Source organism: Rattus norvegicus, chromosome 9, assembly GCF_036323735.1.
Source record: "Rattus norvegicus strain BN/NHsdMcwi chromosome 9, GRCr8, whole genome shotgun sequence".
In the NCBI taxonomy this organism is placed as follows: Eukaryota; Metazoa; Chordata; class Mammalia; order Rodentia; family Muridae; genus Rattus; species Rattus norvegicus.
Genome location: NC_086027.1, coordinates 98941322 through 99227265, shown reverse-complemented (window position 1 = coordinate 99227265; position 285944 = coordinate 98941322). Strand labels below are relative to the sequence as shown.

The window sequence follows — 285944 nt, the reverse complement described above, 5'->3', positions numbered from 1 at the left end:
CAGAAAATTATAGAAAGAGAAATCAAAAGAATTTCCTCCAATATCAGAATAAGGCAAGCGTGCTCACTCTTCCCTTTTCTGTATCTGTCTGTGTATATACATATCACACGTGAAGAGGCGTGTGTCCAAAGCATGCACACACAAGCATACACATGTGCACATGCACACACATAGGCACACATGCTTACACACGCATGCACATATGCGTGCACACACATGACCACGGACACAAGCACACGCATATACACAAGCATGCACATGTGCACATATACTCAGGCATGCACACTAACAGACATGCACACCCATGCAGATGTATTCATGTGTGCAGTGGCCGTGTGTGGAGGTCAGAGAATGCTTGGGATCATTTCTTTCCAGCTCTCTGTGGGCTCCAGAGATCAAACACTGCACACAACACAAAAGCTTCTGAGGGGACCCCTCCTGCTGCTCTTGTTCACTATAGCACTTAGACTCAGAGAGAGCGGTAAGAGAAAGAAACAAAGATGTGAACAGGAAAAAGAGAAGTCTAAGCATCCCTATTAGAGCTGACATAAACCTACACTTAAAGACCACAAGGACTCTCCAGAAAACTCCCAGATCCTACCCATACTTTCAGCAAAGCACCAGGAAGCAAAAGCAACACAAAAGCCATTAGCTTCTCTCTCTACCAACAATCAAAATTCTATTCCTGTGTCAAAAAAGAAAGAAAAATCAATAAAATAAAACAACAAAAAGAAAGAAAGGAAGAAATACAAAAAACAAAACCGACCAAACCGAAACAAAACAAAACAAAAAGCACCAAAATTTGAAAAACAAAAAGAAGGAAGGAAAAGACAGGGTGTGTTCTACAATTAATGGGAAACAGGAAACAAGTTCTTCTGTTTTTATTTATTTATTTATTTATTTATTTTTGGTTCTTTTTTTTTTCCGGAGCTGGGGACCGAACCCAGGGCCTTGCGCTTCCTAGGCAAGCGCTCTACCACTGAGCTAAATCCCCAACCCGTTTGTTTTTCTGAGACAGAGTTTCTCTGTGTAGTCCTGGCTGTCCTGGAACTCACTCTGTAGACCAGGTTGGCCTCAAACTCACTGAGATCCACCTGCCCTGCCTTCTGAGTGCTGGGATTAAAGGTGTGCGCCGCCATGTCTAGATCCCAAGCGCAGTCTTAATACCAGAAAAGCTAACAGAGAATGCTGACAAGTGCCACTGGGCCCTTCATGGGGGCAGCATCCTCACAACTGTCCCAAGGGATGTGACCTAGGCAGTAGGAAGTAGCCACCCAAGGTCACCAGACCCAGGCAAGCAAATGCAATGTGTCCTCCCAGACCTTGGAAATATCAGATGCTACCTGGGTCTCAATGCTGCCTTCTCCCTTGGATGAGCCCCTTCCTGGTTATCCATACAAAGTGATCTTCCCCAAAAAACATATACACATAAACAGCAAAATCAAACTCAGTAGGATGTACTTACATAATTGTGCACACAGGTACATAAACTATACACACACACACACACACACACACACACACACACACACACACACACTTGTACACACATGTAACAACAATAAAGAAAAAAAGTATCAATTTGAGATGGGAGGACATGGAAGGGGTTAGAGGGAGGAGACCTGGGAGGGGCTGGAGGGAGGAAAGGGAAGGGGAAAAGTGATATAATTCTATTTTAATTAAAAATGTGAAAAAGAAAACTTTTTAAAAAGATTCAGAGAAGAGCCACCACCAAGGGACCCCAGAATGTCCCAAAGATGAGCAGTGTCTAGCAATCTAAGGCTTAAAAGCGATAAATCACAACGTGGTCCCTGATAACGTGAGGTTCCACCCACAGAGTAATGGATGGAATGCTGTTCACAGAAGCAACCCAGAAAATAACGGTAGCTGGTGAGGAGGAGGAGGTGGTTCTGGGCACTGTAGGCGCGCGTGTGGCGTGTGGAGGGGCGAGGCTGTGGTGGAAAGCAGCGCGGTGGCGCCTAGAAGAATCAAAGATAGAATCACTAGGTGACGCAGCACGCCGCCCTTCTGAGCGAATATCATAGGGAACTGAAAGGGGCGGGGACTCGAGGGACGTGTGCACACCAGGTGACCAACAGGAACCAAGAAAGCGCTCCACACCTCCCCGGCTGGAGAAAGAATCTGGATGTGGTGGGTACATGTAGTGGAGGTCTATTTGGTCTATTTGGTTCACACTGTAACGCCAATGAATCTTTTTTTTTTTTTTTTGGTTCTTTTTTTCGGAGCTGGGGACCGAACCCAGGGCCTTGCGCTTCCTAGGTAAGCACTCTAACCACTGAGCTAAATCCCCAGCCCCCAATGAATCTTGAGAACACAAGCTGAAGGTAAATTCCACATGATCCTATCCCTTAAGGTACCACTGAGGCGAAAATCTAGACAGAGAACAGAGTGGTGGCTGCCAGTGGCTGGGAGGTGAAGGAAGAAGGAGTCAGTGTCTAATGAGAAAAGAGTTCTGGGCATTCTGGAAGTTTCTGGGCTGAAGACTCCATGAATGTCCTTAGCACACCGAAATGTACACCTGAAAGGGAACTTGGTTGGTAACTTGACTGGATGTGGAGTCAAACTAAGAGACATGTTTCTAGGCGGTTCTGTTTTGTTTTTGTTTTTTTTTTTTTTTTCTGAAAAGGGTAAACTGGGGAGAGAAAAGCCTCCCCTCAGAATAAGCAGTACCTTCCAACTGTGACACAGATATAAAGAAGTCCTAGGGAAAGCCACTTGTTGCCCGCCTGCCTTCCCTTCTTGCTGGTATGCGCATCTACTTTGCTGCCTCTGCCTCCTCCCCGAATCCCTCACGGACATCAGATTCCAGTTTCTTTGGCTTTCTACTGTGGACTGAAGACCAGGGGCTCTTCAGGGATCGCCTAGGCATTCAGTATCAGATTGGGACTCTTGAGGCGCCAGCTTTGTGAACTAAGTATCGGGTTCTTGGTCTCTTCGGTACGCAGTCAGGTGTTGCTACACTACCCAGCCCACGCGGAGCACATCAATCTAGCAAGTTCCCTTTCACGGTATGCATTCATTCTACCTGTTCTGCTCCTCTAAGAGAGCTGTGACTAAGACAAGCACAATTAAAAATAAAATGTCAAAAGCAACGTGTGGGAAGAGGAGGTGGAACTCTGAGTCCGTTGCAGCGGTGATGGGTAGGGTTTATCTCTCTCCTGCACACTAGGCTTAGGGAGAAGAAGAATGGATCGCTCCCAAGCGTGAGGTCTATAAGGCTCACAGATCTGGACAAGTAGGGTGAACAAGGACTCAGAGGACTAAGTTTTTTAACCTAACACCAGGAACACCTTATCCACTTGTGTGAGAGAGCGTGCCCGGTCAGTCCCCTGCTTGGCTGAAGTTTATGATGCCTGATGTTGTATCTTCAGAATTTTTCTGTTTGTGGTTTCCTATTTCCTCTTTGACATAGAAAGCATTTGGAAAAACGGTTTTTTAAAAATGCCAGTGGTTGGGAGTTTTAGTCAAATGGCTGGAATCAACAGAAAACAGTACTGTAGACGGAGTGGCTCATCGTCACTCACAAGTCAATGTGTAGGCTCAGGAGTCACCTCAAGGTCATTCTAAGTGGAGGGCCCTGGCAGATCTGTTGCCCCAACCATGGTGTAATAAAAGCAATAGTGACTGTCTGGGATCCCCAAAGCCTGACAAATGGGAGTTTTAAAAACTATTTACCAAATGCTTTCTGTGTCAAAGAGGAACTAAAAACCACAAACAGAAAAGTCTAAAGATATCAACAGCAAACACAAGACAGACAAAACCTCATAGAATTCAGCCAAGCAGGGGACTGAGCACACTTGCACAAGTGGATAAGGCATTCAAAGAAAATTGATCGACCAAGAAGTGCACGCTGACAGGAGCCTGATATAGCTGTCTCCTGAGAGACCCTGCCAGAGCATGACAAATAGAGAAGCAGACACTTGTAGCCCACCACTGAACTGAGAACAGGGTCCCCAATGGAGGAGTTAGAGAAAGGATTGAAGGAGTTGAAGGGTTGCGAATGCAACCCCATAAGAACAACAATACCAACCAACCAGAGCTCCTAGGGATGAAACCACCATCCAAAGAGTACACATGGACAGACCCATGGCTCCAACTGCATATGTAACAGAGGATGGCCTTGTTGGGCACCAATGGGAGGAGAAGCCCTTGGTCTTGTCAAGGCTGGACCCCCCCAGTATAGGGGAATGTCAGGGCGGGGAGGAGGGAAGAGGGGTGGGTGGATGGAAGGAGGAACACCTTCATAGAAAAAGGGGGAGAGGGTTGGGATAGGGGATTTATGGATGCAAAACCGGGAAAGGGGATAACATTTGAAATGTAAATTAAGAAATATCCAATTAAAAAAATTGATCAGGTGCTCTCCAGCACTGACTCCTCAGAGGGAAAGGTGCTAAGAACACCAGGCAATATATCTGAAACCACTACCAGCTCATGAGGCTGTACCAAGGAGGTCCTCACACATATGGAAGGAGTTAGAGAAGCATCATAGCCTACATGGAACTTCTAGGCATGCAATAGACCTGTAGCTTTACCGAAGGTGGATGTGCTATCCTGAAATGTCACAAACCAGAGAACAAAAGAGCTGGAGTTTGGGCACAGAATGATGATCCTGATGACAGATGCTGAAGGCCCCGCACAACAGTACTGAGGCATGGCTTTTAGCTCTTGGGGTTCTATTTTAATAGACTCTTGGGAGGTAATCGTACCTTTGAATGTAGTAGATCCTTAGGGGTTAGATTCTGTCCCTGGTCCTTTCCTCCTCACAAGCCCCCTCCCTTGGCCTCCTTTCTGCCATGATCTGGGAAGCTATGTGTCCCTGCAGCCATCCTCTGCCTACCCTAGTCCAGAGGTAAGACAACCAAGTGACCACAGACTGGGACCTCTGAGAGCCTGAGCCAGAATAAACCCCTACTCTGTTCACTGGGTTTTGTCAAGTGTTTTGTCCCAGGGATCAATTGTCCGCTGTGTTGGCCAGTTTTATGTCAACTTGACACAAGTTAGAGTTGTTTGAGAAGAAGGACCCTCGAGTGAGAAAAATGCTTCACCAGACTCACCTGCAGACAAGCCCTGATTTCCTGATCGATATGGAAGTGCCGGCTTATGGTGAGTTGGTGGTCCCAAAGAATCATAAGAAAACAGGCCAAGCAAGCCCTGAAGAGCAAGTCAGTAAAGCAGCACTTCTTCCCTGTCCCCTGAGCCAGTTCCTGCCTCCAGGTTCTTGCCTTCACTTCCCTCTATGATGGACCAGACTACATGCTGTAAGGTGAAGCCCACCCATTCCTCTCCATGTTGTTTTGGTCATACTGTTTATCTCAGGGTACACTATACACTGTTGTTGTTCCTCTGAGATTGAGGGCTGACTGGAGACAGAAACACATCACTATTAAGTCTCAACCCTTATTCATCCCCAAGATCTAAATAACTAAGTGTCTTTACAAATTCTTACATATTCAATTTCAATCCCTTTCAAATATTCAATTTCTTTTAAAATTCAAAGTCTTTTTACAATTCAACGTCTCTTAACTATGGGCTCCACTAAAATACTTTCTCCCTTCAAGAGGGAAAAACATCAGGGCACAGTCACAATCAAAATCAAAATCAAACTCTAACTGTCCAATATCTGGGATCCACACATGATCTTCTGGGCTCTTCCAAGGGCTTGGGTCACTTCTCCAGCCCTTTAGAAGACACACCTAGTCTTCTAGGCTCTGGATGCCTGTACTCTACTGCTGCTGCTGTTCTTGGTGGTCATCTCATGGTACTGGCATCTCCAAAATACTGCTGTCTTCCGCTACAAGTAGGTTTCACCAATAGCCTCTCACAGGCTCTCTTCATGGTGCCAAACCTCAACTTCTTTGCAAGACCCCTTCAGTCCTGGGCCATCAATTGCAACTGAGGCTACATCTTCACCAATGGCCTTCCATGGCCTCTCACAATGCCAAGTCTCAGCTGCTGTTCATGACCCACCCCTTCATGACTTCAAAACCAGTACCACCTGGCTGATTCTTACACATTACCATGTCCAGCCACAGCATGAGGTACAACCTTGGCTATCTCTGGAACACAGCCTCTTTGTGCTCTCAGAAAACATTTCCCAGAAGATTTTACCTCAGTGATGCTGGTCTCTTCTTAATCACCACAAATTTTCTTAGCTCCAGCTGACCAGCATCAATAGTTCCAGTAATGCAAAGGTTTCAATTTAGTAGTTCTGGTATCTTGTTAATCATAGCTGATTCTTCAGCTCCAGCTAACCAAAACCACAGAATAGTCAGAATCAAAATAGCAACAGTCCTGATAAGAGTCTTTAATTTTTCCTCTGAAATTTCACAAGCCAGGCCTCTATCTTCTGCACTGTTCTCAACATTATCTTCCAAGTTCCTACAGAACATCCCACAGAGCTCTTAACATCCCAATGGCTATTTTAGCTCAAAGTTCCAAAGTCCTTCCGTAGTCCTCCCCCAAACATGGTCAGGTTGTCACGGGAATACCCCACTCCTGGTACCAATTTGTCTTAATTTGTATTCCTGCATAAAACATCATGACCAAGAAGTAAGTTGGGGAGGAAAGGGTTTATTCAACTTACACTTCCATATTGCTATTCATCACCAAAGAAAGTCAGGACTGGAACTCAAGCAGGTCAGGAAGCAGGAGCTGATGTTACTTACTGGCTTGCTTCCCCTGGCTTGCTCAGCTTGCTTTCTTATAGAACCCAAAACTACCAGCCTAGGGATGGCACCACCCACAATGGGCCCTTCCACCCTTGATCTCATGGAGGCATTTCCTTAAGGGAGGCTCCTTTCTCTGTGATAACTTCAGCTTGTGTCATGTTGATACACAAAACCAGCCAGTACAGGGTCCAAATTCGAAATCTGAAGTATGCTTTCTACTCAGTAGGGGAGATCTCCCTCCAAAGAACCATGGTGGGGGGGGGATCCTAAGACAGACTATGGTGTGTCAGGAACTACCTGCAGAATATGAAGGGAGGGAATGGGCACATTCCTAGGAAATCAACAGATGTCACTACAAAGAAGAAAAAATCCCAAGCAGCAAGACAGGCATGGGAAACCCCTCCAAGGTGGTCAGCCACAATCCTGATCTCAGAGAGAAGTGCCTACTCTCACGTCCTGCAGGGACTGTGTCATCCTGCCTTGGTCCTCGGGGTCAGGGGTTATGCTGACATGGTTTGGGTGGAAGGGAACCTCAATTCTAGAGATAAAGTGGAAGTGAAAGTGGAGAATAACCTCACGTAAGAATAATGAATGAAAAAGACCCCTTTGGGCAGTTTGGGCAGAACAAACAGGAGCCCCTTGAGCAGTTCACCCAGGAAGGGAGAAGGCACCCAGTGCTTTCTCTGTCATCACCCTCAGCATGCCAGCGGGGCAAGCTGCTCTGTACTGTTAGTGTTTCTTCCTTAACGTGACAAAACATTTCATTTCTGTGGAGAGACTGAGAATCCTCCATCTTTCCATCCTGTGCTCATCTCCGTAAGACAATGAGATGAAAAGACTCCGTACCACAGGGGAAGGGCAGATGGCTTGCAGAATGACTACCACAGCCTACAGCAGAGGAAGGCTGCTATGGCCAGCCTCCTACTCCAGTGTGAGAATAAAACAAACAAACAAACAAAAAAAAACCATGAAGCGAGGTATAGATTGATGTCCTTATGCAGGTGAAGGCAGGTACAGGATAAAACGAGGCCTGTCATTGGACGAGAATGAAGGACGGTGGGAGAAAAGTTTTAGAGGGGAGGAGAATAGAGGAGGGGAAGCACCCAAGAGAACATGGAGGTAGATGTTAAGATTTCTCTCTGCACATTTACAGGTTGTTATGAGTATTCTTAAGAGATGGATGTGTACAGGATTTTGTGCTGCTTAGATGAGCAAACTATATCTTGTCTAGGTGGGTAATTATATCTTATCAATTGGATCAGAGGTTAGTGTGTTGTGTGTTCTTTCATGTGGCGATTTAAGTGAGTGCAAGAGAGTGTGTGGTGGTAGGACATACTGGGCTGTCACGGAATTGGGATGTGTATGCCTGGCATGGTGGCAGCCTGCCTTGGGAACTAGATGGGTAGAGAGATTGTTGCCAGGCTCAGAGAGTAGCCACTGGCAGTGTGATATGGGATGGAGCAGAGTGGGTGAGACGCTTTGTTGACTGAGATGAAAATATCCCACAGATGCCGTGTGGCCCTACGGTGCCAGCACCAGTGTGGGATGAAAGAAACATTTTTTAATTATACCGCAACAGCAAGGAGGCCATTCCTAGCTGGAACTGGCATAGTGACCTGTTTGAGAAGCTTGGGAAAGGAGCTCAAATACCAAACAGGAAACAGAAAGAGAAGAGAGAGACCCTCCACATCCCCCAGGATACACACAGTGTCTGTTGGACCTTAGGACATGGCTTCTCAGCAAGTCTGAGGACTTGAGCTTATTCTCAGGACCTACATAGCAGAAAGGGAGCGCCAACTCCTTCCTGCAAGTTGCTCTCTACCTCCGCTTGTGAACCGTGACATACTTGCCCACACACACACACACACACACACACACGCAAGCAAATGAATAAAAGTGTGACTTTTAACTTAGGTGCAGTCACTTAGGAAGGAGGTGAGGGGGTGCATTCCGTTTGTAGCAACTGACAAAAGCACAGGACTCCAAATGGGTAACCCTCGGAGAGGAGCCATTCCGTAGCTCACTGACTGAAGATCAGTGGAGCTATGGTTTCTTGAGCAGAGGGTCTCAACCTCAGGCTTTGTTGATGTTTAAGTTCAGTGGCTTTAAATTCAATGGATTCCCACTGAATCATCGTCCCCCCCACAGGTCTAGCAACTTGGGACATCACTAGAGAATTATGGGTAAAGGTTTACATGGGAAATCACGGTGGTAGCATCACCAGGCATCATCCCTTTCCGTGTATGACCCAGTTACCTGTTTTGATCCTCCCTGACTTGTCAAGGTGCCCAGTGGAACCCGGGATTGCCTCAATCTATCCTTGCATGGCTGCTGGGCAGAAGTAGAACCTGCAGACACTCAGTTCTCCTTGGCTCAGGGGACTTGGCCTCCCCTTCCCTAGGCTTGCACAAAAGCCAGGGTCTGTCTCTAACCGCTCTCTGCAGCTGTTCCCTCTGCCTGAGGTTTTGACGCTGACCCAGACAAGGCTACTGCCCTAAGTATCTTCCTGGTCATGCTTCTTTCTTGTGAATCCTTGACTGACATTTACCAGCAATCGCCCTGCTGTCTAAGGGCTCTGGCCCTTGGCTGTGTGGGTAAATTATCATTCAGCAAGTAAATGACAGGAATGCCCCACTCAATTCAAATTTAAGAGGATCCTAAAAGTATGAGGGTGTCCCCAAATATTGCACTGCATATGCTTATACTAAAATTGTTGTCAGAAAATCCAGTTGACCCAGGGCCCCTGTCCTACACCTTGGGGCTCTCCAAGGTCCTTCTCCACCCAAATCTGGCCAGCTCCAGCACCTGTAGACCACCAACCCAGGCTGGGGTGTAGCCCAGGGCTCTTTTTGTGTTTCTGTGTAGCCCTGGCTGTTCTACAACTTGCTCTGTAGACCAAGCTGGCCTTGAACTCAGAGATCTGTCTACTTCTGCCTCCGGAGTGCTGGGGTTAAAGGTGTGCACTGCCCTGAGCCCAGATCTCTTCTAAGGCAGGGCTCAGTCAGCATACATTTCCCTCAAGCTCCCACTCTCCTCGAAGTGCCTGGAATCTGGCCTTTCTATAGCTTCAGACACTTAACAAGTTCTAACTCCACTTCAGTCAATGTAGCTCCCAGGACCAGGTTCTCTGCACGATCCTGAAGTGAGAACTTTAGTTTCTTTAAAAACCCAGTTCCGTTATATGAGTATGTTTTTGTTTAAATCCCAGGTATGGCATCCGGAGCTGCCTCAGCTTGCCCACGGTTGTTAACTATGGTTGTTTAGTACTCTAGGAGGGGCGTGAACTTTGCCAGCTGCAGACAGTTTAATGGGGGGAGGTATAAATGCCAGCGCTCTGAGAGGGCTAGCGGCACTCCGAGAAGGCTGTTACTCTTGCTTGCTGTTGTGGTTTGACAAGAAGTTGGAGATACCCTGACGGCGATGGAGGTTGGACTTACCCCAAGAAAGAGGGCATCCCTAATCAGCAGGAGGTAGTCTACAGAGCTCTACACTCCCTTTCCCTTCTAGAGATATAAGGTAGAGATATAAGAACCCAGTAAAATAGCTAAACAATTGTGCCAAGACAACCCTCCTGTTATCAAGTTCCTCAGAGCTCTCTCAGTATCCCAGCTGTGCTCACCCGGTCTCTTCCTCATAGCCTGCTACCCACATAGCACCCAGTCTTTCTCTGTCTCTCTGGCTTTCTGTCTCTGTCTCTGTCTGTCATACGCACACTCACACCCCACCCCAGGAACCACACATACTGTTTCTAGGACCTTGCTGACACTCTGTTTCACAGATGCACAAGCCCCTCAAGGAAAACAGAGTGGTGTTTACATACAAACCACACATCTGGCCATCTACAGTCCTGATAATCTCGAAGTGGCTTAGAATGCATGATGCCATCTAAATGCCATGGGGATAATTGTTAGATTACGTGTTTTCAATCCGCACTTCAGTCGCAGCGGCAGGTGTGGATGTGTGCCCCTGAGATCACACGTGTGTGGGAGCAGAGGGCAACTGCGGGCCGTGGCATTTACCAGCTTCCTGCACCGAGGCAGGGTCTCTCTGCTGCTCTTCTGCTGCATCCACAGATGAACGTGCCTGAGAGCTGCCAGACTCCCTTGTCTCTCTCAGCAACTGCCCGCAGGAGCACCGGCATGACAGAGCTTTGAGCGCCTTGTCTGGATTTCATGGGGATTCTGGGAATTCAAGCTCAGACCCACTGAGCTATCTCCCCAATTTTGCCATTGTTATTGTTGATAGCATTTTGATATTTTTTTTTTTTTGGAGATAAGGTCTCCCTATGTACTATGTAGTACAATCTGTCTGTTTTATAATCCTTCTGTCTCAGTCTCCTGGGCACCGGGATTATACGTGTGAGCCACCACGCTCAGGGTAAGAGTACTTCGACCATGTACGTGGCTGGTTGTAGCAGATATAATAGAGTGGAGGGCAGAGGGTCTGGTTAAAATGGGGCATTTCTGCACCTTGGCATCATGGACATTTGAGGGCATATCACTCTGTCATAGGAGTGGGGCATGTCCTGTGCTTTAAGGCACAGCTAAGGAGAGGTATTTACCAGGCTTCTAGCTGTCTTTTGTGTTGACACTGTTTGACCTCTGACACATAGAAAGTTAGACATTTGGCTCAAACTTGATGTGTTCTTGGGGTGGAGTCCAACTGGGGCTCAAGAGTTAGGAGGAGTGCATCTGTTTCTCTCACAGGGTGGGAAGCCTGTGGCCCGCAGGCTGCACACGGGCAACTGGCACTCAGGTCACGGACCCACCTTTTCCAGGGCTCCTGCAGAAAACTGACTGTGCAGCCTGTGAGCATTCCGGGGCCAGGCTTAGGCCAAAGCTCCAGTGAGGGTACAGCTTAGCAGGGCACATGGAATCTCAGAAAGGAGGGGCTGCGGGCTCAAGGGAGGGGTGTGGCAGGGCGAGCCTTTAGGGAGCCACTCCCTGGCTCAGTGGGATTCATACCACATGTGGCGCCCCTGTCACACACTACCAGATGCCAGCTTGGGTTCGTACAGAAACTATCAAATTGGTTCGTTTAGTGGTAAGTGTGGGGAAGCCACAGGAGACTTTTCCAATGAGTTATTTACCCCATGTAAGGATTGCATCTAAAATGTTTCCCTAAGTTACTGCAATCCAGCATGGTCGGCAGTCCCAGGATGGACTGACAATCTGAACACAGTCCCAGCATGCGTGCAGGGAAGTAAGACAAACACCAAAGAATCCCTCCCTGTCTCCAAGCTCACATCGATAGCAAGTAAACAGTGATTCAATTAGCAAGCTGGAGTCCTTGGATCTGGGACTCCAGACAAGAACCACGTCCAGATAAAAACAGCAACACAGCCACACGCCGACTTCCTGGGATGTCCGTTTCACTATATAGTTCAACAAATAGTCTGGACTCTCGGACCCCCCTTTCCAGGTCCCCAGCATGACAGACAAGGAAAGCATGCATTCCAGTACAGAAGATCCAGGAGCTGATCCACTGCATGCCCAAGTTTGCAAAAACAGGAGCTTGCAAGTTGTCCAAGCTGGCCTGCCTAGTATCCAGAGCTCATCTTTTCTGACTGCTGCAAAGCCTTTTGATGGTTATGCATGAATGTTTTTTAAACTGCACGTGGTCTCTCAGGAGATGCTTTATAAACACAACAGCACACAGAGGAGAGTCAGAGGGAAAAGAAAGAGACAGGTCTGCTGGGATTTTGATAACTATTAATAAAGCCAGCAGGTTGACTAAGAGAAGAAGCAGCTTGTTTACAAAACTGTCCCAGATCAAGATCTTAGTCCTGCAGATTAGCATACTTTAAGGAAAAACAGAAACCCTTCCACACAGCCATAAGAGATATCAAAGTCTATCACCAAGGAGATCTGGCCAGGAGCAGGGCTCATGAAGAACAGTGAGAGCTCAGTGATTCCGCTCATCGCAGCTGGGCTCCCAAGTCATTAATTCACCGATAACCTCATAAAGTTGTGTTTGTTCTCCCAAGACATAACATCAGCCAGGCCGCTCAGGGCTACGTCAGGAGCACAGGACATTGGACTGTGAGCAGAGCCCTTTTCTTGGTAAACACAGGCGGTCCTTACATGTGGTCAAACATAATGTTCTATTTACACAAGCCTTCCAAGATACAGACTCTGGTGCACTAGTAAAGAACCTTAATTTATTTGCTTATTCTAAAAAAAAAAGAAAAAAAGAAAAAAAAAGAAAGAAAGAAAGAAAGGAAGGAAGAAAGAAAGAAAAGGCCCAACCTGCTCCCTCTGTTGCTAATTTAGAAATGTTCATCTCTTAGGAAACTGAAGCTAAAATCCCACATCACGCCAAAAGGATCTGAACATAGCCAAAGAAAGACATCAACATTATTATAAGGTTTTGATTTTCATGCGAGTTTAGCCAACACATATAAGGGTCAAGATCCACCTTCTGATTCTATTACACAGAAACAGATTTTTTAAAATGCAGACCTGGCACTCCTCGGCAAGGACTACACACAGGGGAGATCTGCCCGGCAAATGGAAGGTCTCCAGTGCTGTTCCTGCCCAGTCACCGCGGACTCGCTACACTGCCCCAAGCTGCTGCCTTAGCTATAAACAGCACCAGGGGCCAACCTTCACCAGCACTAGAGCCTGTGTAGTGGGTGCCTCTGACCAACACCATGGGTTTGGGGAAAGACCACAAGAACCATTAAGCCACAGGCCTTTCCAGGGACACTGGACCGACTCTTTGTTTGCTTTCGTGAAGATGTAGCTGTGTGCCTGCCGTTTTGTCCAACAGGTATGGCAGTCCAGGGTCCTGACCGAATTTTGAGCGCATTACAGACAAGGGAACTGAGATGGGTTGGGTTGTTCTTGTTGGTCACTCTGGGCTACAGTTTCTGATCAATCTAAGGCAAAAACCCAGCAAGTCTGCCACCTCTGATATTTATTAGCAACAAGTGCCAAGTTAACAAGCCAACCACAAAATCCCCGTGATAATAACGGTCTCGAAAAGCAACTGCTGTAGGTTTCCAGTTGTAGTTAGTGTCGAGATCCCTAAGCTGTGGCTCTGGTTGAAGACTGCACATCTGTAAACTGCCTCTGGCTCAGAGAGCTTGTATCGGTTTGGAGAACTGAAGTGCAGGCAGGGGATCCCGGCTTCCCCATCCCTCCTGACAAGCAAGATGCCCGTTGTATGATCAAAAGTTGCTGATGCCTTCGGATGGCCAGCTGGGTGATGCGCCCAAGCCACCTTGTCTCCGTGGCAGCGGAAGGTGGTGCAGCCCCCTCTATCACCACTCTGCTGTCCTGCCGGAACCCATGCCCTGAGTAAGGTGCGTTCAGGTGTTGCCCTCCCGGCCCTAGGTCACCACCTTCGCTGCAGCCCGGGCTACTCACCCAGCAGCAGCCAGAGGCCGCGCCGCGGGAGGCCCCGCAGGCCGGGGGCCATGGCAAGCAGAGCCCCGCCGTCCCTGCGCCTTGCCGAGCTCTGCGCCCGCTGGAGACGCGCCGGGGGCGGGAGCTAGGGAGAGACCGCGCCCGGCCCACTGCGGCTCCCACGCCCGCGGCTGTCGAGGGCGGAAGCCGGCGGGCGGCACCTGAGGCTGGAGCGCAGCTGGGACTAGAGGGGAGCCTTCTGGAATGTCTGCAGGGCCAAAAGGCCTTGGAGGGTCTCCAGGTCCCCCAACCCAGCACCTAACTCTGTTCGGCAGCTATCCTGGGGTCTGCTCTGCAAACAGCCCATGGTCCCGTCTTCTGTGCCCGTGGGGTGCTGGGTGGTGGGGACAAAAACCAGCCCTGCCAACATCTGTAGGACAAGAAGTGGAGCCTCAGGAATGATGACCAGTGGGAACAAGGCTCCTTGGAGGGACAAAGGTGCGCTTGTCAGCAGGTGGTGACACAGCTAGGGTAGAGCAGCAGAGTGCATGGATACCGAACTTAGGGACAAAAGGAATTGCTAGGTAAAAAGGTGAGACTTCCGCTGGGGTTGGCTACTGGCACGACTGTTCATAGAATGGATCAGTAGTGGTAAGGGGGTCTTGGGTGTGTTAATATAAGCAAAAAAGGCTACGTAACACCGGCAATATGGGAAACCTGGGGCAGATGCCCAAAGTACCGGCTAGGTCTGACCTAGAGAGTCGTGGATGCAGCAGCTCCGACTAACTGAGCAGGTCTGCCCTCTGCACACAGCATTTGGGCAGACGATCACCGGCCCCATACGATGGCAGAAGCTTCACTCAGGCTGGGCCAGTTTACTTACGAAACTGCTGGGTGAGCAGCATTCCTGAGGAAAGGGAACAAGGCTGGAGACTGCTGCCACCTTCTGGCCAAACACTCAGGACCCTTAACGGCAACCAGTATTCATCCCGAACACAGGCCAAGCAGACGTTTGGGATCTATACCTATGTCCTGGGGACTCCAAATGTCCTGAAGTCAAGGGGACATGGGAAAGGGAACACATTCTTTTGGTTGGGCTAACCCTTAGTTTCGAACCCTGTGAAGACTTACTAGGAAGCCAGCCTCCTTTCACTGACAGACATGGGAGTAAGGGCAAGTCATGGCTGAAAACAGTGGAGCCCCGCCTTGTTCGGATCTTCCTTTCATGTCTGCAGCTGAGAATCTAGGCCATGAGGTTCTCCCCATTCACACAGAAAGGATGCAGCTCGTTGACACCTGGCCCTGGTGAGGCTGCCCTATGGCCTCTTCGGTCTATGAGATTTACTCACTTCAACAGCAACATTGGATCCCCTCCGGCAGGGAGGTCCATGTACCCACACTGGGTTAAAAGGCTGTCAGAGGGGGGTTGGGGATTTAGCTCAGTGGTAAAGCGCTTGCCTAGCAAGCGCAAGGCCCTGGGTTCGGTCCCCAGCTCCGAAAAAAAAAAAAAAGGCTGTCAGAGGGAGAGAGGCATTAAGGTAGAAGTCAGACAGTCTACAGATCAGTACCACACCATCAGTGGATACAGTTCCCAATTGTACACTGAAAAGTATCCATACCTCAGCAACTGCCTCAGGAGACAGTGCAAGGAGCTCTGAGAATAGGAAACCAGAGCAGCCTGGGGCTGCCTACTAAGTTTCCAGACCTTAGCAGGACGAGAGAAGCCAGAGTCCAGATGTCCAATCTAAGAAACAGAAAAGAGAATGCCTCAGGAACACATCTGAGAGAGGCAGAGAGCAGGCTTCAGGCTCTATGTAAGGACAGTCACTACCTGAGGTGAACAGCAGCACCAGAGCGCACACAGTCTGGAACAGCCCTGTTTCCTACCACCATAGTGGGAAACCATGCACGGAGCAGCTGAGACGGATGAGGACTGCCTCTGGCATCAGGGAAACAAACCCGACAATGATGCCCCAGTGCAACCTGAGGGAGGGGGACAGCAAGAAGTGAGACCGTGCAGCATACAGCTCCATGTAACCACCACAGCCACACAGAACTATAAAGACCCCACTTTGAGGGGCCTAAGCTATCCCACTGTAGTCCCGGAGGAAGAGAGTGAAAGACACCCACAGGCTTCAAACCCAGATAAAAGGCCGATTAGGAGAGTGTAGTAAGGTGCAATTGTCTAACACCAGTCACAGCGGTAACCTTACCAGCAGGGAGCACCTTCACGCTCAGCTGCGACAGCATCAATCCTCTTTAGTTTGCCAGTCTCCACTGGACAGCAGGAGGCCAGACTGGCCACTGTCACTGTGGGCCAGCAGTTCAGAAGCACAGCTGTTAGATAAGGACCGACAGAAGGCACCTTGGGAACACTCAGCTTTAAGCGTCAGTTTGCCAAGTCCCTCAAGGGAGCTCTTGCTAAAACTGAAATACTCCAGCTTTCGAGGAGCTTAGACCTTTACTCCCTCAAATGCACCCAAGGGAAAAGCACACAAAAATCCCTCCAGGAGTGGACTGTCCATTGGACAGAAGATGATGTCCTCAGCACCACTGGGGACAGCTCAAGAGCTGCAAAGGAACCCGGTGAAAGGAAGCAATCGCAAGCCCTGGCTGTTCACGGTCCAGCCCACCCTACAGCAGGTAAAAGCTTGGCAGAGAACAAGGACCGACTGAGATGAGCTGGGAGACAGGAGGCAATCGGCTGGCATATGGGAGATATGGAAATATAGCCAGAGTTAACATCTCAGTGACCTAAAAATGAAGACAAACACAACCATGGAGCTGAATATGAGAAAAGTCTGCTCTACCTAGACCTATCACAAACAGGGAAGTGATGTTTCACACATGGGAAGGAAGAGATCCTACACACACACATACACACACACACTATTACAAATGCATATGTGGTCTGGGCAGTGGTGTCGAATGTAAAATGTATGCTGTTTTATTTATTTAAATTTTTTCTTTTTTTTAAAAGTGGGTTTTTAAGATTTTATTTATCTTTATTTATATGAGTACACTGAAGCTATCTTCAAACACACCAGAAGAGGGCATGGGATCCTGTTACAGATGGTTGTGAGCCACCATGTGGTTTCTGGGACTTGAATTCAGGAACCTCTGGAAGAACAGTCAGTGCTCTTAACCATTGAGCCATCTCTCCAGCCCCAAATTTTTCTTTTAATGTTTCCTTTTCCTACCAATAGTAACAGGTGTTATTAACTCCCTGTCGGACCTCCTTCCAGTTTCCAGCCTGGTCCCTTCAAACATTTCTCCCAATTGTGTGTTCCTCCCTCAGTTCCCCATCAATCTCCTTAAACAGTCCCTTCTCCCAGTGTCCCCAATATTAGCAGCTCCAAGCTGTAACAACTGTTACAGCCTATCTGCTCAGCTCAGGGTCTCCTGCCTCAGCTGTCTCCTAACCATGTCGTCTCTACCAACTGCCTTCTCTTCTCTCTCTGCTATTCCCTTCCCTTCAGCCTCAGCTGGCTGTTTATATCCTGTCCTGTTCCCAGAAATCCAAGAGGCAACCAACACTGAAGGTCATAGGGTCAAGTAGCTCAAACAGCTAAGAATTCTTAAAGGGCCGGTTTACAAGCAACTGGGGATTCTCTAAAGGGCCAGGCGCCCAAGATTAATCACACCCCAGGGGCACACCTTTAACTCCAGTGATTGGGAGGCAGAGGCAGATGTGTCTCTGTGAGTTTGAGGGCAACCTGGTCTACATAGGGAGTACCAGGACAGCCAAAGCTACACAGAGAAAATCTGTCTTGAAAAACAAAACAACAAACAAAACCCCCAGAAGAAACAAACAAAAACGGGTATGTGGCAGCATGAACCTTTAATCCAAGAGCACAAGAGGTAGAAGCAGGTGGGTCTTTCGAGGCCAGCCTGTTTTACATAGTAAGTTCCAGGCTACCCTGTTTTCTACAAACAAAAACAAACCCTCAAACAGACCAAACAAATGCTTGACAATATGATAAATATATTAATGCGTAATCATACTAGGGAACAGGAGACACTAATCTGTGCCAGTTTAGAAACTCTTCTATGTTTTGAAAGGCTAGCAATGAAAGTGTTTTCAAATACTGTGTGCCTGATAGTGTGTTTTTCCCAAGACAATGGTTTGGAGGCTGCAACGGTCTTGTGTCACTGATGAGGACTGGACAGATGAATGGCAACTATGAGCCAAGTTTACAGAAAGAACAGACATGCGAAGCATACCCGATACAAACACAGGGTGCGTGGTTCAGCAGACACCCAGTTCTCAGACATCCGAGCAGCGAGTGTCCCACGAGTACACCAGTGAGCCACTCTCCATGGCGAACAAGTTGTGGAGCCAGCAAAATGTAGCAGTGGGTGCTGGACCCTGTGAACAGAAATGTTAGATTCTCTGTAAGGCGCTACAGAAGAAAGACAACAGCTTCTGACTGCAGTCCTCTCAGTTGAACAGGAAGAATGACATCTGTGGAGATAGGGCACACAACCCAGATGTGCTGGGCTGAGGAGACAGGCTTCTGAGTGGAGTCACCAGTGCATAACCAGATAAATGACCTTCTACAGAACATCTAAGGAATGTCGAGATCATGGACCTCAAGAAAGTACGGAAGAACCACCACAGGCAGGTCGGGCTAAAGAGAGCAGAGGAGCAGCTGAGAGACAGGCAGTATCGGAGAGCACTGGCTACTCTAGCAGGGGACTCTTCATTGATCCCGGCACCCAGGTGGCAGGTCACAACCAGCTGTCACTCCAGTCCCTTCTTCTGGCCTCCGCCGGTACCATGACCACAAGCGGTGCACAAATCTACACTAAGAACAAAACGCCACACCCATACGTACAAAAATAAAATTAAAGGAAAAATAACCAAATGTAATGTGTCTGAAGGACTTCATAGTGGAACAAGGCAGGCCAAGGAGAAAACACCACCAAATGAGGCTGTTTATGTGCAACGAAGCTAATTTCTTCCGTTTTAATTCTCCAACTGTGGTGATGTAAGTTTACTTTAAAGCATGGTTCTTCTAAAAGACTGCTGAGAACGTTATCTACTGAGCGTTTACACTCTGCCTTGTATTCTTTTTTTCATTTTCCTTACTTTATGTGTAGAGGTGGTTTGACTGCTTACGTGTCTGTGCAACATTGCATGCCTGGTGCCTGTTCAAGCCAGGAAAGGGTGTGAGATTCCTCTGGAATTGACTACAGATGGTTGTGACCTACCATGTGGATGCTGAAAATCAAACCCAGGTAGGTCCTCTGCCAGGGCAGCCAGTGCCCCTAACTACTGAGCCGTCTTTTCAGCCCCTCACAGTGGTTCTCAGAGAACACTTCTCCTGGGAGTAGGGAATCCTTCAAATCTGACCCACGCTAGTGTTACAAGCATCTTAGAAAGAGCTCGTGGCTCACTATGCTGTGCTTCTTCAGCTGTGCCCTGTACAACAGGCTTCTCACATTCTGGCCCCCCTCTCCTCAGGGATGACCACAGTTGAAGTGGAAAACCAGACCCGTGCTCGGAGCTTGCAATCTTATACAGCACATGACTAAAGACAAACCCCAAGGAGGATAAACCAAAGTCATTTCTAATAGTCAAATCCTCACATAAATAAGGAAATATGATCTGTCCCCATGTTATATCTATTAGCAGCCTGAGAGGAATTTATGTTACTCAAGACAGCTTTCATGTAACTTCCCCCAAGACTCAAAATGGAGGCAGACACACAGAACTCTCATTTTGATGGTTAGTGCCAACTGTGAGGACAGGATCTGAGATCACCTGGAAGGTGGCCCTTAAGCAAATGTGAGGGAATGATATACCGAGTTGGTGAAAGGAAAAGACCTGTATGACTTGTGTGTGTGTGGAGCTCCCTGGGCCAACATGCAGGACTGTGTGAAACAGAGAGTAAGCTACAGGGCGTGAGTGTCCACAGCTCTCCCCTGACGGCAGAGGTCATACGACCTGCTGCTTCAAGCTCCTGCTGCCTGGACTTCTCCCCATGACAGTTTCTGCTCAGTTGGAAGGACATCCTGGGAAGCCCAGAAACCACACAGGGGAGAATGTGTCCCAGTGGAAGGGCAGCCTGAGACGCAGGAGCTCAGGAACCTTACAGCTCTGAGGTGGGACAGTGCCCCAAGGGAAGGCCATCCTAAGACATGGTTCGGGAACCACATAGCTCTGAGAGGAAGCCTCCTCTGCAGAGGCATTGTAGCTCCTAGGGGAGGGTATCCCCAGCTTAGCTGAGGTGCTCCAAAGCCTCAGCCTGGCTGCTTTTCTTCTCTTCATGGGTTCTTGTTTTCTTCTGACTAGAAGAAATGTAGTTAAAATCTAGGCAGGAAATCTCAGTGAGAGTTTTTGGAGGGTGTGGAGGGGTGAATCCAGGGATGGCTGCCCTCTGCTCCCAGGAGGGACTTGGACAAGGGGCAGGGCTTATACAGGATTTCTGAGGGGTAAGAGCTTTTCTGGGTTAAGAATTGGTGAGATTTCAAGTCCAGAGCTTGGGAAGCTCAGGGATTGGTGGGTTTTCCTGTTCAGTGATTTATGGCTTTTTTTTCACCCTTTTCCCTGCATTGGGCCCATGGGTTAGGGTGGGAAGTCCTGTCTGGCTGCAGCTGGCTTTTGCCATCTCTGTGGGAATGCTCAGAGACTGGAGGAGAGGGCTGCCACTGTGGACCGCTCCTGCAGTGCTGTTTAACCAAGGCTATAGGCTGAGGCAGGAAAGGTGTCACCACTGTGCACAGCTCTTGAGGGGCAGCTCCTGCTGGGGGTTGGGGAACAAACTCTATGCCACTGTGGGCAACTCCTGTGAGGGCTACAGGCTAATGAGATGTCGTGGTGCTGTCATTTTGACAGGAGCCACCATTTTTGATAGGAACTGCAATTTTTGACAGCTCCTGGGGGTGGGAGTAGGGGGACAGGTGTCACTGTGTCTCTAGGCTGGGGTGGGAAGGATGGCCTGGCTGCTGCTTTGATGGGTGTTCTGCTTAGGGAACTACAGGTGGACTGTCCAACTGGAAACTGGAAAGGGCCCTTCATCCCTCATCTGGTTCTTCAGAGTATTTCATCATAGCACCAGGGAAAGACGCTTGCTGCTTTCTACAGTCTATGGATGGACGGTCACCATAAACTGGTGGTCTAAGCAATCCAAGTGTGCTACACTTGTGGACTTGAGAAGCCTGGTGCCAATCACTAGGCTAAAAACCAAGGAGCTGACAGGGCTTCCTTCTGGTGCTCCAGAAGATCGTGTTCTCGGGCCTCTCCAGCTGCTGGAGGTGACTGCAATCCCCAACTCCTAGTCTTTCTGGCTGTAAAGGTAGTATGCGCAAGGCTAGCCCTTGCAGTCTTTCTCCTGTCTCATCTGCTATTTTAAAAACCCAAATGAAAGGACTGAGGCACCCAGGCCAACCTCTTCATTGCTGGGCCAATTTATCAGCAGCCTTCCTTGCATTCACACCAAGGATACACCCTGCTGGGAATGATGGTAGGACATCTCCTGCCTGCACAGTGGACTTCTATCATTCCCTGAAGCATAAAACAATTCTGGGGCTAGGAACCAAGGTGGTACTCATGCTAGGCAAGCATCCTACCACTGAACTCCCCTGCCCCACAAGCTCTAACTTTATTCTGGACCTGGCTTCTATTTGATAATGAGCAGCAATGGCCGACTGTGAAAATGCAGTACTTAAAAAATACTGGCTGGGAAGGTCTTTCTAATATAACTACATCCTATCCATGCTCTATCTCCTATGGCCAGAATCAAGGCCAGTTCCAGGCACAGTCAATACATAGTTTTAGTCCCTTTTGACGACAGTCAGGAAACTTTGTTAGCTGAAATTACTAGGTTTTTTTTTTGTTGTTGTTATTCTGATACTATGGTATCAAAAAAAGCTAATTTGAACAACATTGCAATATACTGAATTATGTGAAACTTTCCTTTTGATGCTATTTGGAAACATCTGTTCAGTTTTTCTTTTCTTCTTGGTCAGTCTTTTTAAAAATTCAACAAGTATAATTATGTATTATAGACTTTAGAACATAAGTAAAAATTAATTTTTCACTTGAGATTCCAAAAGATTTATAAAGAATTATTTGAAAATTTTAAAAAATTAATGACTTTATTTAAAAATTTACCATATGTTCTCATTTTACTTCACATGTTTTGCTTACATGTATGTATGTGTACCACATGTATGCATATTGCCTGCAGAGGCCAGAAGGGGTTGTAGATACCATGGAGCTGGAGTCAGGGATGATTGTGAACCCCATGTTGGTGCTGGGAACCAAACCCAGGTCCCCTAGAATAGCTGCAAGTGCTCTTCCCCACTGAACAACAACTGTCTCCCCGGCCCGTGAGGGTCTAGTCTAACCTGGGAAGAGACTCAGTTACTGGGTGTCACTCACAGGCCTCCAGAACACAGAAGTTGCCAGATCTTTACATTTAGATATTGAAAGGGATTTGCTAACTCAGAACTCCTGAGCATTATTTAAAATGGCCTTCTATATTTTTCCCAAATGAAATTCAGTAATTTTGTCTATATGAAAAGGCATATATACTATGTCAGACATTTGGTTATTGAGAAACTAATGATTACAGGTTTGCAAATTTCTCCAAACATATTAAAGATAATGTCTAGTTTGTATCACAAGGCTATTCAGGGCCAATTGTCAATGTAGCCTTTCAATGAAATGTTAAATGATTTTATATGTAGGAAAACCCCCAGGATTTTATAATTTTACTAATTTGATATATAGACCAAACCAATTACTTTTGAGTTTAGGTATACACACACTGAGGAATCTAGCTCTTGGCAGTTAGCCAGCAGTTATCATTTTAATATACATATAGACTAGTAGGTGGCTTAACCTGGGACGCCCACTTACAGAGAGCACTGGAGTCAGAGAGGAGCTAACCACCTTTATTAAACACACAGGTCATCAAATACAAATGTGTAATAGGTAAGTTTTCATCAAGCAGCACCTATGGAGCACTGGAAACAATTTAACATCTGCAGAGTACGGAATGTTAAGGCTATTATCGTACAAATGCACTTTGGCCAGTGTGTTAGTTACTACTGCAAAGGGAACAGGGTGATGCCCTCACATTCTATATTGCTGGAGACAGAGCAGCATATTCAATTTATACTCTAGCACAGCAGAACGTAGTTAGACTCAGGCCAGAACATGGTGACCACTTACGGTTCAGTTCCTTGCCAGAGCGCACCTGGGAAGACAGAGCTGCACACCTTACTGCTGTCAGACACCACTAACATCACAGGAGGCTCAGCTCTGCTCTGTGTGCACTGAACCCTGTGCTCCAATCTGAATCTGAAAAGCTTAAAGTACAAATGGAAGCTCTATAGAAATTCTATTTTCACATATGAATTGTGTAAAAAGTTCACATAATTTTTACATGTGTAATGAACTTTGAAACAGTAGAAATAAACTTTTTCTAGGCAGTATCTTTTAAACGGACTTATTAATGATAATTTATAAATGGACATGACCACATTTTTTTCTGGTTCAAAATACACAGCTTGAGTCTTGAGTAATAATTTTGAAATAAAGTTTATAAACATAATAAAGCATACATGCAGACTTTAATACTACATAGTTATCTGTTGTCGTCAGGTTTGAAAGGAGGACGATCAAATAGAATACGCTGTCTGTCTGTATTACCACGGCCTTTTCCTAATTGCTGCAGAAGTTTCTCTGATGAAGGGCACTGCTACTTTCCAAAGATTTTCTACAGGATCAAGAACAAGAGACAAACAACAGCATGACTATGACAACGCCACAGTCCAGAAACCTTAGCCAGCAGCATTATCACCACACTGATTACTTCCTAACTCACTCGGTACATTATATGGCTCCCCTTTTTCCAAGACAGGGCTTCTCTGTGTAGTCCTGGCCAACCTTGAACCCACTCTGTAGAGCAGTCTGGCCTCAAACTCAGAGATTCACCTGCCTCTGCCTTTTGAGGTCTGGGATAAAAGGCGTGGCACCACTACTGCCCAGCACATGCATTCGGTTAGAATCTATTCATTGATGAATCCTCTCACCAACTGTGTTACTGCGTCAGTAGCAGAAGCAGGCCAGCAGCTGTCACTATCAGTGGCCATCACGAGGGCAGTGCTACACTTCTGAGCAGGGTCTGAGGGAGCAGATGCTGGTGTGCACCACTGTGAGGCACTGAGCATGGAGAGGGGCACAGCCCACCAGGATCTTCCAGTCTGTGCTTTACTGTGCAGCTTGCACTCACTTGAAAGTATCCTTATTGAGTTCACGAGACCCCATGTGCCTGGGAGCAGTGCTGTCTAGAAGGGTCTCTAACTCCTCGATGCTGGCTAAAGGCGGGATAGGCCTTTCAGGGCTGCAGGCTGGGTCTTAGTGTTTACTTCTCTGCCTCATGGTCTGGCTGTCATGTAAGGAACTCATCTACACACACCTGCCACCATGGAGCCTTTCTGCCATGTCATCTCACCATGATGGACTACACCCACAGAAAACAGAGGCTGAAGCAAACCTTCCCTCTTATAGATAATGGTTTTAAATTAACAGTTAATGTGGCAGACTTGTTTTAAAATGGAGTATTTTATTGTTGTATTACCATTTCAACCTCAGATCAACTGTTTAATATAAGAAACTAAAATCTTTAATATTTAAGTATAAAAGCATATGATTACGTTACCTCTGTACTGCTTCACTTATTTCAAACGGGAAGCAGCGTTTCTCAGAAAAGATGAAGTCATTTTTACAATGGTATTGATGGACAAACCATTCAGAAAACCTTTGTGATTTATCCTCACTTCCTGAAGGGCCTCTATAATGTGGTCTCTATCCAAGAGAAACACAGATAAGCAATTCTGCTTCTAAAACAGTCATGTGTCAGAAGTTCTGAACAGCACATTTTTATATACAAGTATATAATTAAATCCAACTTTAGTCAGTACCTGCTGATCTCTGGGTGCAGTTCAGCCAACCTCTTCATGATCTTGGTGAAGCTACGAAGGTTCAATGTATGTGGAGGTATGAACTGAAAAGGTGTCTCAGGTAATGACTGACCAGATTTGACCTGGTTACAATTTTCCCTGACACCCTAAACAAATGAGATAAATGTTGAAAATATGAGCCAGAGAAGAATCTAAGGAAGTTCTTGAGAGAACTGAACAGTAGGGTATATCAAAGATGCTAACAGGAGCTTCTTTATCCCCACCTGCACCCAGAGCCTGCAGCACACAGCAGTGTAGACACTGCCCTCTACCAAGCACAATGCCCACAGCTGACAGGACCAGAGAGTTCTCTCAGACTAATGGGCACTGGGCTCGCAGGCCAGGTCAAGTCAGTTTCCTACCTATGGAACTAGAACATAAGAGTAAACAAATTCAGTCAAATAATCACAGAACCAGCTGAAAGTGCTACAGTTAGAGTCATGGGAGGTGTAGGAATGAAAAAATGAGCACAGAAAACCACATGAAGAGACGGGGACGGGGGGCTGCCAGCCGCAGCAGCTAAGTGCATGTGTACTGTAGTGGGAGGACTGCGGTTCACAGCCAGCCAGCTCAGCTCCCCATATATTGTCTCCTCCTTTCCTATTGTGGCCCCTAAACAGCCCTCAACAGGAAGTGAAGTGAAGAGAAGGGAGGGTTTTGAAGGACTGCCACTGTCAGGTGCTCAAGGGCAACAGATAAGACCAGCAGCAGTACCGTGTTGACAACAGATACAACAGTTAAAGTGTCATTTTGGAGAATGAAGTCAGATCATAGGACAACCAATGAAGACAATGAATATAAGCTATGTCACTGAGAAGCTTGGTGATGAAAACACAGGACAAATGAGAGTTAAGTTCAAAGGAATGCAAATGAAGTCCTGGGGATAGGAAGGGCTGGGCTTGCCCACTAGCAGAGAAGGGTCTAAATCAAACCCAGTCAGCCACAGCGTCTAGCAGGCATCAGATGACAGGATCAGGAGTGCTGGATGGAGGACTGTGGACACACATGCAAGCATCATACAAGTGGTTTGGAAATGTGGGTACTGTTCTTTGACATTAGTGGTAGGTACCTGCTTAAGTGCCTGTGTCAAGTCATGAACACCAAGAGTGAATTTTAGTGCATGTAAAAGAATAACGGAATGCCCAGTGGATAGCAGACATTTTGTTGAGCAAAACTGTCACATACCATCAAGTATTTAAAACTGCAGTGGGGTGAAGAAGAGGGCTATGAAATGAAATAACTATGTTTTATAGTTCTGAGAAGAATGAGGTAAGGCTACTGTAAAAATACCTGTCTGTCTGTCTGTATCCACCCACCCACCCACCCATCCAGTAGGGTGATGGTGGTGGTGCACACCCTTACTCCCAGCACTTGGTAGGTAGAGGCAGGCTGATTTGAGGCCAGCCTGATCTACAAAGTGAGTTCCAGGGCAGCCAAGGTTACACAAGAAAACCATGTCTCAAACACACAACAAAAAAGAAACATATGTATGTATGTATGTATGTATGTATGTATGTATGTATGTATGTATGTACCTGTGTATATATACATGCATGTATATACACATATATACTATATATACATGTACATACATGTATATATACATGTATATACATGTACTGATGGATGAATGACTTCTAGAGAGGCACTTTTCAAGAGTAATGAGACAGGCTGTGGAAGACGGCAGTAAACCCAGCAAGAACAGCCTTACTGACCTGTTATGCCAGCACAAGGACTGCTCGTTACAACATCATCTCTAGCATAGTGCGGCACACACATGAGGAACACTAACCTGGACCAAGGGAAGAAACTCACTGTCTTGCTCAGACTCCAGCTGCCCTGATCTAGCTATGGGCAGCCGACAAGTGGAAGCGGCAGAGGTGGCATCTTTGCTGCTATTTCTCTCCAAGTGATTCATACTAATGTTGTTTCCGGCTGTGGACAAAAGCGGTGGTATGTATTCTCCCGGGATTTTCACAAGCCGCACGTTCACGGATTTCCCATTGATTTCCACTCCATTCATCTCCTTCACGGCCATCTTTGCATTACTGTTTTTTGCACAGGCAAGAGATGCATATCTAAAACACGAGAGCAGAAGACCAAGGGCCTTTGTTAATGAACAACTTCAGCTTACTCTTCTCCTAAGACGGCTTTCACCTCAACAGTTAGCTGCTCTTCAAAAGGTTCTTAACCTTGCTTGGGATAAGTAGACATTGTTTGTTGTTGGTTCTGATTTTTTTGAGACAGGGTTTCTTCAGTTCTTTGAGCTTGCTAGGTAGACCAGGCTGGCCTTGAACTTAGCGTTTCACATGACCCTGCATCTCAAAGGCTGGTATTAAAGATGTGCACCAACAAGTAAGTGTTTATTCAGGATAACAGAATACAGAACAAATCAAAGGAGAAATAGGCTAACCTGTAATAATTATGAGTTATTACTTTAAAATGTAATGTTTTAAATTGCAAACACACACAGAGTTCTGAGGCCTAGGGCCGAGTGTCTATACATTCTAAAAATTAAAATTAATTTTTCTGCACAAATATAAACCCTAGGAGGCTCAAAGGCTTCAATGTTAAAGACAAAATTTGAAAATATTAGCAGAATATATGAAAACACATTTATAGTCAGTAGTAAGAAAATATGTAGACAAAAGTTAAGATAATCTAATCAGAATTTTATTATATAATTAAAAAAACTTGGCCAGACCAATCCCTGTTAAGCCAATACCTCTAAATAGTGTTAATAAAAGTAAGTACATCAGATCTTAAACAAGATTATTCAAAGGATGTGTCTATGGATACAAACTTAAAATATCCTTATATTTTTGTACTTAAGTGCATTTTCTAAATTTGTACACAGAATAAATATTTTTAAGAAGAAGAAAAGCATCACAATTTTTTGAAGGGTTTAGGAAGATATTAAAAAAAATGAAGGATAACATTCCTATGGCAGTCAACCTGAGAAAAATACATTAACATCGTATCAATGTGTCATCTATAATCTATGTGACTACAATTACAAAAATTAGTGCCTATTTTTACAAATTTAAAACCCTAACCATAAGCAATTCCCTTTTAATTAATGCCTTGACCTCTGAAACGAATAGCTGTCATTTTTAGGACAGAACAGCATAGTACTTATCACTGTAACTGGATTCTGAATAATTTATAAATATTAAAGTAGCAACTCTCTCTCTCTCTCTCTCTCTCTCTCTCTCTCTCTTTCTCTCTCTCTCTCTCTCTGGCACCATAGACAGGCAACCAACTACCTGAACTATAAAACAGAAGAACAAAATGCAAAAGTAACTTCAGAACTGATGAAGTGGTACTCCTGAGGCAACTCTGTCTCTACTGCTAGTGTGAAAATGATGGTTATTTTCCTTACCCTCATTTTACAGAGAAGCTAAGACTAAGGGGTCAAAGAATGCATTCCGACTAATTCTAGTTACTGAAGGAACTGGGGTTGAGCCAGTCCCATTTCTAGAGTACATCTTCTCCTTAATGTACTCTGCTATGAAATGCCAAGGCATAGTCAGATAAATATACAAAGATCAGTTAACCCTCCTATACTCCATGGACACAATGTGTGTGTGACACTGCGTGCTGTAATCTCAGGACCCAGGATTCTGAAAACAGATCAGCAGTCTGGACAGCATGGCATAACCAGATCTCAGAAGAGAGATCCACTGGACAGAAAGATTTGGTAAGAAGTCTAGGTAGGTCCCACCGCTATCTGTTTCGTCTGTGAACACCCCCCCCCAACCCCACGAGGTGGAGCGGCCTCTGTTCCTATGTCTGTTGCACAGCAGATACACAGCAATGCATACCGACTGAACCTGGGCAACATTACCTGTAATTAGTATTAGAATCATAAATCGAAATTTCAGAAACTTGGTATTTCTGGAAATGAGACCTTAAATCAGCCTAAAAGAAGAAAAATAAAAGTTGTGAAAGGTTGAAAAAAATCACAATAATTTATAAATTTGAAAGTAAAGCCTTCCAAAGAAATTCTGGGCTTACCTCAGATACAGAAGGGCAAAGACCACCAACATGTATCAAAAAGCCTTTACCTCTTCGAAGCCGTTCAATAGTCTTCAATTCTGATTATAGAAAAAAAAATCACAGAAATGCCCACAGTGACATCTATATTTTAAAGAAAAATGGCAAACAATATTACATATTTCATTTTGTTCCCAGTTACAAAACTTACTGATTTCTGTGTGTGTGTGTGCGCGCGCGCGCGTGTGTGTGTTGAATATGCATGGACCGTATGTGCTGAAGCCAACCAACAACCCGTAGGAGGCGCCCCTCTCCGTCTACCAGAGAGATGGTGGGAATTAAACTCCAGTCATTATTAGTCTTGATGGCGGGTAAATGCACTTGCTGCCAACTTGAGTCCAATCTCTAGGACTCAAATAGTGAAAGAGAAGATGGACTGTCGAGCTGTCCTCTGACCTCCATAAGCATGCTATGGCACACACACACACGAAATAAATAAATTAAAAATCATGAAGTTAGAAGATATCAGCATTAAACTAATCATGTTGGTACACACCTGTAATCTCAGCACTGAGAAAACTGGCATGAGGACCATAAGTTCAAGGCTAGTCTGGACTACACACTGTAACCTCTTTTTAAAATGAAAACAAAATCCCGAAAAGAAAAAGCAAGCACCATAGATTGGAGTCAAGAGTCTTTTTAAGATTTCTGTCTTATTCGTGTCATCCTGAAATGAAGAGGTTGGGTTACTCTGTATCCAGTCTCTTGGAAGTTGAAGCTCACCACATGCAATGTAACCCAAAGCATCATTTCTCTCTGCCTCCGAGTGCTTAGAACAGGGATCCCACAGGTTCCTGGTACCCAGTGTCACACCGGCTGAGTCTGGTCTGCAGACTCTCTAAGCACACTACTCGCTGAGACAGCATACCAGGAAACCTCTGTAGTGGCCATGAACAATGGCAGGTACGGACCCTGTTATTACAGGATACAGAACGAGAATATGGGGGAGCAAATAACTTGATTTTAGGTATCATTAAGCTAGGATTTAGTTTCCTCCTATTTGACAGAAGTATGCAAAATTCATATGCTCTATTTTCCTGGTCTGCACTGTGGGAAGACTGGATGTGAGTGCAGAGTCCCTGCAAGCCCTCGCTCAGGACACAGAAAGTGCACACATACTTGTCTAAAGACTTCTTAGTTTCTACCTTTTATAATTCTTATGTAATAATGGAAGACCTTGACCTCCAGTTTTCCTCAGTAGTAAAAGTAGCCTCTTGAAATGGCTGTGAAAACTGAAAGGGCTATGACTGTTCTCTTAGAGGATACTGAACAAAGGTCTGTGGTCGTTTCAGTCACTCCTCTATTAAGAGATAGTATTGGGGGGTTGGGGATTTAGCTCAGCGGTAGAGCGCTTGCCTAGTGAGTGCAAGGCCCTGGGTTCGGTCCTCAGCTCCGAAAAAAAAAAAAAAGAGATAGTGTTGGATCCAGGCACAGTCCCTCATCACTATCCATACCTTGCCTTCTTCATTAATTTACTAATCTGTTTATCCATCTGGATTGTAATGTGTGTGTCCTGGAGAGAGAACAGCAAAGCTCTTTCTTCACACTTTAGATGCTGACACTGCGGTCAAGAGCTACAGGAGCAAAACAGTAGTGCCTAAGACTCAGAAGCACCTCCTACCCATCCATCTCCTCTCCTTTCTCCAGTCCAATAAAACTGCTCGGTCCGTGGGCTGAGCACTGTGTCTGAAGAGGTGAGAACTTAATCGCTACCTGTTCTTCAACAATCTCCCCCCAACTGGCCAATGTTCTTGCTTTTTAGGAATTAAAATAGGTACAAAGAGGGACAAAATACTTCTATAGCCCACCTCCCAAAAGAACATAGACAAAATAAGTAGTCTTAAGAACAAACCTAATGGATTCTTTGGATCCCAGTCCTCAGATTCTGTTATGTTTTCTTGAGTTACTGAGAAGTCAGTTCCAGTCAGCCTCTCTGTCGCATCAAACCAGTCTTCACTTGCTTCATGGACATTTTTAGACTCTAAGGCACAAGCACAAGGAACCATAACTAAACTCTTCATGTCTACCTCTCACAGCACATTTATAAACACATCTGTCAAGACAAGGGTGGCCTTTGTGTGGGACCTGGAGATGAGCAAGTCAGGTCCCTGATCCAGTCTTGTAGGCACAGAGCACAAAGCTCTTTTCAGTCTAAGGCTTCTGATTCCAGTTTCCTTAACTGAACACTGATGCTCACTGAACACTTTTGGGAGCTACCTTTATGGAATATGAACTATTTTAACATAACAAACCCATAAACACGCTGCATTACTTGTTTTCTGTTTTTATTTTATTTCATTTTTTGGTATTTGGAAACAGGGCCTCCTTACGTAGCTCTGGTTGTCCTGGAACTCACTATATGGATCAAGGTTGCCCTTGAACCCAGAGTGCTCACCTCTGCATCTTAAGTGCAGGGATTAAAGGTCTGCATCAACATGCTCGACACATTGTTTTCTGGAAGCCACACAAACAAAATCTATGTCTACATCGATATATGGATAAAGATATACTACTCAAACAATATATATTTTCATCCTTACCTTTGTCATTGAGCTTCAGGTGATTAAAATCTATGTTTATATCACAATTTTTAAAAATATTGTTCATGGGTAATTTATCTTGCTTAGGATGACTACTGTCAGATATAGAAGACATCTGAAGGTTAAATAAAAACAGAAACAAAGATAAGGACTAATAATCACGGCATTCTACTTGAGACAGGCATTTTCCCTGGCATTATTTTGCCCTCTGAATAATGAAGGCTATGACAAAAACAATCATCATCATCTGACTTTGCAGTAAAAATACCCAGAATAGCTCGTTGGATTCTATCAGTGAGAATTTGGGTTTTAATTCTGTTTACAGTGACGGTATGAGTACTATTGTTATTTGTGATTTTGAGATAGTAACATAAGTATCTCAGAGTATAAACTTTTATTTATGGGAAATAAAAACCCTATATGTAGACCTGAACTGTTCTCTACATTTAAATATTCCTGAAAGGGAGGACACTTATGAGCTAGGGTGTTCCTCAAGGATAGTATGTACTTAGAATGTGCGAGGGTTTGTGTTTGATTCTAATACAAACACCTTAAAACCAAACACCCAATCCAGACCCCAACCCTCACCACACACAAACAAAAACCCAGAGCTATTTGAAGAAAATCACAAAATAACATCAAACTAACAATAACAAGTAAGTATGTTAAACTATGAAAACAGTACCTGAACAGCACACCATCTTAAAAAACAAGCACTTAATTTAATCTTACAGGCATCATATAACTTCAGGGCTGGCGAGGTGGCTCATGGGGTAAGGATGCTAGCCACTACCTGTGACAACCTGAACTTGATCTCCAGGACCCAGAGGGTGGGAGGAGGGAATGACTGACTCCTACAAGTGTCCTCACATGTGCCCTGTGACATACATACACGCCTACACACAGTAAGTTTGACAGTTAAGAGGGTTTTTTTCTGTTTTTGTTTTGTTTGGTAGACTAGGGACGGAGCCTGATGCATGCACCCCAGTGGTACTCCTTGTATTTCAGGCTTTCCTGAGTCATCAGGCTCTTCTACAGCTACACGGCCATCAGGATAACAGCACAGACTGTTACAGTGACTAAATTATTCTAAAAATACAGGACAGATCTGAGCATATGCAATTTAGCTTTGAATCTATTACTTTTTAAAGGAGTTTTCCAGTGGGATGGTCTCTCCGTATCATTTATTTGTATACTCTCTTAGCAGAAAGCAACTATTTGAAGTATTTGACTTTTCACTCCAAACTTCAGGGAAGCAGGACTGGCTGCGTTCTTACTGGGTAAGAGAAACTCAGGCTTCTGTGGGGCTTCACAATTCTCAGCATGTTCTCTGCGCTGCCTTTCCTGATTATCCAGTCAGCGTCTCACCAGGGAGCATGAGTATACTACCCCGGATTTGCATCCCACTGCCACCATCTCCTGAGTGCTGAGAATAGGGGCATGTGGCACATGCCTGGCCTGCAGTGTGCTCATAACAATTAAACCTTGGTTGTCAAATGACAAACATTTCCCCAGGGAATAGGACAGACTAAAAAAAGCCCAAGACATATTTCATAAGGGACGAATGAACATTTTCTTTGTCCAAAGTAAAGGAAATGCTACTTTACGTCACAAACCATCAGCAGTGTGGCCCTCTGTTCACGAGGGTGTCAGCACTACACCATGGACAGTCTGGGTGCTGGGCGCACGCACTGGTGAGTTACCAGTTACTATGCCTTTCAGCTGCATCTCCCAGTTTATGAGAAATTACACGTGACCTTCCTCACTACACTGATGACAACTGCCCGAACAAGGCTGGCCTTAAGTCTACCCACCCACTCCTTCTGCTCAGTCAGTCCTCAAATGGGAGTCCAAAGAGTGAGTCAGTGGAATGGGAAGGAGGGTGTGAGGGTTTCTGAGTTACTGTTTACGTAGAGGCTATCAAAATAAGATTCAAACAGATGAGATTATGGGATGAGAGCCTAGCTAGGCAGGGTGAGGCCTCAGTTTGAGTGTGCTTTTACTCATATAAAAGGCTGGGCATGGTAGCACAGTTGTAGTTCCAGCACTGAGATCTGAGGATGACCAAGACCTTGTGAAAGCCAGGCATGGTAGTGTAGGTCTGTCATCTCAGATCTCCTACAGCAAACCAGAAAGTGGGACTAGATAATTGCCTGGAAGTCTGTAGGCCAAGTACACAATTACACAATGCATAGGTAAGCCAGAGAGCCCAGTCTCAAGGGGACTGACACCAGAGGTTGTCTTCTGACATCCTCTTACTCCCCCTCTACACATGCACATGTGGTGGCTCCTGAAAAAGAGCACCCAGGGTTGAACATGCACACACCTGCACACACCAACTTGCACATCTCCCACTCCAATTCTCACCTGGGACAAAGTCTTTAACAGGCTTGGAGAAATAGCAACTTCAGGTAAGCTTTGATTATCCAGCTCAGAATTTGCTCCTGAAAGGCTAAATAAATAAACATTCCTTAAAGAATTTATCAGTGGTCTCAAAAAGAAAGGAGAATTTAGATACATGTCTTAAATAGTTTTTAAGTTCTACACTAGATAAAACTATAATCACCTGCATGCTTCTTCTTTCATTAGCTGGAAACAAGGGAAACACAGATTAGTATACTTTGTCTCAGTCAAGTGACAGCTTTATTCTAGCATATGTCACACATACACACATACACACATACCCTGGAAGCAAAGTCGGAGAAGGCAGACAACAGCTTGGACTCCACAGACAGTGGGGGCAGCTCTTCCAGGGGTATGCCCTTGTGGACTTTTCCTTTCAAGTTCATGTACCTAGCTTTCAAGTCTTCCAGAACAGACAGCAGTGCTGTCCCTAATTCCTTCTGAGCAGAATCAGTTGGTAAATTCCTGTTCAAAGTTAAGTTCACAGAATATTACTTAGGCTCAAGTCATTCACCTAACACTAACATGGTGTCATAATTCAGTTTTAGCGGCACCAGATCCTAGATTTTACCTGTGAAGCACAGTAGATACATTTTCTAGGGTCAGTATCAGCAACCCCAACAGGAAAGCAAGAAAGAAAGTGACAGAAGCCTGACCAAACTCCACCTGACTTCCCCTTACTCAGGTAGTAAGCACACATATTTTACTGGACTAATTACCTCAACTACAATTTGTATTTGTGATGCTTTGTATGTGCTCAGCCCAGGGAGTGGCACTATTAGAAGGTGTGGTCCTACTGGAGAAGGTGTGGTCCTGCTGGAGAAGGTGTGGACTTGTAGGAGTACCACTGGGTGTGGGCTTTAAGACCCTCATCCTCGCTGCCTGGAATTCAGTCTTCTCCTAGCAGCCTTCAGATGAAGATGTAGAACTCTCAGCTCCTCCTACTCCATGCCTGCCTGGATGCTGCCATGTTCACGCTTTGATAATAAACTGAACCTGTTAGCCAGCTCCAATTAAATGTACTTATAAGAGTTACCTTGGTCATGGTGTCTGTCCACAGCAGTAAAACCCTAACTAAGACAGTATTTTGAAACAGATCTTAAAAATGTAGCCCTAGCTGGCATGGGACTTAGTCATACCCCTGCCTCTGCCTCCCAAGTGCTAGAATTATAACCACACTCAGCAGAAGAAGTTTTTTTGACAACTTATTACTTTTAAGGAAGCTGATAAATCCAGATATAGCCTATGTTTTGTCTTTCAAAAACTGAAATTAGGTTTCTAGAATAAAGGCATAGATATAAATTTTAAGGAAATACAGATTTAAATTGATGAGTACCTACTGAGCCCCGCTCTGCTCCCCATTACGAGTTTGTAAATGTGGTGACAGTGGTGGTGGCACATCTGGTAGCAAACATCCAGAAGGTGCGTCTCCGCCTTCACGGCCCTCTCTGTGGTCTTCTCACAGCACTTTGATGGCAAAGCCATCTCTTCACAGAGCTGAAATGCCCTTTAAAGTAATAGACAGTATTAGGTAAGACTCTCAACGTTTTCTACAGTAGTGACAGGCTTCTTTCTAGAATCAGAATTTAAATTTCTTCTTTTTTTCCCCCAGCTTTCAAGACAGGACTTCTCTGTAGCCCTGACTGTCCTGGAACCTGGTTTGTAGACCAGGCTGGCCTTACACTTAGAGATCTGCCTGCCCCTGCCTCCTCAGTGCTAGAATCAAAAGCATCCATTACCATCACCCAGCCAGATTTTAAATTTCTTACATTTCCCTGTCAGGTTTAATTCAATTCCTACTAAAAAGGGGACATGATAGGAGCACATGATCAGGATCAAAGCTAACAGCTCCATATAGTCTCAGAGCGGAAGCCCCCACTGCAAACTGTTTCTTCTCTCATGGAGCAGGGTCCGTCCCCACTAAGGACTCAGTCCATCCAGAGGTGATGGGTCTGTTCTCAGTCTCAGTCAAGGTCTGGGTAAGCTTTTTATAGTCACAAGCATTTAAGGCCAAAACTGTTGTTAAACGTGTTATTTAACAGAGAATAGATATGATTTACATTTTTCTTAGTTATTAAGAGTTGTTCATAAAAGCAAATACTTTATTACATAAAGCCCCAAGTCAGCCCAGTGAGAGGGCTCAGTGGGTGAAGCTGATCTGAGATCAATCCCTGAGACCATGGAGAGAATCTACTCCCACAAGTTGTCCTCTGACCTTCACATGCACCTACATTTCCACATAAAGAAATGAAATTTAAAATTTTTTAAAAGTCCAAGTCACTAGTTTTTGAAGGTTCCCTCAACTACCAGTTTCTATCTACCACTGTTTAATTTTAAATTGAATTTTATAGTTTTAGGATTACAGACGAATAAAAAAAAAAGGCCCATGATTTCAGATATGGTAATACGGCTTTCTTCCACTCTCACTTTATGGTTCTAATTGTCTTTTGGATTATTAATATATGCAAAATAAAACCGATGAGAACAGTTTAAAAATACTTCAATGTGTAGCTATTTATCTCTTCAAATATATGGCATTTCCTGAATATAATCTATGTTTAATTTATTCAAAAGAAAGAAGGGAAGTGTGTCCACTGTGGCATGAGGGAGGGGGGAGGGTGGGACTGCAGGCTCTTCACGGTGAGCTCTGACGTTCCACATTGCTCAGTATTTGCTAGAAGGAACTGCTAAAATGTAAAGTTTCTTGAAAAGTTTCTTAAAGTCTTTTTAATTCTACATGTTTAAATAAAAGAATCCTGAGCTTTTCTTTCCCATATACATGTGTGAGCTTACACAACTGACCTACCTCTCTGGATGTCTCTGTTTGTCTGGTGTTTTTCTTAATTCCAAGGAATTCTGAAAACAACATAAAATTACAAATATATAGCAAAAATGAATGCTGTACATGTAGTTCCAAAACCTTCAACAATTTTGTGACAACGGCAGCCACCAGAAGATAGCGCTGTAGTACCTATCTCCATCCCTTGAGCTAGCATCTCTCCCTGAGACCCCAGTAACGAGCCCAACCACATCTGCATAACTTGTACAATCTGAGAGTAGATTAAGAGTCTGATACTATGGATTTTACCTCATCCATGGAGTTTCCACAGTTTAAACAGTCAGTTGAGAGTGGCCTTCCTGAGTCACTTCCCAGGGCAGCCGCCCGGGCACTTCTGCACTGCTGCCCACATGACCAGTCAGTGTTACAGGCCACGCTTTGTCTGTCACGTTGCCACTCCTCAGGCTGACTCCGTCTCACTGTCTTTGTCTCTGTGGTGCTTGCTGTAGACACTACAGAAGAGCTTACATTTGCTCTGCCGCTCACATCCAGTGTCTGCTGACCTAAAGCTACACAGTTTGCTGCATCTGGCCCTGACTTAAGGCACATTTCTTTCATAAGAGAGCATGTTTTATTTGTGGCACTGCCTTGTACATGGTGTAGGCAGCTGCCCGCTACTTCTGCCTGACTATCTGTGACTGCCACCCGTGGCATCACAGGCGAGTAAAAGCCTGGCTCCGGGAGGCTATTGTACTGCAAAGAGCCACAGAGGGAAATGACTGAGTCATCGAGAACATACGGCCCAGAAAGCTGGTGAGCATCGAGAGCCTTCAGGGGTGTCTCAAGGGCGTGGTCCTGGGGAAACATAGCATTCTCAGGGTGCTGTAATGCTCTGTTCTGGAAAATTCTATCTCCATAGAAGTCTTTACCTTCAATCGTCTGAGACTTCATTTCTTTGGCATAAACTAGAGGTTCAGGTACTTTCTGAGAGTTTAAAGGAGAACTGCTTCTCTGTAAAATGTCATCAAATGTTTTGTGATATGTTAAACCAACTTCTTGCTCCTTATATTTTTCATATTTTGGCTCATGATATTCTTTTAACATATCAGAACTCGGAGATGTAGAGACTTGAGGCGAACATTTTGGTGAAAAACCATTAAGTGACTCCAAAAAGGGGATAGGACCACTCTCTAATTTACCACGATTAACTTCTAAATTGCCGCCACATTTAAAGGTATAGCTTGATGTTCTCCACTCACTAACATCCAGACTAGACCTGCTCACTGTCTTCGCTGGGTCAACCGCTAAATGTGCGCTCAGGCACTCCAGCTCTGCGCTGTGGTACTCCTGCTGCGAGTCTTCACGCACATCGCTCTTCTGCATGTCTCCACAGGCAGAGCCCAGCGCCTCACAGCTCCTTCCCAATCCGATGTCATTATTACCTTGAGGTCCAAAAGTGTCAAAAAACACCTCCACTCTTTCGTGTACTTCAGGATCTAATTCTGAATATAAATGCAAAATATTTTCATCCTTGAGTTTTGATTCTGAATAATGGATAGAATAGGTCTCATTCAAAAAAGCATACTCAATATTGTCCTCAAATTCACTTGACTGGGAGAAAAGATTCTCTACGTTAGTATCTTGAGTTTCTGAAAATGACAGTTCTGACAAATCTCTCTTGTCAACACTGCTGTTCTCTTTGACATTAGTCCTTTCATCTGTTGTCAAGGAGTCCCCTTCACCATCAGGAAAGGTCAATTTGACTCTGTTGCAACCATTGGAAAATAACATATTTTCTTTCTTAGGATAATAAAGTTTATCTGTTCAAAACAGTAAAACAGAGAGTATGTTAACATTACTATTGAAACTAAACACTGGTAAAGCCTCGACATAATCTGGTCCTGGCTCCTCCAAGTCCTGGACCACTTTTTACATCATCAATGACAAACACAAACATTGCTTGTAGCAACTAAAACAAATTTAAACCCACCTCCCAGGTAAGCACGCTACAGCCCTAGCCCCATTGTGACAAGTTATTAAAGGTGGGCCATTAGAGATACATAGAATTAGATGAGGCCATGAGGGCGGGGCTCTCAGGATAGGGTTAGTCCTCAAAATGTAACAGAGCATTTCTCTTTTGCTGTTAAGTCACATTTCACATTAAGAGACATCATTTTCCAGCTAGAAAGTGACTCCTCAGGAGGATCTGACCATCCTGGCATCTGAACCTCACACTCTTGGCTCCAAAACCATAAGAAAATAATCTACAGTTGTTTAACCCACTTAATTGATGGTGTTTTGTTATAGCTATCCCAGATGACACAGTGTCAAGACTCTTCCTGAACTCTTTCAATGGCGAGAGGCCTTTTCTTTATAGGGCAGCCACTTCACTTGTGGATATGACTAATAAGCTTTAACAGATTATGGGCTATCTGCTGTGTCCACTGTACGCCATGTACATGAAAGCAGAGGACACTGGTGCTACACCTGCAACTTACGGCTTTCCTCAGGGTCAGAGATAAGCACATGCACACACACAAAACCAACCACAGTTAAAAGACAAACATTGACCATCGTGGCTGATGGCACAGCTGAATCTGAGGAGGAAGTGGGGGCAGAGTTTGGGGAAAACTTTAGCAAGTGCAGCTGGCTGTGTGAACTCAGACCTTGCAGGAACTGATAATCCAGCCTGCAAGAGGAGAAGAGGTGTCTGAGAGGAGAATATGGAACCCGTAAGGCCTTTCATAGGGTTCTAAGATATCTGGCTCTTCTCCTAAGGCAAGAGAAAACCAGGGCAAATCCCTTCAAAGGGTAGTGGTCATGTGCCTGAGATGGAAATGTAGAGACTTCTTGTGAGCAAGAAGCATGGAAAGTGAAGGCAGGTAGACCAAGAGTAGAGGCAAGAGAAGTAAGAGAAGGATACTGTTAACAGACACTTAAATGTATGCAGAAGTGACACAAAACTCTTATAGGGTAGTAATTACTCTTGTTCCAACACATTCTGGAACTTTCTATTTCATTTTACTAAACGCACACTTAGCTCACTTTATTTCATGACCCACTGATTGGCCACTACCTGCTTAAGTACCACTCTAAGATTCACTGGGCACTCCATCTGAACATCTGAACTGGAATATTTATCACTAAAGAGAGGGGCTACCATGGACTGTAGGTTGATGTCTATATGCTGGTGAAGACTGGCACAAGTTAGGTTAAGGTCATGATTGACAGTAAAAAAAAAAAAAAAAAAAGGCAGGGACAAAGCTTTTGTAACAGGAGAGAAGGGGAAGGAAGGAGAATCAAGATGGAGACAGAAAATGATGACCCAGATCCAGGTGGTATTAAATTGCCAATGTAGGTTATATATATTTCTTTTTTTTTTTTTTTTTTCGGAGCTGGGGACCGAACCCAGGGCCTTGCGCTTCCTAGGTAAGCGCTCTACCACTGAGCTAAATCCCCAGCCCCTATATATTTCTTAAGGGATAGATTTCTGTAGGCAAAGATATCTTCTCTTCTCTAGGTGGGCGGTTTATATCCTATCGATGGGTTGTGAGTTTATTGTGTGGATGAATTGTGGATTGAGAATTTAACACATAAACCTGATTGCTGGGTTGCAGTTTGGTGCTTGAATGGGTTAAGAGGTCCTCAAGAGGGTACTTGTGGACAGTATGGAGCCGCTGAGATAAAAGCTCCCTGCAGTGCTATGTGGTCCCACAGGTGACAGCACTGGTGTGGAATAAAAGGCTCTGGCATCTTTTAATATTTACTGCAACAGGTGGTGAACCATCATGCCAGGCAAGAATCCACTAAAAATTAAAGATTTTCAGAGTCAGAAAGTTTTATTTTCTAAGTCAGAGAGGGCCAGCGCCATGTTGAGTCACAGGAAACTTAAACAAAAGGAACACAGAGGAAGTCTGCTTGCAGACTGCTGTGAAAAGTGCAGGCTATCCTGAACACAGAGAATGAGAAACTAGAAGCTGCCTGCTTCTTTAGCAAAGTTTGTTTGGAAAATGATTTTAGGTTTGGTTTCATTATTTTAAAGATGGTATAAAGATATGATGTTTAGTTTTATTAAGTCTTTCAGGAGAATATTGGGCTAAAATCCTGGTTAGACAAACTGCCTGTTAGTCACTAACTCCCAAGTAGAAAGTGGTGATATTTGCTACATTTAAAAGTTATTAAAAAAAATAGAAGTCTGTACACCAGGCAGAGTGAATACAGACATATATTATAGAAGTTATTAATAAATAAAAGTTAGAGAGCTTAGCAGAGATGTCTATTGGGCTAAAATTCTGGTTTGACAAGTTGCTTACTTTTTTTTTTTTAAAGATTTATTTATTTTATGTATTTTTGTACACAGCTGCTGTCTTCAGACACACCAGAAGGAGGCATCAGATCTCATTACAGATGGTTGTGAGCCACCATGTGGTTGCTGGGAATTGAACTCAGGACCTAAGGAAGAGCAGTCAGTGCTCTTAACCGTTGAGCCATCTCTCCAGCCCCAAGTTGCTTACTTCTTATTGGTATTAATAAAAGTGTGATTAAATTGTTTTATGAATTACCCCGCTATGCCATATGGCTCGTTGATGCCGGTTAGTGAGGGTTTGTGGTTATTTTTAAAATTACCACAGCAGGAGGCTCATATTCTCTTAAATGGGCTCCATGGGAATTTTGAGTTGATTTCCTGACCTGACAGATTAAAAAGGCCTAACAGGCTCATACAAAATTGTTTAGTTTACTTCAGTTTCTTAAATTCTTTTAATTTTCATAATGGGTGTGCTTTTGAGTCTTGTGGTTATATTATTTCTCTGGAAGAGAGTGTAAGATACAAGGTTTTCTGGTTACAGACTAAAGAACATGCTGTTTTGGGAGAAAGGCTTTTTTGTCTTTGTGTTTTTAAAAAGTGTGGTCAGGCTCTGGACACCTTCCAGAGTTATACTGAGTAGATTTCAAAGAGGTCGACCTCCTGAAAAACTATATTCAAGAGAATCAAATAAAAGATATCTCGATACTAAATGTTTATTTTGAGATTTATGTATTGCAGAATGTACAGCTGGAGAAGCTCGTCTTCAGAATGACCTGGCCTGCTTGGATTCCTCATCTCAGGGACTTTCAGTCAGATCCAGTCAAGAAAGACATCAGGCTACAACAACTCCCCCATTTTCACTACCCCCCAACACCCAAGGACATCTCAACACCGTGAAGATATTGCTTGAAGAAGCTATTTAAGAGTCATCGCCCAGGTTCCCTAAACTTTAGGAGGCTAAAAATGGTTATTCTAAGGTTGTCTTTCTAGAAAATTTAGAAATGGTCATAATTTAACAGGGATTGTAAACCATAATCTCATTTGGTAGAAATCCTTATATTTGTTACTAAGCTAAAGTTATAATCTTTTATATTGGTACAGAATTTTTTTGATATAAGTTTAGATTTTCTTTAGATGGATTTCTTATCAATTTAAAATTAAAATTAATATTGTCACTCTCATATATAGACATGGTGCCTATCAACAGATTGAAGTATACAAGGCTTATACCCAGTTCTTTACTGCTATTACACAACTAATCTGAGATGACTACACATATGAGTTAAGGGCCAGATAGCAAATTCATGGCTCTAAGTTTATTGTTAGAATGCTTTCAAGATAATTTATTAAGACAATTAATGGACTACAGTCCAGATTACTTACATACATGGTTTTCAGAAACATCAGAAATCCACAAAATATGACATTTATTATAATGTATCATTTGTTGAGATATGTGTGCTCCTAAGAGCTGCCTTGTGGATTTCATGAGGAAACTGAGCATCTCTACCTTGAGGAGAGGTAGGACTTTGGATTTCATGAGGAAACTGAGCATCTCTACCTTGAGGAGAGGTAGGACTTTGGATTTCATGAGGAAACTGAGCATCTCTACCTTGAGGAGAGGTAGGACTTTGACTAGGGAGTAGTTATTCATTTACAGACAAAACGCTGTCCAGAAAAGGACACTCTGCAGAATAGCTGGCTGATAACCTCTGCTGAGCAGGAATCATCAACCCTTCATAATTCTGCATTTCAAAAGTCTGTCAGATGACCCTAGGCTAAAGACTTGCCCTCACGTTTTTGCTAAAAAGGGACTGTGCAAGTAGATAATTGTCTCTTCAACCTGCCTCAGTTCGGGAAGCCATGTTAGGCTTCCTATATTATCAGACGACATTGGTTGTTCTCATATTTCTGATGGGGTTGAAACTAGTTATAGTCTCATAGCCTACCCAGGCTGTTTAACTTTGAGAATACATTTTTAATTAGTTATCAGATAGTATACAAGCTAACCAGGACATAACTAAATGTTCTGTTTACCTGGAAAAATGTTAGACTGGGTGTTAGTTATATTTTATGCTTTGTAAATTACAAATGATAATAGTTGTGCTCAGCTTACATTTGAGAGAAAAGTTTTTTTTAATTAGACAGAAAGGGTGAAGTATAGGTTGATGTCTATATGCAAATGATTCTGGCACAAGTTAGGTCAAGTTACTTGGACAGTAAAAAAATAAGGTGGGAACAAAGCTTTTGTAAGGCGGGAGAGAAGGGGAAGGAGGAGAATCAAGATAGAGACAGAGAAGGAAGACCCAGATCTGGGTGGTCTTGAATTACCCTAGGTAGTTATGTATATTTCTTAAGGGATGGATTTCTATAGGCAAATTTATCTTATCTAGGTGGGTGGTTTATATCCTTTTCAATTGGTTGTGAGTATATTATATGGATGTACTGGACTGAGAATTTAACATATAAATCTGATTGATAAATTACAGCTTATTGAGTCCTGAATTTACTGGGTTGTTGGGAGTATGTGCAGAGTGTGTGGTAGGGAGCTGTGATATGCTGGCCCATGATGGACTTCTAAAGCCCTGATTTTACCGTGTTGCTGGAAACAGAGAGTTTGCCGGGAGAGATACTAACCAGAGATAATTATGGTTAGTTCCATTTGGTCCCCAGGTGCTGGAACTAACCCTAGAGACCAGCATGGCCAGGCGCCACACTGGGACGGCCCATGGACCACCTAGGTCAGAGAGTACTGTGGGGCAGAGTGGAGCCACTGAGATAGAGGGCCACGCAGTGCCATGGGGCCCCATGGATAATGGCACTAGAGAGTGCAAGATACCCCACAGTGCCATGGGGCCCTATGCTAGCGGGGATAAAAGGTAGCTGGTATTTTTAATATTTACTCCAACAATGGACTTACAAGGTTTGTGTCTTTTGCCCTTTCCATTACATGATAAAAACAATTTGCACAGCTACCAAAAACTCATGAGGGAATTGGCAAAGTTAAAAAATGTACCGAATTGTCCCAGCTTATTGTGCAGGCTTTAAAACAGCCACCCTGAATAAAACCTTTGGTTACAAAATGCCCCCTTCGCCAACAGTTGTGCAATCCTTACCGTTTTGGAGGTGTCCTCCATTTTTGTGGTAGCTTTTATCAGAATCTGTTTCTACCACTGCAGTGGCCTGCATAGTTCAAAGATGTACGTTCTAGGAAAGGTATAACATCGAGCTATTAGTATACTTGACACAGAGTTATACAACTTAGAAATAAGCAAAGCAGCAGTTATAGTAAAAGATTCTAATATCAGAGAGACGGTAAACATTAAAGCATTGAATAACCTTTATTTTTTTAATTATTATTTTCATTAGTTTTGGACAGAGTCTTATGTATACCAAACTAGTCTCAAGTTCACTATGTAGCTAAGATGACCTTGATTCTTTGGCCCAGTGTCTCCTAACTGTCGAGTACTGAAAATATAGGTGTATCTGACTTATGGAGTACTGTGGATTAAATCCAGGATTTTGTGTAAACACTGTAACTAAGCTAAATCTCTAGCCTTTTTGAATAATTGATTTAAGTGTGAATTTTTAAAAATATGAATTTACAACTATGTAAAAAGTGTAAGCAAGACATAGGACAGTCTTTCAAATTTCTATAGTATATGAGATATAAGGTCAGGTATCTTAAGTCATTGTTCTATTGCTGTGAAGAGACACAATTTCCAAGGTGACCCTTATAAAAGAAAACATATAACTGGGGCCAGCTAGCTTACAATTTCAGAGGTTTGGTCCACTGTCATTGTGGCAGGAAGCAAGGCCGGGGGCAGGTAGACATGGTGCAGGAGAAGCTGCTGAGAGTCCCATATCCTGACCCACAGGCAGCAGGAAGAGAGAGTCTGGATCTGGCTGGGCATTTGAAACTTCAAAAAGTGACTATGCCTGGGAGGCCACATTGGTAATCCTACCAAAGAGTTCTACCCGCTGGTGACTAAATATCAAACGAGCCTATGTGGCCATTCTTAGTCAATCACCACAGTGGGACCATCAAGATGTCCATGAAGACTAATCTGACTCTGTTGCCAAATTGTTTCCTGAGCAATCTGTAGCACTATGAAGACCCAACCCTGCAGGAGCTGAGGAGAGTAACATGGTCATGCTGCAAGCCTGAGGATCTACATTCAGATCCCCAGCATCCAGGAGCACCCAAGGCACTGTAGACAGCCACAAAGACTCTTTATTTAGTTTGCTGCAAGTGACAAAGCTAATTTCCAAGATCCCCTTATTTCCAAAATTAAAAAAAAAGTTTTGTCTTGTCTGATATGTTTAACTGGTTTTTCAATTTTTTGTTTGTTTTTTAACCCAAAGCAGCATAGGTAGGATATTTATTGAAATAATTTTAGGTGTGTCTAAGGCTTTGGTCTGCAAACTTCATTTGCATATAATGAAGAAAAAAGAGAGAGAACAGGGAGAGATGAAGATGGATCTAAAAAACTAAAAGGTAGCTGGGCAGTGACAGCAGTCCACACCTCTAATCATAGCACTCGGGAGGCAGAGGCAGGCAGATCTGAGTTTGAGGCCAGCCTGGTCTACAGAGTGAGTTCCAGGACAGCCAGGGCTACAAAGGGATACCCTGTCTCAAAAACCAAACCAAACCAAACCAAACCAACAAGAAACCCCAAACCACCACCTACCCAGCCCCAAAGGACAAGTAGAATGGCTCCGCTACTAACGTCCTAGCCATGCAAGCCTGACAGCCCTTTAGAGCCACAGAGCTTCATACCACTAAGGTAAAAGTGAGAACCAACTCCATCAAGGTGTCCTCTGACCCTCACACGAGCTGTAGTATGTATGTACATTTGCTGTCCCTTTTTGTTGGTCTATCTCTCTTACACACTTAGACATGACTGATTCTAGAGATCTCACACTAACTGCACCTCTCCTTCCACAGTCCTCTTTCTTCCAGAGAATATAGGAACTGGCAAAAATGTCAGTCAAAGTTGCCCGACACTGACTGTGAGCTGTGTACTTTGGAAAGAGATACAGTTCACCATGGAGCAGCCCGAGTGACACAGGAGGTTGGGAAATGCCATAGCTCTGGATCACTGATATTTCATGGCCATGCTGCTGTGGCATTCTGGTGCACTGCAGGGTCCATGCTCACTGAACTGGCAGGATATCCTTGAGAAGCACCTCTGAGACTCCTTTCACCATTACCCAACAGAGCTACTGGATTTCTATGGCTCATTTTGTCTCATGGGAAGCAAAGTTACTGGGGGTCCTGTGCTTTCTGTAGACTAAAAGTTCACATGTTTGTTACAAAACAAAGTGTCTTTTTAGTGTCTGTCTGCTTGTTATTCAGAAGGGCACTGGAGGACAAACTCCCCCAGTGCACAGCAATGTGGCTTAGCCTAGGGTGTGGTTGGGGGGCTAACAAGGGCGTGGAGACTGGGGACATAGTTGTCTTAGGGTCACTACTGCTGTGCTGAAACACCATAACCAAAGCCACTCAGAGAGGAAAGAGTTTGTTTGGCTTACATTTCCATATTGGTGCTCATCATGAAAGGAAGTCAGGACAGGAACTCAAATAGGGCAGGAATCTGGAGGCAGGAATTCATGCAGGGGCCAAGGAGAGATGTTGTTTACTGGTTTGTTCAGCTTGCTTTCTCAAAGAATCCAGGACCACCTGCCCAGGGATGGCACCACCATGGGCTGGGCCTCCCATGGCTGTCACTAAGAAAATGCCCTATAGGCTGCCTGTAGGCCCAATCTTATGGAAGCACTTTCTCTATTCAGGTTCCCTCTTCTCTGGTGACTCTAGCTTGACAAGTTGACATAAACTAGCCAGCACAATGGCTGAGGGGCTGACAAACAGAACTTCAATTTTGACAAATTGTGCTGTGCTTGGATAAATGGGAGTCTAGTACAACTTCTGTCCCAGTGTGGCTGCCCTTGCAATACTCAATCTTACTCCCAACCTGAGACTTGAATTTGATACTTTTTAAAAAACAAAACAAAACAAAACAATTTTAATTTAGAAATATATAACATCTTAGAAGAAAGAAAAACACTTGAGAATATTGGCTCTTTTTTTCTTTATGAGGAGAAAGTATTCAGCCACAATAATGTTATCAGTAGGGATGTAGACCAGTTTCACAAGGAAGCCAGTGAATCCCATGATAACAAATGCTCTCGATGTGACCATGGCGATCTTCTAGGATCCTTTTCTATTAGGGTTGGCGCATCCTTTAACTAATCAAAATTGCATCTTTTACCAACTGTCAACTTGAATAGACCTGGAACGACCTGATCCATGACTGCTTATGGGATGGTGGCTTACGGTGACAGAGGCACATAGCACCAGAGTGGAATGAACAAAGCAGAGAGCCTGGGGCTTGGTACTTTCTATTGGCTATTATCTAGAAATACTTTCTTGGAAGAATATGGTTTCCATGGAGTCTCAAGTTCGGTTCTGAGAGCTCCTGGTTGCTCATGAGGGAGGACAAACAGTTGAGCATGCTGTTGCTTCCTCCCAAGTTGTATTATTGACTATTGATCAAAGAGGGACAACACATTACAAAGAAACATAAACCACTAACCTATTGGCAATATTAAAGCAAAAATAGAGGACTATAACAGTTTCTCTAACAAATCTGACACTTCAATAGTCTCTTAGCTCCTAAGGAGATTAAATCTATATTTAAAAACTCCTCATCAAAGACAAGGACAGGTGTGGATTGTGCTGATGAACTCTTACAATCGACAGAAATAAACCCAGAATTCAATCTTATGATGTGAGGAAAAAGGGAAGACTTACCAGCATGCTTTTACCAGAACTAGCATAATCTTTAAAAAAAAAAAAAATCACTTACGTGTACAGATGTGTGCCTGCATGTCTGTATGTGCACCATGTGTGTGCAGATGCCAGAGACCAACCTTCGTTGATTTCCAGAACATTTGACCTCAGCGACAACACGATACGTGTGGGAAATTAGTGCCCACAAGTCTCTCTAGTCACAGTCACAATAACCAGGCTTGTGGCAAGCCTGGCTCAGTGGCAGAGCCCTTGCCTAGCATGTAAGAGCCCTGGGTTCCATCCCCAGCATCGCACCAATAGATGTGTCGAGGCTAGCCAGAGCTACCTAAACCCTTGTCTTACAAACAAGGGACCCGCTACAAGAACGAGCAAGAGCAAACTACTACCTTGGTGGTGGGATCACAGATGCCACTGACCGGCGCTTTGCTGCAGGGTAACACCGGCTGGAACAGGCTCCCAGACGCACTTGCCCAGGGTGGGGGTGAGGGTGAGGGTGAGGCTGTGGTGTCTCGCCTCGCCAGGCTCACCATAAGCATCGCCTGTCGCCTGTGTCCCTGCCGTCGAACCACTCCTCCAGGTTGCTCTCGCTGCCTCCTCTGCTTTCCAACGAGTGGTGTCCCGGGGCTTGTCGGGTAACGGCTGCCGGCGGCCCGCCCACTGCTCGAGGAGAGCTCCTATTGGCTTATGCAAACAGATTGGCACTGTGATTGGCTTGATGGAGGTTTAAAAGCGCAGGAAGGAACCGCGGGCCTGGATTGGGCGCGCTGGGAGTATCTTCTCGCGAGACTTGGAGGCGCTCTGCAGGGAGTTCTGTGGTTTGTAGAGCTGTGGGTATGTCCTAGACTGGAACCCCGTGGCTTGCGTTTCTCTGCAGCCTGTGTTCGCCTTTGCCGGACAAGGGGTCTGGACAAGGGGTCTAGAGCGGGCACTTTTTTGCCTCTGGGACAAAACGTATGGGCGTACAAAAAAATTCAGAAAGCAAGAGGATATTTCAGTACAATCATTAAAGGAAGTCAGTACAATCATTAGAAGAAGAGGAAGAGGAAGAAGAGGAAACAGAAAAAAAGACTTAAAATGAGAAAATTATCCAAAGCAGTATCTTTTTTTCTCCTCTTTCCTTTTTGGTCAGGCTGTAAATGGTTGCATGGAGAACATTGTTTCTGATCTTTTACTTAATTTGCTATCTTGGATTCTTTTTGTATTAATTTTGATTTTTATATGATTGCATTAAAAGATTATTTGCTGCGGTTTTAAGTACTCTTTAAAATAGAGTTTCATGGGGCTGGAGAGATGGCTCAGTGGTTAAGGGCACCGACTGCTCTTCCCGAGGTCCTGAGTTCAAATCCCAGCAACCACATGGTGGCTCACAACAATCTGTAATGAGATCTGATGCCCTCTTCTGGTGTGTCTGAAGACAGCTACAGTGTACTCATATATATAATAAATAAATAAAATATTTAAAAAAATAGTTTCATTTGTAATTACACATAAATGTGTGTGTCTCTGTGGGTAGGTACACGTTGAGTGCGGTGTCATTAGGGAACAGGAAAAGGCATGGAATTCCTTGAAGTTGGAGTTCTAGGACGTTGTGAGCCCTGACCTTGGTCCTGGGATTCCAACTGGAGTCCTTCATGTGAATTGAATGTACTCTTAACCACGGAGTCATCTCTGTAGCCCCTCCCACATATAGATTTTGTTTGTGTGCTCAGTACAGACATGGTAGATAATTTAAGCTGGCACAAAAGTAGACAATCTAGGAGGACCACCAACCCTATAGCATTATAGATGGCTTTACTTGTCTGAACATACTTAATTACAGAAGAGTAATGAAGACCCTTTCAATAAGGACAGGATGGCTTTAAACCTGGGCCTACCTCAAAACTGTTCCTTCAGAGAAAGAGGCCTCTCACTTGCACCCCATTTCATTAAGAAACGGATTCACCAAACTCAGATTGACCCACCAGCAGCTGGGTGCTGTGCAGTGATGAACTGGAGACCGTGAACAAGCTTGAGGGCCTGCACAGTGTCACCTGGCAGTAAACTAACTGCTCATGCCAGTCTCTTCTCACCTACAGTGAATTATTCGTGATTAATTTGGCATCGCCACTTCATTCAGAGATGCTACTGACGTTGTTAAGTTCTGTGTCAGCTCTACGAGTCGCTTCAGACGAGGCTCATGTCTGAACCTGTGGCACAGTTAGATGTTTTGGGAATTTCTTCCCCGGGCTGGCAGAAGTCTGTCAAATGGCTCGCTCTGTCTCCTTCTACCCAGAGACAACGCATAAGGTGTCAGATCTTTCATGTGTCTACATATTAGACTACAGAAGACAGCAGATCATCTAGGTGAAGGATCTCTGGGATCTGGGTGGATGGGCTGTTGTGTCCCTAGAGGGCAGGGCCACACTGTGCATAGTCTTGTTAAATGTTACCAAGAAAGATATATATAAACAGTGAGGCTGGGCAACATGGTAAGGCTGGCTAATGTAGCTAGAGCCTAGCTCGAAATAAAACAGATTAAAAACAAACAAGCAAGCAAGCAAACAAACAAATAAGCAAGCAAAACCCAAACCAAAGAAACAAAGCTAATTTCCTTCTCATTGAGAACAAACACTTCATTCCCCAGGGCAGGTATGGCTTCCAGATCCATCCTTCCTTCCTTCCTTCCTTCCTTCCTTCCTTCCTTCCTTCCTTCCTTCCTTCCTTCCTTCTTTTTTTCCCTCTCTATCCCAGATCTTTCTGGAAGAAGCAAGCCCAGAAGTCTGAGGTGCCCAGGCTGAATCATCCAGGTCTCTAGCCAGTGGTCTAACCGTAAGTGATGGGTACCAGCAAGTGTGTGAGTTTGGAAACAATTCCTTGGGAATTTGGGATCCTGAAGCAGAACTATCCAGCGATGTCACCCTCAGGCTCCTGACACCACAGAAGCTGTGAGATAAGTTATGTGTTGTATTGGGTTAACTTGCTACCTAGCAATAAATAACTCACACTGTGAACTTACTGTGATTTCCTCACAGTAGTCCAAACAGAACAGACAAAATGTGGTTAGCTGAGCTCAGAATTAAACTGTCTGGCAAGAGAAAAAAATATTTTGGGGACAATACAGAAAAAAGAATGTAGGGTCTCTATATACCAGACAAGAGCTTTACTACTTAGCATTCTGTGTTTTTGATTAATTTTTTTTTGCTTGGTTGGCTTGTTTTTCCAGACAGGATTTCTCTGTGTAGCCCTGGCTATCCTGGTTAACTTGCTTTGTTGACTAGACTGGGCTAGAACTTGGAAATCTGCCTGTCTCTACCTCCCCAGTGCTGTTATCAAAGGCCTGCCCTGCCACCACCTGCCTGATTGACTTTGTTTTTATGCTGGGTTCTCTCTGTCTTGCCTTGGCTCTCCTGGTTCTCCCCATGTAAACCAGGTTGGCCTCAGACTCATAGAGATCCACCTGTCCAAATATGGGGGTGATATCTCTTAGCATGCCTGACCTTTTTATTGTGAGACAAGGTCTCACAAAGTGCAATAGGTAGACCTCAAAATTATTTTTTAAAAAGTGTGTGTGTGTGTGTGTGTGTGTGTGTGTGTACAACATAACACTTGTGGATATCAGAAAACAACTTCTAGGAGTGGATCTATGGTGGTTTGAATAAGTTTGCCCCCGTAGATATATGTGTTTGAATGCTTGGCCATGGGGAGTGGCATTATTAGGAGGTGTGGCCTTGTTAGAAAATATGTGCCACCTTTGGGGTAAGCTTTGAGGTCTTTATGCTCAAGCTCCACCCAATTTGGAACGCGCGCCTGCTCCTGGCTGCCTGTAGAAGAGTCTCTTTCTGGCTGCCATTGGATCAGCATGTAGAACTCTTGGCTCCTCCAGCACCATGTCTGCCTACACATTACCATGCTTCCCACCATGATGATAACGGACTGAACCTCTGAAACTGTAAGCCAGCCCCGATTAAATGTTTCCTTTTATAAGAGTTGCCTTGGTGATGGTGTCTCCACACAGCAGTGAAACCATAACTCAGACAGGGTCCCACTGAATAAATTCAGATCATCAGACTTGGGTGGCAAAGATCTTTACCCCTAACAATCTGAACTTCCAGTCCTCCCTTAGCCTCCCAGGTAGCTATTTGACAGGCCTGTGCCACGTGGCCTAGCTCAGCTTTGTAAATGACACTTTACAGGACTTGTGCTTTGTAGCTTTAGGGAGCCATAAAATGGCTCAGAAAGTTGCCAAACATAAAACAACTGGAGCTGGAAAGGCTAGAAATCACTTCAGCTGTGAAAAATGTTTGTTGGGAAATTACAAAAGACTGAGATATTCCACTGAACTTCTGAGCATATGGAAGATCGGTTGTCTGAAATGGTTTTCAGTGAAAATTGCTTTTCTTTAGTTTTAAGTGAGCCACTTGACAGAGAGACAACCCAATAGACAGTTTAGATCCGTTATTTCAAAGGGATTCCACACTTTCAAACACTTATAAAGAAGTGTCAGCTCAACCTAAAAGAATGGACTCAGGCTATGGCTCTCTATAAATCTATTGTGTGTGTTAGTACATTTCAGTTAGAGGTAGAACTAGATATGACCATTAATGTCTGTCATGAGGTGGGGCTCCAGGAATGGAGAATTAAAACAACAAAAACAACAAAAGAAAAATTAAGAAAGCTGGGTGGTGGTGGTGCCTACTTTTGATCCAAGCACTCACGAGACAGAGGCAGTCAAAGTGCTGCCTGGTCTACAGAGTGAGTTCTAGGACAGCCAAGGCTACACATGAAAACCTGTCTCAAATCCTCCCTCCAACTCTCCCTGACCCCCCATCCCACCTCCCACAAAAGGAGAAACTGATGTTTCCTTATTGAGTCATTTGACCATATGATGTGAAAGGATTAGCATCAGCTCAGGACTCCCAAGACCAGGTTCTCAGCATAACAGGGAATAAGAGATAGAGGACAAGGGAGGGGGGAGGGGCATTTGTCCTGGGGAACAAAGGACTGCCTCTAGATAGAGAGGAGACAAGCATGGCCCTAGGCAAATGAAGTTTATAAAGCAAAAACCTGGGGTTAGGATGAGGTGTTTAATTTGAATTGGGCCTGTTAATTAGGTGAGCCAAAGAGGACTTTTGATTGCTGGACTTCAACGCTTTTGATAGGTGGACCTTGGTGATCAGTGTCAGGAGGAAGAAGTGGCCAGATAAGGGACTAGACCTTGGTGGCAAGCATTAGGAATGTAATCCAATGTTTTTAGTGAGAACGGGGGAGAAGGGCAAGGCCTGCCAGAGCCGTGTTTGCCGTGCTCGGGCTGGCCAGAGCCCTTCACTGTGTATTGCAAATATTTGTGCTTGGCTTTCTGAAGAAGTCTCTATGGAAAGGATGCATGGACGCAGTTGTTAAAATGGTTGAGAAAGCACACAGATGCTGTGGGTCACCTGTTTATGAAGTGACTGAGACAGAGAATAAAAGCATTGTCTGTTTGTGTGTCTTGGCTCTCGTCACTGAGTGCTATAGACTTGTATTGAGGATTCCTGTTGGTTAACTCAGGTCAAGATTTCCTTGAAACAAAGACATGCTTGACAAACATTCAATAATCAAATAATAGTGATGACGATGACGATGACAATGACGATGACGATAAAAAGACCGTGAGTGTTCTCTGCTGTCACATTAGATATGAATGAACTAAATTTGAAGTGCCAATATGTTTGTTTACACCTGGTCAATTTGAATGTCGATGAGAATTCATATGGCAATGCGTGTTGACTTTTCAGATCACAAATAGTTGTGTAACTATGTATGCTTTTGTATGCATGCCCTCCCCTCCCACTAGTCCCCTTGTTCCCCATGGCATTTTGACTTCTACTTCGATGTCATATACAATTTTCTGCATCTATATAAACTCCAGGAGCTACCAGTGAGAGAAAACACATAGTATTTGTCTTTCTAAGTTTGGTTTGGTTGACTTATCTCCACTGTATCCATTATCCTTGAGATGAGGTGACCCTGCTTCTCTTAAGGAAGAGAATCCCATTGTGTGCATGCAGCTCCTCAACGACTCCTCTGCTGCTGGACACTTAGGTCGATTGCACGGCTCTGCTGCTGTAAAAAGTGATGTATGTATCTGGAATTCTTTTTTTTTTTTTTTTGGTTCTTTCTTTTTGGAGCTGGGGACCGAACCCAGGGCCTTGCGCTTCCTAGGCAAGCGCTCTGCCACTGAGCCAAATCCCCAACCCCTGTATCTGGAATTCTTTAGGGGGTTTTCTTAGCTCCTTTTGCTCCCAATTAACTTCAAGGCATTTCGAAGACCTCTTTAGCCTGTTTTAGCTCTTGTATAAAGACACAGAGACCTTATATTTTTATTTTGTTGGGCGGGTTCTGAGCTAAGCTGCCTACTTCTCAGGCAGGTCTTCAACATGAGACTGGTCCTGGCTTGCTCTGCTCTGCTCTATGTGTGTTGTCATGGCGACTCTCTCATCAGGACCTCATGGTAAAGCCTCCTGCTCCCACTGTAGTCTCCATACCTTCTCTCCTCTCCTCTCCTCTCCTCTCCTCTCCTCTCCTCTCCTCTCCTCTCCTCTCCTCACCCCTCTCTCTCTCTCCCTGGGACCTCTGGCTGGGATCAGAAGTCCAGCCTTCTTATCTCGCTGCCCAGTCATAGGCTGAATCAGCTATTTATTGGCCAATCAGAGATGATAGAAAACAATTTTATATAACATTGGGATTGGAGATGCTTGACCGTGCCAGCATCCAGACTGTAGTCTGGGTATAGAAACCAGATCCTGGGGCACAGAAATCTGCATCTGAACACACAGTAAGCACACCCAGGCCAATCCCCAGCAGATGTTCATTTGTCTCTGTGATGTGCTGATATAAAGGCCTTCAGGTAAACACCCAGGAAGGCTACAGCTGGATCATGGGGAAGATCTGTTGTTGGTTTTTTGAGAACCCTCCATACTAGCTTTTACAGTGACTAACTATATTTGTATCAGCAGTGTGTAAGGGACCTTAGGTCTATGCCCTTGATAGTAGTAGTTATTAACTGTATTTTTAAAAATCACAGTTAGGGATTGTAAACTGTTCACTGACTCAGTAAAGTGCTTGTGTTGCAAGCATGAGTATGTGAGTTTTATCCCCAGAACCCATGTAAAAAAAACCAGATTCAGTGGCATGTGTTTGTAATTCCAGTGCCGTGTGTGTGTGTGTGTGTGTGTGTGTGTGTATGTGTGTGTGTGTGAACAGGTGGATCCCTGGGCTCTATAATGAACCAGCCTACTCTACATGGTGAGCGCCAAGCCAGTAAGGGACCACATCTCAAGGGAAAGGTAGTATTCCTGAGGGATGACACACAGGGTTGTCTGTCCTCTGGCACCTTCATGCACACTGTAGTGAGCATACAAACCTCTGTTGCTTGCAGGAGTCAGCTCTGCTAATGACCTCCTTCTGACTGGACATCCTCAGTGGTCCCCAGGATGCTCCTCCCTGACTGGACATCCTCAGTGGTCCCCAGGGTGCTCCTCCCTGACTGGACATCCTCAGTGGTCGCCAGGGTGCTCCTCCCTGACTGGACATCCTCAGTGGTCCCCAGGGTGCTCTTTCCTGACTGGGCATCCTCAGTGGTCCCTGGGATGCTCCTCCCTGACTGGCATCCTCAGTGGTTCCCAGGATGCTCTTCCTGACTGGGCATCCTCAGTGGTCCCTCAGGAAGCAGCTCTCTTCTCTGAGATCAGCTTTAGTGTGCTCAGCTGATCCGTTCACCTCCAATCTCCATGCCCCCTTAGTTCTCAAGTTTGCCCTCCCTGTTGTAACTATAACTTATAGTGAGCCCCTACCATAAGGACTCATGTGTGTACCCACTGCCATGTTTCCTTGCTAAATTCCAGCTCTGTTGACTCTTGAGGTGACTTTCCAGGCTATTCTAAGGTGTGAGAAACAAAGCCAGCTTTTTCTTCTTCTTCTTTTTTTAATGTTACCATTTTTTAATTTATTTATTTTTCTTCAATTTTTATTAAATCGAGTATTTCTTATTTACATTTCAAATGTTATTCCCTTTACCAGTTTCCTGTCCATCAGCCCCCTAATCCCTCCCTCTCCCCTTCTATATGGGTGTTCCCCTCCCCATCCTCCACCCAATAACCCCCCAACAATCCCCAACACTGGGGGTCCAATTTTGGCAGGACCAAGGGCTTCCCCTTCCACTGGTGTCCCAATAAGGCTATTCACTGCAAAGCCAGCTTCTTTTGTCACAGTCATCTCACATCACCCAAATGGTCTGTGAGAGGAGGAACAATGCATTTTTATGGCATTGGAAAGACATTAGATCCAAAGTTTGAAAAAAAAATGTGGTGGGGGTGTGATATGAAGCTTTAGTCATGGAAATATGTCACAAAAATATTTAGCAAAACTATGGAGGGTAAACCTGTGTTCTTAGAAGCTGCCAACCTCCACACCATGGCAGGTTAAGAAAATTCAAACAGGTCAGTGTAGTAAGATAGAGGTGGCTTCTCCCTCCTCACCATGCTGGCAGCTGGGTACAGGAGAGAAGCAGAGAGAGCCCATCACAACTGACCTGGCCAGGCTTTGTTCAGATTAGGGTGGGGCATAGGAGCTTCTCTTGGAAGTTTGACGACCTCTGCTGGTCCCGGGAGGAGGTAGTGAATCCAGATGCAGAGGGGAGAATTAAAGACAAACCGGAAGGCTAACCAGGCTAACCGTAGTATAGGAAGCTTTGGGAACTTAGGAAGTGCTCACCTGAAGCTCCACATGGTCCTGGTTCTGAACCTCCTCCTCCTTTCTGCTGCCCTAAAACTATGCCACCCGAAAGGGTGGCCTGTGGTACTACCTGTCCCCAGCGTTGGGGCTATTGGCACACATGCCGGTATGCCCAGCTTATGACGGTACTGGGATCTGAACGTAGGCACAAATGCTTGTGCATCAGGCACTTTACACACGGAGCCGTGGCCCCAGGCCCAGAGTAGATTCCTGGGTGACATCTTAGCTATTAGTGAAATGCAGTAGAAAATGCCATCTCAGTACAGTCTGAATTGGGTTAGGTTTTTTTTTTTTTAATTTTAATTTTAAGTTTTTGAGGCAATTTCTCTGTGTAGCCCTGGCTGTCCTGGACTCACTCTGTATACAGGCTGGCCTTGAACTCAGAGATCTATCTGCCTCTGTCTCCGGAGTCCTGGGATTGAAGGTGTGGCCACCACGCCTGACTCTACTTTTGCTTTTGAATAGGCTACTCTGACCTAAAGCGATTTTACTTCTATAGGTCAATAAAATTTGTAAAAAAAGAAAAACAAAACAAAACAGTGGTTCTGGCCCAGGATTTCAACTATCGCTCTCAACTTTTTTTTTAAAGATTTTTTTTTTTTTTTTATGTGTGAGTACAGTATTGCTGTCTTCAGACACACCAGAGGAGGGCATCAGATCCCATTACAGATGGTTGTGAGCCACCATGTGGTTGCTGGGAATTGAACTCAGGACCTCTGGAAGAGCAGTCAGTGAGTGCTCTTAACCACTGAGCCATCTCTCCAGCCCCCGCTCTCAGTGTTTAAAATTCAGTTTACAGCGTTGGTTCCCAGTGGCAGTAGCGATTTCGGGTGCAGTCCAGTAGCCTCTGAGGACACCCAGGGCACGGCTCAACACTCTGTAGTGTCTGGGATATGTACCTCAGTGAGTAAGCATGCGCCAGCTTGTGAACAGAGCCCAGGTGGGAAAAGGCTGGGTCTCAGGGAAGAAAGAAGCCAGCACCAATCCTCCAAGAGCTCCCCGGGAAGGAAAACCTTTCTACAGGATACATTTTGAAATTGTGTTCTGGGTTCCTCTGGGTGTGATGTAGACTCCTGAGTTTCTGCAATGATAGTCACTGCATAATGTTATTATAGAAATTAAACGAGAAAGATAAAGAAATACGTTGGATTTTGTGTCCAGGTGCCGCAGGAGGGTTTGCGATCACCAGCACTTTATGACTGATCCAGACCTTTTACTGGTTAAACACACTTACTAAGGCAGCGTGGGCGAACCCACAAGGGTAAGACAGTAAAACACACACTGCTTTACTGCAGGCTGGCTGGCCCGGAAGGGTCAGGACTGCCTCCCAGAGAGACTTAAAGTCCCTCAAGGCCCAAGTGGCCAGGCCCCTCCCCTGAGGAGCTCCAACTGCCAGGTGTAATGGCCTGACCCAGACCCCACCCTATAGAGTACAAAGGCCAAGCTCAGGACTTGAAATCCCACCAATCCTCACCCTGGAAAGCCCCCCACCAAGAAATCCTATATAACCCCCTGTCTTCTGCTATTTTTTTGCTGTTTGTCACCAGAAGCAGAGGCAGTCACCCTCCTGGGTTTCTCTCTCCCAGTGAATCTTTTGTGTGAGGTTTTGCTGTGTGATGTGACCATGAGGCATTCCTTGGCTCCCGACTGCCAGGATACCTTTCCACCTGAGCTGTCACAGTCCCACTTCTGCCGAGTTTCCTTCCTCCTTCCCTCCCTCACAGTGAGTGGGGTATGCAGTGAAGGTCACCCATCATTCCTCCCCCATGCAAACTCTGCTCCCTGTCCTGACCCACAGATTCCTCCTTAGTGCTTATCCCCTGTGAGTGGATGGCAAACGGAAGGAGAAAGGAAGCATAGGATTAACAGGGAGCCAGTGAAACACTGCTTTGAATTCTCTGGGTCTACACAGGCCAGGGTATGGACCCATGACCTCTAGCACTTTAACTAGCGTTTGATAACTCCCGGAATTCACGCCTCGCCCAGCATCTCCTGACACTGCTGATTCAGTTCTCGCTCACAATCACAGTCAGAGGCTGGCCTGCCACACCAGCCCTATTTGAAACATGACATACACACAGGGATACTGAAAATCAGCAAGACGTCAACTCGCTCTGTGCCCTGGGGTCCTGTAAGTCTACCTTTCTAACCCCTTCAGTGTCCTTTATTTCCCCAATGCGCAGGGTCTGAATCTGCTTTAAAAAAAAAAGAAAGGGGTTGGGGATTTAGCTCAGTGGTAGAGCGCTTGCCTAGCAAGCGCAAGGCGCAAGGCCCTGAGTTTGGTCCCCAGCTCCGAAAAAAAAAATAAAATAAAAAAGAAAGAAAAAAACCATAAATTTATGCGATATGTTTAAAAAGAGCCAGTGAGACGGATCTGCATATAAGGGTGACTAACGCCAATGCCTGATGACGGATCTTAATGCCCATGATTCACGCACGCACGCACCCACGCACGCACGTACGCACGCACCCACGCATGCTGAACTAAAAAATGAAAATCAAAAGATGACTCCTAATACACAACCACAAATAACTCATGATCTTTCTCAGTGGGTAAAACTAAAAACACATGGCTTCGGGGATAGAAGAGATGGCTCGGTGGTTCAGAGCACGGGCTGCAGGACCTGGGTTTAATTCTGGGGACTCACCACCGTCTGTAAATCCAGTCCTGGGATCCAGCGCCCTCTTCTGGCCTCTCCTGGCACTGCACACATGGTGGTGCGCATACATACACGCAGGCAAACATTCATGCATGTAAATCTTTTTTTTTTTTAAATCACACAGCTCTCTTTAACGTTTCGTTTTTAAAATGTTTTTTTTTTCTAGCAGTACATTCTTTAAAAGAAGTTAACAACTTCAGTTCCAAATATAAGGATTAAGTAATGCAAATGAAAAGCTGTTGTTTTCGGTGAAGCTACCGCCTAATGACCCTGGGAAAAGTAGTCTTAAGAACTGAACCGGTGCAAAAGTCCCTTAGAAAAGCTTCATTTGTTGCCTGTAAAGAGTCTTCTTAAGGTCACTTTACGTCTAGACCATCGCCTCGTCCCCAAAGGAGGAGCTTTGCTTGGTAATGGCTTGTGGTTCCACAGTGTTTTGTGTATGGGAAGCAGAGACTAAGAGACACTACTGGAGTCATTGGGACTGTAGGTTCCACCGCGATCGTCCCCAACACTGGAACATTTTCCCGTAACCTTCAGCAAGACACAAAAGAAAAATCAAGTCCCACCTTAACCTCAATCACCCCCTGTTGGTGGCGTTAAGAGGCCCCTGTGCGTCAAGTCCAGAGCTCTCATGAGACCCAGTGTGCTTATGAAGAAACCTGCAGGCTCCGAGCATCATCCCAGCCAGGGCGAGGGTCTGCAGACAGAGGATCTGGTGCTGCCGGGCTCCTCGGGTGACCCTTGCATGGGAGCATTTCTTCCCTCAGAGGCAGGGAAAGACGTAATGCTCCCAACGGTACAGATAAAAGCTCAGGAAACCATGCCGGGCCTCTGAGTCCCCAGAGAGGTGCCCCCTTGCTGCTTGTATTTATTGCTGGGACAAGAGTGCGCTGCGGTTGGCTTTCATCTTTTCCAGTCGCTTTACTAGGTGGCCGTTGCTCACCTCAAGCTCTTCTGTTTTGTCCAGTGCGGAGCGAAGCTGGAAGAAGGAGAGAAGGTGGTGAGCTTGGGGACCTTGCTTCCTCCCAACACGGCAGGGTTCTGCATGGCTAAGAGTTTAGCCCTGCTAGAAAGCACTACTAAAGCCCAGCCATACTGGAATCCTAAAAAAACGTGTACGTGCATATTTTTTTTTATTCTTTTTCCTTTTAAAATTATTTGGTTACCTCTTTATGAAAGTTATTTTATTTCTTTCATTTTTTCTTTTATTTTATTCTATTTATATATTTATGTCTGTGCACCACACACACACAGGTACCTAAGGAAGTGAGAGGCTAGCACCAGAATCCCTGAAAGTGGAGTTAGACATCTGTGAGCTGCAATGTGGGTGCAGGGAGCTGAACGTGGGTCCTCTGCAAGAGCAGCCGGCACTCCTAATCGTAGAGCCATCTCTCCAGCCTGTATATATTTGTCTCCTTCCTTCCTTCCTTCTTTCCTTCCTTCCTTCCTTCCTGCCTTCCTGTCCCTCTTTTTACTGTTAAAGGAAAAGTGTATTTACTATTCAGAATGTAAAATAAATTCAAATGATTTACAATAAATGTCGAATGCTAGAATGTTCTTCTAAACATTCTAAGAAAAGGCTGGTGCTGAGATTTGAACATAGGACTATGGGTGTGTGTGTTCAGCGTGCACTGTGCCCCTGACCTGGATCCCAAGCTCCCAGAAGAGTATTTTGATTAGTTTTATGAATGGTTTGAACCAAAGAAATGAACCAAATAACAGAAGTATACCCTATATATTCTTCTCTTCCCCACCCCTCTTAAGTAACTGTTGGTTGGTAGTGGGTGGAAGGGATGGACAGAATTAGCATTCACAGACAACACCACACTCCAGTCACGGGGGCAGCAAGATGGGAAAGAGCCTGAGGGCCCCTCCCTCTTCAATAGCAAGTGGGTGAGCAGTGTTGACGGAGCAGCCTTAGATCATCTCTGGCTAGTGGGCCCAGTTAGAGATGAAGAGAGATTCACGGGCTGCCTTCCAGGCTGACCACTTGGGATCCGTGTGTGTTTCTTAATTGAATAACAAAACATGACTCACTTCAGTTCTGGCTTCTTAACTAGGAGATGCTCCTCATCTGGAAGGACTCCAGACCTGCCCTAGCCTGCGGATCTTGACGGGCTCAGAAATGAGTGTAGTGAGTCAGCAACTACTAATGGAGCAGAGCCTGGACCAGTTAGAGAAGGTAACTTGCTGGTGTGGGGCACCAGGCTAAGGTCTCTGCTGCTGGAAATTAAAGCTTGAATGTCAGAGCCTCTAACAGTCTGGGCCTAGAGCCAGGGGCAGCGGGCTTGTGTGCCACATAGGCAGCCATGTGAGAGGTTGCTCCCAGGTCAGCAGACAGCAGGGCAGAGGGCTGGCCCTAGGGAGGGAGTACCAGAGGAGCTGTCAGTTGACAGGGCACACCCCATGGCTCTCTCTGCTTTCTACACCAGCCCCAGGCAGGTGGAGGGAGTTCTAAGACATGAGTCCAGCTCCTACCTCGTTCCTCAGGCTCACAGGCAACCTCCCGAGAAACACTGAACTTGTACAGGGAGAAACCATGGGGATGGCGGTTGGCTGTCTGGTGAGTGGGGAGAGCAATGATCAAAGACTGGACACAAGTCAGCTGTCAGGGGATGGAACATGGAAGGCTTTGTTTTATAATATATATCGAAATGATTCACGCATTAACTGCGACTGCACTCCAGCACGCCGACACATGCCAAGCAGATGCTGTATTTTCCAAGGGAGCAACTTAGCCAGACCTCTTCAGGAAAGTAAAACATCCAGTTTCCAAAGGAGTAGAAGCAGGGCCCAGGACGCTCACCTCTCTTTGGAGCTTCCGTTTTTCCGCCTTTAGTTCGTCTTCTATTTTTTCTGCGTTTTCGGCAGCTGATCTGTAGCGCGTTACTTGGCTCTCTAACCTTATTACCTGAAAGGAAGGAGAAAGTCGCTGACGCAAAATCATTCGCTTTACTGCATTTGCGATCAAGGGATGCGACTTAATGAAACTGAAAATATGCTCTGTGGGTCACAGTTTGGCATTTTGGATGTTACTTCAGCTCTAGCTGACCAAGCTGTCTGGCAGCATTTCTAAGTGACCCCATCCTGACAGCAAGTGCCCCCATAACCCTCTTGTGTGACTTGAAAGTGCTTGCAAAAGAACCTGAGTTTAAATCTCAGAACTCAAATAAAAAGCTGGGTGCGAGGGTAAGATCTCGACAGCCCTCTGGCCTGCGCTCACCGGCCTAGGCAGAATGGAAGGCAGAATGAGGCTGGCAGGACCACAGCTCACCTTCTAGGCTGCTGCTGTAGAAGGTCAGTAATGACAGTGTAAGAGAGGAGGGAGGCTTCATGGGTATGTGAGGTGTGTGTCCATAGCTGGATGTGAGGAGGGTGCGTCCATAGCTGGATGTAAGGTTGTGTGTCTACATCTCAACCCTTGGGATGCAGAGGCAGGAGTATCAAAACTCAAGATCAGCCTGAATACATAGCATCGCCCTTTGTTTCTGGCTAGCAAGCACTGGCAGGGACTAGTGCGCGCTTACCATTCTGTTTAACCTTTCATGTGGGTTCTGAGGATCCAACGCAGGCCGCCTTGCAAGCACTTTACAGACCGAGCCATACCCCCACATAAAATAAACAATAAAGTCTGAAACACTTACAAGCCACATGGACATGGCCTGTTTTGCTATTCTAGCCATTTATAAAACAGGAGTACCACTGTGACAACTGAGAGTCTAATGAACAGCTTCTCCTGAGGTTTCCCTCCCAACCCTCTGTAAGAAGTGTCTTGAACAGGCATGGGGATTCTCTTGTAATCTCAGCACTTGGGAAGCAGAGGCAGGGGGATCAGGAGTTCGAGGTCACCCTTGGCCACATAGTGACTTTGAGGCCAGCCTGGGTCACATTGAGACCCTCTCTCAAAAACAAAAGACTAAAGTAGATAAATGCCTTAAGAGATTTGCTGCCTTAACCCACATCCTCAGGACCTGTGGGTATGTGTGAGGGCCAGAGGGCGATCAGGTGTCCCCCTTATGTGTTCTCTGTCTTATGTTTGAGATAAAGTCCCTCACCGAGTCTGAACTTCATGGATTTGGTAGCCTGGCTGGCCAGCAAACCCAAGGGATCCTTCTGTCTTCACCATCCAGGCAAGGACTACCAACATGCTGTGTCATACCCGACTCTTAACATGGGAGCCGGGGATCTGAACTAAGGTTCATCCTCCTGCCTCCCTAGAACCTCATTTGACTCTCAAAGTCTCTTGAAGAGATTCTCACCCTGTGGGTCATGACCTCTAGGGTGTTGAAGGACCCTTTCACAGGGATTGCATATCAGATATACTGAATATCAGATATTTACATTAAGATTCATAACAGTAGCAAAATTACAGTTGTGAAATACAATGAAAATAATTTTATGGCTGGAGGGTCACCACAACATGATGAGCTGTATAAAAGTGTCGCAGTGTTAGGAAGGTTGAGGACCGCTGCTCTGTTGCTTTTGGCCCTCAGCCATTCAGACTCCACTCAGCCCTGCATCCATCTACAGACACCCAGGACTGTGGACCGTCAACATACATTTTGTTCTAAGGCAGCAATCTCTTGCTCAGATTTTGCAAGTTTAAATTTGAGGTCGCTGATCTGTCTGTTGGCATCTCCTGAAGGGCGACAAAGAAAGGGACACAGGTTAAGTTCTCAGGCTCTAGAACATTCTGTTCCTAGGAATCATCCTCTCACATGTCTTAGCCTCCACAGAATCATACAGGGCATGCCGTCTCTGGGCCTTGGCTGGGGACATGGCCGTACCTCTTATGTGCACGTAGAAGACCATGGTAAGAAGGAACCCCCGGAGAAGTGAGAAAGAGATAGAGAGGGGCTGAGCATAATCTCATCTCCCATAAGTCTGTTTTGTTGACTAGCATAAAAGGTGCCTATCACATGAGGCAAAGCAAATGTGTTGCTGTCCACACCCACTTGTGGATTCTGGGACACCCGCTCCATCCAGCTTCTGCTCCCTTTGCTTTACTCACAAAAAAAGTCTTTGTGCTGTGGCTCCCAGGAGCTTTCAGGGGACAGGAGGGAATGCTGGGGACAGGAGGGAATGCTGGGACAGGAGGGAATGCCGGGTATCCTTTACCACAAGCATTTACAATTGGCACACACAAAGCGTGTGTCTCCACACAGGGATCAACACTTACTCTGTAGATCCATGACGTGCACGTCAGTCCCATTCTCCAAGATACTGTCCTCTGATCTCAGAAGGTCTGGCCTGCTGTTCTTCTGTCTTCCTTCCAGCTGCCCTTTGAGCTTCTTAACCTGAAAACGCCCCAGTAAGACATATTGTTTTCTTTCTTCCAAAGGAAACTGAAAAGCTGAATTTAGAGCCTGTCGTAGCCAGAATAAATACGTCAGGCTACGACCCTGGGGTGTTGGAGGCAGGGGTCACAGGAGTAGATGGGAGAATGCCATGGAAAGGTTACAGTCTAGCCTGTGCTCCACTGGCTAGAGGGAGACTCTTTATTAAAGGCCAATCCAAATAAACTATCAAAAAAGTTTCTGAGGACCAGAGCTCATCTCAGAAGGGAGTAGGTGGGACAAAGACTTTATAACTTCAGGCATGGATTCTTTCGTAACCTAGTGGACAGTAATTCTTGTGTACATTGTATGTATGTGTATGAGTGTTTGTGTATGTAGGTGTGTGCATATGGAAGCCAGAGATTAGCATTGAGTGTGTATGGCTATTACGTGTGTGTTGTCGTGTCCCCACCCCCCGCGCTTTTTGAGGCAGGGTCTTATTGAACCTAGCTTATCCACTCAGGGAGGCTGGTGGTCAATTAGCTCCAGGAATCCACCTGTCTCCACTTCCCCAGCACTGGGATTATAGGTGTGTGTGAGCACATCCAGCTTTAAGTGGGTGCTGAGGATTCGAACTCAGGTCCTCGTGCTTGTTCTGAAAACACTTTTACTAATTGAGCTATCTCCGCAGCCTCTGTGAACAGTAATCTCTAAGGCTGAAATTCTTCTGGGACTCAGAAGTAGACTGCACCAAACAAACAAAAAACAAAAAACCAAACAAAAAACCTGAAAAACAAAACAAAAACAAACAAACAAAAACTCCCCAAAACCTTGGAGTGATGATTTAAGAGTTGGTAACTCTTCATGATCCTGATCTTTGCTTATTTATAAAGATATAAAAGGGACCCCTGGGTGCCAGCAGAATATGGGAATAAAGTCCCCAATATAACTGTATGCTTCTCATAGAACCTGGTCAAGCTGCATATTGGCCTGGAGACACTGGTCAACCTTTAAGGAAGGGGCCTTACAGGATTCTTCTGTCCTATGGGGTCAGAAGAGCAACTGACAGTTTAATCTGATTCTGAAAGGCTAACGGCTGTAAAAGGTGAGCAAAGCCATGTGCTATACAGGCAATGTTGGAGGAACTGGTTCCCCAGGGAAGAGGCTAAGGAATGATTTTTAACTATCCCACAGACAAGAAAGATGAAACTGAGCCCTTCGGCATTTCCTGAAGTCAGAGAGGGGGAGGACAGAGATAAGTCATGGTTTAAACAATGCTGTCTTATAAATGTTTGTTTATACTTAGAGTCCTGGGGCTCCGCTCAAAGTTGGTCAGAGAAGCATCTCTTTGCTGTAGCGGCCTTCAGTGTAGACCCAGAGTTGGTCAAAGTGCTGAGATGGAGAGCTCAGCCTGAAATGGGACATCTTTATAACCGGCCACTCCCAGAGCACAGGGAATGTTCCAGAGAGGAGGTGGAAAGAATGTAAGAATTGGACTATGGGGGTAGAAGCACATGAGACGCTGTCTTCTGGACATGAGATAGATAGCTCTCTCACGCGTGAACTCAGAGCAGCTGGGTTGCCTGCACAAGATCAAGCCAGTCAGGATTTCAGCATAGGCAGAGGAAGGTGCTCTCTAGGCCCCACACCTCATTGAGGACCTATTGGGACTTCTTGATAGCTGCTGGGGGAGAGCCCTTTCGTTAGGCTGTCCACCGCTAGGATTCCTATGGTCCAATGGATGGCACCTTCATGCACATAAAGGCAGCCACTAATTGACCTTAGTGCATCACTGGGGCAGGGAAAACATAAAGTTCAGAGAGGACATGTTGGTGGGATGTGGGTGGAGTTGAAGGAGGGAAATGGGAGGTGGCTATGATCTTATTTCCTTGCATACATGTGTGAAATTCTCAAAAACTGAGAAAAAAATGATAATTAAAACCAATTTGATCAGTTATTGAAAGAAATGCCTGCTGCAGAAAGCCCATGCACAGGTACAAGTGGACGTTCAGGTCACATCCTGTCTCTCAATGGAGCATCTCCACCCTCTGCAGCAACGTTCCCCTGATGCAACAATGCACGTGGAATGTCCCAAATGCTGCCCCATGGTTTCCAGTCCTCCCTAAGCCTTGGGAGACAATACTGCTCTATTTGGATCGAATCATCAAGCCAGCCTTGTTCTCAAGCACACATTTAGGGGTCTCCAGAGTGAGCAGGAAGGAAGGCTGGGAGGAGGTGCGTGGTTTCAGGTACCCTGCCCGAAGTGTTGTAAAACAATAGAAAGATGGTTACCTGCTCCAACAAACATTCCCGTTCATCAATGAGCTTTTTCAACCTAACATCTGAAGAAATCAGAAAGACATATCGGTGAGTCTATATCCTGGCCTCACAGCATGTCACTAACACAATAACAGACAGACCGGTTAGTGGAATGAGTGATGAAGTGTAGGTTAAACACGTACCACGATGAATGAGGCCACAGACAGGACGGGGAGGAGCTCAGCCAAAGGGTGGTGCCAGCCTCCCGACATGCTTCTCATCCGGGCAGCCTCCGGCTCATGCAAGCAGACCACTCTTCTATTTAGGCTAGCATGCAAGAACGCTAGGGGAAACACGCTGCAACACAAGATCTCACAGGCTTCACGGTTTAGCAATGTGCAATGTTGCTGTTCGCGAGCGCCAAAGACTCAAGGAGAGCTCTTTCCAAATTTAGACTCCACACCTAGCTATCTTGCTTCTTGCTCACACAGACGCACCCGCCGATGTCGGAGTTTTACCTCTCTTTACAAACCATGAGCCAATGATGACATGTCCACTAAGCCAGTTATAATATGCTGTTACTTTTTTTGTCTTCTGAAGAAAAGCACAGTAATGGCTTTAATTCCTAGAATTCCTCATACCTCCAAGAGGTGTTATAGAAGGATGCCTATGTGTATATGTGTGTGTGTGTCTGTCAGTCACTCCCCCAAATCTCTCTGTTCTTTGGGGAGAACGGATGCTGAATGAGGATTTTCATAACTAAAGGCAAAAATCAGGATGTTGGATACTGACAGGGAGGCTGAATGCCTATGGAGACACCGTTGCCACTTAGTTTCTCTGCTATAAGCTGGTCCGCAGCCCAGGGTCCCCACGGTCAGACATCTTGCATTTGCCTTCAGATGAAGGGGAGGCCCAGTGTGATGGGTAGGGGACACTCCTAATGCCTAAGGGATCACAGCCCAGCCTTAGGGTGTCCCTGACCACTGCTCTCCGTGGGCGTTTCAGATCAGGACTTGAACCTCTCAGCAGAACCCTTAAAACCTGGTCTAGGACTCCCATTCCCAATGGATGAGTCATGTGTGGAAATGCCCACATGTGAAACTCACCTTCCTTTTCATTTAAGGGATCCTAATCCAAGTTACCGGCCTTTGCTAACCCTCCTCCCCAAACCTCTTAAGCTGGCACTTGTCAAGAATGAACAGTTTTCTGACCTTTAGTGTTGTTCTTTAACTGACTCATGTTAAAATTAGTCGGCTGGATATTAAAGTTATCTTTATATCATTAAAGGGTTTTTTTAAAAAAATCTATTTTTTTAGTATGTTAAATTTTAGCAAACTTTCTGCTACAGTTTTGAGACGCCAAAATGGGACGCAGGGAGTTAGCACCTTCTAGAAAATTCCTGAGGTGGGGTTGGGGATTTAGCTCAGTGGTAGAGCACTTGCCTAGCAAGCGCAAGGCCCTGGGTTCAGTCCCCAGCTCCGGAAAAAAAAAAAAAAAGAAAAAAAAAAGAAAAAAGAAAATTCCTGAGGTACCCAAACTAGTGCTGGAATTCTCCAAGCTCCTGATTGCTTTGGGCATCTTGAAGAAGTCTGGGTTTCTTAGAAACCCCATCCTAGGGTCACTCAAGGCCAACCAACCCCCCTCCCACATGTACACACACACACACACACACACACACACACACACACACACCTCTGAAAGGTGGGACTCCCTTCGTTCATAGACAAAAGGAGGCTTTCTCTAGTTTAGTGATTTGTTCATGACGTGTACTTTTCACTATATGGGGCAATTTTAGCCATTACGTCCCCCACCCCCATTGCTCAAGGGACTTGTCCCCTCTATATGCTCAAATGTGACAGTGGGGCTGCGCCTTTCCTGGAGCCCCATCCTTCCTCCTTCTCTGACAGAACCTAACGGTGGCAGCGTCTACCTTCCCTGAGGCTGCCTTCTTCCAGAAAAGAGAAGGATGGCTTGACTTCTTCTCTTTTCTTGTTACAGCACCCAAGGGGTGTGCGTGGGCAGGGGGCTACCCTTCTCCAGCCACTGGCTGTTATAGCCAAGTATGTGTAAAGGGGCCAGAGTGTGTAAGGGGGCAGCAGAAGTGGCAAAGGGGGTGGGTGAAATGTAGTCTCACCCACTTGGAAAATGGCGTCTATGTAGGACCACCATGCTGCACCAGCACAGAAAACACCCCTCCTGGCTTTCAGAGGCAGGCCACGGGGAGTACACTTTATTATGTGCCCCTTGACTTAGAGAGACCAGGTAGCATTCTGCACAGTGTGGCCAGTAGAACCCCAAGCCCTCCAAACACCCCTAGAGGTAGCTTGGCAGGCATTGAGTAGGAGTAGGCATTTGAGACGAAGTATAAATGGAGGCTTGGCTAAAGCTGGAGCCACTGACTGCAACCTTCTGGTCCTGCAAGAACCCTGGGGCGCAGCCTGCAGCCTTCCAACCTAATTCATTTTCATGGCATAGGCGTAGAACATGCAGTAGCTCGCCTGTCCTGTTTCTCAGGACACACGCACATAGCCAATGTTTCCTCACTTTCTCTTCAGACACACCAGAAGAGGGCATCGGACCCCATTACAGATGGTTGTGAGTCACCATGTGGTTGCTGGGAATTGAACTCAGGATCTCTGGAAGAGTATTCAGTGTGCTTAACGGCTGAGCCATCTCTCCAGCCCCCTTCCTCACCGCTTTTGTCCTCTTTCACAAACAGCTCCATGCACTGGCACATTTTAGCAGGGCGCCAATGGAGACCTTCCCTAATGGAGCACATGGGCATGTTTGGAGTAGAGCAGATAGGCTTGGGGCTGCTCTCTCAGCTTCCACACCAGCAGTGGGGCAGCCTCTTAACAGTGGGGCTCACTTGCCAATGACAAAGGCCCTTAGAACTGGTTTTTCTGGAACCCCTGAGGGAGCTCAAAAGCCCCAAGTGACTTCGTGTGGGCACTGAGCAAACAGCTACCAGGGTCAGAGGTCAAGGGTCTCAAAGACCAGAACCATAGGCTTGTAAAATTATAAAATTCTTTTATTTCAATTATATGACACTTCAGTTTGCCTCAAATTTTACTGAGGTTTTGGTCATTTTGCATTCCACTCTACCTTGTAACAGTAGTATGAATTCACATGATTCTGTAACGTGTCAACAGCAGTCATACAGTAATCCTCTGGTGATTGTATATGTGCTAATACTTTTAGATTCAACTTTACAGTTATTTTCTAAATGCTTCTTTATATAGAAAATACATACTTCCTTCAGGCAGATAAAACAACAACTTTCCAATAAGAAAAATATCGAGAAACAACAAATAAAAATATCTATACCAGATGCAAAATTTTGAATTATTACCTAATGGGTCCCTTTGCACAAGAACAGCCTTTTGTAATTTTTAAGTAGACATTCAGGCAGAAGGATAACTTTAAAATTGAAAAAAAAAATAATGGCTGTTTCTCTTCAGTACTAAAGTAGGAAATATAATTTCAACATGTCATTAGCAGAGAAGAGTAAAAAATAAAATATTCGATATAAAATGAATTTATCACATCACCCGCATCTTTCAAATAAAGGTCTTTGATAAAATTAACTTGGGTACCATTGGCAACAAGATCCAAGAGCATTGGTGCAAAATAAAGTAGTTATGTGAGGTAAAAGCACATGGTCTCCCTGTGTTTTCTGGTTCATATCTGAATCTCTACCGGGATTAATCTCCACCCCAGGTGTAGCTCCTCTCACCCACTGACCTATATGCTACTTATCCATCCACTCCTTTAAGTACGATACCAAACTGGCTACGGTGTGAATTATTAAGATCAAATATGAAAATATATCTATTTAAATAACACATATTTGGATATTCGCTGCTTATAATGCAGAAATCTACGAACGCCGTTTGGTCATTTCAGCCAGATCCTGATACCTTTGGTCAAGAATATTTGCGTTCATCCGGCCCTGAAGCAAACCTACACCTGGTGTCCCCTGAGGCTAAGGAAATGTTCTCAGCTAGAACCGAAAGTAACAACAGTGCTGGCTAGGTGATCAAGGGTTAAATTCAAACCTACAGGTAACAGTCTATGACTTAAAGTCGTTGGTGCTCGGTGATCGACTGACACACGGAGCATCCACAGAAACTGGAACGCCCGTGAACCTCGGCCGTGGAACGGAAGCATGGGGTTTCTGATGTAGTTGACGGCTGAAGGGCTGAGCTTACTGGGCTAAGTCCTTGACCAGCGCTGACACTCACTCTCCCGCCCTGCCTCCTCACGACATGGTGCAATCCTCTTTACTCTTGCTGTTCCCAACCTCCTCTCTTGCCTGCTCTCCACTTTCTGAATTGAAGCCCCCCAGCTCCCCTGACAGGTCACTGTTGTCTACGCTGTGGCCCTCAATACCCTTCTCATCTGCCTGGCCTGGATGTTGGGAGGGCACAAGTCCCTCTTCACCACCTATCTGAGAGGCATCCCTTTGGGGACCTTTCCTGCCTACTGGGGAGATGTCCCCGTCTGCACACTGCAGACTGTTCTGATCCAAGACGTCTGTGGGACCTTCAGCTGGACCGCTGTCCTCCTCCGCGTCGTTCTGTTTCCCACTTGGCCGACTTTGAGGATCTTCTTTCAGTTCTGGGGTCTCTGCCGCCCATTTCTTGTCGGTGGCCTGGACCCGCTCTTCTTCCTCCCCATCACCCACATCTGGGTCCTGACAGCTTGACTCCTCGTTAGCATCTTTGCAGGTTTCCATGGGAGCTGCAGCTTTCTTCTTCTTGTTCTTCTTCTTCTTGTTCTTAGTCTTCTTCTGGGGTGAATCCAAGGCCTCTGCCTGCTGCTCGCTCTTTGCTTTGTTACGTTCTTTTGCGTGAGGTGATGTGTGCTTGGTGTCTGTGCTACCTGGCCCTGTCGTGTCCTGATGGCCGCTCTGAACTGTGGGAGCTGCAGGGGTTGCCTGGACGTCTGCCTGGAGGGGCTTCTCATCTCTTACTGCTGCATCTTCAGCCTCAGTAACGGTGTTCTCTCCGCCTGCCTGTGAACTCTGAGTGAGGGCCTCCTCAAGCTCAGCTGCTTCATGGGCGAGTTCTCTCTCTGAGCTCTGCCCCAGCCCATCGTTCAGACTTCTTCCAATGTGATTCTCCATGCTTTTGCTTTGCTCTGCAGAGGCCATTGTCCCTACTTGGTCCTCAACTATGGTGTCCCCTGCCTGTACCACATCCTCCAGGTGGTTCCCACCTGTGCCCCTTGAGTCTGTACAGCTCACCTTGTCAATTTCAGGTGTTTGCCCCAAAACGTGGTCTGGACGTGGTTCAAAGCTACCTTTTCCCAAATCTTCTTGGTTTTCTTTACCCTGACTATCCATAGAGTTTTCACTTTGGTTTTTGATACCCAAGGCAGTGGGCCCTGACACTTCACTGTCTAGACCTCCCCGGCAGCTAGATGGTTCAGGGGAGTTGCTGTCCCTACTGTCTGACTTGTTTGTGACCTCGTGTGACTCAATCTGCTCTGGGCTTTTGAGGATGGAAGTGTTTTCTTGATCTTGGCTCTGAACCTCTTGCTCACACTTGGCCCCTGCTAGTGGTCCCGGGGACAGGGCACTGTCTTCAACGGGTCTTTGGTTCTCAGCCTTTTCACCAGGATGTAACACCCCTCTGTCCACACAATCCTTTCCTGTGTTGAGTTTGGGCTGTTCTTGCTCAGAATCCTGTAAGGTTTCTCTTTGCCCCACTTTCTCCACAATTTCCTTTTTCACCTCCACTTCTTTGGCTTTTCCTAAAAGACCATTGAGAGAATTGAAGGGACCCCATGATGTGGCGGGCACTTAATATATATTAAAATGCAAATACATGTTTTAGTTACCACCCAACTTTCTCAGAGGGGGGGTTGGGGGAGGAGAGGAGAAGAGTGGAGAAGAAGAGGGAGAGGGGGTTGGGGAGACTCAGAGAGAGATAGAGACAGAGACAGAGAGAGACAGAGAGACAGAGAGAGAGGGGAGACACACAGAGAGAGATAGAGAGACAGAGAGAGGGGAGACACACAGAGAGAGATAGAGAGACAGAGAGAGAGGGGAGACACACAGAGAGAGATAGAGAGACAGAGAGGAGAGAGGAGAGAGAGAGAAAGAGGAGAGAGAGAGAAAGAGGAGAGAGATAGAGACAGAGAGGAAACAGAGAGAGGAGAGAGATAGAGACAGAGACAGAGAGAAAGAGAGAAAGAGAGACAGAGAGACAGAGAGACAGAGAAAGAGGGGAGACACAGAAAGACAGAGAGACAGAGAGGAGACAGAGAGAGGAGAGAGAGAGATAGAGACAGAGACAGAGAGAGACAGAGAGACAGAGAGAGAGGGGAGACACAGAGAGAAAGACAGAGAGACAGAGAGGAGACAGACAGAGAGGAGAGAGATAGAGACAGAAACAGAGAGACAGAGAGAGGGGAGACACAGAGAGAAAGACAGAGAGACAGAGAGGAGACAGAGAGGAGAGAGATAGAGACAGAAACAGAGAGACAGAGAGAGGGGAGACACAGAGAGAAAGACAGAGAGACAGAGAGGAGACAGAGAGGAGAGAGAGGAGAGAGAGAGAGACAGAGACAGAGAGAGAGACAGAGAGAGAGGAGATAGAGAGAGAGGAGACAGAGAAGGGAGAGAAAGAGAGTGAGACAGAGAGAGAGGAGAGAGAGATACAGAGAGAGATACAGAGAGAGAGGAGAGAGAGTCACAGGAAAGAAGCCTTTGCCGGGCCTGTGTGTCAAAGCAGCAATTGCTAGTTTTTGATAAGCAGAGGGCCACGGCCACCAAGGCAGGCCAGAGGGGCTGATACCATCCATCTGGTAGGAAGCACTTTTAAAGGCGAGGTTCTGACTTAGCTGGCAGAAAGAGCTGTGGAACAGGCAGGCAGCCACACGAAGTCTTCCCAAGTGGACGCTAGGCTAGGTCATCCTGCCATTCCCCTAACTCTGACCCTGTGTCCCAGCCACTCACACTCTCAGACACCCTAGTACCAGGAATCTCACAGCCCTAACGGTAGCCTCTATATGTTCTCAAAAGAACATTTTGTTTAGGAAACTCGGCTGGAAAGCCAGTGTCAGGAAGACGCTGCTAGGGTAAGCCCTGTGAGGCAGAAAGCAGTCCAGGTTCTGTCACCTGGCATATCTTTTTCAGATAATGTCCCCTACGGGACACATGGGCTCTTATGTCCCCAAGGGGGTGGTAATCCCAACAAAAGGCAAAGCTGAAAACTCTAGTTGAACGCTTAACTCATCAAGCGTACCAAGCAGTCAATAAATTCCCTGCTTCACGGACATTATCTTACTGGAAGTGAAAGCCTGTCATTCTAAGAACTGGGCAGTCGCCACAGTGGACCTCCAATCCCGGGAAAAAGGTGGGAAACTATCTGGCCTTTATTGAGAGGTGACTTAACTTCACCCTTTAAAATTTTCTACTATCGTGTATGATTATTGATGTAGCAACTTCATGTTGAAGAAATATCAGACATAGGTAAATCTGAAATAAACAGACCCCGCCCCCCACAGCATTTCTCTGACTGTGTACATCATCAAGCCCCTTTGGGGGTCACCGACAAAGTGGCATCTCTCCTTTCAGCCATGTCGCATGACTACCAGGGATGTGTCAACTGTACATGGAGGTTAAGAACAGCAGGACCAGTCCCCAGTGGGGCTGTCCTGGAGGAATGGTAGAAACTATGCACTCTTCCTGCTTTGGCAAATCACATGTTGGTAAGAGCACACTGCTCTAACAATCACAAGGGCACGTGGGAGCACCTAGGAATCAGTCCTGAGAAGCTGGGGCCTCCAGGCTTGCACATGGGCACAAACGCCAAGAAGACAAGAGCCTCTGTCTTGTAATATGGTCACAGACTCCAGAGCCTTGGAAAAGGAACTAGCAACTGGATTTATCCCAGAGCCACAATTTAGGACTAGTGTTAATTTGTAAATCATTTCATCTATGAAAATTACAGGAAATATCCCTACGATCCATTAAATTTCCCAATTGTATGTATTCTTACAGACGCTAAAACTGTGGCTGGCATACAGAGGAAGCCCATTCTGAATAAGGTGGGTGAATTCCGACTCCTGTGAGCACACCCCACGTACATCAAGGAGCAACCCCACTACTGCGGCTGCTTTCCATCCTGAGGGTGGGGACAGCAGTTCAGGGCTGCCATCTCCAGGTGTCCTGTGTCCCACTTAGGCACCTCACACTCTCCGAATGTTTGTATGGCGGGTGCCTGAGTGTGCCCGACTGGCGGGAAAATATGGCCTGCCCATCTACTTTGCAGCCCCCAATCCCACGGTTTTTGACCTCCGGACAACTCCCTTACAAGATTAAGTGGAAAGTCGTAATTGGAACGCATCCGGAGAAAACCCAAATGGAACTCTCGACTCTACCACTCGACTTTAAGCCTACCCTCTTTCTACTCAGCCTCGAAAAGCAAAAAAGAAACGTGCCCTCGAGCCATGGGTGGAAAGCACTAGACAAAAACGCATGCTTCACAACACCGTGGGTGATCACGTGGTTTGTCTGGGAGAATTACTATAGGTGACAGAATGAAGGGCATGCCGCGTGACTATTAATCGATCAGTGACAATCACTCCGATCTGATAGTGTACGAAGATGAGTCAGTGCTGACCAAACATTGAGAGGAGCCAAGGCAAAGTTCTTACCTAGTGTCCCTTCCCCAGCTGCCTTGAGGGCATTCAGCTCTTCTTTTGTTATCTTCGTGGGCGCTTGGTACCCAACATCATTTACTGTGTCCGAAGTCTCTCCGTTGGTGGCTATTTCTGAATTTAGGATTATTCCATGTTTCTGGGAGCAAAGAGAGATTTAACGTAACACTCAGTGAGGCCAGGCTAAACTATGTCAGTTATATAAAGGATGCTGCTTCTCCTGATGTGGATGCTAACTGTACAGGGATGGACAAGTGTCCAGGTGCCAGGTTCATGGTCTTGTCGATGCAGGGAGATCTGCAGTGGCTTCTTCCTTGTGTGTTCCAATCTGAAACTGGATACTTTAAAAAGGCTTTCTTCTAAGTAGGGCAAGGACCTGTGGGCTGCCACGAAAGTTAGAACTTCAAGAAAATGAACCTTTCACTATAAACTCTGACCACTGTCTTTAAAAAGGGAGATCGGGGGCTGGAAAGATGGCTCAGTAGTTAAGAGCACTGTCTGCTCTTCCAGAGGTCCTGAGTTCAATTCCCAGCTACCACATGGTGGCTCACAACCATCTGTATTGAGATCTGATGCCCTCTTCTGGCCTGCAGGCGTATATGCAGGCAGAAAGCTGTATACATAATAAATAAATATTCAAAAAAAGAGAAAATTAAAAAAAAAGTTTAAAAAAAGGAAGACGGGGATGAAGAAAGGGATATATGTAAGTGTTGTGGAAAGACAGAGAGCAGTTTGCATAAAGACGGCATTCGCAGGGGTTAGGATGCTTTAGATCCTCAAAAGGATCATTTATGTGGAGGACATGGCCAGCCCCTTGAAAACAGCTGCCTGCCTCAGTTGCAGAGTATTTCCTCTCTGTCTACTTGGTTCACGGCACTTTTTTCCTGGCTCCCAACTGCTGCACACAGCCTGGACCAGGAGCCTCAATTAGGTCTCAGCTCTAAGCCTGTATCCTGTTACTTACCTGCTCCGACTTTGACTGGGGAGCTCGGGAAATGACACTGATGCGTGTCTGGGGGCAGTTGGGATGTTGCCATAGCCACACCCCTCTCAGCACTACTGCTGTGGCAGTCTGAGAACCCACCCAGGACTCCCTGCTGGTTTCCTCTTGGCAGGGCACTTACAAGATGTGAAACTTGTCCTTGCAATGATCTGGTGGAAAAGTGGGATTCCCTCCACTTACCCCAGATATTGTTCAACTAAGAAAGTCCTGGACAAGAAGCTTAAACAAGGAAGTACGTATATTCTAATGAGGGTAAGAAAATATCTAGATAAACACCAAACTCCCGAGCTAGAAATCTGATCTACTTTGGCAGACCTGTTCATTTTGTGAACACCAATGGTCCCAGGCAAAAGAACATATGGGTACTGACATCACCTGCTTCCCAGGGACAGTTCATTGAAAGCTCGAACTAATTAACACGACAGTGATGAAAACAGAGCCAGCTGCTCACGGCCCCAGACCCACAGAACCTAAGCTGTCATTGTCATTGTTCCTAAGCTGCACTTTGGTTTCATACCTTCAACTCCTCCTTCAGCTTGACTGTCTCTTCTCTGAGGTCATCTCGTTCGCTCCTTATGGAATCAAAGAACTCTTTCTGTCTCTCTAATGCCTGAGTGTGCGGCAGAGGAGAAAGAGAGGGGTCGGCCGGGGAAGAGAGAGAGAAGGAGAGAGGGAGAGATTAGCACAGATAGCAGGATAGGTAAGAAGCGGGGACTAGGGAGGCACTGCCACCGGGGTACCAGTGGGGAAAAAAAAATCGCTGCTGGATTTATCCCAGGCTAGACCAGCTACTGTTCACACATAAGCATTTCTAAGCAAGGGATGCTAGAGAGGAAAGCTGCTTCATAACTTCCATCTCTGCCTTCTGTTTTCTCACTGCAGCATAGCAGAATGAACCCAAGGCCTCACATGTGGGGAGGGAGCCATATCTCCAGGGTATCCCATTACTGTCTAGCTTGGCTTTCTTTTCTTTTTTTCTCCTTTTGGAGGGGGTGTTGTCTATTGTTTTGATAGGGTCTCAATGTGTGGCCCTGGCTGACTGGAGCTTGCCTCCACAGTGCTGGAATTAAAGGTGTGTACCAACATTGCCTGGCCCTGTCTCTGTATCTTACAACCTGGGGCTGGAGAGCGAACGGGAATCGCAGAGTCCTTTTAATGAGAGATAAATGCAGAATGGTGGCTAAAGAACCCTACTCAATCATTTTAGATATTTTCATGTTTGTGTTCTTGTTCACGTGTGCGCAGGTCTCCGTGTGTCTCTGTAGCTCCGAGGACAGTACAAAGTGTCGTTTATCAAATGCCGTCATCTTTGTTTTAAAGACAGAGTCTCTTACTGTCCTGGAGTTCCCTGAGTAGGCTGGTCATCAAGCCTTAGGAATGTCCTTATCTCTAGCCCGCCTCCCCAGTGCCAGGGTTACAGATATGGGGCACCATGTCTGGTCTGGTGACTAAATTCAGGGCCCTTGTGTTTACACATTCCTGGCAACTGTGTCCCTTGCTCTTAAGCTATTTTTAGACATTGACTGTGTGTATTTGTTGTCTAAAAAATGTTCTCGAAAAGTATGTTTGTACGTGTGTACATACATATACAGACACACACACACACACACACACACACACACACACACACACACACACACACAAACAGTCTCTTAGCCACGGCCTGAATGATGGGGCTCCCTGTTGTGAACCTTTCTGATGTGACAGATCACCTCTGGACCTGTACTGGGGCCCTGTCACCTGAGTTGGTTTTTAGGTACCATGTGCTACTGTGAGTCAACAGTGACTTGGTGGGGTCCACTCTTCCCATTTATTCACTCCTAAATGTGGATGGGCTGTCTCTTCCTCTCTGCTGAGGATGGAGAGGGATTCAGAGGAAGCCTGTGGGGCAAGGTATCTGCCACCCACAGCAGCCCATAACTCTGAGGGAAATCTGGAGTTTGATCCTCCATGTTGAGTTACACAGAACCTCTCTCAGTGCATGGCCTGCATTGCACTTAGGCTGCTCTGGTGCCTCAGGGAGGGAGACAACTCCACATACCCAGCTGTGGTCCCATCTGCCTGGGTAAGCCGGGGTGGACAACAGGCTACTCATGTGGCATCACATGAGGGTCACACGCACTCGTGCAAACATGATTTTCCAAACCAAAGCTTCTGCAAGAGCCTCATTTGCTAAGCATCCCACCCCCTGGCAGCGTTTGTCGAAGGCTTGAGACTCCTACCCCTATCTTTTTGTCTTTCCATTCTATCGTTTCCTGAAGATCAGAAATCTCCCTGATATAACCCGCCTGTTTCTGTTGCAGCTGTCGGATTTCCTGAGGAAAGGAACAGACAGAGAGAAAGCAGACAAAGGGTTAAGCAGAGAAAAGAAGTCAGTGCTGGATGACCAGGGTGGGGAGGTTGACCAGTAGGCAGCCGACAAGCATCTCATCTCACCAACCCCAGATTCATCTGCATGTTAGAATTTTCCTTTGTTCTACTCTCAGCCCCAGTAGCCTGGGTGATATCTTACCTCAGAACCACCAATTACAGTCCTGATTATGTTATAAAAACAAAACCTAACCCTGCATAGTCATACAGCTTGGTCGTAGGACAGAAGTCTGAGAAACAGAGACGGTGCAAATAGGTGAGCTCATCGTTTTGCAAACGTCATAGACTGTGAAGATGATGGCTTCAGTGTTACTAAGTGACTAATCCACAGGACCACTGTCATCCTTGTGTCCCACTGTGGATCAAAATGTTACCTGGCACATACCTGTGCCAGTTTCCTACAGCCACTGTAACAAATGACCATGACTCTCCCGAAATCACATAAATGTACTCTTACGGTTCTGAGAGTGTTTGGAAAGAGTCTTCTGGGGAAGAGGATCAATAGTCTGTCTTCTCCAGTTCCTCTCTTCTTTATAAACTCTAACCGCCCCACCCCCCCAACCCCCACTGCTGTCAACACAGCTCCCACCTCAGCGTCTGACCTGCCTCCCTCTGGTGGGTACCCTTGTGATTACATCAGAGCCACGCAGATGATCAAGGTCTTTGATCTCACCTTTGAAATCTTTTTTTTTTCCATATTTACAACTTCTAGGGAGTAGGATGTGGACCTTGGTGCGGGGCATTTTTCCACATCTCCCAAGACAAATACAAGAGCACCAGAGTGAGACTATACCAGTAAGAGGAGCCAGTTCCTCAAGGGACAGAAAGTTAGCTTCGACCCTGGACTTCAAGCAAAGGTGTAACCGACTCCCCAGCCTCCAAGGTGACTAGTGTTTGGGGATAAGGTCAGAAGTATTAAGGTTGAATGATGTCTGAGGGTGGGTCCCAGGGTAGATAGGATGAGTGTTCAGATTGAACACTGAAGGCGCTGTTCCCAACCTCGACCAGGACTCTGATATCCAGAACAGTAAGGAAATATGCACTCATCAAGGACACCAAGTCTGCAGTATCTTGTCTTAGCCTGGGCTAAGACAGCAAGGAATCAACAGAAAGGGAAGAAGGCAGAGGCTGCTTACTTCGAGCATTTCTTCCCTTTGCCTCAGGGCCTCTTTCACTTCGGCAAACTGGAACTGTAGGATGCTGTGGGCATGCTTCTCCCTCTCGAACTCCTGTGGATGAGAAACGGTGGCTGAGGGTGAGATTCAATGGCATACTCCTGTCACGGGGATCATGCTCTCGTGAGCCACACTTCCCTCAGGACAAACATCCCTTTACTATGTCATTGCTGTTTCCAAGGCACACATAACACAAACTCACTCCTCTGCCCTCCATAGGGGACAATCGGACAGTCTCCCTGTCTAAGATTAATCTGTGGAGTGTGTGTAGGCGATGAACGGATGTGTTTCTTTTTCTTTCTTTTTTTTTTTGGTTCTTTTTTTCGGAGCTGGGGACCAAACCCAGGGCCTTGCGCTTCCTAGGCAAGCGCTCTACCACTGAGCTAAATCCCCAACCCCGAACGGATGTTTTTCAATTCCTCTCTTCTTTTCCCTTTTCTTATTGGATATTTTTATTTACATTTCAAGTGTTATCCCCTTTCCTGGTTTCCCATCCAGAAACTGCTCTATCCCATCCCCCTCCCCTAAAATTCCTCTTTTGCTATGATACATCCTAGGGCCTTTTTCTAGGGGTCTTCTATGATCCCCAGAACTGGGCTGAAGGCCGGGAGAGTGCAAGAGCAAAACTGCTTCTGTAGTCGTGTGAGTCTCAGTAGATCCTGAGGCAAACGCAAGGCTGCCCTTCTCCAGGCTTAGGTATGATTATCGAAAGAGAGTAACTAATGTGCCTTTTCCAAATGAGTAAAAATAACAATATATGATTTTCCTAAAATCTTTGATGTTTGTCATTAATACCCTAGGAAGCTGACATAAAATCAAAGGCAGGAAATGAATTTTAGCATGAAAATCTGGAACCACCTAGTTGTGCATTATTTAAACATGTTTGTCTTTTCATATACATGTCTTTTCAGGGTTGTTTTATTTTCATGCAAAATGCCAATATTCTAGTAAAACTATTTTAATGAAAAATAGTTTACACATTGAAACTACGCATGCTAACATTTCAAGTCACTCAGAAAAGAGCACAGATTTCTGAGTTTTACATGCATTTGTCTATGTGGTCGTGGCTATTTGTGTGTGTGTGTGTGTGTGTGTGTGTGTGTGTGTGTGTGTGTGTGTGTGTGTGTGCATACACTATGTGTACAGGGGTATAGAAGTCAGAAGTTGGGTTGGGTGTCATTTCTTAGGAGCTGTCTACCTAGGTTATGTTTCTTTTCTTTTCAAGCTTTATTTTCTTATTGTTTAATTGTGTGTATGTGTGTGGGTCTGTGCACCTGAGTGTGGATGCCCCGAGGCCACAGCCATCAGAGCTCCAGGAGCTGGGGTTACAGGAGCTGGTGAGCCTCCTCACATGAGTTCTGGGAACCAAACATGGGCCCCCTGTGTGATACTGCATATTCTTAAACCCTGGGACCATCTTTCCAGACCCCACTTTGGGTTTTTGAAAAAGGGTTTCTTGTGGTCAGGAGCTAGCTGATTAAGCTAATCTGGTTACCTGGTAAACACCAGAGATCAATCCCCCTGCCTCTGCCTCCCCAGCACCAGGATTACAAGTAGGTGCCTCTATAGACACTGATATCTGAACTCTGCTGTGCAGGAAGCATTTTATAGAGCAAGTTATCTCCCCCAACCTTGAGGTTGCTTTGTTTTGTTTGGGGACAGAGCCTTGTTACACAGCCCAATCTTGTTACACAGATTACACCTGAAATCCTCCTGCCTCAGCCTCCTACATGCTGGGATCACAGGGCATTGCTACCACATATTCAACAAAGGCACAGTGTTCTAACTCTCAGACTCTGGGCTTTCCGGACAAGTGGGGAATCACTGCTTTAAAAAACATAAATGCAGGCTGGAGAGATGGCTCAGCAGTTGAGTGCAAATGCCGTCCTGAGTTTGACCTGAGTTTGATTTCCAGCACTCGTGTCAGGCAGCTCATGACTCCCTGTAACTCAGTGGTTCTCTCCTTTCCTAATGCTGTGACCCTTTAATACAGTTCCTCAAGTTGTGATGTGGTATCCAGGATATCTGATATGTGACCCCGGTGAAAGGGTTTCAACCCACAGATAAAGAATGCCTGCTGTAACCCCAGCCCTAGGGGAACTGACACCTTCCTCTGGCCTCCACAAGCCAGTGTAGTTGTGCACCTATCCCCTACCCCCAACCATACATAATTAACAAAAATAAGAATCCTTTAAAAATATAATGTACACAGTATTTACCCAGTCCCCCTCCCTTCCTGAACACAGCGAGCTGGCGGGTTGGCAGGCTGGCGGGCTGGCGGGCGGGCCGTGCTTACCTTGTTCTTCTCCTCGTATTGCCTCTGAGACTCGGCCAGCTGCTCTTCCAGCTCCAGCAGCATGTCCTTCAGTGTGTCCACCTGGTACATGAAGTTGGTCTTCTCGTTGTCTAGCTGGGCGTTGGAGACCATAGCCTTCTTGTATTTCTCCTCAACTTCGGCCAGAGAGTCCTGCAAAAGGAGAACAAGTCTCTTTCCATTGGGAAGGCACGGAGACACCTTCTCAATGTCCCATCACTGGTACGAGTACCTTTTAGCTGTCAGGGAAGAGCAAGTACAGCCTATGGCTTGCCCGTGAGGGATTATGTTGACTGTGTTAATTAAGCCTGGAAGACCCACCCTAAATGTGGGCCACCCCTGGGTGGCAATCCTGGCTTGCACAGAAAGGAGAAAGGGAGCATCAACACTCCTTGCTCTCTGCTTGCTGACTGCACAGGTGCTGTGACCAGATGCCTCATGCTCCTGCCACCAGGACGTCCCTACCGTGATGGACTGGTACCTTTGAACTGTGAGCTCAAACCCCTTCTCCCTTAAGTTGCTTTTGTCAGCCGTAGGAGTAACTAAGACAACAATCTCTTTTCTTGTTAAAACAAGGAAGCATTTGGGACATGGGGGTTGCTGGGGGAGGCAGTAGAGCCAGTGACTGGTTCAGCAGCCAGAATCTTCCTACCACAGGCCATCGTGGCAGCTCAGTGGGTTTCTGACGTCATTACTCAATGTGAACGAGTCAGTTACTGATGGAAATAAAACCCTGCCACAAGCCACTGCTATTCCGCCCACTTCAGGTTTGGGAACCAGGAAAGGGTTTGTGGACATGTCAGATTTCTGACTCATGGGAAATAAAACAAGGTACACAGGTCTTACTGGGTAGTTCCTGGAACAACCAAGGTCATTTGTTTGAAAGGACAGCCGTGGGAAAGATAATATCAGCAGTGCCCAAACTTGGCTCTCACTCGTGCAGGCTCCAAAATTTAAATGTCAGGAGAGTGAAGCCCGGAGAGCAAGAGGGGGGCAGTTGCCAGCTTCAACTACCCAGAGCCTTAGAGAGGCCAGCTCAAGAGTCAGAGCTGTGAAGAGGCCTTGTGGACTCCAGCACTGGTCCCCGCTATGGGTATACACCATGACAACCCAAAGTGGTATTGTTGGCTCCAGGTTGATTTGCAGCTCCATTTTTGAGGTGAGAGAAAAGCCAGGGTCTTCGTTTTTCTATTATATTGAAATGATTATGAACACGATGAATTTGTATGTGATTTATGCCACCTGTCTGTCAGTGCATATTGCTATGGAGTTTACATGATTCCTTGGGTCCTTTCTGAGGAGATGAGGAAGCAGTAACTGATCTGTATCTACTGCTTGATCTTCTTGAGCTTGTCACAGATATGACTGCCGTGTGCCTTGGCACCAGCTCCCTGAAGCACCTACTCACCTTCAGCATTGTTAAGGACAGGGGCAGTACATTTCCTGTTGGCATGGCAATGTCCTTCACAGTCCTGCACACACACACTCTCAGATGCTGCTCCCCCCAGGAAAAGTCGACAGCATGCAATAACCCAGACGCTTTGAAAGCACGTGCGTTAGGAGGCTCTAATGGGCTCAGCAAAGCGAACTGGGAGGATACTTGTACGTGAGAATGACGGGGAGTGAAGAGAAGCAAAACTCTAGTGTCTGTCTGCTCTGTTTTTAAAGTGAGACTCTGGCTCTAAGCCTAGGGGGAGGGCGCTGAGTACCATCCCACATCAGGGGCTGGGTCCATCACCTTCTCCACTGGGGACTCACTATGTTCAGACACTGCATCGGAAAGACAGATGCATGCTGTGTTAGAATTCCCATGGCCCTACACTTTCCGCAGCCGGAGCCCTTCACAGTGAGCATGCTCATGGGACCTCTGTGAGGCCTTTTAAAGTTAAGGTGGGTTAGTGTCACAGTCTCACACTTCCATAAGCCGTACCTTCATCTCTTTCAATCCCTGCATGTATTTGCCTTCTACGTCCTGAATCTGGTCCTTTAACTCATTAAGTTCCTGAAGGAAATGCACGAGAGGCAAATGATGTCAAGAAAGAAAACTGGGGGGTTGGGGATTTAGCTCAGTGGTAGAGCGCTTGCCTAGCAAGCGCAAGGCCCTGGGTTTGGTCCCCAGCTCCGAAAAAAAGAAAAAAGAAAAAAAAGAAAAAAGAAAAAAAAGAAAAAAGAAAGAAAACTGGCAGAGCACACATATTCACACACACACACACTCACACACACATTCATATATGCACACACACAACCACACACACACATATTCACACACACATACACACATACACACATTCATATATACACACACACAACCACACACACATATTCACATACACACACACACAACCACACACACACACTCACTCACACACACATTCATATACACACATACACACAACCACACACACATACACACACACACAACCACACACACTCACACACACATTCATACACACACTCACTCACACATTCATATATACACACACACACAACCACACACACATACACACACACAACCACACACACACACCACTATGGCTTTCTTAAGGGTCCATCACATTGGTTCCTTTTGTATCTTATTAGGTGTTAAAGAAAAGTGAAAATAAGTTTCAGTGTTATAAACATTAAAATTTATGTAGTTCACATGTCTTTATATACTGTTAAAATGGGTGAGACGTCAGGGCTGGAGAAACGGCTCATTGGTTAAGAGGGCTCGTTGCTCTTGCAGGGGACCTGGGTTCGATTACCAGCATCCGCACCACAATCAAGTTCAGTTTGCAAGTTCAGTTCGAGGAGATCTGGTACCCTCTTCTGGTCTTTGTGGGATCCTGGTGTGCATATGGTACACAGGCATACATGACGGCAACCCCCCATCCATACACATAAAATAAATAGTAAATAAGTAAATCTTAAAAACAAAAATCAGGCAAGTGGGGGCAGAGCTTGGATGGGCGGCTCAGTGGGTCAGAGTGCCTGCTGCCCTTCCTGAGGACCCCAGTTTAGTTCCCAGCACTCAAGTCAGGTGGCTCTGTTACCACCTGTAACTCCAGCTTCAAGGGCTCTTTTTAACCCTCTTCTGGCCTCGGTAGGCACCTTGCACACATGTGGCACTAATACACCCCCCAAATATAATAATAATAATAATAATAATAATAATAATAATAATAATCAAACAACCTTAAACAACAACTAGCCAAAAGAGCTCTGACAGTGATTTAGCTCCCTGTCTTCCTACACCACAGGTGCTGCTGGGGACAGGGACCAGCTCATCCCAGTTACAGAGCCCTTGATATCCACGTTGCTTCTCTCTCTGTGCCTGGTGCCCGGGGAGAGTATCTGCCTTGAGCAAGTCCCCTGGCAAACACCTGCCAGGCGAATGAATGGTATTCACGCCCAAGCGCAGAGTCTAAATAGGACTGCAATGATCCCCCTTCCAGCCCATCGGGAAAACAGCAGCATTGGAGCCTAGCATGTTCGGGAATGGTGCATGGCATTTTAGGGGAGCAGAGCAAAACAAACAAACCCAAAACCCAAACCCTCTCCTCCCTCTCCTCCCTCTCCTAAAGCACCGTAACTGCATCTTTAGGTCTAACACCGGCAGCTGCCCCAGGCCCTCTCCTGTTCTCCTGGCAAATGTCATCTGACTGCTTAGTCGCCACCAGAGGAGCTGGTCCCTGTGAGCTGGATCTGAGTATGAGGAAACTCTCCCACAAAGTCAGCCAAATCCAGCCCTCTCGCACCCTCTGTTTGACTTGACTCTGCTCGCTGAAGGACACGACATTCTGGTCACCTACCCTCAATCCTTCCCTGTTTGGGACACAGTCGCACCAGTTACCCAACAGTACACGAAGTACTAAATTAGCCAACAGCGCTGGGCTGTGTGTCTCTCCAATGTACAGAGGGGGTCATCAAACACATGGCGCCATCCTTGGTGTCAAAGGTTTAACAGAGAATAACGTCTGTGTCATACTAAGAGAAAAACCACCATTTAAATACAGTGATGGAGTCTCCCAAAGGCATGCTACAGACAGAAGGGAGGGCGCACACTCTGGGCAAGAGAAAGGTACTAGAGGATAGGAAATCTCTGTGGTCCTGGACAAGGATGGGGGGATAGGGAACCCGAATGTCCCAGTGTCTAATGAAAAGGAGACATCCACGTGTTAGCACATGGTGGAAGACGGCATGGCCTACGGAGAGAGAGCACAGCACCATGGCCAGAGAGGGGGACTCATGCTCCTCCCTGCTGTGCACAGTCAGGAAAAGCTGGCTTCCCACTGCCTGAGCTCAGTCCATGCTAGGAGATGGGACTGATGGCGAACCTCACAAATGAAGACTCTGCAAATCAAAGACTAACTTTCCAAGGGGTTCTGTCAAGTCCCAAGTGAGCCTAGTTGTTTTACCTTGATCTCCCTGATGGATGCCTCGGTGTCCATGGAGATGGAGGTGTCTCCACTCCCTCTCCGGGAGGAAGTCCCGCCCAGAGATGCCAGTGTGGCTGCAGACAGGCTGGGCATGTTACGGGAGCCCTGGAATGGGTGAAGACCACGTGTGATTGGGTAAAACCAAAATTACCAACACATCGAACACTACAGAACCTTTACTTTCCATTTAAGCTTCCACAGGTGATCATGTCTGTGTATGAGCTTGTGTGTATGTGTGGTATGTACAAGGTGAGTGCATGTGTGCAAGGTATGTGCACGTGTACGGAATAGTATAAAGGCCAACAGAGGCTGTCAGGGACCCTCTTCAATCACTCTTCACTGAATTCCCTTGAGATGAGGTCTCTCACTGAGTCTGGAGCCCACCATTTTGTCTAGACTAGAGGGCCAGCTGCAGTACTGGGGTTATAGGTAAGTGTGAACACAACCACCCTTTTACACGTGTGCTGGGGATCTGAACTCATATCGTCACTTTTGTGCAGCAAGCACTCTTACCCGCTGAACCATCTCTCTGGCCCCAGAGCACCTTTTCTGTAACTCAGCTTCTCTACTGGACTGTCTCCTTTGGGGCTCTGGCTAGTGACAAAAAGGCTCATTCAGATACCTCACAGGTGTCTAGTTAGCCACGAGCCCTTTGCCATCCCTCATATTTCAACTTTAGGGATACAACATCAGCTGTGTGGCCCACTTAAGCAGCCTCAGCCATTCACTTACTTTATTAAACACCAAGTAACTGGCTTCCTGTCAGCCTCACCCTGGTCTAGTTTAATAACTAACCTAAGGCAGAGACGTACAGAAATCCTTACCTTCTCAGCGAAGTCTTTGTCCGGTCTTTCTTCTACCTGTGGGGAAATGGACAACTGTCAAATATTACAACTCCTATGATCATTTCAAAGATCAATATTGATCTGAAGTATGAAGCTAAAAAAAAAAACCAAAAAAAAAATAACCACCAAAATCAAAACAGCTGTACAAATCAAGAAACATTAGCTTATGCTGTAGTTTAAAAACTAAAAGGAGAAACTCTTATTACACTCTGGCTTTCCCCGTCTTTCTTGCCTGGATGTCTCTCTGAGATGGAAGCCTCAGGGGGACTCACAGCGGCCTGAGGCTAGAAGCAGTGTGCACTGGTGCTGGGCCCTGGGACACACATGGGTTGAAGGTGTCTTGGGGATGGAGGCTGAGGCTCATTTAAGGACTATCCCGTCCTTTGCCCGACATCTACTCTGAGATTGAGTTCCATTCCTGGCCCTCGGCGAAGCCAGCCACACAGGTACCATCAGCAACATGCTTTCCTCAGTGCCAAGTTCAGAAGTTCTTAACTTTGACCCCAAGGGTTTTCACCAAAATACGAGTGACACTGCATCTCAGACTCACAGATCCGAGTGGACTGTGGACGCCTTGCAGGTTTATAACGGGTGCCTCTGAAGTCACCACCATGCTCGGAGGTCACAGCTCACAGACACCGTGAGTAGCAAGAGAGAATGGTCACTAGGCACAAGACGAGTGGGCACCTCCAACGCCCGTTTCTTTTCAATGTGTGCCCCGAGTCTAACTAGCACATGGCAAGAACTCAGAGGTCCTGCCGCAGACTAGTGGACCCACGGCCAGCCACTGCTCACGTGTGGGATTGTCACTAGAGCTTGTACCTTTTCAGATGTGAGGTTCATACTGGCCTAACTATACACTCTGGGTGCTAAGGTGGGCCCCCGATTAAGACAGTTGTATCTCACTGTCCACAGAGTTGAAGAGCCCTCTGCTCCATTCTCCTTGTGTATGTATGCATATTCATGTCTGTGAACATGTGTGTGCATTTACAGAAGAGCCCTGCTCCATTCTCCCTGAGTGTGTATGCATGTTCATGAATGTGAACATGTGTGTGCATTTACAGAGTTGAAGAACCCTGCTTCATTCTCCTTGGGCGTGTATACATGTTCATGTCTGTGAGCATGTGTGTGCATGTGGAGGCCAGAATGTGACAAGAGTGTCTGCTTAGGTAGCTTTCCACCTTATTGGTTAAGGTGGGAACTGTCACCAAAAGGTGGGGCTTGCTGATTCGGTGGCCGGCCAACAGACCTAGGGCTCCTCCTGTGCCCACCTCCCCACAGTGGGGGTTGCAGGCATCAAATGCCGTGCCTAGTTTCTCTTACACGAGTGCCAGGGCTCTCAGACCTAAGGTCATCACTGCATGCGCTTCACTGACTAAGCCATTGCCTCAGTTTATCGGCCCCATGTTCTGAGTTGCCAGGATGATTTGGGCAGGAATGAAGTTCATTCTACTCAGGAATACAAGAGAAGAGGTGGCTGGCATCCACTCTCCAACTCCCCTGGGTCCGAAGCCTCATTCCTTAGGTCAATTGGTCTGCAGGATGAATATTAATGAGCCCAAAGTAAAACAGGGCATGTCACCTAGAGACAGAACACACAGGTCCAGCTTTGTGGTGTTGAGGATGGAGTGCAATGCCTGGTGCATGTCAGGCAGCCACTGTACCCCTAAGCCTCACCAGCCTCGAAAGTCCCGAGCAGCAGACTCAGGCTAACAGCTAGAAGCCTGCTGGCTTCTCACTCCTTGGTTTAAATACTGTTTTCTCCTGATCATCAGCAACAAACACAGCATATTAAAGATGGAGTCCAGATAGCCACGTGGTCACTTCCAAAGATCCATGCCCTCAAATGAAGGGGCTTTCGCTAGGAACTGGTACATACATTGCTTTTTATAATTCACAATAGATCTATGAAAAAAGAAAAAAAAATCCAAAGTATAGCTTAACCAGGTGTGGTAATGAGCACCTTTAATTCCAGTACACAGGAGGCAGAGGCAGAGGCAGAGGCAGGTGGGTTTCTAGGAGTTTGAAGGCAGCCTGGTCTATAGAGTGAGTTCCAGTCCTTCCTGAGTTTCATGGCCTCAAAAAAGCCAATAAAAAAACAAAAATATAGGTTGCACTTTCCATAGTTAAAAAAAAAAAAAGGTCTTTGCTCTAAAAGATAGAGCTAATACAGAATATGAAAAATTGTGGAGGGGAAATGGAGACCATGCAGAGAAAAATTAAAAACTGCGCTTCTGATATAGATACATAAAATGCACCCTCCAACACACACTGCATTCAGTTTTGTTTTCAAATTGACAAGGTGCATCCATTTGTCAGCCTTTTTGACATGGCCAGCGGCTGGGTCCCCAAGGGGCCTCTGCAGATCTGCTGTTCCCACTAAGTCCACTAGATGGCAGCCTGGCCTGGTCTGTGTGTGGTCAGGCTGGTCTCAGATCAGACTCAGAAAGAAGCAGACAGCTGTACCCTTTTCATCAAGCCCCAGACACAAAGGGACAGATAAGTAATCCAGACAGTATACTTCACTCTGACACAGAGCATGTCACTCCCCCTCTGAAAACAATAGACAGTACACACTCATGGCTGCTCTGTGACCGGTGTGAAGGCTACCCTGGAGACAAAGCCACCAGAGGTGGCCAAAGAAGTATGGAACTCAAGGGCTGCTGTTGGACACAGCAGGCACGTGGGACAAGCTACAGGAATCTTGTGACCCACGGAGTTTATTTTGTTTTTTGTTTTTAAATCACCATCCTCCAGTTCTCCACAGTTGAGATTAATGTTACGCTAACAGGAGTCTATGCGATGTAGTCTTTTAGGATTCCTACTGAGTGTGTTCAAAGTCATCTCTAAAATCTACAGGAGCCACGTTTGGTGGTACAGGCCTGTAATTCTGACGTCTGAGAGGCTGAGGAAGGAGGATTTGAAGCTGAGGCCATGCTGGGCCACAGAGCAAGAACTTGTCTCAATTTTCTTCCTCTAAATTATTTTTCTTCCTTAAAAAAAAAAAAAGTCCCTTCTAAGAAACTTCAGTGGACGAAAAGACAACGGCAACTCCCCCTGCCCTTCCAAAACCAAACCCTCCACAAGAGGACGTTAACACGTGAGTCCGGTCCTCCCATCTCACGGGGGTTCTTTTGAGGATCACATGATGAAATCTTAAATATCAGTTTGCATGTTACCATCTGCTGGACCATTCGAAGACAGAGAGACCCACGCAAGGACTGGGTACAAGGGAACCTAACCTCAGGATCCCAACTCCCAGGAAGGCACAGCAAGACCCTGGAAAGCAAACAGGCTCCCTGAATCAATGCCACAGCAAACACTGCTCAGGGACCATCCGTTTTTTAGGACTGCTTCCCTTCAAATGTTGGTGACAGTGGGGCTTACTGTTAGGTGGGGATTTTGGGGTTTTATTGGCCATTATTTATTCGGGACATTGTGCATGTGATGACATGTGCGGGGGAGGGGTCAGAGGGCAACTTGTAGGGCTTCGTCTCTCCTATATGTGTCTTTGGGTTCAGTCTGATCATCAGGTTCAGCAGCAAGTACCTTTACCCACTAAGCCATCACACTGGCCCCTAATTTTATTTTTGAGACAGAGCTTATGTAATTGAGAATAGCCTGAGGTTCACTACGCTGCCCAAGGTAGCTTTAAATCAGGCCCCGCCTTTCTCGGCCTCTCTAGTGTTGGGATTACCGTCACAAACCACCATAACGGGTGGATCATTGGTTTTAAATCCAATTTCATACCCACAGGTACAGGCTTGCTTCCTACCTGGACCCCGCCTTGCCTCTTTATGCAACATGAACCATAGGGGTCTTTGTTTTCAAACTCAAGTGGGCAGACAGTTAGCTCAGCATTTTTCTGAGTACACAAGACTGCACGAGTCCTGGCTCCAATGGAGACGTTCTTGGAAGGATGTTTCAGAACCTTGGAAGCTCTCTTGGATTCCAGTGGGCTGTAGGGCTTAGATGAAGAGGATGCCCTAGGTGTCACCTGGCTCTGCTTGGCTGTGGCTCAAGCCTAGATCCTCCAACGCAGCTTCCACCACTCTCCGAGCACCTGCCCTCACGGATTGTGCAAGGGCAGATGACGTTTATGTCTATGCTATTTATTTATTTATTTATTTGATGAACATCTTCTGGCCCAGTCTGTGTTTCCCATGAAAGGCAAGGACAGGTTAGCACTGCCTAACACTGTAGACTCATGACCAGGATATTCTAGGTGTTCAATTAACACGAGAAAATATGTGCATGCGTGCATGTGTGTGCTTCTCTTTCTGTGGATTTCCAACCAAATGAACTTGGGGAGGAAAAGTTTGATCTGGCTTGAGCTCTCCAGGACACAGTCTGTCATTGAGGGAAGTCAAGGCAGGAACTTGGGGTTAGGAACTATGGCTAGCTTTTTTTTTTTTAAAAAAATAAAACCCAGGACTGTCTAGGGATGGTTCCGCCCACAGTGGGCAGCACCTCCTACAGCAATTAAAAGAATTCCTTACAGACCAACATGATAAAGATGATCACTCCGTTGAGACTCCCACTTCAGGTGACTCTTGTCTGTGCTGACAGATAATTAGGATGGGAAGGCTTCGTGGAGGTGGGGATGGAGATGTAGAAGGGTGAGATTGGAGACGGGGGTGGGGGGTGAGGGAGCAGAGTGTTGCTAGAATGAGGTGGAACACTGTCTCCTGCCACTTACATTCAGGCTGATGCATCTTGGCTCTCCTAAGAATTGTATCATTGGGAGCCCCAAGCTTTTAGCTCTGGCCCTTGTAGTAGCCTCTGGACATGGAGGTATATTCATGTTCTTAAAGATAATGAACGATCACTTCCTTTGTTCTGGTGCCTTTTGCTCTTCAGTTGCTCCACCCTGCCCCCAGCATGTAGCACTGCCTCACTTCCTGTCCGACAGATCTAAGAGGCAAAGTCTTGCAGGCTACAGGTAACTTTTGGATTTTCTTCTCAAGGACATCCCTGTCCTTGGCTCCCGGTAATTACCCCTGATGAAGTACTAAGCCAGGGGTATTTCCCAAGAACCAATATGGATACCAACAACTATGTCCTATTGTGGCTGGGGCAGCTCAAACCAAGCAAAAACAGGCCTTTCAGGGGGCTGTTCCCGCTTCGTCTGAAGGAGTTATGTTTGCCTACTCGTCCCAAGCCAGGAGTGGGAACTGTGACATGTTAACCTCATCCTTCACTCTTGCCTTATTGTACACCCTACTGCATGGGTCTCTTGCAGAAACCAGGATGGGGAGGTCACTGTATCCATGTTTGTCCCAAGGGCCGAGAGTGACAAACCCAGCATCCTGGTGCCTAAAGAGGCAGAAAGAAAGGCCCTCTCTCCAGTTGTTTCCAAGATTCAGGTCCAGCATTAACATTTTGCTTTTCTGTGTCCTGGGGCCATCACTCACTGCACTGGGAAGGTGGGTGTGCGATTTGGACCTGCTGTTAACAAATCATCAATGAGCATGTCCAGCCTTGCTGGTGAGAAGAATCCCAGAAGCTCCTGTTCAGACTTGTGGGTCTTCCTGCCTAAGAAAGAGGATTAGGTCAGGACCAGGCCTGGGAGAGGGACCTGGCAAAGGCTAGTGACCCTCCACTGACTGAAAAATTTCCTGTAGGCTGCCCTGTGTTTGTAGAGGGGTCATTGCGCCTGAGAACCACACTCAGGAAATTCCCCAGTCAGTGTGGAGGCACCTGGCTAATGTGCGAGGTGCCAGGTTGAGTCAGGAGGCCAGCCAGTTTTCCACACATCTTTGCTCTGACCTTTGCTTACTAAATGACAACAGAAATAATGATTGAGGGATCTTTTGAGCAATGAACAAACGAACAGGAAACTGGAGGGAAAAAACCATCTACTGATCATCTCTGCAATGGACTCAGCAGCTATCACCAGAGGGAACTCAGAGCTCTGCTGGACTGATGCATTTCTCACAGTAGCACAGGGGGGAAAGTGTAACCACAATCCTAGTTTCCCATGACACAAAGAGCTCACTTCTCTTGCCTCTCAGGCTGCAGAGACCAAGACACAATGCACCTCTCTGTGAGGAAATAACAACTGAACTTGTTTCATGTGTGTAATTTTTCCACAGATCTAGAAAGTACACACACAGCAAAAGGATCCACATCCGACTTCAGTCTTTCCAATCACAGAAACCATGAATGTTGCCACACAATGACTTCATCTTGATACTTAAATAAATCCAAGGGCCACGCCTAGTGATGACAAACCAGCCACCCCAGACAGTCATTGCTGTGGCAGCGGGGGTGGGGGTTGTTAGGAATCTTTGAAAGTAAAGCTACAGACTTCTTTCGGTTGCAAATACTCCACTTATTCCTCAAGTGTACACTCGACTGTTATGCACAAGGAAGAGGACTCTACACTAAATTACCACGGGGGGGGGGGGGGGGGGGGAAGACATTGTTCTGAGTAATTTGAAGGCTCCTCATGGATTAGTTTGTATCTGTTAGGCAACCACAGAGCCTAAGGTGCTCAGGATAGCCATTCTAATGTAAAGGATAGACACATAAAGGGGGAGGGGAGGGGCACTAGGCCCAAGAACTCAATGCAGAGGCTTATAGCTGCAAGGGATCCCTGTGGCTCCCTCCCCAGGGCAAGCTGCTTCTAGCAGGAAACCTCATGGCTGTAAAAGTCTGTATAGAATTAAAAAAACAAATCGTATGAGCTCATCTGTGCAGGCGGTGTGTCTTGGCTCCTCCGCACTCCGGGATGCAGGAACCAGTCCTGTATAGTGTTCAGAAACTGAGTTCCAAACCATGTGTATTTATGTCTGAGCTGATCTAAAGAGATTGACCTGGACTGTCTGCACTTTCCACTCATGGTTTTCCCAATGTGGGTCTCCCTCCACTCACACTGAAGCTACACAGCCTGGGTGTGTCTCCTTACCACAGCCAAAACTGGCCAGGTGTGGTACAATACACCTGTAACCCCAGCACTTGGGAGGTGGAAGCAGATGGATTAGGAATTTAAAGATGTCTTCAACTCTATAGTGAGTTTAAGGCCATTTGGGGCTACAAGGGGAAAAAAAAAAAACAACAGGACTGGGTTGATGGCTCAGTTGGTAAAGTATTTGCTATGAGGCATGATGAGGACCTGAGTTTAATCTCTAGCGCCACATTTTAAAAAGGAGGAGGAGGAAAAGGAAGAAGGAAGAAGAGGAGGAAGGGGAAGGAAGGAGGAGGGGGGAGGAGAGGAGTTAGGAGGGGGAGCGGGAGCAGAAGCAGCATCAATAGCAGCAGCTGGCTTTGTGGTATACAGCTGTAATCCTAGCATCGAGGCAGGAGTATTCTGGGTACTTGCTTGACTAGAAAATCAGCAAGAACCAGGCTTGGTGAAAGGCTCTGTCCCAAAATATTTGTGGAAACAGTAATAGAGGAAGATAGCAGATCTCTCCCCACACATCCCACAACCATACATCCCACAACATACACAAAACAATTCCTTGGTTAGAGTATGATAAAGTAGCCTCAAAGAAAGCCACCAGTCAGATGACAAACTGTGTAGGGCCCGCTCTTTGGCCTTGGCTCCTTCCGCCATGTCTGGCATGTGGTGAGCCACAGACAGGAGAGCAGGGTCCCGGTGACAACATCTAAGCAGTTTTTGAGCAAATATGACAACAGGTAACCTAAGCTGTAATGAGAATGGCAAGACATTTCCAGGCTCTACTTTATTTTAAAGCTTGTCAGGGTTTGATAACCTTGGTACTTTAAAGTCGATGTGAAGAGTCAAGCCTTCAAAATTTTGAATTGTAAAAAACAGCACATGTATACGTGTAGCTACGGTCTATATGCTCAGAATGGACTTCCCCCTCTCGAGCCTCACTTCTGAGCATCCCCAATAACTTCCTTTCTGTTACCGTCCTTGAGAAACTGAGCAGTGCACCCCTGATACCCTCCCAAGAGCATCATCTACACTCAAAACCACTTCCCAATCTCAGACCTGAAATAAAACTAGAGGCTTTTAGCTTTATCTTTTGCTGGTTTTCAGAGACAGTGGCCATTTCCAAGGGACAGAAGAGTAAGGGGCGGGGGCAAGGGGAAAAGGACAGGGATGTGGAGGGGAAGAAGGAAGCTGAAGAACAGCAGGTCAGGAAGCATACTTACCACAGGACTGGCCCTCGCAGAGCTGGCCCTAGAAGAGGCCCGGGAGCTGGAGTTGAGGTGGCCGCCATACTCTGAAGGCTGTCACGGAGCCACCACAGGATGCGCAGACAGAAACAAAGGAACAGGGTCAGCAAAGAGGCAAAGAGAACAAAAAGCCACTAAGATCACGCTTCGGTCAGTGTACACAGGTTAGCCACATACACACACAGCGGAGAGGAAAGAGAGGTTAGGGTTAGGAAGCAAACCAGACTCGGAAGAGGAGCCTATGTCTGCCACATGCTCAGGTAAACTTCTACCAAGATAAGAAACAACTATATTCTCCACAGGGTACAGAGGCAGGGAAACGCCAAGCACCATCCAACTTGGGTTCCTAACATATCTTATGTGTTCACCAGAACTGCCTGTTAGCTATGTAGTGGCTGTGTTTGTGATTCTCCTGAGCTGCCTGCATCCCAGCTCAGAAGTGAGTGAGGACGGGGGTTGACAGGCAAGATTTTGCTTCTTTGTCACCTTTCCCGGTAGAAACTGGAAGACCTGTTTTCTGGATCTGGACCTGCCTTCCTGTCCATTCAGCCTTTCTAACGTCTGATTGAGGAAGATGACAGCCACTGCTGTAGCCTCTGAACCTTAGTTTGGATTCTGTCACCTGCCCTGGGACAGACACCGTACTGACCTCTGGGCTGAGAGAGAGGCCAGCAAGCATCACTTTCACTGCAAACTGTAGGGACTCTGGTGGATCGTCAAAGGTGCTTAAGATCCTATTTCAAGAACCGGCTCTCAGTCTGTCTGTCTGCCCACCAGAGAGCCAGTTCCAGTGAGCAGATGAAACCTGGGGCACTCAAGGCACTCTTGCTGAATGAACAAACAAATGGTTCCACCTCTTCACTGGCCACGGGAGGAGGGGCTATGCCCCATGCTGCTTCCTGTCAGCCCAAGGCTCCTTCCTGGGTGAGAATCTTTCTCAGACTAACTGACCTCACTTGACCCTCCTGGAAGTTAGCAGCTAAGACCATGTTTGCAGGCCCCTCATGTCATCTTCTGTCCAGCACTCAGTGAGGGTTAAACAAATGCACCGGGTGTTTTAAAGGACCCTGGCCAGCATGGTCAGGCCTACAGAGGCATCTCAACTGCATTTCTCCCCTGAAGAAAGTTCAGTTTGCCCACAGGTATGGGACGTACAGAGACATAGGAACTATGACATGTTGTTCCTTCCTGCTTAAGGATCGTTAATCAGAACAGCTGACTAGCTGGTCTGACGTGGCCCTTTGGAAGAGAAGCATTCGTGTTGCCAGGTGTCAGGTGTCACCTGTGTCTAGGAGTCAATGGGGAGCTAATGTGAGCCAGAGTGCTCTGAGTTTGAATCACAGCTCCACCTCACTGACCACGTGAACACTGTTAGGGCAGGCCCTCACAGGTGTGCCCGCCATGAAGAGGAGCGCAAGCATGCAGGGCCTGTCTCCACTTCCTGTTAGAAACAGTCCTCCTGGATCCCTACTCAGATGACTGGAAACTCCTCCCAGAGTGTCAAGAGGTTACTACACACGCAACTCTAGGTGTCACAAGGGTGTGAGGGGACAGTGGCAAGTCCTGCAGAGTGGGGTCAGCACCCCCCCCCCCGAGGTTCTGTCCAACCCCTCTCTCCTTTTCTCAGGTTCAGAAATTCACTACTTGTTACGTTACTCGGGAGTCTCAGGGACTGAAGCAGTCGAAACCCAACTAAGGCGAGTCTTCCTCTGACCTCCGTACAAACTGACAAGTCAGGAGGACACAAAATTAACAAGCAAAAATTTCCTGATTCCATCATCCGTGACCTTTAATCACAAAGGAAAAACACAGACAGCGTTTCCTCCTGTGACATCAGTCGCCATCCAGCAAACGCCCCTGGGTCATGCAGCACACACAGTGAGGCATGAGGGGAAACACGAAAAGCGCCTTACTGCTCGAGAACCACTGGTGCTTCCCCTCCGAGCCCCATAGAGGCTGCTCTCATCCAGCATGGACGCCTGTGATGAGAACAGACTGTCAGAACAGGGCATTCTTTCAAAGGACCACACAGAAAACAGGGAAAGATAAGGTTAGCAGGTGTGACACGTGCCAGGGAGAGGCTCTGGAAAACACCATGCAGGCTCCACACCACCCTCTTTAGCTCTTTGGAGAGCCTCAGAGAACAAGAAGGTATGGAAATCAGAGGAGAGAAGTCTAAGTTGCCATTGGTCGGTATGCAATTTAATCTCTGAGAGAGCATTAGAGACTGTCATTACGAGAAACATTCCACACGAGAATGGCCAATCAGTTAAAAGCAAGTAACCGAAACATTCTAAAGTTCCTCAAAGTATCCTCATGCGCCGCCTTTACACAATTACTCTTGTGGGAAGTGGCTTGGGAACGAAACATTACAGTAATTATCGGTTTTTGACGCTGGATATTTTATATCGCTTCAGGATTGCTACACAGAAAACAGTAGTTGATTACCTTGGAAATCGTATGCAATTAATTATGGAGAAAGAAGATTACGAGATCTCAAGCAGTGGTGTCAAACTTTGTCCTCTTTAAAAACACTTTAATTTTCCTTATTCCTCTTCAGAGAATACTGGCTTAGCCTTGTATGTATACCTAACCCGTCCTAAGTGTGCACTGTGGTGGAAATTCACAGCCATTTAATACAGTGACTTTGAAAACCTAGTTTTCTGTAGAATGTTAAGAACCTACATTCAAAAACGGGAAATTTCCAAAGTGGTATGGCAAAGTGGATTAGAATCTGTTATGGCTGTCAACACATTCAGGAGCCATCTGTCTTTCTTCCACTAGGTAAATGTTGCCACTGTTTCCTTCCTAAGAACCTTCAACGAGTCTTGGGAGAGGAGAGATGGGTAACAGCTATTGTCAGCAGTAAGGAGCTCGAAAGCCCAGATCTGACAGACGAAGACCACAAAGGGTGGGTGAGCTGTGAGTGAGGAGCTGCTTCTCCAGCAGGGCAGGAAACTCGAGGCTGGGTGGCAGAGCATGTGCAATGGGGAGTGGGGAGCACACAGGGCAGGGGTGGGGAGCACACACACCCAGTAACTCCCTGCAGGCCGGGCAGCATTGCACAGAACGAAGGGCTGCGGGAGGAAAGCAAACCACAGGCTTTAGACTTTGGGAAAACAATAACTTAGACCGCCAAGCCCCCAGGTCTGGTAACTAAGTAACTATGGTGGGGTGGTTAGAAAAAAAAGCCAAAGTTAAGGTGTTGGGTTTTCAGGGGATCAGACAGACGGAAACCCAAAATTTACAGGAAAGATAAACCATACAATTTCTAACTTTAAAAATCACAAACTTCCCAGCATCTTTGGAATGGGCTTTTTGTGCTTTTGTTTTTTGGTTTTTGTTTGTTTGTTTGTTTGTTTGTTTGTTTTTTTCAGTCAGTTCTTTTCAGACGATGTTGGAAGAAGACCTGAAGCAAAGCCATCAAGTGTACATAGTCACTGGGCCAGGTTAACTGCCATCCAGGTACCTCAGAGCTCAACCTCACATCTAGGGTTCAGCATCCCTGGGCTCAACTAACCAAGGATCAGAAATATCTGAAAAACAAAACAAACAGAAAACCAATCTGTACGGAATGGGGCAGATTCTGCCTGCATCGGCCTCGGAACACAGCGTGCCAGCAACTCCACACTGTTCACATATTGGGCATCATGAGTGAGCCAGAGATGATTTAAGGTTCACAGGCAGGTGTGCTTATAGCATGTAAGTGACACCACTTTATCAGAGGGGTCTGAGTACCTTTGGATTCAGATATTAGAGGAGGCAGAAGGATCTTGAACTAACCCCGTCAGGTACAGAAAAAAAAAAACAAGCAAACAAACAAACAAAAAAAACCCCCAACAACAACAAAAACCCACAAAGTGTGTATCTATCAGAAACGGTATGACTGCCTGACTAGTGGCGGCGCTCACCCTTACTCCCAGCACTCAGGAGGTAGAGGTAGGAGGATCTGAGTTCAAAGCCAGCCTGGTATACAGAGCTGTTCTAGGACAGCCAGGGTTCCAGAGAAACCCTGTCTCAGAAACAGAAAGAAAGGGCACGGCTGTTTCTGTCAGGTCACAGCCCCAGTCAAGACACAAAGGCGAGGGAAAGGCTGCCAGCTGCTCAGGGATAAACATCCAAAAGCCTAAGTGGATGCACACCTAGAATACAACATAGAGCTACAAGGGTGACACTGGGAGGCAACTCTCTGAGGCACAGGATCCAGCCTCAGAGACGAAATCAGGATGTAACGCACAGACCCGAGGCATCGAGCATGGGCGAGAGCAGGGTGCAGGGCCAAACCACAGGCCTCCCAGCAGCTGAGTCTGCCTGCAAAGGAGAGAACAGTTCAACCTCCCTGAAAGTGTGTGCACTGGGATTTCCAACATGGCTTCCTCGGGCTTCAACAGAGCTCCAAAACCCAAGACAAAGAAGGCCCATTTTTGGACCTGAACCTTGGCCTTGAGAAAACAGGAAAGGAACAGAGTCAAAGAAATGCCCAGTTCTGCCCGAGACACAGGAGGCGGGGCGCCCAGAGATCTGGCAGATTGTTTCCTGGACACGTTTACAAAAGAAAAATAATTTTTTTAAAAAAGCAAATTGGAACCCCAAATGGGGAACAATTGCTGGAAACAGAGAAACCCAAGAGACCAGCTCTCTGGGCTTCAGAGTTGTTTTTTGTTTTGTTTCTTTGAGTATACATTTCACAGAGTCCTCCTATTTTTCCATATTAGGTCCTAAATTACATTTTTAGGAGGTAGAGAAAAGTCTGGGCAAGCTAGCCAAGCCAATCCAAACAGCCCTAGGCCTGGTTCCATGACTGCACACTGAAGAGGTTGAAGTGTCCTCTAAGTCTATCGGCTGCAAAGTGCTCTACAGAGGAGAGGGCAAGGGAACAGACCCGGGGTCCATTCTGGGTAGGCAGGGGTTTGGAAGCAAGGCCACTGCTGGGAAGGCCAAGGTCGGAGCCAAAGAGTCCCTGCAATCAGAGAAAACAGTTGAGTCAGGTTGGGTGGGTGGGGAGATGTGAAATCACTCCACGTCACAGGTAGATTGGCGCTGGACACACCAGGCAAAAGTGCCTTTGACAATATCACAGCACAGGCCATGCACTTGCTGGGCAGGGGGAGGGAACAATGGTTAGAGGAGTAGCAGCCCATTGACAGACCCAGAATGATTACATCAAATGAACTTAGGACTTGAAGTCAGTGCGTGAGTGAATGACAGACACAGACACTCAGACACACACCTGAGCGAGTTAGGGTGAAGGTTAATTTTAATCTATAACAAGACTGTAATGTTTTTCGTATTTGTAATCTGATTCTAATATTTAAGATTTGGTGGGGAAACTCCTAACCAGAAAGGGGACCTCAGCTTCTCTTAAGTAACAGCTATTTCAGCAGGGACAGCCTCCTGTCTCATTCTCTTTTGTTAGGCATTACTCAACAAAAGTGAATCAGGCATGCACACTGGCAAACTAATGGTGTCAGGATCCTGACAAACTAAAGTGTCAGGATCCTGGGATCCAGTCTGGAGAATGGGGTGTCTCGTGTCTGAATGGTCAGCCCTAATTCTGACATAATTCTTAGGCTGCAGATTCTTTCTGCTCCATGAGTTGGACATGGGCTCTGTTTTGCCTGGGAATAACCTTTAATTCCTTGGGGATTTTTTTGTTCATTCGTTTCCTCTTTATTTCTTAACTTAAAAAATAGATTTACTTATTTTTATTTTATGCATCTTGCATGTTTTGTTTGCACATATAGGTGTGTACCATGTGCATTCCTGGTGCATATGAAGGCCAGGAGAGGGTGCTGGATACTCTGGAACAGGAGCTGTAGGTGGTAGAGAGCGGCCTGGGAATGGAGCCCTGGTCCTCTGCAAGATCAGCCGGTGCTCTTAGCCGCTGAGCCGTTCTCCAGCCTCTCCTCTTCATTAAGCCTTACATCAATTCTGAGACCCATTTCCTGGGAGAGTGGGATCTGGTTGGAGATGGCCTGTATCCTAGGAAGAAGACTCCGGCGGAGTTCCCATCCTGCTGGCTTATCTGGGCCCACTCAGTTCTCCACCTACCTAAACTGCTTCTCGGTTTTACTAAGTTTGAGCCTTAACTGGGACAAGTCAGCCCCAGCTGGTAGGACTGACTCTTCAGTAAACAGAAATCACCTGTCCAGGTCAACGCCCACCAGCATATGCAAATAGCTAGACTGGACTGGATTTCCACGCCAAGGTCAGACCAGCCCTGACAAAGAGCCACCGAGTGCACAATGCCTAGAGAGTATCATTTTCAGAAAGGAAGTAAGAAGGTCTGGGCTATTTTAAGTGTTTTTCCTTTGGATCAGTCCTAACTGGAAAACAACATATACATGCATAGCATTGGTTCACTCATGGTAGAACATGACAGTTTACATGAAATACAGGACGGTGGGATAAGTTTGAATGTTAATTACTCCTCAGAAGTCCAGTAGAACATCATTTTAAGAGAAACTTGTAAACTAGGTTGGGGGGAGCAGGGAGGGATGCATGCTACAGAACCTGCAGTTTCTGAAGAGAGGATGTGAAAGATTTAAATGGAAACCAACCAACTTCTCCTCTCTGGAGGACGACAAACTGGAGACACGGCCATCGCCGCCGCTGTAGCTGGAATTCTGACACCAAAGGAGAGAGTTTGTAAGTGATAAGCGCTTCCTTACGTTCGGAAGGCAAGCACAGGCACACCAGTGTTAGGACCCGGGTTCACGTCTGCGGCACAAATTCTTTTTTTTTTTTTCTTTTCTTTTTTTCCCCGGAGCTGGGGACCGAACCCAGGGCCTTGCGCTTGCTAGGCAAGCACTCTACCACTGAGCTAAATCCCCAACCCCTGCAGCACAAATTCTTAACAAGAGAGTCTGGGCAGCCTTTCACATGTCAGAGCTCCCACTGAGTGAAGTTGAAGGGTCTTCTTATTAGCCAGTTGCTTACTGAATTTCACGTCAAACCCTCACAGACTCAACTCTCTCCCTCTTGCATATCTCTGTAAGTAACTGGCAGTCTTCCTATTGCTTAACCCAGCACCTCAAAGAAGAGAGGTGGGGGAGGCTGAGAGGCAGCTTCCAGGCCTGCAGCGGGGGCAGTGGGTCTTGAGTATACACTGTAAAGCATCAGGCCCAAGAGAATGTGGGGGAAGGGCACAGGAGCGGTGACATTACACACAAAGGATCAAGCAGAGAGAAGACAGACATTCCCAGGCTCTTATCAGGCGAGTGTCTGCCTCTCTCACATCTGCCGCGCTCCTCCACGCCACCCACTCTTTCCTCCAGATTGTCCCGTGCACGTTTAGAGTTTCTTAAGTGTGACTCAGATGAAGTAAGGCTTCAGTCACGCGACTCCCGATAGCTACCTGTTAAACCAATTTTACACCCAGTTTCACTCTGTGAGCAGTTTTATAAGCAAGGCCGTTTTGGAGTTGACTTTTAGAAGCGTTGCCTAAACTTAACAAAATCATGAGGTAAACTGGTACTGGACGTATGTAGGACACACAGCTTGATGCTACCCCGAGCCACAGATGGGTTGACAAATCCACATCACATATAAAGAATGTAGCATTGGGAGGAAGCTGGATCTAAGAACTACCAAATACTTCTGCTGATGGCAAAACAATGCACTAGGGGGTTAAAGTCACAGCTAGTCAATATAGAAGCTATGGTAGCCAGCTCTGCAGGTGACTTGCTGGGCACAGTTGGCAATACTACTGAAGGACTTGCACAGGCAGTTGACTGCAGGCTTCTGTCCCCGAGGTACTTAAGGCTCAGGGGTCGGTGTGAAGGATGGCAGGACAGAAGAAGGCTTGGACTAGGAGATCTCTGAAGTCCGGAACTGGAGGAGCTTAGAGGGAACACGGAGAAAGCACAGGCAACCTTGCTTAGGTTTCAAGAAGGCTCAAGCAACCTGTTTGTCCAGTTCGGGAAAGCAGAGACTGTTGGCTCTGGGTGTGTGTGTGTGTGTGTGTGTGTGTGTGTGTGTGTGTGTGTGATGTGAAGCCTAGAACTGGAAGTGACTAAATGCTATCTTAATATAATTAAAATAAATTAAATTTTACACGAGAAACTTATTTCCAGAAGGGGAGAAATGACATTAAGAACAGGAAGGTGTTAGGTCATTTAACTCAGATTAATCTGTTTGGATCACGAGGCTTAATTAAAATGTGCCCAATTTAACCTTCTGAAAGGCCCAACAGTCCTTGACAGATCCCAGGCCTCCTCCAGCTCTGGTTTCTTCTCTAGGATGTCTGCTCTCCCCATCCCCCTCCTCTTCTCCCTCCCCCAACCCCTCCACCCTCTCACCAGTGAGCACTGAAAGCATCAGAATTCTGACCTCTTTTTCCCCATCAGAGAAGTACAGGCTCTCATACATGCATTTAAGATAAATATTAAACTCGCAAGCTTGAAATTTGGGAAACCGAAAATGGTGGCCTTCCATCCACGAGAGAGCCGACCCACCGACAGAATCATAAGAGGGCGGTAAACAGCTGATTCTTCATCCCGGGGTATTTTTAGGAATTCTTATCAGCTTCTTACCGTTAACATCTAGAATGCGAATCATGCTAAGAATGCTTGAATACTAACATTTGAGAATGTTAGAATGTGCAGGGAGGTGGCGAGGGGGAGTCAGGGTAACACAAAAAGAGCAAAGTAACTAAATTTAGCAATGTATTTTAGATACGCAGAAGCAGCAGCCCCTTAGAGCTCGTGCCATGCGGCTCGCTGTACTAACCCTGCCAGATCTTCTACTAAGGGACTGGGATCCACAATAGTCTCCGTCGTAACCGTTAGTCTGTTTCAACAAAGAAAGAGGAGGTCACATCAGTGTAAATAACAGCGCAGGTACACACCAGAGAGCAGCACTCGGCCAGAAATACACTGAGCCTTCTCTGTAGAGGAACTGAAGGGAACTGAAGGGGGTGTACACACACACACACACACACACACACACACACACACACACACACCCTGCCAGCATGCCTCCTACCCCACTACAACTCAGAAGCCACCCAGCAAGCATGGTGCCCGTGTCACTCCCTCCTGTGGAGTGAGGCCCATGGTGACGTAAGCTGTTCCTCTAGGCAGTTTTCTTGTGGCCAATCTTAGGTTAGTGCTGTGGAAACTCTAGATTTCAAGAAGGCCGAACGCCAGGCCAGAGGATAGGGACCTACCCAACTCAGTCAGATTCTGGGTAAAGACGGGACAATGCAGCCTGATTGAAGCCGTGTCCCTAAGACTCGTCCTAAGACTCGTGTCAGTGTAATCCACGACTGAGTGTGGAAGTCTCCTGAGGAAGGACTGACCAGCAAGCCTCATCCACTCTTCCTGCTGTTTTTCCAGATGAGACTGAAGATATACTCAACGATGTTATCGTGCGTTCTCCAGGAAGAAACCAAACCCAGCCAACTGTCTAAAAGGCTGGACATAGTAAAGGTTTGCCTGGTGCCCCTCTCCACCTAAGTCAGTGGTTCTCAACCTGTGGGGCCCGACCCCTGGGGGTATCAAATATGTGACCCCTTTTACAGGGGTCATACATCAGATACTTACATCGTGACTCGTAACAGTGGCAAAACTACAGTTATAAAGTAGCAATGAGAATAATTTTATGGTTGGGGTCACCGTAAGCATGTGGAACCGTATTAAAGGTCGAAGCATTAGAAAGGTTAGGAAGTGATGCCTCCAGCCAAGGCAAGGCCATCTAGAAGCGCTCCATAGGGAAATGGGCTATTTTATGGCATTAGGAACCATGTCTGAGGAAATAGCTGTTAATTCAAGGTAAAGACCACCAGAGACCAAAACAGCTTCAAACACGGGAAAAGGAAGAGTGGCTTCACACACGTGTGGGAAGGATGGAAGGGAAATTATCTGTCTCAGACCTGGCTCTCAGACTGCAAAGGCAAGGTCTGCCCTGTGCTCTTAGGCAATTATTCAACCCACCAGTGTTTTCACAGCTATGACAAGATTCACAAAGATGAATAAACTCCAGGTCCACGATGAGGGCATGTGAGTGTCGGGGAGACTCCTGTGCACCCTGGTAGCCTCTGAATGCTCTTTCAACTAGCGGATGGGCATACCAACAGGCAGGAGGCGTGGCTTGTGGGAGGCACTGGGTGAGCCTCACTCTGGTGTAGCAAGAGTTCAGTACTAATGCAGGTTAAGGTACAACTGACAGACAGACTCTAAACTCCACAGCCATGGACTCTTCATTATGAACTATATGCCAATAACTCAAAGAAAGAGAGAGAGAGAGAGAGAGAGAGAGAGAGAGAGAGAGAGAGAAAAGAAAAGAGGAAGAGGAGGAGGAAGAAAAATCCTTAATACGAAAACATGCTAATTTAAAGTTTCTAAGTGAAACAGGAACATGTAAAAAACCTTCCACAGCTCCGAAAAAAAAGAACCAAAAAAAAAAAAAAAAAACCTTCCAAAACACCTTTCTGAAATGAGTGTAATACTAGACCCTTTGGAGCTGCTAGGTAGCCTTTCTTATAGACAACATGCACTGTCTGTTTCTCTATGTTAGTCACGGAGCACATTCTGAGGTCGTTAAAATGGGAAACAAAACAAGAGAGGTTCGTTGAAACTTGTGAGTTTGAAGCTAGCGGCACACTTGAGGCATTCGAGTTAATTTTAGAATGAGAAGACACTGAAGTGAAGTCCAGAATGCCTCTGGCCGCTGCTAAAATTCACACGCAGCCCAAAGACCGGCCCTCAAAATTGACTTTCAGTTTAAAATACAAAGAATGATGTCTAGAAACAAATGCATTTGATTCCTTATAGGTCCAAGAACTGCTAGTGTGGCAGTGTCACTGTGGCAGTGCTCTGTGGCTAGGGCGTTGTGAGGCACATCCTCAATCTTGGGCCCTATCTTGTGCTTCTTCCTAGCTGGCCTGCCTCACTACACTAGGACGGTTTGAGCGGCTTAGTGTGTGAGATGGGGGTGGGAATTCCCTACACCCAGTTCTTCTCTCCAGTTCTCTGTGGACCTTGGAGGATCAAGCATGCTCAGCAGACACACAGCACTATTTATTAATGATGTACTTATTAATGATGGCCATACACATAAAAGTAAATCTTCCAAATAATTTTGAAGTGGAGAATAAACGAAGCCCAGGGGTTTTGGGATAAAATCGTCTTTGCGTAATCCCAGAGAAGAGGCTATAGGTGTGCAAAATTCTTTGGGTTTAGAAACAAAGGGCTTTATTTTTGTTGCTGGAACTAGGATCTGTCTCAAAGGTTATTTTCCCAGCAAAAGTGCCAGCTGATCCTCTTAATTGGAATAGATACAGATAAAGAAAGAATGGGGTTTATTGAGTAAAGTGATTTCTTCACACCTAAGTCTTTTAAAAGGACACACACAGAGAGGCCCTGGGAGTTCTTGGTCTGGTGGGTTCTTTGGGGAACCCATGGTGGGTGACCAACAACCAACATTGAACACCTTCTAATGATCGGGAGCCAGTACTACATACAGTCCTGGTTTGAGGGCCCCATCCACAGGTCAGGAGGCTCTGGGAAGGAGAGAGAGCCCCGCTGACTCATAGACAGGCAGATGGAATTGACTTTTTGGAAAAGCATCCAGGAAGTTAGTAAGAAGCACCATGGTTATGATCTGTCACTGCACACCGTTAGAGTCACACAGCAAAATTATCTGACCACCTCACCCAGGCGTAGGGACTCCCGTACTCCAGCTCGGGCTGCACCTGTTGGAATAAGACCAGGAAGGGGAAAACAGAGACGGGAGTGGCGGGAGTGAATCAGAGAGAAGTCTCACGTAGAGGCAAAGACCAGGCGACCTTGAAAATCTTAACAAGGACACATTTCCCATAACTTCTCACGTCTTTCTTGCTAAAGAGGAAGGCATAGTATCAGGAATGGCAGACATAGGGGCTGGGGATTTAGCTCAGTGGTAGAGCGCTTACCTAGGAAGCGCAAGGCCCTGGGTTCGGTCCCCAGCTCCGAAAAAAAAAAAAAGAAAAAAAAAAAAAAAGGAATGGCAGACATCATAAAGTCTAAGAGCATTAAACTGCTTCTATGTTAACAGTTGAATGGTTCGCGGAAGCACGAAGCCGTTTGAGCCTCACTTCCTTCGTGACAGATAAGGGCTAATTAAACTACGGAAAAGTCTGGAGATGTATGGTGTCAGATTTTAAAGATAGTTAAACCCTTATGATAATCCTCAATCTTGATTTCCTGGGGGAGGGGGGGACGGACACGGACGACGATCATGCATGGTCACCACCCTTCCTGGTCGCAAGGGCTTATCATCACTGCCAGCACTCTAGAGAAGGTGCTTGGCAGAGGAAAGAAACCATCTTAGGGATTGCAGAGCAAAGGCTTCAGAATGTTAAAATATTCGAAGCCATACTCCGGCCTCCACACACGCAGAGGGAGGTATGTCTACAAAGCAGGGTTGCCAGCCGCCTTCCTCAGCTGGACCAGGCAGCAGGGCACAGTTTCGGACACCTGGCAGGTGTGAAAGGCTCTGGGGGAGCAGTAGCTGGCATTCAGAACTGTGACCTCGGGCAGGTCCCTAAATGCTCGACTTTGTTCTATGATAAATGAGAATAGCAGGTTTGGATTTTACCTCCAGGACCCCAGCTCTCAAATTGTTAAAAAAAAAAAAACAAACAAAAAACAAAAACAAAAAAAAAAAAACCTAACTACATTTTGGAGTGATCAGCGTGTGCCACGGTATCAGTGAAACTCAGAAGACAGCTTTCAGAAGTCAGCTCTCACTTTCTACTATGTGGGGCCCAGGGCCTGAACTCTGGTTGTCAGGTATGGTGGCATGGCTTGTGGCACAACCCTGATAAGTTTCTGAAGTACACCACGGGGGAGTCGTGTCGCCAACAGAGGCTGACAGTGACATTCAGTGACTTTCTCCCGTGCTCCTCCTCAGTTTGCTAACCCTGCATTTCCTGTGAGAAACTTCAGACCTTAGCATAGATACACTGGTGTCCGACACAGATGTCCAGGATGGGGACTCAGAGGATGACGTGGAAGGACAATGACCACCAGCAAACTTGCTAGAATGGCAACCTCAGCAAACTCTGAAGTTAGGACACACAGCCCTACCCCATCCCCCAGGAACCTTAAAATAGTGACATTCCTCCCTGGGGAGCCCCAGAGGGTCACAAGTCTGAAGATGACACATTGTCCCAGAGACTCTGCTTCTATCTCCTGCCTGTTCTACCTCAGACATCTTCTTCAGGCTTCTGGCCCGCCATTTGTAGAAAAGGCTCTCTTGCAAAGTCACCACCAGAAGGCTACATCCGAGGGTCAGCTCTCTGTTCTGCCCTTCCCAGTCCCTCCCCTGGTCCCCAACTGTTCTTCCTCCCCTTGGTTTCATGGGCCAGACCTTTGACACCTCCCACGACTGCAGTGGCTGGGCCTGGCCACAGATGTTGCAAGCTGGGCTTGTTCTTACTTATATTTTGCTTATGTAAACCTTGCTTCCTTAAAAGCAGACTGTCTGAGGGAGGGCCTGTGAGGAAGTCACAGCTGCATCATCGGGATCTGGAAAGACACGCAGCAGGAACTTCCCAGCAGCAAGATGTCACCTCCCTTGTTTCACATGTAACTGTCCAGCAAAGCCACACAGGGTCTGCTCTTAGCGCTAAGTGGTCAGGGCCGGGGATGGCGGCTGAGCCACAAGGCTGGTGTACCGGGCTTTAGTGCCACATGCCAAGTTAAGCGCACACCTGGTGTATGCTTATTCAAGGGGTAATACTGTGTGACCTAACTGTCATGGTGACAATAAACCAACCCTCGGCTCAGTAAAGCCTCGTAGCAGAGCAGAGCAGCTGCTTGGAGACCTGGTTATGACAGTTGGGAGATCCCATGTCAACCCTGCAGCTAATCAAAAGGACATGCTTACTAAGCTAAAACACAACCGTTCTTCTAGTGCCGAGTTTATTAGCCATGAAGTTGTGAGTGAAGAGCATTCAGGGCTGGGGTTGTAGCTCTGTAGAACGTGCCCGGTACATGGGAGGCTTTAGGTCCAGCACTGCAAAGAGCCTTCACTACAGCTGACTGAAAGGCTCCTGGTGGTGAAGCTCATAGCCAGAAGGCTCCGGGCGAGCCTCCAGCAATTGCAGAAACACCATAAAGAACTTACGGCCACTTCTGTGTGTGCTTTCTCACGCATGTATTTGCATGTGGAGGCTAGGGGACAACCTTAGGTGTCATTTCTAGAAAGGCCCTCTAATTTTTTTTTTCTTCATAGTTTCATTGCCTTTACTCACTGTCCTCTGAACTGGAATTATAAACACACACCACCACACACGGCCTTCTTCACAGGAGTTCTGGGGGCGTGGAACTCAGGTCCTCGTTGACTGACTGAACTATTTCCCAAGTCTGGCTTAGGAACAGTTTAATCAAGGCTAACGTTCCTGGACAGCATGTGGGTGGATGGGCATGAAGTGTGCCTTCATGTTTCTGCCCATCGTACTGACTCTGAGACGATCATTAACCAAAGTCTCATAGTTTCCATGTTGTGGAAAAACTATCGAGAACATGAAAGGATGCCCACCACTCTTTAGGGAACGACAATAAAGTAACACCCCGGACTCTCCCCAGCCCAGCCCACCCTGCCCTCGGCTAACTCATATACAAACATTTCATCAGTTAGGTGGGGACCCGCTGAGCATAGGAATTGGGATCTGAGGACTGAAAGCAGGGATGGGGATCTTGCCCACACAGTGTACCATGCAGAAGCAGTCATGCCCGTTACTGACCCTTAGGCTGCCGCGACTACCCACGGACAAGCGCTCGTCTTCGTCAGAAGCCTAGTAAAAGACAGGATGAGAACACAACCATGAATGGAACCCTGAAGAAAGCTGCTAACCGGACTCCAGAGCAGTGAGTGGACCAGCTACTCTGAGGTTCCATAGGATGTGACCCCAGGCCCTCAGTAGGCCTCAGTTTGTCTAGGGCTGTTTATGGAAACACAGGATGCCACAGGTAACTTTTAAGGAGGGTTATTAATAAGCCTATTATAAAAAACTATCTACGATATTTAACAATAAGAAAAGACGTTTACAATGTCATGAATAATATGTTAATAATAATACTTGAACATTTCCAAGCAAGGCAGGAGATAAAGTTTAGATAAAGTACCTAAACTTGCGCATGGCCTTGGTTCAGTATTCAGTTTTTTGTTATATATATATATTTTCTTAAATCCCAAACAAACTTTCTTTACTCAGTATAGCCCAAAATGCTGAAGGCTGCATTACGGTCTTTATCCAGGTAAAGAGCAGTTTACATCAACCACGGGGAGTTTCTCTCCAGCACTGTGTATCTATCTCAGCCACTAGCAAAACAAATAAGGCCCTGGTGAACTTGTCCCTTGCAGAGAAGGAGCGTGGTACTGACCGAGGCGTTTCTCCGGAATCTACGGGAGTAGCGCTCGCTGTCTTCCTACCGAAGCAAATGGAATGGCAGAGAGAGGTTAGCGATGGCAAGGCAGAGAGTGCTTAGAAACCCCAGAAGGTCCCGCTGCCACAGAATCTAGCATTTCTGATCTCAATGGCAAATCAGCATTCGCTGTTTCACTTTTGTGTAAAAACTCAAACTAAAGGACTGTGGGAAACAGCTCCTCTGGGGAGGTCCTTCAGAACTCAAATGACTGGCATAGTTCGTGGCTTTAAAAGCAATGAGAAAGCAATTGCTGGGGCAGAGAAGTGAAGCCTTCCTTTCTACCCCCACCCCCAACCTCTGTAATCTGGTTTTAAATCAGTTCTCTTCCCCTCAGGACTGACTCTCCTTCAGGGAAACAATTTTCCCAGAGAACCTCAATGTGGATGTCACCCTGCTTGCTTTATGAACTCCGGGACAAACAGGTTTTTGAGTGTTTATCTCTGGGAAGGGAGTAGGAGGTACAGAGTTGCTCACAGCTAATTAGCTGCTGTCCTTTCAAAGGGGCCACCTTTTAACTGTCCTTAGGATTTGATGGGAAGACTCACATCTCAGGAACGAACAATACTGTGATCACTGACACAGGCTGAACACGATGAGTTTTTCAATAGATATTTATATCACACGTAGCATCTAAGATGGCAGAGATGGCCTTGAATCTCCCTCAGGCTGTTAATGAAGACATTTCCAGGTCTCCAATGCCAGAAGCATGCGTCAAAGTCCAGGACAGCAGCCAGGATAGAAAGAGGTGGGTGGTTTAATAAGAGGCCTTGCTCTGGGGATCACTGGAAAGCACCAGAGGGTGCTTTGCTCAGAGCTTTGCTACATGGGCACCTCTCCTGAGAGGCCTGAGGGCAGGTAGGCTGCCTGGGGCTGAGAGAGCCCTGGCCTCTCAGATTCTTAAAGAAAACAGAAGGAAAGCAGGGGTTTTCATGGGCACAGATGAGATAAGAGGAGCCAATGGGAGAGTGTGTGAATGTGGGGTTGGGGGTGATAGGGCAGCTGGCTGTGTGTGGGGGAAGCAAACTGTCTAGGGCCTCTTCTGGTTCTAACTAGAACAGCGAGATGTTCTGCTGGTAACATGAAGATCTCTGGGAAGTTCTTGAACACAGGCACATGCCCAGCCCTGGGGATCTTCTGATGCAGAGAACTGGGGGAGTGGTGGCGATGGAACCTCACAGAACACCAGCCTGCAGACATCAGCAGTCCCTGTCAGCAGATGGACAGGTCACATGCCTGGCTAGCCCGTTTCTAACATACCAGATGCAGAATGCCCTGAGGAAGAACTCTGAGTATCAAATTACAGCGCAATAGGAATCTCCTGGCATAATTAAACTGCAGTCAGGATTAAATTATAAACCATTTAAGTCTTAAAATTATATTCAAGGCCTACCATCCACTGCTCGATGTCGCCCCATTTTGTGTCCAGCCCATAATATTTCTATAGACAGAAGGGAAAGAAAATTAGGCAAGAAATGAACAGTAAAGGCTTAGGAAACTGTTCCACCATGCTCTCCCGCATACACACACTCATGGAGGCAGCATGCCAGGCACAGTGGCTATAGAACTGGGGTCTGCACAGAAGTCATTTCCTGAGCAGTGATGCAGCGGCCTCACGCAGGCCTCCAGAGCCCAGGGCAAAGTGCTCATCAGGCAAGGGTGGCCTTGCAAGATGTCAGGAAAGAACACCTTGTGCAGAACCACTGTAGGCCTCTCTGCAAAGCCATTCATAGCTTTGGGGCATAATTGCAGGGGGAACAAACCCTGTCTACTAGAAGCCCAAGCTGAGAGCCATTCCATGCTGCTGCCCCAGGAAGGGGCCCCAGAGAGGGGAGGGAGAAGCACTGTGCTCAGCTGGTGTCTAGCTGCAGGTTCCTGCTGCCTGACATGTGCCCAGTGCAGGCTGGAGAACCCATGACTCCGGCAGATGTCTAGGACCTACAGAGCAGGCCTCTGCGTGGGAAGAGACTGTACAGCCAATAGTGCTCGGTTTTACCTACCTACCAAAGCCAGGATGGTCCCAGTTAGACCAAATTACATAGGTCAGACTGGCTTCTTCCATTGCTAGGGTGTGCCCAGGTTGGGTAAGAACCCAGGCTTAACAACCTGCTTGATCTTCCGCCTTCTTTTCTCCTCTATTTCCAGCAAGAAAATCAAGGAGCCGACAACAAACATGTTGTCCCATTTTACACACTTTTAAGTTTATAATCGGAAATATAAACCCGGGTACCAGAAATACAGGAATGTCTTTAAATGGTTTTCTAATTACTCGAGCATGCTGTGGTTATATGTGGTTTAGTTTCACCTTGAAGGAGGGCCAGGTTTTGGATACACGGATCCTGCCCCTTTCCTCAGAGAGATGATGGTAAGTAGAAAACCAGAGGGAAGGAGAGTTTCACACAGCCTTGAAAAGCCAAGCGTGTTAAGCTAGAGCAAAAAGCCACACAAGCAGTCTTTCCCGCTAAGTTATGTAAAAAAATCCGTGTATGAGGAACCGTGGTTCTTAATCGGTGAGTCTCGACTCCCATGAGGGGGGTCACAAATCAGAGACTTACACTGCGATTCACAACCTTGGCAGAATTACAGTTATGAAGTGACGATGAAATGATTTTATGGCTGGGGGGGTCACTATAACATGAAGAACCGTATTAAAGGGTTTGCAGCGTTGGGAAGGCTGAGAACCACTCGTGTAGAAGGTTCTGCAGGCTGAACCCATTGCACGGTTGTGACTGTGAAGATCAGAAGCCAAAATTATCTTTGCTGCCTATATTTCCTACTGAAGTCACTCATCCCCCTCGGTATCCGGTCCTTTGACGGTCTAAGTCTTTGGAATGTATTAACTTAGTAGATCTAACCTCTGACAAAAACCTAAGAATGTCACCAACTAGAACCTAAAACCTATAATGAGATCTCGCCTCTCTGCTCTAACCCACCTTCTTACACGGTTTTCCCACCAATGTACATGGAAAATGCCTTGATTTGTGACTTACTTTTGGCTTTGTTAACTCTAAAAAGCTGAGGTATTTGTGGCAACCTGAAATGGTCATTCATTTCTGGCTCAAAATAAACCCTCTCTTATTCCCCTCTGAGTGAGAGCTGTCTTTTGCACTGACACCGATTTCTTTAGAACACACGTTTGTAAAGGAAATCAAGGCAAACGCTTAAGGTGTCCAAGTCACATTTTAACTACAGTTCCAGTGGATCCCTTGTGCTTAAAGCCTCTTCTGCACTCAGCCAATGCTAGCTACACCCTCACCTCCCACACTCAGATCCTAATTCATGTGTACTGTATGGCGCCTTTATTTCTGTCTGACCTTAAACTCTTGGTTAAGACAGGAGGAGCTAGATTGAAGCACAAGGTGCTTGGCCTTGAGAAACAGCCTTGAACCAGAGACTGGTTCAACTACCTGGACAGTAGCCACAGGACAGGCAGAAAACCCTCCTTGGCTCCTGTCCCTCATCCTTCCTTTCCCCTAGATACATTTACACAAACTATGGTGGGCTTCCAGGGCTCTTTAATTGTGCCCTGCATCTGAGCTCATGCCTGACAGTTCTCATAGCACAGCTCAGTCCTGTCAGCAAAAATCTAACCCTAAGCTGAACAGGAAAGGGAAGGACGAGAGGGGAAATAACCAGATCCAGGCCCTTTGCTGGGTCTGGGGCAGCGATGTCCTGCAGCCTCACTGGTACCTGTCAGAGTCTCCCTGCCATTCTAGAAGAGAGGGAGGCTGGCTTCAGTATCCATTCCCATACTGGATGCTGGGACCATAAAGAGTGTACCTACTGATTAAGCTGCCTATCCACTGGACCTTTCTGCCTCTTCAGAAGAGGAGCTCTCCCACTTGAGGCAGGATTGGATGGGCTGAGGGTCATCAGCCTGTAGTAGGCTCTGAGGCTCATGCTTAAGAGGCCTGTGAGCTCTCAAGCGTGAGAGACTGTGCTCTGACTCTGGCTTTCTGCTTTAAGAGGTACAGTCATTCTAGGCAGAAAGCAAACAAGTGCAGGAAAAAACACAAGCTTTCCCACGGGAGAGACTCACACACAGAAAGGCTCACCAAGCCCTGTAAGCATTCTCAAGGACTAGTGGCACCCACTTCATCCTGGCCGAGCTGCATTCCATGGAAAGCCAATGCCCTGCCTGCCCTACTCACTGTCCTCGCTTCTGCGGCTGTCAGGGACTCTAGAGGACATTATAGGGCCTATAATGCTCTCGTGTTGAGTGGGGAGGACAACGGGAATTGTTCCTATAGTGTTGTATTTTTCAAATTTGTATTAAGACTTTTAAATCTACCTCTAATTATCTATACTCTTTCATTCTCTTCTTCTAGATTTTTATCCTTTTCTGCCCTGAAACTTTTGATCCCTCTGTCTTAGCCTCCTAAGTGCTAGGGCTACTGTACCTGGCCTAATAACTAATCCCTCCATCCATCCCTCCATCTATCTGCCCATCCATCCTTCCATCCATCCACCCATCCATCCATCCATCCATCCATCCATCCATCCATCCATCCATCCCTCCCTCCCTCCCTCACAACTATCTGTCTGTCTGTCTATCTATCTATCTATCTATCTGTCTGTCTGTCTGTCTGTCTGTCTGTCTATCTATCTATCCATCCATCCATATCTCTCCTTCTCCCCTCATTTCTTGAGACAGGGTCTCACTATGTATGTAGACCAGGCTAGCCTCCAAATAACCACATAATCCCAGCATAGCCTCGAGCTTTCAGTGATCCTCCTGTCTCTACTCATGAGTGCTAGGATTACAGAAGCACACTACTACACTTAACTTTAATATGTGGCAATTTACACAGGTATCTTAAAGTCATCTAGAAAAAAATCTGTTTCTTTTAATATACGATTTTAAAAGCTTCTTCCAGTTCTAAAAATGTGGTTTGTGTTAGAACTTCTTTCTCCCTTGGAGACAATTTCCCAGTTCCTTGAGGCAAGCGGATGGGGGGATGTGTTCCATGCATGGCTGCTGCCTTATGTTGGGAGACTGGTCCGTCTGACAGGTGCACAGAGGTGGTTGTGAACACAGCAAGCGGAGTGCCCAGCGCACAGCAGGTGGCAGGGCCAGCAAGGGAAAAGCAGCACATGCACATTAGAAATGAAGGATAGGGCCTACCTTTTGGACTTGATAGATCTACAGAAAAGGACAGAAGAGATGGGGGGGGAGAGAAATAGAAATTTCAGTTAAATATGCAGGAACATGAGAACTGTGCTGTGACAACCAGAAATATGAACCAGAAACAGAATGCTGTACCACGGCAAAGCAAAGATTAGGGATTAAATAAAAAGAGAAAACACATTAAGGTCTTCACTCATTTGGCGCTGTCTTAAACGATGGCTGACGGTCACTCACTCCGAGGCGGCGACTGCAGAACCCAGGTTACCTAATGCGAATGCACAGCCTAGTGCCACAGCAGGGACTAGGAATTAAAGAAGAATTTTCAGACTTTAAAGAAGATGGGGGGACATGGAGGGAAGGTGGCTCCAGAGGGAGTGGGAGGGGAACCAGAGAGGGGAATGGTGGGGGCTTCTGATCAAAATACATCATATACACATGTACAAAATCGTCAAGAAATAAACATGAAGTTATCTTTAAAAAGAAAACTAGTATTTCACCAGACAGTGTCCAATTTTAAGTGGGAAGTTGAACAGTCAGATTCAGATAGGACTGATAAAGAGTCTTTAGTATCCTGGTCCATGCAGACTCATAGGAAAGAAAATTCCGGCAAAATACTTCAGCCATGACACTGTGCTGAAAGACAAGATGGGCTCCCTCTCCCCAACACAGTGCTTTACTTCAGAACCGTCTCTTAATTTCAGTCCCCACTAAGACAGGGATACTTGCATTCATTCGACAAACTGTGAGTCATGTCAGACCTTGCTAAGGGCCCAGGACTAGAAATCCGGCATTTGATTTATATGGGAAAGCACAGGCAAATGCAGTCAACGTTCAATTATAATAAATGCAGCACCTCCAACCAAAATGATAATCCAGTCAGTGGCACTAAGACACTTCTATCAGCCCGAGCTCTCCGTCAAATCAGTCCAAGGAACCCCACGAGTTCCCAAAGAATACCTACATGCTCATCTTATCTAGTGAGCCCTTACAAAGGTTCAGATCCACTCAAGCAGCCCTGAAGCACAGCTTGAGGACGCTGCTGCGTTGGCTCCTGCCATCTCTGTGGCGGACGGTCATTACCTGAGGTACCTGGAGTACCCTGGGTCTAACTACAGCGCATTTCCCTAAGACCAGGTGGCAGAGCTGTACCCCAGAACTTCTGCCTTTTTTGCTCTCTGCATGCTCTGCAAGCTCTTCTGGGGGACCCCAACTTTAGCATGAGCTTGAGGCCTCCCCAGCTCGTCCAGGCTGCCTCAGCTCTGACCCCTTCCTCGATGAAAGCCATTCCCACTCAGCAGCAGTCTGCCCAGGAGAAAAAAGCAAGGATCATGTTTCCCAGTTTTATAACAAAATACCAACCCCACTGCCTAAACACTGGTCATCCAAAGCGGATTCATTTCTCCTTAATCAACAACTTAAAATGCCAGCGCCCTGGGCTATCAGATGGTATGAGCTCCCAGTTGGGCCTGATGCTGCTAATAATAGGATAGGGAGAGCGGCCGTGAGGGGCTGCGGTGTTGGGCTGGAAGCTTGGGCTGTCAGTCTCTCGCTCTCTCTCTCTTCTCTATAGACTTGCCCGCTGACACCAGTGCACACGCATGTGCGTATGCATACATGTGTACCTCCGGGGCTAGGCCAGATCAAGGACAGCTAGAGCAACAGCTATTGCCTTTCTTCCTATGTGGTACCTGCTGACAGGTGTGGACTCTGTGGCCGGCAAATTCTGCCTCAAATGCAGCATGAGAAGATATCTGGTGTTCAAGGCCAAAGTCCTTCTGGTCGAGTCAAAAGTGTAAGGACTCACTAATTTCCTCTTGGTGGTGGATGCTGCCACGCTCACAGCTAACTGCCCAAGGATTTGTAGAAGCCTTTTTAATATGCACATATGCCAATCAAAGCTGCCCACCAGTAAGAACGATTACAGTTTAAAGTATTACTCAGTAGATGCGTGTACACAAACCACACAACTCACGTTGCCCTGTGTAGGAATTTTACATCTTGGTGAAAGTCCCTCAGGACACCATGCTCACTAACAGGCATGAGCATGACAGGGGCCAGCTCACAGCCTCACTGTATACCACTGCCCTGAGTCTTTGGTTTGTCTCTAATAAGAGTTGAAACGGACAGACGCGAGGCACATCGTGAGGTGGAAGGACAGTGGGATATGAAGGGCAGTCGACCCCTAGAGCAGCAAAACACCCTGGGAATTTTGGCAGATCACAATGGGTGGGGCTGGGACTCAGAATGGAATACCTAGCATCTATGAGGTCCCAGGTTCAATTCCCATTATTGCCAAAAGGAAAATGAGGAAGGAAGGAAGGAAGGAAGGAAGGAAGGAAGGAAGGAAGGAAGGAAGGAAGGAAGATCAAAGGGCCATGGGAGAACCAGGGTGAGATGATAATGGAGGAGCCTAGGGCAGCAGCCTTGGGTGGGGGTGGCTCTCACAGGGCTCCTGACTCTGCAGATGATGGGAGCTACCAACCCTCTTTAACCCTAAGAGACAGCAGCCTCCGGCCCCAGAACTACCTTCCTCCCCATCATACTACCCCATGGCTCCCACGGTCAATAGAAGGGCTAACAGGGTCCTACACACAGTGGGCCCACAAAGTGTCTACTGAACAAGCAGAAATATTTCACAGAGAAAATGACAGCAGGTGGCCTGAGAAACAAGTGGAACTTGGTTATTAAAAAATATTAAATATTCAGTTTCAGATGAGCTGCCCAGTTTGTGTGCTGCAGTCAAGTGGGCGGAGGAGCTCAAGTTGGGATGGTTCCCTGGGCCTGGGCAGGGCCAGCTCAGAGGTAGGGTCTTTTCCTAGTTTCCATGTGTAGGTCCAGATACTTGTCTCTGGGAGTTTCCTGAAGAAGGTTCCTGGTGCATGGGAGCAGCCTGACAGGTGTTTACTTGTCCTGATTCCCCTTAGGCCCACCTGACCCTTGGCCAAGAGACGGTGGAGAGGAAGGAACTTCCGTTAACTCGCAGTCCTGTTAATCACAGTTCATCTGGAAAAAGCCCAAATAACTAACACTAAGCTCAGGACCACCTATTTTCTGATTTTAAAAAAGGTAAAACTGCTTAGAAGGGAGGCAGATGCTGGGAAAACACCAACCCCCAAGCTTCTCCCAGGGAACTAAAAGAAAATAAAATTATAAAAACACATTCATCCCAGTACTCAGGAGGCACAGGCAGGGGGATCTCTCTGACTTCGAGGCCAGCCTAATCTACACAGGGAGTCCCAGGACAGCCAAGGCTACACAGAGAGACCTTGTCTCAACAAACAAACAAAACCACTCAAAAGTAGCAACTTCTAAATGTAGAATTGCAAAGACTAAAATGTGCTACACTTTTTAAATTTTTTCATTTGTATTTGTAACCGGAAAGAAAACAGGAATCATTTCCCAATACTGGTTTACTTTTTTCTGCTCACAGCTTAGCATAAAGGAGACACTTGCCAAGCCTATCTACAGGTCACTTCCTGATCACCACAGGATAGGGGTGAGGTCCCCTCACTGTAGTGACCTTCCTGACTACCTTCCCCCACACTGGGGCTCTGGTACCCCTTTTAGGCTGTGGCTCCCAGCACTCTATGGCTACCCACACGCTACCTCGAAGTTTCCTTCCCCAAATCAAGTCTAGCCACATCCCCTCTTCTGTTGGTATATTTCCTCCTTGGGTGGCAAAGTCCCCAGGCAGAGGACAGTGCACATCACAGGCCGTGGCTCAGCCGCCCCTACAGTACATGTGGCAGGTTTGGGCCTGGCTGGAATGGCGGAGGAACCTGCTGGTCTGAAGAGAAACAGAAGTCCCAAGCTTCCATATGAAGTTGCACAAAGGATGAACATTAAAGGGCTCATTAACAGAACCAAACCTACATAGGAAGGACCACTCGGGCAGCTGGCTTCAAACCTTCTTCATGGCCAAGCCCTGAAACATATGGCTGGAGCAAATACTGCCCCCAAGAGGGATCCCCCATTACAGGAAAGGTTGTGAAGAAACCAGAACCCTAACATACAGAACCCACATTGAAAAGAAATTCTGGGGGTTGGGGATTTAGCTCAGTGGTAGAGCGCTTGCCTAGCATGCGCAAGGCCCTGAGTTCGGTCCCCAGCTCCGGGAACAAAAAAAAAAAAAAAAAAAAGAAAAAGAAAAAAAAGAAAAGAAATTCTGACTCAAGTTTTTCAAAACCAACAGTAGATACGCTGAAGGGGTGTGGGCACTAATGACCACCCTGGTCCCCCAGAACACATTATTTGTTCCTGTGGCTACTTATTCCAAAGTTTACACTAATCACTAATCAATACTATATAAGCCTCAAGGCAAACTTTTTTAAAGAAAAAAAAGATGGGAAATTAAATTAAAGAAAATCATTTTGCTCTTCGCTGGTTCGGAGAGGATTCAGACCCTAATCCCCGCCGTTAGAAGCCAAACCCAGTTCTCTCCATCTCTTCTCAGCTAAAAATCTGTCCTAGGAACTGTGACTAAAGGGCAAGCTCACAGGCTGCGAGCATCTCTCAGGTTCCAGTAGGCCACCAGTTGGGCAGCCGCGCCCAGCATCCATGCCGTGTGCACTCCGGGGCTAACCTGGAAAAAGAACTATGGGAGCGCACACATTCCAATCAGGAGCAACCAACGCTAAGGTGGCAGTGACAAGAGAAGGAGATCAACAGCAGCAGGCACTCCGTCTTCACAGTCCTAACAGAGATAGAGCCAACCTCGGAACGCCCGGCCCCCGTTACCTCTTTCTGCTGCCGTTCCAGCTCCTTCATCCGGATCTCTCGAGCCTCGGCGCGGGCTGCACGCTTCGCTGCAAGCCTAGCCTCCGCCTGAAACAGACCCAGAAACCTTATTAGAGAACAGAGCAGGCAACTTCCGGGTACATAGTTAATGACACTGTAGAGAGAAAAATCTTGTTTAGGGCTTAACAAGCACACCGTGTGATTCACAGATGCACTGGAGTGGCAGGGTTGTCAGGAGTAGGAAGAGGCGTGGCTGTGAGCCCAGGAGCTCCGCCCTCATCTAGTTTCAATTAGCTGGGTGGGGTCCGCCGAAGTCTAAAAACCTTACGTGGGAAATCTCAGAAATAAATGATTCCTATGTTTTTAAACACGTGCAACGCTGAGCCTCGTGACTGAATCCGGCACCGTTTCGTTCTGCCTTGCTCAAACGCTGCCTCCCTTTGTTCAGAGTTTCCACATCTTATGTACTATCTGCCTGTTAGTTACCGTCAACTCCAAGCCTGCAACAGCCAGCACTTGTACTGAGGATGCCTGCCCTCACTTTACGTAGCAATGGCCCCAACAGCACAGAGAGTGGTGAATCTGACAGTTTCCATATGCCAGAGCCTAGAGGTACTTGCCTTTAATAAAGAGGTGAAAGTTTCTGACGCAAAAAAGGAAAGGGAAATCTTATGCCAAGACTGCCACGGTCTGAAGCACTGTCGTTACTGTCTTACTGTGGGCCACTTAGAAATAAAGTTACTTCCCAGGTACATATGTCTAGGAGAACAGCCCAGCAGAGTTTGGTATCCTCTGCTGTCCCCTGAGAACAGGAGGGCGACCACTGAGCCTAACTAAATGCCAGGTGGATGCTGCTCTGAGCGCTTCCTTTATGTCATGTGACACACTCCTCAGCACTGTCTGGTGTCAGAGCCAGGTGCTCCTACAGGGCCCCAGTCTGGCAGCCTCACAGACAGATCTACTCCGAGACTCCTGCCCAATCCCTCTCGGCCACCCCCGATGCCCTAGGACTGACTTCCCTCTTCTCTTCAATGGAGGAAGCTCAGTCTCTTCCAAATCGACCAAGGGCACAGTGGAGGGCTCTGGATAGTAGAGCCCCCAGCCATTGGAACACGTCTGACTAGGCCAACCTAGGGGTCATAGATGGCATTTTGTCCCCGTTGCACATCTGTAGACCATGTGAATGTTCTTATCGCGTGCATCCCAGCATCGAGGGAAGTACAAGGCAGAATGTTCCAGAATTCCGATTCTCTGGTATCAAGTCATGCCTTCTCGGCAGGTAAGCTCCCTTGAAACCTGGTCAATAATAATTCTTCTACCTCCGGCGCTGGAATTTTGCAATGTCTCACTGTTCCCTGGGTCATTTTAAAACAGCACTCTCAGCTGGCTAGTGGGGTTGGCCAGTAAGTAGCAAGAGCCCAAGCATGTCTGACTTTCTCAGAGGCACACTCCATAGGAGATAAGATACTGATAGCTGTCCTGAATACTACCTCCCTGACCCGTATGTATGTATGCATGTATGTATGTATGTATATACACACATATACATGCACACACACACATACACACACACACACTATATATATATTAGAAGACAAACTGGTCCTTCTTTTCCCTTCCTTCTCTCTCTTTAATTTTTTCATTCTTGATTCTTTTAAATGACAACGTCTTACTATCTCCATAGCCTAGGCCAGCCTCAAAGTCACCATCCTCCAGCCTCAGGCCTCCCTCCCCCACCCCCACCCCCACCCCCCCCACACCAGAATTTCAGGAGTTCACAACCACACCCATCCCTGATCTCTTTAATTCTAATCTAAGTTGAATTCTAATCTAAATTGAGTCACAAGGGATTTCTTTCCAACTTCCAAGGAATGGACTTCACAGCAGACTTTGTTTGTGTGACGCCTTATCAGTCCAAGCCCACGTCTTTCAAATCAAAGGGCAAGCAGCACCATAAACTGAGGCTTGGGCTGGGGCTGGGGCTGGAGCACAGTGGTGGGTTGCTGCCTCCTCAAGGCTGTATCAGAACTCTGGCACTTGGTGTCATTTTAAAGGTCCCACACCAGTTACATGTCCTAAGTGGGTACTTGGGGGCTGTAAGAAGAACCAAGGGCTAGGGAGTGGAGGGGGAAGGGTGAAGAATCTCCTTAGATTCAAGACCTACCCTTGCGTGAGAAGGCACATGGCCCTGGGCCTGTTAACTCCTTTCTCCCCCACCCCACCCCCCACCCCCCACCCCACCCCCACCCCCGGGGCTGGGGACCGAACCCAGGGCCTTGCGCTTCCTAGGCAAGCGCTCTACCACTGAGCTAAATCCCCAACCCCCACCCCCATGTTAACTCCTTTCTAAGGAGGCAGAGACTGGGGAAGAATTCTGACAGCAGTATTAGTCCATCTGCTTGGACAAGAAGGAACAAGGAAGGGTTTGTGGGAAAGACCAGGATAAGAGGGGGCAGAGGGAGAGAGGTTTTAGTTGTCAGAGTTCTAGAAAGGCCTGCGAGGGCCATCAGGGCTGTGCTGACTACAGTGACACAGATGCTCTCTGTGTAGACACCTGCTTAGGAGTGGTGAACATGACGAGTTTCACTCCTGTCCCCACATAACATCCGATGGCAGAGAGAACTGTACAAATGAAGGGCTTTCATCCGATGACCTCGAGTTGAGCAAAAAGAACACGCCTGCTGGGCTTAGATGAGGCCTCTAAGAGAAGGTCAGAGCAAGCCTTTTGCTGGGCTTGAGAAATCTGGATGCCATATAAAAGAGAGGTGCGTGAGGGGATCCAGGGGCTGTGAGTAGCCCTCAGGTGACAGCCAGCAGGAACAGGGGCCACTACCCTACAACCTCCAAGAAAGTGAAGGATCTGGAGGCACACATGAGCTCAGAAGAGCATCCTAAGGTCCAAAAGGACTGGGCTTGGCTAGCTGTTAATGATAGCCCATTAGACCCAGAGCACAGCAAGGTAAGGCCCACAGACCCCAGAGCTAGGAAGTCAGAGGAACATTACTCAAAGCTGCAAGCCTCTGGTTATTCATTACACACCAACAGATGACCTGGCTTCTGAGATGACATTTGCCCTTGTTGGCCTCCTCTGAGCTGGGGATGGTAGGTACTTCATACACACCCCATGCCAGGATCGCTGGCCAGCCAGCCCTTCAGCCCATCTGGATTAACTCTCGGCACTGAGCCAAAGTCCCTAAACGGGTTGCACATGCTATGAGAACTCCCCACTGGGGCCCAATTCTCATTGTAGAAGACATTAGCGGAACATGCACCCTTGCTGGAGGGCAGTGGTACTAGAAACTGTAAAGCCACCAGTCCTGCCTTGAGGAGTCTAGGCATGGGCTGGCAAAGGAACCACATGGATGAAGCTTGTTACGTACCAGCTTCTCCTAATACCAGGATTTAGAGGATTTGTCTGTAATTCAATACATCTTCAGGTCCTTGTAAACTCCTCCACTTTTGGCACCCACATCTCTTACAGTGCTTACATGACTCGTGGGGAGACAGAGCCTCACACCGTACAGGAAGTGAAGGCAGTCATCTTGTTTCCTGGAACCTGCCCAACCAAACACCAGCAGACAGAGGAGCCAAACACGGACACTGATCCAAACCCTACAAGTGACTGGGCATGTCTTCACGAGGTGAACCCCACGCTCAGTGGAGCTCACACTAGCTTTGAAGCCAAAAAGAATTAGCCAATGGCTCAGCGGTGTGCTTCCTCTTATTCTGGCACACTGCCAAGAACAAGCAGCACGCAGACGGGAGCTGGAGGATGACCGTCATGAATATGACCCTACTGAGTCACCTGGGAAGGCTGGATGTGACCAAGTTCTGAAATGAACTGAATGAAATAGCCAAGCCAAGGTCCACCGTGTGGCACCTGGCACCTGGGCCTCCAGGACCATTCCCTATGCACAGTGCAAAGCCTTGGGCTGTCCCCTTAGTGTGCCAACTGTTCAGGGGGTTCTCAGCGATCGGCTGCTTTGGGCAGGTGCTTCAGGGGTGTAGCACGAAACTTTCCTGGACAGATGCTTTACCAAAATACAAAACCATAGCATGAGGTCACACACAGGTTTACAACTCTCCAAGCACAACCTTTCACTTGCTGCTGGTAGCCTGTAGGGGGACTCGGGGGAGATTCCTGAGCAGGGACCTGTTGCCTCTCCTCCCAGACCACTGGGGCTGAACAAGCCCCTAGCGTGCTAGTGTTTTCCCAATGGCAAGAGGAACCTTGCTGTGTGGGAGTACATGTTATGCCTTGGGATATTAGACCCTTCCTTTTCAGAATGTAGGAAGGTCACAAAGGAAGGAGGGGGTGGTGGCGAGGAAGGAACCAAACCCCAAAGCCACGTTCACTGGCTGCTGAAAAGTACACATGATTCTGTGGGTTGCTGTAGAACGGTCCAGGTATAAGCCCATCATGGTTCTTTATCTTGGTTCCTGGGCAGGGCAGAGGTAGGAGGTGACAGGTCCAGGTTCCTGTGACAAGCCACAGGCTTGCTAGCTTCTTGGGAACTCCCAAAGCTACTAGTTCAGAATGTGAATTTCCTCTGCCCTTCTATGGGCTGTGGCTGGCACTCCCCTAGCAGCTGTGGGCCCAGGCTGGGAGCCTATAAACAGCTTTTAAATGGAGGCACTCCTGGGTGTGGGGACATCCAGAAAGGTCCCATAGATCACCAAAGCTACCTATGACAAATCCACAAAGCTGATCTAACTCCAGACTCCTCTTGACACCCCATAAACCAGAATCAAATCCAAGGACACGCCTACTTGGATGACACAGATGATCCAAGAGCACATCCACCCTGGTGACACACACAATCCAGGGACACACCCATCATGGATGAGGCACGCATACATCCAAGGACACATGCACACTAGGTAAGAAGGACGGCAAGGAGGGCCCAAGAGAAGCACAAGTCTGACCCAAGGCCTCAGGTCTTCCATCTACTGCCCCTAACGCCAGCCCTGGTGCTTGCTGCAGGAGTCCCTTGGCCAAGTATCCTGTTCACTGGTCAGCTGCATAAATTATTTCCACTGAAATAATATAGCCTCTGTGGGTTATATAGCTGGATATGTGACAGCCTCAGGGACAGGCTGGCAGAGAGGTTTCAGAGAACTGTTTGAGAAGTCAGTGGAATATCTAGACTGTCGGTAAAGTACACACTGTGGGTGTCACTGAACAATCTCCCTGGTCCACACGGGTATTCCTGGGGCTCCTGACTGGAGTGGAGTGCCTCTGGCCATGAAAGACCAGACACGCGATTCGTAGTGTAGTGTGCTCAGCTAAGGTAGGTTGCAGGAGAGCCGCCCCTCACCTTCAGAAGTCCTCTAGCACTCAGGCTCTACTCATGCCAGTCCTGGGTCTTGAGGCCTCGCCTCAGAGGAAAAGTATGCCAGGCCTCTCCCACTCTGGACATGGTATCGGCAGCAGGGGTCCTACAAGAGTCTACCGAGAGGACGGAAGGATGTTCTGCTCTGAGGAAGTTCTTGAGAAAGGGGATTGGGTCAGTTTCGGTATCGGGTTGCTTCCGCCAGCAAACTGAGGAAGACTTAGGGCCTGCAAAACCAGCTCTACCCCTCCATCCACAGGCAGACTCCTGGCACATGGTCCATAGGCAGCTCAGTCCTGCAGTGTACCTGGTGGTGGGATGCAACATTCTCCTCTTAAGTTTCAAGAACTCCAGGGGAGGCTTGATAGAGAAACCTCTGGGTCACAGATAGATGAGGGGCCCCAGGAACACCGGCACCTCCTTGGTCTGTCTCCCATATAGACATGAGGCCCCATGGGTCTACTTGGATGTAAAGATGCCATCAATGGGGAGAAGTGCCCGGGCTAAGGACACATTCACTGAAGCCTCCGGGCTTTAGAGTTGGGTAGAATTGGCATTATTTCCATCTAGGCATGTTGCATCATGACACTAACTGCAATCTAGTGCGGAAACGTCTATTTCAGAAAAACTTCTAGGGATGCAGCAGCAAGTCACTTGTGCAAGCGCATCATAGAGCCGAAGCCCAAAATGGTACCCCCCAAAAAAACACTGGCTTGGTTTAGAAACCAGCAGGAGCCTGCGTCCTGGTGTGATCCATCCCTGAGAGAAGGAACAAAAGCCTTCCGTGGGAGCTTGGAAACCCCGGTGTGCACCCACCCACACCCGCGTTAGCTAGCGTGCGAGGCTGACAAGCCCATGGTGGTTTCCAGACTGGGGTGGAGGCTGCAGAGTGACAGAATCCCTTTCCTGAGTTGCCATGGTTGCAGGAAGCAGCAGTAGCTACTGACTTTTGTTTCTAAGGAAACCCCCACAGCTTACATTCGGCAGACTCTAAAAACAGTCTGCCATTGAGTGCAGCCAAGTGGGTGCTTGGTGGAACAGGAAAAGGAAGGCATTAACTGGGCACCTCTGAAACAGGGGCCAAGGCCGGCCTCTTCCACGGACTGCCTGCCCATGCCCCTTGGCTGGCACACGTGTCTCATCCCATTCTTTAAAGAAGTACTCATCTTTCCAAAACCCATCTCCCCCATGACGTCCCCAGGAACAAGGGAGCTTGCTCTTTATGGCTGGAACTGTGAGTGAGGACACAAATCACTCTCTATTTTTTGATATAGCGTCTCTCACGGAGCCTGGGGCTCACCAGCTTGACCCAGACTAGCTGGCCAGCAAGCCCCAGGGAGACTCCAAACTCAAGCCCTTGTGCTTGAGCCCTAAGGTATTTTGCTGTGTCCCTGAGTGCAACCTTCTGATGGCACTCAGCTGCCCTGGGACACCTGCCCTCGTGGGACTCCAAGCTCAGGCCATAAGATCGATGAGGCCCCAGCTGGTTCCTCAGATGGCCGGAAGGGATGTAGGACAAAGCCTTTCTTTCTTCCTCTGTAGAATGTCTTTAAAAACACTATCAAAAATAACCAAGGTGAATGGCAGGCTCTAAAATGATCCTTTAATGGAAAATCAGCTACGTTAGCTCTTAGCTAGTATTACACTGCTCTGTGCTTGAGGAACCCAGTAGGCAGACCCAGAGGCGCCCTAGGCTGAGTCGAGGAAGCTGAGTTCCTGGGTAGGGAGGCTGTCTACAGTCCTGGCTTGGAGTGTGAATTCTACCACAGTTCTGGAACAGTGCTTGCTAATTCAGTTGCAAACATGTTCAGAGGTCAGAATTAGGCAACACCATTTCTAAGAGAAAATAGGCTTCTTGGCTTACCTAACATACATGACATCCTAGGTGGTATCTGGGACCAAGGGGGTTGAAGATAATACATACCACACTGGCATTAGCAAAGCCATGACTAAGGACTTGCAGGGTTGACTGAAGAGGGCCACTTCCTCTTAAGTTAGGGGTTCCCTCCAGGGCCCTCCTCTAGGCTCTACACCCTCACCTCTGTCTGCTTCATTCTAGACTGCTCCCTGAAACCCACTCCTAAAGTTTCACCAACTGTTGACGCCGTTCTTTCTAAGAATAAGCCTGAAAACTGCAGACCCCAGACAGGGAACAGCTTGTGACAACTTGCGGCAGACTACTGTCCACCAAGCAAAAACAGCTGCTGTCTTCCGAGAGCAAGCTGTGTCTGCAGGGCAGGATGGGGCTGAGTGTTGACATTCCTGAATGGGGAGGGGGCAGAGAGTCATCAGAGACCTCTACCGCTCCTCCCAGCCATTCCTATGCAATTCTGTCCCTAATTGCTCATGCTGTGGGGGCCTCAGGAGGAGCTAGAATATATAGGCTAGAGAAGGTTAATCTAAAGCGACTCCCATCTCTGTGGCTTTAGAGAAGCCACCATGCATGCTGAGTAAGGTCTTTCCAGGGCCGGTGTTTTCCAGTCAGTCATATTCCTTCACCCAGGATCTCTTTTTTTTTTTCTTCTTTTTTCTTTTTTTTTTGGAGCTGGGGACCGAACCCAGGGCCTTGCGCTTGCTAGGCAAGCGCTCTACCACTGAGCTAAATCCCCAACCCCACCCAGGATCTCTATACCTAAGCTAAATAAATTCTTTGGTTCCTGGGGTTGAATTTCAGTGAGATGGTAAATGGGACCTTGGGAGGAGGGGTGAAGACGTTGTTTACATCTCCTTAGGCAGGGAATTCTCACCACACAACCTTTCTTGCATTCATCATTCCTGGAAACAGTTATGGAAGAAGCCCCATTCTAATTCAACAAACTTGTCACTCTGGGTTGGAGGAGGAGAGGTGCTACTGGATCTACCAGATAAAGGCTTAAGTTCCAGCGGTGCGTGACTGACAGAGGCTTGGAGTGTACCTCAGCGTTACCAGGGCCCCTGACGTTCAATCCCGTAAGACAGAGTCACAAGCAACATCTAATATGTCAGTATAACTTGGAAAAAAAATTGCAAGACAGAGGCTCCTACCAATCTTCCATTTCCACTATCCCCTGTCTTAGAAAAAGAGTCCGGTTAACACCCTCTCCTGTGAAAATTACCAGACACAGAAAAGGGTAATAAACAGGGTGTGGTACCACATGCCAGTAATCCCAACATTTGGGAGCCAGGAGTGGGAAGAGCAGGAAATCATGTCAGCTACATGAGACCTGTGTCAAAAAAAACAGGTGGGGGGGTCACCTATTCAGAGGAGAAGGGGAGGGGCATGGAGGAAGGGTGATGGGAGGGGACATGGAGCAGGATGTAAAGTGAATAAGTAAAAAAAAAATTAATTACAAGATTAAAAACAAGCACGCACAAGGAGTGGGGGGGGGGGCGGTCCCTGAGTGATGGAACCCCACAGCTGCTGAGAGAAGCTGATGTCAGTGGTGACAGCAACTGCAGCGGTGGAGGCAACTGGTGACACGTTTGCTCCCTGCCAGGGTACCCGGAAGCACGCTGTATAGAGTGGTGCCAGAGACAGCCCTAGTTTCAAGCCAGCGGACCAGGGGTCAGGAGATAGGTCTGCTCCCATGTAGTAATGGCTGACACCTCACCGGGGCTGATTTAGCAGGGGGCCTGGTCAACTTAGCAACATTTATACTTAGGAAGTGTCTTCTATGACAGCTACTGATGGAGGGGAGAGGCATCAAGGCAGTTCACACCAAGTTCAGCAGGGCAAGAGACACACACCGGCCCTGAGGAGGTTACACAATGCGAAGGTGAACTACACCTGCACCTCACACCCACTCAGCCTTCTTCCTCTGGGAAAAGTCTCAGTAATTTCTAAAGCTGCACACATCTGTGCGCTCCTGTTAAGGGTAATCCCTCTCCCTCTCCCTCCCCCACCCCCACACACACCGCACTGCCACACACATGGATCAGAACTGATATTGAGGACCTAATATAGTGGCCTTTATCTGCAGTACAATCCCAGCACTCAAGAAGTGAGGCAGGAGGATCACAGCTATGAAGAAAATCAGGCCCACATTGTACGAACCTGTGTCCTAAAAAGTCCTAAAATAAAATAAAAATGGTGGCCTACCAGGATGGCTCCTTGGGTAAAGGTGCTTGGCGTGAGAGCCTGGTGGTCTGAGGTCAATCCTTGGACCCACGTGAGGACTAAAGGAGAGACTAAGTTTACAAAGCTGTCCTCTGGCTCTGTACATCTGCTGTGGCACACAGACCCATTCTGCTCCAGTGAAATAATAAAAATTACACACACACACACACACACACACACACATACACACAGACAAACACACACAGACAAACACACACACACACACACACACACACACACACACACACACACACACACTGGATTTTTCCCCCCACCCAAGACAGGGATTCTCTGTGTAGCCCTGGCTGTCCTGGAGCTTGATCTGCAGACCAGGCTAGCCTACAAACTCACACCACTCTGCTTCTGCCTCCCAAGTGCTGGAAGTCCACCAAGTCCACCACTGCCCGGCCAAGAGTCATAGAGGACTAGGGTTTGGATCCAGTCCCCACATTAGGCTGAGGAGACCCTCACAGCCACCTGTAAGTACAGCTCCAGATCTGGTGTGTCCTGGCATCCTGCAATCACATGCACAGTACATATACCACCACCCCTACTTCCATACACACATATACACATCATTAAAAAGTAAAAATGCTTTTAAAATACTCTTAAAAACAATCCTAGGGGCTGGAGAGATGGCTCAGCTAAGAACACCAACTGTTCTTCCAGAGGTCCTGAGTTCAAATCCCAGCAACCACATGGTGGCTCACAACCATCTGTTAATGAGATCTGATGCCCTCTTCTGGTGTGTCTGAAGACAGCTACAGTGTACTTATATATAATAAATAAATAAATCTTAAAATTTTTTTTCTTAAAAGACCCTGCTACTTTGAAAAAGAAAATCTCCGTTAGAGAGGCTACATTAAAAGTAAACTCTCCTCCTATGACTTAAGTGAATTACTTCTTTTATGGTTTTTCCAACACAGGGTTTCTCTGTGTAGCCTTGGTTGTCCTGGAACTCAAGTCTGTAGATCAGGCTGACCTTGAACTCACAGAGATCTATCTGTTTCTGCCTCCCGAGAGGGATCAAAGGAATGCGCCACCACTGCCCAGCTGAGTTACTTCTTTATTATAAAGTGGCCACACTTTAGATTCCCACCAGGGCATCCCTGTTTTCATGTTGCCTCTACCTTTATTGGCTGTTCTGGAATTTGCCCCTGGGGCAAGTCATTATTGCAGTGGTCAGCAATCACCTGGTCATTCTGAATTACTTCTTGGGTGTAGTCACACTAATGTTGGGTTTAATCTGGGAGACAGAAGTGAATCCATTTAACCATATAGCTACCATTGCAATAAGTCCATCCTATAAAAGTAAGCTAAACGTCTTTAAAACACTAGTCGGAACTGTTGGCCTCCAAGCACTCAGGTAATAGAGCCCTCCTTTCCCTGCAGCTGCACAGAAAGGGCTCTGAGCTCTATGGTTAATCCTTTAAATTGAGTGGAATTCTGGGAATTCTGGCATCTGAGTAACGGGTCACAAACGGGTCCAGTGCTGACTCACTGAGCCTGATTTTTCTGGAATAAGCTGTTCCTCTCTGAGCATTACCTTTTGAGGAGTAAGCATGGTACCAAGGCCTGGCTCACTTGGTTCTGCTTCCTAGTAAGTGCCCCACGGAAGCAGGTTCAACACCAATCAGCTGTGCTGAGAAATGGCCACCAGAAACAACTCAGTTTCCTGCTCTCAACCGGGGTAGGTGGTGGCCGAGCCCAGAGTTTTATGCCGTTTACAAAAGAGGCTTCCGGTATGCGACGGCTGTTAGACTGAACAGAAACTAACCTAAAGAAAAAGGGAAATTCAGTCTCCGTTGTCACCAAAGAAGGATGACACTAAAGACACTTGTTTCCATCTCAGTTCAAGGCCTTCACCAATGCATTTCATGGCTTCCTGTACTGAGAGGTTTGGGCACAGAAGCTGATATCAGAATAGTCTGGTAGCTGTGACCTCTGGACTGGGATGAGCCCAGCTCCAGCAGTGACAGGGGAACTGACCTGTGCCCTGGCCGGTACTATGGGAACAGGTGACAGATCTCAGGGTTTTCAGACCTCTAGGCTTCCCAAGCCATGAATTCAGCATCTAGTACAAGTGTCTCAAAGTCACCAGCAGTGGTGACTGAGAGGTGCCTTAGAATCCAAAATGACAAGTCAGGGAACAGCAGTGACAGGAGGCAAAAGCTTGATGAAGAAGAATCAGAGATGCAGATTCTGAGTCGCCAAATTCTGATCTTCAATCACTCAGGCCAACAGAGCTCGGGCTGGGGCCATTTGGGTGGAGCGCTTGTTTGACATATGAGACAGACAGACACACAGACAGAAACAGACACACACACACACACACACACAGAAAAACTGAGAGACACAAAAAGAGACAGAGAGACACAGACAGACAGAGAGAGTGTGTGAGAGAAACAGATAAAGAGACAAAGACAGAGAGACAGAGGGAGGGAGGAGAGGAAGGAGAGAGAGGGAGAGGGAGGGAGAGGGAACACAAACATGCTTGGGACAAGCACACAGTAAAAAGTCAGGCTAGAAAAATGAAGCAAATGACCTCAGACCTGCAACTCAAGAGGAAAGAACTTACTATTTTTATCTTAACTACGCAGAGAAACAACACATTTATAATGTTAGTCCATACTCCAGGTTCCAGGACCTGAGGATTGTATGGGGCACAGGATCCTGTGAGAGGAACACAATGTCACCTACGAAATTCATGTCTGAGAGCCCTGTGACTGAGTCATAGTGAGTTCTTGCTCGGTGCAGGGCTACATTCACAGCCTGCCCTGCATTCAGCCATGTGCATGTGCACACGACCAACAGGGCTAACTTCTACCCCTCTCTCTGCAGCCTTCTAACTTCTACCCCTCTCTCTGCAGCCTTGCCCGGGTATGGACTGACTGGCCCCTTTCAGGGTAAGTGCTCATCAGTGTGTGGAAAGAGACCAGAGATGACACAACCTGAATGACTCAAAGAAGTTACGGAAGTTGAAGAAATGCCACTTTGGGGCTGGAGACATGGCTTAGTGGTGAAAAGCACTGGCTGTCTTTCCCAAGGACCAGAATCCTATTCCTAGCACCTTCATGACGTGCTCCAACAGTCTATAATCTATAACTGCAGAGGCTCTGAAGCCCTCTTCTGGTCTTCACTAGGACCAGGAAGGCAAGTGGGGCCCAGATATCCATGCAGCGGAAATACAGACATGTAAGATTAAACAAACAAACAAACAAACCGAATGCCAGTTTCCACTGTGGATGCAGAGCCTCTCAGACTTCTCGCCAGCAGACCTGCTTGGCACCCCCTCAACTCTGCTGTCTCCCCTCCTTTTTCCCTTGTGGTGCTGAGGCCTTGAACACAGTGTTAGGGAAGCTCTAGACTGAGGAGATCATGCTGTCTGTTTGCTTCCTCTTCCCCATGTGGTCCTCTTACAACTATTCAACCCAGTCCTTGTTCACTGGAGACCCTGTTCCTACGAGCCTGGGACACTTACTGCAAAACAAAAAAGCCATTCTATAGCCATCACTGCTGGTCTCCAGCAACATGCTCAACCCAGAGTCCACGGCAACTGGGTGGACCCCCTTCTAACACACCGGCCATTGTCATGCCCCGCACACTTCCTGCCCAGCAGGCCGTTAGCCTCAAAAACAGAGGGGGCCGCACTGTGTTTCTTTTTCTGTGTTCTTTAACAAACTTTTGCCACTGTTTTGTAAACCTCCTAAAGATTCATCGTTTCCTTCTAGAATCTTCTGGGACTAAATGTGTCAAGAATCCAGCTTTGTTAGATTTTAGACCATATTTTTGTTAAGTATCAGGCCTTCATTAAATGCACAGAGAGGGTTGCAGAGCAATGTATGCAGGTTATAGGTTATATTACATTACGAGAGAGAAGGAAAGACTAAAAATAACCTCGACTGGGACAGGGCAGGGCTGGCTCATTGCTGGATGAATTCATCCATAGCCTTACATGTAAACATTCACTCACTCTTTAACTCTCTGTCCTTCCTGGATTCTGGAAGTGGACGCAAAGGATGATTGGAATTGATTAGCCCAATGAGTGCTAGGCTGAACACTGCTCCCAGCCTCCTACTGCTGGGCTACAGTATCTTGCCTGGGTCCCGGGCAGGCTCCAAATATCGAGTAGGGGGACCTGTGGCTGGTATCTTGGAGTTGGAAGCAAATTCCCACCTCTTGGGTCCTTCCTTGGCTTCCTTACATTCTGCCCTCGGTGTTTGGTATTTATTCTTCCTTTGCCCAGGATGCAGGCACTTGGTTCCTGTATGCTAGAACCAGCCAAGGGCTGACTTCCTCCTGCTGCTTGCCTTCTATGGTGTGCCTGGGCCTCTGTTCTGCACACCAGTGGCTCAGCTTTCCCTCCTACCGGATCCTCCCTTAAGAGGGTTCCAAAGTGGCCCCGCAGGTTCCCGCCCTTGGCCTCCAGGTTACAGACTGATTCCTAAAGCCTGATTTACTGCCAAAGCTTAGGTGAGGACATGGAATATGCACATTGAAACAGACAGGAGAGAAACCCAATTCTCACCAAGGAACCGACTTTTCACAAGTCTGTCATGGGAATAAAAGTTGGCTTAGCCTTCCGAGCACTTGGAGGAAGCTCTCCCAGTCAAAGCAACCTCACCTTGAGTCTTTAAAGGCCAACTATAGGATTAACTCCTACCTGGAGAATGAGTGACCTAGGCTCACACTTTAATCAAGGTCTCACAAAAACCTGATAAAACAGGAACCTTAGTCCCCTACCCCCACCCTGTACTAACTCCATAAAATACATGGTTTCAAAGAGAACAGTTCACTTTTAAATATTCCCATTCCCATCCATAAGTAACCACAGCAATGGACAAGGTTGGGGGGAGAGAGAGAGAGAGAGAGAGAGAGAGTGTGTGTGTGTGTGTGTGTGTGTGTGTGTGCAGGCCTGTTAGCCCAACATCGGATAGTTGAGACATTAGGATCCAGTGATCAAGGCTAGTTTGGATTATAGATCCTGTCTGAACTTCCAGCCCCCAAACCACAACCATAAACTATGCAGGTGTAACAACCAAAAATACTCCGGAGTGCCCAATTTTAAACCAGTCCTCATCCACTGTCCCCCCCAAGTTCCATAAGTGAAACACGTGTAGGACCTTGCCCAGACACAAGAGGCTCCCGGCACCGGCCAAAGTGGATTTGGGGACCTGGATCCTCGAGGGACATGTTCCTAAGGTCAAGAGTCTGTAAACCCTCCGGGCCACTCAAGGCACGATAGTGCCACTGGATAAGGACCCAGTTCCCAGGTGCTGTACTCTGTAAAACACCCTGTGAAACTCTACACCACGCTCAGCTCTCAGACCTCGGTTAGGTCCTAGCCAGCCAGCCAGCTAGGCAGAGCCTGCCTAGAGACCATCACCAGGGGTGGAGGGAGAGACCACTCTCCTTTTCGTCCTTGAGAGGAACATTGGGGCGTAAAAGGTACTTTTCAGAGCGCCACCTACGGACACCTCACACTCAGCCAACCACCAGATGGTAGGCAGGAGCTGCCCTACATCAGGGCTTTTGAGTGGCTCAAGCCCACTCGCCTGTCTTCCAGCAGCACCACCATAGTTGAAGGGACCACTGCCCTTGACCTTAGAGCCGTTGGGGGGACCCAGGCGGCGGTTGCTGGCAGGCACAGGTCTGAACTGTGTCTCCATCTTACCAGTCTTTGCGCTTCTGGACTCAGACAGTCGATTTCCTTGTTTTGCGCGCCCTCTGGGCTGGTCATGTTGCCGAAGTACAGACCAACTTCCCACCCAAGAGTTCGCTCGGAAGACCCGCTCCCTCGTCCACAAGCAGAGGGCTCTCAGTGAGGCCACATTCTGGGATCCAGGAAGGCCGTCCAAGCAGAAGCAGAACTTGCAACGATCCCCTGGGCGTATACGAAGCTCGGAAGCCCAGATCCGAGGTTCCCTTGCTGGGGTGCGGCCGGCAGGGCGGGGCGCAGGTGGCTTCGGGCCGGGGCGGGGGTGGCAAGAGAGGAGCCGGGGGCATACTCCGCCCCAGCCCCGCCCAGCCTCGCCCCCACGCCCCACCCACCCTATGCCCGCCTCTTCTTCCTTCCCAGCCCCTTTCCCGCGCTCTTTCCAGGGGGTGTACCCCTTCCTCTCTGGTTCCACCCAGTCGGGGTCCATCTGCCTTGAACTTTCCTTCCTCGCGGCCACCTCCTGCCCTTTTAGTCTCCTGCTTCACCCACGATGGCACTCTCAGTCCAAGCACTCTTTCCATGAGGTCCATTCGAGCCCGCCTACCCGGGACCCCAGCTCCTCCTCCGTAACTCCTCCCACGCTCCTCCCCTTGCACCGCCTCAGAACCTCTGGGCCGGCCTCCCTCTTCTCCAGACCGCGGGCCATCAATCACCACCCAGTCCCTGCGGCAGACACCGGAAAGGCGGAGGGAAAAACCCTGGAGACCCCACCCATAGCCACGCCCTAGCCATCCCCCGTTGAGTCAGTGCTGGAGACCAGCCCAGGCCTTCCGAGCGCACCTTCAGTTAGGACACGCGTGGCTTGAGCTGGTACCACAAGGCATGAGCCTCCCAGAGTTCAGCTGCGTCCGCTGCTACAGTTTTCCGAGCCGACGTGGCTTTGGGGACCACAAGGCTACCGAACCTGACCACGTTGGACAGGAGTGAGCATCAAACCAAGACGACAACTGCGATCCGACAGGATGCCGCAAGGAACTAGTCTCCACGCTGGACAGTGACCAGACTCGCAGCACGTGCCTTCCACGTCCACTGAGCAGGAGCACCCCTGATTTAAAATCAAAGCCAAGTGGGCAAGCAACCAGAATGCTCCAGTATTGTGCGTTGTGGACTGAAACAACCCAAAGGAAGGGGCATGGATTTCCCCCTTAGCCAATCAGAGCCGCATATCTCCACATGGCCTGTGCAACAGACCTGGGTGACCAGCTTTCTCCATCCTGGAAGAGCCTTCTTCAGTCTCAAAAGGAAAAGCAGCAGGGTCCCCTGACCAGTTTCTCGGTTTTGGAGACTCCAGAAAGATTATGGAGATGCTAGTCACATCTGAGCTTGGCTGATATGCTTTTTTGGTAACAAGGAATCTGTGTGCCCTGGCCTACGCACATGTGGGCCAGCATTCTAGCACGAGGTCTCTGGGCAGTGCTTCGAAGGACTGGGCTGGCCAGAGGGTAGAAACAAAGAAAGATGAGTTCTGAGGGGCAGGAGGACCTGGGCCAAAGGGATGAAGGGGGCGTGGTTTGGGGAGTACTATGATGGCTGAAAGAGAATGGGTACCAAGCTTTGGTGAAGTGGTTCAGATGAGGAAAACTTCCTAGGAAGGAGAGGACTGGCTTCCTTCCAGCAGCTGGTTTCACCTTAACGTTCCACAAACAAAGCTCAGTTGATTAGAGAGAATAGTTTTGGTATCGGCAAGGTCTGTGGAATTTCTGTGGGGCACAAGTAATTTTACTAGGACTAACTTTACAGGTGAGAGTGGAGCCCAGTTATTAGAACAGCCTGAGAGAGTCCGGGTACCGTATTCTGACCTAGATAAGGAGGGTTTTAGCCTCTGGCCATGCGGAACCCTGGGACTTCCACACCACTGCAGCCCAGGGGTGGGCTTGGTTTGCTCAGCATGCCCCCAGACAATGTCTGGAGAGATTTGTTACTAATATAGAGAGCCCTTTCCCCAGACCCAGGGTATCCTTTGGCTTCTAGCAAGATCATAAACAAGCTCTCTGTCCGTGCCTGGTGTCTAGAAACTCAGCAAAAGCAAAACAAAACAAAAAACAAATCATAGTATAATGTCCTTGCTGCCCTTCGAATCTTTCAGCAAGAAACCCCTGCCAGTTCATTGCTGCCTCTTCTTGCACAGCAAGAAGGAAGCTGGGCCCTAAGGTGAACCGGCTAAGGCTGGAACTAGGCTGAGAGGTGAGGCAGAGAAGAGAGCAGGGCAGTGAGATTCCTAGGCTCAAGAGTTGGGCTACACCACCAGCCACAGAATAGCAAGAACACACAAAAGACTTGAGATTCCGCAGAATGACATGTTACGGCAGCTGGCACCCTAACACCCTGTTCTCTCACCCAGGTGCCACAGTTTGACTCAGGTGAACCCAGCCTGTCCTGTTTGGCGGCTGATGTGGGCAGGTCCTAGCCCCAGAAGTCTGGAAATCCATAGGTTCCATATCTAACCTTGGCAGTGCCGTTTAAATCTAGATGCTAGAGCCTATTCCGGTTACGCTTGCATGTAATCCCCTTGGGGCGTGGAGGCAGGAGGATTGAGAGTTAAAAGCCATCCTTGGCTACCTAAAACATCGTCTCAAAAAAAAATAATAATAACCTACCACCCAGTACTAGCGAGGCAGAGGCAGGCAGATCTCTGAGTTCTAGGCTAGCCTGGTCTATATATAGCAAGTTCCAAGACAGCCATGGCTACAGAGTTTGACCCTGTCTCAAAGCAAAGTAAAACATAAATAAGTCAGCCTATGTTCTGACGAAGGGTAGAGCCCCAAACTACTTTCCACTACTTTTGATGTCAATCCCTCTCTGATGTCTCTCTTTGACAGCTCCCTGCTCCCTTAACGTTTTGTCAGGCAGAGTGAGGTTGATGAATGTGAAGGGAATCTACAAACTTCTGGAATGTGGGAAGGTATAAAAAGTGGCACCCAATAGGATAAGGTGTACGTCTACACAAAAATGTTTACCCTAACAGAACTCTAACGGTGTCTTGGCAGAACAATGGAAAAGCCTTTAAGCCACCTAAACACACGAAGACATCAGACAAGAGGCCCCAGGACACCTTTGAAAGTGTGAGGGGAGCCTCATCTACTAGGCAGACATCTTGACGATACCAAAGGTCTTTTTCTTTCCTTTGTTTATTAGATGGTCTCATGTAGCCAATGCCGTCCTCACACTCTGAATTCTATTTCAATCTCTAGACTGCTGGGATTATAAGAGTGTGCCCCCATGCCCTGTAAGGCCCAGTGTCCTTATATAAAAAGCTGTGAGGTCTATGGTGCACCTCAGGTGTCTCCTTCTGGTAAACATGACCAATAGGCAGCCATTTCTAATAAGCTGGCTTTGCATTTGTGGCCCCTTCCATATGGCCAGGCACTGACTGACCTGCAAGCTCACAGGTTTGTCTTGTTGACACTATTTAAGCACTGTATCTCTTTCTGTGAGCACACAGTAGGCTTTAGGAAAGATCTGTCCCTACCATGTTTATGGTGTGTGGATATGTATGTGTATGTGTGTGGTGCGGTATGCATGTGTGTGTGGTAGGTGTATGTGGTATATGTGTGCATGGTTTGTATGTATGTGGTGAGCTATAGATGAGTGTATTATGTGGATGTGGTGTCTATGTGTGTGTTGTGTGTGATATGTGTGTGTAGTGTATGTGGGTGGATTGGTATGTGTCGTTGTGTATGGTGTGGGTGTGTCCTTGTCGTCTCTTAGAGAAAAATAAAGGTCTGGAGTCTCCATATCAGTTCTCAGGGGCACAAGATCATGCCCAGGAGCCTAATAAAGACTCCTGAGACTGGGACAAACAGTCAATACAATGTCCTGCATTGTTGGAGGACCACAAGGATCTCAGCTAACCAGCTCAGCCAAACATGGAGCCAGACTGGGGCCCCGCCCAAGCCAGGTTTACTCTGTCTCCCTGGCATCTGTTGCTAGGTTCCAGCTTTGTCTTCCTCTGTGGTTTGGGCGGCAGGGTGACCACATAAAGAGGCATAGGCGAGGCACAGTGGCTCTCAGCTCCCATTAATCAGGTAACCAACGTGAAATAATTTCTCAGCATCACAACCCTGGTGTTTGTTTTCCGCAGACATGAATCACCAGCCCCGTGGATGATGGGCGACAGAGCAAACCCCTAATGGCTGGCACACACAATGGGCCCACGCGTGTGTTCATACTTTGTTTGGCTCCTTAGACAATTCCCTAAAAGCCATAGCCATAACATTACATGTTATGATAACTGTGGTTTAGGCCGTCACCCAGGCTTCGGGTGGTACCTTCCGTTTGCAAAACACTCGACATACACACTGAGGTTTACAAGTTTTGCAGGACATTTGATCACATGGCGAACCCCGATGCTGTTGTTTACTGAAAGCACCTGTTTCTAGTTATGGTGTGGCGGCTCAGCCCTTAGCGCACACCTTCAATCCCTCTGGCTGGAATACAGACACACACTTGGTACTCACCTCTAATCCCAAACAATGAAGGTAAGATTAGTTTGGAGAAGTAAGCACCGTGTTTGAAAATGATGTCTAACGGAGTGATTTGACAGAATAGCATATGCCCAACTCTCTCAAGAAGAAAGAGGGAAGGGAAGATACTTAAGGGGCAGTGCGGAGAGAGAGAGAGAGAGAGAGGAGGCAGTTTTTACCAGGAGAGCCTTACAGAGACAGGTTGAAGAGAGAACAAGCTAGACACGGCTGAAGACAGATCGAGCCAGAGACTGAGAAGAAGCCAGGAGATTAGAACAGATTGCTAGAGTTAGTCTGAGACCAAGTGAGAGAAGCCAAATTCAGTCAGTCCGTTTAGAGAGGGGTTTGAGCCAGAGCAGCTGAGTTGAGCCAACCAGTCTGAGCTCAGAAAGAACAAGAAAGGGGTGAGCTTATTCAGTATCAAGTCTCAGAGGCTGAAAACATTCTAGGCCTAGATTAGCTTGTATGGAGGCTAGAAGCTTCCAGGACTAGGCTTAGGTTAGCAGCCTGAGGCGGTAAGCCTCAGAGACGACAATTACTACAGGAGAATAAAAGTTATTGTTTTATACAAGGGATTTGGCTGGTCCACAGACATGTTGGAGGAGGAGAGCCAGATTTCATTCTTTTCTTTTCTTTTCTTTTTTTCTTTTTCTTTTCTTTTTTTCGGAGCTGGGGACCGAACCCAGGGCCTTGCGCTCGCTAGGCAAGCGCTCTACCACTGAGCTAAATCCCCAACCCCCGGAGCCAGATTTCAAATCCAGATCCCCATTGTAAGTCCTGAACATCTTATCATGACACAAGCCCAGCATGCTGCATGGCATAGAGGTGCACCCAACACAGAGCTGCGCCCACCCCCTGCCAGACACCCACAGGTCCTCACTTGGGAGCAGGCACTCATCAGACTGGGAGCCCTTGGCTGTCTCCCTGGGCTTAACTTGAACCAGTAAATCAATAGGAAGCACAGCTTAGGAAAAGCAGTGGAGAAACTAGGACTGTCCATCCCAAGGGCCTATATTTCTTCCTTGGAAGGAAATGAATGACGCCCAGTCACCTGGAAAAGTGGCCAATCAACTTGATGATTCTCAGCCTCCACCTGAATCCCCCCAATATCCTGAGATTCTTAGGCCTGGATCCTGCAGTGAATAGAACCCATTCTCATGAAAGAGGCCCCAGCTACTTTGTATCCTCTGCCAATAAATCTATCCCTATGCTTATCACAGATCCTCTAGGCTCCAGATCTGAACTCCGTCTATCAGCCAATAGAACTCATTCTTATCGTAAAGGTCACAGGTCACAAGTCCTACTGTGCTTACACGTGTAAGAAACGTGAACCGCAAAGCCAATGTCTGGGAGGCTATGCACCTGCAAAGATGGTCCTGAGTTGGATTCTTCACTTTTCATAGATTGTCACCCCACCAGACATAGGCTTGTGGGAGGACGGTCCCCAAAAAACCCCACTACCCACCTAAAGCTACTGGCATAGCAGTGACCGTACTACCGTCAAGAGTGGAAGCTAGGCTGGAGGGATGACTCAGCAGTTAAGAGCACTGACGGCCCTTCCAGAAGTCCTGAGTTCAAATCCCAGCAACCATATGGTGACTCACAACCATCTGTAATGGGATCTGATTCTCTCTTCTGGTGTCTGAAGACAGCTACGGTGTACTCATACATAAAATAAATATTTCTTTTAAAAAAGAATGAGACAGGGGCTGGGGACTTAGCTCAGTGGTAGAGCGCTTACCTAGGAAGCGCAAGGCCCTGGGTTCGGTCCCCAGCTCCGAAAAAAAGAACCAAAAAAAAAAAAAAAGAATGAGACAGAATTTTGAACAAAGAACAATATAGGTGTATGAAATTTCAAAATGATAAGTAAATAATTAAAAAAAAAGAGTGGAAGCTAAATCTCCCATGAATCTTAGGGCATTACTGGTACCATTGAATGGGAGAATGGGCCCCTTCCACATGTTGTCTGAGGAGTGGTAACCCAAGCCAGCACCCTGCTCGGGCTAAAGTACCCTTAGCCTATGAGCCATGCTCCTGGCCATCTTCACAGACAGATGGTTCCAGAACTGAAGAGCTAGAGAACAAGAGCAAGCTGATTGCAAGCGAGCCTGCCAACCAGCTCCTGGGCTGGGTTTCATACAAGTTCACGCTGCCCTGTGCATCCATGTTGATTTAGGCCCTCCCCGACACAGGCTGCAGTGGGTTCCTTGGTAGTGGCTTCATCTTTTCATTGTTTTGAACACATAAGGTCTCAAACTCGGAATAACTGGCTAAGATGCCTATTTAACATATCAAAGCGGACCAGGTTTTCCCAGCATCCCTTAGTCCCTATCTGTTACGGGATATAGCTGGCATACCCTGCCCTCTACCCTAAACTTCCCCAGCGCAGGGACTAGGCTACCCTCCTCCACAGCTACCCTTCCCTGTATGATCCAGTCATGTTGGTTACCCAGCTCTTCTGTCTGCTGTTTGCCTTCCTGGTCTCTCTCCTCTCTCCTCACATGGTCAGGCTCAGGGTCCTGTTCATTCTGGACTTTCCCAGGTGTCCCTACCTCTGGCTATGCTCTCTCCCTTGTATCTAAGACAACAATCTTCTCCGGACTTTGGGAGTCGTCACGCCCTCTTCCCTTTCATTCCTTCTTTTACTCACCTGCTGCAGAAACCTGAGTTTGAGACCAAACAGAACGTTACATCACTTCATAAATAATGGATGGGTGGACAGAAGGACAGACAGACAGTTGGACAGATGGATGTTTTCCTGATAAAAGGGAGGTTTTTTTTTTCCCATAAGTTATCCTGAACTCTTAGATTTTCCCTTTTTCTTCAGAAACTATATCACTCTGTAGCCTAAGGGACTGGCCTGGAACTATGTGGCCTGTGCTGGCTTTGAACTTGTGGAAATGATCCTGCCTTAGGCACCCCAGAGCTGGGACTACAGATGTGAGTCACTATGTCCATCCAGCTCCTTGATCTTTAAGTATTTTGTTTTGTTGTTGTTGTTTCTCTCTCTCTCTCTCTCTCTCTCTCTCTCTCTCTCTCTCTCTCGAAGTGGGAATAGAAACTTTCATAAGTTAGCCCAGAGCACCAGCCAGTCAAAGGTGACGTCAGTGACTGGCCAGTAGTGAAATGAGAACAAGTAATTTGGAACTCCCACATTTAATGGCTAAGGAACAAGCCAAGGCAGAGAAGGGGTAGTTAAACTGAAAACAGAGGTGACTCCTGGAAGCAAAGAGAACAAAGTTGAGAAAGCCTTTAATCTGCAAATAGAAAAACAATGATTACTGTGTTCTGCTGTCAGAGCCTGGAACTGAAGCCTGGGAGAGAGGCGGGGATAGAGGGAGGGTTTGCTAGAAATTATGTTATGTAGGTATATTGACTATGCAGATGTCTGTGCACTACGTGTCCCTGTTGTCTGCAGAAGCCAGCAACATATTTATCATATTTCCCGAAGCTGGAGTTATGGATGGCTGTGAGCCACCATGTAGGTGCTGGGTATCAAACCCATGTTTTCTGCAAGAGCGGTCAGTATTAACTGCTGAGTCATTTCCTCAGCCCCTGGTCCATAGTTCTTTTAAGGATGGAAGAGACTCGAGTCTGTCTGAAAGCTGAGAGTAAGAAGAGAGAGAGCTGGGGATATAGGGAAGTGTCTCAGAGAGAGACTGCCCACAGAGGGACCGGAGGAAGGCCGCAGACACAGAAGCTGCCAGGTTTGAGCAAAGGTCTACTTGAATGGGGTCGGGGTGAAGTTGTTATCGAACCCAAGTGAACGGGGTGTGAGAAGTTTTGCTCCTGGTTGGGGGCAGTACTAGGCAAGGTTGGGGCAGGGAGAGGGCAGAAGGTCAGGAATGGAAGGGTTGTCCGGGATTTGAACTGGCCAGGGGGGGGGGGGTCACTGCATTGCCAGTACCTGGAAGCAGAATTCTTTCTGGGGAGCTCTATCAAGTCCATCAAGTTGCATGGGGTGATGGAAGAGCCATTGGATATAATTTCTAAACCATTTCACTCCAAGTTCACCCCCCTCAAAGTGTGTGGGAATCTAAATGTACTCTTCCAAGCCACCCTTCGGAACTGGTGACCCCTCCCTGAAGCCAGGCCAGAGCTATCACAGAAACATCTCCCTTTCCCAATAAAGACCCAAACATCTAATGAACACCTCCAAGGAAAACCAAGTCTGCCTTTCATGGATACAATGTACCCCCAATACCAAACAATGTTTTTCTAAAAGTATCGCAACAAACTAAACTCTCTTAGGCATTCCTCTGCCATAGAGACACAGAGACATGGACTCTAAAATAAAGCCCATCTGGTCAACTTGACCGCAAAGGAAAAAGTTATCTCTGCTCAAAGAATAGTCCATTCCAGGTATTCTGACCACAGTAAACGGTGGCATGGGAAGACAAGCTTTGGGGCCCAGGGTTGTGCCCATCGGAAAGCAGACTACCCAAGGACAAGAAGTAAATTAAAGACTTATAGCTAAAAAAAAAAAAAAAAAAAAAACCCAGCAATTTCAAAACAGAAAAAAAAAATAATAAGACATATTTGTCCAAGTCCTATTTAGTTTGCGGGCCTATGAGCTTAACAGTCTAGAAAATATGTAGACTCTCCTTAACAAACAAGGCCACAGAGTAAACCTTTCCTACCTGAGCTATCTAGTAGTCAACAGGGCTACACACGAGACTGACAAGTGCCATTCTCAGAGAGGAAGCACGGGGGCGCGGGGGGAGGGGGCTATAGGAGTTCATTTATAACCTGACTTTACAGGGTACCCATAGCAACAAGGAGATTGAAGGGTCAAGAAGATGGAGACAAGGTTTACAGAAAAATAAGGTGAGTAGCCTTCAGCAGAAGGTCCTCACACCTAAAATAGCATCCCTGAAATCTACCCATGCGAACTCCCCCAAAGGAAAACAAACCGAGCCCACTTCAGCAGAGCCCTATGAACGCGGGACCACGGTCAAATCCATAAGGATTCCTCTTGCAGTCCAGCCCTGAAATTATAGTTCGGATGAGTCAAAACTACCAGACTACAGAAAACTCGATTGACTTGTACCTTTCTGGCTCCTGCGAACTGGATGTCTGTCGAGAAGACCTGGCGAGGAGGGGAATCACCTCACCATTGAAAGGTGATGGCTCCGGGTGAGCCTCCTGAGCTCTTGGACAGGGAACAGCATCTAGAGAGGCATGTTTGGCATGGGAGTGGAAATTCTGGAAAAACTGGAGATCAAATAGCTGCTCCTGACCACGTCACCTTTCTACCTGCCCAGCTCACTGGGGCAGCTGCCTTTGCATAATGGAAGGGCGTGGCCCTGAGCCCACAGGAGGGTTTCCAAATGGAGGATCTCCTCTGACCATCTTGTCTATCTGCAGCTATTTAAGAGTATGAGGCACTCCTCTCCTCGTCTCTGCTCCAGTGGCACATCCATTTTGCTTGGGTGTTGGACTCTGGGGAGGTCATAAAGGGATAGCATAAAGTGCTGGCTTTCTCAAGGTCAACCTTACTGACATTTGGTGGCTGGAAAATTTGTTGTTGTTGTTGTTGCTGTTGTTGTTAGCAGCTCCGTCTATCCATCCAGTGCAGCAACCTAGACTGTCTGTAGACATGGCTTCAGTTGAGAACCCCTGATAAAGAGGAGAACCACATACTCATGGCTAAACTCGGCTATGCTGAAGAATGTGGGAAGGCAGAAGACATCAGTCACATCTGCTGTTTCACCCTATGTGGAATACGAACTCCAAGGCAGAGACAGAAAAGCCAGCACTGAGAACCCCAAAAGGGGTGGCCTAGGGTAGGGAGCTGAGACCTGAGATTTCTTAAGTTGTGCGGCCCTGGAAGCTAAGGATGTGACCCACGCACGAAGTGAGCTGATGGAGGGAGGAGTCCAATGTTTTGGCTTAGCTTCCTGGCACTTCAGGCAAGGCCTGACTGGAGAACGGAAGCTGAGCATTCAGTCCTGCACCCTAACAGAGACTATGGGGTACCCCCAAACTTCCTCGCAGAGTTTGGCAATTAGGCTGGGAAGTCCTGTTCTGCAGCTACTTTCTGAGACTTAGTGCTAACCACGTGGGACTGCTGGGAGGAGGGCCAGACAGAGCAGGGGCTTGATTACTCTCAGGTTGGGGGGGGGTGTCTTTTGACAAGTCCAGTGTCACACGATCGGTGATTGGAGGCTTCTGTAGGCATTTGGGGGCTTTGGGGGGCACTCTGGCTCCTTTTCAGGTAGCTGCCATTCCTCAGGCCCAGAATGCTGCTGTTGCCCTGGGCTACTTCCAGAGCCGGGTGTCTGAACAAGTGTATTATGACTGACAATGTCTGCATACAGTGGCCAGAAGGAAGTACAGGCCGCCCCAGGTACATGGAGAAATGTGTGTATTTGGCTGCTTCTGTGACTCCCTTAGATGTTGTTGGGAGGCTCTTTTTACAGTTCCTCATGCTCAGAAACTTGAACTTCATACCAGAAGGTGAAAATGTCTGTATAAAGGCAGAAAAGACTTTGTTTGAAGCAGAGCCTAGCAGCTACAGTATAAGTGAAAACCATCCTCCCTGTTCTTTCGCAGACACGGCTGCGTTATTCTTCCCGATTAAGCTGAGGATCTGTTTGTTAAACTTTAGCCAACCCTTCCTCTAAACTGGGATTTTATTTGCAGTTCATCATATTTATAGATTACATGGATAAATAAATGTATAAATAATTCAGAAATGGATTAATAGTTTTAACATAGGGTTTGTCACTGAGGAGGAAGAGTCAGACCTCTGGTGCCACAGTTTCAAAGCTGCTGTGATTTCCCAACCTCTCTTCTTTAAGTAGAAACTCTTCAATTATGGACAAGAAGGACACAGTGGCTTTGAGAGCTGGAGTGGGCGCTGTAATAAGGCAGGACAAGATTCGGGGATGTTAGAACTTAGACAGCATTTAAAATTGCTGACCTGGCAGATAGAGAGTCTTGTTGTCAGGCTCCCGAAAGGAAACAAATTGCATGTCTCTCAACAAGGCATTTGCTGAAAGGCAAAGATCTAATTTTGAGCAGTAAAAGATAAACACTTGAGGCCACTAGGCCTCCTGGAGGAGCTCCTGGAGTCAGGGAGTCACTGGACAGTTGACGTCAGGATGCCTCTGTGCTCCGCAGAGGGGTACTATGGACCACAGGAAAGTGCATAGATAGTTTGCTGGAAATCTCAGGCTCTGGGCAGGTTATGTGACCTCTCTGTGTACCTCAGTTCCCTTATCTGTAAAATGGGAACAATAATGGTACCCAGTTGACAGGACTAGATGAGCTGTTGTTATAACTCTAAACAAGGCATAACTACAGCGAGGCCAGTTGGTCTGTGTCATTACAGCACAAAGTTGCTGAAAGAAAATTCAATGTGTGTTCATTGTGCTGGTCACAAATTTACAGATGGTAGTAACCTGTGTCCCAGACAAACCTGCACCGAATTCCCTCCCCACCCAGTGAAGCTCCTGCCTGGCCCTCAGCTCAGACCCTCAAACTGGGGGAGCTCTGGTACCAGCAGTACTGTGAGCTGGTGAAACACACGCCTTCAGCATGAGCTCCGGGCTCCCGTGGACTAATCACACTGCTTTTCTTGAGTAAGAGGCCTGAACTTTGTGCTGGTTTCTTCGGCAAGGCACCTTACTTCCTTGTGGCGATGCAATCTCAAAGGCCACTCTTGGACATCAGCAGCCAGATAAGGAGTTATGACTATGTTTCTAAAGAATGGGGTTGGGTAACAGGAGCTCAGAACTTCCCCCTTTGGGTGAAGAGACACCCACCGCAGCCCAGATGGCTGTGTACGACATAGGCATGTATGTGTTTATGTCAGTGCATGGGTGTATATGGAGTGCCAAAGCTGACATCCTGCGTCTATCTTTCTCAGTTACTGAGTGAGGCAGGGTCTCCCAACATCCCTAGAGCTGGAAGACTCAGTCAGTCTAGCCAATCAGCTTCCCACCTGTAGAGCTCTGGGACGGATCTCCCACACCCACATGGCTTTACAGGGACACTAGAGGGCTATACGCTGGTCTTCATGCTTGTTGGGCAAGTATTTTATCCACAGAACCATCTATCTCCCCAGCCTGGTAGAGGTTTTCAAAGGGGTGGGGTGGGGTTACATAGAGACATAATTGTTTCAGACTGGAAAAAAAATGAAAATACTCAATTCTAATGGTCTGTGGTTATTAAAAACACACGCCAGGTGTTTTGAGTTGAGTATCTTAGAACTGCAGGTAATGTCAAACATATTTGTTACTATTATTATGTGTGTTCATGTGCATGGAGGGATGCTCATGCCACACCATGCATGTCTATAGAGGTTAGAGGACAGCTGTAGAGTTGGGTCCTGCCTTTCACTGTGGGCTTGGGATTTGAACTCAGGTCACTAGGCTCCTGTGGCCAGAACTTTGTCTCAACGCCCAACTCTTTAATATCTTTTGTTGTTGTTGTTGTAGTTAATTTCTAATGTTAGCGTATTCAACTCCAGGAGATGTCAAGGGGCATGTGCGGAGAGAAAACAGAAGCGAGGGAGGGGGCTTAACAACATCAGGTACTATAATGGCAAGGAACCCATGTTAAAATGTCAAAGAAAGGGCTGGAGAGATGGCTCAGTGCTTAAGAGCAGTGACTGCTCTTCCAGAGGTCCTGAGTTCAAACCCCAGCAACCACATGGTGGCTCACAACCATCCGTAATGAGATCTGATGCCCTCTTCTGGTGTGTCTGAAGACAGCTACAGTGCACTCATTATATAATAAATAAAATCTTTTAAAAAATGTCAAAGAAGTCACACTGAATGCAGAAGCTGTAGGTAGAAGTGGTTCAGATAGATGAAGAATGGATGCTCCGTAGAACGGGAGAGAGGGTGTCAGCCTCAGAGAGGAAGGGAACCCTAACGGGAGGTTAAAGGTGAGGACCTTAAGGTCTGTCTGTAAGCTGTTGCATGACTACAGTCCCATGAGGTCCTGAGACGTTTTTTAACTTTGCTTTGGGGTTGTTGGGAATCAAACCCAGGGTCCCTCTTCTGCTATTCACAAAAACCTCTGTTACACCCGGGCCTGGGTCCCATTGGTGGTCAGAGTCTTGGGGACAGAAGGTGGCGCTGTTGAGGCAGAGGCTGAGTGAGGAAAAAATAGGAAGCTGTAAGTTTAAGTTGAGCAAGAAGACAATGGGCGCTTGGGCACGGGGAAGATGGACCGTTTTTTTGTTGTGCTTATTTCGCCACAATTTAAGTAATACTATTTTTAAAAAGCAAGTACAGGCTCTTGTTTATGTAACATCACAAAGAGAGGAAGAGGCCAGCCACGCAAGGTCTCGCCTAGAAAACAGGAGGAGGATGGTAGAAGTTCCAACTGAGTCCAGAGGAAATCAGCCGCTCAAAACACTAGGAAATCTTGTGGCAGAGAAGTTCTCAGAGAACACAGGCAGCTGACCTCTCGATTTAAAATCACCCCTACCCTGGGCTCTGGACACCTGATCCCCAAAAGCAGAATCTCACTGGCGACTCCATGTGCATATTCAAACCACCACTATCAGAGAAATAACAGCCAACTGGGTGTGGCCAGCTGGTGTGGCACATTGGCAACTGCCGATTTAACTGGAAAAGGAAGACTAAGGATGGGTAGACCCCATCCCTTCCCTGGTTTGTGAAAGACACAGAGCTATATCCCCATCCAGGGGAAGACACTATCAATATTGCCTTCTTTCATTAAGCAATGATGAGGTGGGAGAAGGCTCGGTGGGCAGGAGTGTCCAATTCACAAGCACGAGGACTTAAGTTCAAATCCCACAGTCTATATAAAAGACAAGGCTGTGGGATTAACAGACATGGAGACAGGATTGCTGGACATTTCTGGTCACTAAGCTAGCTCCAGATTCAGTAAGAAACCCTGAATACACCATAGATAGAACAACACACACACACACACACACACACACACACACACACACACATGATACTCATGATAAAACGGTAATAGGTTGCAAAATGATTAAGAAAGAGTTGAGGGGGGGTTGGGGATTTAGCTCAGTGGTAGAGCGCTTGCCTAGGAAGCGCAAGGCCCTGGGTTCGGTCCCCAGCTCCGAAAAGAAGAAAAAGGAAAAAAAAAAAAAAGAGTTGAGGGTATAAACACCATTATATTTGTACAGTGACATAAAAAAACGAGCCAGTAGGAAAAATGAGCCACACTATCTTTGTTATAAGGATACAGGAAACTCTCTTTCTTCCTTCCTTTCTTTTTTCTTCTTTCTTTCTTAGGGGAGAGGATTTTTTCCTAGAAAATACTTTTTTTTTCATACAATATATTCTGATCATGGCTTCTGCTCTATTTCCTCTGAGATTCTCCCCACCTCTCCATCCACTCAGCTTCATGCCTTCTTTGTCTCTCTCTCTCCAGAAAATAAACAAGCAAAACAAAATGGACCAGAGAGTCAAGGAGAGGGAGAGGGAGAGGGGGGAGGGGGAGGGGGGAGGGGGAGGGGGCGAGAGAACAGGAAACACCTCCATCTCACACCCCCCCAAACATACCCAAACAAAACCTATAAAAACGCAAACTTGGAAATCATAATGTACAAGAGAAGATGAAGGAGGGGGGAAAGTCCCAACAAAGCAATGTGAGAGGAAACATCTGCAAAATTACCATGGAATTCCTTTTGTCATCTACTGCTGGGCACTGGGCCTCCTGTAACTGTCATTTGTTTATCAGGCGAGACTCCAATGCAAGCAGATGTCAATTGGAGAAACCTTCTTGGTTAAGATGGGTGCCCTTCAGCGATGGGACCCTGTCTGGCCTTGAATTTAGGCGGGCCCTATGCATGCTGCTACAGTCTCTGTGAGTTCACATGGGTGTGTCGGTCCTGTTGTGTCTGGAAGACACTGTTCCGTTGGTGTCCTCCACGCCCCTGTGGGTCTTCTTCCTTGAGTTCCCTGAGGGGAGGACTTTGAGGCAATCAGTAGGAGACATTTTATTGCCTTTTCTTTCCATGAGCATGTTTTTTATTTTAAAAGAGGGATGTATTACAAGGTTCATTTGCCTCAGTCCTGTTTTTTGAAAAGGATGAAATAAAAATTGGAAGAAAAAAAAAAACCTCTTCTCTGCGTTTCTAGAGGCTTCCAAACCTCTGAGAGAAAAAAGAAAAACAAACCTACTCTAGGAAATGGCAATTAATTAATTAGGCTGCAGCTGTTTTTAGTGTTTGCCTATTTCTGCCTGTGTTAGGGATCCTTCTGGCTTGTTAGGGAGGCAAGGGGCCCTTTCCGAATAATGTTCTAATTTACAAAACAAAACAGGGTTACACTCAAATCAGACTTTTGGCAAACATACTTGTGAAGTGTGATACTTACTAAGTGTATCTTTTAAATCCTGACCCAGTGTAACAGCCACTGTCTAGTCAGCACAAGAAAACCCTGGGGCTATTTTTAAACGAGGGGAGCAGGTGCAGGCAGTTTGATTTTCCAAGGCACAAGGCTCCAAGGAAAGCAGAGGCGGTGTTTTGGAAACAGCTAAGGCTGAGTGGAGTGGACCCAGGTTCTTGAGTAGGAACTCCAACAAGTCTTGGTGAAACTCTTAGTGGGAAGACGGAAAACACTAGAAAGGTAGCCAGCAGGCGCTCCCCATTGTTAGAGCAATGCTGTGAGAAATGGGAAGCAGGAAGGTGCTCTGGGCAATTCTTTTCTGCCCTCTAGTGTCAGGTTAGCCTCTGGGTGAGGCTGGACTGCAAGGAGGCTGAGCTCAGGGGAGGAAGAGTTTGGAGCTGAAGTGCTTAGTAAGTAAGTGCTTAGTAGGACCCAAGCTGCCTTCAACAACTAACTATACTGACTCTGATACATGCCAGCAACCTCTCGGTAACTATAGCCACCCACCAAGAATGTCCCGAAACCTGTGATGACCCAGTCATATAAACTTCTAATGGTCCGCATTCTTCACTGAAGGGAACGCCAATCCATTCAGTTCCTGAACTCCCTGAAAATCTATCCAAAGGTCCTTAGGGGATTCTCAGACCGGAGATTAAGAATCCTGTGGCGTTTTTCAAAGTGTCAAATGCAGCTTCTCAGTCTTCTGAAGTTTGCTTTTAGAAATCACCTAGCTAAGCACTCAGTGTGGCTGACTGTTACAGCCTCAGCGCTAAACAGGAGGTAGGAAAATTGCTATGCAACAAGTTCACGGCCAGCTGGGATCACCCAGTGCATCCCATGCTATCTGGGACACAGCGTGTGAGATCTAGTCTCAAGAAAATTTAAAAAAAAAAAGGAAAATTATGAGTAATTATTGCAAAATTGTGCCTTTCTGCTCAGCCCCTAGCTGATATACTGATTACTCCTGTGAGCGGCTTGAATAGCCTTCCCATAGTCTTTGCAGCATGCTTGTTTTTGAACACCACAGAGAGAGACAGCAGAGAGGTGCACTTGCATCCCAGCACACGCTGGTAGGAGCACTTGAGTCCTTGGGCTCTGCGAGGTATTTTCCTATATCACTCTTGTTTCTGGGGCTCTCACAGCCCTACTGCTTTGAACACGGCTTAGATGATCCTGCACACCAGATGGTCTTTCCTAATTCTAAATTCTCTGAGCCTCTGCAACTGCCAGCTGGGTACCTCCACCTGGCCTAGAAGTTCCAAAGGCATCTCAAAGGCCATCAAGGTCCAAAGCAAGCTCCCATTCCCTACTCCCAGGGTCTTCTTCCTGCACATTTTTTCTTGGAGCGCAGAGGGTGCCACTACCCAGTACCAACTCAGAAAGTGTTGTGTGGCTACTTTATTCTTCCCCTCACCTTGAGGAAGAGGCTGTTTAGTGGCAGCTGCAGAGGCTTGGCTGATCACAGGAATGTGGGGATGATCCTTGTGGCTGATACAACTCAGAGCCCACAAAACAATGGTCCTGGCCACATGCAACAGATATGGAGACTGCTCTCGGTCTGTCCTCTGCACCCTCTCCTTCTCAGTTCATCAGCAGGGCAGCTCCCCCATTAATACCACGCCATGCCACCGTATCCCACAGCCAATGTCTTTCCTCAGGTCTTAGCAGATCTGCTCAGAATGACTAAAGTGCTCCTGTATACAGCTGACCTGTTAAATTATTCAATATACAAATATGGACAATATTGTCCCAATTACTGGTACATATCACACGGGATATATATATATATATATATACATATATATGTATATATATATACTGGATATAAGAAGGACACTGAGAGCAGGTAGGCAAGAAATTAGATGGGAGGAAACCAAGGAAAGGTGCTGGATGTCTGGTATGTATGTCTTCTGGTTAGGTAGGAAGTAAGGTGTGAGGGAGCCAAGAAAACTGTATCTCCCTGCCAGTCACAATGCCCCCTATAGTTGACCATCCTTGAAATTATAGCTAGGCTGTTCCTTCTAGATCAGAAACAGTCACTGGATGCTTTCTTGTTTGCCAGACTTATGCTCCAAGGAAGGGTCTTTGACCTCAAAAGTTGGATAATATGATTTGCTTTGTGGTTTTGAGGTCTTTCAAGAGGATTACGGGAAGAAATGCCTAAAACAGAAGATCTAGTCCATCATGGTTTGAGAGGAGAAAGGGTTATCTTACCCTGTAAATACGCCACCTGTTTCAAAAATAGTTGTAGAACTTCTTTTAGGGCCAGAGAAATAGCTCAGCCCATAAAGGTGCCTGCCACCAAGCCTGATGACCCCGAGGAAGGTATGGTGGGGAAAGAGAAGTAACCTTGGAAGGGTCCTGTGTGCATGTGTAAGCCCACATAAGATAAATACAACGTAATGCAAGTGAATAGGCAAAGAACTTCTTGTAAATACACTACACGTAATCTTGCTCCCCAGGGTTAAGGTCCGACTGCTCTAATCTCTCTCTGGAGTGGACTATCACTTTGCTCTTGCTAAACAGACTTGAGCTTCATATTTGTGTCTCTCAGCCAAATTCCTTCCTTTGAGAAGCTTAGAGCTACAGAGAATCTGTGACTGAGTAACTGATAGCCTAGATATGTACCCTGACTGGAGACAGAAGTATTCCCCGTCCTGGAGGGGTCTAAGCGATGTTGTGGAGTGGGCAGCTGGACGAGGCTCTGTCTGGAGCCTTTGAAGGGTGTGACCTAGAGAACTGGGCTCGGTCCAGCTCCCCCTGTATCACTGAAGCGTTTGCCTTGCTGTGCTGAGCTCTGCCAGGGCTGCCCATCATTGTCTGAGGGGTCAGACCCGGGCAGAAAAGTCTACCATGACTGCTCCATGGGGAGTGAGTCTGCAGGTCTCCTTCTTCCACAGTAACGGATAACAATTCAATCCTATTTGTAGACGGAAGACCAACCCATAGCTGGGTAACTTGGTGGCAAATCAACATATTCATGTCAGAGCCATGGACAACAGGGACATGATCCTGCCCTCACTGTGTCATGGAGAATATCTCAGTGTGTCACTCAGTCTGCCTCTTATCCAAGAATTTGAACATGTCCCCTTCTTTCATTTTATTAAAAATAGATTTTTTCCCTCACATACTATATCCTGATTATGGTGTCCCCTCCCTCTACTCCTCCCAGCTCCTCCCTCTACTCCTCCCAACTCCTCCACACTCCTCTCCCATCCAGAACCACCTCCTTTCTGTCTCTTATTAGAAAACAAACAGGTTTCCGTAGGATAATAAATTAATATGGTACAATCAGATAAAACAAGGACTAACACATTGGAACCGGACAAAACAAGCCATCAGAAGGAAAAGAACCCAAGATAAGGCACAAGAAGCAGAGACCCATTCATTTACACACTCAGGAATCCCATAAAAAACCATTAAACTGGAAGCCACAATTGATATGCAAAGGAGAGAAGAAAGATATATATTAAACAAAACAAAATAAAAAATAAGATAATTAAAAAAAAAAAACAGGAATACCTCTGATGAATTTTGAGACAAGGAACTTGCAAAGCTACCACTGAGTCCCTTCTCTGGTGGCATTAAGGCTGGGCATGCAGCCTGCCCTTCAGAGTAGTTCATTTCTCCAGAGACTCCCTTGGGGAAAACTAAGTTCCATTTGCAAGTGAGTATCAGTTGGAGATTGCTTTGGGGTTAGGACTGGGGGCAGGTGTCTACTTCTCCTTTTAGCTCTGGGAACCCCGACTGGTTCAGCCCTGTGCAAGTGCTGCATAGGCTGTCTTAGTCTCTGGAGCACTCCCTTTTTATTATGGGAGAATTTCATCATATTTTAGGGGGAAACTGAAAAAAAAACTGAAACTACTTATTCAAGGCATAGAACCTTAAAATTTCCATGGCAAAATTTTAAAGCACCAAAGCGGACGGCTGAGAGATTATGCTTAGAATCTAATCTAAAGGGATATTTCAAAGCAGGCGACCTCCACTTTGAGGTATCTGTAAGTTCTATTTCAATATACAAGAAAGTGTATATCTTCTCACACATCAGAAGGAAGCCACGTTTAAAATACTGGCCATCGTAATGCATACCTACAATCTCAGCACTTAGGAAGCAGAAGCAGGGGGATTGCTATGAGTTTGAGGCAAGTCAGGGCTACATAGTGAGACCTTGTCTCAAAAACAACGACAGGGACTGGAAGGATGGCCCAGTGGTTAAGACCACATGCTGCTCTTGCAGAGGACCTGCGTTCAGTTCCCAGTACCCATTCAGGGAACTTAAAAGCCTATAATACCTGCTCCAGAGGATCTGATGTCCTCTTCTGGACTGAGCGGGTACTGGCACCTGGTTGGACAGGACCCTGCCTGCCCTCTCATATACTTAATTAATAATAAAGTAAATCTTTAAAAAACATACCAGTTGGGGTTGGGGATTTAGCTCAGTGGTAGAGCGCTTGCCTAGCAAGTGCAAGGCCCTGGGTTCGGTCCCCAGCTCTGAAAAAAAGAAAAAAGAAGAAGAAAAAAAAAACACACCAGTTTGAATGAAAATGGCCCCTGTGGACTTCTAGGGAGTGGCACTATTAGGAGGCGTGGCCTTGGAGGAGGCGTGGCCTTGTTGGAGGAGGTGTGTCACTAGGGGTGAGCTGTGAGGTCTCAGATGCTCAAGTCAGCCCCAGTGTAACCCTCTCTCCCCGCTGCCTGCCAATCCACATTAAGAACACTGGGCTGCTTCTCCAGCACCACGTCAACATGCTTCCCGCCATGATGATAATGGACTAAACCTCTGAACTGTCAGCCAGTACCAATTAAATGTTTCCCTTTATAAGAGTTGTTGTGGTCACGGTGTCTCTTCACAGTGATAGAACACTCACTGACTAAGACACTGTAGTTCAGTACTTTTTCAGGGAAAAAGTGCATGTGCAGAAGGGTCCCTACCACCCGTTTTGAATAAGTACTCTAACTATAAGAGAAACCTGAGTGTTTAATAATTTATATGTTTTAATATTTAATCTTTTGAATAGCGAGTCCTTCCTGAGTGTAGACCTCAACTCTTTGTTGCCTGGCATTTCTCACCCCTGTCTTTAGGGAGGCAAATGGCCAGTGCACAGCTACATGTCGTCTCCTGAGGGAGCAGAGAAGCAGGCAAGGACCCCACCTTGCCATGCCACCTACCTCCCCCGGAGTCACCCGAAGGGCTGTAACTTGGAGGGGACCATTTGTTTTATCATTTCCCGTAAGAGACAAGCCATAGAGATCTCTATGGGGTGAGAAGAGTCCTGCACACGCCGCTAGGATAACTTTGGAGGCAACAGACTGATTCTCCTGAGAGACTGTCTGTCTCTCCAGAGAAGAGGGGTGGAAAGGAGCAATCAAAGGCAGAAGCTTCAGGCTGCCTGGCATGGTATTGGCAACACCCAGTGACCTTGATGGAGTCCCAGGGAGGCATTTCTGAGGGGGAAAAGAAGGGGCCTCTGGGCCAGATAGTACTGAAATGTCTGACGTGGCATTTATCCTCACAGCAGCCCAGTGGGGAGGATGGTCACAGTCTCCAGCCTGCGATAAAGACATCATGTCTCATGGGACAGCATATTGAGGTCCTATAGCTGACAGGGAGCAGAGCAGAACTCTCCCAGACATACAGAACCCCACCCCCACCTCTAGGACATGAATAGGGGCCACTCTTCAGACATCCTTTGGGTACACAGAGCAGCGGCACCCTGATATCTTTGACAGCTGATATGACAGAGAGTTGGTGAGGTTATGGACCTGCAACACAGTGTAAAACAGGTGCAGGGTGAATCGTGCTCTAAACTGATGTGGGGCTGAGTCGGAGAGCCAGACCTTTCAGCTTGGCTCCAGTGTGATCCCTGAGGTGCTGCTTCCTGACCTCCTTGACAAATGTTTCCTCTCTTGTTTAAAATCTGAAGACAAAAGTTCCCACAGGCGATCTGGCAGAGCCACACTCCCAAGCAGGCTAGTGCCATTGTTCCAGTCTTGACAGGTGACCTGCCTGAGGCCACATGGTTCATCCATCAAGCACTGAGGCTGGAGATGCCAATCCACCCTCTGGGCGGTGCTGCCCTTGTCCCACCCTCTGGGCGGTGCTGCCCTTGTCCCACCCTCTGGGCGGTGCTGCCCATGTCCCACCCGAGGTGATGCAGAAGCAACAGACAGCTTTTCTTTGGACATTTCAGAGTTTTTCCTCTTGGGGGGAAAAAAAGCCAACTGAAAAATTAGCCTCTATCCCTGGGGCCATTTGTTTAAAAAGAATAATAAAAGAAATTTTAAAAAAAGAAAAAGAAAAGTTATCCTCAAAGCATGTATTACTTTTCCCTCTTTAAAATCACAACTGATGAACTCTAACAGTCTAACGCACGTCATCTCCACCTCAAACCCCTGAGCTTACTTCCAGCAACAACTGGGAATGTGTACAAAAAAGACCACATGCGGCTGCTCATCCCAGTCATATTTAGAAGAGAAAGCCAGTGGTGTCAATAAAAAAAACAAAACAAAAAAGCAACAACAAACCAAAAAACCAAAAGCCATTTGGTAGAAACACACACACACACACACACACACACACACACACACGCACATTTTAAAAGATTACAAAAGATTTCTTCAAAACATAAAGATTCAAACAGAAGAGTCTTAACAAAGTTACAAAGGCTTCCAAAGACTGGGTCACTTGTTTTCCAAAGTTAGCCTAAACATGTCACTGAGCGGTGTTTCTTTCTAGAAGATTCTCCCTGGAATACACACATAACATCCCTGATTTCTTCCAGAGGTGGCCCTGTTCCAGCCTTGAACATGGGCAGATCCTTGTTGGCTGCTGGTGAACAGCTATCCAATCAGTGGGACTGTGGAGACCGGAACAGCAGCATCTAGCGGAAGCTCTGGGTGGCTGCCACAGGCACAGCTGTAAGCAGACACTCCTGAGAATGCAACCAGCCAGTACCAAGATCCCAGCTCCAGGGATGAGGTCTCCTTTCCCCACACGCAGTCCCACTGAAGCTCCAGCCACGACTCTGTGGTCTGTAACCCTCCTGTGTCCGTGCACAGCATAGAGATTTCTCTGGGAGAGGACACTGGGACTTCAGTTCTGTCAGACACAAGTGTTGTCCTTTTCTGTGTCCTCTGAGGATTCCCTTTGCCCATCTCCACCCATCCTTCCTCCTCAGGAAGGATGACCCTGGAGACACGCAGATCCCTGACAGGCCAGTCAGGCCAATTGAATTGGCAAGTTCTGGGTCAGTGAGAGACCATCTCCAAACAAAAGGGAACAAGTTGCATCTCTCCAGAGGGTTGACATCTACAGCTATTCCCAGATCTCCATACATACTTGCCCACACACATGTACACACATATCCACACAATGTCTGGGTGGCTTACTAATGACAGCAACTATTTGCAGGCTAGAAATCCAACGCCAAGGTATAGCATGCTTAGTGTCTAGGAAGGGCCCTGTGGCGGTCTGAATAAAAGTGCTCCCCCCACCACCCCATAGACTCATAGAGAGTATTGGAGGTATGGCCTTGTTGGAATAGGTATTGGAAGGTGCGGCTTTGTTGGAACAAATGTGCCACTGGGAGGGGGGGTGGTTTGGGCTTCAGATGCTCAAGCCAGACCTAGTGGCTCAGTCTCTTTTTGCTGCCGGCTGATCTGGATGTAGAACTCTCAGCTACCTCTCTAGCACCATGTCTGCCTGAATGCGGCCATGTCTCCTGCTGTGACAATGGACTAACCCTCTGAACTATCAGCCAGCCCCAATTCAATGCTTTCCATTATGAGTTGTTGTGGTGTCTCTTCACAGCAATAAAACCCTAAGACAGAACCCTTTGTGGTTTATAGATGGAGTCCCCAATGTTTCCTCACATGGACCTCTTAAGCACTCTCTCCACTCAGAAGGATTGTACCCTCACACCCAGTGGAAAGGCTCCTCCTGTCTACACTCTAGTGACCCTTCTCCTCTCCATCCCACTGACCAGTCATGGTGCTTAACGACCATTTGCTAAGACTCCCAGATGCTAATCCTTTTAGTTAAATGGGGTTCTAGTTTCTAATGTTAACCAATGCATTTTAATTCAGGGAAAATAGGTTTCCCTATAAATAACCAGGCCAAGAACAGACCGGCGGCCTGTCCCAGTTACAGGTAGTATTAATGGATTTTTTTCCTGTGGAACAAAACATTTCAGGTCAGTTTGTGACATTATGTCATATATCTTCAAATCCCAAAAGGAAAAAAAAATATACATCTAGTAGTTGGACCTGAGACAACAGTTGAGTGTTGCCATGTAGTTGTTGGGAATCAAACCCAGTTTCTTCTGGAAGAGCAGTCAGTGCTCTTAACCACTGAGCTATCTCTCCAGCACTGATATTTTAATAAACTTAATAAAGCATATACCTCATCAGCGTGCCAGAAACACAGGCGTCTATACAATATCAGCAAAGCTGAAATGTTCAAGTGTCTTAAAGTTTGTATTTCACTCCTCCCCATAGAATTACTCTTGACTTAGAAAAGGAAATGTAAGGTGCTTTAGACAGCAAGGCTGAAAGGGTGGGGCCATCTAAGGTCCATTCAGAGCCTTCCCTTCCTCAGCTCTAATGTTTCCTCGCTGTGCCCCAATCTCTCCCTTTCAGGATGTTGGAAGTTCGTAACTTACCTTTTGATTTTACAGATTACAGCTGAAAGACTGTCGGGAGTCACAGTTTGGATTTTTAAACGGTGTTGAACTTGTGAAGACTATGGGTGTTAGGGCACCAATATTATGAAATATAATGTGGTGAGGGGGTACCTGGTGGGCAAATGCCAAGGTGTGTCTCCGAGTAATTATGCCATGCAACAGATCTGGAAAAAAAGGGGGGGGGGTATTGAGGGAACGGAGAGGAGTGAGGACCTAGGAAGAGGTAGAGGCAGATGAGTGGCCATGTAGACAGGCAGACAGACAGAAGGGAGCAGGGCCATGAGGGCAGAGGAGGAGGTGGGGGCAGTGAAGGACAGAAAGGGGGAGGGGAAGAGATGGGCTGGAGAGAGAGAGAGAAAGAGAGAGAGAGAGAGAGAGAGAGAGAGAGAGAGAGGGAGAGGGGAAGGAAAGGGGAAGAAGAGGGAGAGAGACAGAAGAGACAGAGACACACACAGAGAGACAGACAGATAGAGAAAGAGTGGCAGGGACAGTCCTTTTATACACAGCCCACACCTGGCCCACCTGGTAGAGGAGACAGGTGATGACATAAACTGTTACTAGGTCCCTAGGGAGAGCCTCATGAAATGGCCCATAAGCTAACAATGGGAACTTTCTGAAGTAGCACTAAATGCATTTTGTATCATGATGTGGGCACAATGTCCCCCATAGGCTCAGATGTTGGAAACTTTGTCCCAGTTGGTGTTGCTCTTTGAGGGGAGGGGTTAGAAGGTGCAGTCTTGCTGTGGGAGGTCTATGTCTTGGGGCAGGATCTGAGTGCATCCCTGGGGGCGGGATCTAAGAAGTACATCGCTGGGGGCGGGATCTAGGAAGTACATCCCTGGGGGCGGGATCTAGGAAGTACATCCCTGGGGGCGGGATCTAGGAAGTACATCCCTGGGGGCGGGATCTAAGAAGTACATCCCTGGGGGCGGGAGCTGAGTGTTTGCTGTCTCGCTGTGTTCCTTTCTCTGCTTAGTACTTGCAATTTGAAAACATGAGCTCAATAGGTGTGGGTGGCACACACCTTAGCACTTGGGAGGCAGAGGCAGGCAGATCTCTGAGTTCAAGACCAGCCTAGTCTACAAAGTGAGTTCCAGGACAGCCAGGGCTACACAGAGAAACCCTGCCTGGAAAACCAGAACCAAAAGCAAAACAAACAAACAAACAAACAAACAAACAAACAAACAAACAAGCAGAAAGTGAGCTCTCAGCTTCCTGCCGTGGCCACCATGCCTGCTGCTTGCTGTCACACTTCCCCATCATAACTGACTCTTATCCCTCTGCAGTACAGCTGACATGTAATTCAGTGGTAGATGCTTGTCGAATATGTGTGTTGTGTGGTCCCTAGTGCAGCTCAGCTAATGAAGCAGTCAAACACATTCAAAGAAAAGAATACTTCTGACTATGGGGACCTGGACTTTGAATAGGTCCGAGTACAAAACACATTCTCTGGTAAGGTAGCTGGCCACTCCTTCCCCTGATGCAGAAGGCTAAAGGAGGAGTCAGAGACTCTAAGCCACTAGCGGAGTGACTTTGGGGAGGGTGAGTCTCAAAGGCATCAAGGGTCACATCCCTTATAGTGACTCACACTATAAAATAACGGCCAACACATCAAAATGCCGAACACCCTCCACATTGAAGAAAAGTTACTCATAAATGAAAACCGTCTAAATATCTAAAACAAACCGGAAACCGTGGAAATGCATTGCTCTGCTATTTATGGTCGATGTTTTGTCTCAAGTCGTTCCTCGGGTTAAGATTTGACTTCCACTGTGCCAGCCTTTCCTTCACTAAGTTTCTGGATGACTGAGTTGTTTGGTCATGAGTATGTGAGTCATTTCCTCTGTGAACAGACTGGCCTTGAAGTTAGAGTATCAGCGCTGTCTGACCAGAACGGAAGATTAAAGGCAGAGCCTGGAATCGTGGTGCGGCCATTCTGCGAAGAGATGTGTGGTTCTGGGGGTCTATAGGAGTCGCTGTAAACTCTCAGGCAGGCCATAGGCCACCTAAATCTAAGTCCCAGTTTTTCAAACAGAAAATGGGGTGGAGATAAACACTCTAGGTCTGACTTACAATGAATCTTTCACTTAAATCTGATAAGTACTTAGCAGAAGTCCCGTTCTGATAGAAGCAGGTAGCCTGCGATACTCTTCTCCCTCTCCTAGGCTAGGGATTGAACCCAGGCCCTTGGGCATGACAGGCAGGCTCTCTACCAACTAAGCCACATCCCCTGCCTAATTTCTTTCTTTTTAAAATTGTGTGTGTGTGTGTGTGTGTGTGTGTGTGTGTGTGTGTGTGTGTGCAGGTGCTTGCAAAAGCCAGAGTCCACAGGCAGATGTGAGGCCTCACACAGGCACCAGGAACTGAACTTGGGTCCTCCATAAGAGCGGTGTGTGCTCTTAACTGATGAGACATCTCTCATAGGGTGCTTCTTAATGGGCTTTTGATGGAGTCAGGCAGGAGGTAACAGCTGGCCTCTACCTAGCACTCAGTGTATTCCCCTGCTCCCTTTACCCAGGATAGCCTCGGCCACACCCTTGGAGAGCAGCCCCTAATAACCGCCACCATCCAACACCCCCCCCCTTTCCCCCATGGCAAGCCAGGCTGGGTGAAAAATCCAAAGGAATGAGGCTGTAGTTATAAATGGTACTAAACTCTAAGGCCGACTCAGAGCTGTTTCTAGATAGCGGTTGCAATTGCTTCTCTGCAGAGGCCTCCGTGGGGGAGTCAATACACAGCCTATTCCTGTTCCTTAAGACTTGGCTCAGGAAATGAGAGCCCGGGCCAGGGAGACAGGCTTCCCTCCAGGTGTTGTCTAGGGTTGCTGATCCAACAGTGAGCATATGTGGCAGGGTAAGGTCACCTGTTGGGTACTATCAATGACCCCATGTCACTACTGGGAAACCATGAGTGAGCGGGGCCACTTAGGGAGCCACCGCTGTGGCAGTCACCAGATCTATACTAAAAGGCTTCCATGTTGTAAAACTGTATCAAAGCAGGGCACGGAGCAGCACGCCCCCATCCCCCCTCATTTTCACGGCAAACCAAATAGCATTCTCCTTGGGGAGGGTGCAGATGCAGGAGAAAAGAAGTTAGAAAACGTGAGTGTGAACGGCTTTCAGAAGTACAATCGGCCAACTCTGACACCCATCTTCAAGAGTGTAATCCAAGAATGTTCAGTAAATCCATGAGTGGTGCACCATCCAATATACCCTGGTGGCAAGCCCGGCTGAGTGACAAACTCCAAACGCATGAGGCTGAGGTGACAAATGGCTCTGAACTCTAAGGCTGACTCAGAGCTATTTCTAGACAGCCACGTCTTCTGCAGAGGCCCCAGCAGGGGAGTGGGCATGTTGCCTGGCCCTGTCCACTGCACAGAGAGGTATAACGGTCCCTCCACTTCAAGAATGCAATTCAAGGATGTTTAGTAAATTCAGCAGTGCCATCTAATTCCGGATGAGCTAATTCCGGACATCTTCATCACCCCAAATGCTGCGGTTTTATGGGCTGCTCTGAGCAATCACTATAGCTAACTCACTCTCAGAAGTCTTTCAGCTCTGCCTAAAGGTTACACGGGCTGTCCTTGTGGTTTCCAAGTTTGGGTGCAGAAGCAGCCAGAACACTGCTTCCTCCCTCAGCTGCACTGATATCTCATCTCATGAGAAAGACTCCATGCTAAGTCCCTGAACAGCTTCGTCACATTCTCACCCTAAATGCTCTCCCCCAAATGCTCTTCTGAGACAAACAGTATTCCAAACACCCTCCCTCCCAGGCACTGCTGACCAAGGTTCAGTTCTCCACTTTCGTGAGTTCAGCTTTCGTTTGTTTGTTAGTTTTTGTTTTCGTTTGGTTTGTATTTTTGAGAGAGGGTTTCTTTGTGTAGCCTTGGCTGTCCTGGAACTCCCTCTGTAGACCAGGCTGGCCTTGAACTGACAGAGATCCGCCTGCCTCTGCCTCCTGAGTGCTGGGATCAAAGGTGTGCGCCACCACCACCCAGCCTATTTTGTATGGTACAAGACAAAGTCTGGGTCCTTCTTCCAGAGCACGGACATCCAGATTCGCCAACACCATGTATTAAAGAGACCATCTTTTCCCCGCAGTGCGTCTACATCAAGTGTCAGTGAACTGTGAACGCAGGAGCGTCTTTCTGCTGTTCTCTGCTGTTCCGTTCTGTCCTGCTGGTCCGTGTGTCCGGTTATGTGCCAGTATTTTGCCGATGTGGTCACTGCAGCTTTTCTGTAGGTTTTGGAACCAGGTGGTGCGAACCTCTAGCTTTGTCTGTTAGCTCAAGATTGCTTTGGATCTCCCAGGTTTGTTTGTTTGTTTTGGGGTTTTTTTGTGGTTTTAGTACACATTTTTAGGATTCTTTTTCTATTTTTGTGGAAAATGTCACTAGGCTTTTGATGGATATTGTATTGGTGCTATAAATTGCTTTGGGTAGTGTTGATATTTTAATGATATTGATTCTTAAGAAATGTTTAGATTTATTATGTGTATGAGTGTTTTGCCTACACACACACACACACACACACACTCACACACACACACACACACACACGTTTCCAGTGCATGCAGTGCTCATGAATGCCAGAAGAGGGGCGCTGGATCCCTGAAACAGGAGTTATGGATGGTTGAGCAGCACTAGACGAATGCTGGGAATTGAACGTCCTTGGCTAGTACATTAGAACTGCTGAGCTATATCTCTCCAGCCATGATTTGAATTATTTTAATCCAGGGGCACTGAAAACTTTTCCAGCCACTAGTGCCTTTCTGGAATTCTTTCCTCAATGTTTTATAGTTTTTGATGTATAGATCTTTTATTTCCTTAAACTTAACTCCTAGGTAGTTTTATGGCTTCGGGTAACATTTACACATGTGATTTTTACCATGTTTTCCCCCAGGTAACTCTGCTGAATAAATATCTCCTTAAAACATCGTCTCCAGAAGTGATATTGAGAGAATGTAAAGTGATCCTGTGTTCAAGTCTTTGAGGAAAATCTCTTTCTGTCCCGAACTTGCTTCAAGCAAATGCTCAGAGGCGCTGAACTCCAACGAGCTAACCCTCCTTCAGGTGGGACTTCAATATTCACACCTCACTCAGGGGCTGGACTCTGGGTCATTTGACACTTCTTTCTCCTCCAGCCTACATTCAGTCCCCAGCAAAGCACACAGGCTGTACTGGTGCATTCTGTGGAGGATATAACTTGCCAGCCCTCCTGCTCAACCCCACAGTGGCAGCGACCTCTTCCAGGGCCACCACACCAGCCTGGTCTCCTGCTTCAGCATTGACCACATCCCTCCCATCCTCGTACACTTAGCCTGGGCAAGGGTCATCTTCACAGTGGACAGACGGGTCATTGAAAATCAAGAACCCTCCTTTTCTTGTTTTTTGAAGCTGCTCTTTCTCTGTAGTCCACACTGGACTCAAACTCGCTTATGTAGCATGGCTGGCCTTAGACTTCCTACCTCAGCCTCCCAAGTCAGAAATTGTGTTTGCCACAGGCGCTGGCTGGGACTCCCATTGTCTTTCTATGGCTCCATGATGTTGGCGTGAGTCTAGTCAAAAGTATCTTTGTTGAATGGGAGAACAAGGGAGTAAAACAACAAACAGGTAAAAACAGAAAAGGATGCCTCATTCTGAGGGTACAGTTGAGGCTCCTGGGGCCAGGGTCATGTCAGCCTTTTGGGGTGATCTGTACTATGGCAGGGAAAGAGGACCCAAATAAAACAAGATCCAAAACCTGTGAGCATCCTTTGCAGTCAACCACTGTCAATAGCTAGAAGAAAATTCACTTTTGTTTTAGAAAACTACAACAGAATCTAGAAGATGCCTGTGCCCTGGCACCTGCACCAACCTTGACTAACTCTTAGTTACTTCCTTTGGCCTCACTTCTAAATGAGGCCACAGGGCAGTTAGGAACGCAACAGGAATCTTTGGGGCACAAAGCTTCCCACCATCTCACCACACCATTGCCGGCTTCATTGTACAGATGCAATGGGTGGGTCCCAGGGCCAGGAACATAAGCCACATGTCCTCCACTCAGTAGATAAGTGTACACCACCCTAACCCCTCAGTAGATAAGCACACTTGCCCCCACCCTCAATAGATAAGCACATATCCTCTCCCCTGAACTCGGTAGATAACACACGCCCCCCACAGTAGTTAAGCACATATCCCCCACTCAGTAGATATGGACATATTCTCCACTTAGTAAATAGATACATATCCCCTTCACAGTAGATAAACACATATTCCCCACTGAGTAGATAAGTTTATATTCCCCCATAGTAGATAACCACATATTCCCCCCCCCACAGTAGATAAGCACATATCCACTCCCTACTCAGTAGATAACACATGCCCCCCATAGTACATAAGCCCATATCTCCCACTTAGTAAATAAATACATATCCCTCCCACAGTAGATGAATACATATCCCTCACTCAGTAGATAAGTGCGTATTCTCCACTTAGTAGATAAACACATATCTCCCACAGTAGATACCCCCCCTCCCCACAGTAGGTAAACACACATCCCCAGCTCAGCAGATACAACTGCCTTGCCCTCTGCTCTGTTACCCTATTATCTGGGGATCTCAGAGGAGCGGAGAAAAAGGAAAGAGTCTCCCGTGATGGAGGCCCAGGACTGGCACTAAGGGCTCCATTCTGAGTACTCCTGGACCCTGCTAGGCTGCTAGGAGCACCTTACAAGGGGAGGGGTGAAGTCTCTGACGTCCAAGTGTGTCCTCTCTGAGGCTATGCTGCATCTGCTTGGCTCTACCTCTCATCCACTGCTCACTGTTATTTACAACTCCATTCCCTCCTTCCCACAAGACTTCCCCTTAAAGTCTTTAGTCACTGTTTTTAGCTTGTTTGTTGTTTTGAGACTGGGTTTCTCTGTGCAGGACCCTGGTGGTCCTGGAAGTCACTCTATAGACCAGGCTGGCCTTGAACTCAGAGATCCACCTGCCTCCGCCTCCTGAGTGCTGGGATTAAAGGTGGGCGCCATCACTGCCTGGTGCACTGTTTTAGTTTTTAGCTTTTCTCAACATTTATTGTATGTGTGCATGTGCATGCACGTGTCTGTGAGTGCATGTGGATGTATGCATATATTGTGGCCTGCAATGAAGGCATAGCCTGGGGAGTCAGAGGGCAACTCGGAGTCAGTCCTTTCCTTCTACTATGTGGGTCCTGGGAATTGAACCCAAATAGTAAGTTTTGACAGCAAGTGCCTTTACCCACTGAGCCATCTTGCCAACCGTTAAAAAAGATTACATACATACATTTATTTGTTTGTTTATTTATTTATTTATCTGTCTGTTTGCTTGTATGTGGAGGTTGGAGGCCAATTCCCTTCTATCATGTGGGTCTTGGAGATCAAATTAAGGTAAGTTAAAGAGATCTCTTTAAAAAAAAAACCCACTGAACCATTTCATTGTTTCTGGTTTTGTTTGTTTTGTTTTGGCTACAGGGTCTCTCTCTCTCTCTCTCTCTCTCTCTCTCTCTCTCTCTGTATGTATATGTGTGTGTGTGTGTGTGTGTGTGTGTGTGTGTGTGCGCGCGCACACACGTAACTCACTCTCAACAAACTTACCAGAAACCCCAGTCCAGGCCCCAATCCAGCAGAAATCTTCATGCGGAGATTACAAGGATGAGGCCCGGTACCATGGTGTCTTTACTCATTTTAACAACAGGAGAGGAGGTAAGAAACAAAATTATTAAAAAAAAATAGTAGTAATAAAAGTGTCCCCTGAATGGCAGTTGCACAGGTTCCCCAGGCTAATGAGCTGTGGCCCGCAAAGGTGTTCACTCTCTGCCTTTGGAGTTCTTTTTCAGCACACCCTCCCAAGAAGGCGCTGGGGTGAGGATCCGAGGCAAGCCCTTATTTAGCACGTGAAACCCTGAGTTCCATTCCCCAGCGCTGCCAATGGGAAAAGCCGGGCCACTTGAGCAGAACACTTGCGCTTTGGAAACCTGAAGTTCCATTTCGGGCTGAGTGAGTAAATGAGTGGATTATGAAGTGACAAGCTGGGAGGGTCAAGACAGCCGTCATTGTTTCCACTCATTACATATGACCTTCATTCAAACAGTGGCCCACTCCCACTCCGTGAAGAAGATGAAGTCAGCAGAATGACCTGCCAGGGCTTCTGCGCAGTGGGAGGCAGAGCTGCAGAAGCAGAAGCAGAGGCGGAAGCAGGAGAACAGAGCTCTTCCCTGCTGCTGCACGGGGCGCTTGGGGTGGGGATCGAGGAACTGAGTAGGCCTTGTAGGCAGGAAGGAGGCTGGGAACCCAGGACCACAGTGGTGAGCAGGAGCCTCCAGGGACTTGGCGAGACCCAGAGGCCCATTCACAGCCCAGCAGGGAGGAATTAGGATAAATGGTCAGGGCTGAGAGCCAGGCCCTATAGTGGCCTTCCAGGGAGTCCCTTCAATTCCCTCTCTAGTGGTGACACTAGATAACCCACTTTGGCCACTGACACTAAAGAAAAATAAAAAGCGACAGCACAGAATTACATGCAGATGAGCAGAGTGGTGCATGTCTGTAACCTCAGCCCTTGGGAGGCGAGGTAAGAGGCTGACAGCGAACTGGAGGGCAGTCTGCGATGTGTCGCTGCAGGGGTTTGTCTCAAAAAGTAGATGAAAAGGACTGGGAACTGGTTAGCTGAGCGGCAGAGCGCTTGCCTACTATGTGTAAGTTCTTAAGTTCATTCCCAACACTGAGAAACATGAATAAAAACTGTTACCGAGTCACTGGCAATGCATTCGGGTGGCACGGGCTGTTGGCACAGCCCCAGGATTGCTTTCTAAACTCACTAAACACACCACTAAGATATGAGCCTTATATCCTCTTTCCAGCCTGGGCACTGGGTCAGTAACCTGCTTCCAGGAAACGGAGTTGGGAGAGGGGCACTAACTTCACAGTCCAGGAGCTGGGCATCTGTGTGGCACTTTACTGACTGAACCATCTCCCCAGCCCTGGATTCATAACTTGATGGCACTACTGGAAGGGCATTACTGGGAGGTGATGGGCACAAGGGGCTGGGGTGGAGTCTACTTGGAAGAATACAGGGATGGGTGCCCTGAGAGGGTCCATCTTCTCCCTGGCCTCTTCTCCCAGCCCCCACTTCCTGGCTGTTATGAGTGGGGCAGAAACCCTGCAGCAAGCCTTTCTGCCTTCCTGTTATGCGGTCTGTCTTGTCCACAGGCTGAGACTCCAAGGAGCCAGCTGACTATGGGCTGCGACCTTGGAGACTGTAAGCCAACACAACCCTTTCCTTTGCTTACTCCGAGTTTTATCACTGATTTTTTAAAAAATGAGGGTTGGGGATTTAGCTCAGTGGGTTGGGGATTTAGCTCAGTGGTAGAGCGCTTGCCTAGCATGCGCAAGGCCCTGGGTTCGGTCCCCAGCTCCGGGAAAAAAAAATGAACTAGAATAATTCTAAGCTTAAAAAAGAAAAAAAAAAAAAAACAGAAAGGGGCTGGGGAGATGGCTCAGTGATTAAGAGCACTGATTGCTCTTCCAGAGGTCCTGAGTTCAATTCCCAGCAACCACATGGTGACTCACAACCATCTGTAATGGGATCCGATGCCCTCTTCTGGTGTGTCTGAAGACAGATACAGTATATATATATACATATATATGTATATATGTATATATATATGTATATATATACATATATGTGTATATATGTATATATATGTATGTATATGTGTGTGTGTAATAAATCTTAATTAAAAAAAAAAACAGAAAGAAAAAAGCATCTTGCCTAAAACAGACCGAAAGATCAGTCTGAGGCTAGGGCTTGAGGACAGAATCCTTGCCTTGTGCCAAGAGGCCCAGGATTCCATCCCCAGCACTGGGGGAGGGGAGAGACTATCCTAGCTGACTTTCCTGAGACACATCTTCAACTATATCCACTTTCTGTTTTCCTCTGAGGGGTCCAGCCCACTGCTCCCTCCTATGTATTCTCTTACTCCAGGGGTGCGCAGGGCCTCTCAGAAGCTCCACACCGTGAGAGGTGAAGGTCGGGCAAAGGCGGCTGTTTACTGCGCCTAGCGGGGGACTATTAATACACTGAAATTCCTGCACTTCAAGTGCTTCGCCCCAGCCGGGCAGTCACACAGGGGACTGTTCCATACAGGGTCCAAATGACTTCAGCCCCTGGGTGAGTGCCACCATCTGAGGCAGGAGCCTTCCTGGACACAATGAATGAATGCCTTTTTAGGGTGTGGGATCTCAGCGCTGGCAGTTTGCAAGGCAACCTGATCACCCACACAGCCCTCAGTGAGGTCACAGGCCCCTCCCCTAGATTGTTGGAAAGAATTTTTTTTTCCCCTCACGTGCAACATTACAAGAAAACCAGTGGGGCAATGCCAGGAAAGAAGTCATGAAAACGGGGTATCAGGAATTGTAGGAGTGACGGGTTCAGCGGATTTCTGTAACTATCCCCTCTCCATCCCATCACACGAAGGGGATGAGGTCACAAACTACCTGCTCAAATGCAGTGGACCGAAGCGCAGGCCTGTAGAACAAACACTGTACCTGCTTGATTTCCTAGGCGCCTGGCGCATCTTCAGCTACACACACAACAGTTTGTTCTAAGGAAGTAGAGCCTTCTTAGAGTAAAGATGTTACTTTCTAGAGTAAAGATGTTACTTTCTAGAGTAAAGATGTTACATTGAAGGCAAGGCTAAGTGCACTCATTGGGAATTCATTCCCTCACTGTGCGCTCAGGGACATCTGCTGGGTGCTGAGAACCACTCCCAGAGTGAGGGCCACCACCAGGTTCTGCCTCAGAAAGGTGCTATGATGGGGAAGTCCCTCAGCAGGCAGCTTTTGGCAGCCTCAGGCCTAAGGTCACAGCAACAATCACAACGAATGCATTGCTGAGCAAAAAGAGGCTGCATCGCTCAATGGTGATGCAGGGTGATGGGGATACAGGACGGTCCTGTCCTCCATCCAAACAGACAGCCCTGATGGTCAGGGCTCCTCATACCCAGCAGGTGTACTGCACAGGTTCCACCCCACCCAGGGCTCTGAATCCAACACGTCTAGCTGCTTCCGGGTGAGGGAGACCTTGTGCCTGGAGGCCACATTTTGAGAAGCACTGGGTTAGAAGTGGGAGCCAAGGCTCTAGGCTCCCTTGCAACATGTTTTGCTTTCTCAGAATTGGGCAAAACAACTTTCCAGGCGCTGTCTCAGAGATGCTCCTGTGGCAGCCATGAGGGATGGAACCATCTAGGAGACATACTTGCAACCCATCCCAAGTGGAACACGTGGTTTCGACATGCAATTTACATCTGTATGATACACGAGAGGAGGGAGGGAGGCAAGGAGGGAAGAAGGGAAGGAGAGAGAGAGAGAGAGAGAAAGAGAGAGAGAGAGAGAGAGCTCATGTGTGCTAGGCTCTGGTTGGTGGTGGACAGGACCCTGTGGTACTCATGTATAACACAAGACTCATGCCTTCTTCCTCCTCATTTGGTAAAGACTGAGCAGTCACACAGGAGAAGGAATCCCACCAGGCAACACTGGGGCTTAGAGAGCTTCCACAGAGGCCTGAGTGGGCTGGGGACAGCCCTTCCCTCCCTGACAAGCTGTTATAACCCTGATGTTCCTGGGCATCTGTGGTCACCATGGAGACAGCAACTCCAGTGTATTTCTTCCCCATCTCCACTTGAACCTGAAGGGACCAGGGCCTCCAAGACCAGGGAAGGCCATACGTCAGCATGTACATGGCTTTGGTGTTTCCTGCCATACTTCCAGCCAGCCCCTGCCTTCCTGAGGGACATTCCAGGCCTGGATTGGCTTTTCGGTTACAGGAAAAAGCAATGACCTTGCCAAAGAAGCCTAGAGGGTGTGCTTTGTAAAGAGCAGTGCAAGCTGGGAGTGGTGGCGCACGCTTGTACTCCAGCACTCAGGAGGCAGTGGCGGGCGAATCTCTGCGAGTTCAAGGCCAGTGTGGTCTACAGGATGAGTGCCAGGGCAGTCAGAGCTTTGAGAACAACACAACCCCTAGAGCCAGTGAGCATGCTGTGTCAAAAGACACAGGAGAGCCTGAAACCTCTGGGGCCCCTTAGGGCCCGTATGTGTTAGTCCAAATGTGTTCCCTTTCAGACCCCTGTGAATTCTGGGAGGCAAGCAGGAGGCTGATATTCCCCCTCAAAGATGCCGTTCCCTAAGCCAGTCAGCCTGAAGCCTGGAGCCAAGTCTGAAACCTAAAGCTTGGAGTCTTGAAGGGAACAAGGATTCTATAGATTCTAGAGCAGAACCTGAAGTAGCAGGGCCTGGGTCCTAGAGTAGAGCATTTAGCCAGGAGCCTGAGGGAGAACTTGGATGTAGTAACGTGGAGTCTCAAGGGGAAAGGGGAAACCTAGAATTTCCAGTCTTGAGAAGAGTTTTGACCTGAGGGCAGGAGTCAGCCCTCTACCTCTTTAAGCACGGATAACAGGCAGGTGACCGTTGGATATACACGTCTGTGGCTGGCATGATGTCTGGTGCAGTTTCTAAGGGTGTGTAAGGAGAGGTCCCCTGCTGAGCACTTATGCGTGGATGGCAAAGGGCCACATGTGACATTCACACCAGTTCACATGTACCATGATTTCATTACAGCCTCCATCCCTCAGGAGGGAGCACTGGGGCTCAGGGACCCTGGTGCATGAGAATTGTGGAGCCCAAGGTTAATAGTCAATGATACATTCCCCATGAAAGACTCAGCATGACTCAGGGAGCCTCTTAGGGGGTGTTGCTGGGCTGGGGAGCTGGGAGGAAAGGTTCTCACAGCAAGAAGAGCCCAAAGGCCTTGGCCACAGGGATGACTGTGGTCTCTGGGGTTGCTGGCCCTTTGCTGGTGAACTCTGAGGAAGCTAAAGGGCAGAGCATCTGCAGTTTCTGAGTGTGCTGAGAACTGAGGAGCTGTGACGATTAAGAAGAGGCTAGCCTTCAAAGTCACTCCATCCACCCAAGCATGGACTTTGACAGAGACTGGTAACTTGCCTGAGAAACAAACACTATATTCATAGACGCTCCCAACGGTAGTTAGTGTCCACAAACCAAATAGGAAGTCACTTAGCCTTTGACTGCTGTTCTCCCATAGGCTGCACCTTGGCAGCAGGAGGCCCACCAATCATAGACTGGACAGACTGGAGGGCTCATGGTGATGAGGGGGAGGGGCGAGAGGAGAAGCCCACTGACCAAGGAAAGGAAATTAGGGAAGGGACACATTTTGGGCTAGGTGGGAACTGGGCAGGTCATTAGGCTTTCCAAAGAAGTGCCATGGACCAGAGACCTCAAAGGAGGAAAGCCAGTGGGTAGAGGAGGGAGGGGACCGTGTATTCTTTGAGTAAGACAGACCTGGGCTGTGGATGCACATCAACCATGAACCCTCTGAGTGGCTCCTGCCTTCCGCCTACAGAGGCAGACACTGGAGCCTCCAGGTAGTCAGAGATCCAAGGTATAGACCCAGCTGGCAGAAGAGCTGGGCTCCACTCACACGCTGAGAAAAATGCATCCCCATAGGTCCCTGTGGGGGCTTGCAGAGAAAGCACCAGCTATTGAAGGTGAGGTAGAGGGAGCCTTCCTAGGGGAAGGGTGAGCCTCATCTAAAATTACTCCGAACTTCAAAGAGCAGAATAAAAGCCATGCGGGATTCAGTGACCACCCTGAGGGTTGTGGCCTGTTAACCGTAACCCCCCTCACTCCTGAGGAGCACAGTTTAGAAACTGCTATCAGAGGGCTAGCCGCTGGGATGTAGCCCTCATCCTTTCCCCACAGAACCCAGTAGCACTGATTACGAGCCCTCCCGCTCTATGGAAGGAGCCTTGGAGAAGATATTTAGCCAAGAAAAAGAAACGAAAGCTGAAACAAAATCCAAGGTTTTGTTTGTTTGTTGTTTGTTTTGTTTTGTTTTTTGTTTTTAAAGAAGGGCCAAATCAGCTTCACACTAGAGCTGGGTTTTTAGTCATTGAGATGGAGAGTTGGTGTGTTATTCCCTCTCAATTTACACACAAACACAGGAGCTAAGGGTAAAAGTGACCTGGGTAAATGCGCTAGAGCAGTGGTCCTCAACCTGAGGGTCATGACTCCTTCCACAGGGGTCCCCCAAAGACCACCAGAAAACACAGGCGTTTACATTACAACTCATAACAGCAGCAAAACTACAGTTGTGAAGTAGCAACCAAAATAATTTGGCAGTGGCGGGAGGGGTGTCACCACTGCACAAGAAACCGTATTTAAAGGGTTGTAGCATTAGAAAGGCAGCGAACCACCTTGGTAGAGCATTAAGCCTACATTAAGCACAAGGTCTTCCTGTCCCATTCAGCAGCCCAGGGTGACTGGTATCCCACTGGCTAAAGGAATGGACGGCCCTGGGTAGAGCAAGGGTGAGTCCTCAGCCAGACAGTGCTGTGTGCACAGTCCGGTCTTGGCTAACAGAAAGAGGGGTGGAGGCTGCACGGTACATTCTGGGAATAATGGAGCCATGAGGAAGTTGCCAAGATGGGAGCTGCGGGGACTTAAGGGTGATGGGGAGGGGATTCTGGGCAAGACTGTGACCCAGCATCTATTTTAAGAAGTTCAGCTCTGTAGGAGGCAATGGAGACAATTTTAATCCTGTGGAAAGGTAGATGTCATTGATCATTTGCTGTCCGGTATCTGTGCCCTGCCAATGTGGGTTGAGTATTAACGGCCCTACCCTCACATGTCACGCAGAGTTGGGATGTGTCCCACTTTCCCTCTGCAGCCGTACCTGGATTTCAAGTGGGCAGCTGATGTAGCAGCCAAGGTTGTACCTCAATATGCCTTGACCTTGAACTTGTAGCATCCAGGACTGTGAGCGGCCAACACCCAAGCCACGACCACTCAGCCTGTAGGGATTGCTCAATCGGCCACACAGGCAATGCCACCATACTTCTGAAACACAGCTAAGTGCCATCAAGTTTGCTGCTGGGGCCTCCACTTCCAGGATTCACAGCTGACTTCTAGAACTGTCCAACCTCTCTCCCATCCCACCCCACTCCCTGCCTCCAGGGTCATGGTCCTCTCTTTACAACTTTCCAGAATGTCTGACAGAGGAAATACCCAAAAATGGGTTAGCCTTTCTGCCTGCCCTCCTAGAGAACAGCCATTCACCCTGACAGAGTCAGAGCAGAGCATCCAGGCTTCTATGGTATCTGGGCTCAAGGCACTCAGCAGAGAGGAGGCGATGCCTAAATCAGTGTTCTGCTCCCCCAGGAGCCATCTGACAACGTCTGGAAACGTGTTTCCCTCTCACCACCGAGGAGGTGGAGTTACTGGCATCTGCTAATCAGAAACTAGGGATATTGCTGAGCCTTCTAGGGTATATACAAACCCCACATGAGGGTGTCAGCTGGTCCCCAAAGCCAATAGTACGGAGGCTGAGGAACCCCAAAGTATGAACAAAGACACTGGAAACCCAAATGAGGAGTTAGAAGGCCATCACCTCGTCTCAACCTGTGTGGCAACCACGCTGGCTGGCTGGAGGTGTGGGTTAAAAATAGGGAGGTAATTTGGTAGCTTCTAAGAGGTCAGATAAGCCCAAAGATAAACAGTTGTGAACAAGCCCGGTCTGTAAGGTCCAGGTCTTTAGGAAATCACTCAAGACAGGCCTACTTGAGGATGAAGTCCTACTGGAAACCTGAGTGCATCCTCCTGCTGACTTACACTGAGGACCAAGACATAAAATACTGAACGCCTTTGTGCAAAGGATAGCATCGGTGGGCTCTTGTCCCTAAGACGAAACACCTGCTGTAACAACCTGAAGGAATGAGGGAGACGTCAGGGGAGTTGGGCCATGAGCATTGGGCCATAACACTGAGGACAAGCGCACGGTGGTGGGAGTTTGTGGTCAAGGCTTCCTGCCTCACAACAGACAGGCAGCTAACAGAGAGTAAAAGGCAGAGGAAGACCCTCTGACAAAATACAGCCTCCAAAGACACACCCCATCGCTCTACTTCTTCAGCTAGGCCCCGCCTCCTAAAGCTTCTAAGAAGATCCTCCTCAAACACTACCAGCAACTGAGGACGAACCCTTCAATGTATCCGCCCTTGTGTGTGTGTGTCCATTCCATATCCATATTAAGAGCCAGGGAAGCCCACAGGTGCGTAGACACTAAGATACACACACAGTTAAACTACAGCCGTGGATGAGGCAGTACATGCCTCTAATCCCAGCATCCTGACACAGGAGGCTCCTCACTGCAAGATCACTGGTAGCGAGCGATCCTCAGTCACAAGCCAATGAAGCCACAGCCATTAGCCTTTTGACAGTGAGTTCATTTAACCAGTCCCTTACGCCATCTGCCTCTCTCTTCCTGGTCGAAGGTTACCTTCCTTGTAACTTCCCTCCCACCCTCCCTCTCTATCCTTTTACTTAGGGGGAAGAGTTTCAACCCTGGATCCTTGACCACATCCCAACTGGATGCAAAGCACCAAGGTCGCCTGCTTATCTTCCCGAGCCACATGCAAGCAGGAAATGTCCGCCACCCTTTCAGTACTAGTACCTACTAAGTGCCACACGACACACTCCGTCACATTACTATAGCTACCCGGGTGGTACTATTCCTCTTTCACAGACGAAGGGATGGGACAAAGACTGTGTCCTTTCCACGAGCGTGCTTCAGGCAAAGCGCCACCACAGGCTGCCCCCTTCCCACCTGTACACATTTCCCTCCACTTCTGCTCCACATCGGAGTGATATATGGCTTGAGGAAACTCAATTGGGATTTCAAATTATGGGCTATGCCTATTATAATATGGCTCCATAAGGGATAAATCATTGGTCCAGAGCTCTGGGGCCTTTGCCAGCACAGTGGCTACTGGCTACGTGGCTATTTCAATCAGTTTCAAAACCGATTGAGAATGAAGGTCCTCTGTTGTGCTGCCACACGGCAACTGCTCCAGTGATCAAGGATGGTGGCTCTGGTGATAGCCCTCAGACACAGACAATTCCCACATAGCCAGGATGACCCCAGGCCAGGCTGCTCGGAATGAGAGGAACAAATGTGCCAGAGGCAGTGAGAACTATCTTAGGATATTTGAGATAGCCATGTTCCCTACTCAGTCAGCTTGGGAATCCCACTTCCAGGACTGTCAACCTGGATATCCTTACTCTTCCCAGACGAGGGAAGCCATAGACGATGGTAGGAAGGAAGAATAAAAGAAATCAATGCAGCATGGGAAGGGTTAAAAAGCAGAATGGACAGTGTGTCAGCCCCCGGATGGTGTGTGAGTCCCCGGACGGTGTGTGAGCCTCTGGCCTGGACTGTGTGTGAGCCCCTGGACAGGACAGCATGTGAGCCCCTGGAAAGGACAGTGTGAGCCCCCGGACTGGACGGCGTGTGAGCCCCTGTGGTGTTCTATATAAGCAGATCAAAACTGCCTGGTGGATCATACCAAGAAGGGAGTGGAAATCCTGATGGAGGACACCAGTGGCTCAGTGCTGACTGTTCCTGGCTCTCACAGGCTGCTGCTGACTCGAGAGTTTACCCCTGCCAAGCTGGATCGCATTCTGCCTAAACAGGTGTATTTCAGGTCCTAGAGAACTTAACAAACCAATGAGTGAGTTGATGATTCTCCGTGCTTAATGTCAGAAAAATCTTTTTTTTTCCTTTGCTGGTATTTTGTTGGATTTTTCTTTTCTTTCTTCTTTCTCTCTCCCTCTCCCCCTCCCCTCCCCAATATTATTTTTTGAGACAAGGTCTTGATAGATCACCCTGACCATCCTGTAATCCAAGCTGGCCTTGAACTTGTAGCAATCCTTCTGCTTCGGCTTTTCAAAGGTGTGTGTCCTATTACAGGCGTGTGTCCCTAAATCCAGCTCAAAAATCTTACTTTTAAAACTTCAAACTAATTAGTGATTTATCTGCTTTGTAGGGAAATAGTGAGTTCAAGACAGCCTAGACTACATAGTAGACTCTGTATTTGTGGGGGAGAGAGAGAAGGAGAGGGAGAGGGAGAGGGAGAGGGAGAGGGAGAGGGAGAGGGAGAGGGAGAGGGAGAGGGAGAGGGAAGAGGGCTGGTCAGATGGCTCAGTGGGTAAACACACTTGCTCCAAGACGGACAACTTGCGTTTCACCCCTGGAATGGTGGCGAGAGAGAAGTGACTCCCACACATTAGCCTTTAACATTTGCCCCCTAGGATGCACATGTGTACATGCATGCACATACACACATATATAAATAAATCCATGTGATCTGAGAACAGTGGAACCCACTTCTAATCCCAGCCACTTGGGAAGCAGAGGCAGGACGATCTCTGTAATGTTAAGGCAGATCTGATTTATATCTCACAATAAATAAATGCCCAATAAAACAAAATTAAAAGGAAGAATCACAAAGGGGGAAAAAGGATGAGGAGTAGGAGGGAAACCTCAAGAAATTAAAATTAAATATAGTTCAGGTGTATTTAGTAGCAGTAGATTAACCTGAATTCTGTCCCAGACAATCTAGCAAAAGACAGGCATGTAGACAGGCATGTAGGCAGGCATATAGACAGGCATGTAGACAGAACCAAAGGAAGAGCAATTGTCATGCCCAGAAGAGAGAAGAGGGCTGGCTGGTGGGGTGGGGACAACAGAGACTTCACAGAACTTCTGGACAGTCATTTCCAGATTGAATGAAGCCAGTCCTGCTCAATACACACGGGGAAAGCCTAGGGTAGTAAGGACAGTGAAGGCCACAGGGCCCAGAGAAGGAAAGCAGGTTATAATGTTGAAACCGCAGAAGGGACTAAACTTCTCAGAACAACCCTAAATGGCAGAGTAAGATAGGAAGAGGCCTAAGGTGACGGCAGAAATTCATCTTTAATTTTACTTTCCCCATGGACTTACTGGCTTGGTAGGAAACACAGGCACGTCCTTGACAAACATGCTTGCGCTACCTTCCCACGCTGCTCTTCCGCTGTGGCTCTGGTGTTTGTTCAAGTGAATGCCAACAAATTACAGCCTTTCCCCCACAGAGGACCAAGTGCCACCTTCACTTTCTACACAGGGCTCTTTTCAATTAACAATGCCAATTGGAAACCGCTTCAAAGGACGCAGGGAAACCATTGACATTCTCCGAAACTTATTTTTAACCTAGACCCCTCTATACAACCAGACTACTGATCATGTGGGTGGGTGGGAGGCATTTTTAGATGCACAAATATTTGGAAAAGGTACCCTTGTTCAGAAGGACGTGTTCCAGCAAAACCAAGTTTTGAGCCAAGAAAGATAATTAGAATTCAAGAAACAGGGACTCAGCCCTCCCCCCCCCAAAAAGGCAAAAGGATCGATCCTTCAGAGCTGTAAGAAGGGAGCGAGAGCTGAGGGGGAACAAAGCCCGAGGATACCCAGACCTGACTGGGAAGGTTGTGGGGAGTAATCAGAATTGGATGATGGTCTGACTTGTCTAATTATATTACTAAATGAGACCATAAAGGGTTTGTTCGGACTTTGATGAAATACAGATCATAGATAGGGGAACAGGCAAGCAATTTAAATACGTGTGCTGGCTGGCTCCCAAAGTGACGTCTGGTGTGCAACACTGTCACTTCCACCAGCATTTCCTGAACACTGATTGTGTGCTCTTTGGCCATTGTCCCAAGACCTTTAGTTGACATCTCTGATTATTTGCCCTCATAATCGCCAACCTCATGGGAAATAGACTATTAATATTTCTCTGCTGTATTTATGGGAGGTCCAGGTGCTCATGCAATCACTTTTGTTCATGGAATAAAGGGCAAATCGGAACCCACGAAACCTGATTCTAGCACTCAATACCCTCAACCTGCCATGACAGTATACCAGTGAGTATGTTATTTAACCACAACAATAGAAATACAGGACGAGGATGTGGGGGAATGGTGACCCATCTCCATGGATACCTACTCACAATCTTCAACCCAGGAAGCTGACAGACAGCATCCAAACTAGATAAACCTATGAAGCATGCTTTTTTTTTTTTTTTTGGTTCTTTTTTTTCGGAGCTGGGGACCGAACCCAGGGCCTTGCGCTTCTAAGGTAAGCGCTCTACCACTGAGCTAAATCCCCAGCCCCGAAGCATGTTTTTATAAGTTGCACTTTAATAATGGAACATCTACTTAGATGCATAATATTTGCGAAAACCATGGCACTCGCCAGGCCACTGAGTGACTTAAGGGCCCTTTAAAATATTTGGCTTTTACAGGGCCATGGCAATGCGTTATTTATGAAAATATATATTACATTCTAGAAACTGGAACTGTTGCTGGACCTCACAGCCAATTAATAATATACCTTGAGGTCATGGAAGACCCAAGACTGGCGTCCTACTGTGGACTCCGCCTGTTTGCTTGATCTGCCTTTAAGAAAACAATGTAACGGGGTTGGGGATTTAGCTCAGTGGTAGAGCGCTTGCCTAGCAAGCGCAAGGCCCTGGGTTCGGTCCCCAGCTCCAGGGGAAAAAAAAAAAAAAAAGAAAACAATGTAACAACCAACCTGACTTGCCTTGGATTTCCCATGTGACCAGCTCTGATAACCTAAGCTAATACATAGTGATAGTCTTAAATTATGTATTCTTCCATGGCCCCAGCATGGTGTGTGTTATGCTAATCATTTGCTGAAAACAGTAAATAATAGGTTGAAAATAATCTTATAGACTGAGTACCCACCATTAATGTTGCCCCAGCATTATTGGTATATTGCTTGGTAAAAAATAATGTCTGTACTATTGTCTCTAAGTTGGGGTCAGTTGGAGCCTGTGACTTGGTCCCTTGTAGAGTGTCCTTCTTCCCTCCCCGTGTGAAGTTTTCCATGCTGGTCAATAAAAGACAGAGCGAAGCCCTTTGTGAGACACACATAGAGACCGAGACACAGGGACAGACTCACAGGACAGCATTCAGACAGGCCTAGATTCAGACATGTACCACAGGCAGACAGGGATAACAGAAGACAAGAGAGAGCAAACTAGAGAATTACAGCCTGGACTAGCTCTTGGTTAAAGGACATCAAGGGGCAGTGCTTTGATTTCTATCCTTACTGTGACACTGAGGGAATATTGGCAACTGAGTTTATTATTAGTGCTTTCAAACCAAGACACACAGTGACGTAAGAAGCTATGTTCTCACCAGAGAAGTGCCAGGGTCTGACAAGTATTAAAAGGACAGTTCAGGAAACAGAGACAGATCAGCTGTTGAGACCCCTAACTGCTTCCACAGCAAACCTGGGTTCTGTTCCCGGCACCCGGAATGGTGGCTCACAACCGTCTATAACTCCAGTTCCAGGGACTCCAAAACTTTCTGGTCTCCTCCATGCACATGGTGCACATAAATTCACATAGAAACGCATAAATAAATAAAAATAGAAAAACCCTAAATTTAAAAAACAATCGAAGGAACTGTCCAGCTGTGTTGGTAATGGCCTGCGAACATGAACCATGGTAAAACTGCATATGAGTTTGCTGAGATAAAAATTAACACTTTCCAGATGGAGGCATGAAAAGAGGAAGTCCCGGATATAGGAAGGCAGAAAGCACTAGTGTCTGCCTCATGAAAAGTTACACTGAGGGCTCACAGGTCAGCTGGGGACAGCTGTCCCAGGGATGGGAGAAGTTGGCCTGAATGGAGGCTGTCATCTCCAATGGAGTCTTAGGCCATTAAACAAGTGCTCTACTCTGCTGATGGGACTTAGTACGCTGTGGGCTGAACCTTCTGAGAAGGTTCTCACCACTGTTTCCTTCGTCCTTTTGTGTCCCACACTTTGATGACATTTACAGGTGACAATCTTGACTACAGTCCAGGACTGAGGTCTTCACCATTCAGCCTAAGGTCTCTACAGCCTTTCATAGGGAAGTCCTGACAGTGAGCGTGGAGCTAGGACTCAGTTAGACTATCCACGGACGGAGGAAGAGACAGCTGGCTCTGATAGAAATAGCTATGGGTGGGGCCTGGAGGCCACTAGAGACAGCAGGGCGGTCCCGATGAGACTCTGACTCCTCTCTAGCTTCTCCCATCTTTTGGAAATCACATCAACAGTCTAAGCACACAGGCCCAGGAACTCATTTTGACCACTCATAATCCCTTACAGATGATGCCCATCCCCCCAGATCTGTGTCACTCTTAGGAGGGCCACCCAGGATGGCTACATGAGTATTGAGGTAGGGCAGTTCTTCACATTGGACAATGAACAAACACATGTTCTCCCACCCTATGGATGGTGGGGTACCACCACTTCCTGACTGCACAGCAGTAGCCTAACCACCCTGGGTGGCACAGTCAGCCAGTGTCCACTGGGTTTTTATGAGTTGAATAGTCTCAGGAAACAAAGGCATAAAGAGGATGAATGAAAAGGCCCTGGGTTCGGTCCCCAGCTCCGAAAAAAAGAACCAAAAAAAAAAAAAAAGAGGATGAATGAAGTTAAGTGACTGGGTGGCAAAAGGCACCACCACCCTCTGTTGAATTCAGGCAGTGGCTGGCCCCAGTGTGCTGTCACAGCTGGGGAGTGAGACATGGAGATTATGACAGAGGCCAGGAGTCTGTCATGGTAGTTGAATTCTTCCCGGATCCCTCAATCCAAGAAAGCCAGGTCAGCTTGGTGTTAACAGTAGTAGAGGTAAGGGTCTAAAATGAGCTAGACCCACGAGCACACCCCAACCTATTCAAATGGCAATGGCCTTGAAGCTTGAGCAAGCAGATGCATAGACAGTCTCACTTCACACAGGCTGAGTCCTGAGGCCTGCTTGGAAGGAGAAGCAGACAGCATAGGGAAGGAAGATCTCAGTAGGACTGCCCAACATAGAAGTGGTGCTCACAGCAGGTTTCCCAGGAGAAGAACCCACAGTTGGCCTGTGGCTGCTAGCGGTTTCCTGCAGGAGCCCTAGAGGCAAGCAGGATAGAGATGGGCTCAGCAGGGTAACATAGACGTGTACCATTAGCCTGTGAGGCTAGGACTGGAAGTCACCAGAGTGCAAGAGTAACGTTCTCTGTCCTCACATGTATGAGCTAATGGCTGCCGGCTGCCTCTCCCAGGGGCTCTGCTGGGGATGGAGGAGACATCTTCTGCATACCACGAACTTTGGTCCAGTGAAGGTGAAGTTGGGGGTGAGCTCTGAGCTTTCGGCTTTCAATGCTCCTGGACCACATGCTGGGAGGATTCACTTACAGTGGGTTCCTTGGACAAGAGGCTTCAGGGAAATTAGGGGTCAGAGATCCCCCTCCCTCTTCCTGTCTTGCTCTGCTGACTATGGAGAGGCATCTCATAGAGGCCACAGAGGGAGGAACCAACTTAGGACCCAAGGAGATGGCTCTGCTACCTCATGATGGACAAACCCAAACGAAGCCAGCCGCGGTGACTGTGGCATTGGAAAGGCCCCAAGAGGACACTGAACAGCCTTGGACAGAGCGCTGAGGGGAGGTCCAGCCACCCCCACCCTCACCCCCTAACCCCCGTCCCCTGGCAAAGTCCCTGGCAGAAGGTCTGTGTGGGAGGACGGAAGACTCAGGCTTGAGATGTACCTTCTGAAGATGTCAGTGACACTTCTGCCCAGATGTGAGACCCTGCCTCCTAGAAGGCCATGTCTCACTGTCTGGAGAGTGTTGGCAGAGCCCTTCCCCCAACACCATGCTAGAATTTCGCCTCCCAAAGACGAGCCAATCAGTACTGATATTAAAGGCATATTAAATGACAACCTGTCTACTTGCTGGGTTGGAGCCAGATAGAACCTGTGCGAATGGGAAGAGACAAGGCAGGCACAGAGGAGGCACTGAAGGGCTCTGTTCCTTCTCAGAGAACTTCCGAGCCCCAGGAGGATGGGATTTCTATTCCACTCCACTGTGTGGGTCCCATGGGTGGGTCCCACGCCTCCTGATGACCTTGACCCAGAATCTCCACTCATCTTTGTGATGGCAACCTTTCTCCTGCCACTCATAAGTGCTCCACCACGTCAGACCTATACAACTTCCTAAAGGATTCGGGGAAGGGATGCCCTTGTCCTTAGTTGGTATGTGCACAGGACAACGAGCTCTCCCCAGATCCAGGCCAGGCAGGGATGGTCCTGTCTCCTTTTGCAACGGGGGCTTCGTGGGAGCCAGTCATCTGTGGTCTCAGAATTTGGAGCAGGAGAACTCTAGAGACCTGCAGGGGTTCCTCAGGAGCCGCTCCTCCCAGTTCTCTGGAGAGAGGCAGACAGAGAAGACTATAATTCATCCATCATGGAATGATCCCTTCGCTGAGGCTAAAGTCAGTGAACTTCCACACAGCACCCCTGCCTGTGGACGGGGTCAGCATATAGGAGACTGTAGTATTGGGACACAAGTACTAGCATTCTCTCCTGGGATTTCCACACTCTGCTGCTATGTGTTCCTTGTCTAGGTCAAGTGGTCAGGGCTTTTGTCCTGGTAGCCAAGCCATCTGGCTGGGAGATACATCCTTCAAGAGCTCAAGATACCCTTTCCTCCAGGAAGCAGCCTCTGATGTTAGCTGCTAGCTGGCATCCTCTCTCATTCCAAACCTTCAGGCCCTTCCATGACCTTTCCGATCAGATCGGGTCTTCTACGACGGGCACTGCTGATCTACAGGCTCCAACCCACTCGTCTTTTTTTGTGAGGTAGAGTCTCACTTTGTAGCCCAGACTGGCCTCTGAGTCTGCATGCATCCTCCCAGCTCAGTCTCTCCGGCGCTGGGTTGACAGGATAACTCTACCCATATTACCAGACCCCTTTTGATCCAAATCCTTGCCAGTTTTCCTGCTAACTCTTGGCTGTTTAGGCTGGGTGTTGGGTACCATGATCATGGATTAAAGAGTGACTTGGAAACCAAGCCCGAGATAGTTTTGCTAATGTTCATAAGAACATTTGATAATTCAGGGGATAGATATTTGCCATCTGAATACTGATTTAACTTCACAGTTGGCTGACAGAATCCAATTTGTATCGAGACAGCATCACCTGCTCCCTCTGGTCTTTTCACTGAATGCCACCAGGTCTGGGTAAGGGCCACATCTGTGGCTGAGTTCCACTAGGGGTTGGTCTTATCCAGGGCACACTCATTTCACATGTTGGTTGGAAATCTTTTGCCTGCTGTTCCTTTGTGTGTCCCCTCCAGGGCCTCAGGGAGTCTGCCCCTCTTTCAGAGATGAGAACTGGGCTGAGGGGGGCTGGGAAGCTGGCTTCCCTAGACCAGCACAGTTAGTACAGAGTGGTCCGGTCTGTCTGGAAGCTCAGGTCTGACTCCTGCCCGTCTTTATAACTGCTGACTGCAGCTCTCTGGGTGCAAGGCAGAACCATTCCCTGGCCTCTGCTTCCAATCTATTTTTATAACAACCAGCCGATAAGAGGCTGACTTATGGGACTACCAATCTTCTCATTCCTTTGTTCTGCAACCACCGGGATTTGTGGGACACTCTGGCCCTCCTGGGGACACTTGTTTGCTGGGTAGTCAGAGACCTGCAAAGGAGACTGTTGTAACCAGGAAATTATATTCAAACCACTACATTGAGCAAGTGTCTGTATTTAGCCAAAGGTCCTGTAACCAACACCATTAATCACCCACTGTGCACCTGTCTCTAATGAGCTCTTGGCATAAGATATTGCCTGCCTGGGTGATGCCTTCTATAGGCAACCGACTAATCTGCACATTCTACCAACTTGCACCAGGTACAGGCCTTATGCCTAGGGTGACACGGGAGAGCTAAGTATCAAAAGGGCTAGAAGAAGACAGAATTTGTACACCGGGCTTCAGGGGATGGGTAGGAGTTTGCTGAAAGCCCTCTCCTGTCTTGTACAGAGAAACCGTTTCTTTACACAGCGTCCTGCAAACACGGACCCACGGATCAGTAAAACTGAAGTCAGGCATTCACTACTACAAACAAGAAGGCCACAGCCACTACTTCTCCAATATAACCGCAGCCTAAACTGCTGGGAAGCTTTTCCACGCGGAAATAATATGCAGGCTAACTCTCCATCACAACCTGCTCAGAAGAGAGGGGAGGAGACTGGATTTCACCTGCATGGAGATTTTAATTTTTTTTAATTATTATTTTAGTTAGTATGTGCACAGGACGCTCAACTCAAAGGGAACAAAAAGGCAATAAAATATCTCTGATTCCTTTGTCCACCCTAGGTCTTAACCAGTCAGCCCCCTCCCCCAGAGCGGCTGCTACCAGTTTGCTCTAGTCTTTCCACGTGTCACGCATGCTGCCGCAGCCTAAAGGTTGCATCTTTGTGGGAGAAAACCGGGCGTTTGTGCAGACACGCACACCCATGCGCCCTCCTTTGCCACACGCGAAGTTCATTAGCGAACACGTTTGCCGTTGTAATGAACTGTCCAGGAAACTTTTATCAAACGTCCAAACATGCCCTAGCTTGCTTTCCGGCTGGTCCAGACACGGGACCCCTAAGTTACTCCCAAGCTGATCCCTGTTTGGCAATGGTCACCAACCAACTAGGGCCATTTCAGCAAGGCCATGTGGCTTTTAGGGCCGCCACTGGTCATCAGGATTGGCCTAACCTCCTTTCCCGGTACAAGGAAGGGTACTGGATCTCCACTCGACTGGGACCCCGCCACCTTGAGCTCCAGGTGGCCCGATTGAGTCGGTCCCCGGGACTAGCGGCCCACAAGGACCAGGGTCTAGAGCTGAAGCCAGTAGCGCCACCGGCGTGTGGCGGGTGGCGAGTGGTCCGTAGGCCGTGGATGAAAGCCGGGGCCCAGCGCTCCTGGGGCCCGGCCCAAAGCGCGGCTGCTGGGGACCACTGGGGACTGCTGGGGACCGCGGGGGACGCTGACAGCTGTGGCCGCGCCTTGCTCACCTCACGCGCGATCTGGTTGAGCGCGTCGTCCTCCGCCGTCAGCCGCTCCCGGTTGGGGAGCCGCTTGCGCCCCGATCCCTGTGTGCCCATGTCCATCGGCCACGGCGCACAGCTGCTGCGGGACCGGTCTCGGAGCCGCGCTGGTCCAGCCGCCCGCTCCGCCCCTCGCTCCGCCGCGGCGTCATGGCGTCAGCGGCGCGGGGCTGGGGACGCGGGGGACGCGGGGGACGCGGGGGACGCGGGAGGCCGGGGCCAGGACTTCGGGGATCCTCGGGTACCCGGGAGACCGCGAGGTGGGACGCAGGGATTCAGAGTAGAGATGGAGATGCTCAAGTAGTGGCGGCGGGTAGCTGGGGACAGGGACACAGGGACCCCGGGTGGTCCTCAGTGCCAAGGCTAGGCAAGACCGAGACAGAGGAAAGTGGCTGAGACCCACAAAGAGGCTCCCTCATAGGGGCAGGCCAGAAGTTAGGGACCTAGGAGTAGCAGACTGTGGAGGTGAGGTGTTGGAATACCAGGATACTGGGGACACTGGCACATGAGGGGATACTGTGAGACCAGGGGAGCTGTTGGTGTTTAGGGACGTGAGTTGTAGAGGGCAAACTGCTGGGGTCTGGCATGCCCACCATTGGAACAGTGGGTAGCTGAGTGGAAACTTCTGCTTCTGTCATACAGAGGTTTTCAGAGGATTGGATGGCCCAGAAGAGTTTGCGTCGAGGGATGGACCCAGGTTATAATTTAATCGGGCATCCCTATCTCGGCCAGTTGAGATAAAAGTCCATCCCCAAGGATTGAGAGCCTTGCTCTGGAATCAGGTCCGGGTGCCTTCTGATGGCAGCCCAGGTACCCAAGACTCCAAGCACTGCGAACCGTTCTTTGAGAGGACACAGTTCGTTCCCCTGTCTTTCTGCTCACATTGCTGGCTGCGGTGCCTCCTGACTGGCCACTTGACTCCAGCGTCTGAGAATGGGCCCGACATATTTACTGCCATTCCTGTGTCCTTGATATTTGAAGCTCTCTATGGGAACCACTGGGAAAGCTAGAAGGCTGCCCTGGGGCTAGGCAAGGTGAACAAAGTTCTCATGTCTCTCCTTGTCTTCTGGATCTTAGTTGACTGTTGGGTATTAAACAGGGCACCAGCAGGCTGGCAAAAGCACTGGAGTGTCTGACGTTTGGCTGAACTTCAAGGTGGCTGGGCGTGGGGAAGGACAGGAGGGAGGATGGCACAGAAGGAAGGACAAGCCTTATGAAGTCATGGGTAGCAGCTCTGTCCCCACTGGGATCGGAATGGTCAACATAAAATGTATTTCCAAGCAAGTTGTATGACCAAATGCGTGTGAGCCCTTAGAAACATCATGCGGAAACTTTAGGGGACAAGAAGCAGACCCCTCAGTTACAGAGAAGCTGTTGGAGGTGTAGGCCAAGGAATAGATGGTGAATGGACGGACATGGGAGGGGCGAGAGATTCTGGTTACATTGCTAGGGTTACAACCTGCTTGGCACACTGTAGGCAGGAGGGAAACACCTGTGAGCCAAATCTCCCATGCCATGATCACACCATGGGGGGAGGATACTCCTTAGTGATGTAATCCTGCCTGGAAATGTCTTAGGCATCATCATTACCCAGGCCAGCTGGGGGCTGTTCATCCTCTCCTTAGCCAAGGGGCATTGAGATGATCCTATATCCACCAAGGCTGTGTCTTGCCAACCTGTTCCTTCACTGACATCTGCTCCACACCTGCCACCTGTCAACTGATTGCCCAGGGCTCTTAGACACAAAAGTAAAGGAGGCAGACTGTGTTGCTGCCCTCTTAAGGCTAAGGAAATAATGTCTGCTTCTTATCCAAAGTCAATTCCAAGATCCAGCGTCTTCCTTCTGGGAGAAGCCTGCCTGATGCTTAAGACCTTTCTCTCTATGTAGGATTCTTAGCCCTGCCCACCTAGCATCCTAGGAATCTGGTCCTTTTTATTCTAAGGGGCATTCGATCAGCTTGGCTGTCACAACCTCCATCCAGTAGCTGTCTCCTGTACCACACAACAACACCAGAACACTGTTTCAGAGCATTGAGAGAACACTTGATGACCAGGGCTACTGTGTTCATCTCCAAGACCATCTCTGAGATCCTCCTTAAATGCAAATGCCACCTTTAGAAAGGATCCAGGGAAAGAGAAAAGGAGACAAGGGCAGTCTGGGTAAAGGACACTGTATGTACAGTTGACTGCTATAGAGTTTCCCTCCCTGGACTTATTTCTTTGTTCACAGGGCAAGCTCTGCAGGGGGCTGGGAAGTTACAAGGGATCCAGTCTGGTTAGTGTGAAGACTCAGAGCTTCTGGGGGAGAGGCCCATAGGAGCTGTCAGAGAGATCAAGCTGGACGCATTAAGTCATCATGGGGTCCTACCTGGCCTCCTCTACTGCTCTCCACCTGCAAAGGATGGAAATATATATTATTGGACTATAATGGAGAGAGCCAGGGTGAGCTACAGTCCCTCCTAGGACAACTGGCAGAAGGGAGCAAAGCCTCTTGTGGTAGAACATGGGGCCAAGATTATGGGCACCGGTGGGGACTAAGAACAAGTTCCATGTCCTGCCAGGGGGGTTGGTGGCTTGTCTCCCATGGCCAGCCAGCCATTTTCAGCAGCTTCTTTCAATGGCTCATATACATATTTCCAAAAGAGTAAGTGGTTCAACTCACTCCAAGTGGCTTTCTTAAATACCTGTGGACAACCTATTATAATTAGGATTTCTACTGCTGTAAAGAGACACCATGACCACGGCAACTCTTATAAAGGAAAACACTTCACTGGGGCCGGCTTACAGGTCAGAGGTGTAGACCGTTTTTTTTACAAGTTTAGGATTTATTTATAGTTTATGTATATGAGTGCACTGTAGCTGTCTTCAGACACACCAGAAGAGGGAATTGGATCCCATTACAGATGGTTGTGAGCCACCATGTGGTTTCTGGAATTGAACTCAGGACCTCTGGAAGAGCAATCAGTGCTTTTAACCACTGAGCCATCTCTCCAGCCCAAGACCATTATTGTAAGGGTGGGAAGCATGGTGACAAGCAGGCAGCCATGATGCTAGAAGAGCTGAGAGGTCTGTATCTGAACCCACAGGCAGCAGGAAGAGAGACACACTGGGCTTGGCTTGAGCACAGGAGATCTCAAAGCCCACCCCCAATGACACACTTCCTCCAACAAAGTCACACCAGTCCAACAAGGCCATACCTCCTAATAGCATCACTCCCTACGACCAAGTATTCAAACCTGTGAGTCTGTGAGGGCCATTCCTGTTCAAACCACCACACACCATTTCCAACAAACTTCAGGTTTGGTAGAGGAAACACTTGGGGGTTGTCTCAGGCTCTTTCTTGTATTCCCGCCTAAACCCAACCAGATGCCCACACTTGTCTTTTTCCTTCGCCTCTGATCATTTTTCCATTCTTTCCCTTCAACCACGGTTCCCAGTTCAGTTATAGCCCTCTCTTGCTGGGGTTGATAGTTTCCTGAGTGGACTGCATGAAACAACCATAGGAGGTTCTGTAAGAAAAGACTAGAAGTCCTATTAATAACCAAACTGGAATATGTGAAGAGACTACAAGGGTATGATGCAAGCTTCTGGGTTTCTCTTACAGGGCAGGCCAGGGGCCCATGGACATGGAGTCCATGTAAGACTCCAGTGACTTTATTATGAGGTCCAGCATGGCTGCCTGAATGTCACCGACACTGGTGCCATTCAATGTGCCATTTAAAGCCTTCCTCCATCAAGCTGCCCATTCGGACCTTTGGAACAACATCGCTGTGACTGTCAGAGAAATCCTGGAGGGACCCAGTACTAAATGTGACTGTGTCGCCACTAACTTGTGACTAGTTAGAATGCTGAAGTTCTCAAACTTATTTCAAGTGTTGTTCCCGTGGGATCGCACACTCCCAAGTGCCACTTAGGTCAGGAATTTTCTACCGACAAGGAGGTGGAGTGGGAGGGTGATGCTTGGACATGCCATGTGTGTTTCTGGGCACCTGTCCCACCCCCTCTGTGTGTGTGTGTGTGTGTGTGTGTGTGTGTGTGTGTATGTGATGCTTGGACATGCCATGTGTGTCTCTGGGCACCTGTCCCACCCCCTCTGTGTGTGTGTGTGTGTGTGTGTGTGTGTGTGTGTGTGTGTGTGTGTATGTGATGCTTGGACATGCCATGTGTGTCTCTGGGCACCTGTCCCACCCCCTGTGTGTGTGTGTGTGTGTGTGTGTGTGTGTGTGTATGTGATGCTTGGACATGCCATGTGTGTCTCTGGGCACCTGTCCCACCCCCTCTGTGTGTGTGTGTGTGTGTGTGTGTGTGTGTGTGTATGTGATGCTTGGACATGTGTGTCTCTGGGCACCTGTCCCACCCCCTCTGTGTGTGTGTGTGTGTGTGTGTGTGTATGTGATGCTTGGACATGCCATGTGTGTCTCTGGGCACCTGTCCCACCCCCGTGTGTGTGTGTGTGTGTGTGTGTGTGTGTGTGTGTATGTGATGCTTGGACATGCCATGTGTGTCTCTGGGCACCTGTCCCACCCCCTCTGTGTGTGTGTGTGTGTGTGTGTGTGTGTGTGTATGTGATGCTTGGACATGTGTGTCTCTGGGCACCTGTCCCACCCCCTCTGTGTGTGTGTGTGTGTGTGTGTGTGTGTGTGTATGTGATGCTTGGACATGCCATGTGTGTCTCTGGGCACCTGTCCCACCCCCTCTGTGTGTGTGTGTGTGTGTGTGTGTGTGTGTGTGTATGTGATGCTTGGACATGCCATGTGTGTCTCTGGGCACCTGTCCCACCCCCTCTGTGTGTGTGTGTGTGTGTGTGTGTGTGTGTGTGTTTGTGTGTGTGTATGTGATGCTTGGACATGTGTGTCTCTGGGCACCTGTCCCACCCCCTCTGTGTGTGTGTGTGTATGTGTGTGTGTGTGTGTGTGTGTGTGTGTATGTGATGCTTGGACATGTGTGTCTCTGGGCACCTGTCCCACCCCCTCTGTGTGTGTGTGTGTGTGTGTGTATGTATGTGATGCTTGGACATGTGTGTCTCTGGGCACCTGTCCCAACCCCTCTGTGTGTGTGTGTGTGTGTGTGTGTGTGTGTGTGTGTGTATGTGATGCTTGGACATGTGTGTCTCTGGGCACCTGTCCCACCCCGTGTGTGTGTGTGTGTGTGTGTGTGTGTGTGTGTATGTGATGCTTGGACATGTGTGTCTCTGGGCACCTGTCCCACCCCCTCTGTGTGTGTGTGTGTGTGTGTGTGTGTGTGTGTGTGTGTGTATGTGATGCTTGGACATGTGTGTCTCTGGGAGGAGGAAAACTGTGGGTGGCAGTTCTTCACAAAGCTAGCTATCCAGGAGACCTTTGTTCTTCTCTTCCCCTTCCTCTTCCTCTTCCCCTCCATCCTTCTCTTCCTCCCCTCCCTCCTCCTCCTGGGCTTTGGTCAAAGTCAAGTCCTTGTACCTACAAGACATGTTGCCTGTCACCCTTAGGGCATTCTTCTGTAGCTGTCTCAGGGCAGCTCTCTGAAGCCTAGGACCAAGCTTGCCTTCTATTCTCCCAAGAGCTTCCCTTGTTTAGGGTTGTGGCTCCACAAGTGTTTAGAAAATGTGCTTGAGGGGCTGGATAGACAACTCAGCAGTTAAGAGCATTGGCTGCTCTTGTAGAGGACCTGGATTCAGTTCCCAACACCCATGTGGTTGCTCCCAACCATTTAGGACTCCAGTTCCAGGGTTCCAATTCTCTCTTCTGACCTCCTTGGGCACCAAGAATGACCATGATGTACATACACACAAAGATACAGACAAACGGCTCATACCTATAAAACAAAATAAATCCTTTAGAAAGACAATTCACTGGACCACGTAGAGCCTTTTCTATGTTGCTGTGTAAAGTAGGATATAAAAACCAATGCTCTTTTTACTTGTGGCAAAGAAATGCTACAAATGCTTATTGATTAGACATAGAATCAACTTTCCTCAGTGTGGTATTTATTAGCTGTTGAATCAGTTGGCTTAAACACACACACACATACACACACACACACACACACACACACACACACACACACACAGGTACACACACACGGCAGGTACCTTCAGGTCCTAGCCATGAAGGTGAAGCTACATCAAAAACCCATTCTTCCTACAATAACGATGCTAAACCTGTCTGTATAGAAAGGAGCCATTTGTGAGTACCAGGGAGTCAGAGGCCAGACGAGAACCCAAGTAGACATTTGCATAAGGGACACAAACGAGGTGACATCTTCCCAGTGAGCCATTTGTCATCATTGAGCTATACCAGGAACAGGTCTCAAGATGGTGGACCGAAGAGTTACATGTCTGAGTCTGGGGCTACAAAATCAGTGGGGAAAAAAATGGGAAAACCATGAGGAAGGAAGTTTCAAGATGCTAAATATCCACTCTATATTGAGTCCTGAGCAGCATGTGTGGATGGTTCTCCAAGAAACCTAGAAGAAGGCAGCAGCGAGAATCCTGAAAGAGCTGAGCAGAGGTTGTTAGCACCTGCCTAGTGCTTGGGAAAGAGTTCGGGTCCAGCTGAGTTAATGGGGCATGGGGCTGTGGTTTGGAAGTATCTCCCAAAGGACCATGTTTTGAAAGCTCATCCAACAGCTTCCTACACCATTAAGGTTGTGCAGTTTTGTCAAGTTGAATCATCTGGGAAGAGGGAACCTCTGTCGAGGAACTGCCTCTATCTGATTGGCCCATAGGCTTGTTTGTCAGGCATTTTCTTGACTGGTGATTAATGTGGAAGGGCTCAGCCTACTGTGGGAAGAACCAGTGCTGGGCAGGTGGTCCTGGGTGGCATTAGAAAGGATGAACAAGACATGGAGAGCAAGCAAGTAAGAAGCATTCCTCTACGGTCTCTGCGTCGGTTTCTGCCTTCAGGTTTTTGCCCTAACTTACCTCAGTGATGAACTGTGTCCTGGGAGCTGTAAGATGAGATAAACCCTGTCCTTCTCTAAGTAGTTTTGGTCAGAGATTTATCACAGAGATGCAAACTATAATGCGGATGGTGGAATCTTTAGAAAGCCGGACCTGATGAGAGGAAGTTAGGTCATTGGTCCATGTTCTTGAAAGGAATAATGGGACTGGACCCTTCTTGTCTTTTCCTTTGCTTTTGATTACTATGAGGGGAACAGTTCTGTCTAAGCAAGATGTGACGTTGCCTTGCCACAGGCTCTAAACCAACAGAACCAAATGACTATAATTTGAAACTTCTAATACCACGAACCCTAAGAACCCTTCCTTCCTTCCTTCCAAGTTGTTTCTCTCAGTTGTTTTGCCACAGTGATAGACTGTTGGCTATTATACCTGGCAGACCTTGAGCTCTCACTGAAGTGCCAAACACTTCTAAAGAGTTATGCTACTTTTTTTGGCTTGAAAATATAATAGGAAAACCCCAATAGACACACTGTGGCAAAACCTAGAACCAAGTCTCCATAGGACCAAGTTGACAGTCATGGCTGTGGAAAGTTAACTTACTGTGGGGATTCTACACTCTTCAAAAGAAGACAACAGAACCTAGAGTCTGCAAAAACAATATCCTCACTGTACACCATCTTAAGGAATTACTGGGCTAGAAAGAGATTCCCAATTAAGAGACATATAGTCAATTGGGGGAAATTCAGAGGTGACATAAAGGTTGAATTAATCAGAGAGGCAGTATAAGATAACTATGATGGACATGGGTATAAAGGATGAAGACAGGGAATGCAGAAGATACTTGGGAATTCTAAACATGAATGCACCAAGACCCCATGCCATGTGTAGACATTCCCATTCCTCATGAGCTCAAGTGTAAGACTTGCTTGAATCTGTGCTTGTGTGCATGCATGCCAAGTAAAGTATAGGTGCCTGTGAGGGCCAAAAGAGGGTATTGGGTGCCCTGGAGTTACAGGCAGTTGTAAACCCCCTGATGTGGATCTTCTGGGAGAATAGCAAGCACTCTTAGCCACTGGGTCATCTCCTCAGCCCCAGAAAAGTATCTTTCAAAAAGGTATATGGTATAGTATTATTAATAGGCTGGATAATATCCAAGAAAGGACTTGAGGAATGATCAACACAGTTACCTGAACAGAACGACACAGACAAATTAAACTAACAAGAGTGGGTTCGGGGGATTTGGGCTCCCATAGTGGTCAATGCATTTTCAACGTAGGCACTATGGGAATTCAATGAGGAAGAGGCACTGGAGCCACAGGGAATCTATATGGGTGGGGGTGGGTGACTTGAATTTTACCTTCCCTCACAGCATACGCAATTACATTACACTGCATAATCATAGTTCAAAGTTTCTAGAAGAGAGTGTTACAGAACAGCCTTCAGAGCATATAAAGAGCCAAAATTTCATAGACAGTATCCAGAAATCGCAATCATGAAATGGAAATCGATAAAAAAAATCTTTTAAAAAGTTAATTTAAGACTTCCGTTATGACAATGAGAAGCAGAGCCACAGATCCAGAGGCAGTTTCCACGGCTCACCATGGCTCTAAACAACAGCGGCGCACCTGCTTCCAGCTGGATTTTCACACTGAAGGGATACACATGCCAAGAAGTAACCAAAAGGCGTTTGCTGTCATTGTTGTTAGAGAGGTAGAAAATAAGAAGATAGTACCAGGCTCCTTAGAACATCTGACAAGGCCAAAGGGCAGGGGTGCTGAGCCAGGGTGGGCATAAACCACGCAGCCACTTTAAAAGGCTGCCTCACGGTTACGTAGAAACACTGCATTAGTTCCTTTTCTCGCTGTTGTGACAATACACCTGGCAAGAGCAACTTAAGGGAGGAGGGGTTTATTTTGGCTCACAGCTGTAGGGATGCAGTCCGTCAGAGCTGGGGAAAGCATGGTAGCAGGGTTGGAGGCACCTGTCGTCAGTAAGGAGAGAGAGAGAGAGAGAGAGAGAGAGAGAGAGAGAGAGAGAGAGAGAGAGAGAGAGAGAGAGAGAGAGAGAGAGAGCACAGAGCTTATCTTGCTTGCTGCCTTTTCCTCAGTCAGGGAATAGAGCCACACATGTTTAGGGCGTGTCTTCCCATCTCACTTAACCCAATCTGAAAACTCCCCTGGAGACTTTCCCAGTGGTTTATCTTCTAGATCCTCTCAATTTGATGGTAGGATCACACATCAACTGTCATATGATGCAGCCTTTCTACTTCTAAGGATTTACCCAAGACACTATGCCCCCCAGAAGACACACACCAGAATGTCTGTGGCTGTTCCAGTCATAGCGGCAAGAGGCTGGGACCAACCGTCTGTTGACAGGTGAATGGACAGAATGCAATGTAGAATACACAGACCTTTTCACTAACACGAACATACTAATATAGACAATGATGATAGGTTCTAGCATGACTGCCTTGCTACTAATCCAAGGTGGTACCACACGTACAGGGATTCCCATTGTGGGCTGGCTCTCTCCATCCTTAGAGCATCACACCTATCTGCACATCTGGATACAAACCCGCCATCCCTCCAAGGCGTCTGGGTACCCATCACCAGTGAAACTGTGCCCAGGGCATCACAGTATTTACATGCAAAGGACCGTCCTTATCAGTCACACAGCCCTGTCCTCCACAATGGAAACAGAGCACAGATGTTTCAACTCTCTTTTCTGGGTCTGGAAGATGCTTCTCGTATTTTTGGCAGTGACTTTTAAAGCACGTCATGTCCTTGATTTGGCAATTTTAAAATAGCACAAACATTTCATCAAGTTTTTTTGTTCGCTGAATAATGCCCTGGAGACTTTTCTTTTTGTGAGAAAAATCACTGGAAATTTCCCTGCATTAAGATAGTTGCTGACTGTGCAACCACTCTGAGAGGCTTGCTCTGCCTGGTTTCTCTCAGCCTAACTCCAGGGAAGGTCCGAGGTGAAGCATTCCACGCCAGCATCCAATCTATTTTAAGAACATAACAAAAAAAAAATAGCTCCTGGGTCTGGAGAGATGGCTCAGCAGTTAAGAACATTGACTGCTCTTGTTCTTGTTCCCAGTACCCACAGTGGGGTGGTGGGGATCACAACTGTCTATATCTCCAGTTTCAGGGGATCTGATGTCCTTCTGGCTTCCTTGGGCACTGCATATGTATGGGCCATTTATCCACAAGATAGATAGATAGATAGATAGATAGATAGATAGATAGATAGATCTTTTAATAAAAGAAAAATAGTTTGTCAGCTATTCATTTGTACAGGATATTCAAATTGAAATTTCTTGTAGTCACATCTCCAGACCCAGAATGGCTCATAAAATCCGCAGTGATTTATCAAATTTAGAACGACTCAGAGAAGTAGGAAGGTCATGGGGGCTCTCTGCTGCAGAAGGCTTTTCTCACAGTGGAGCATGACAAAATGCAAGGTTGAATTACTGAGGGAATCTTGTGGGAGTAGAATTATCTGAAAATATCTCATGCCTTCAGAAATCGAATGTTTGCCAGATCTTGTCATTCAGCTCATAATATGCCTGAAAATCATTTAAAACTATGTACTGGGTCTGTTTAAATTGTATTTAAGGAAACAATGTAACCAACCTTACTATGCCCTGGACTTCCTATGTCATCAGCTTTTACAATCTCAGCTAAATACGTGGCTTGAATTTCTTCCATACTTACTCCTGGTTCAGAAGTGTGTGAGTGTGTGTGTGTGTGTGTGTGTGTGTGTTGTGGTAATCATTTGCTGAAAACAGCTAATGGGTTCAAAGGAACCTTAACATGTATCCACCATAACAGCTGGAAATAGGTTGGCAACATTTGTTTCCAGTTTTGAGTGCTTTTCTGTGTCAGTTGGGGGATGGTAAAATGGCTTCCTCCCTTGAGTGACTGAACAGGATATCTGTAGAAGGAGAATTCATCCTCCCCTAGCGCCATGCTTTCTATGTTGTTCAGTAAATACAGACCCCCTTTGTTGGGGACAGAGGATGGATAGACATCAGACACATGTGATTGACAACTCACAGGTCACACCACAGATGACAGACATATGGAAGGCACAGGGAAAGAAGTGAAGACTTCATATCTGGGCTCATTCTTGTTTTGAAGAACTTCCAAGAGGAAGGAAGACTCATTCTTTTTTTTTTTTTTTTGGCTCTTTTTTTCGGAGCTGGGGACCGAACCCAGGGCCTTGTGCTTCCTAGGCAAGCGCTCTACCACTGAGCTAAATCCCCAACCCCTCATTCTTTTTTTTTTAAAGATTTATTTATTATGTATACAGCGTTCTACCACCACGTGGTTGCTGGGAATTGAACTCATGACCTCTGGAAGAGCAGACAGTACTCTTAACCTCTGAGCCATCTCTCCTGCCCAAGACTCATTCTTTAATGCTGCATTAACATAGGATCTGATAAAACTAATCCTATCACATCTCACTTGACCCAGAACCTCCCACACTGTAACTGCACATCAGAGAACCTTGTGTCTGGGATGAACATGGTACATATGTGTCTTCAGTGTGTCTCAAGGTATTAAAGCAGAGTTATATATGTGGAGAATTGGAAATGAGCCCTTGCTGGGGAGAGGGTCAGGGAGACTCTGAGGTAGGAAAACATACACTGAAATCTTGGGTTTACCTGGTTCTTTGTACCTGGCTTTTCTTCCTTACAGTGGAATTCCTAAAACTTCGTGTCCCAGATCAGGTCTTGGTCTTTTCAAGAAAGCTGGTCAGAATCCTTGCTCAGCCTGACACCCCAGCTGATGCCCGCCACTTCGACTGCTCTGAAGGAGTGCAGAAGAGATGTCCTTTCAGGAAGAGAGCTGCTGGCCTTGGAGCAGAGCTAGGGTAGATGAGGAGGAGCAGGCCTGAGTCCAGGGAAGAAGATGGCCCTTCAACAAGCCAGATAAGAAGATGAAGACATAAAATTAATGAATTAATGAATTAATGAATTAATTAAATTAAAGAAAAAAGGTGAAGACATATCAGTTCCCAGATAAGAAAGAGAACACACTGGGGTGTGTGTGTTTATGTGTGTGTGTGTGTGTGTGTGTGTGTGTGTTTGTGTGTGTGTCTATGTGTGTGTGTCTATGTGTGTGTATATGTGGTGTAGGTATAGTAAGTCTGCTTCTTCTTTGTGATCAAGAGGTTGCTCTGTTGTCTCTTGGTGACTGAGGAATGAGCAGGCTGTGGGGAAACCCTGACAGTGCATGAAGCGTCACTCTTTGACCCACACACTCCCTCCTAGAGCCACTTTGCTCTGCATCAGGCCATGCACACTTCCGTGGGAATTCTAACTTTTGATATGTTTTTTACACACCCACCTGTTCGCTCACTTCCAAATTCAACAACTGTTTTCTGAATGCCCTGGGAACAAGACAGAGGCTTCATCCTCTCTCAGCCAAGTTCAAGGTGAATGGACACAAATTCGAAAACCATCTCTTCCTCCCAGTCTGTCATTAAAATCAATCCTGCCTCAGTCCTCCAAGTTCTGGGGTTACATATGCAAACAATCATTCTTAGTCTGCTTTTTTTTTTTTTGAGAGAAGCTCTCCCGTTGTAGTCCAGGTTTGCTGAGAACCCACTATGTAGCCCATGCTGGCCTCAAACTCATAGCTGTCACCCTTGACAAGCTTTCTGAGCTCTGGAAATTCAGGGGTAAACACCACACCTGGATTTTCCCCCAAGGGTCCACCTGGGCTTGGACTTGGGGGATCTTCTTCAACTCAGGACAGGTCCTGAGAAATGCAAAACCTTCTTCTCCAGCACACAAACCCTCAGAAGACAGACCTTGGGAAATGTGCACATGGGCTCATCTTCTCATGAATATTGAACACATCATGAATATTTATCAATGGAATTGTGTCTCCCTAAGATGATCTCATTTGAATTCTCAACATGCGTCCTTTAGAATGTGACCAGGACCTGAGACAGGGACTTTTCAGAGCTAACCAAGTAATGACACAGTCACTAGGGTGGCCCTCATTGAATAGGATTGGTGGTGTCTGTCACAAGAGGGGAAGTTTGGGGACAGACACCAGCACAGAAAGCTGTGTGAAGGTGAAGGTTGACTTTGCTTTGACCAGTCAAGGGTGCCAGGGTTGCTGACAGTATCCAGGGAGAAGGATGGCTGGCTACTTCCCAGATCTTCCAGACACCTTGATCTTGGGCTTCTGGCCTTCTGTCTGTGAAGGGTTGGAAGGGAAAGCACGGACTCTCTGCAGGACGTGGGGCTTCCTTTATTCCTGACCTTTTTTCCTCAGCCCTTTGTGGCTTTCTATGACCTTGGCTGTGAGCCTCTTTCTTGGAGGAGCCCTTGGGTCCACTACTGTTCTCCATGTGGCTATGGGCACAGCAGCCTTGGCTATTCAGGAGTGAATGTAGCTCTTTCTATCCATTCTCCAGGTTTGGGAGGGTCGCAGGTGTTCGAGAAGGCCCACTCCAGAGCCAGCCTGCTAGGTAGCTTGGTATGTCAGTGCCTGTGAACTGAAGGCTCAGACAGTCATCCGTTCCTCCATCTAGTTCTCAGGTGATGGCTGCCACCCAGCTGGATCCGAACTCCCACTCTGCACCCCGCTGGGCTCCCTGCACTGAGTTTCCAAAAAGGTGTTCATAATGCATGCTTTGTCAGGCTGGCATGAGGGTGAGCAGTGCTGCAGTCAGCATTAGGGAAGCTAAGAGCATCAAAAGAACCAGAGGACTGAGTCACTGTGCCTGCTGGCGCTTCCGGATGTGCTTGAGAGCTTGACCGCGGACCGAGTGATGTTCCTCCCTGGGTAACTGCTGAGTCAAAGGCTGCATTGTTGCTGGAGTCCATTGATGGACATTCCTGTGTGCCTCTCGGCAAACAGCTGCCCTGGTGTGTGAGCCGCTGCTCGTGGAAGTGCCATGTGCCCGCTCCCTTGCCAAGCTTGGATACGACCGGTCTGCTGATCCGCTTTCTGTGGGGGCTGTACCAGTACTGCGCACACTGGGAAGCTTGCGTCCTGACTGCCCGTCTCTGAGAGTTCTCAGTGAATTGGATTTTTTTTTCTTTCAGGTTTATAAATTAAGGATTCAAAGCAACATCTCTACGGAAATTATTTCACCCAGGATTTCATATGAAGATGGCTTTGATCGTCAGGAGCTCACCCTGCCCCGCCAGACCCCACCTCCTGGGTGTGGTATAGTAGCTATCAAAGGTGATGTAGCAATATAGGGATTTCTTGGAATGTTGTGAGGATTCTCTTCACAATTTATGTCAACACCGAGCTGGGGAGGTGCCAGTGGGCACGAATACACGACGCCTTCCCTATTCTCTGACCGTAATTCAGCAAGTCTCGCTGTGGATCTACCATGGTTCCCTAGGTTTCTTGCAAACAGGACTTCAAGGCAAAAGTGCTGGGTATGGAGGTAAAAGGAAGAGAAAAACCAAAGTTGCTTGGGCAGCTCGTTTGTGCCTTCTTGACAACAGCGTTGGGCAGGGGCGTTAGTGTGGAAGTGAGCGGCAAGGAAAATGAGACCATGACCAAGAACAACACAGGGTGTGATAGAGCGCTGGCCCTGCAGGGACCAGGCCCAGGGTTCCAGCTTCAGCACTGCAAGACCAAAATCAAAGCCAGAAACAAAGCAAAGGAAACAGACCCACAAACCACACAGCCACCGTTGCTGGATAAGGAATGTGAAATACCACATTCCGCACAACAGCAGTAGCAACAAATGTAAGGGAAACGTATACACAGCAGGCAAATAAGTGGATTTCGGGAGAGATTTAGCAGCCCGTGAACAGAATCGTACAGAAATAACAAGAGTGAAAGCCTGCAGTATGGTTCACCCAGGAATCCAGTAAGGAGGTGGAATGGACAGAGGGATACTTAGTTACACTAAAAGGCGAAGGAAAGGAAGAACAAAAGATTAGACTCCGAGAGGATGGTTGCTGAGCTCTGATAGTTGGAGGTCGGGTCTCCTTTGCAAGGAGAAAGGGCTCAAAGTTGGCCTTGCAAGCCTTTGTAGCCCTTGACAACCGGCAGCAGGGGACAGTGGCAACAGGCCCTAGGGAGCAGTTGCAGGTGGCTCTTTCTAGCATTAGAATGAATGCTCTTGTGTAGATCTAGGATGTCAGGACATTTTGCCATTGTGTAAGCCCAACATAGGGTTCTTCTGAGGCCAGTGTTAGATTTCTCACCTCAGGCCTGGGCTCTTTGAGGCCCTCCACCCTAAAGACTTGACAACTCTCCAGAACTGCTTCCCATTCTATTCTCTGGCTCTTTGAAGCCAGTGTCCTTCAGCTGTGTCTCTCTTCTCTGCACGCTGCCGTCCCTCTCATTCTGACGCTGGTTTCTGTCTTCAGTTGTTTGGTTTTCTCCAGTTGTTATGGCCACTGTCACAGTCACTGCCGCTTGAGCGGCTGCTGCCCGTCTGCTGGTTTTGCTGCTGTGAGTGCAGTCGGGCTGTTCCACTGTTCTCCTGCCAGCTTAGCTTTGCCCTTTAGCCATTAATTAGCCATGGCTTTACCCTTTCTGTGTCTTGGTCTGTTGTCTCATCAGCTATGGCTGACACACTACTGTCTCCACCACTTTTCTGTTTGAATGCCCCCATGCGTGCTGGCTAGTTTTATGTCAACTTGACACAAGCTAGAGTCTCTGGAGGAGCCAGTGTCTCACTTGAGAAAATGTCTCCCTAAGATCAAGCTGTAGGCAAGCCTCTAGGGCATTTTCTTAGTTGGTGATTGATGGGGAGGACCCAGTCTGATGTGGGTGGGGTCACTCCTGGGCGGGTGGTCCTGGGTTCTATAAGCAAGCAGACTGAGCAAGCCAAGGGAAGCAAGCCAGTGAGCAGCTCTCCTCCATGGCCTCTGCATCAGCTCCTGCCTCCATTTTCTTGCTGTGTTTGTTCCTGCCCTGTCTTCTTTCAATGAAGAGTAAGACAAATAAATGCCTTCTTCTTCAAATTGCTTTGGTTACAGAAGTAGAAACTTTAAGAGTAACGAGGAAAAGACCACTCCAGAGAAGCCTTGTATTGGGTTTAATGTCGTAATATCAGGGGATATGGTAGCACAGGAAAGCATCCGTCAGCCAGTTCATTCCGTCCATCAAGCACTGTGCTTGTGTAGCTAGAAAGGGACGTTTGGATCAATGGCAAACAACCCCTCGTGCAAAGGAAGGACTACGATGGTAGCAGCACAGCATTGTCCCCTTTACCTCAGTCACAACGTCCCCGTGAGTGACTGTCACAGGGAATGCTCCCCACTCTGGCTAAGATAGGATGATTTCAGAGTCATCTAGAGTTCACCAAAGGGTGTGAGAGCAGAGAGTCCTGTACGGACTGACACAGTCCTGGCTTGGACTGTGCCTTGGGAAACTGGAGCATCATTGTCGCTAGTGATAGTGACTTTAAAACAGACTTTAATGCCCCTAAACGTTGCCAAACATCTGTCCAGTGACCCAGGGAGAGATCACACTCGCTGATCGGTCTTATTGGAAGCCTTTTCAGAGACACGACGGTGGAACAGGTTCCAGAGTGACTGGGAAGACAGGCACGGGGGCTGAGGGCAGAGGTGAGTCTGAAGGCATTGGGAGGGAACTGAGGCACATGTGGCTGCTCTGGAAAGGACATTGGTCATGCAAGAGAGAGGTCAGCGCAGAGAGACAGCTTCTCTCTCAGACTGCTTGTGTAGCCTGGCTGCAGTGGAGGAGTGTGTGCACTCTGGGAGAGAGCAACCTTCTGCATCTTCTTCCACAGGCCTCACAGCAGGGCAGAGCAGGCCAGACCACCCGCAGGATCAGAGGCACCCCCTCCTCTCACTACAGGGTTCTTGCACTTTTTGTTTTTGTTTTGTTTGGGGGGGGTGGGGGCGGGCTTAGGTCAGTCTGGGTTTCCGTTTCCTCATCTGGGAAATGAGATGAAAGAGTTGACTACCGTCCTCCAGCACTGATAGGGCCTGAGTGCAAATGGCGGCCCAGACACCCAGAATGTAAAGAGTTAACAGCTGCACACAAAGCTGAAGGAACCCTAATGACGGACCACACCCCAACGCTCCCCTGCCAATATTGTTGGTTTTGATGTCAACTTGCCACAAATCAGTGCTCCCTGAGTAGGGTCCTCACCTGACGCACCGTCTTGACGTCTCAGTTGATGCGGATGGCATCATCTAATAGCAGTCCAGATTAAAAAAGAGCATGTCAGAAGGAAGACTCATCCTTAGCAGGACTGATCCTCCCTTGTCTCCTCAGATCTCCCTCTTGGAGATGACCTGATCCATTCTGTTGTTCTTGACTCTTCACCGGTATCACCGATCCCAGAACCAGCATTTCTGGGCTTCCATCATGGACAAAGGGCCAGGGGCTCTCCAGGTTTTCGGCGCTGGATTGGGACTGGCAAAACACTCATTCTTGGGGACTGAGCCACTGTGGAGTTGTCGGTCTCTCCAGTGAGAGACAGCTGCTGTGGGATGACTCCCACAGGTGAGGCACTCAGCCTCGGGGACTGAGTGACTACTGGGTTCTCTGTCTCTCAGGTGCAATTCAACTGTTGTTTGTAGGATGCTGTCATTATGCAGGTGAAGGCAGGTACAAGATAGAATGAGGCCTGTCATTGGACAAGAAGGAAGGATGGGCGGGAGGAAAGGTTTAGAGAGGAGGAGGAGACTGGAGCAAAGAGAGAGAGAGAAGCAGCAGAGAGAACATGGAGGCTGATGTTAAGATTCCTCTCTGTGTATTTACAGGTTGTTATGAATGGTCTTAAGGGATGGATGTGCACAGGGCTTTGTGTGTCTAGGTGGACAATTATATCTTATCAATTGGATCAGAGGTTATTGTGTTGTGTGTTCTTTCATGTGGCAATTTAATTCAAGAGAGTATGTGGTGGCTAAACACACTGGCCCGCCACATAATTGGGATGTGCATGTTTGGCATGGTGGCAACCTGCTTTGGGAACTAGATGGGTAGAGAGATTGCTGCCTGGCTCAGAGAGTAGCCATCGGCAGTGTGATATGGGATGGACCAAAGTGGGTGAGAGGCTTTGCTGACTGAGATTAAGATATCTACCAGGTATCTTGGGACACTATGGTGCCGGATCTAGTGAGAGATAAAGGAAAGCATTTTTTTTTTTATAATTTTACAGCAAAGGTTGCTGCTATTTTAATATACGCTGACTTAATAATTTCTCTCTCTCTCTCTCTCTCTCTCTCTCTCTCACACACACACACACACACACACACACACACACACACACCCTCTTGATTCTACTCTTCTAGAGATCCCCCTTACTACACCCATCTGCTCTCTTACCACCAAGAAGCCCAGGCTTGTATTTATAACCTTGGAGCACTGGTCTGGGTGGGCTAGGCTGGCCTTACTCCTACCTTCCTTTCTTGCCAGGTCCATCCCACACCAGGATAAACATGTAGGTGCCTTGCTGCATATCTATGCTCTAGGTACACTCTTACCCATAGCTCCTTGCTATGACTGACCATGATGATGCTTTGGGGAGGGTGAACCCAGGGTAGGGCCCCCGAAGGCGCCAGAAGTGCACTGGGAACTAGTTGCATGGGAAACTCGTTGGTTCCAGCAAGTGGAAGCATGATCTGGAATTGTGTTCTTTGGTCCCAAGTACTCTGTACCCATTTGCTCAGAGCATCCCTTGGACAAACTGTCAAGCTTGGACAAACTGTCTGGGCCCATCTTTGCCACCTGCCCTTCTGCCTGCTGCATGCTGGGATTAAAGGTGGGCGCCAGCACAGCCCAGCTGCCACCTGCCATTCTCGTTGCCCGCTCAGTTCTGCCTGTTGATGGCATCGCAGTTGGTCTTACATTACTCATTCTGCTCCCGGGAAGAGGGCACCCCTGTCCTCTTGACTACCTACATCCGCATTTCCTCCTGGGAGAGGTCTTCTCTGGCCTGGCCTGCAGTGTTCCTCTCCTGCCTAGGTCCCACCGAACCCTGGAGAATGACCTGTCACTCTTCAGGCCTCTGTCTCCCCCTGCTGGGATTACCTGGGACAGGACCTGGCTTCCTTTTCCTGGCTTCCTTCTGCTGAGCTGGCTGTTAGCCACAGGTGTCAACGTTCGGTTAGTCACAGTTAGTCAACATTCGGAAATCACTGTTGGAATTTTACAATGAGATAAGCAGGGTCAATGTTTAGGGTCAATGTTTCAGGGGGAGAGACACTCCCCAGCTCCTGTTTATCTCAAGGATAGGAGATTAGAACACTGCAGGAGAGGGGAATGCAGATGCTTATCAGACTGTCCTTAGCCACAGCTCTGCCAGGAAGCCCAAGGAGTGGCTCAGCTGCCCCCAGGGGAGCACCAGTATGCCTGGCTGACCAGAACTGGGTCATCTGATTGCTTCTGCAGGAAAACTGGATATATTGGCAGTGGGGCCCACAGTCATGGGCTGTGCACACAGACCAGGGGCACAGGTCTTTACGAGCAGTTAGCTGTTTTGTTGCCAGCCCAGAGAACTGCTTGAAAGTCACACACAGAGGTAGCCAATGAGATGGCTCAGTGGACAAAGACACCAAGCTTTGTGGACTCCATCCCTGGAATCCACGTAGGGGAAGGATTCCCGCAGGCCATCCTTTGACCTCAGTAAGTACACTGCGGCACATATGTACATAAACACGCATGTTCACGCATATATGATGAAAGAATAAAAACGTAATAAAGAGGGCTGGAGAGATGGTTTAGGGATTAAGAGTGTTTACTCCTCTTCCAGAGGGCCCGAGTTCAGATCCCAGTAACCATGTTGGGCTTATGACATCAGCTGTGGGGGACCTGAAGCCTTCTTGCTGGCCTCGGCAGAACTACATGCACATGTGCAAACCCACCCAGAGACACACATCTATTTAAAAGTACAGTAAAAAGCGCTCACAAAACTCACACATGTTTAACCAGCAGTAAGTTTGGCCGCCCCTGTGGGGAATGGGGTAGGAAGCTCTGGAGATCATAGGACAGCAAGAAGCTCTCACGGGATAGCTGCCTACGGAAATAGAAAAATCTCTGTCACGCAGTGTTTGAACAGAGGTCGAGAAGGGTTTGCTTAGGGTCCTTGTAATTATACTCAGCTCTATGATTTTGCCTTTAAAATTTCTTAAAGATTTATTTATTTATTTATTTATTTATTTATTTATTTATTTATTTATTTATTACATATAACTACACTGTAGCTGTCTTCAGACACACCAGAAGAGGGCATCAGATCCCATTACAGATGGTTGTGAGCTACCATGTGGTTGCTGGGAGTTGAACTCAGGACCTCTGGAAGAGCAGTCAGTGCTCTCAACTGCTGAGCCATCTCTCTAGCCCCTGACTTTTTTTTATTTAAAAAATAAAGATATTGTCTCACTATGAACCCAAAGCTGTCTTACTCCCCGCCCCCCAACCCTTTCTCACTCCCTATGTGCTGGGATTGCCGGCGTGTTCCACCAAGCCTGGCATAGTTCTGACTTCTTTTGAAAGGCGAATGTGTGTCCTGAGAGTTACATGCACGTTCATGTGACATGCTAACCTGGCTTAGTGAGAATTCTTGTCAGTGTCCAAGGTTGATGAGCTGTCTGGAATTCCAAAAAGTAGCAGTACTCAATAAAAACAATGCTAATTATGTCCACACACAGGAATTACTAGGGAACCGCTTTGTCTTGTTTCCATTGATAGCAGCAATAGCTCTAGTCACAATCTGAATTTTGGAGTTGTGGGTCCTCATCAACCCTGAGGTAGAGATTGTCCCATGCAAGCCGGGAAGGACACATCCTTTGGTTCATAGAGACCTGTAACTTTCTCTCTCAGCAGGCAGCTTTCGGCACCTGAATGACTTAATCACACAGGCCAGCCAGGCAGACCTGGGGCAGCCTGGTCCAACCTCTGCCTTCAGGAGTGAACAGACGGGTGTGCGGTAGGAGCTGACTGGTCCAAGAGAGGGTCTTGCAGGAGAAGACCACCCAAGTGACTTTTAGTTTGGGGTAACCCCAAACACAGAGAAGGAATACACCCCCAGATCTACTCAAGTGTCTGTATTCTGGAAATGTTCCCCTCCTGGGAGAGGATCAGGCCTGCTCAAATGTCTGGATTCTGGCTTATTCTGGTCCCCCCTGGGGAGAGGATCAGGTTGCTTGAAATCATCCGGAACACCAGTATACTCCTAGACACAAGCCCAGTGTTAATGGGGGAACCCAGACTGGAGATAGCAGAATCCTAGGAGGAGAATTTGGAGCATATAACTTCTTCCTGCTCAGAACTGGTGATTCCATGGGCTTTGGTCTTCAAGTAAGGTCGTGTTACAGAAAAAGATGTAGATGTGTTATTAAAGTCATTGGAACCCTTGTCAGGTGACCCTGAGGTGAACAAAAAGAAGATTAGGCCTGTCTCTACCAGGCAAGCCCTCTGAGAGAGGTCAGAGAGAGCCTCTTCTGACGTTGAGAAGGTGCTATGGGAGAGCAGCCAATAAAAATGGGGTCTCAGTACTTCTATCCCATGGACCTGTGGGTTCTGTCAACATCAGGTAGCTCAGAAGAACGGTCCTGATTGCCTTATTTGTGTGGGAAGACCTGCCCCAGTCATGGGCAGCTCCTTCTGGTGGCAGCCTGTACATAAAGGACACAGCAGTGGGAAGAGTTTTTGCCTTTTGCTCTACTGGCCTTCCCTCTTGTCGCTGAATTGACTCGTCTCCTTGCAGCTGTTTCCTCCACTGATGTCAGAACCAGCATTTCCAGCCTTCTGTTGTGGACTAGGCACCAGCAGTTCCCCAGGAACCTTCCAGATTTGCAGCACCACCCTGAAGATATACAGCTACTCGGCCTGCCGAACTGAGCAAATACTGGGTTGTTCGCCCCTCCAGAGAGAGACGGTCACAGTCGGGTTGCATCCCACTGTTGAGGCAGTCAGCCTCAAGGACCAAGGGCCCCTGGAGTCTCAGTCTTTCAGTGTGGTTCAGTGCCTGTTACTGTTTTTATGTAGGTTGACTTATACATTCAACAACATGTATGCTCTTCCCACTGCTTCTTGTAGGTGAGAATTTCTAGAAGGAAGCCAGCTGTGAAGGCTGAGAGAGTGATCAAAACTGCAAAGATATGGGGGAGGTCGGGATGTTGCAGTTCTGGAGCCTGATTACAATTTACCTGGGATGATCTTTAATCTGAAAACAATCCAGTCATTGCCGGCCCACCTCTGCGTCAGACCTAACACCCTGCGACTAGGCAGGCCTAATATCCAGACGACAGCTAGAACACTTTGAAATAGACCAGCACGGAAGACCTCCATTGTCTACCCATCAGAGGGCTAAGAATGCCACCAGCTGAGACTCCCCACCTTCCTGTGACTGTCCTTTTAATGTTTCCGCCAGCGCAGTTCAGAGTGGCCTTCACATGGGCTGGAGGGATGGCTCAGCAGTTCAGAGCACCGACTGCTCTTCCAGAGGTCCTGAGTTCAATTCCCAGCAACCACATGATGATCTGTAATGGGATCTGATGCCCCCTTCTGGTGTGTCTGAAGACAGCGACGGTGTACTCACATACGTAACACGAATTAATAAAAATTATTAATATTAAAAAAAGAATTGCCTTCACTGACAATCTTCTTTGTTCGGTTATAAAACTTGAGGAAAATGCTTCTATGCTGTGAGACATGGATTGTAGCCTAAACCTATGGTCCCTGGACCGATGATTACTCCTGTCAATGATTTGGCTTCTGAATAAACTATCCCTTAATCCCTTTGAGGCGAGAACTGTGTGTTTTGTATCAACACACTGTTCTTCTAGAGAAGTCTAACTAATACAACAAGTACTTCACCTTCTGGGCCACCCTCCTGGCCTTTTACCTGATATATTCTTGGTGGACAGAGGACAGATTACCTGTTGAAATGCGTCACTGAGCTTAACAGACCTCTCCTGTCCCCCAACCCTAAAGCTAAGAATGCTTGCAGTAATGTCTGTGTCCTGAGAAGGATTCCACTGCTCTGCTGCAGCCCACCTACCTGACGCTCCACCAACGTCACTGGCAAATGTTTTGACTCTATAGCCGTAAAGTTCTCATTGCCTCTTTTGTAGGGGAAGTGCCATCCAGGGTGACTTGTATATGTTTTCCTGGACCGAGTTGGTCTGGTTCCAAATAAACTTCATTTTTGCTTGTGTGTTTGATCATTGAGATAGAGTCTTACCCTTGATCCCAGGTTGTCTTAGAACTGCTGCATAGTTCAAGCAGGCCTCAGACTCTTGCCACCAGCAAGATGGGAAAAACGCAGTTCTCATCTCAAAGGGAATAAAACAAAATTCATTCTGAAGACAAATCGGAGTGACCGTGGCCTGGGAAACATGGAGCTAGGTGATCCCATGTTCCATTTTCTTATCTGAAAGCAGCTTCATGGTGCTTTTATAATGTGGTGGTTTGAATCAGAATGGCTACCACAGGCTCCTGGATTTGAATGCTTAGTCACCAGGGGGTGGAACTGTTTGAGAAGGATTAGGAGGTGTGGCCTTGTTGGGGGGAGTGTGTCATAGCAGGTGGGCTTTGTGGTTTAAAAGGCTCATACCAGCCCCCATGTCTCTTTCTGTCTGCTGCCTATGGTTCAGGAAATAAAGCTCTCCCAGCTTCTGCTCCAGCACCACTTCTGCCTGCTCCCTACCGTGTTGGTCATGAACTTACCTAGAGAAACTGTAACCCCATCTCCATTATGCTTTCTTAATGAGTTGCCTTGGTCATGGTGTCTCTTCGCAGCAAGAAAACAGTATCTAAGAGAGTATCAGAACAAAGAGTGGTGTGAATCAAGGCATTTAAAAACTACATTGTTGGAAATATTAGAGAAACTGGTTAGGCCAGGATGGGAGAACCTTTGCCATAGGCCTCAGGTACTATTTGATGACATTCTTAGTTTTTAGGTAGGGGAACTTGGTGGTCTGCTAAGCAGATAGATTTCAAACAGTGTCTATCTATTAGTGATAAGTTTCAACACAGCAGTGGGCAAGGAGTGGCTACTCAGAGATTAGAGCTAGCCTGAGGTAAGGTAATCAGCCTCTGGACTGGCAACATTCTAACCTCCCCACACCTCAGCAGAGCTGATCAATCAGCCAGTCTTTACAGAGACAGCCTCTTTCTAGAAGAATTGTTCAGTCTCCATCTTCTTGCCTTCTGCAAGTGTGATGTCTGCCTTTCCTTCCTTCAGAGCAGAGTTGCTGTTCTAAGTGGACACTGATAGGGTCCAGACCAGGTCAGGCCATGACACCTGCCACAGCTCCTCCCTTCTCACAGGTATGACAGGCCCCTGTTCACAGGACTTTCTACAGATCTCTAGCAGAAGGGCACACCAAAGGGCCAGCTGTGGCAATGGTGATCACACATCTGCTTCTCCACAAGCTTCCCTGTATCCTGCAAGGGAGTCAGAGAGCCTAGCTGCTATGCTGAGAAACCCTCCTCCTCCTCAGAACCTATAACAGGGTTCTGACTGTGGGCCTAATTCCCCCTCAGAGCCCCACACCCACTCTCTGTCATATTACTGTTGTCAGACTTGGGGGTACCCAACCTGTGTTGCAAGGCAGGTCTGGCAGCCCCCATGTCTGTCTTCATGGCACTGAAGCGAGATTGGAGTTTAAATAGAGGGCCCAGGATAGTCCCTCTCTCCAATCAGTCTCAGACAAGGTGTGGCCCGGCCCACCACTGACCTGTCATTATTACTATATGAGAGCTTCAGTGTCATATTGTAACATGGTCTCAGAATGCATGAAATCTCTTTCCAGGCGATGCACTCCCCAGTATGAGATTGCTGGGGAAATTCCCACTTCTTTGGGTTCACTGTTTCAACAGTCTGAGAGTCAAATTGAGAGCTACCTGTTACTCTGGTGCTCTGAGGCTTGAGCTCCCTTTAGAGTGCCCATCGTGCTGTTGTCTGTCTATCTGTCCATGCAATAAATAAACCCCTTTGACAACTCTCCCTTGACCCCTACAATCCACCTCGTTGTCCCTTTGAACTCAGGAGACCTTTGAGTCACTGTATTATAACAGTACCTTTGCCAGCATAAACAGAAGAGGCCATGCCCATACATCTCTACCCAGCACAAGGACAGAAGCAGTGCTGATCGTCAATTTCACATCTTGGATGCCAATCTAGGCACAGGGAATCAGAGTCCTGTTCAGAGATGGAGTGAAGTTCTTAGTCTTCAAGGCCGTGGGGGCACCCAGCCATGTGGACAGGGAGTGTGCTCTGGAGGATAGGGTGACAAGAAGAAGGCCAGTGGCCTTTGTAGAAAAAACAGGTTCTTCAGGGAGTAGTGGAAAGCCTCTTGGGAATCCAAGACAGCTGCACCTCCATTCACGATGCTGAGTTTCCCATTGCCCCGCACTACTAATTCAGGTGAGTCCTGAGCACAGAGAGAACACACTAGTTGCCTGGCACTCGAGGTTGAGCACAGTAGGACTGATTTGCATCTTTCTTCAGCCTAGAGTTTCTCCTTCTGGGGATCTTCCGGCCCTACCCAGGCAATTACCTGCTCCAGGACACACCCATCCCAGGCTCCGGCCCCTGGCCCTGCCCACCTGGCAATGCCTCTCCAGACTGGAGATGTTTACATAAAGAGTTAAGAAGTGAGCTCGCATAACCAAAGAGCTGTTCTCTAAGTCTGTGATGTTTTCCGGTCTGAGGAGCTGGGACAGGTGAGACCTGGAAAGGGCTGAAATTCTGGGCTGCAACTAGGTAAGGCGGGTAGAGAATTGGAGTATGACTTCTAGCACACTTTGTCCCAGGTGATCACATGATCGTGTGGGGACTTTGCACTGGAGTTTACGGAAAGAGAAGAGGCCTGCTTCTGCGCAGGCTGGGGCCTTGGTAGAACAGGGGGCCTGCCCACTTCCTTTGCTGGGCTGCTGGTGGTCAGTGTGCACGGCTCCTCCCGCCCTGCCCCTGGCAGGACTCTGACCACTCATCCAGCACCCAGGAGAAGCCTAGCCAGGGGAAGAAAGGGGAGCCAGCGGCCCTGTGGGATGATGGTCTGTGGAACTTTTTCAAAGTGAACAGGTGAGTTCTTTGTAAATTGTGCTGTATTGTGTGTGTGCGTGCGTGTGCGTGTGTGTGTGTGTGTGTGTATGTGTGTATGTGAATGTGTGGGTGTGTGTGGGTATGCTGTGAGCATCTGTATGTGTGGGCTGTGAGTATATGTGTGTGCTGTGAATGTGTGTGTGTGTGTGTGTGCTATGAGCATGTTGTGTATGTGAGTGTGTGTGTGTATGTGTGTATGTGAGTGTGTGGGTGTGTGTGGGTATGCTGTGAGCATCTGTATGTGTGGGCTGTGAGTATATGTGTGTGCTGTGAATGTGTGTGTGTGTGTGTGCTATGAGCATGTTGTGTATGTGAGTGTGTGTTGTGTGTCTGTGTATGTGTGTATGTGAGTGTGTGGGTGTGTGTGGGTATGCTGTGAGCATCTGTATGTGTGGGCTGTATGTGTGTGTGCTGTGAATGTGTGTGTATGTGTGTGTGTGTGGGTATGCTATGAACATGTTGTATATGTGAGTGTGTGTTGTGTGTCTGTGTATGTGTGTATGTGAGTGTGTGGGTGTGTGTGGGTATGCTGTGAGCATCTGTATGTGTGGGCTGTATGTGTGTGTGCTGTGAATGTGTGTGTATGTGTGTGTGTGTGGGTATGCTATGAACATGTTGTATATGTGAGTGTGTGGTGTGTGTGTGTGTGTGTGTGTGTGTGTGTGCGTGCTGTGAAAGTGCATATGTGTGGTATGAGCTGGTATGTGCTATGAGCTTGTGTGTATGTGTGTGTGTGTGTTGTGAGCATGTGTGTGGATGAGTGTAAATGCTGTGAACATGTGTGTGTGTCTGTGTGTCTCTGTGTGTGTGCATGTGTGTGTGTGTTCTTGGGACCTGAATCAGAGGCAGAGCTGAAACAGCAGACTCCTTGAGTTTGTTCGCAGTCAAGAGTGTTCTTGTTGGGATCACAGGTCGTATTCTGGGAAGGAAATTTCATTGAGTTTTCCTTGCAGAAAGTTCCAGTTAAGGGTTTTGCACATAAACAGCCAGTTCGAGGAGACACCTTCTAAGGAATCCTTTCCAGACGGCTGCAGAGGCTCAAGCAATGGCAGGGGAGCTGGGCAGTTTCTTCTAATTCTCTTCTAATCTGCAGCTTGGTTTTCTTCTCCTATCAAATGCCATGCTGTTCTCAAGTTCAGTGTTGGGAATGAACAGCCTGGGGGATCTGGGTGAGCAGGATGGGGTGCAGCCTCTGGGGCTCCCTCCTTCCTTGAATATTTTTTTCTTAGGTGGAAGAGAGGCAGACTTGTGACTGCTGAAGAAGGGCCAAGTCAGGATGAGAAAGAGACTCCCAATGGCAACCTGGCAGCCACTCCCTTCAGAAAGATCTAGATTCTAGAGGAGGGGGACAGGTACAGATTTTCCAACTTTCTTTCTGAACAGAGGGCTTGGGCTGGCTGTTATTGAGAGCTTGAAATGCATAGTCACTCAAAAAGTATTATGAGAATGTCTGCAGTGGTCTTATCTATTACAGAGGGAAATGATTAATACCAGGAAAAAATTCAGTCAGGGGAATGAACCATCAAAGCAAGATAATTGCAGAAATCTGACAAAGCCATGTGGACCCTGCATTTGGTGTTAGGACCGTTAGGGCAAGTATATGATCACATTAAAGCTGAGGGGTTATTATTACTATTAATTACTAATTATTATTATCATATTGTTATTATTTTGAGATAGGTTCTTACTCTGTAGACCAGAATGATGTGAAACTTATCCCTTGCTTAAGCATCCCTAGTGCTGGGATTATAGGCTTACAACAACTATTTGGAGGTGTAAAGGCAGAGTTGCCCTGTGTTATTCCTGAGGTATGTTCTACCATGATCAGCAGCTGGATGGAGCTAGTGCCTATGGGGATCCCTAGGAGCATAAAAACATCAGATTCCAGCCCTGGATTTCGTGTCTTTGCCTTGGGAAGTTTCTGGGCCTTTAGCATTGGTGCTAGGCCCTTAGACTTCCGGTTCAGCTTTTGCAGATGTCTGTGCAGGAGCAGGTCGGCCCAGGGAACTTACCCACTCTGCTTTTCTCTGGAGGGCCCTGGAAGCTGCACTCTTGACAGCTTTGCATGAACCACATACAGGTTGGCCCCACAGTGACCCGTGAAGGTCCTTCAATGCCAGCCAGCAGCCCTGCCTCCCTTTCCGTAAGCACACCAGGCATGCTTCCAACAAGCATCAGGGTGTGACTGGCATGGGAGCCCCGGGGCAGAAAGCACACTGATCCAGATCCAGTTAGAATCTGTGGAGCCGCTTCCGGGTTCATTCGGGAGGTAGCGGGCACTGGCTGCTCCCTCCGTGGCTTCGGCGTCCTCAGTGGCTACGGCAAGCTTACTGAAGGAAATTCAGCTTTGGGGTGCTGGTGATAGCCCAGTGAGAAAGCTGAGCCACTGATCATACAGGCATACTTATTTACATGCAATCAAAAGCCAAGGTCGGTCCAATCAAGGGAGACAGGGAATGAGGCTCCATGATGGTGGGGCCTGCACTCTATGCTGTTGGCTGTCCGGGGTTGGACCCATGATGGAGGGGCTAGGGTGGCAGAGGTGACGTCAGGCAGGAAGCTACTGCTGAAGAGAGTTGCAGTGACTCCCATGGTAGGAAGTAATAGTTTTACTGTGGAAGGGACCCGGCCTGTTTGCTGTGGAGTTGACGGATGGCCTTTGGCAGTGTCCCTCCTGGTCCCTATTCAAGATTCTGAACTCTGGTTTGCCCTTAGGTTCAAAGGGCGGAGTCTCTGGGAGGAGGCTGCACATATCCCCAGAGACACCATTTCTCTGTCTCTGTCTCTATCTATCTCTGCTTCTGTCTCTCTGTCTCTGTTTCTCTCTGTCTCTCTCTGTCTCTCTCTGTCTGTCTCTCTGTCTCTGTCTCTGTCTCTGTCTCTGTCTCTGTCTCTCTCTCTCTCTCTCTCTCTCTCTGTTTAGTCATATATTTCACAAACACAGGTGCTGGATAAAGTGTTCATCCTGCTCGTCCACCCTTCAATCAATTATTCAGTTGATTAATCCATCCATCCATCCATCCATCCATCCATCCATCCATCCATCCACCTACTATCTACCTATTTATTCATCTTCTGATTTATTGATTTACACACGCATCCTTACACACTCATCCACTCCCCTTCTCACTTACCTCCACCTCTGCACCTATGCACTGGTCCATCGACTTTCCGAATACCATCCGTCTACCCGCCCGTAGATCTATTCACTCACCCGTGCACCTGCCCGCTAACCCATCCATTGTGAGGTGTGTGCTGAGCAGCTACTGTGTGCTAGGTGGGCACTGTTGCCAGCCCTGAAGAAACACGGGCTACCCTAGGAGTGGCTTTTGAATGTAAACTTCAGGCTTTAGTTATCTGTATTTTAATTTATAGTCAATTAATGTGTGATGTTGGGTGAATAGAGCTTTAAAAAGCTTGAAATGGACAACTTCTTTCTTTCTCTCTTTCTTTCTTCCTTCCTTCCTTCTTTTCTTTCTTTTTCTCTTTCTTCCTTTCTTCCTTTTTTCCTTTCTTCCGTTCTTTCTTTTTGTGACCCTGCTCTGCGATCAATACATGGGAGAAACTCTAGAGGTCCCTTTGGGGTGGGCCATGCTGTGCTGTTGGTCATTGTTGTGCTGCTGGCCTGAGGAACCCTGGAGCCTTCTCTCCTGGACCCCAGCTATTTCTCTCTAGAATAGCACCTTGGTATTAGGCCCGTGTGTGAGACCTGGTGTCTATGCTACATTCTTATCTTCTGTCACCACGGTCTCAAGTGTTCTGTGTTACGGTTCCTGTCCATCTTTCCTTTACCCCTTCTCTGTTCTCAGCCAGTCTTTCCCGCTGTGGTGATGGTAGGGAAAGGCTCTATTTGAGAGTCTAGTTGCCCATACTCTCCCTTTCCTCCTGCTTCCTTCCCTCCTTTCATTTTCACCTCCTTGTTTGATGGAGTCTTACTGTGTAGACTCCAATGTGCGATCCTCCTGCTTCAGCCTCTGTCTGGGATTATAGGTGTGCCCCCACCCTCCTGGCCCTAGGAAGATTACACACCTCCCACTGCAGAGCTTGAGGAAAAAAGAACTGCTGAATCTTGAGAAGCCTTGGCTGATGCTGGCGGGAAGAGAGCAACACCTCCCTGGGGTCTGGAAGGTCTGGGCTGTGGATGAGGTTGGGTTTTGTTTTCAAAAATCCCTTCCTTATGGCTTGAGGGAATTTTCCCCGGGAACAATTTGGAAACACCAAGTTTAATCCAGGAACAACTGAGAGGTGCCCAGGTGCTTTGGACCTCTGTTGGGTGGCTTGCAATAAACAAGTTTGTAAGCAGTGAGAAACAGGGCAGTGAATTAGGATAAAGACCTGCATGATGCTGGTGCAGGCAGTTGTAGAGAGGGTTCAGAGCTCCTTGTCACCCATTAAACTGTTTCTTCTGTTCGTCCCAGTTTATAGATGGGGAGCTGGGGCTGGGGTACAGAGTGGAGCAGGTGTTGGGCAGGACCTCTTGCTTGGATCTCTGATCAACAGGTCTGCATTCTACCTAGGAAGCAGCCTGTGTGTGTGTGTGTGTGTGTGTGTGTGTGTGTGTGTGTGTGTGTGATGTGTATATATGCTGCGTATATATGTGGTGTGTGTGTATGTGGTGTGCATGTATGTGGTATGTGTGTATGTGCTGTGTGTGTGGTATGTGTGTATGTGCTGTGTGTGTGGTATATGTAGTGTGTGCTGTGTGTACATATGTGTGGTATGTGTGTATATATGTGGTGTTTGTGTGTATGAGGGTTGTGTGATATATGTGTGTGATATGTATGTGTGTGTGGTATGTGTGAGATGTATGTGTGTGGGGTATATGTGTATATGTATGTATGTGTATGTGTGTTATAAGTGTATATATATATATATATGTCCTGTGTGTTTGTATGTGGTATGTGTGTACATGTGATATGTGTATGTATATGTGTGCATGTGTGTGGGTGGTGTGTGTATATATGGTGTATGTGTGTGTATGTGGTGTGTGTATGTGTGTGTGTGTGGTGTGTGTGTGGTATATGTGTATGTGTGTATGAGGTGTGTGTATTTGTGTGTGGTATGTGTGTATATGTGGTATATGTGTGTGGTTTGTGTGTGGTGTGTGTGTATATGTGGTATGTGTCTGTATGTGTGTGTGATGTGTGTCTGTATGTGTTTGTAGTGTATGTGTATTTGTGCTATATTGTGTATGTGTGTATGTGTGTGTGTATGTGGTATGTGTGTACATATGGTGTGTGTGTACGTATATGTGTGTATGTGTGTTTGTATGTGGTATGTGTGTACATATGGTGTGTGTGTACGTATATGTGTGTATGTGTGTTTGTATGTGGTATGTGTGTACATATGGTGTGTATGTATGTACATGTGTGTATGTGTATGTGTGTGTTAGACTCACTGAGGTGATTTGACCACAGGTTTTTCACTCACCTCTGTCTCCTGTGGTTGTTTGCAGGCCATGGCACAGGCTGGCGGGCTGCCACAGGCCAGCCCTTCTTCTGGCCAGCCCTACGTGAGCAAGCTGGTTCTGCTTGGAAGCAGTTCTGTGGGCAAGACCAGCCTGGCCCTCCGGTACATGAAGCAGGACTTCAGCAACGTCTTGCCAACTGTGGGGTGTAAGTGAGGAGAGAGAGCCCTGGTAGGGGCAGATGGGGATGTGGTCTACCTCAGGATGGCCCCTGCCCTGCAGCCTGAGGCTGGATATGCCCGATGGCAGGGAGGGGCTAGGTGTTCATCAAGGGCAGGGAGGCACACTCTTCTGGAAATGCACATAAACTACCTTCCTAGGGCTCAGGGCTCAGGTTAGGGTCAGGTTTCATCCCAGCTGACATTTGTGAGTATATAGACACAAGGGGCAGGGTCTCTTTTCCTAGAAAGCTTGAGTTTGGAGGGCTGGCAGTGAGGTCCGGGATGCTATAAGGGAAGAGAGAGAAAACAACTGTGTGTGTGCTTGCTTATGTGTGTATGTATGTATGCATGCATGTATGTATGCATGTTTATATGTATGATGTATGTATGTATATATGTGTGTGTGTATATGTATAGACACATGTATGTATTTGAGACAAGGGCTCACTATGTAGCTCAGGCTGGCCTGGGACCCTCCATCTCATGTCTCTGCTTCCCTTGTGCTATGATGACGAGCATTTGCTACCACACACGGCATGTTTTAATTTAGAGCAAGGACAGATTAGAGAGTGACCCCTACCCCATGCCTGTCGTTTTTGTTATACCCATCACGGTTTCTCCCTAAATGGATGCTCCTCCTGCTTCTAGACATCTTGCCCTGATTTTTTCCCCAATCTCAGAAGTGACAGCAAGCTTTGTCCTCAGTGGACTTGAAACTTGGGCCTCTCCTTTCATGCTCTATTTTAGTATGTGTCCATCCCTTTCCCCCCAAAACTCAGCCTCAGGGATGGCCAATCTGTGCAGACTGGTCTAGTGAGGGTAAATGCTCCCTTCTCTTCAGGAAGGCTCAGCTCTGTGTTGTATAAACATCTCAACCCTGGCTAATGGGTCCTGTGTGCCCTGCCCTTGAACCTCTGTTGGGATTTGAGAACTCAGCCATCATGTTTAAACTGGAAAAGAAAGACAAGGGAGAGCAAGAATGTATGTGAAGAAAGTAGGCCTGAGCTTTACACCGTGTTTCACCTCCCCTTCTTCTCTCCCTCCCAGCGTTCTCTTCTCTGTGTGTACTTAGGATGTGTGCACATATATGCATGGGTGCATGCCCACATAGGGGGAACAGGAGGACATCTGGTGTCCTGCTCTATCCCTCTTTACCACATCCTCTTGAGAAAGGGTCTCTCACTGCCCCTGGAGCTAGGCTGGCAGTAAGAGACACTATCTGCCCCCAGTCTGCACCTCCAACACTGAGATTACAGGACAGCATGAGGTTATGCCTTGCTTTTTATATGTGCTAGGACTTGAACTTGGTCCTCATACCTGTGGCAGAAAGTACTCTTACCACTGAGTTATCTTCCCAGCCTTTGAGAGAATGTCTATCAGAATATCCCCGAATGGCTCCAGAGGCAGAAGCATGATCCAAAGTGAGAAAGAACAGACCAGAGTGTAGGTTAAACAACCCACGTTGCTATGGCAACGAGTCTAGAGCGGTGCAAAGAAGAAAGAGGAAGTAGAAGTTGGTACGACTGACCTGGCAGTGTATGTGTTTTCTCATGAGGGTTCTTACAAACACTACTAGGTCATATTAAACAGGAGGAAATGAGATATTTATTGGAGGTTAAATGACTTATTAAGGCCCACAAAGCTGAGAGGGACCTATGTCCAAGGCCACCTGCACAGAATGGTGGCTGCATCAGGTGGCCACTGCCCAGCAGGTGCCATGGGAAGTGCGAGTCCCCTTTCCTATTGTCCACACAAAGGCTGCTGCTTTATGTGAAAAAAGCAACTTAGACTTCAAACTCGTGGATTCTCAACTTGTCTACTCAGCCTGTGCCGGGATCGGCCAAGATGCTGCCCCAATTTATAGGGAGAATCCATACTTTCCTAGAAGGTTCTGTCCAGCCCTGTCTCTGCTGTTTCCAAAGTGGATGGGAATGTGTCTCCAGAGATGACCAAGCCCTAGGTCACAGAGCCTGTAAATCATGATGCCTGCTATGGAGATGAGGCCACTTTGGCCTTGGCTCCCCAAATTCTGTGACCGTTATCCTCAAGAGAAGAGGCGAGAGCTCTGATTCCTGAGGAGAGGCAGGTGCTACATAATTTAATTTCTATTCCTGTGGTGAAACACTAGGACCAAGGGGACTTGTCCTAGTTCACCAGGGGAGGGGTTCACCTGGCTTGCACTTCTAGATCGTAATCCGTGACTGAAGGACTCAGATAGGAACCGGAGGCAGGAAACATGGAGGTGCCGCCCATGTTTTGCTCTCTGGCTCACTCAGGCTCCTACATAGCTTCCCTTCTTTCTTCAAAACTATTTTATTTTTATTCTTAATTTACACATACGGTATTTTGCCGGCGTGTGTGTCTGTGCACCACATGCATGTGGAGCTCGCGGAGGTCAGAAGACGGTGTGGAAGACCTGGAGTTATACATGGCTGTTAGCTACCATGTGGACCCTGGGAATCAAACTCTGGGCAGTGCTGTTAAGCCCTGAGCCATCTCTCCGGGCCCTCAGCTTGCCTGCTTAGACAGCCCAGACCCTCCCGCTTAGGGATAGTGGTCTCACAGTGGGCTGGGCTCTTCCAAATCAATCATCAGCTGAGACAATCCCTTACAGGCGTGACCACAGGGTAGTATGATCTGGACAGTCCCTCGGTTGAGACTCTTTCAAATAACTCTAGACTGTGCCACGTTGACAGTTGAGGCTAACCAAGGCGTCAGGTGAGGCCAGAGGCCAGACTGAGGTGGTAAGTCCACAGCTGAGGAACACCAAAGGTGGCCGGAGTCATTGGAAGTTGGAAAGAGGTGGGGCAGGTTCTCTCTCAGATCCCTTAGAAGGAGCTAACCTTGTTCACAGCTTGACCTGGGGCTCCTGGTTTCTAGATGTTTCCAGAACTGAAAGAATGTATTTCCTGTTTTAAGGCACTCAGAGGCCACTTGTTATACTTATGCACTGTCCTTGAGCTGGAAGCTTCATTTCATACATGGAGGTCTGTTTGCCAGAATCTCCCCCAGTTGGTTCCAAATCCACCCTGGGTCTGTGTAGGGAAGTGGCTGTGGGTGAAGCCCTTGGTCTCTGCTGACCCTTCATGTCCTGGGCTCCCTGACTGTCCCTGGCTTCTAGTGCCCTACTAGTTCACACACTTAAAATAGAAGTTGTTGGGACCATAACTATTTTAAAATTTGTTTAAAAATTTATTTGAGATCACATTAGGGCAGAGAGATGAACCATCAGTTAAGAACACAAACTGCTTTTCCTGAAGACCTGAGTTCTGTTCCCAGCACCCACATTAGACAGCTCATAACCATCTGTAGCTCTGGCCCCAGAGGACTCCATGCTCTCTTCTTGTCTTCATAGGCACTGCACGAATGTGCCCAAACCTCACCCCACAGCTACACCTACACACATAATTAAAAATAGGAATTCAATAGTGGGAAACAAAGTTCAAGGAAAAATATCTTCAGAGTAAAGGTGGATTGTGTAGGTGGTTACTGGAGTCAGTCTTTGTGACTCGGTTAAGGGGGTGCCTGAATGAGGAAGGGAACCCCAGGGGTTGCACAGAACATTCAGGGGAAGGTAGAAACACTGCAGGCGCTCCCATGGCTAACACATGCAGAATTAAGTAACTCATGAGAGATTTCTAGGTGCAGAAGGGAGGACGGCATCAGAGGAGTGAGCGAGGGAAGGAGCTGGGAAGGGTGGCTTCTGGTGACTGAGGGTAGCTTCAGAATGGGACAGGTGGCTGAGTGGTCAGTGTGCCAGAGGGACTGAGGCACAAGAATTCTCAGAGCTCAGTGGCACTAGTGGACACTGTAGAGACGTGAGAGATCATTCATTCCTGGAGGTCCACCCCATGTCATCCTTGAATCAGGGTCTTATACTTCATCCCAAGAGTTTAGCATCAGCCCAAGGAGAAACCTCTAAGGGACATGAAACAGATTTCCAGCTGCACTTCGCTTTATAGAGAAGCTCCAGTTTTATTCATTCAGCCTCTGTCAGCATGTGCTTAGCTACCTCTCGGTGAGCTGCTGAGCATAGACCGGGATGACACACTAGGCACCCAGATGACTACCTTATCCCGAGCAAACACTCTCTCGGTCTCCTTATTTCAGGTGCCTTCTTCACAAAGGTGGTGGACTTGGGTTCCTCGTCTCTGAAGCTTGAGATCTGGGACACAGCCGGCCAGGAGAAGTACCACAGCGTCTGCCACCTCTACTTCCGGGGTGCTAATGCTGCGCTCCTGGTTTATGACATCACTAGGAAGGTAGGGTCACCTCCCACCTCCTTGCCCAGGCAATTATATGTTTACAGCCTTCTATAGGGACCACTGGCAAGGAAACTGGACCGGAGCCTTGGTTTATAGTAACTACTACATCAACCGAAGGGGCCAGGGAGCCCGAGCTGCTTGTCTCATACAGAGAGTCCTCTTGGCCACCCCTCACACCCAAAGCCGGGCTGTTTCTCTGCAATCTCCTGGTACACTCCTTACACACACAGCACTGCCATCAATGGTTCTAGTGTGCTGAGAGATGGTAAAGGGATGTTTCAGAGCCAGCCTATTTCCGCAAGCCATATAGCGTGTGTCATCAGGGGTTGCAGAACACTGAGCATGCGTGGAATTGATATAGAAGGACTGGACTCGCATGCCCAAGCGTGTTCAACCTGGTCTAAGTCAGGGAGAGCTTGCTGTCCCAGGACCTCTCACAGGAGGCAGGGAAGTGGGGACTAGTAGGGTAGCAGGTATAAGAGGTCCCGGATAAAAGATTGCAGTAGATCCAAAAAGTATGGGTTGGGCACAGGTCCAGGGGTATGGAGAGATGGGAGCCCATATCAGCCTTGATGCCAGGGGTCAGGAGACAGGTCCCAAAGGACACAGGGTCAAGCCCCTCATCTGGCCAATGAGGAGCTACAGTTAGGAAGTGGGTTTGGGGAGATAACAGTTCCCTCAAACTCTTCTGACCAAATGGTGTCCGGAGTGGAGCTCATGACCCCAAACTGCCTGTGGCATCCAGGTTCCTGACTCTTTGGTGTGCTGCTTGATTGCACAGCCATCCCTTGGCAGGGCCAGCCCATCCTGGATACCCTCCCAGGGGACCAGAGTGGCCCCTTGGCATTGCATTCTGGAACAAGGTCTTGATGTGGCTATGTACCCACAAGGGAGCTTTGCTCTTCCGGTTCAGCAGGGAGAACCCCAGCATGGTTTCTATTCTGTCTCTTTAGGATTCCTTTCACAAGGCCCAGCAGTGGCTGGAGGACCTGGAGAAGGAGTTCCATCCAGGAGAGGTGGTGGTGATGCTGGTCGGCAACAAAACGGATCTCGGCGAGGAGCGGGAAGTGACCTTCCAGGTGCTATGTGGTGGCAGGCAGCAGGAGGGAGTTCTTGTCTTTGTGAACTCAGGGGCTTTTGAGACCTTGAAACACACACACACACACACACACACACACACACACACACACACGCACGCACGCACACACATGCACACGCACATGCACACGCACACGCACATTCACGATATACAGCCCTGTGCCTGAGGTACTCACAAACCCACCCACATACTTGCCCTTGTGTGTACAACCTATGATCCTTCTACCTACATATATGCTCATACCTTCTAAGCACACATGCTCACACATGTGCGTAGTCATTCTTCATGAATATACATTAATGAGCACACACATGTGCCCCCAAAGTCACACATGCTAATATCTCCACATGTAAACCCCCATGCACTTGTGTGCAGAAATGCACAAAGATTCCATCTTAGATCCTCTTAGAAATCCATGTAGGAGGTGTACGTACACATATGTACAGAGGGTGTGTGTATATCAGTAGTCTGTGTGAAGAATATGTGCACATATGTGTGACCCACCACAACTAGTGTTTTTTCTACTGTTTTGAGGCAAGGTCCTATGTGTTCAAGGCTGGCCTTGAACTCATAATCCTTCCACCCCATCTTCCTGAGTGCTGGGATTATAGGTGTATTCCCATTTCCTGTGAGTCGACCACGTGCTTTTGGAGGGACTTCCATTAAACACACTGACCTTTTCCTTCAGGAAGGAAAAGAGTTTGCGGAGAGCAAAAGCCTGCTGTTCATGGAATCCTCTGCCAAGCTGAACTACCAGGTATCCGAGATCTTCAACACCATTGGTGAGTTGTGGCCCTCCACAGGAAGGTGGGAGCTGCTATGCCTCCTCTCTTTGTCTTCTTCTGGTGTCTTTGGGGCAGGGAGGGGCGTGAGGAAGACTAATAGGGAGTGCTTGGGCTAGGGTTCTGGGTGATGCGATTCCCTCTCCAGTAAAGCCCCTGTTTTCCACAGCCCAGGAGCTGCTACAGAGAGCAGGAGATGGGCAGAGCAGCAGCCCACAGGAGGGTGAGGCTGTGGTTCTGAACCAGGGACCTACAGTCAGGCCGCGCCAGTGCTGTGCATGACAGCCGCTGCCACTGCAGGAGAGCGAGTGGAGGATAGCTCAGCCTGTGCTTCCGAGGGTCCCCAGCCCAAGCTACATCTTCAAGAGTCTGCTGGCTCTTTGTCCATTCATGTTCTCTGTCGAAGATGGCTTGTGGGTGAGCTCTGGAGGCTACCAGAAGTTGCTTTCCTTTGTAATAACCGCTTGCCAAAGCTGATGGGAACTGTCTCAGGGAGGATCCAGTGTCAAGTGGCTTCCAGAAGACTGTCAGCCCTACCTTACCAGATACACAGATACCTGAATGCTCTGAGCCAAGTGTGCCTGCCCCGCCTGGGCTGTCCCTTTCAGCTTCTTTACAGCCATCGCAGAAGAATTAAAGGAAGCAGAGCGGTGTGGACTGGAACAATTCTTTGATCCATGGAATAGGACGACAGATGCTTCATCCCGGGTCAGCTGGTCCGTAATGACACCACTTTCGTTCTGGGAACTGTCAGGGGAAGAGAAGGGACATCAATGCAAGGAAAAATGTAGAGATGAGCCAAGGAAAAAATGAGCCCAAGGTACTAAGTCTCAGTGAGGTGGCGCTGGAGACAGAGTCTGGAAGGGTGGCTGGGATGGATGGTCCTTTCCATCTGTGGCTGGGCAGAGCCAGGTTTCTCTCTCGTGATTCGAGGACTCTGAAACCCCTGTCCTGAGATCAACACCGGGCTGTCTCACCTTCTCTCCAAATATTAAATGTCTTGACAATCTGACCACTTCATGAGGTTTCACTAGGACCCATGGCCCGACAGCTCACACCGTTCAGTCTTTCTGCATGCATTCTAGATGGGTTTGTGGGTGTTAGACACGGTGAGGCTTCATGGGGCGAGGGTAGTGAGGGTGGGCGCGGGCACTGGGCTGGGTGGGCTGTCTCTTCTGATGATGACTGTGTGAGTTCCTATCCTTATAGAGAATCCCAGGTCCTAGTCCAGGGAGGAAAGCCCCAGAGGAAGTGCTCCTGTTGGGTCTTCTCTCTTGACACTTGCTAGGGCAAGATGTGGCCATTTAGGGGGCAAAGCTGTTCTTCTAAATCCTTGCTTCTGGGAGTGTGATAAGCTCTTGGATCTGAATAATGAGACATTGTTGTTGGGTGTGGTGATGTAGGCCTCTCATCAAGACACATTCAAAGCTGATGCAGGAGAATGGCGGGCTTCTTCTGGGCTACACAGTGAGAAAACAAACAGGCAAACAACAAACAGACAAAAAGACTAAACAAACAACAAAACTAACAGAATAAAACAAACCCTGAAGAACACCTCAAACGAACAAACATGAAATCCTTTACAGGGACCTCTCAACCAAAGTGGTCTCACAGCTCGTCTGTGTGTATGACTTCTGCTCTCATTGGCTCTGCTCTTACTGGCTCTGCTCATACTGGCTCTGCTCTCATTGGTTCTGCTCTCATTGGACCACACTAGTGATATCCCTTCAAGTTCATGTAGGGCTCAGGCCAGGGACCGCAGGGGGCTTTGTGGCCCTGCTGCACTTCTAGAGGGCTTCAGTTCTGAGGCCTGGAAACAATTGTGAGTTTCTGGGTGCTGATATAGTCCTGACCTGACCTGAAGGAAATCCTGTGACCACTGGACAGATGTAAGGCGGACACCGAACTGCTTGTTCTCGTCAGGGAATGTCAGAGGCCGATAGAGAGGTTTTCACTCACTCTTCCCTGGTCCATTTCCTCATGAGGCCTGTTGATGTTGGACAGTGCTTTTGTGACAGCTAGGGAAGATAGATAGTGGCCACCTGATGACTCTCTCACAAGTGAAACAGGGGAAATGAATATTCTGGCGCCCCAGGCTGTTCTATCATCCCCAAAGGGCTGGGGAATCATTAGCCGGTAGGCATGACCAGGTGATGAGGGGCTGGGTTACATATGACCACTAGGTGGCGATGCAGTATCACTTTTTAGACAAATCCTTCTGTTGGCTCCTGGGTGCCTAGAGATTCAGGTGCATCTCTTTTTTTTTTTTTTTTTTTTTTTCCGGAGCTGGGGACCGAACCCAGGGCCTTGCGCTCGCTAGGCAAGCGCTCTACCGCTGAGCTAAATCCCTAACCCCTCAGGTGCATCTCTTAAGGACAAAGTCACTGCTTTGAGGAAATAGGGAAACACCAGGAAGATTTGCAGGTACCTGTCTGTCTGGTTGCCAATTTCTGCTCCATCTTGACTGATTAGTATTGCTCCCTTTGACACACTCCAGCAGAAAGCCCAAGACTGGATGGATCTGGTACCACCCAGGTTCACCAGGCAGGTGAAACTCAGTGGTTTCCTGAAGTCACACTTACAGCTGAGAGGCAGGGCCCCGAGGTCAAGGTTAAGATGTCAAGGTGGGACCCGGACTCCATCAGAGGACCCAGGACATTTGGGCAGCAGAGAAAAGCCCCGGATTCTTTTCTATGACAGGAAGTGCGAGAGCAGAGCCAGGCACACCACCGGGTGGCATAATCAGCATGGATCATTTTAAAGAACAGCCCATTGGGTGCTTCAGAAGGTCAATGTCATGACAGAAAGCAGTAAGATCTGGGACTGAGAAAAATACACACACACACACACACACAAGCACATGTACACACATGCATGTGCACACATATACACCATATACACACAAACACACCACATACAACACACACGAGCACGTGTACACATATGCATGTGCACACACACATACCACACACACCACACATGAGCACATGCACACACATGCATGTGCACACATATACACCACACACAAATATACCACATACAACACATACCAGCACACGCATACACGTGCACACACACATATGAACACAACACACACAGCACACACGAGCACATGCACACACATGCATGTGCATATACACACATACCAGCACATGCACACACATGCATGTGGGCATACACACAAATGCAGCACATACAACACACACACCAGCACATCCACACATGCGCGCGCGCGCGCACACACACACACACACACACACACATATACAAAACACACAGAAAGAGAGAGAGAGAGAGAGAGAGAGAGAGAGAGAGAGAGAGAGAGAGAATAGAATTACCGACTTTTCCAGGCTTATACTTGGCCTTATTCTTGGGAGAAAGGCGCTGAACTCTTGGTGTCTGCAGCTTGCCACCAAGCGTAGGTTGGCAAGGACAGGAAGTGGGAAGCCGGCAGACAGGATGGCTGAGTCCATGCAGGTTGAGATAGTCCTTACAATGACTTGTGAAATTTTCCGTATGTTTGAACACTGTTCCAAGACGGAGTAAAAATGAGTATGCCTCCATCCATCTTTTTGGGTGAGGAGATGGTTTGTTTCTAGAGAACGACTGTGGGAGGACGACCTCCAGGCACGGCAGTGACTATATCTGTAAGAGCGGCTGCTGTTGCCTGCGAGCCTGCCTGTTGATGTTCCTGCATGGGGGGAGGGGTGGGGGAGGTCATTAGACCTTCATCTCAGATCCCAGCTGATCCCACCTTGTGCCCCTCGCCCCTGCTGCATGCCACCTCAGGTGAAAGTGGCTTTGGAAGGTGCTAGAGTACTCAGGGAGTGGAAAGAACTGAAGGGGAGTCCGTATGTTACTACAGTCACAGCCGCCTGTGACAACAGTCACAGCAGCCTGAGGGTAGCCTGAGGGGACAGCTTAGACAGCTGCCAGCCAGATGGCCCTCGAGCTGAGAACCTTGATATGTGGGTAAGATGGCACCTTCTGAGCCGGGAGGGGGCTAGCTCAGGCTTCTCTGCTGGTGGATGAGGCTGCTGGCAGCCACTGGTACTCCTCTGTGCAGGTGACTGTCGGCTGCCCTAGCTGCCCATGGAGTCTCCCTAAGCTCCTGTCTGACTTCCCCCCTTTTCTGAGGGCCCCAGCTGTGTATGTTACCATTCACTTTACTCTGACTCAGGTACCCAAACAGAGTAGGTGTGTGCCCTGACTCCAAAGGAGCTTTGTGTTTGATGAAGGACACAGACACTCCAAGCGACTTTAAAGGAGGCCTGTAGGATCAGATTGGGGTCAGGTCTCTCTGGGATTCTCCTCTGAGCAGGGCGAGGTTAACATGATCATGTGTGTTGGTGGCTGCCAGGATTTTGCAAGGGATAAGGAATGGGGTGTATTCAGGGTGGTGAGGGACACCACATTGTCACTGAACTTATGGAGCCAAGTAATGCGTTTGCCCAAACAGCAGACACAGTACCAAACACGAACCTAATGGACATCGCAGGTGTTGGTTGGCCGATGACATTTGGTAGCTTCATAGACTGTAGTGAGCGTTCTGTGTCCTGGGTGCTGGGAGCAGAGCCCTGGGGGCAGGGCTCCAGCGACCATCTTGGTAGCATCTAATTTTTGCAACAAACCCCCAAACAGCTCTAAAAGTTAATCTTAAAAATGCCCACATTCGGAGCACGTCAAATACAGAGGTGAATGCTAGCAGCAAACCACTGAACTGAGAACAGGACCCCCTTGGGGGAAATTAGAGAAAGGATTGAAAGAGCTGAAGGGGTTTGCAACCCCATAAGAACAACAATGCCAACCAACCAGAGCTCCCAGGGACTAAACCACCATCCAAAGTGTACATGGACAGACCCATGGCTCCAGCTGCATATGTAGTAGAGATAGCCTTGTTGGGGCACCAGTGGAAGGGGAAGCCTTTGGTTCTGCCAAGGTTGGACTCCCCCCAGTGCAGGGGAACGTTGGGGGGCTGATAAGGGGGATTGATGGGGGGACACCCTATGGGGGAGGGGGAGGGGAGGGGCTTATGGACAGGAAACCAGGAAAGGGAATAACATTTGAAATGTAAATAAAGAAATATATCGAATAAAAAAATGCCAAGAGAAGGATGTGGGTCATGTGAAGGGCATTGTGCAGCCTTTCTCTGGGACCAAGTCTTTTACACAGTACAGTGTGTGGTCACCATGGCTTTATGCAGTCTGCCACCTGAGTATGTGTTCAGGGTACCTTGGGTGGGTGGAAGCTTGTGGGAGCAAGTGACCAAGGAAAGAGCATCCCATTTCTGGGCAGTGGTATGACTTTGGGGAACAGGACTTTACAGAAACACTGAATCAACATTCCCTTCCCCCAGTGCAGGGTCTCAAGGGACCAGGCCAACTTCTGCCTGGCCTGGTAATGAGTGGTCTCAGTTGTTCTGCTGGGGCAGGTGGGAGCCTCTTCTTTTCAAAGAGGCTGCTGGGTTCTGAGCTGCCATCATGGTTAACCTCCCCGGGGAGAGACAACATCTTCCAGTTGTTACCGCGCAGTTACAGGTGTAGAGTAAACAAAGCCAACACTTTTATTAGATTAGAGAGAAAGCAGAGGAGAGGGAGGGTAGAGGAGGGTCTGCAGGGGACAGGGAGTGTGGGCTTGGGCTCAGCAGCACTGTCTTCTCGAGCTGGGGTGTTATCCACGCTGAGAGAACTTGGTGCGTCCATCCAGTGGGAGGCAGCTGAGTTGGCCAAGTCCAGTGACATCCCTCGGGGTTGCCCTTCTCCTGCCGAAGCGGCCCACAGGCCTGATCCCGCGGCCCGTGTACCAGGCAGGATTGATATCAGGGGCTGGAAATGAAAGAACCAGATCAGCGTATGGGACGCCTGACACACGGGTGCAGTGTTCCCCACACAGAGCCCCTAAGCTGGTGGAAACCTGGGCACCAGGCCATATTGGCACCCACTCGGATGAGACTGACCAGTTCATATCTGGGCAGTGATGTGGCTTTAGGAAATGAATTTAGATGTATACCAGGACCAGCATTCTCTTCCTGTCCAACCCTCACCCCCCAAATTCTTTAGGGACCTGGCCAAGATGGGCAGGGGAATGGTGAGGACAGAGGACAGGACCATTCTGGGGAGAGACCCCTTTGTCAGGACCAACCTCCCTGACTACATGGCCAGGTAGCTTTTTTATAGGTCCCAGTAGTTCTCTGCCTATGGGTTGTGACCCTTTTGGAGTGCAGACGTCCTGCACTTCAGGTATTAACATTCCGATTCGTCACAGTAGCAAAGTTACAGCTGTGAAAATAACAACAAAATGATTTTGTGGCCGGGATCACCACATGAGGATCTGCATTAAAAGGTTGCAGCCTTAGAAGGGTTGGGAACAACTGGCTTAGGAGATGGCCAAGCCCCATGCCTTGGACACTCACGGCATCTGGGAAGTGAATGGATGGAAGGATGTCAGAGGCTGTTTTCCATAAGTCAGGCACTCACTTCTTGTCTCCATGGAGTGCTGGTGGGCTCGGCTGGAAGCCCCTGGGAGGACCAAGCTTAGCAGCAGCAAGCACAGAAGCCACGTCTTCAGGGCCATGCTCCGTCTTCCTGGATGATGCCCGGGAGTTCGGATCCCACAGGGGATGGTGCAGCCTGGGGGTAGAGGTGCAAGGGTGAGCTGTATACACAAAGCCAGGAGGGACCCTAGGTGGTTTGCACAGATATATAGGTGTGCATGGTGTGTGTCTGCGCTTATGAGGTGTGCAAATGCATATTAGTGCACATAGCTACAATTGTCAGGGGAGAGTGAGTGAGCTGTGCATAGGTGGCTGTCTTGGGACATCCTTGGGCCTGTCTGTCCATCTATGCCAGGAGCTGGGAGGAAGGCACCCAGGCCTTAGTGGGAAGCAGATTTATGGGATACCCTGTGGTTAGCAGAGGTGGAGAACAATTTGCTCAGCCTCAGAGGTAGCTAGAGATCGGGGAGTAGAGATTGGGGACCTCAGTGCCCAGTCCTTCCCCACACTTGGTCTGGGCCCTTCTGACACTGAGAGCCAGGCAGTCAATGGAGGACACTTAGCACCCCCATCCCTAGTGAGCTCACTCACGGCTCCTACAGTAACCGGGGACTTCAGCCCTAGTTTGCTAACACTCCAGAGTGAGCCTGCGGCACCTGCCTCTCCTCCCAGAGCCCCCTTGAATAACAAGAGAGGGCTGCTGCTGTTGTGTGTGGGAACTGGTGCCCTGCTGAGGGAGAGTGACATAACACATAGCGTCCATCTGTGATACTTCCTGCAGGGGACCCTTTTCTCCTCCTCTACCCGTGACATTTCAGGTCCTATTAGAAGGTGCTCAAGGAAGAGCTCCCCAAGCCCCCACTCTGAGCTGATTTTGATCTCCAGCTCCTCCTTGTCCACACAGAGCCGTCTGTCAGAGCTCTCTAAAATGCCTACCCGCTACAGTCCTGCTGGGATGTACCACACAGTGCAGGGGAACCCCAACCAGAGGAAATGAACATGCCACCATGAATCACTGTAAAGACTGCACCCACTCAGGCTAGGTGATGGGTACCTAGAATCCCAGCCAACCCTGGTTCCTGAGCCTTGGGTACCCACTTTCTGGAGTGCTGCAGACCTGTCTGCCCAGGGTGCCTTCCGGGCTCTGCTTGAGGTGTCCCACTGAAGGGCATCTTACTTGTCCTCCATTGAGGACAGCCCTTGAGTGTCAGAGACCGCAGAAGCGTGTGGTCCTAGACCACAGACCACAGGCAGCTCTCTCTGCTTGTCCTGTTTGGGGCCGGCACCTGGCTACCCAGTAAGCCGGGCAGAAGTCACAGCAACACCCACCCCTCTCCAGCACTGCCAAGTTACTCACCCTCTGTCCCTTGAGTGGTGATAAGGCTGCCTGGGCGTGAGGTGAGGCCTGCCTGGCTGTGCACCTTTTATAGGCCAACAAGGAGCAAAAGACGCCCCCGGTCCCCTCCTTGAGATGGCGTCTTTGCTTATAGCCTGCAGTTCCCACTGCGCCTCTTCTCTCATGAAGACACTCCGTCTTTTTTTTTCTTCTTCTTTTCCTTTCTTTTTACCTTAAAAAAAAAAAAAACACCCAACAAAAACCCCTCTCGTCAGTGATGTGATTTGTTCCTTCCTGAATTATATAATTTCATTTGGGCCAAGTGCTTTAAAACACATTAACCTCCCCCTCTTCACGCTCGCCTTTGGGCAGACGCCACAGTGACGTGTCCACCGGTCCTCTAATGTGAACGTGGCCATCAAACTGGAATATGGCCTCTTCTGAATACGTGCCCCCCCTTCTCTGCCTCACTTGAGCCATGACTTCCGGGAATGGTGGCCAGGAAGTCCCTCAAACCCAGGTGGGTGCTTCCTACTCTGGTTGTCCCCTCAGGTTGCTTCTCCACCTGTGTGGCCTCTAGACACATTCCTTTTATTCATCCTGACTCTGTGACTTAGAACAGGCCAGATTGTTGATACAAAACAAACAGAAGCCTGACGTTGTGGTACATTACTGTAACCCCAGCACTGTGGAAAGTGAAGCAGGAGGATGGCTGTGAATTCAAGACCAGGCTGCCTCCATAACGCAGAAACAAATTAAAAAAATTGAAAACAGAGAGTGTTACTTTTATTGTAAAGAAGGTTTAAAGGTTGGACGTGGCAGCGCTGGTCCTTAACCCCAGCGCTGAGGTTGCGAGAGCAGAGGTGTGGAAGATCTGTGACGATCACTGGCCAGTCAGCTTAGCCAAATTGACAACCTCCAGGATCAGTGATTCAAAAACAGAAAGTGGAAAAATGAGTGAGGAAGACTCCACATTAATCTCTGGTCTTCATGCACAAGTGCACAGGGTCCCCTCATAGATGTATACATACATCACCCCATAATACATGGCTGCACGCATGCACACACACACACACACACACACACACACACACACACTCTTTTATACACACACCTTTAAAAAGGAAGTCTATTGTGTTGTAAAGGCAATTTACATGTGATGAGAAAAAAAACAGAAGAGCCTGGATAATGTGAAAAGGCCAGTGTTCGCGTGTCGGGTGTTTACGTCTGGGAGTTCCCTGTGCCTTCTGTAGACTCATTCTGCTTTACAGGTGCTGAGCCTCATTCTTTTGTCACCATATCCTGGAAGGGTTAAAATATCTGTAGGTCTGTGCTGTCGAAAATGACTGTGCAATATTTTGCCATTTAACTGGCCCTGTCATCCCCACGTCAATAGTTACAGATTATACAAAATGTCATCTAAATGCAGTAGAACATTCTTGAAGGAGCTGTGCATGAGAAGAGACAAAGCAAGCATCTCCCCCGGATCACCATTTCCTGTAGAAAAGCTTCAGGCTGCCACTTCACCCTTTGGTCACCTGGTCAGTGCAACATTTGCGTTCTCTTCCTTGGAGAGAGAATGGGTGCCTCTTCCCTTAGAAGAGGGCTCTGGCCAGTGGGCTTCTTGGGAGATCTGGTAGGGGGTGGGTATGGTAAGGATGAGGAGGAGGGCATAGCCTGAAGATTAGGGTCAAGGGGAGTCTTAAACTTTTGCTTGGTGCCTTGACTCCGTCTGTGGCTAGCTCGGGCATTAGCAATGGTGAAAGCCTGGTCTCCTACCTTGGTGAGAACTGCCTTGGTAGAACATGCTCCTGTCTTGTGGGAAATTCCCCTGGATGTGTCTGCTCAGTCCTAGGGTCCATGGGGACTGCTGTGAGACTTTGGGAGCTGGAGTGGGTATCCTGAACATCATCGTGGGTCTAGGTCTATCTGCCCGTCTATCTGTCCATCTATCTGTCCATTTGTCTCTGTCTGTCTGTTTGTCTCTATTTTTATCTCCCTCTCCTTCTCCCTCTCTCCTCCCTCTCTCTGTCTGTCTCTCTGTCTCTCTCTGTCTCTCTCTCTCTGTCTCTCTCTCGAATCCCAAGTCCTTTTGGCAAAGTAGCTTTATCCAAGTGTAGTATGGGCATATTGTCCCTTTGAGGGTCCAAGTGGGAGCCAGCAGGCAGAGTGGGAGGCAGCACAAGGATCTTGGTCTCAGCCTAGTCTCCTTACTGCACATTTGATGACACCAGGCAAAGGGTCTGCAGACCTGAGGGCTGTTTTGGATAGTTGGGGATGTTCCAAAGGCAGGTGGCAAAGTGCAGGCAAGGTGTGACCCACACAGCTTCAGGCACTGCCTAGGTCCCTCAGGGCTGAGAAGTGGGTTACATGGAGGGTTTGACCAGAGGTCAGGGAGCCTTTCCTGTTTCATATTAGTGGGCCATAGATCTCAGGGCGGGGGAGCTAGCTTTGGGCACAGCAAAGGCAGTTCTCATTTGGCATAGGCCTGTTCTAGGTGACCAGTGTGGAGGAAGCACATGGCTTTAAGTAACTGCACCCTGGGTTCTGAGTTAGAGAGCTGTGGCTGTCAGAGTGACCTAATCACGGAGCTGCGGCTGAAGAGATCACAACCATGGGGCATTGTCTGTGATTCTGAACAGCTGACAAACTAAAGAGCAGGGTGATGTAGGGAGGCATAGGCTGTGAGGGTGTCCCCACCCCTATCATCTGAACCCCTGAAGGTGGATTGCTTATGTCCCTGGGCTGCAGGAGAAAACATTGTGCCTTTCCCAACACTCCTACTTAAATGGGCTTCTGCTCCTTGCAGTGAAGGGAGCCCTATTAACAGGACTCCCTGGCCAGTGCCCACCCCTTGGTCTTCCTCGGGCTTTCAGCAGAGCCACGAGACCCTTCTGTTTGGGGGGAGGGTTGCACCGCAAAGTTTTGAGGTCTTTGAACTCTTATGCTGCTCTGTAGTGGTCAGACAGTATCTCCCCAGTTCACACCCATCGAGAGCCCCAGGAGTCATTTATGGAGATGGGGCCTTGGCAAGTGTATGGACAGGGTAAAGGTGGCCCTACATGCAGTAAATGTTGCCCTGACAAGAGGACAGCTGTTCAGAGAGGTACATGGCAAGGTGACATGATGGCACGTATAGAGACTGCAGTGACGCTGCCTGAAGCCAAGTTACACTGGGATGGCTGCAGTCCCCAGAAGCAGGCAGAGGCACCACCCCTTAGAACCGCAGACTCCACTGATCCCTTGATTGGACTTTTGTCCTTTGAAATGCAGGAACACTGGGGGCCCAGGAAGTCACAAAAGTCTCTCCTGCAGGAGGACCTAACTGAAGACCTGCCTGAGAGATCAAGGGTTGCTGACAGCCAATCAGGAACTGCTGTTTAGAAGCGATGCTTTCTTGGGACCAATGGGGCGCAGGTGGAGGATATTAAAGGAAGTTACAGCAGCGTTCAGATAACTTGCTGTGGCTTTTCTCTCCTACTCCTGGAGTCTGTGTCATTGACTCTGTGCCACCTCACCTCCGACCCCCAAGGGCAAGTAGGGTCAGGTGACTAGTAGTTCAGGGCACAGGCAACACAGAAGGACACATTTCCCATATTAGCTTGTTTCGCAGGACTTTGCCAGGAGGACATAGGAAACAAATGTAGAGATACACATCTCTACATGAATGAATGAGAGACTTCTTCCTGGAGTTTATTCTCAGAAGACACTAGGATATATGTGGCTCTGACCCGTGTGTTCTCTAGACTCCCAGAGCAGGATACAAGCTGACAGGAAAGAGGCAGCCCTGGGTGTGGGAAACAGCCCTCCTGTAGCGGTGGGGTGGCTGTGAAGGCAGACCGTGCAGACACCAGCAAAACTGGCCCTGACACACTTGACTCTGGAAGATCTGAGTTCTTGATAAATCCTAGAGCAGTCATCTGTGTGTGTTAGACACCTGCATTTGAAGCACGAGCTATCTAGAAAGCAAGCTCCCTATGTAGTGTACACCAAAAGCCTGTATTGGAGGCTTGGTCTCAATGTGGTGGTCATTGTGATGGGAATGCTGGGGTGGGGGACAGTGTTATTTGCTCCCATCTGTAACACACAAGGACATTTGAAGAACAAGATCTGTGGGGTGGGGGAGGAATCCATCCCTCCTCATTCACCACCTGAACTGCACACTGTCCCATCATGCCCACAGACACTCTCGATTCTGCCTCCCGCTCCCCTGCCCACTCGGGAGTGTGTGCACCTTCAGGACCTCCCCTGAACCAGCTCTTCCCATCCCAGCTGTGAGCGTGGCTAGGCAAGGCTGATGATGGGGTTAGAGAATCACAGTGAGAGGGAATCTGAGAGTCCTTCAGCAGGCAGAGAACATCAACTGAGGGGAAGTCACATAGTTTGTATTTCCTGGGTCAGAGGCTGGCAGGTTCCCTGGCTTGGGCTGGTGACCTGGTGACAGCTGGAGGCTTGAGATCCACAGTCTGAGTTCTTACTTCTCACTGGGATGATGACTACAAGCAGGTCTGAGCATCAAGAGGCTCAGAGCCCAGGGGGCTATGACGGTCACGTGGAGGAAACTGTGGGGCGCTTGTAGTACTGTCCTGTGCCATGAGCCTCTCCTTCAGGGCTGCTGGGCCATCACGGGTTTCTGTCGAGCACAAACACACACATTCGTTTAGGTGTGCGCATGGGTTCATGTGCAAAGTGTTCACACAGAAGAAACAAATATACTCACACTTATGTGACAGATACAGATATAACAGAGAAACATACTAGTGTGTGTGTGTGTTTATATAGGTGGGGATGTAGACTTATATATGTAATGTACACGTGCATGCACATGTGTCAGCACACACAGATATACACACCAGCATGTGCCTATAGAAATAGGTATGTATATATAGAGAACTTCGTGCTGTGCACACAGACGCACATGGGTATGCACACTGAGACCCATTTGGGCATGCACAGACACACACACCAGCATGTACATGACACATGGGTGCACACATAGACATAGGTATGTATGAAGAAAGACGTGGGCATGTATATAGTCTCAGCTATGTTAATGCACACACAGTACACAGGCACACAGGCAAGGCCCTGGCCCTGGGGGGTTCATATGTACACTCATAACTCAGTTGCTTGTGTTTTCTCTTCACTAGCTTGTTTGGTTGTTTTTTTGTTTTGTTTAGTGTTTTGAGACAGGGTCTTTCTATAGAACCCTGGCTGTCCTGGAACTCACTGGGTAGAGCAGGCTGGCCTTGAACTCACAGAGATCTGCCAGCCTCTGCCTCTGGAATGCTGGGATTAAAGAAAGGTGTGCACCATCATTCCTGGCTTTCTTGTTTCTGTATTTTATTTTTTAAGTGTAACGTCTTTGTAAGTTTATTTTTCTCAGATATGAGTTTCCATCCTCTAAGGTATGTTAATGGGAAATATTTGAAAATCCATATATATATTATATATATATTAATGCAGGGAGCTTGATTTGAAAGATGACAGATGGGGTTGGGGATTTAGCTCAGTGGTAGAGCGCTTGCCTAGGAAGCGCAAGGCCCTGGGTTCGGTCCCCAGCTCCAAAAAAAAAAAAAAAGAAAGAAAGAAAGACGACAGATGGTTAAGATCTCCTCAGCAGGTATGCCCTTCATTGTCCTCAGCTCTCCTGGAGGGGTGGCCACCTCCAGCTATGAGGGTGGGGTAGACTCTTCCTGGCCTCAGTATGGGGTATAGGGTGTCACAGCCCTAACACTTACTGTAGTAGGTATACAATCTCCTGCAAAGGCACGGTCCCCAGTCTCAGGAGTATCTTTCCACTGTTCTTACATCCCTACTTTGTGATGCCGTCCTCGAAACACGGAGTTCATGACCATGAGAGGCCATGATTTGTGTGGTCCCCCAGTAGGGCCTATTCCTGAGAGGGTAGTTTGGGAGCACTGACTTCCTTGTGTCTCTTGAGGAAGATGAGCTTGCAGGGTGTGGCTGGTTTACTGAGCTCCCATGTGGAAGCTCACTGTGGCTTCTGCTCTTGGCTGCAGCTCTGCCCAAGATGGGGAAGGGAATTTAGAAGATGCTTCAGATGATCTTACTCATCCCATTCTGAACATAAGTTTATAGAATACAGAGGAACAGTGTGAGCAGAGGCCCCCAGGGCACAGAGGTCCAGGACACCCAGGACCCAGATACAGCGTCTCCTGGAAAGGGCTCAGAGCCTTTAGGCCCAAGCACTCACCTCCTTAGTGGCATGGAAGGGCTGGCTGGAGGCTTGAGGGCTGCACCCCTTTCAACATGTGATACCTATGTGGAAATGATTAGGACCAGTACTAGGGGCAGAATTCAGCTAAAATTCGCCCACTGAGCACGAATTACATTCTAGGTGACAGCAAAGAGCTGGATACACACCGAGACCCATCCTTGGAGGAGGTTCAATTTGGGATCCAAGATACAGAGAGACAGTGTTGTCATGAGCTACAAGGATGGCACATGACCTATACGAAGACCGCTGTTGTGAGGGGCTGAGAGCAGAGGACAATGGCGTAGGCTACCCCCAATGCTAACCAATGAAACACCTTTCCCAAGCATTCATTAATATTCATCCTAGAGAGCAGATATCCATTTTAAAGAAATATTAAGACCATCCTAAGATAACTACTGCTTTCCCTATGGTGTGGGTGACGAACTCCAGGGCCTTGTGCATGTTTAACTGACAGCCTGCCACCAAGGTATGCCTCCAGGTCAAGGCAACGTTTAAAGAAAAGAATACGTCTGGAACTTAGTCTTCCCAGACAAGGTTTGAAGAATTGAGCTGGGCAGATCTCTGCTCACCCTTGGAACCGGAAGTAAGCTGGGATAAACAGACAGTGGGCCGAATTGGTAACATGGGGATGGGAGACATATGGGGGACAGAGGGTTGCATGGCTTGGATGTAGGGTTCCCCAATGTTTATATATACGAAGTTTGGTCCCAGTGTGGTGGTTGTCCTTGATGGGACAGGATTTAGTGGGAGCTCTGTAGGTCACTGGGGACATGCCTTTGAAAAGGATGAAAGACATTCTCTTGGGACGGGATATGTTCTCACTATAGCATGGGGATGGAGAGATGGCTCAGTGGTTAAGAGTGCTTCCAGCTCTTCAAGAAGGCCCAGTGTGGCTTTCAACACCCACATCCAGGTGGCTCACCGGGTGTAGCCCCAGCTCCAGGGGATCTAATGGTCTTCTCTACTGGTGCCTACATACATGGCACATGCTGGCACGTGTGCGCGCACACACACACACACACACACACACACGCACACACGCAGTCACATAGATACACACCTTTTAAAGTCTGTATCTGACTTCTATGACTCCTCACTGTTCCTTGTCCTCCTCACAGATATTCCCACCTTTCCGCTCCCACCCCCAGAAATGAAATGACAGCAACATAAAATGTGTTTGGGCCTTGACCAAGGGTACTTGTCACCAACACCGTGTGCACCTCCAGAATGAAGGCCATAGTCTTGCCTCCTGAGATGTCACCGTGTCGTGTCTGAGTAGAACCACTGGGCATGCCCGTGGCTCAGGCAGAGGCGTGAGGTAGTTCACACTTGTCCTTGTGTTTAATGCTCATGTTGCTGAACTTGAGGGCCTCAAAGGTCAAATGAGGTCTTCAGGGTCTACCCTCTGTATCTAGTGGCCCTGTCTGGTCTGAGGGTTCAGCCTTATAGCACCTTGGTTGGCTCCTGTTCAGAGCTGAGCCTGCCCCTTTTGTGCTTAGTGAGATTGTACTCCCCCCATTTTTTTGTATATGTGCTCGCTCTGGGAGCACGCACATTTAAGAAATGTTTTCAATTCTCTTTTTGCAGATTGATGACCACCATCTCCATCCCAACCCCCCCCCTCCAATCTCTTTTGCTTTTGACTCAATATCAAAATGTGAAGTTGACAGGGCATAGAGAAAGAGAGGAAACATTACCGCGAAGATGTGTCTGGCTGTCCCTTTCCTCCCATTAGGGTTCCTCTGTGTCAGCGAGCCACGGTACACTGATTTCCGATCAAAAGAACCACCGTCAATGCCTTTGGGAAAGTAGAGGGGAGACAATGAACCAAAGACCTAGCCAAACGAGTTCTTGTCTATCTCAGACATTAGACAGCGTCATAGATGTGGGCATGTCTTTGTCGAGGTTTCACACTGCGGCACACGTTGCAAGAAGCACTCAGTGATGGTGTAGAAAAGGAGTTCAGAAAGCTTCTACCTCTTTTTTTTTTTTTTAAGAGGTGGAGCCACTGAGAAAGGAGGCGGGGCCAGTAGGAAAGGGTGAGACCAAAAAAAGGGGTGGGGCTAGTAGTGTTCAGGAGGCGGGGCCAGTAGGAAAGGGTGAGACCAAAAAAGGGGTGGGGCTAGTGTTCAGGAGGCAGGGCCAGTAGGAAAGGGTGAGACCAAAAAAGGGGGTGGGGCTAGTGTTCAGGAGGCGGGGCCAGTAGGAAAGGGTGAGACCAAGAAAAGGGGTGGGGCTAGTGTTCAGGAGGTGGGACCAGCAGGAAAGAGATGGGGTCCGTGAATAGGCGGCAGGGCCAAAGCTTTTAGGTCACTGGAAGTAGAGTTTGTCTTCTTCTCTGTGGCCCTGGAAGAATAACAGGGGGCTTAGGATACTGGGGTCAGGAGCATATGTATCTTGTGTCATGTAATTTTGTGACAGGACAATGGGCCTGAGGTGCTGGCACTCTGATCCTCAGGGCAGAAGTCTCTTAGGCTTGTGGCTGCAGAGTTGGGGGCCTTGGCCACCATCCTTAATCAACCGTTTGTGTTTAGATGCAGGGGTTGGACAAAAGCCTACACCTGCATGGTTCCAGTAGGAATCTCTAGAGCTGGAGGGAAGTGGGGTTGGCCTACAGTGTTCCAGAGTGCTGGCTATCTTTCCAGACCCATATTCAGTGATGTGCTCCAATCAGGCCTGACGCTGCTCTCCTCCCACTTCCCTCCCCTCCCCTCCCTTACTTTCCCCTCCCCTTCCCTTGCTTTTTGAGAGCTGACTTATGGACACATGACTATGATGTTATTCCATTCCCAGGAGGGAATTCCACCTGATAGAGTTGTCCCAGGGATCACAGCACTGAGTGGGGAGGATGCAGCTCACTTTGCAGGCCTATAGACAGCCTTGTGGACCCGCTAGGGTGCCATGCTGACCCTGCTAGACCTAGTGATGAAACCACGTTGGCTTCATGAGGGCACTGAGATGGTGGTAGTATAGAACCAGAAAGAAACCCCTAGGCCCACAATGGCCTGGCAGAGAGACACTCTGGCTTTGGGTTGAATGTGAGTGGCTTCTTGATGGGTATCAGTCTGTCCTTGAAGCCAGACACAAAGAGGACTCAGGCTCACCTCTGTCTTCTTGTTCCAGAAGCCCCCAAATTTCAACAGCCATTCCTTGGCATCCCCTCTCTAAGTTAACCCTGACCCTGAGGGTTCCTGTAAACTTGTCTGAGGAGCTGGGGTATCATCCTTCTCCTTCCAGTGAACCTAATGTGTGCTAAGACCTCAGTGGACACAAAGAGGAGTCTTCCTGCTCTCTGCTTCCCGTCTGGCAGGAGGTAAGGACTCTTTTTCCATCGCACACTCCTACTACCCTGGTATGCTACCCAAGTGTGAGGGGGGCACACAAACTTGACTGCCTAAACTGTCAGCCAGAATTAATCTTTTTCCTTTGAGTTTCTCAAAGGGAACTTTCATAGTGACAGAAAAAGTAACTAGTGCATATCCACGTGCCCAGGGCAAAGCTGACGTCCTTGTCACCAGAGCGACTTCAAGGTTTTCTGATGGCCAGATATTCTGTGCTTTCTATAGGGACCCTTTATGCTGGAACCATGGGGACATTAGCACCACCAGCACTGCCTGCACTTGCTCAAAGCCACCCTGAACACCGTGCGTGGGCCTTCTGGGTGCTCTTCAGAGACAGAGCCTAGGGTGGGTCCCACGGTTTAGGAGGAGTGTACAGGGCCTGGCCGGCTGTGTTCCTCCCCCGAGCACATTTCTCAGCTACAGCGAAGCAGGAGGGGGAGCGAATGGCTCTTACCTTGGCTGCTGGGAGAATACTTCCTCCTCATGAGACAGGGCACAGCCGTCGCCTAGGAGGAAGAGAACATCTCTGGATATTCCTGCCATGTAATTTGAACTAATCTGGGACTTTAGTTACCCAGGTCACCCGTTTCCTGTTCTCTGCTAAGATACAGGGATGCACACTGTCTGTGAATTATGACCAGACCCTACTAAGACGAGACGCCAGGGAACTGCTGCTTCCAGCAGCGGATGGGAAGAGTGGTGGGTTCAAATTACAGTGCTGCCCATCGCTACTGCACGCTCTGAACTCACCCTTGGTGACACCGACTTGCGGCTGTAAATCGAGCTCCTCCCTACCATTGTTGTTAGCCACTACCTCCTCCCTCCTTTCCGAGCAAACACCTCTCTTCAACACAGGAAGAAATTCATTCTCTGTTTGCCCTTTGCAGGAGTGGAGAGTCCGAACGGCCCAATTACCACAGAAATCTTTCCCAGTGTCTGGGATTCTCCGTGTGTCCGGCAGCAGTTTCTGCAGGTAGAGCTTGGAGGCGGGGCTTTGGAGGACTTGGGGGGATCCTCCGGATATCAGGACCCAGGGCCCAGTCAGGACCCTGCCGTTATTTTCATACATTTGACTTTGGCCAGACACTGACTCTCTGAGCCTCAGTTCTTGTGTCACTATTACAAGATGTCACTGTCCACCCAACTGGGTTCTGTAACACAGGTGAAGCGTGGACAGAAAACAGCACTTGGGACCCATAAACTGATGGCTGGACTTGCCCTGTGGCTTAGTGGGTACCTGGGCCAGGGTTGGCAGGGCCTGGAGCAGGCCTGGGAACAGCTCCCCAGTCCTGTTCCTAACACCCCTTAGACACGTGGACCTTCCTCCCAGGCCTCCTTCACTCACACCCAGTCTTCCGTGTGCTGACCTCATCCTTGGCCATTTTCCCAATGCTGTTCCCAAACACCACTTGGCTCCTCTGTGTTTTCACCCCTAACAACCAGCAACAGGTCAGAGGGCAGGCTGATGCCTAAGGCGGGTGGGAAAGTATCTGGGAACACATGTGGCTCTAGCAAGACCCTTACTGACCCTTTACCTATGGAAGAGTAAAAGCCCCACCTATGTTATCCCCGAGTAAGTAAGTGGGGTGTTACATTCCTGTCCTCAGAGCTGCTTTATTTTTTCCGTATGTATGTATGTATGTATGTTGTATGTATAATACATCATACAGCTTTCTCCCTGCATGTATGCCTGCAGCCCAGAAGAGGGAATCAGATCCCATTACAGATGGTCGTGAGCCACCATGTGGTTACTGGGAATTGAACTCAGGACCTCTGGAAGAGCAAACAGTGCTCTTAACTTCTGAGCTGTCTCTCCAGCCCCCAGAGCTGGTTTAAGAACTGAGCCAAGGAGCCTGAGTGTGCTTGACAGAAGTTCCTTCCACCTGTCCCTGTGTCTGCACCTTGCTGGGATCTCTGGGGTTTCCCCATTAGGAGCTGCCCTGCCCCACCTCTGTGGCTGTCCGGTCACTCTCCCCACCATCTCTCAGCACCCGCTGTTCTATGAGAGTTGCCTTGAAGGTGGTGGTGGAACATACCTTGGGCACCTTGGCTTGGTTCTCAGGGTCTGCAGGTGGAGTCTTTGGGATCCTGTCAAGTTTCTCAGTAATCCGGGGAAGAAAGATCTGGAGACCAAGGAAGAAATTATCACCACCTTGTTGAATGAACCATGACACCCAGAGTGGGAGTCAAGCAGGGCTGGGAGGATCCAGGACAGTGATCTCTGTAGATACTGGTCAAGTTGGGACAGAGCATGTCCCCCACCTCTCAAACTGCAACCTGTGGTTCTAGGCAAGGCTATGGACTCAGCAAATTAAAACAGACTTTCCACTTCAGGTACCAACAAGCAGTTTCTGCCATAGTATGGACTTGAGGTCACACAGGGTATACTTACATGCGTAAGTCAGTTTTATATTTTTAATCTGAAACACCACATTGACCAGACAGTAAGGAGTTAACCACTAATCCTACCTACCTAGATAGGTCCTACCTAGGGACCTCACAAATCATTCTTCACTCTTCTACCCCGATACCCTCAGCATCACTTTCAGAAACCTCTGACTGGCCTTGGGGATGGATGCTGGGTTCTGGTCACCACTGTAAGGACAGGTCCAGTGGCACAAGCCTGTCCTTCAGTTTATTCTAGCCACGCCCATTTCAAAATGCCAATGTGTCAAGTCCTCAGTCACCAGGCGAGGTTTGCCTACCAGGCCTGCGGTTCCACATACGGAGCTTTATTTATGATGGGCACGCGTGCACTATGTGTATAGGACAGAGAGCAACCTTGGGTGTCACGTCTCAGATGCGACCTAACATTTAACTAGCTAGCTAACTAACTAGCTAACTAACTAACTAACTAACTAACTAACTAACTAACTAACTAACTATAAGTATAACTAACTAACTATAACTAACTAACTAACTATAACTAACTAACTATAACCAACTAACTATAACTAACTAACTAACTAATTAACTAACACTAACTAACTTATTGACAGACGTAGGGTCTCTTACTGTGCTGTAACTCTCCATGTTGATGAGGGGGGCTGGCCAAGGAGCCCCAGAGTTCTTCCTGTCTCTGTTTCCTCAGTGTTGGGATTATAGTGTGCACCAGTACTACTGTCCCTGGCTTTTATTTTCTTCTTGTTCTTGCAAATTCTGGGGATTGAACGCATGCCATTATACCTGTGTGTCAGGCACTTTATAGATTTCCTATCTTCTCAGCCTATAAGGAGTTTATTATTAATTTTTTTTTCTTTTTTTTTTTCTCTTTTTTTTCGGAGCTGGGGACCAAACCCAGGGCCTTGCGCTTGCTAGGTAAGTGCTCTACCACTGAGCTAAATCCCCAACCCCTTATTATTAATTATTAATAGTCATAATATTATTAATGAATAAGTAACAGATGATTTAAAAGCTCCCACAGGAGTCCAGCTCACCAACTGGCTGTGGCAAACATGATTAGCGGTATCAAGAAAATCAGGACTTTCCCTTTCTGTGTTCCTGGGAGCTCTTGAGGGGGCCACTGTAGGCTACCAAGGAGGTCCTTGGGGCTCACAAATGTGGTGCTCCATTCCTCCACCCAACTCACCGGGATGCCTGACCTTCTCCGAGGCTTTCCCGAGGGCTTCACTGTGAGTCCTGCTGCCCTCAGAGCTGCAATTCTGGACTCAATGTCTGAGACCTAGGAAAGAGAGATGACAGATGAAAGATGACAGAAGACAGGTAGACAGACAGATGCCATCATCCAGTGTCCCATCTCAGATCATAAAGATCCCCAGCTCAGAATCCTAACCACAGCCTGGCCCTGGGGTTCCCTCTGCCTTCCTCCCTGGTTGTCAGAGACTCCCTGGATGTCTCAGGGTGCTGGGCACTTTCTGGAGGCACAGCTGAAAGGCTGACTCCCACATGTAGGACGATGTGTATGTGGGGGTCAGCTCAGATTGATCCTGACCTGGTCACTTCCTCCTACCACTACCAGAGCCTTCCTTGGCCTGTCCTCACCTCCTTGGCCACTCTTCCCACCGAAGCCAGAGGAAGCATCTAGATGCGGAAACCAAGTTAACTGCTTCCTCCTCCGTTTCATTTTATCATGGAACTAGGGCTGAACGGGAGCCTTGTACACGCTAAGCACATGCTGCACCACTGAATGACATCACCTGTCACTCCCCTCATTTCTTTTCTGTGCTCCTTAGGGCTCTCCATCCACCTCCTTCCTCTTCTTCACTTTCCCATCACTCTGTTTGCATTTTGGGGTCTCACGGCCAATCCATGAACTTACTAAGCATGATACTACCCCAGTGCCTTTCTATGGTCTGTTCTCTCTGCCTGGACTTCCATCCCCTAAGGCAACCCTTTGAGGTCAGGACTCACAGGTTGAGGATCTAAGATCATGGGAAAACATTGATATTTACATTACAGTTCATAACAGTAGCAACATTACAGCTATGAAGTAGCAATGAGAACATTTTGTGGCTGGGGGGGTCACCACAACATCAGGAACTGTGTTAAAGGGTCACAGCATTAGGAAGGTGACAAACACTGCCATAGAGCTTCAGTGTCAGTTTCTCTTAACAGTGTCCCTCCCACCACCGTCTCTAAGTAGCCCTCCCTGGGCGCTCTGTGGGATAAACCGCCATATTGTCCTCCTCACTGGATCAAGAAACTTTGTTTCTTTTCATGTTTCGTTGTGGGAAGAGACTCATTTTGTTGTTGTGGTGGTGGTATATTTCCTCCCACAAAGGATCTAAGCTCCAGAGTCAAGCTCTTGTGCTGAGGTCTTCACAGCTGTTGCCCGTGTGACTACACATGTCAGCCACATGTCAGAAGGGAACTCTTGAAGAAAAGGCCATAGCCTAGGTTCAGACCTCTTCTCTTTCCAGGACTCCAGGGAGAAGATACTGCAGTTGTCTCTGGAGAAGACACTCCATCTGTCCCTGGAGGGCCTGAACATGCCGGCTTGCCCGGGGCCTGCACACTGTTGATTTATCTCTTCCCCAAACCCTGCAGTCATTGCTCAGGCTCCTGAGGACCCTCTGCCGAGTCCAGTCATGGACCCTGCTATCCTAACCTCTCAGCTGGTGTCTAGGCTCCACTCATGGGATGGGAATGATGACAATGCATGCCTTTCTCATGGCTGAGAAGCTTGCCGGCTCTCCCCAGGTTGAGCAGGGGAGTGGAGAGGTGGGAAGAACCCCCAAACTTGCACTCTGCTCCTCTCCTCGCTACCAGGGAGGCCAGTGAGCCTGAAGGTGGGCTGAAGGGTTGTCAGGCTGCTGACTGGGTCCCATTGTCAGAACATGGGGGAAACTCCACAGGGGTGGGGTGAGCTACCTCACTTTCAGCTTGCTGAACTTCCGAGGCTGTCATGGCCACTCTATCCTCCATCTCAGAGAGCTCCTCATCCGTGCTTTTTGTAGGTTGAGCAGGGTTCCCGGGGCTCCGAGGGCTCCTTTCCTGTGCCTCCATGTGCCCTGTGTCTGTGCACACCTAGGGACAAGAAGGGTGCCACCGGTCATCAATGAAGGAGAGCACAGGCTGCTGCTGCACTGCTGAGTTCCTGTGACTGGTCTCCAACCTCTTTACCTGTGTGGTCTTCCCAAGCCCCATCCCCAAAGCCTGCAGCTAATTAGCTGCTCTCACTGCAAGGGCAGATGGCTTCCTTTGGATTGTCCCTCTTGCCCCATGCTTTGTGTGGGACCGTAAGGGAGGTCTCACCTTTGGGGACACTCCACGGAAGGGGGCATCTGGCTTGGTCTCATCTTCTGATGAGATTTCAGAACCACTGACGTTACTGGTCAGCTCCTCCAGCCTCCTCCTGAGTGTCTCCTCCTCTGTGTCAGCACTGGGGTGTGTCTCCACAGCTGGTTCCTGACAGGGCCAGGTAGGGCTTAGAGGCAGCCTTGGGAGGTGAGCCAGCCTGAGAGGACTCCAGCTCTGGTGCCCATTTAAGACCCACCCTTTGTCCTGCTTCCCCATTCTCAAAAATGTTCACGTGGATGTAAGATTTATCATCTTCACCGTTTTAAGACGTGCAGCTCAGTTTCTTATGTATGTAGCACTACCCTCTCCCATGGAACCTTCCTTCTCGCTATACCGAGACTCCATCCCCATTGAACACTCACTCCCTATCTTCCCTCTAGTCCTCCACATCTATCTATCCCTCCCCTTTCTGTCTCAGTGAATCTGCCCTTCCTGGGCTCCTTATATGAGTAGCATCAGATGGTCTGTGCTCTCTGTGGGCAACTGCTTTCACTCAGTCTAATTCCTCCAAGTTGACCCAGCTTGTAGCATTGGACAGAACATCTTTCTTGTTATGGGTGGCCCATCAGACCACAGGCTTTGAACAAGACATTGAGCTTTCTCTGGGAAAAGTGTTCAGAAGCAGAGGGCCTATCCTCCTCCACCACCCCTACTCCCCTGAGCCCACAACCCCTTCCATTTGTGTCCAAGCTCCAGTCCTATGTTTGTGTCACTGGGTGTTTGGCTGGGCTCAGGGGTCTGAGGACAAGGGTCTCTGTTTCTCTGAATTCTCCCTTTGTGAGACTGAGGTGAGACGCAGCAGTGTTATTTCAGCTCTACCTAGAAACTATGTTCCTGTGGGGCTTCAGTGTCTGTCCTGGACTCGCCTAGCAACAAGGACCCTCCCATTTTCCAGTTATTATGAGTCCAGGGACAAGGTTGAGGTGTCATATCATATACTCATGACACTTTTGCAACAGGGACTAATCCCTTGCAGGCCAGCAGCAAGTGGCAGAATGTTGCTGCTGTAGGAAAGAAGACAGCAGCGTGTGATGACTCAGTGGTACCATGATTCATGACCAGTCTTCTTGAGTTCCAATCAAGGGAGGCAGGCTACATGGAAGCCCATCTCTCTGCCTTAGATGAGATTTTTGAAGGACACAGAATAGCTATTTGCTTTGGCCTGTAGTACGCATACATTTCTTAGGTGGGCTTTGGACACCAGACAGTCGCCATTTCTTGGATGCCTGAAGCCATTCTCTAACATGATGTACTTGGGCCACAGAACCTGTAAGTGGTGTTATGACTTGGAATGAAGTTGGATCATAAAGGGCTGGAAAGGAACTATCAAGAACGATGTGACAACTAGCGGCTAGCTGCTGTCATTTGTCCTGGGCTGCGCTTGACTTAGGGATGAGGAAGAGGTTCGAGAATCAGGAATTTCTTCAGTGAGGCAGTGCAGGCTGGGGACGCTGGTCCAGTTTCAGCACCCATGATGTCTACATGTGTCTGAGTATCATCTCACAGCAGTTTATGTGACATCTGCCCATAATCGACCATACTGTATCACCTTGTTATTGGCCACGGAGGGCTTTATGTGGATGGGCTATGCAGGAGACCTCATCCACCCATCCATGGAGCACTGTGCATGAACCAGCTGCAAGATCTCTGAGACTCTTCCCTTGAAGCTATACTTAGGACTTCAGCCTCCCTAAATGGAAGGCTGTGGGGCTGATCTTGCTTAGCCCGGGGGATTACCTGGTCTGAGGGAGGCAGAACCACATTTTCCAGGTGGACCAGCAGATGCTCCACAGCTGACATTCGCTTGTTCAACTCCGAGATCTGTGGCAGAGGGAGAGGAGTGGTCTTTGGGTTATAGTGGACGGCCTCACCACAACCCCTACCACAAGTGTCTTCCTCCTCTGAAACCCCAAGTCCAGCTAAGGCCATTACCTATGACACGACCCCGGAAGTTACCTGTGAAACAACCTCTTTCTGACACCAAGGATACTGGAATCAAGAGAGGAGGTCAGTGGGGGTGAGAGGACTGCGTAGGAGAGGTGAGAAACCGGGCCAGATGAGGTGACAGAAAGCACTGGCCGTGCCTGTCACCAGGCGCCTCCTGGTCACTTAATGCACAGGAAGATGTGCATTAAGCAGGACACAGTGACCAAAGTCATTAGGTAGCAAGAGCCCTGGGTCACTTGTGACCCAAAGCGCAACTTTCCGATTCTTTGAGTCACCAGACTCTTGAGTCAGCCAGTCTATTAGCTCCCAGACGGAGCCAGGAAAATCAATTCCTCTTTGCTCAGCCTCCTTGCAGGTGGCCTCTCTGTATTACATTATCTCATTTACCGCTCGCCTGGCCTCATGAGAGGGAAATGACACTCACAGGGGCGGGAAGCTGCCATTGTTGGTGGGTAATTACCACAGCACTGAGAACTTAGAGTGAAGGAAGACGGGCGGGCGCACTGGAAATGTCAACACGGGTGTCTCTGAGCCCTCTGCCCATGCTTGCCCTCTATGGACAGCCGTGACTCGGGGTTCATACGGCCTGGCCCACTTGCTGTTGGTTGTGGCGGCACTGATCAATATTCTTAGTAGGTTGCTCAGCACGTCGCTTTGTCTACTCGCCCATGAGGTACAGGTGGGGGCTCAGAGAGAGGAAAAGCCATTGCCTACCCAGTGACATTACTGTCATTGTGAGCCCCACATGGAGGGAACAAGAAGGGAAGCCGCTAAGGAGCCTGGGAAAGTGGGGCCAAAGAGGAAGGCAGAGGCTGGGAGGGACCATCAAAATAATAGACTGGGCTGTTGGCTTAGGGTTCGGTGTGGCTTTCTGATGAGGCCCTGGCTACAGCTAGGTCCCGTGGAGAAGTGAGGACCACCAGGCCAGTGAGACGCACAAGGAACACAGTCAACTCCAGCTTCTGTCTGGTGTCGCCTGGAACCTGGAGCCTCTGGTCCTTTGCAGACAAACTCATAGCACAAAGGGTCTCCTGAGGGACCACAGTTTCAAGGAAGGCTGGAGTCCCCCATGCTTGCCAAAATGGAGGCAAACACAAGAGGAAGATAAGTAACCTCATTTTCCCTGTGCAAAATAAAAGACCCGGGTACTGAAGGGACATTGTGTCCCCTGCCACACACACTTGGGAGGCTGAGGTGGGAGGATGGCAAGCTTCAGACCAGACTGACATACACAGGGAGAGCCTGTCTGGCTGGGGCTATGTATGGCTCAGTTTTCAAGAGCTCACCCAGCATGCTTGAGGCCTAGTGTGGGATTTTTCCCACCCTCTCACTTCAGAACTTCTCTATCCATTTCATATGTGTGTAAACCATCATAGAAGGTTAATTAAGTCCAGGCTCCGAACTCTGCATCAATCCCTTTCCAATACAAATGTCACCATCCTCTGCAGGCAGGAGCCAGCTGAGTGTGGCCCAAACCTTGTTTGAACATGGAAATCTCTCTCTCTTCTCTCTCTCTGTCTCTCTGTCTCTCTGTCTCTCTGTCTCTCTGTCTCTGTCTCTGTCTCTCTCTCTCTCTCCTCTGTCTGTCTTTTAATTGCTTTATTAGTTAACTAATTAAAAATTTTGGAAATCTATCTCTTGTTTTAAAGACAGAGCACACGCGGTTCATCTCTGACTATACAGTTCGTAAGTTTGTCTCTTGGGAAGCTCTGCCTTCAATCAAAGTTAATTATAATTCTGTGTATTGTCACAGAAGAACCAGGTGGTTACTATATTTTAACTTTAGTCTTAGAGACAGATTCTGGATATGGAGTCTTAGCCAGCTTTGAGCCTGAGTTCCTTCGACAGTCGTCTCTCAAGCCATCTGATTAGCCACAACCACAGTTCTTTCCTTTATTCTCCCCATTAACATTTTGAGGAACTGCCATGCTTAAGTAGTTAACTTTATGTTATACAGATTCACTCCAATAAAGCATATACATATATATACATATGTATGTATATATATATTGACATATGCCTATGCTATAGGCAATTTTATGTCTAAAAGTGCTAAAAGTTTTAATGTTTCTAAACTGAAAGAGAGAGAGAGAGAGAGAGAGAGAGAGAGAGAGAGAGAGAGATCCAGAGAAGCACAAAGATAGAATTCTCCCAAGCCTCGTTACCTGAGTCTCAGGCACAGTCCGTGCCCTCCGCTTGGTGTGCTGGGAGGCTGCCCTGGGGCCCGGGATGCTGTCTTCATCAGAGGTGTCCACATCAGCCAGGTACTGTGAGGGCAGCTGTTTGCCCTTGTTATCATCTATCCCTTTGGAGAAAGATAGGGTTTGAATTGGAGTCAAGAGTCAAGAGCCCAGGAACATGTTTGCCCCGGGGAAGCAAAGTTAGCCATAGCCATGGGGCCCTGGAATGGCATTTCCACCAACGGAGGAAGAAGCTTTTCAAACCCTTTCCACACACACCTGTGTGGCCACTGAGGGTTGTTTCTCATTCACAGAGTTTTGTGGGTGAGAGTCCCCTGCAGAGTGGCTTGAATAACAATCCTGAGTCCTAGGGGCAGGTGACCCCTCATATTGTGTCCTCACCAATAATTATCCACCACCTTTGCTTGGCCCAAATGATACCTCACGCAACAACAGAGAGACCAGGAAGGACGTATGCAGTGACGCCTTCTCCCTCCAGAAAGTTCAGAGCCCACGCCATGCCCTGTGTCTGATGCGCAACAGGTCCCATCCTGCATTATGAATCCTGCCCAGAAACTGCCTGAGTAACATTGCACCCCTTCCAACACAGCCTGGGAGACCCTCTGCCAAAGACACTCCGAACCCAGCCCATACTCTGACTCCCTGTGAGCTGTATGTTGCTTTAAGATGTTGAGTTGGTCACATTTGTCAGCAGATGTGACCAGCTCATTTAGTCCCTACAAGGTTGGGGTTAGCTGCTTGTCCTAACAAGGATGATGAGAGACAGAGAAGCCATTATGACATGGTGACACCCTAGTGTCACATCCCTGCTCCATCAAGAGAAGACCTGGCCACACTCTTGACACTCCTTACTTTACTGTCACTGTCATAACAACCCTCTTGCCCCCACTCCCTATCTAGGAAATGTTGTGTGAAAACTCGTGCGTGAGAATCACTGGCTGCAGAAGCCTAAGTTCTAATCTTGAAACTTCCCAAATGTAAGGGCCTTGGCTTGGCATTGCTAGGTCTCTAGCTCCTGGCTTGGCTCTTCCACGTGCTCCAGGGTCATAGCATCGTGGGAGGGAATATAAAGTAGTATCACCGGGTCAACTTATTTACTCATAGTTTGGGGAACAAGCAGAAGCCCACTTCTATCCAAAGTCCCCAAGACCCTAATCACTGGAAGGAACATGAGGTTACAGTCTCTAAAGACCTCCAGGGAGCAGTCAGATCTTCCTGAAGCAGCTGCCCATGTGTGGCCTCATTTACTCTGATCTGTGCCTAACTTAACTGTTGAACCCAGGACTCAGCTCTTTGGGGCATAGGCTTGGGGATTCCGCTTGGAAGCTGACATTTCTGATAAAATCTAATGGAACCAGTTTCCTTCTCTTGCTCCTCCTTGTCTCCTGATGAGTAGCTACAGGCCCCTAGGTGGGACCGGCTCTACTGATCTTCCAGTGGAGCTTTTTGGACTTGGTGGTACTGTAGACGTTCTGAGGGAAATTGACAGTTCTCTACCCTATACCAGCAGCAGTGGGCTAGGGATAGCTTAACCCCTTTCCTGATAGTTCTAGGTATCGGAGAGAAGCACTGATCCCAGGGAGGAAAGGGTCTATGGGGTTTCCTGAAGGACAATTACATTAAAAGAATTAATCAGTCTATGTAAACTGGGGGAAAGGCTTGCTTCTTAGGCACGCCTCCCCCCATCAATGCTCCTCCCCATATCTCTGAAAGAGGCAGGCTGGAGTACCTACCAGGCATAGCTGTGGTCCCAAAGGTACTCTTGCAGGATGTTGCAGGCGAGTGCAGTTCAGTGTGAGCATCCTCTCCAGAGGGTAAAGGGCTGTATGGCTGCTCCTCAGGACTGGGGTAACACCCTGAAGCCCCTGCACCAGTCTCCTCCATGCCCTCGGGCTCCAGAGAGGTGGTGTCCTCAGAGTAGGGCTCACCTGAGAGGGACTGAGGACATAGGCTGTCATTTTTGGCTGCTCCACTAGCTGAACACTAGATGGCCGTGTGGTCTGGTACTGTGCTAGTCATCTGTTTTCAAACACTGCCAAGAACGCTTAACACCCTTCTGCTTCATGTCTGGGACACTGGGGTTCCCTGGGACACTGTGCCCAGGCATGATACAGGAGACAGAAATATTTCTGAACAGCTAGGGACCCAGGTTTACTCAGGCTAAAGCCTCAAAAACACTCCCATGAAGATTTTTACTTCTTGGGAGAGAGGACATGGTAACTGTGTCTACTTTAGCAATCCTTGACGGTCAGAGGTCAAAGGGTGGAGGTGAGGTTTTCTGAGCAGCCTGCCCTTGGGCTGAGGGGGTCTGCGTGGTGCTGTCATCCCCAAGGGATCTTGATGTTCAGGGTTCCCAGAGGCTACTATCCCAGCATCTCCACAGTCTGGTCTTGGCTGGTGGAGTGGCATTGTTTCTAGGGGAGGGGGAGAGTTGTAGGGACAGGGCCTATGGTCCAAGGCTCCTTAGGGGCTGACTTCTCTGGCCCAGCTGAATCCAGTAATGTTTGAGCCCAAGAGCTACTGGAGGGTTCACAACAAAACAACGTGCCATGGCCTATCAGAGTGCCTCCGCGTGCTGGGCATGGACTCTCCTCTTAAAATCAACCCCGAAGGGCAGAAATGAGGGGATAAGGTTTCAAAGAATTCTAAGGACCAAGGTCACGTGGTTAGCAAGTAGTGTGCAGTAAAAGGGGCGTGTTCATGTATGAGACTAGCCTATGAAGTGCATGAGGCCCAGGTAAGGTCCAGGCATAGCTCAGTGCTGGGTCCCGACTGACTCCTTGGTGGATGCCACTGTCCATTCTGCCCTCCCGAGTCCTTATTTCTAGGCTGAGCATTGACCGACCACTTTCCAGGTTCCAGACTCACCTGCCCCGCCTTACATTCCTGTCTGCCCCAATCTTTCCAAGTGTTCTGCTCAGTAACCTGAGAAGCTGTTCCTGGGAAGATGTGAAGCTTTTGAACCCTATGATCCCACGGCCTGTCCCCAATAGTCCCCTCACCTTGAGAGTCTGATGTGACCACCTGTCTATATGACACTGCGGCCGGCCCCAAGTGCAACTCCAACTAGGGCCCAAGCACTTCCCTCTCAACTCAGGTTCCTAAGAGGGGTGAGGGGGATGGGCAGACACCAGAGTGCACTGACCTGCAGGCTCTGGGCAGACTCAGGGACTGAGGACAGGCCCAGGGTGTGGCTGCAAGGCTGTATCGAGTGGTCTGAGTCTTCTTCAAAGTCCACGTCCCGGAAGGAGAGCAGGCGTTTTTTCTTCTTGGGTATAAGGTAAACAAGACTGATCAGACCCCAGCCCCACACTCAGCCTCCAGACAGTAGGCAGCCATCCCTGGGGACACTCACCTCTAGCTAGAAACTGACCTAAAGGAGCTCTGAGGTGGCTGTGTGGTCTCTACCTCATCAGAAGTAATGTTGTACCCAGGGACCTAGCTGTGCTCTAAGGAAAATGAGTTCTTGGCCTGCTAAGTCTGTCTAGGGTGGGAGCTGCTGCAGGGCTAAAGGTACCCCAGACAGAAGGCATCCTGGGACTTTAGGTATCTGTACTCACTGACTGAGGGGTGGAGGTAGGTCACCACTCCATTTTCTTTAGATGTATGATTATTACTTTATAAACCCCACCCCTCAGTACAATTACTCTGATCCTTTAAATGCGTGTTTTATTGTAGAATGGTCTAGACATTGGCTGGGTTGCATGCTGTGGGCTCAGCAAATGGTGTGAGTTGGATCCTGTGCAGAAGATGGCTGTGTGCCTGGGGCCTTTCTCAGATCTGATTCCACAGCCCTGTCACCTTCAAAGGGTTCAAGGCCCAGCTCCCATTCTCCAGCTTACTTCCCTCTCTCTGACTCTTATTGTCATCCTGTCCCCAAACCAAGGCCCTGCCTGGCTTGTCTCCACCACCCAAAATAATTGAATGAGAAGAGAAACAACCACTTATAAAGACAAGGCTTATAATCTGAAAGGTGCAAGGGCGGCTTCCATGCATATCCCTTGAGCCATCTGGGCACAGGTCTGCCCTCCTGTACACTCTGTCAGAGCACCTGGGTGTCCCAGAATGCCGGTCAGTCACGATTGGCCTTGCAGTGGGTTTTGTCCATCTGTACCTTTTTTTTTTTTTTTATAGTTCGGAAGTGAACACTGGGCTCCCATGCTTAGGAGCCAGGGGCTCGGGAGGGAAGAGTTCAGGAGGGAGGAGCTTATGGAGGAGAGAGGAGCTCAGGAGGGTAGGGCTTGGGGAGGAAGGAGGATACCAGGAGGGAGGGGCTTATGGAGGAGCAAGGAGCTCAGGAGGGAGGGGCTTAGGGAGGAGGAAAGAGCTCAAGAGGGAGGGGCTTATGGAGGAGAGAGGAGTTCAGGAGGGAGGGTCTTATGGAGGAGAGAGGAGCTCAGGAGGGAGGGGCTTAGGGAGGAGGAAAGAGCTCAAGAGGGAGGGGCTTAGGGAGGAGGGAACCCCATGGTCAGGGATGAGGAGCCACTGAGGACACAGAAGTTTTCAGGTGGGTATGGGGTGGGAGCAAGGGAGAAATGCAGATGCCTGAGGTATGGCATGTCTGGGAGAGGCATGAGGATGGGCAGGAGACCTATGGAATTTATGGAGACAGACAGTGCCTGGGCAGGACTTACTTTGCTGTTGAGGGACTGGTCTTTGGCCTTTGTGTCCAGCTCTCCATCCTCATCTGTCTGCTCACTGTCTCCATTTCCTTCTTCCAAGCTTGGCTCAGATCCACCTGCAATTTACAGGTGTTTGGCTCCGCCCACAGAAGGCCAAAATGGGGACAACTTAACTGTCTCTGAACTCATTTTTCCACGCGCCTGCCAACCACCATCTGTGGAGGTTTGAATGAGAGTGGCTCCCATAACCTCATGTGTTTGAATACCTAGTTGCCAGTTGGTGGAACTGTTTGGGAAGGATTAGGAGGTGTGGCCTTGAAGGAGGAGGTGTGTCAAGGACTTTGAGGTTTCAAATGACTCCTGCCATTCCCAGCCGCCTCCTTGCTTGTGTCTCAAGATGTGAGTTCTTAGCTCCTGTCCTAGTATCAAGCCTGCCTGCCTTCCTGCTCTCATAATCTCCTGCCATGATGGTCATGGACTCCAACCCTCTGAAACCATAAGCCCCAGATAAAGTCTTCTATAAGATGGTGTCTCCTCACAGCCAAGATATCCTCTCTCCTTCCCTTTCTCCTTTCTTCTATTTATATATGCTTCTACCTAGCTAGCCTGTTAACCACTGTATACCTGCTCATCTTTTTTTCCAATCCTTCCGTCTACCACTGACCCATTGAGCCATCCAGAAACCCTGCCTAGCATCTTTGTCACTTTCTTTTTTTTTTAAAGGTCATTTTGGTAGCTTCCATATAGCATTGGAATAACACTTACAGCTCTATTCTTTTTTTTTTTTAAGATTTATTTACTTTTATTTATGAGTACACTGCAGCTGTCTTCAGAAGACACCAGAAGAGGGCATCGGATCCCATTACAGATGGTTGTGAGCCACCATGTGGTTGCTGGGAATTGAACTCAGGACCTCTGGAAGAGCAGTCAGTGCTTTTAACCGCTGAACCATCTCTCCAGCCCTCTTTGTCACTTTCACAACAGTGCACTACTGTCCTAAGGTGAACCAGGGCTTGAATGGCTATGGTGTCTCAGGTTTTGTCACTACAGTGGCCTTGGTCACTTGACAGACATTTTCATCCATCTTCCTGCCTGATGCTCTGCTGCCTATGAACAATCACCTGCTCGAGGGACAGAGGGACCAGATTCCTGGTCTTGTATAGCTGGGCTGCTGGGGCACGGACCTGGGAGGCCCTCAGATGGACTTTCTCCATCCCATGGCCACCCTGAGCCTTCAGAGAGCATGGGGCAGAGGTGTATTGCAGGGTGGCGGAGTGGGAGGGGTCTGTGTCAGCAGAAGTAAGCATTCAGGTTTTGGAGGCATCAGCTGACTTCCTGGGGTGACATCAAAAGCTAAGCCATCCCCCCTCCCTGCTCAGCCTTCAAGATCCTTTCAGATATGGCATTTGACCTCTCTCTACACTGAGGATATTGGTCCCAGCCTCCCTAGTCACCTGTCTCCTCTGGCAGTCATGTTATGTGGTTTTCCACGTTCCTGCCTCAAAACAGAAATGTTTTCATTTCACTTGATTGGGAGAAAAGAAAGCAAACAAACAACAAACAGACAACAAAAATGGAAGGCAGTAAATACTGCCAATCGGCCAGGAAAACCTGCATGCAAATATAGGGCCTCGGTAAGGAGGGGGGCGGCTGGGTACCTAGCAACAGGTGAGAATCATTTTCACACCAAGGCTGCTCCCCACAAAGAACCCATGGGTGGAAGGCCCCAGAGACAAGCCTCATTCTTAAGGTCTGCAGTGACACTGTGCCCAGGCTGGGTCAGTTCTCAGAACAGTACTTTGCTATTTAAGTTGGTTTTCCCTTTGTCTTTAAGAAAGTCCCCTCTAGGAGGACAAGAAAATGGCTCAACTGCTTGCATAGGGTCTGAGAGTTCCCAACACCCACACTGGGTCGTGGTGTGTTTCCCGAGTACCCATAACTCTAGCTCCAGGCTGCCTAATGGTCTTCTTTAACCTCCACAAACCTGCACTCGTATGTACAGTCCCCACCCCACCCCAATGGTTAATTTTTAAAAATCTTAAAAAGAACAAGAAAGAAGAACGTGCCTTCTCCTTCCTTGTACGGGAGCCAGCTAGGGAGACTGAAGCCTTTGTGCTGAGAATCCCTGCAAGGAAGTGCTGCTAAGTTGTTTTCTGTTGTCCCACAGCGCCACCTGCTGGTCTTAAGGGCAGTAATTTTTTGAAATTGGCAGGTTAACGCAGTCAGGAAGCTTTAATTCCCACAGTTTTCAAGATAGCCAAACTTCTGAAACTCAGTAAACTTCTAAGTGATAGCTCCTTGGTCTTCAAAATGGAGTAAAATTTTAGAAGCACACACACACACACACACACACACACACACACACACACACACACACACACACACACACCTAATGACTTCACATATTGGAGATGTTTACAGCAAGCTGGAAACCCCAGGGAGCTGGAACAGCACAAGGGCACCAGAGAACTGCGCCCCCCACAGGCGCCAACCAACACCGTTCTAAGGGTTCTTCAACATTAAAGCGTGCCTGGAACTTCCCCAGGCCAGTTCCCCCCTTACCTCCACCCTGCAGCCGCCCGCAGAGAGACCGGATCACTTTGGCACTCCCAAAACGCTTGAAGCGAGCTCTCACGTGCTGGTAGTACCATTCCAGGGAGCCAATCTTCAAGACTCTGCGGGGGAGATGGGTGCAGCCTGAGGCAGTGTCTTCCCTCCCCCAGTCCCCAGCCACACCCGCCAAAGGGACACACCGGGCTCAGACACCATTAGGGGCGCTCTATCTCCCTCTCCTCACCTGGCCAAGTGGCAGGGGTCGCAGAGCCAGCCCTGCTCTTCTGGGTGGACGTGGCTGCAGCTTTTGCAGACGAAGAGACCACATTCTAGACACTGCCGTCTGCTGTTCACGAGTAGCCGGTAAGGCTGCAGGCAGCGGGCACAGTGGGTCTCATTCAAATGGGCTGTGTCCGACAGCAACTCCCTCTTGGAGCTCTCCTTTTGGATCTTGCCCTTCAGCCCCCTTGGAAAAAATGACATAAGAGATACATCAGACGGCTTGTTTCTACAACCGCTGTGTGAATGCACGCAGTGTGAATGGGCACTTCGCATGCAGAGGACAGTGGCTGAAGCTGAGAGAAAGCACCCACGGGCTCATGGAAGGGACAAATAGGTCGGACTTAAATCATACACAATTTTGATAGGCTAGAGACGAAACCTATGATTTTCACAGAAAAGGCATTGCCTTTAAAACATTTCTGTGGCATTTACGATTGAACCCTGTGCCCTCTCTTGTGGATAACAGAATCCTGAGGAAAAGTCAGGTGACATTTCCCCAGCAAGTGGTTTAGGGTGTCTCCAGCAAGGACCAAACTGAGGCCCAGGACTCTCCTTGCAGAGCCTGATTGAGGTGCTTGGCTTGGAGAGGCTCCAGACAGGAATCACCCTGTAGCCAGAAGTTCCAGGAGAAACCTGTTCTTCGAGACTATCTGGTTTGAAGTAACACAACTTCCTGGTGAGCCGTCCAGGTGGGACCAGCTGCCACCACTGAAGATGGAAAAATGTCCCCCAGATCCCAATGAATGTACCCCTTTTGTTCCAAGCTTCACCCAATATTTGCCAAACATAATATTTTTAGTTTTAAATGGGATAATGGTAATCTGTCCTTAGTGAGAAAAATTAGCAAGACACTGGGTCCACTGTCTCCTGAGGACATTCAAGCTTTTAATTTCTATGGGGTTTGAAGTGGCAATGGCCCACTTCAATGGGCCAACAAGAAAAAGAAGGGTATGCATAGGAGAGACAGAAAGACAGAGAGAGACAGACAGACAGACAGACACACACACACACACACACACACACACAGAAGGACAGAGGGACAGAGACACAGACACAGAATAGCCATAATTTTAACTGTTACATTGTTTTTATACAGTTTTGAATTAGAATACAATGTATTGGGTGTCATCATGGTTTCTTCACTCCTGCCATGATACTCTGTTCTCTGCTGTGTCTTCCCCTCCTCCCTGGAATCTGCTTCCTTTCCCTTTCTTAGTTAATCCCTATGTACACTTTTCTTTAATGGACTCCAACACCCTTTCTATTTCCCACCTCCCTCAAGATCACTTCCTCCAGCCAGGCAGGCAAAGTGGTGCACACATCTTTAATTCCAGCACTTGGGAGGCAGAGGCAGGCAGAGCTCTGAGTTCAAGGTCAGCCTGGTCTACAGAGCAAGATCCAGGACAGTCAGAGCTACACAGAGAAACTCTTTCTTGAAACAAAACAAAACAAAACAAAACAAAAACAAAAATAAACCAACCAACCAAACAAAACCACAAAACAAAACAAAACAACAAAACCAAGAAACCAAACCCCTCTCCCAGACCCCAAACAAATAAACAACAAAAGAGTTCTCTCTCTTTCTCCCCTCTCAGGATCCCTTTTCTAGTTTTGTGACCTATAAACACCCAAATGTAAACGCAAATAGTTGCATAAAAATGTAAGCCCTTGTCTTTCTGAGTGTGACTGGTTTCACTTAACATAAAGATTTATGGTTGCATCCATTTTTCTGCAAACAACATGCTTGCCGTGTTCTTCATGGCTGCCTAAAATTCTACTGTGTACACACACCACATAATCTTTGTTGCTTCATCTGTTGACGGCCATCTAAACTGGTTCCATTTTCTGGGGATTTCTAACACTGCAGCAGTAATCAGGGATGTACAGGACCTTCTGTGGTGTGCTGACTCAGAATCCTTTGGATGTGTGTCCAGGCTTGGCACAGCTAGCTGAGGTCTTATTTTTGGAACCTCCATATTGCCTTCCACAGTGGCTGCAACCAGTCTATATTTTATGCCAGCAGTGAACCAGGGATCCTGTTTTCCACATCTTTGCCAGCACTGGCTGTCAGTTGTTTTCTCAGTGGTAGCCGTTAAGACTGGGTGAGATGGGATCTCAAAGCAGTTTTTGTTTGCATTTCCCTGATGCTCAAGGATGCTGATCACCCTTTGAAGTATCTACTGTGTTTATAGTTCTTCTGAGAGCTCTCTCTATTAAATTCATCAGTCCACTTATTGATCTCCGATTCGGTTTTTGGTATTTAATTTTTATAGTTCTTATGATGTACTTTTCTAACCTATTCTATTCTATTCTATTCTATTCTATTCTATTCTATTCTTAGCTGTGCTGTTAATCTCGTCCTGCCCCTAGTCTATGGGCTCAATTTTGTCTTAGGTAGGAACATATAAGAAGAGGCCCAGTGTCTACAGACTTGGCTGCACCCACCATTTCAGACATCAGAACAAAACATCACTGAATAGGACCAACTAGCTACTTGCCCTGGCTAGTTTTTATGTCACCTTGACACATACTAGAGTTATCTGAACTGAGGGAACCTCAATTGAGAAAATGCTTGCATAAGATTCGGCTGTGGGACATTTTCTTAATTACTGATTGAAGAGGGAGGGCCCAGCCCATGTGGGCGGTGCCATCCCTTGGATGGTGGTCCTGGGTTCTATAAGAAAGCAGGCTGAGCAAGCTACGGAGAGCAAGCCAATAAGCGGCACTCCCCCTCATCCCCCATGGTTTGTGTATTAGTTCCTTCCTCCAGGTTCTTGCCCTGTTTGAATTCTTGTCCTGACTTTCTTCCATGATGAACAGTGCTGTGGAAGTGTAGGTCAAATAAACCCTTTTCCCCCCGAAGTTACTTTTGTCCTAATGTTTCATCAAGCAATATAAACTGTAAGACAACTTGTTACCAGGAGTGGGGTGTTGCATTGCTGTGACAGACCTAACCATGTTCTGGGGAAGTCTGGGGAAGGACTTTCGAACTAAAAGTGTTGAGAACTCAGCTGTTCTGTTTCACAGGAGACCGAGCTTGGAAGTATGAATGCTGAAGGAAATGCGGGAGATGGTGGCCTGCCTTGTGAATAGTTTAAAGACTATTGGGGGCCATTTGTTCTTTTGAATTAAGAATACGATTATGTGGTTCTGGTTAGGTGGGGCTGAAGAATGAAGAGTGACTAACGAGATATCAGAACGATTGAAGTGAAACCGTTGTTTTGCTGGGCCTCTTGATGCTGGTCAGCTGAAGTGATAAATTAGCAGTGATTAAGAGGAGGCCAGTATGGTTGAGGTGAAATCTGCTGGGGGAGTGTTTCCAGAGAGTCAGCACATAAAAGCAGTGCTACAGAGGCAATCAAGGTTTTGCCTTGCACTAGCAGCTGAACCCCATGACTGAAGAGGGAGTCTAAGGCTAGACTGAATAATGTAACTCAAAGTCACTCAAAGGAATAGTGATCCTTAGGAGGCAACAGAAAGGAAAGAGTTAAGGGGTAGAGGTAGAGGCTTGAAGGTAGTAAGTAGGTAAGGAATCCCTGTCAGGGATGTGAGTGAAGGGGTGTGGCAGCCTTCCTGAAGACTCTGGGAAAGGAATGGTCCAGGTGGAAAGGGAACTGTTGGGGAGAACGTGGGGAAGGGGATGTGTGAATACAGGAGACAGAGGCCAATCAGAATCCCACTGATGTCTCATCCTGATGCTAATAATCTCCAGCCCTGGCAGGCAAATGACTTCCTCTGTCAGCAATTGCTCTGGGCTATCATTGTCTGCAGGGATGCTGGACCAGCCGAGGGTGATTTTTAATTTTAATGTTATTTTAAGTGTAGGGTTGTTTTTACCTCAGTGTTTGTCTGTGCACCATGTCCATAGGCCTGGTGACCATGAAGGCCCGAAGAAGGTATTGGACCCTTGGAACTGGAGCTACAGATGGTTGCAAGCCATCATGTAGGTGCTGGGAATCGAACCCAGTTCCTCTGGAAGAGCAACGAGTGCTCTTAACTGTTCAGCCGGCTCTCCAGCCCCTTCTGCTGACTTTTAAATATGCCCCTTTGCCTGTCTGTGTCTCATGATGACAGGTCTTTCATAGATTATCTCAGGAATTCCTGTGTATTTGCAGAGATCAGAACTGCACACCTATTTGCCTTTCTGGGAAGGTTAGCAGGTCTAATATTTGGTTAGTGGGCTGCGCCCTTTGGACAGGATGTGCCATTTAAGTGTATTTCAGTTACTCCCTTCCCTAGGACACGAGTCCCTGAGGCTGGCTATGCATCACTTGGTTGCTCTTTGTGGGTTTTGAGGCTGTCCAGTGATTCCCACCACAGCCTCAGCTGAGCGTTGGACCTGACACACAGAGGAAGAGATATTGAGAGGACTTTAAAGACTCAGACACAAGGCAAGGCAGAGTGCAGGCTCTCAGTCCCGCTGAGGTCTCCTTTGTACATAGTGTCAGGTGACTCAGGTCCAGGATGGGGTGTCCCAGGAGGGAGGGGCTCACAAGTGGAGACTAAGTTGGCTGTTCTCGGCAAGGTTTGCTTTGGCAATGCTATGTTTGTGTAGTATAAAAATAATAACATGATTATATTTTCTGTCCTTTAAAGACCCAGGTGACTCATGCAAATAGGGAATGCATGGAAGATAAGAGACACACCTCTGGAATTCTCTATCAGTTTAGGAAAATGGGACAAGGGAACTGTACTGCAGAGGTCAGAGGGATGTCAGAGGCATGTGGCTGGGAGACGTCAGGTTGTGGGAGACCATGGAATTAAGCAGCCAGCTCCTACAGCATGTTTCAAGAGAGAGAGGGAGTGAGGGAGGGAGAGGGAAGGAGAGAGAGGGAGGGAGGGAGGGAGAGAGAGAGAGAGAGAGAGGTGTCTCTTGTCTCTCTGTGCGTCTCTGTGTGTGGTATGTGTATATATGTGTGGTGCGTGGAGTCTGTGTGTGTGTGTGTGTGTGTGTGTATGTATGTATGTATGTAGTTTATAGACTAAAGGAGACTAAAAAGATAGACAATTGAGCTGGGAATCCTATAATTCCAACACTGGAGAGCCTGAGGCAGGAGGATCTTGATTTTGAGGCTGGCTTGAGCTACATGGTGATACTACCATCAGATGTAAGAGAAGGGGAAAGGGGGCAGGAGGAGCAGGAAGGAAAAGGAGGAAGGGAGGGAGGGAGGAAGGAAGAAAAGAGGAAGAAGAGGAGGAGGAGGGAAGGAAGGAGGAAGAAGAGGAGGAGGAAGAGGAGGAGGGGGAGAAAACAAATCGCCTGGCCCTTATTTGAAGATGGGACCCTCTTACAATACTCCCAGCTTTAAATTCTGGGGTCTGACGAGCCATGCCCCCCAATCTCAAGACCTCCACATGTTAATCCCCAGAGCCCATGTGGTCCTAACCCTCGTGTTTTTCCGGCTTGCCCTCAGTTGTCTTCCTTTGCTCAGAGCCCTTGCCTCACTCCTTGATACACCGACCCGACCCCCAGAAGACACAGAGGGAAGAGAACAGGCACCAGACAGACCAACTGCCTTTCCATGTGTGAAGAGGCAGAAGAGACACAGAGGGAGGTGTGAGCAATGAGAGATAAATCTTGGCTCAGGTTGGGGAGAGTGAGGTGCACTAGCTGGGCTCACCCAGGAAGAGGGGTGCCCCTCACATCCCTGAACAGGACGGAAGCCAACTTCTGCCTGAATCCCTTCAGAGTCAAACCACATTCACCAAGTCACAAAGTGAGCTCCTTTTCTCTCTGCAAGGTGGAGCCTCAGGACCATGGGACTTATAAGACAGCTCCCAGGAGTAGAGTCAAGTTCTCTTCAGAGAACAGAACCTCATTCCACAACAAGGAAGCCAAAGCTTGAAAGGAAAGCCAGTTCCCAGATCATGGCTTCCCATCCACTCTGTTCACCCTGCACCTCTGGCCACATACCCACTTGCCACACCAGAGGTGACAGCCGCTTGGGACATCAGGGGGCCTGAACTCTATGGCTCAGCCAGACACTTACTGGAGTCTTTCTTCTTCTCGCCTCCTGAGGTCGAAGTCCCGCTGAACCACTGCCCAAACATGTTCGGCCTCCTCGTCTGTGAGCTTGGAAAGGTCCAGCTTTCTCCCCATCTCTGCGCCTCCTCCAGGCCACCCTGGAAAGTCACAGGGCCACAGCTGATCAACCCCAGAGAGCCCCTGGGATACCCAGTAAGTCACAAAGGGAGATTAGCAAAAACACCCACGTGTATGCATTGGGCCAGGTGGTTTTCTTAAACCTACAAATACCTGTCTGGGAGCTAGGGCCATTTAATAAATTTCACACAGTTAAATGAATGGAAGTAGGGATGTGAGAAGTTAGTTCTTGCCCCCACCGCCCTCCAGGGTATGCGTACAGCTCACTTTCCTGCTGTAAAAAGAGTGCCTTGTTGCATTTGCTCGTAAAAGAGAAAATCGTGTCTAAACCCACTCCAGCTCTGAGTCCCAAGGGCCATTGCCCATGACCTTCAGAGCGACAGGCCCGGATTCAGAGAGCAAGGGTGCTTCGGAGACTGGCTCCGTGGGTAGGCATGATGGCTAATCTCCACTGTCAATGTGACTGGATTTAGAATTATCTAGGTGATATGCCTCTGGGTGTATCTTTAGGAGGTTTGTCTGAGAAGGAAGGACCCATCCTGAGTGTGAACAACACCATCCCACAGGCTAGGGTCCCTGGCTGAAGAAAAAGGGTAGAAGAGAAAGAGCAGAGAACCAGCATTCATCTCTCTCTGCTTCATGCCGGTGGAGTTCATGTGACCGGCCCCCTCATGCTCCTGCCACCATACTTGTCACCCGTGTCCTTTGTGTGACAAAGAGCAATCTTTCCCTCCTTAGGTTACCTTTGCCAAGGGTCTTGTCATGGCTACCAGGAAAGTAGCAACCACCATAGGCAAGGTTCGAGATGATCCCTCACTGTCTGAAAGGTCTACAGTCTTCTTGGGTGGGGGCTTCCTGCTTAGGGCTGTCACATGGTAGAAAGACCCTGGGGACATTATACTAGCATGATGTCAAATGTGCTTGCTCCAAGAATATTCTTGCAAGGCTCAGCCTCCTCAAGCAGTTTCTGTGCATGTTTGAGTGGATCCGTGGCTGGTCCGAGGATCCCTGTGGGTGGCAATACTGCGGGGGTGGATGGGGTGGGGGGATATTTATTCCCTTCGTAGTCACTAACAGCTTTGATCTGTATGCTCTTACAGTGAGCAGTGGATGTGAGGCAGGCCAGTGAAAGTCGTGATGTAGATGAGCAGAGAAAGATAGGCTCTCTTATTGAGTTTTTGTACAGAGATGTCACATGGTTCTCATAGGGCATATCTATGTGACACTATATCTGGGTATAAAACTAAAGGCATCATTGACAATGGTTGACTATCCCTCAGGTATCTTCCCTGAGAACATGGCATAGCACCACCTCCCAATGGAGGATTTTTCTCAACACAGTGGGCTCTATTCTTTTGCTGGTCACTCCTTTCTGAAGTTTCTTCATCCTTCTTAGTGGTCACTGAGGTTATGTTACTTTTAAGCTCCCCGTGGACAGTAAAGCTGTTTGACCCTGGTACATAGGTCCTTTCTATGCTCGTCAATGTTTGCAGCAGGTCATGCAGGGAGGCTGATGGGTGACTCCTACTCCAGCTAGCTCCAGAAACCATATGGTTCTAGGAACGACAGAGTTTAGATGCTAGAAAGACCTGCTTTGGGTGACTGCAAGTTGACTAGCACTGAGAGACCTCAGCAGTCTTTTTTGGGGATTTGACTTAATTTCTTGGGAACATGGAGAAGGGGACCAGCCAGGTGCTCTCATGAGGAGCCTAGAAAGGACCTATGTACCAGGGTCAAACAGAGTTACTGACCTTAGGGAGCTTAACTGTAACACAATCTCACTGACCACTAGGGATGAAGAAACTTCAGAAGGGTGGAAGTAGGGAGGGACCAGCAAAGGAATAGCGCCCACTGTGTGGTGAGAGAAGTCCTCCATTGGGAGGTGGTGCTGTGCCATGTTCTCAGTGGAGATACCTGAGGGAAAGGCCTCCACTGTCAATACATTCCTACGAATCTGGAAGTCTCTAACTTGCTTTCAAATCCCGAGATTCGCCCTCTACAGCCACCAGTTAGAAGCAGTCAGTACGAACATTTGAGAAGAACAAGCTCTGTGTCAGAGAAGCACTTTACTTTGGCCACACAGAGGTTAACTGTGGCCCCTAGCCTCGGAACTCATTAGCTCCGGGAAGGAGGATCTCTGCTTGGAGGTTAACCTCGGTTACGTAGTGGGACCACATCGCAAGAACAATTTCAAAACTAAGAACAAGAAATGTTGTGATGATTAATCTTCCTTGTCAGACCTGACTGGATTCGGGACCACCTAGGAGATACAACTCTGCATTTCTGTGAACGAGTTTTCAGAGAGGTTTAATGGAGAAAGGAAGACTCACCCTGAACGTGGGGAGCACCATCCCATGGGCTGGGGTCATTAAAAGGAGAAACTGAACGGAGTGCCAGCACGCATCTGCTTCCTGACTGAGGGTGCAGTGTGACCAGCTGCCTCACACTCCTGCTGCCACGGCCCGCGTCACAAACCACCACCCCGCTTTCCCCACCTTGACTGCATCCTAAAACTGTGGGCGAAAGTAAACCCTTCCTTCAGTGGCTTCTGTCAGGTATTTTTCTTTTCCACAGCAAGAAGAAAAGTGAGTAATAACAGGGTAATAGCAGTAAGTTAATAACTTCCAGGCAGATGCTATTAAAGTGAATTTCCAGAGTCCACCACTGCCAACCAGCATAGCCCCCAACCCTGTGCCTTCAAATCGGTGAGAGGTAACTTCTCGATATTGTTTCACTTGCCCCTTAATAGTCCCAACCTCTGGCACAGATTTTGAGGAATGCACTCAGAGGGTGCCTCGGGGGTGGGCAAGAAAGTATCACAGGACAAGTGCACTCTCTGGGCTGTCCCCTCAGGACACGTGGTGTCTGGCTTCTAAAGAACAGAACAAGACGTTCTTATTTGGTGGGTGACTGGGGCTCATTCATCCCGAATTCTCATCGTTTTAGAGCAAGTGTCTTACGGGTCACTCAAGCGCTATTCTTGGAGCAGACAAGCAGCGTGACCCTCAGCTGAGGGCTCTCACCCTCTCGCCCCCTGAAGTAGAAATCGAAGTCCATGGGCGCTTAAATCTTCAGTGTAAAGGAAAAGCCAAAGGAGAAACCACCTCTTGTCTTATCCTCAGAGTTTGACTTGACTAATAATTTTTAAAATTTATTTTTAAAATTTTTAAAAATTTATTAAGTTTTTAAATTATTAGCTTTTGAGGTTCGTCTACAAACTAACAGGCTTCATCAAGGCACCCTCATGAATATTTTGTCATTCTACAGATGAAGAATAATGCTCAGTGGCATTTTGAGGACACGCTGATGGCTTCACTGCCCAGCTCAGTCCAGCATAGGGTGTGCTCAGTTGAAGTGGGTTTGAAAGGGTAGCCCCTTGTCCGGGCATGGTCTGCAGCTCCCACCAAGCCAGTGCTCCTAGGTCATCCCTTACTTGCTCCTCACCAATGGCTCTGCTCTTGTACGTCTGTACTTATAACACAGTTGTAAGTGCAAAGGGCAGGGCATGTGCCAGACCGCTGGAAGGCTCAGGGCTGCCCCGAGTCTGGCCATGCAGGGGGGATGGGTACTTGTTGGGCAGGGTGATGCCTCCAGGCTCTGGCTGTTCCTTGTCTGTGCTGATAACCCAGTCACGAGCTTCCTGAGCCCCCAAGCACTCTCAAGTTCTCTTTGCTCCACTGCTTAGCTTTAATCCTGTTTCAAACCGCTGAGGTGCCAGCTGTCCCCATTACTTAATGATTACCATGGGGAGCGGGGAGGCATCGGAATGAGTGGCCAGCAGGAAGGAGAGAGGAGAGCTAAGAGGGAACCACCCAGACCTGGCTGCAGGGTTTCAAGCGAGTGCTGCCTTTATGTATTAAAGGCTTGAATGATCACTTTGGCCTCGCTGGAGGGAAACTTGTAGATAAAGACCTGGTTTATCTGCTTCTGGGGCCACCTATCCCAGAACCAGGTGCATCTGTGACCGTGAGCAAACAAACCGGGAAACAACTCATCGATGGCAGCCGACTCGGGCAGGCAGGTCCTGCTGATAAAGGTGTTAACAGGGGTGCCAGCTATGACTCCTTTGGAGCTGTCTCCAGAGCTTCTGGGTGTGTGTGTGTGTGTGTGTGTGTGTGTGTGTGTGTGTGTGTGTGTCTTACACCAAGGGGGTACTGGGGCCTCCAGACTCTAGGAGAGGGATGAGCATACCGCCACTCAGAAGCACCCCCCCACCCCCCACAGAAGTGCCAGGTGCCACCACGAAAGGCTTCTACAAGTCAGGCTGCCTGGCAGCACTTCCAGCTTGATTCTCATTGGTTCTGGGGGAGCCACACTTATCCATGGCTATCGGTTCTGATCTACATGCCGAGCTTCTACTCCAGGCCACGGCAAGACCTGAACCAAGGGCAGCTACAGAGTCTGCAGCTGGGCTTCCAAACCAGTTCGAGCCTAGGCAGCTTGGATCCAGACAGGTCCCTCCTGCTCTCAAGATCTCTGTGTCCCTGTCTCTACTGTGAGAGGTCGGGGCCCATGGGTAATCCTGCCACTGTCAGCTGGCATATGCTGAGTTGTTCCCCAGTCTGTTTACTCACAGCCATGGATGTGCCAGGTTCTGGGACGGGTGGCACTAGAAGCAGATAAGCCAATCTTTATCGACAAAGGTCTCCGGTCATCTCTAACCCAGTATGATGCTGGCATCTTAGACTTAAGAGGCACCACGGTGGTAGGGGGCAGTGTATATACATGTCAGGGATGTGTGTGTCTTCTTTCAAAAGTCGCTTTTGAAAAGAACAAGACAGTGAGCCCCTAAAAGCTGCTTTAACTGTACGGCCAGGACACATGGCCGTCCTGCATCAACTCTGAGGGGAGGGAAAATTATCACAAGCCTGTAGGCTTTGGGATCCTCTTTGCCCCTTCCTGACCTCACCTCTCTCAGCAGCTTTTCAGGGTCACTAGTGCTTCAGGAAAGCCAGTTTCTCGTGCGTGTGCTGGGTCCGGGTTCTCAGTGGGTACCGACCTTGGAGATGGGACACTGATCCCCCATCCTGCCTGGTGCTGATTTGATTCTAAGAAGTGACACCTTGGAGACTTGGGAATGGTGGTGGTGGTGGTGGTGATGTGGGGGTGGGGCGTGGGGTGTGATGCTCCTGGCCAGGAAAGCTGTTTGGTGTGTCTCAGTAAGGCCCTGTAATCAATTGGGGGATGGGTGGGTGTCAAATGACAAACATCTGGGCCAGGGAGCCATCAGGCCCAGGGGTGCAACAACCTCACTGCCCTGCTACCCCTGGTCTTTAGCCCATCCCTTTTCCCAAGACGTATGTCCTGGGAACTAGGGGAGTCTTGAACCCTCATTATCACTCAAAGCCCTCAGAAGTCCGCCCAGCATAAAAACATAACAGACAACCGAGTCTTCCTAGATCTGTGAGACTCAGCTCCCTCACAGGCTTGGACACAGTGGGGTGACAACCGAGGTGCCAACAGCCCACCCACCTTCTCACATTCTCATAATAAGGAGGAGGGCCCAGGGAAACGATGGTCCAACTAAAAATGATTCCACTAAGTCTGGTGCTTTCAGAGGTCTGGAGGAGGGCAGGTGCCTCCTTCGTGCACCAAGACTAGCTGGGCAGCCAGGAGGAAGTTTCTGTACAAATAACCTCTCACCCTGGGCTCCAGTCCAAGTCTCCAGTGGGCACCAGCTCTTAGCTCTAAGGAAGCTTTTGATTAAAACCAACCATTTAGCCCCAAATGAGCTCCCCAGTGGTTTAGCCCACTGTGACTGAGGCATCCAGAAGAAGCCCGGAGTTGGGGGTTCAGTGTCGCTACACCCTCCCGGGAACCAGATTCCCTCTCCTGGGAGCTCTGCAAGTCCCAGGTCTTTGGTGCACTCACCAGCCTCTCTCCTGGGATTGCTCAGCCTCTGGCTCTGGCTCTGTGAGTCCTGGCCTCTGCTCCTTTCTCTTAGGTCGTGAGAGAGAAACCCCAGGCACTGAGGCCAGTGTCCAGTCAGGGAGCACTGAGCTAGACAGAGCTGAGTGCAGGGATCCAGTCAGCTGTGGCACCAGTCCTGCCCAGCTTGCGGCTCAGATCACGTGGGCTACTCCTGTCCCGCCCAGCTCCGGGTTCACCGTGCACCCCAGGGTGCCTGGACAGGCCAAGAGCGGAGCAGACACCGGTGGCCCTCCTGAAAGGCGCTGAAGTGGGTGTGGAGGACAAAGCCTCCTTGTCCTGAGCGGGTTGAGAGCTGCACACACCTCGGATTTGTGCGCTCAGTTCCCTCACTGAGCTCTGGTCCCCCTTAGGAGGAACCTGTTGGCAAACCACACCCTCCGGGAACGCGGTACCTCCTCGAATACCCATTTTAACTCATTACTTAGACAGCTTCACAGAGAAACTGAGGATCAGAAAAGCGCCCTACCCAAAGTCACCAACTAGTCAGTGAGACTGCAAGCCCAAGGTTTCCAGTCGCGAGTCCTCCAGGGCCTCAGATGGATTCCCAAGCATCCCCCACCCCCAAATGAGCAGCCTGGCCAGGGCTTTCACTACTGAAAAAAGCTCGGAAGTTCTGTGGTCTGATAACTCTCCACCCAGAGATCTGCCCGGACGTTGAAAGAACCATACCTCGCCCAATGCGCCAGCGTACGAGAATCTTAACCCTGTTACAAAAGCACACTTAGCCAAGTGTGTGCTAGTTCACACACAAAATCCCAACGCTTGGGAGGCAGAAGCAGGAAGATTGCTGAAATTTTCAGACCAACCTGTGCTAGTATTGAGTTCCAGCCAGGCCAGCCTGAGCTACAGAGAGAGCCCTCTACTCTTTAGGGATGAGTTTTACAACTCAGTTCTGGCATCTGCAAAATAGAGACAGGGACATAAGTAATAAATAGCTCCAGGGAGGACAGAGTGATAGTAGCATTTATTCCCCATCAGCAGAAGAGGAAAGGGAGCCTTAGAAGGCATGCATTAGGTCATCTGCAGATGTGTGTGTGTGTGTGTGTGTGTGTGTGTGTGTGTGTATGACTGAATATGTGATTGTGTGTGTGTTTATGTGTGTTTACATATGACTGAGTACATGATTGTGTGTATGCATATGACTGAGTATGTGATTCTGTGTGCCTGCATGACTGAGTATGTGATTGTGTGTGTGTGTGTGTGTGTGCATATGACTATGTGATTGTGTGTGTGCATATGACTGATTATGTGATTGTGTGTATGTGTATGTGTGTATATGACTGAATATGTGACTGTGTGTGTGTGTGTGACTGTGTGTGTGTGATTAAGCAGCTGTCTGACTTGGGGTTCCTGGGAGAAGCATGACTTTTTGGCTGCCTCACCCTGGGCAGGCTGCCTGCCTCCCTCAGGTTCACTGCTCTCCGGCACCTGTGTTAGTAATAAAGTCAACGCAGTCAGTTGTTTTGGACTCAATCCTCACAGTCCAGCGTGGAGTCCGTCACATGGTGAGCTTCTGACAAAAACTCACTAAGGCCAGCAGAAATTTGTTGCATCCTGTCTGAGGACATAGGCCTTGTACTTCATGGTTGCTTGATGTCTACTGGTGGACAGATTCTTTTTGTAAAGATAATTTCTCCACAGATATCATTGTAGCTACTAATGTCAACATTGTGTATTGAGTGTGATTTATATGGTACAGATATGATTGCACCTCCACTAATATACTCAGAACAATTATCCCCAGAATAAAAACGAAGTGTGGAATTTCAATTTGAGTCAAAGAGTATATAGAATTTGGAAGCAATTTTAAAATTGGGGAAGTAATCTCAAAGTTATAGAAAGTTGTGAGTGTGACACAAAGGACTCCCCGTTTCCCTCAGGCACTTGTGGGGGACTTACGGATGGACATGTGCCAGTGTGTACTGAGCCAGGATGACCTTCTACAGAACTGAAATTCAATCAGTGAAACTTGACACTTTTGGGAGCTTTTGCCTTTTGTAGACTTCCTGACTCCATGACATTCTCACGGACATGCCAAAGGGTCTGGTCCAGAATCAGTCGTGCTAGCAGCCATCACCCATGTACATATATGTATGTGTACTTTGATGTATGCTAGTGTGGTACAAACATGTATGTGTATATGAGTGTGCATGAGGAGGCCAAGAATGTACACTTTTCTATCACTCTCCACCATATTCCCACGAGACAGCAACTTTTACTGACCCAGAACCTAGGCTGATATCCAGCAAGCTTAGACACACACACACACACAGACATACACACACACACAGACACCCGTGCACACACACACACAGACACACACACACACACACAAGATACATACACACACACACGCACGCACACATACACACACACACTAGATACATACACACACACCCGCACATACACACCCGCACACCCGCACACACACATACACTAGATAGATACACACACACCGCACACACACACACACACACACACACGGATATAATATATATAAGTATGTATATTGTATGTAAATGATGAATGGACACATCCCTCCCCACAAAGAATTTATTTATTGCAAACAGGAAGAAAGGGGTTTGACCACAGAGAAGCCTAGAATGACAGAGTCTTCATGCAGGAGTCAAAATGAGCATTGTAATGGGACAAGTTGAATCACTCTCTATGTCTATATTATAGGGTGTGATTCAATTTGTATATGATTTAACATACACATACATGTTTATTACACAAGGTCTCTCTATGTAGTCCTAGATGGCCTGGAACTCGTTGTGTAGAGCAGTCTGGCCTCTGAACTCACAGACATTCACCTGCTTCTGCCTCCCAAGTGATGCGATTAAACTGTGTGCCACCAAGTGATGTCTTTAAATTGTGCTACCATGCTGGGGATTTGGACTCAGGCCCTCAGGCTTGCTCTGCAAGTGATGCTACCCACTGAGCCATCTCTCTATCCCCACTGTCTCTTAATATTAGGATAGAATTTCCTTCTCAGATTTTCCCTGGCTTCTGGGTTATATAATGTGTAAATTGTATTGGTTGTTCATTTTGTAGATTGTCCCTAATTTTGGATTTGCCTGGCATTGCTTGTAATTTGGAAGGAGCTGTCGGAAGGAACCTTTCAGAGGCAAGGCTGGCTTCTCTCTGGTGCCTGTCAGGTGGTGTGTAGTTAGACTTCTCTCAGTACTCTGGTTCTGGGGATGTTAGGCAGTAGGGCCTAGCAGAGGAGGAAGTGGGGCCCCAGGTGTGGGCCTCTGCTCTCAGTCTATAAGGTGGACGGCTTTAAAACATTTTCCCCACCACAGTGATCGGCCTCCTGGAGCGATGGAGTCCAACCGTGCAGTCAACCTGGAACTTTGAGTCACACTGAATTGTCTTAAGTTACTTAAGTCACAATGACAGATTTCACTAACACAGACTTTGCGGCAGTTATCATAAATGTGTTTCACAAACCCATCTCATAAAATATCCCAACAGCCAATTTTTAAATCACCATCCATTAATTTTACATCATCCATTAATCCCTAAAGTCAGGAGGCTGGAGTGGCACCATTAGCCGTGCCATCTTGGGGGAGAATTTCAACATAGCCTGTGCCTTATTTGTGCTGTTTATATAGTGGAAGTCTCGGCCTTTGCCTAGGAGGCAAGGCCCAGCATAGAATAGCACCATGTAGTACACACCAATGACCATGTCCCTTCTGGACTAGTGAGTCCTGATTCCATGCAGGGGAGGGACACAGCCGGTCGAGAATCTGTGTGTTTCCCTCTCCCTTAAGGGAGGATACACGAGATACCTTCTGTTCGGTGAAGGTGAGGGAGAGACCTCCCAATGCCAGTGTCCCTTCAGTAGCAGAAAGTTCTTTGATATTCTGTGTGTTTACATTTTTTTGACCTGGAATACAGATGGTGGGGGTGAGGTAGGGGTGTGGGGTGTGGTGGGAATGTGGGCAGGTCTGGAGCTGCCTAGAGTGTTGCCTGGCAACTCGGAGGAGACAAGTGAGAGACTCCCCTAGGAGAAAGAAGGTGGAAAGACAGGCTCGAACCCCTACAATATCACTGATCTATCAGTGCACACTCTTATCCTAGACCCCTTGCTACGGGAACAATATTTACAGCCTGTGTAAGCCACTGTCGGATGGGTTCCATGTTGTGAAACATGGCGGCTCCGTGAGGATGGGAAGGAGGAAGGGAATCTGTGTGTTCCCTCGGGGTCTCGCAACTTGCAAGTACAGTGGACTCCAAAGCAATCCCCTGTGAAGACAGAACTTCCTGACGCTTCCTGCGCTTTAAGACACAAGGGGTTCATATTTTCTTTTATTGAAAGTATTGTTTCGATCTTCCTGCCTCAACCTTCCCAAGGCTGGAATTGCAGATTCCCCTAACTTGCTTTGGTCTTCTAATTGCTGTGTACCAGGAGATGAGGGTCTGGGACACCCTGCAGGGCTGGTTCCGCCATTCCTAGGTGGCTATAGGGACAGGCTCCTTTGACATCCCTTCCTGGCAGCGTGCTCCAGGGATAATAGGGAGGGGATTCTCCCGGCCAGCCTCTGGGACCCAGTCCTGTACAGGATGAAAGCAGTGTCCTGCTGTGACTCCTTCACACCGAGAGGGGGCGACAGAACCACAGCTGGTGGACCTGGGCGCAGTACCAAACCAACACCCGCAAGAGCGGGCGGTCACCTGTCATACTCAGCTGAGCTAGACCGTTCAGTCTCCCTGCATTTAATTCAGGGACCCCTTTGCAGGCCCCGACACCGTTTTTCCCCAATGAGGGTGGAGTTTAGCTTCTCGCTCTCTGCCTCCCTCATCTCCCAGGATCCCCTTATTCGTGCCCCCCTCCTTCCCAGCCTGGCTTCCCTCGAAGCGTCTTGGGGTACTGCCAGCCATTGTGACTCACGCAGTCCGAAGGGCAGGGCTGCTGCGGCTTCTGTGCAGGGCATCCGCCCTGTCTGTCCCCACGGCGGTGGCCCGGAGCCCACCCAAGAGGGTGGGGGAAGACACTGAGGTTCAGGCCACCCACTCCTGGGGCACTGTTGCCTTTTGTTAGAAGACCTTCATCGGGGAACCCAGCTCCACCACCCTGTGGCCTGTCCTCTCTGCCCATACTTCAAAAGCAGAACCATTACGAGCCACAACTGGGTTACTAGTTTGGGACCCCTATGCACAGTTTTCATCCACACACTTCTTAATGCTCAATTTTGTTCTCCTCCCTCTTCTTTCCTTCTATCCCCTTTCTCCCTCCCCCCCCTCCTTTCGTCTCTCCCTCCCTCCTCTTTCTCCTCCTCCCAATACTAAATTAAATAACGTAACTACACTCCTGGTGCCCTGGTCTTGGTTGTCGGCCAGGCGTGGGGACTGTTGCAGAGCCTGGGAACTGGCCCCACTCCAGTTTTCTTGGGGAGTCCCTTGGTAGGGGTGGAATGCTGGGATTTCCCACCACCAGGATTCCTAGCTCTTTGCCTATCTAGACTCTAGGACCTCTAGGTCTGCAGGGACCCACCCACATACAGCCTCCTGGGACCTAAGGTCAGGAAAACCCCCATCTCACCGGACTCCAGCCGGGCTCTGGACCCTGGGAAAGTCCTGCCCCCTACAGGTCAGCCTTTGGGGCATCACTTCTGGCAACATTGTGTCAGGTAGGACATCACCGTGAGAGGGCTGATGTCGGGATAGGTGCAGTGGGCTGTGTGTGGGAGGGGAGGGGCAGGTGTTTTCCAGCAGGAGGAGGGGTAGAGTGTGGGGTGGGGCCTAGATTGCCATCCCTAGGAGGCAATAAGAGATTATGCGAAGGATTATGTGGCTTTGGGACAGCCCAGGAGCCACCATGGCTTTGGAGATGTTCTTTCTGAGTATCGCGTGTTGAAGAGTACACATTGGTAATACTCCTCTGGGCTGCTCACGCCTATAGGGGCTTTCCAGTGAGCACTTATGTCTGGGTCTGAGGTCTGGAAGGTCCAGCCTTCCTTCTGGATGCTCTGGGGTTTTTCTCCTTTTCTAGTATCCAGCTTGATGTAGCGGATAGAGTCAGGCCCTCATGGAAATGAGCACCCTGGGTGGGGGGAGCGGGTTGGTGGGTGGAGCCAAGACCATTCAATGTTTACCTCCTGGGGACCTGGGTCTGTGCATCCCAGCTACAGCCTGAGATGGAGACAGGGTAAAAGAGTGGCCAGGTTCTCCTGACAAAGGCGTGGTGGAGTTAAGCCGAGAAAGAGAGGGCATCCCTCCATCTGGTCACAGCAAAATCCACCTACCTTAAGGCCGGAAAAACAGAGGATGTGGCTTCAGGACTGTAGTTCTGAGGCTGCCACTACAGAGTTTGAGGCACACTGCATCCATACCTAGTTCCTATCAAACCCCCCACCCCCCAATAAGTCCTTTTTGGTCCTCACTGGCTGAGCGCAGTGAGAAGACAGGGAGGCCAAGGATGGTGGTGTTGGTACTGCCTGCAAACAGTTGGTGTCAGGGAGACAGAAGAGAGTAGAGAAGAGTTCTGACTCCAGGAACACCCGGGCCTTGGATTTCTTGGGCCTTTGGGGCTTCACGTCCTCCTGATTAGGAAGCAGCAGACAGTGTTAACTGTCCTGGCAGGAGTGTGGATATTCCAGAGAGACATTCGAGCCCCTCCACCAGACTGTTAAAACAGAACCCCACAAAATAAAAGTTTTCTTGGGAATCTCATGCTAGGTAAAGCAAAAGGCTGGGATCCCAGTGCCAGCCAGAGGAGGACCTCGTGTCCTAGGAAGAGATTTCAGTTTGAACAATTACTCAGGCCACCTTCTGGGACACTGAAGCCCAGATGATGACTGCCCACCTTGATGGAGATGGCTTAGTTATGCGTGCTTCTCGATGTCTGCTTAAACCTACATCTCATGCCAGCAGCACCTCAAAGCTGGACTTTCAGGGGCCAGTACACCTCTTTATCTCTTCATCTTTCCTAGTGTGGCCATACTGAGTGAGTCTTTCTTTCTGCCATACATTCTTTTTTTCGGAGCTGGGGACCGAACCCAAGGCCTTGCGTTTGCTAGGCAAGCGCTCTACCACTGAGCTAAATCCCCAACCCCTTTGCCATACATTCTTAAGTGTCTCTTTAAATAGCCAATTGATGAGAAGTGGTGGAGCCCGGCTTGCTAGGGCTGCCAGGGCTCAGCCTTGGGCCCTGAAAGCTCCAGAGTGTAGCAATGGTGTGAACAGCCGTCAACTTTGCCCCAGGCTACCTACCCCACAGGCCGTGTGGGCTCTTGGCATTTGGGGGGAAGAAGGTGAGTCTAAGGGGATTTTCAGCACCACAGAGTTACAGTCTCGGCACCCGTGTCTGGCCTCCGCCATGGCTATTGAGTAAGTGTAGAGAGTCCTGAGCCTCTGTGGTTACTCCTAAGTCAGGTGGGTTCTGGGTGGCACAGCTGTAGACCCAGCAGTTATTAATCCTAGGAGAAGGGCCTCCTCTTCAGCCGTGGAAAAGGGACCTTGAACTCTGGGAGATGGTGTGCGTTTAAAGGGCAGCAGTACCTAGGACCTCTAGTGGGGGATGCTAGCCACCTTGGTGTCATGCCAAACCCATCCTCTGCACTGCAGCCCCAGCTGAGAGTTGCTTCCCTCCTGGTGGTGATGCTAACACTGACTTCTGATGACATGGAGATGCTATAAGCCTTATATCATTTGAGGCTCCGCACTAGGCATCCATTCTGTGACTCAAACCAGTCTCTAAAACTACAGCGGTGCTTCTGATATCCTTACTGGACTGACAGAGGAGGGCCTGAGGCTCATGGAGGTGGAGACTTTACAAAGGGGCCATGGACAGTGCATGGTGAAGAGGGGTTCCATCCGGGCTAGTCTGAGGCAAGCAAGGCTTAAAGGCCACCAGGCTACTGAGGTCTCCGAGTGGCTGGAGGCCATTGATTTAGTGATGCTGACCTAGGCTCTTGGGTGGAGTCACCTGAACTCCTTCAGACACCAGAAGTCCTTTGGATCTCTAATATTTCTGCCTTCTGAGATGCCATTTCTTCTCTTGGCCCAGGCAAGGATATGCATTTCACTTCTGTTCTCTTCCTGCAGCCAAACATCCCCCTCACCTCACCAGATACCTGCTTATCCCCAGGGGAAGTTGGCCAGGAGAGCCAGGGCTCTAGGGTCAACAACCCTGGAGCGCCCCCCCCCCCCTTACAGGTTTCCTGGTGCACACCTTTACTGACAGGTTTCCCCAAGCAGGATGGATGGTTTCTTCAGGCGTCTGGTGCCCTCTTCTGTCTGGTTTAGGTTACTGCAGGACTCTAAGGGCCCAAGGGACCTAAGGTGACATGCAATGGATAGTAGCAAATTAATGCAGAGTTGGCCATGTCTGCTAGTGAAACTTTCACGGTGGAGCTAGGTGTCCAGCCCCTAGCTATCACCGTCCAGCTAGGTGATAGCCCTGCTTAGCCTCCTGTGGTAAGTGGGAATCCCACTGAGGTCTCTTGTTTCTCTCAAGATTTGACACCCCCTTCCTGTTGTTTTCCAACACGGCTGGGTTCTGGGCCAGCCGTTGTTACCTTCTTGATGCTACCTTGCGCTTCATCTTCAAAAGCGTGATGGAAGAGAAGTTGCTCCCTTATAAATGAGCAGGTTACAATGTTAGGGGTTAGGGCCACAGGAATCAAGATGCTGAGCTTGATGTCAGGATAGACAGGTCATGATTCCATTCAGAAAGTGAAAAGTTTACAGAGTGTCCAGGCTACTTTTATGCCAGCTTGACACAAACTAAAGTCATCTGAGAGGAGGGAACACCAGTTAGGAAGATGGTCTCCAGAAGATCTGGGCTGTAGGCAAGCTTACAAGGCAATTTCTTAATTGGTGATTGATTAGGGAGAGCCCCGCCTACTGTTGACGAGGAGCCCATTGTTGATTTCATCCCTGGGCTGGTGGTCCTGGGCTCTCTAAGAAAGCAAGCTGAACAAGCCATGAGGAGCAAGCCAGTAAGCAGCACCCCTCCATGACCTCTGCATCAGCTCCTGCCTCCAGGTTCCTGCCCTGCGTGAGCTTTTGGTAACAAACCATTTTATACGGAACTGTGAGCAAAACAAACCATCTCCTCCCAAATTGTTTTTGGTCATGGTGTTTCATCACAGCGATAGTAACCCTGGCTAAGACAAGGAGGTTTGTAGAGCTGCCTGGACTACGAACGGGAAAGAATTAAGGCGCTGTGGCGGTATAGTTCCTTGAAGGATCTTTGTGACTGATCTGGGTCTTAACTCAGGTGGCGAACATATGAATTACACCTGCAATAAAACCGCTAAGAACTCGACACGTGTGTGCATGCACACACGCACACATAGACACACAGGTACACAAACACCCAGACACACACATACACACGAGGGGAGGGCAAGAGATGCACACAGAGATACCTAGACATACGGATACCCAGTCCCTCTCTCTCTGTCTCTCTCTCTGTCTCTGTCTCTCTGTCTCTCTCTGTCTCTCTGTCTCTCTCTCTCTGTCTCTGTCTCTCTGTCTCTCTCTCTCTCTCTCACATACACAGAGCTGTGTATTATGTAAGACATTGCCATTTAGAGAAGCTTTTCTGCTATTTACCACACACGAGTTTACAATTATCTCAAAGTAGAAAGCTAAAATGTCAAAGAGCTAAAATGTAAGGGGGTTCTGAGAGAAATGAAGCTTGTGCACAGTTGTTTGTGGAAACCCAGCAAGAGACTGTGTACAAGTTAGTAGATAAACATGGTGTCGTGTATGTTTACCACAGAGTTTGTTTTGCAATAGAAACTGAGGGCTTGCAGAGCAGAGGAGTGAGCCCCACCGTGTGAAGGAGACACAAGGCTTCATAGAGAATGGTTCCGTGCATGGGTTTCCAGAGAGGCAAATCTGATTCACAGTTTAGATACATGGCTGCCTGGGGTCAGGGTCAAGAATGACTGCCACAGAAGTGCAAGCATCTCTTAGGCTGAGGGAAGCGCCTTGCCCCTTGCTGCGGTGGTGGCTGTGTGTTTTAAGGCATTTGCTAGGCTCACATGCAGGAGGGTCAGGATTCACTGAGCTAGACATTCGAACAAGCGCCTCTTGCTGTATATGAATAATATCCACTTGGGAAGAAGAGTTTATCCAAAATCCAAGTGGGAGGTTTTGCTTAGCGCTGGAGCAGGTAACGGATGGTAATTTTATAGGAAACTTTCCCATGTTCCGTGGACGACCGCTGGAGATTTATTGCTTCAAGTATTTCTCTGTCCCGTGTAGATAATTTAACTCATCCCAGCTGGGCCCTAACAAGCTCATCCGCTGTGGTCTCGTGCGGCTCATCAGCTATTTAAAAATGTCCACAGCCAAGAGACTTCTGGCGCTGAAATTATATACATCAGTATCCCGGGGCGAGCCCCCAACCCCCTTCTTGTTCATTTCTCACTCACACGAAGTTCCTTCAGGATAGAATCAAGATGTGTGTGACTTAAGCTCCTTCTTCCCCCCAGGGAGGAGTCTGCTAAGGCGGATATGGCGGAACACCACTTAGATCTTTCTTCCAAAAGAACATGCTGGAAAGCTGGAGGCGGGAGTTGGCTGGCAGCCTCTGCTTCATCACCCTCAGTATCTTTTGTGGTGTGCGAGCCTTAGCCTCTTTCTCAGGCAGCTCCATAATAGTACTTCTCTGGAAACACTGGGACCAGACAGAGTCTGGTGGCTTCGGCCCAGTGCCCCTCCTCCGTAGGGCTGCTTGCATATCTCATACGCGGCCTGAGGCTCTCTTTCCAGGGTCAGACTCCATGCTACCAGAAGCCCTCTCTCCCTACACCAGCTCTCTTTTCTTCTCTTCTGGGCTCTGCCCACTACACATCTCTACCAGAGTTATCTACCTTTGCTGGGCTTCCCAAATGACCAAAACCATTTGCCTGTTAGATACTCTTTGTAGCCAAGTCTGAATGGAACAATAAAACATGACCCAGAAGGTCACCTGGAGGCCCAGGATGCAGAGGTGTTTCCACAGGGTGTGGAAGGAGATGATATCTAAGGGAGGGGAGAAGAGAGAGGAGGGAAGAACAGAAAGACAGATACACGTGCATAAGAGATAGGGGTAGAGAATGTGAGAGGAAAGGGAGAGAGAGAGAGGGAGAGGGAGAGGGAGAGTCAGACAGAGTCTTCTTCATTGGTCTTCCCCAGACCTCCTCCAATGCCTGTGTGTCCGAGCCACCCAGAAGCTAGAAGACAATGGTTTGGGAATGGTTACTGTTCACTGCCAGGCATGGGAAGGGAAGCCCAGATGTAAATCTAAGTGAATCCCAGGGATCAGGACATTTCCCAGTTTCTCATCCTGCTAATCGACTCGAACCTCCCAGGATACTGCATGAGGTTGGTGGCAAGCAGTCAAGAGGGAGTCATGAATAGAGAAAATGCTGTGCAATGCCCACACTGAATCCAGCAGAGCAGAGGGGGTGCTCCTTCCTCGGTAGCTCTCTTCCCTCTGCTCTGTGCTTGAACATTTTCATGATAAACATCCCAAACCGGGGGTGGGGGTGGAATGGGAACTCCAAACCTTTAGCTAGAATGCTCCTCTGTAGGAGGACACCGGCAGGATTCTGCCTGCCTCACTTCTTCCCAGAACACAACCAAACAGCCTCCTCTTTATCCCTGCAGTCAGCAGTCGGGATGATGGGACCCCCGCCACCCCAGCCTACAGCATCCAGCTCCTTCTGCCATCTTGGTGGAGATGGAGGCTTATGTCCGTGGCAGGCTTTCATTCATGATTTGCCATCTGTGGCCTATCCTGTCTTACAGCTCCTGAGGGAGCCTCTCAAGTTTAAACGTCTGACCCTGGGTATGGTGACACGTCCAGCTACTTGGGTTGGTTGAAGTAGGAGGACCGTTGAGCCCAAAAGTTTAAGGACCATCTGGGAACATAATGAGACCCTGGAGAGAGGCAGGGGGTGGTGGTGGTGGAGGAGCTGCGGGGGGAGGAGAGAAGGAGAGGGGTAGGAGGAGGGGAGAAACACTCCACAACATACACATGTCCTGTGTTTGTTTATTCATTTATTTATTTAATTTTATTTAGCATGGCAGGCTTAGGGCGTTGTGACTTCCTTGCTGTGGTTGGGTGACCATGACCTAGCTCACAGTGCCCTCCACATGGTCCTGCAGCCTCTACTGCTGCTCCCCACTGGTTTCTGGAAACATCTGGACTTGGAAGGGTGAGCTCAGCCACTTACCTCGAGAGCTCTGGCTATCTCACAGCTGTTTTTTTCAGGACAGGCTAACCCATGACTCATTCTGCTGTTTGCCTTATCTGAAGGCCCGATCTATTTGCTTATAAACTTTGACTTGGATTCCTCAGAAGCAGAGTCCTATGCTGCATGTTCTCTTGGGAGCGGTTGCAAAGCTAAGCACTTGGATTGCTCAGCAAAGCTTCCTGCGACACAGAATCAAATGTCCTATGCCTACAACCTCAAAGACTGAATGCATTTCTTCTGCTGTCTTAGTTAGGATTTCAATGCTGTGAAGAGACATCCTGACCACAGCAAAGGGAACCATTTCATTGGGGCTGTCTTACAGTTAGGAGGTTTAGTTCATTATCATGGCAGGAAGCACGGCAGTGTGTAGTCAGACATGGTGCTGGAGGAGCAGTGGAGAGCTCTACATCCACACTGGTAGGCAGAAGGAAGAAAGACTGTGAGCGATTAAGCTTGGCTTGAGTTTCTGAGAACCTAAAGGCCAACCCCCAAGTGACGTACTTCCTCCAACAAGGCCACACCTCCTGTGGGGCTATGGCAGCCATTTTTATTCAGATCTCCCTAAGTTCCATTACAGCGCTGACTCACTGGTACTTAGGTTGATTACCAGAGGTACCAATCCTGTTTCATTGCCTGGTCTCTCCTTCCCCAAAGCACCCCACCTGCCTTCCAACAATCCCAGGCCACACGTTCTGCTGAGCCAAGCTGTCTTCTAAGAGACATGGGTATACTCGGAGCAGGAAGCATGTCCTTTACTCTGTCTACCTCTTCAGGAACTTCCGGGCCGTTGCTCTTCCTGTCTCAGCTCTTCAGCACCTTCTTGGACTCGGTACCTCCCTGGGCTGCTTAAGCTTGCTCAGGCTGCTTGTAGATTGTACGGACGTTCCACAATCAGCTAAACTCAGAGGCATGCATCCATAGGTGGGTATGTGGTATGAGGCACGTACACGATGGAAGTGAGAGGCATGGCTGAAGCTATGGCACCTCCTTGTCCCATAAGGTTTGGGCTGCTGTGTCATTGACTATTATGGTTTCTCCCCTCAGTTAACCCAATCATACCATTCCAACGGAGGCAAGCATCGGAATCTGTCATCGGACTGTGTTCTTCATTCCGTGGTCTAGAAAACTGAGTGGGAGTGGGGAGGGAACAAAGAAAGGACACACACACACACACACACACACACACACACACACACACGAGCATGCGCGCGAAGTCTGGGTCTAGGTAGGCTGCACAAATCTGACAGAGCAACAACAATGAGGCAGCAACCTGGAACCTCCTTGTTTATTATGTACAGCACATGGGGAAGGAGTTAGCCATTCTCAGTAGGAGGTGCAATTTCAGGCTGTATACTCCCATGGAGGAGGAAGCTGACATTGCTAGCTTTTGCACACACTAGTCAGTCAATCATTTATAAACACTTAGACCAGAGGAAGACTTCAGCAATTCTTGAGCTCAACCCATATGGCTTTGCTGATCACCCATGGGTCTGAGACATCAGGTGTTTAACATGTCCACGCCCATTTCAGCAATACACACTCACTCTGGCTCCCTTGGCTTCCCTGGCAGACATTGACCAGGCACCTACCTATAGCCTGGCACCCACTTTATCTTTTCTGATCAGGAGAACACTGAGGAAGATGATTTTATAGATGAGAAAAGTAGTATTCAGGGACACATGACGAAGGCCCATGGCTGGGAAGTGGAGTCAGTGCCCATA

At 48.0% G+C, this 285944-nt stretch overlaps 6 protein-coding genes across 65 annotated transcripts in view; 1 reads left to right on the top strand and 5 right to left on the bottom strand.

Moving 5' to 3' along the window:
* Ramp1 (receptor activity modifying protein 1) overlaps positions 1-14235 on the bottom strand; it is a 50666-nt gene extending 36431 nt beyond the window's left edge. For 2 of the 4 annotated variants that reach the window (XM_039084148.2, XM_063267661.1), the window contains exon 1: positions 14060-14235. In XM_039084148.2, coding sequence (XP_038940076.1) covers positions 14060-14111 — 52 coding nt within the window. In that variant the 5' untranslated portion in view covers positions 14112-14235. Of the gene's footprint in view, positions 1-13150; positions 13249-14059 lie in introns of those variants that run through there. The other 2 variants (NM_031645.1, XM_017596613.3) reach the window with 2 other exon arrangements.
* An 8686-nt stretch (positions 14236-22921) lies between these two features.
* Positions 22922-48560, bottom strand: Rbm44 (RNA binding motif protein 44). 2 transcript variants are annotated; one of them, XM_008767346.4, is made up of 16 exons: positions 48441-48560; positions 44216-44306; positions 37103-38613; positions 36821-36870; positions 35351-35521; positions 34296-34479; positions 34178-34200; positions 33979-34063; positions 31612-31726; positions 30924-31052; positions 29033-29112; positions 28863-28936; positions 26808-27093; positions 24977-25122; positions 24715-24860; positions 22922-23769 (listed from the first exon to the last, which is right to left on the bottom strand). In XM_008767346.4, the coding sequence occupies exons 2-15, from the start codon at positions 44286-44288 to the stop codon at positions 24731-24733; spliced, it is 3057 nt and encodes a 1018-aa protein (XP_008765568.1). In that variant the 5' UTR covers positions 44289-44306; positions 48441-48560; the 3' UTR covers positions 22922-23769; positions 24715-24730. The 2 variants fall into 2 exon arrangements, with proteins under 2 accessions (XP_008765568.1, NP_001406602.1); NM_001419673.1 differs by having other exon boundaries at positions 22928-23769; positions 48300-48525.
* A 10900-nt stretch (positions 48561-59460) lies between these two features.
* Lrrfip1 (LRR binding FLII interacting protein 1) lies at positions 59461-187676 on the bottom strand. Of its 50 annotated transcripts, none has more exons than XM_006245459.4 (26): positions 187495-187661; positions 121084-121170; positions 116344-116361; positions 112612-112659; positions 111177-111221; positions 110537-110587; positions 107462-107500; positions 104536-104595; positions 102366-102431; positions 100688-100765; positions 98838-98882; positions 97719-97784; positions 95782-95859; positions 87634-87669; positions 86789-86914; positions 84322-84393; positions 82374-82544; positions 80039-80131; positions 78755-78847; positions 77050-77142; positions 75527-75668; positions 66893-66942; positions 64504-64621; positions 63884-63963; positions 62131-62235; positions 59461-60303 (listed from the first exon to the last, which is right to left on the bottom strand). In XM_006245459.4, exons 1-26 carry the CDS (start codon positions 187588-187590, stop codon positions 60193-60195), a joined length of 2067 nt encoding a protein of 688 aa, XP_006245521.1. In that variant the 5' UTR covers positions 187591-187661; the 3' UTR covers positions 59461-60192. The 50 variants fall into 50 exon arrangements, with proteins under 50 accessions (XP_006245521.1, XP_063123599.1, XP_038939922.1 ...); XM_063267529.1 differs by lacking the exon at positions 187495-187661 and adding an exon at positions 136187-136756; XM_039083994.1 differs by lacking the exon at positions 78755-78847.
* Positions 187677-212925: 25249 nt separating this feature from the next.
* Positions 212926-226222, top strand: Rab17 (RAB17, member RAS oncogene family). 3 transcript variants are annotated; one of them, XM_039084135.2, is made up of 8 exons: positions 212926-213054; positions 213145-213415; positions 214666-214788; positions 218892-219051; positions 223175-223326; positions 224283-224408; positions 225117-225210; positions 225380-226222. In XM_039084135.2, the coding sequence occupies exons 4-8, from the start codon at positions 218895-218897 to the stop codon at positions 225490-225492; spliced, it is 642 nt and encodes a 213-aa protein (XP_038940063.1). In that variant the 5' UTR covers positions 212926-213054; positions 213145-213415; positions 214666-214788; positions 218892-218894; the 3' UTR covers positions 225493-226222. The 3 variants fall into 3 exon arrangements, with proteins under 3 accessions (XP_038940063.1, XP_038940062.1, NP_001102833.1); XM_039084134.2 differs by lacking the exon at positions 214666-214788; NM_001109363.2 differs by lacking the exons at positions 212926-213054; positions 214666-214788 and having other exon boundaries at positions 213234-213415.
* Positions 226223-230750: 4528 nt separating this feature from the next.
* On the bottom strand, positions 230751-235638 carry Prlh (prolactin releasing hormone). Of its 2 annotated transcripts, none has more exons than XM_006245478.5 (3): positions 233061-235638; positions 231687-231839; positions 230751-231035 (listed from the first exon to the last, which is right to left on the bottom strand). In XM_006245478.5, exons 2-3 carry the CDS (start codon positions 231781-231783, stop codon positions 230881-230883), a joined length of 252 nt encoding a protein of 83 aa, XP_006245540.1. In that variant the 5' UTR covers positions 231784-231839; positions 233061-235638; the 3' UTR covers positions 230751-230880. The 2 variants fall into 2 exon arrangements, with proteins under 2 accessions (XP_006245540.1, NP_071558.1); NM_022222.2 differs by having other exon boundaries at positions 233057-233103.
* A 1061-nt stretch (positions 235639-236699) lies between these two features.
* Mlph (melanophilin) lies at positions 236700-272230 on the bottom strand. 4 transcript variants are annotated; one of them, NM_001012135.1, is made up of 16 exons: positions 271961-272089; positions 265977-266109; positions 259949-260170; positions 259714-259826; positions 257164-257267; positions 255675-255794; positions 254263-254467; positions 252494-252633; positions 250119-250202; positions 248337-248489; positions 247953-248108; positions 246211-246303; positions 244658-244744; positions 243076-243127; positions 240978-241078; positions 236700-237672 (listed from the first exon to the last, which is right to left on the bottom strand). In NM_001012135.1, the coding sequence occupies exons 2-16, from the start codon at positions 266084-266086 to the stop codon at positions 237646-237648; spliced, it is 1767 nt and encodes a 588-aa protein (NP_001012135.1). In that variant the 5' UTR covers positions 266087-266109; positions 271961-272089; the 3' UTR covers positions 236700-237645. The 4 variants fall into 4 exon arrangements, with proteins under 4 accessions (NP_001012135.1, XP_006245466.1, XP_063123385.1 ...); XM_006245404.5 differs by having other exon boundaries at positions 237404-237672; positions 255675-255797; positions 271961-272209; XM_063267315.1 differs by lacking the exon at positions 248337-248489 and having other exon boundaries at positions 237404-237672; positions 255675-255797; positions 271961-272220.
* Positions 272231-285944: the final 13714 nt, after the last annotated feature.

Bases quoted from the DNA above. Each gene is read 5' to 3' on its own strand.
- Prlh (XM_006245478.5), bottom strand. From the start codon at position 231,783: ATGGCCCTGAAGACGTGGCTTCTGTGCTTGCTGCTGCTAAGCTTGGTC. The intron at 231,036-231,686 runs GTGAGTGCCTGA...TTTCATTTCCAG, and splicing joins GCACTCCATGGAGACAAGAA to CCCCTGATATCAATCCTGCC.
- Rab17 (XM_039084134.2), top strand. From the start codon at position 218,895: ATGGCACAGGCTGGCGGGCTGCCACAGGCCAGCCCTTCTTCTGGCCAG. The intron at 224,409-225,116 runs GTGCTATGTGGT...CTTTTCCTTCAG, and splicing joins AGCGGGAAGTGACCTTCCAG to GAAGGAAAAGAGTTTGCGGA. The intron at 225,211-225,379 runs GTGAGTTGTGGC...TGTTTTCCACAG, and splicing joins CGAGATCTTCAACACCATTG to CCCAGGAGCTGCTACAGAGA.
- Mlph (XM_006245404.5), bottom strand. From the start codon at position 266,086: ATGGGGAGAAAGCTGGACCTTTCCAAGCTCACAGACGAGGAGGCCGAA. The intron at 260,171-265,976 runs GTAAGTGTCTGG...ATTTTTTCCAAG, and splicing joins CGAGAAGAAGAAAGACTCCA to GGGGCTGAAGGGCAAGATCC. The intron at 257,268-259,713 runs GTAAGGGGGGAA...TGTAAATTGCAG, and splicing joins CGGGCGGCTGCAGGGTGGAG to GTGGATCTGAGCCAAGCTTG.
- Lrrfip1 (XM_006245444.5), bottom strand. From the start codon at position 187,590: ATGGACATGGGCACACAGGGATCGGGGCGCAAGCGGCTCCCCAACCGG. The intron at 102,432-104,535 runs GTTAGTACAGCG...CTTTGGTGTCAG, and splicing joins TTAGTAGAAGATCTGGCAGG to AATTCCAGCTACAGCGGCGG. The intron at 100,766-102,365 runs GTTGGTTTCCAT...CTCTGATTGCAG, and splicing joins CCTCCAGAGAGGAGAAGTTG to GGACTCTTTGGCTCCGACCT.
- Rbm44 (XM_008767346.4), bottom strand. From the start codon at position 44,288: ATGCAGGCCACTGCAGTGGTAGAAACAGATTCTGATAAAAGCTACCAC. The intron at 27,094-28,862 runs GTAATGTTGCCC...CTCGTGTTTTAG, and splicing joins GATTCTAATACTAATTACAG to ATATGCATCTCTTGCCTGTG. The intron at 24,861-24,976 runs GTACTGACTAAA...TCTCTTGGATAG, and splicing joins CTGCACCCAGAGATCAGCAG to AGACCACATTATAGAGGCCC.